The sequence below is a fragment of the Scyliorhinus canicula genome, chromosome 16 (genome assembly GCF_902713615.1).
Source record: "Scyliorhinus canicula chromosome 16, sScyCan1.1, whole genome shotgun sequence".
In the NCBI taxonomy this organism is placed as follows: Eukaryota; Metazoa; Chordata; class Chondrichthyes; order Carcharhiniformes; family Scyliorhinidae; genus Scyliorhinus; species Scyliorhinus canicula.
The window spans coordinates 117,383,906-117,667,644 of record NC_052161.1 but is presented as its reverse complement, the minus strand read 5'-3'; the positions used below and the strand labels follow the sequence as shown (position 1 = coordinate 117,667,644).

The window sequence follows — 283,739 nt, the reverse complement described above, 5'->3', positions numbered from 1 at the left end:
CCCACCAACCCCCCTGCCCCCCAACCCCCCCTGCCCCCAATGCTCCCTGCCCCCCAGCCCCCCAACCCCCCTGCCCCCAGCCCCCCTACCCCCTACCCACCAGCCCCCCACCAGCCACCCTGCCACTAGCTTGGTGTCAGTTGTCTGTCCAGCTGTTTTAGTCACACGTCTGATCGTCCCTTGGTGTTATAGCCTTCGAACCCATTCAGTGCGAGCTCGCCAAAGGAAGTTGGGTTTCTTTCTGATGTCGGGTTATTGTGATCTCAAAGTCCCCCCCCCCCCTATTGTGCATCTTCAAGAAAATGTGGCTGAACCCTGGACAAAAGCTGTCCAGCCTCCTTCCAGGGGAAGGCTCCTAGATGGGGGTTCAGGCAGTTTCCTTTCTGGCTCCTTGGTCTTCACCAGTGTCTTGACGTTATTATCTAAACCCATTCGTTCTCAACTTGTGGACGAGCAGATTGTACTGCATTTTGTTCAATATAAGGCACAATGTTTCTGGGGATTATAAACCAATGGACTCTTGTGATGCTCTTTGTTCAATGAATGATACAAACACACTCAAACTATCCATGATTACATCCTTGCCAATAGGATGATTCTTCAGAGAGTTTGATGTTTACATCCTCTAAGCAATTAAATGTTTGGAATTTGCCTGAATGTATGTATTGAAAAGTATTTTTGCTTCTTTTTCACCCCCCCCCACCCTTTCATTTCTGTCATTGGTACATGAGGGACACTTGACTGTACAAATGAGGAAGTTATCTGGATGACAGTTTGGGTTCACGATTTTTTTGGCGATTACCAATACGTACCTTGTTATGGTGAAGATGCTTTTTGCAGGATCTGTGTTCTGAAATGTTTGAACAGCTAGCACCTGGAAAAATCACACTTTTGTTCACTTGTTTTCACCAATTACATTTTCAAGATATCATTTTGTGTCTGCAGTTCCTGGTCTCAAAAAGATTATTTTGTCGATCAAATGCCTGTGGCCACTGGTTTAGAACTGCTGATGAGTCTTTTTGTCAGGAAGTGGATGGTGGAATAGTATCAGGCTATAGCTCAAATTAAGCTATTGGCAGTGTTTTTGTCTTTACAGGACGTGAATGCACGTAAGATTATTTATGATAAGAGTCCAATTCCACTTTGCCTAGATATTTGTCATGCTTGACTTCTCATTTATTGAATGAAATTTGGTTCGAATGTAAACGAATCTGAAAGCTTTTAGTTTGAATAATCCCCTTTTTCCAGATTTTGTATAGGCTGAATGACACTCCTTATGTTCTTGTGATGCTCTTAATATTTCTGTTATTAACAGGATTTCAGTAATACATCATGGATTTTTGAATTTTTAAAATACTCTTTACAGTTGAATTCCAAAAGGCTAGTGAGAATGCAGATTTTGGTTTCTTCAAACTTGGACTGTGTTGGGAAGAATTTGGCATATCATGACACTTGGTTGAAGTACTGATGGTTAGAAGTCTCATTTCATGGTGGGAGCAGTTTCATGTTATGAATGACTCACAGCATTTAAGTCTGTAGTGTTTCCTCTTGTAAGTAAGCCTTGTGACAACACCTTCAAACGATTATTTTAAGTTATTAATCTTGCAGCATACAAGAGGTACGTACCTCTTGGTGCTTTTTCATCACCTGATAGTTCTTCCTCTATCAAATGCAATATATGGATGAGCAACTTTAGGATCTTTTAAAGTACCACCCTGAACCCCTTCAGTGTGTTTTTTTTTGTGTGTGTGTGTGAGAGAGTTAGTTAACTTGGAGGGTGGGCGAATAATAGATTGAAGAAAAGAACTTGCGGTTAAACATACCTTGCATGACCATGGAATGTGCTTTACAGCCAATGAAGGACTTTTGAAGAGCAGAAATTGTGACAACATAGTACATATGGCAGCCAGTATGCACACAGAAAAGCCCAAGACACAGCAGTGTGACCAGATAGTCTGTTTTAGTGATGATTTGGTCTTGACATCCAAGTGAGCTCCCTGCTCATCGAAAATGTTGCATTTGATCTTATACATCTGCTTGAGAGAGCAAATTTGGGTTCTGTTTAACATCTCGTTAAAACAGTCTGACAGTGTAGCACTGGCTTGGTGTTGCACTGGAATGTCAGTCTGGACAAAAGTGTCAGTCTAGATTGTCGTCAAGTCTCTGAGAAGGGACTTAGACCCACAACCTTCTGAGTCAGGCATGAGTGCTGTCACTAATCCTGTTTGTTTCTGTGGTTCTTTAAATGTCCAGATACCCTTTTTAAGGGTACGTGGTCTTCATGCCCTCAAATTTCTCCTTGGCTTGTTCTCCCTGGCTCTCATTTTCTGTGTGGTGCGTAATATTTGCAACTTGGACGAGAGACTGGTCCACATTTTTGTCGTTTGCGAGGTTGCAGCTGTCCTTCCACCATGAAGAGGCTGCTCCGTAACTTCTGGCTTTACGTCTGTCTCATTTCGGATACTTGAGCACCTGGTGTGGAGGACGATGGGCTCGTCAGAGAAACTCATTGTGGATTTGGTCATGGACCTAACCACAATGACCATCCACATTTCCAGATTGGATGTGGCTCTTGGGGGTGGGTGGCCTTAAGGAGGGGTAGGGGTCGAAATATTCACTGGAGCTGCCTTCCTCTCTGCGCCTGAATGGACCTGTTTGAGGTTTTCTCGAGTGGTAGACATCTCTGGGATCGGAGGGTGTGGTAGCTAACTTCGTTATTAAAGTTTCTATTTTTCTTTTGTTTTGTCATGTAATTCACTCTTAGTTCTACCCCTCTAAAAGGGAGGCATTTGTATTCAGCTCTTTTGTTTCATGGCACTGGGAAAACCCAGTGTCTCCTTTATGGTTTTATTAATAAAAGAATTGCGAGTGTTACTTCCGATAATTATTGCTGCCACGATTGGCTGAATGTCAGGAGAAGCAGTAGACTCATTTTCTGTACTACCTGTTCTGGAATATATGTTACTTAAAGTTTGATGGAAGGGGAAGGAAATATGCTGTTGGTGGCTGTTTCTGAGCCTCAAAGTTCCTGTTGCTTGACCTTTTCTCAATGATGTAAACTAACTTCTGATGTGCCAGTAATTTTACTGCAAAGACACAACCGCCATTATCTACACTCAAATTTTTCTCAAATAATTTGCCATGATTTTCATAACCAAAGCCTTATTCTTGTCTCACCACTAGCTTGATAATGTAAACTTGCTATCTCACTTAATTCACCCTCCCAGACTAAGAAAAAAACACTAATTTTATTTTGTGGTGTACTGCTCTTCGATTTTATTTTCCACCTGAATAATGGCAGTTCCATTGCACTTTTATGTGGGTAATTGTGATAAAGCAGACATCTTTGGATAGATCCAAGAAATTCAATTACCAACTCTTAATTTGCATTGAGACTGTGTCCTGATGCTATGAGGGTGTGCTATTTAATCCTAGAACAGTTTGAGGGTGAGTCAGCCAAATTAGTTGCTACACTAGCTTCAAATGTGTTTGGATTATTGTTTAATATTTGTTCAAGACATGACTAATGGACTCAGACTTGTTATATCCCTTATCTCAGTTAAGACATTTAATTTTTTTTTAAACAGAATTATTTTTTCCATCATATTTCCACTTTTTTTAGCTCCATTAATACACAGCATGTTTGCTTCAAAATCCAGACGGAATATTTGGTGTTAAAACAAGTGCATTCGTGAATTTATGTTTAGTGCAGCCAAATCTGATCAAAGTTGATTCTCATGATTAGTCAGTAACTCCATTCCGCACAATTGGTTAAAGGCAAACTAGATGGACCTTGGTGTACTTAGACTAGCCATTCCTATGTTCCTATTGTGTCCGGGGCTTGAGCACAAAAATCCAGGCCGATACTCTGCTGCAATACTGATGGAATGCTGCATTGTCAGGGGTGCCATCTTTCAGGGGGATGTTAAACCAACATCCTATCAGTCTGCCTGGATGCATGTAAAAGATCCCGTGGCACTATTTCAAAGAAAAACTATCTCTTAGCTAATATTTATCCCTCAATGACATCACAGAAGTAAATTATTTGGTCATAATCACATTGCTGTTTGTAGGAGTTTGCTGGGCACAAACTGGCTGCTGCGCTTCCTACAGTAAACAGTGACTATACTTGGGAGAGCACTTTGTTGGTTGTAAAGCACTTTTGAGATATTCAGTGATTGTAAAAAGTGCTATGTAAATAAAAGTCTTTTCATTATTTTTTCTGGGGAGGAAATGGGTACAAGAGTTAAGTTAACTTTAGTGCACATGCTATTTGACTGATATTGCTATTTAATACCACAGCAGTACTATGGTTGAGTCCATGTATAAAGTTGTGTATAACCAGCTGTTCAGATCTGCTGGCACGAGCTGATATAATTGGCCTCTCCTTGGTGAATCTGCTTATGTGGATGTAATGCTAGGAGCCAGCACTTGCTCTGGCACTGTAAGTAGAACATGCAGAACTGGAGGTCGATAGAATATGTTCTTAAGTAATAACTGTTTGCATCTCACTTTCTTTCATATCCAATGCTGTATATTCCAGCACCATCACATTTTAGCCCGTGGGTGCGCTTTAGTTTTGAACTTTGAAATCAGAGTGGATTTAGTGATTCAGATCGGATAGTATATGTAGTGATTCGATTAAAAATATAGTTGGAACATAAAAACGGGCGGCACAAGTGGTTAGCACTGCTGCCTTAGCACCAGGGACCCTGGTTCAATTCCAGCCTTGGGTGACTGGAGTTTGCACGTTTGCCTCATGCCTACGTAGGTTTCCTCCGGTTGCTCTGGTTTCCTCCCACAGTCCGAAGATGTGCAGGTTAGGTGGATTAGCCGTGATCAATGCACGGGATAGGGCGAGGGAAGTGGGCCTATGTAGAGGGTTGGTGCAGACTCGATGGGCCAAATGACCTCCTTTTTCACTGTAGGGATTCTATGGAACTGATGCATACATAACGTGTAGCTATTTCATGTTGCCATGATACCTCATGAAAAGGCTCAAGATTTGGTATGTTTCCTTTAAAAGTGTGTAGTCTCCAGCTGTTAGTTGTCCTAGCATAACCACATTTAACATTGGGAAAATATTTTTCAAAGGCTTGTGACTTTTGGGGATCTACCTTTTATGAACTATAAACCCTCTTCACTGCTTACATGTAAATTTGCATTATACCATAACTTGAATTATTTAAGCAGAGCTTCATCAGGGATTTGTTATTGTGCGCTAAATATTGTCGGCATTTTATTTTTTTGCAATATTACTAAGTATATATTTTAAGGGCGGTATGGAGGCGCAGTGGTTAGCATTGCTGCCTAGGACCCTGATTCGATCCTGGCCCTGGGTCACTGTCTGTGTGGAGTTTGCACATTCTTCCCGTATCTGCGTGGGTTTCATCCCCACAACCCAAAAGATGTGCAGGTTAGGTGGATTGGCCATGCTAAATTGCCCCTTAATTGGAAAAAAATAATTGTGTACTTTAATTTTTAAAAAAGTAAATATTTAACCAGTGGTTGCATCTCTTTGAGATCCACAAAGTTCAGCCTTCAGACCATCTCCTGTTGACTGTAGACAATATGTGGTAAAAAGCTACCTAGTAGGAGCTGGCAAAGCTCTGTTATTTGCATTAATCGATGAGCTAATGGTTGTAATGAAGGGTCCTTACCTGTGTATTTGCTGAAATACAAGATCTCAAAGTGATGATGGAAACCATTGGCAGTACTTTTGTGCTTCAATCTGCACTGTGTGACAATTCCAGTTTAAAACTTCTGGTACACCTTTTGCAGCTGAAATGGTATTAGCAGAAATTTTGTAAGCATTGTGCTGATTTGAGGAAGTTGCTGCACAAGTTTTTAAAAAGGGCTTGAGCACATTTTTCTCTTGCAACAGAAGTGTCATGGCTGACATTCCAGAACAGTACGGAGGGAATGCTGCACTCTGAGGTCCCATCTTTTGGTTGAGATGTTAAACTGAAGTCCTTTCAGCTGGACGTAAAAGATCATCTCTTATGTTTGACAGATAACAGGGAGGTTCCCCTGGTGTCCTGGCCATCATTTATCCCTCAATCTACATAATTAAAACAGAAGAATTGAGATATTTAATTGCTATTTTGTGGAATCTTGTGCACAAATTGACTTGTGCATTTCCAATTTATTACATCAGTGTTTCAGTTTAAAATTAATTAATTTAATGTAAAGTTCTTTGGAACATGCTGTGGAATGAAATATGCTATATAGATGCAAGTTCCTTATTTATGTAGTGTGTCATTAAGTCTTTGAAAACCACTTGGGTTTGAATTTTGTGCTCATCAATCAACAGATTGCTTGTGAAATTCAATCGGAAAAAAATTACCTAACATGTGCTGTCCATTTCTTGGTTTTGTGTTAATCTTTTTTGTTTGTTTCACTTTCTTTTCCTGATTTGATTTTGCTAGTGAAAAGTATAAGCTTAGACAATACTGTTGAATCTTCATGTGTGCAAGTGTTTCCGGTAGGTTTAGTTAGATATCTGCATTTTGCAATGGAGAGGGAAGCAGAAGGACAAGTAGCGGTAAATGGACAAAATTACGAGTCAACATGGTGAGGGAGTTCATCTTTTTGTTGCCAGGGGCTTTCAGCGAAGTGGAAAGCAAAGAAGCAGTTACCTTGAAAGGTTCTTGGTTCGTAGGTTCTGTAAATTTTACAAATTACGAGCAGGCCTAGGCTGCTTTGAGCCTGCTTGGTCATTCAATGAGATCATGGCTGATCTGATTGTAACCTCAACTTCATATTCCTACCTAACCCCTGATAACCTTTCACCCTCTTGTTTATCAAGAATCTACCTACCTCTGACTTAGAAATATTCAAAGACTGCTTCCATCAGCTTTTAAAGAAGAGCATTCCAAAGACTAAAAACGCTGAGAAAAAAAATCATCTCATCTCTGTCCTACCCCTTATTTTTAAACAGTGGTTTCTAGTATTAGACTTTCCCACAAGAACATACAGCCTCTCCACATCGCCCTTCGCAAGACCTCTCAGGATCTATTACTGGAAAAACATGCTTATCAAACTAGGTTGCGATTTTAAATTATGGTAGTTGTTTCTGGTGCACCTGATTTTATTTTGTGTTTACATTTAGACCCAAGTCCAATATTGTGTGCACCTTAGTGAGTGTGACCACTTTCCATGTTGCACTGTAAAATGGGAAATTTTCTGTAAGCCTTTATGGTTAATTTTAGACTTGCCTATTAGTCATAAATCATCACGTATCATACTGAAAACCTGAAATAATAACAAAACGCTGGAGAAACGCAGCAAGTCAGTGAGAGAAACCAGGCAAGTCCACATTTTAGATGCATCAATATTTGGAACACAAATGGACCTGTATTTATAAATTTGGATGTCATTTGCATGGATGCTGACTGATCTCTTGTGTTCCAGCATATTCTGTTTTTTTAATAACATTTCTGTCATGTCAGCTGTGAATTTAAAGCCACACCAATTTAATTCTCAGGAGCAATTACCTAATTTACTTATTAAGATCTTGTTATGAATTGCACTTCAGTTTATTTTACTTTTGTCACTGCAGTACAAATATTAAAGTCTTTCAGCCCAGCATATTATTTTGTTACTCATGCTTGGTCTTTGGGCATATTTCTTGCAAATTTACCACAGCGTTAACATTTGTTTTACTGACTTTTCAACTTGCAGTAAGTGTTGAACTTCCTCTTGGAGTTCATGCTTGGCAAAGCAGCTGATCTAAGTTTATAAAAAAAAATGTTTTATTCAAATTTTCGCCAGCAAAACAAAGAAAAAGAGTAACCCCCCCCCCCCAATACAAAAGCAATAAATGAACAAAAATAATGAGCATGAAACCGTGAAACCACATACCCATCCCCCATAGCGAACACGTAAACCCACCCCCCGGTTGAAGTTGACCGCCCCTAATGCTCTGCCAGGAAGTCTACAAACGGCTGCCAACGCCGGAAGAAACGTTGCACCGACCCCCTCAGGGCAAACTTGTCCCTCTCCAGTTTGATGAACCCAGCCATGTCATTGATCCAGGATTCCGTGCTTGGGGGCTTCGCACCCTTCCACTGTAAAAGAATCCTGCGCCGGTCTACCAGGGACGCAAAGGCCAGAATTCTGGCCTCTTTCGCCTCCTGCACTCCCGGCTCCGATGCTACCCCGAAAATTGTGAGCCCCCAGCCCGGCTTCACCCTGGAGCCAACCACCCTTGACAAGGTCCCCGCAACCCCCCTCCAACGCAGGGCATGCCCAGAACATGTGGGTGTGGTTTTCTGGGCTCCCCGAACACCTGCCACACCTGTCCTCTCCCCAAAGAACTGGCTCAGCCTTGTCCCAGTCATATGCGCCCTATGCAGCACCTTTAGTTGGATTAAACTAAGCCGCGCGCAAGCGGAGGAAGAATTCACCCTCCCCAAAGCTTCCACCCACGTCCCCTCCTCGATCTCCTCTCCCAGTCCCTCCTCCTACTTCTCTTTCAGCTCTTCCACCGAGGCCTCCTCCCCCTCCTGCATCACGGTAGATTGCCGAGATCCTCCCCTCACCGACCCATGACCCCGAGAGCACCCTGTCCTGAACCCCACTTGGCGGCAGCAGTGGAAACTCCGCCACCTGCTGCCTAACAAATGCCCTAATCTGCATATACCTGAAGGCATTCCCTGGGAGGGAGACCCCACCTCCCCTCCAACTCCTCTAAGGTCGCAAACGTCCGATCGAGAAAGAGGTCCCCCATCCGCCTGATACCTGCCGTGTGCCAGCTCAAAAACCCTCCGTCCATCCTCCCTGGTACAAACCGGTGGTTCCCCCATATCGGGGACCAAACTGAAGCCTTCACCTCCCCCCTATGCCGCCTCCACTGCCCCCAGATTTTCAGGGTAGCCACCATTATCGGACTCGTAGAATACCTTGCTGGGTGGAGCGGCAATGGCGCCGTCATCAGCGCCTCTAAGCTCGTGCCCACACTGGACGCCGCCTCCAACCTCTTCCATGCCGCCCCCTCCATCACCCACCTACGTATCGTTGCCACATTCGCAGCCCAGTAGTACCCACACAGGTTGGGCAATGCCAACCCGCCCAATTCCCTACCCCGCTCCAGGAATACCCTCCTCACCCTCGGGGTCTTCTGCACCCACACAAACCCCGTAATACTCCTACTGACCCTCCTGAAAAAAGCCTTCGGGATCAAGATGGGTAGACACTGGAATAGGAACAAAAACCTTGGGAGCACTGTCATTTTATCTGACTGGACCCTGCCCTCTAGGGAGAGTGGCAACACATCCCACCTCCTAAACGCCTCCTCCATCTGCTCCACCAGCTTCGTAAAGTTTAGCCTATGCAGGGCCCCCCAGCTCCTGGCTATCTGGACCCCCAGGTATCTGAAGCTCCTCGCTGCCCTTTTCAGAGGAAGCTCCCCTATCTCTCTTTCCTGGTCCCCCATATGCACCACGAACAGCTCACTCTTCCCCACTTTGAGCTTGTACCCAGAGAAGTCCCCGAACTCCCCAAGAATCCTCATTACCTCCGGCATCCCCCCTGCCGGATCTGCAACGTACAACAATAAATCGTCTGCGTGCAACGACAGCCGGTGCTCCCGTTGGATCGCCAATGCAAACAGCAGGGGAGACAGGGGGCACCCCTGCCTCATCCCCCGGTACAAACAAGGTTCTTCGACCTCCTCCCATTCGTCACCACACTTGCCATCGGGGCATCATACAACAGCCTCACCCACCTAATAAATCCCGCACCAAACCCGAACCTCCTCAAAACCTCCCACAGGTATCTCCACTCCACCCTGTCAAAGGCCTTCTCCGCATCCATCGACGCCACTATCTCCGCCTCCCCGTCCACCGCCGGCATCATTATGACATTAAGAAGCCGCCACACATTAACGTTCAACTGCCTCCCTTTCACAAAACTCGTTTGATCCTCGTGAATAACCTGCGGCACCACATCCTCCACCCTCCTGGCCAATATCTTGGCCAGCAGTTTCGCGTCCACATTGAGGAACGAAATCGGCCTGTATGACCCACACTGGAGTGGGTCCTTATCTCGCTTCAGAATCAATGAAATTAACGCCCTGGACTTCGTTGGAGGCAAAGCCCCCCCCCCTCCCTTGCCTCATTCAAGGTCCTCACTAGCAGCAGGCTCAGCAGGTCTGAACACTTCTTATAAAATTTTACCGGGAACCCATTGGGCCCCGGTGCCTTCCCTGACTGCATACTCCCCATCGCCTTGACCAGCTCCTCCAGCTCAACTAGCGCCCCCAGACCCTCCACCTGCTCCTCCCCTACTCTCGGGAACTCTAGCTTGTCCAAAAAGCAGTCCATTCCTCCCCCCTCCACTGGGGGCACTGACCGGTATAACTCTTCATAGAAGGTCCTAAATACTCCGTTAATGCCCCTTGCACTCCGCACCAGACTCCCTCCTCCATCCCTAACTCCCCCTATCTCCCTCGCCGCCTCCCGCTTCCGGAGCTGGTGGGCTAGCATCCGACTCGCCTTCTCCCCATATTCGTATACCGCCCCTTGCGCCCTCCTCCACTGCGCCTCCGCTTTCCTGGTGGTCAATATATCAAACTCCGCTTGGAGACTACGACGCTTCCTCAATAGCCCTTCTTCCGGGACCTCCGCGTACCTCCTGTCCACCCTCACCATTTCTTCCACCAACCTCTCCCTCTCCCTTTTCTCCCCCCTCTCCCTATGTGCCCTAATGGAAATCAGCTCCCCCCTAACCACCGCCTTCAGCGCCTCCCAGACCACCCCCACCCGCATCTCCCCATTATCATTAGTTTCTAAACACCCCTCTCTGCACCTTCCGACCCGCACACATACCTCCTCGTCCAACAGCAGCCCCATCTCTAACCTCCACAGCGGGCGTTGGTCCCACCCCTCCCCCAGCTCTAGGTCCACCCAATGCGGGGCATGATCCGAGATGGCTATCGCCGAATACTCCGCCCCTACCACCCTCGGAATCAACGCCCTGCTAAAGACAAAAGAGTCAATCCGGGAGTAAGCCTTATGGACATGGGAGAAGAATGAGAATTCCCTACCCCTTGGCCTCATAAACCTCCAAGGATCCACCCCTCCCATTTGGTCCATGAACCCCCTCAGCACTGTGGCTGCCGCCGGCCTCCTACCCGTCCTGGGCCTGGAGCGATCCAGTGCTGGGTCCAGCACTATATTGAAATCTCCTCCCATTATCAAGCCCCCCCCGTCTCAAGGTCTGGAATCCGGCCCAGCATACACCGCATAAAGCCTGCATGCCCCAATTTGGGGCGTACACATTAACCAGCACCACCCGCTCCCTCTGGAGCCTACCGCCCACCATCACATATCTGCCACAACTATCCTCCACCTCACTCGACGCCACAAACGACATACTCTTCCCCATCAAAATCGGCACCCCCCCCCGGTTCCTCGAATCCAACCCCGAATGGAACCCTTGCCCAACCCACCCCTTTCTCAACCTTACCTGATCCGCCACCCTAAGGTGCGTCTCCTGGAGCATAGCCACATCCGCCCCCAGCCCCTTCAAGTGCGCGGCCACCCCAACGTCCCCCCCCCCCCTCCCCCCGGGTGTGACCCAACCCAACCACCATTCCCCCCCGACCGGCACAGTCCCCCCCATTCCGACTCCAGCGCGGGGGAAAAAACCCGCGCCTCCAGCTTAAACCCCGCCCCGCGACCCAAAACGCAGGAAGAGAAGGCTCACGCCACAGCGGGCCTACAAAACATCCCCCAAGCTTCCCACAAGAAAGAAAAAGCAAAAACCAACAGAAAAGAGCAAGGGAGAACAGAGCCTCCGAACACTATATATATATATATATACATCAGTCCACAACCCCCCCCCCCCTCAATCCTCAGTCCGAGTCCAGCTTCTCTGCCTGGACAAAGGCCTAGGCCTCTTCCGGGGAGTCAAAGTAGTATTGGCGGTCTTTATAAATGACCCAAAGGCGCGCCCGCTGTAACAGGCCAAACTGCACCCCTCTCTTGTGCAGCACTGCCTTCGACCGGTTATAACCAGCCCTCTTTTTCGCCACCTCCGCACTCCAGTCCTGGTAAATTCGGACCCCCGCGTTCCCCCACCTGCTGCTCCTCTCCTTCTTAGCCCACCTCAGCGCACATTCTCGGTCGACGAAGCGGTGAAACCGCACCAGCACCGCCCTTGGCAGCTCGTTCGGCTTGGGCCTTCTCACCAACACTCGATGGATCCCCTCCAGCTCCAAGGGCCCTTGAAAGGACCCCGCTCCCATTAGCGAGTTCAGCATCGTGACCACGTAGGCCCCCAAGTCCGATCCCTCCAGTCCCTCCGGGAGGCCCAGGATTCGCAAATTCGTCTGCCGCGAGCGGTTCTCCATTTCCTCCATCCTCGCCTGCCATTTCTTGTGGAGCGCCTCCTGAGACTCCACCTTCACTGCCAGGCCTAGGATTTCGTCCTCATTCTCCGAGGCCTTTTGCCAGACCTCGCGGATCTCTGCCCCCTGGGCCGTCTGAGTCGCTGTCAGCTGGTCAAGCGAGCCTTTAGCGGTTCCAACAGCTCAGCTTTCAGCTCCCTGAAGCAGCGATGGAGCAGCTCATGCTGCTCCTGCGCCCACTGCCACCACGCTGCCGATTCCCCGCCCGCCGCCATCTTGGTCTTCCTCCCTCGCACCTTTCTCTGCTCCAAAACCAATTTTTTTGACCGCCCCGCTCCTGGTTCAGTCCATCCATCGGCAGAGAGGCGCAGCTGATGTCTTCCCACACCGGAAAAAGTCCGACCAGCGCCGTTACGGGCCCTTAAAAGAGTCCGAAAAAAGGGGAGCCTCCGAACGTGGGGCTTAGCTCCTCATCACCGCAACCGGACGCAGCTGATCTAAGCTGGTTGATAAGATCTTATGATTATGCGAATGATCTGAGAACTCCACAGGAAGTGCTTGAGCTTCTGTGCTTTGGTCGTCAACTACAGATATGCAATTTCCCCGTATAAGTTGAGAAGTGTTAACAAAATGGTTGTCTTTAGTGGCAGCATTTTTTAAGATCCATAACTGGTTTGTTGGCACCCATTTTGGATAACATGTCATGTTAGTTGGGGATCCAACAATACCAACTCCCAATACTTCCAGCTGCACAGGGGCACTAGACAAGGATGCCCACTGTCCCCGCTGCTGTTCGCACTAGCAATCGAACCGCTAGCAATCGCGCTCAGGGCAGCAAAAAATTGGAGGGGGATCCGAAGGGGAGGTAGAGAGCACAGAGTCTCACTCTATGCGGATGATCTGCTCCTCTATATCTCGGACCCACAAAGCAGCATGGACGGAATCATAGCGCTCCTGAAAGAGTTTGGAGCCTTCTCGGGCTACAAACTCAACATGAGCAAAAGTGAGATCTTCCCAGTACACCCGCAAGGGAGGGAGGGGGGGGGGGGGGGGGGGGGGGGGAGGGGGGGGGGGGGGCAGCACTAAAGGGGCTGCCGTTCAAACAAGCCCGAAATAAATTCCGCTACCTGGGGATCCAAATAGCCCATGACTGGAAAGGGATCCACAAATGAAACCTCACCAGCCTGACGGAGGAAGTTAAAAAGGACCTGCAAAGATGGAACACACTCCCGCTCTCCCTCGCGGGGAGAGTCCAGACGATCAAAATGAACGTACTGCCCAGGTTCCTTTTCCTGTTTAGATCCATTCCGATCTACATCCCCAAGGCCTTTTTCAAAGCGCTGGACAAACATATCATGGCGTTCGTATGGGGGGGTAAAAATGCTAGGATCCCAAAGAAGGTCATACAAAAAACAAAATCCAGGGGGGGGGCTAGCCCTCCCGAATCTACAATTCTACCACTGGGCGGCAACAGCCGAGCGAGTAAGGGGATGGATCCAGGAGCCAGAAGTCGAGTGGGTGCGTGCGGAGGAGGCCTCCTGCATGGGGACCTCCCTCCGGGCCCTCGCCACGGCAGCACTCCCATCCCCACCCAAAAAACACTCCACCAGCCCAGTGGTGACAGCCACCCTCCAATCCTGGAACCAACTGCGGCAGCAATTTGGCCTGTACAAAATGTCGGACAAGGCTCCCATCTGCAACAACCATAGGTTCAAACCAGCACTGACTGACGCCACCTTCAAAAGGTGGAGGCAGGACGGAGGGACACTGACAGGCAGGGACCTATACACGGACGACAGGATCGCAACACTGGACGAACTGACAGAGAAATTTCAGCTAGCTGGGGGGAACGAGCTACGGTACCTGCAGCTCAAAAACTTCCTACGAAAGGAGACAAGGACGTACCCACAACCGCCACGACAGACACTACTGGAAGACCTACTGGACGCAAGTATCCTAGAGAAAGGGAACTGTAGTGACATGTATGACCGACTGGTAGATAGGGACGACACCGTACTGGACGCAACAAGAAGGAAATGGGAGGACGACCTGGGGATGGAGATAGGGTGGGGACTCTGGAGCGAAGCACTGCATAGGGTCAACTCCACCTCCACGTGCGCAAGGCTCAGCCTGACGCAACTAAAAGTGGTACATAGAGCCCACTTAACGAGAAACCGTATGAGTAGGTTCTTCCCGGAGGTGGAGGACAAATGTGAGCGGTGCCAAAGAGGCCCGGCCAACCACGCCCACATGTTCTGGTCTTGCCCCAGACTTGTGGAGTACTGGACAGCCTTCTTCGAGGCTATGTCAAAAGTGGTGGGGGTGAGGGTGGAGCCATGCCCGATAGTGGCGGTCTTCGGGGTTTCAGACCAGCCAGATCTATTCCTGGGGAGGAGGGCGGACGCCCTTGCCTTTGCCTCCCTGATTGCCCGCCGTAGAATCCTGTTTGGCTGGCGGTCAGCAGCACCACCCAGAGCTGCAGACTGGCTGTCCGACCTCTCGGAATCTCTCCAAATGGAGAAAATCAAATTCGCCATCCGAGGGTCGGACGACGGCTTCCACAGAACGTGGGAGCCATTCATGCAACTGTTCCGGGACCTGTTTGTGGCCAACGTACATGAGGAAGAATAGTCGGGTGGCCAAGAACCAGGGGAAAATGGACGGGAATTGGGGGGGGGGGGGGGGGGGGGGGGGGCTACGGGCTCGGTATGGGTGTTTGATGGCAAGCCAAGGCCCAAAACCAAACTATAAATAAATGCCTATAGACATGTGCCTCGGCCATATTGGGGAATGTAAAATATGTATGCTGGCTAAAGGGGGCGGCCACAATTATTGTTATGAAGATGCTTACCTGTAAATATTCATGTTAAATTTTTGTGTTTTCCTTTTTTTTTTACTCTCTCTAATAACTTGTAATTTGTCATATATAAAATATGAAAACTCAATAAAAAAACATTTATAAAAAAAATGTTAGTTGGGGATTTGATTCCTTGTTAATTAAGAAGCTGCAATTTGGGGTGGTGTACCCGGCGAGGTTGTGGGTACCACAGACTCAAAGGATCACGTCTTCAATACGACAGATCAGGCAGAGGCCTTCATTAGAGAAAAGACGTTCGGGTCGCTTTGTGATGGACTGTTTGGGCCTCTGGGTATGAAAGGGTGATGTCTCTGTTCTGTACTTGTAACCCACAAAGGCATGTGTTTTTGGTCTTGTTGGGGGGAGGGATGCGGTTTAATAAAGATAAGGGGATGGTCCTGTGTGTTTTGGAGGGGAAAGAGGCTTGTTAATGATAGTGGGGTTTGGGTCTGTTGGTAGGGAATTATGGGGTGGGCCTTGGTTGGGGGCCATTTTGAGAGTGTTGAGGAGAGGCTAGTGGAGTGGGGGTTAGTAAGAGGGTATGGTTTTAGGTGGGGACGGTGGCGACAGACCAGGCGGTTGTTATGTGATGGTTGCAGACACACTGGAGTGGAAGGCAGTGGTGTTAGTGACCATGTATGCCCTGAATTGGGCCAATGTTTAATTTATGGAGAGGCTGTTGGCTGCCATTCCACAGCTGAACAGACCAGCTGATTTTAGGAGGGGATTTTAACTGTGTTTTAGATCAAAGTTGGACTTCTCCAGGCCAAGGTCACTATCGCTTCGGGGTTGGCCATTCATAGATGAAGCAGGAGGGGTGGATCCCTGGCAGCTTGTGAACCCAGGGGGTAAGGAGTTTTTTTTCCCCTTGATGCATACGGTGTACTCTAGGATTGACTTTTCCCCCCCCCCCCCCGTCCTTACTCTCTCCCTCTCGCGCTCCCTCTATGCAAACCCCTGCCTTCTCTCCCGTTCGGGCAAACCCTGCCTTCTCTCCCGTTCGGGCAAACCCCTGCCTTCTCTCCCGTTCGGGCAAACCCCTGCCTTCTGTCCCGTTCGGGCAAACCCCTGCCTTCTCTCCCGTTCGGGCAAACCCCTGCCTTCTCTCCCGTTCGGGCAAACCCCTGCCTTCTCTCCCGTTCGGGCAAACCCCTGCCTTCTCTCCCGTTCGGGCAAACCCCTGCCTTCTCTCCCGTTCGGGCAAACCCCTGCCTTCTCTCCCGTTCGGGCAAACCCCTGCCTTCTCTCCCGTTCGGGCAAACCCCTGCCTTCTCGCCCGTTCGGGCAAACCCCTGCCTTCTCGCCCGTTCGGGCAAACCCCTGCCTTCTCGCCCGTTCGGGCAAACCCCTGCCTTCTCGCCCGTTCGGGCAAACCCCTGCCTTCTCGCCCGTTCGGGCAAACCCCTGCCTTCTCTCCCGTTCGGGCAAACCCCTGCCTTCTCTCCCGTTCGGGCAAACCCCTGCCTTCTCTCCCGTTCGTGCAAACCCCTGCCTTCTCTCCCGTTCGGGCAAACCCCTGCCTTCTCTCCCGTTCGGGCAAACCCCTGCCTTCTCTCCCGTTCGGGCAAACCCCTGCCTTCTGTCCCGTTCGGGCAAACCCCTGCCTTCTCTCCCGTTCGGGCAAACCCCTGCCTTCTCTCCCGTTCGGGCAAACCCCTGCCTTCTCTCCCGTTCGGGCAAACCCCTGCCTTCTCTCCCGTTCGGGCAAACCCCTGCCTTCTCTCCCGTTCGGGCAAACCCCTGCCTTCTCTCCCGTTCGGGCAAACCCCTGCCTTCTCTCCCGTTCGGGCAAACCCCTGCCTTCTCTCCCGTTCGGGCAAACCCCTGCCTTCTCTCCCGTTCGGGCAAACCCCTGCCTTCTCTCCCGTTCGGGCAAACCCCTGCCTTCTCTCCCGTTCGGGCAAACCCCTGCCTTCTCTCCCGTTCGGGCAAACCCCTGCCTTCTCTCCCGTTCGGGCAAACCCCTGCCTTCTCTCCCGTTCGGGCAAACCCCTGCCTTCTCTCCCGTTCGGGCAAACCCCTGCCTTCTCTCCCGTTCGGGCAAACCCCTGCCTTCTCTCAACTGTGAGAAAATTTTCTCAACTCTAAGAAACCACGTAATGTCACTAACCCATGCCCCCGACTTTGTGGGTTCCGAATCACTCCAACCTAGTAACATCCATCTCCGGGCCACCAGGGAGGCATAGGCCAGGACATTGGCCTCTCTCACCCCCTGGGCGCCCGGATCATCCGACGCACCAAAGATCGCCACCACTGGACTCAGCACAACCCTCTCCTTTAAAACTTCTGTCACGACGTCAGCAAATCCTTGCCAGAAACCCCTCTGCCTTGGACATACCCAAGACATATGGACATGGTTCGCAGGACCGCCTGCGCAGCGCCCACACCTATCCTCCACCCTCTTGAAGAACCTGCTTATCCGGGCCACCAGTATGTGCGCCCTGTGGACCACCTTAAATTGTGTGAGGCTGAGCCCGGCACATGAGGATGCATTGACGAGCCTCCTCCCATTATGGGAGGGCCTCCTCCCATAATCCAGCCTCCACCTCCCCACTCAACTGTTCATAGAATCATAGAATTTACAGTGCAGAAGGAGGCCATTTAGCACATCCAAGTCTGCACCGGCTCTTGGAAGGAGCACCCCACTTAAGGCCACACCTCCACCCTATCCCAGTAAACCAGTAACCCTACCTAACCAATCCACCTAAGCTGCACTTCTTTGGACTGTGGGAGGAAAGCCGAGCACCCGGAGAAAACCCACGCAGACACGGGGAGAACGTGTAGACACGACACAGACAGTGACCCAAGCCAGGAATCAAACTTGGGACCCTGGAGTTGTGAAGCAACTGTGCTAACCACTGTGCTACCATGCTGCCCATTGTGCTACTCACTTCTTCTCACTTTCTCTTCTCCTCCACTATCGGGACTCCCTCCCACTCCATCAGTTCCCGTAGATCTCTGAAACCTTCCCTTCACCTACTCCTGTTCACGACACCACCTTCTCCTGTGCCCTTGGTGCGGCAGGTGTGGGAGGATCGATACCTGCCTCCGCACAAAATCCCTCACTTGCAGGTACCGGACACCTGGGAACTCGACTCCTCCAAGCTCAAGAAGCCCTCATCAATAAAAAGATCTTCAAATCTCTCGATCCTGCCCGCTGCCACCTCCGGAACCCCCCATCCAGCCCCCTCAGAGCAAACTGTTGATTACCACATATCGGTGCTCACACTGACGCCCCCTCCAACCTCATATGCTGCCTCCACTGTCCCCACACTCTCAGGACTGGAGTACCTGACTGACGAGAACGGCAGAGGTTCCGTTAACAGTGCCCCTAAACACGTGTCCTGACATGAGGCCTCCTCCACCTGCTCCCACACTGACCCCTTCCCCCCACTACCCATTTCCTGACCATCGCAATATTCGCCGCCCAATAATAATTTATAAAATTCGGAAGACACCCCCCCCCCCCCCCCCCCCCCCCCCTCACTGTCTGTAACCGCCCAGCCAATGGCAACGGAAACGCATTCCACCTCAACCCAACCAACCCAGATTCAAATTATGCAGCTGCTCCCACTCCTGTGCCACCTGGATACCCAAACACTGAAAGCTCGCCGATGAGAATCCAGGTCAGGGATTCGCCCCAGCACCCACCTCATAAATTCAATATTGTCCCAGTTCGGGGCACAGATGTTCACCAGCAGCACCGGCACCCCTCCGGTTTCACGCTCATCATAGCATACCAGGGGCTGGTTTAGCTCAGTGGGCTAAATTGCTGGCTTTTAAAGCAGGCCAGCAGCACGGTTCGATTCCCGTACTAGCCTCCCCGGACAGGCGCTGGAATGTGGCGACTAGGGGCTTTTCACAGTAACTTCATTGAAGCCTACTCGTGACAATAAGCGATTTTCATTCATTTCATACCTTCCCTCAGAGTCTGCCACTATACTTTCCACTTCAAACGCCACCCACTTATTGATCAAAATCGCCACCCCCCAGGATTGACTTCTTCATGATGGGTAAGACTTTGCTCCCGGGGTGCGAAGTATTGGTGGTGGTCATTTCAGACCTGCGCCTCATTGGCTGTTTTTGAAGCTGGAGACGGGTCAGGCACAGTGTACGCGGTGGCGATTGGATGAAATGAAAAAAATGAAATGAAAATCGCTTATTGTCACAAGTAGGCTTCAAATTAAGTTACTTTGAAAAGACCCTAGTCGCCACATTCCAGCGCGTGTTTGGGGAGGCTGGTGCGGGAATTGAACCCGCGCTGCTGGCCTTGTTCTGCTTTACAAACCAGCTGTTAGCCCACTGTGCTAAACCAGCCCCTGTGGGTTTGCTGGCTGACCTTGGGTTCTGTGTTAAGATTTCTAGGGTCGCTTTCGGGGGTGTGGGTTGGAGGGGGGAGGATTTCGGACATATACCAAGTGATGCAGGAGGTAGACGAGGCCTCGGTGGAGGAGCTGAAGGGTAAATGGGAAGAGGAGCTGGGTGAGGAGATTGAGGAGGGGACGTGGGTCGATGCTCTGGAAAGAGTGAACTCCTCTTCATGTGCGAGGCTTAGCCTCATACAGTTCAAGGTGCTACATAGGGCTCATATGACCGGGACGAGGATGAGTAGGTTCTTTGGGGGCGAAGACAGGTGTACTAGGTGCTCTGGGAGCCCAGCGAACCATGCCCATATGTTCTGGGTGTGCCCAGCGCTGGGGGAATTTTGGAAGGGGGTAGCAAACACGGTGTCGAGGGTGGTAGGATCCAGGGTCAAGCCAGGCTGGGGATTCGCAATATTTGGGGTTGCAGTGGAGCCGGGAGTGCAGGAGGCGAAAGAGGCCGGTGTTCTGGCCTTTGCGTCCCTAGTAGCCTGGTGGAGGATTCTTCTTCAGTGGAAGGATGCGAGGACTCCCAAGTGTGGAGGCCTGGATCAACGATATGGCGGGGTTCATCAAATTGGAGAGGGTGAAATTTGCCCTGAGGGGATCAGTACAGGGGTTTTTCAGGAGGTGGCAGCCTTTCCTAGATTTCCTGGCAGAACGGTAGGGAAATAGGCCGGCAGCAGCATCCCGGGCGGGGGGGGGGGGGGGGGGGGGGGGGGGGTCGTTTCGGTGGGTCGGGTTGAAGGGGCGTGTACATGTGTTCTTTGGTTATGACGGGTGTTAATCTCTTTCTTCTTTTTGTATTTAATGGGGGGGGGGGGGGGGTTTGTTTTTGTTTTTCTTAGTTAATATTTTTTTTTGTTTGTTAATATTTTCTGTTATTGATATTTTGTGAAAATCTGAATAAAAATTATTTAAAAAAAAAGATTTTAGGGTCATAGGGGATACATGACATGGAATGAAAATGGGAAGGACTCGTCCTCTATTGTGTGGGGAGGCGTTAGAAGCGGTGATCAGGAGAGAGGTATTTTCAAATAAGGCTCCTGTGGATAGGGAGACAAGACAAGAGTGCTGGAGTTGGTGGATAGGGAGTATGCGAATAATCCTACGCCAGAGGGCACTCAGGAAGAAGTTGCAAATGCATTTTGATCTGTTATCCACAGGTCGGGTAATGCATCAGCTGCGGTGGGTAAAGGGGGCGGGTTACGAGTATGGGGGAGAAGGCTAGTTGCCTGTTTGCTCATCAGTTAAGGCAGCAAGAAGCAACTAAGGAAATGGTGCACGTGCAGGAGTCTGGGAGTTGAGGGGGGGGAGGGGGCGAGAAAGGGAGGGAAAAGAGAGATTGGTGTCTGCCCTAGAGAAGATTAATAGGGTGTTTCATAGGGCTGTATAAGTCAGAGACACCGAATGCTGGAGCAGGAGATGTTGTGGTTCTCAGAGGGGTTGGAGTATCCTCATGTACGGGAGGAGTTGAGGGAAGAATTGGAGGCACGATTGGGGTTGGAGGATATGCGCATGGCTTTGGGGAAGCTGAACTTTACTAGTTTGGCGAGTAGGGTGAGGGCGGATTTGCAGAGATGGGACAGCCTTCCATTGTCTCTGGCAGGCCGGGTACAGGTGATTTAAGATGAATATCTTGCCAAGATTTATGTTCTTGTTTCAGTGGTTTCTGGTCTTTCTGTCTAGAGTGTTCTTTCGGGGGCGGCATGGTGGCGCAGTGGTTAGCAATGCTGCCTCGCGGTGCGGAGGACCTGGGTTTCATTCTGACCGCGGATCAATGTGTGGAGTTTTCACATTCTCCCTGCATCTGCGAGGATCTCACCCCCACAACCCAGATAAGTGTGCAGGCTAGGTGGATTGGCCACACTAAATTGGAAAAATAATAATTGGGTGCTCTAAATATATATTTTTTAAAGTGTTTTTTCGGGGTCTGGATCGGCTCATAATGGGGTTTATGTGGGCGGGGTGGGTTGGCTGCCTCTGATTCGGAGGTGGATTTTGCAGAGGGAGAAGCAGGCGGTGGGGTGGGTGGGGGGGGGGGGGCTGGTGCTGTCAAACCTGTTCTTTTACTATTGGACGGCCAATGCAGAGAAAGTGTTGGGTTGGTTCGGAGACCAGGACGTTGTCTGGGTACGGATGGAGTCAGGGTAATGTTAGGAGGCATTGGTCGTTGGTGGCGGCTATGCTGCGTTTCGCTCCAGTGAAGTATTCGTCGAACCCCCAGTTAGGCGGCAGCTTTGCCAGCATTTCAAGCTGGGGGGGGGGGGGTCAAAGTGATCCCCTATCTGTGTTAAGCATTTGTTTCAGCCGGGAAAAATTGATGCCACTTTTGCAGGGAGGAAACGTAAGCGGCTGGAGTGGGTAAAGGACTTATTTTTGGAGGGCGATTTTTGGAGAGTTGGTTTGCTGACTGAGAGGAATTGAGGGAGAAGGTAGCCCTTGGTAGGATGGTGTTCAGGTACTTTCAGGTGCATTATTGCGTCCAGCGGGTGTTCTCGACATTCCCGGTGGCGCCATTGTTCACTTTGCTGGAGAGAATTGTTTCATGTGCAGATCGGTGGAGGATAGCACATCTGGATTCTATGGACAGATCATGGAGGAAGAGCAGGTTTTGGTGGAGGAGGTGAAGGCTTGGTGGAAGGAGGAGCTGGGTCTCATTTTGGAGGATGAGGGTGTGGAGTGAGTCTCCCCGTAGGGTGAATGCTACGGCATCCTGCCTGAGGTTAAGTTTGATACAACCAAAGGTGGTGTTCAGAGTGCATCTCACTAAAGCTAGACTCAGTTGATTTTTTGAGGGGGTTAAAGACAGGTGTGAACGGTGCTCTAGGTAGCCTGCGAACCATACGTAAATGTTCAGATCCTGCCTCAAGTTGGGGGTTTTGGGAACCTCTTCTTTTTTTTAAAAAAAGAACCCCATGAAGGGGCAACTTAGCGTGGTCAATCTGCCTACCTTGCACACCTTTGGGTTGTGGGGGTGAGACCAACGCAGACACTGGGAGAATGTGCAAACTCAGGGTGGCATGCGGCGCAGTGGTTAACACTGGGACTGCAGCGCTGAGGACCCGGTTTGAACCTGGGTCACTGTCCATGTCCGAGTTAGAGACGGGCGGCACCACCTAGTGCTGCAGCATGGCTGGGTTATTTTAAAAGTATTTTTATTCAAAATTTTTTGTATTTAAAGCACACAACAGTACAAAATAAAACCAACACAAAACCCTAAACCTGACAGACCGCCCACCCCAAGCAGCTGATGGTAATCCACTCCTTGAAATGTCGTATAAACAAACCCCATCTCTTAGTGGTGTCCTCTTGCATGAGACGCAAAAAGTTGGTTTACAGGTGATGAAGAAGGCGAATGGAGTTTTGTCCTTCATTGCTAGAGGGATGGAGTTTAAGACTAGGGAGGTTATGCTTCAACTGTATAAGGTGTTAGTGAGGACACACCTGGAGTATTGTGTTCAGTTTTGGTCTCCTTACCTGAGAAAGGATGTACTGGCGCTGGAGGGTGTGTAGAGGAGATTCACTAGCTTAATCCCAGAGCTGAGGGGGTTGGATGACGAGGAGAGGTTGAGTAGACTGGGACAGTACTCGATGGAATTTAGGAGGATGCAGGGGGAGCTTATAGTAACATATAAAATGATGAAGGGAATAGATAGGATAGATGAGGGGAGGTTTCCACTGACAGGTGAAAGCAGAACTTGGGGGCATAGCTTCAAAATAAGGGGAAGTTTTGGACTGAGTTTAGGAGGAACTTCTTCACCCAAAGGGCTGTGATTCTATGGAATTCCCTGCCCAGTGAAGTAGTTGAGGCTCCTTCATTAAATGTTTTCAAGATAAAGATAGATAGTTTTTTGAAGAATAAAGGAATAAAGAGTGATGGTGTTCGGGTGGGAAAGTGGAGCTGAGTCCACAAAAGATGAGCCATGATCTCATTGAATGGTGGAACAGGCTCGAAGGGCCAGATGGCCTACTCCTGCTCCTAGTTATGGAACATCTCCTCCAACACCGCTGCCAGCTTATCCAGAAAGGTTTTTATAAAATTCCACCAGGAAACCATCCGGCCCCTGTGCCTTACCCGTTGACATCTTCCCTATCGCCACCTGCACTTCTACCCCCACTGGCTCCTCCAACCCTACCCTCTCCTCCTCTCGTACTTCGGGACACTCAAACTGCCCCCAAAATTCCCTTGTGTGGCTCATCCTCCGGAGGCTCTGACTTATGCAAATTCTTACAGGACTCCTCAATTGCCTTGTTTACTTGCTCTGGTGCCACCACCAAATCCTTGAAACACATTTGTGTACTGGCGAAAAGAATTAGTAATAATAATAAATCGCTTATTGTCACAAGTAGGCTTCAAATGAAGTTGCTGTGAAAAGCCCCTAGTCGCCACATTCCGGCACCTGTTCGGGGAGGCTGGTACGGGAATTGAACCATGCTACTGGGCTGCCTTGGTCTGCTTTAAAGCCAGCTTTAGCCCTGTGCTAAACCAGCCCCATTTAAGCAGTGGTTCCCAATCTATATTATATGGCGCACTTGCGTACTAAAAATCATTTGAGGCACACCTCCTATTTTCCTCCAATTGAATTGCTCTCTCTCAAAGTCCTTTTATCTTTAAAACCTCCTAAAAACATGTCAAGACACCATTTAATACAAAGTAGTTTAAGAAGTTTACAACGAAAGCCTGAGCTTTCTTAACTTGCATGCCAAAAACAATATGGGACCCTATTTCCCTTTTCTTAACTTTGTTAGTTCCTGTTTCTTACCTCTGTTGTCTTTCCTGACTGAGAACCTTTTTTTTAACTTCTCCCTGTCTTCTTTCCTATTTTAGCCAGGAAAGGGCTGCACATGCGCGGTTTGGAATGTTTTATGTTGGTTATCCAAACCGTGCATGTGCTGACCGGAAAGGGCCACGCAGCCGCAGTTCTGATTTTTTACAACAGTTAGGCCCATGTGTATAACCAGTGTTAAATTCCGAACCACACGTGTGGCCAATTCCCAGCTGGTGCATGCACGGTTTGGATGACTAACATAAAACATTCCGAACCACGCATATGAGGCCCATTTCGAGCCGGCACATGCGTGGAAGGCCCGAGGTTCATCGGGTGAAGATTAGATTTTGTTTATTTCTATGAATGAGTAATCATTTTGAACAGCAGTTGGCACATCTTGACATTCGAGGCTATGGACCAAGTGCTGGCAAATGGGATTAAGATTGGCAGATCAAGTGTCTTTCATGCGGCGGTGCAGATTCGATGGGCCGAAGGGATTTTGTGCACTGTATTTTTCTGTGATTCTGAGTGTGTTGTTATTTTGCGGCACACTTGGCCTCTACATTAAAGCATGCTACATCTACATAATGCCATAAAAAGTTGCAAATAATGTGTACAGCTCCAGCAATTCAAACTTGTAAGAGAATAAAAAAATAAGTTGATTAAAAGGTTAAGTCTTGTAAAGCGCTCAAAATAAATATGAGTAAGAATATTTGCCTCGGGCGCAACTGGTAGTCTGGGCACACATTTTGAGACTTTATTTTACCTTGAGTATCTGCTCAAACCCATTTGGATTGGTTTCTTGGTAAAGTTAAATTAATACATATAATAAACCCGTCCACCATCTACTGGGCCCAAGTAAGGAGTGTGATGGAATACCCCCCACTTGCTTGGATGAGTGCAGTTCCAGCAACACTCAAAAGCTTAACACCACCAAGAACAAAGCAATTGTGTGATTAATGTCCCTTGCACAAACATTCACTCCCTCCATCGCCAGTGCACAGTAGCAGCATTGTGTACCATCGACAAGATGCACTGCAGGAAACTCACCAAGGCTCCTGAGACAGCAGCTTCCAAACCCACGACCACTGCCATCTAGGAGGACAAGGTCAGCAGATACATGGGAACCCCACCACCTGGAGGTTCCCCTCCAAGTCACTCACTACCTGACTTGCAAGTTCGCCACCGTTCCTTCACTGCCACTGGATCAAAATCCTGAAATTCCCTCCCTAATAGCACTATGGGTTTACCTGCACCACATGGAGCAGTTCAAGAAAGCAGTTCACTGCCACCATCACGAGAGCAGTTATGGATGGGCAATAAATGCTGGCCTAGCCAGTAATGTCTACATCGTATGAATTAGTAGAACAAATTCTGAGGGTGGGTTGATCACATGAAATGAAAATCGCTTAGTGTCACGAGTAGGCTTCAAATGAAATTACTGTGAAAAGCCCCTAGTCACCACATTCCGCTGCCTGCTCGGGGAGGCTGGTTCGGGAATTGAACCCGTGCTGCTGGCCTGCCTTTGTCTGCTTTCAAAGCCAGCGATTTAGCCCAGTGCTAAACAGATGACCTTTTTAAAAAAAAATTTAGAGTACCCAATTAGTTTTTTCCAATGAAAGGACAATTTAGCCAATCCCTGCCTATCCAGTACATCTTTGGGATGTGAGGGTGAGACCCAGGCAGACACTGGGAGAATGTGAAAACTCCACACTGACAGTGACATGGGACCGGGATCGGATCCGGGTCCGGGATTGAACGCGGGTCCTCAGTGCTGTGAGGCAGCAGTGCTAACCACCGTGCCACCTAAAAATTACTTTTAAATAACAGAACAATTTGCCATTTATGTTGGGGTACAGTCTTCAGCTTCCGAGTAAATGAAATCATATTCAAAAGTTTTTAGATCATGCCGTTGTGTATTAATGTGCCTAAAACAACTAACATCAGCGTAAGCTTCCATTGGTGATTAGCTGGGGTGGGGGCCAATTTTGTGGCCAGCTTCTAGCACAAAATTTTTTAAACTAGCGAAAAGATTGTGGAACTCAAATTGCACCAAATGTAATTTGTGTTCAAAATTCATTGAACGTCCCCAGTTCGAATGCCAGCCCTGGGTCCCTGTCCATGTGGAGTTTGCACATTCTCCCCGTGTCTGCATGGGTTTCGCCCCCATAGCCCCCCCCAAAAAAAGATGTGCTGGTTAGTTGGATTGGCCACACTAAATTGCCCCTTAATTGGGAAAAAAAATAATTGGGTACTCTAAATTTAAAAGAAAAATTAATTGATCGTTCGTATGAATTATGCCAATTCCATTTTTAAAATTATTTTTTAATTTTTTAAAGTAAATTTAGAGTACCCAATTCTTTTTTTCCAATAAAGGGGCAATTTTTTGGACATCGTGCAAGTATCTCCTTATGTGACTCGGTGTCAATTCCTTTGTTCAAAAGGCCCTTTTGAAGTGCCTTGGGATATTTTACTGCATTAAAGATAATATACAAATGCAAGTTGTTGTTTGTGGTGCACTCATTCCTTAGCAGTAGTGAGTAAATTCTGTGTACATGGATTAGGCTGATTTGGTTCTTCATCCGGAGAGTTGTGGCGTGCACAATCCATGAATCCGTTAACTTGAATATTTTAATGTCCGACTGATTTCAAATCTTCTTGTAAATAATCTGAACATCCTTTTTGGCACAGTTTGTGTTCATGATCGCATCTGAGGAAGTGCTGCTGACTAATTCATACAGTAGAAACTTGAGCATCCAGGATCATCAACTTTTATCAAGAGTGTTTCATTTTTTTTTAATAAACATTTTATTGAGGTATTTTTGGTATTAGAACAACAAAATAAACAATGTACATGAAACTATAAAGATAGTGCAAAAGCCGTCTCCCTCCCACCTTTATTAACCCCCTACTCTAAGCTAAACTAACCCCGCCCTTCTGCTGACGATTAATTTTCAGTGAAGAAGTCGATGAACGGTTGCCACCTCCGGGCAAACCCTAATAGTGACCCTCTCAAGGCGAACTTGATTTTCTCCAAACAGAGAAAGCTAGCCATGTCCGATAGCCAGGTCTCTGACTTCAGGGGCTTTGAGTCCCTCCAAGCTAATAGTATCTGTCCCCGGGCTACCAGGGAAGCAAAGGGTAGAATGTCTGCCTCTTTCTCCTGGATTCCCGGGTCTTCCGACACCCGGAAAAGCACCACCTCTGGACTCAGCGCCACCTTTGTTTTTAACACCGTGGACATGACATCTGCAAACCCCTGCACACTGCTAAATCGCTGGCTTTGAAAGCAGACCAAGGCAGGCCAGCAGCACGGTTCAATTCCCGTACCAGCCTTCCCGAACAGGCGCCGGAATGTGGCGACTAGGGGCTTTTCACAGTAACTTCATTTGAAGCCTACTTGTGACAATAAGCGATTTTCATTTTTTCATTTCAAATCCCCTCAGCTTCAGGCATGTCCAGAACATGTGGACATGGTTCGCTGGTCTTCCCGCACATTTTGCACACCTGTCTTCCACCCCACAGAAGTTGCTCATCTGGGCCACTTTCACGTGAGCCCGAAGAATGATCTTTTTAAAAAATAAATTTAGAGTACCCAATTCATTTTTCCAATTAAGGAGCAATTTAGTGTGGCCAATCCACCTAGCCTGCACATCTTTGGATTGTGTGGCGAAACCCACGCAGACACGGGGAGAATGTGCAAACTCCACATGGACAGTGACCCAGAGCTGGGATTGAACCTGGGACCTCGGCGCCGTGGGGCAGCAGGGCTAACCCACTGCGCCACCGTGCTGCCCCCGAAGAACGATCTTGAATTGTATCTGGCTGAGCCTGGCACATGTTGCGAATGCGTTGACTCTATTCAACACGTCAGCCCATAGACCATCCTTTATCTCTCCTCCCAGCTCCCCCTCCCACTTGCGCTTCATCTCCTCGGTCTGCGTCTCTTCTGACCCCATAAGTTCCTTGTAATGTCAGAGACACTCCCTTCTCCTACCCACCCTCTGGAAACTACCCTGTCCTGAATCCCCCTTAGCGGTTGGAGCGGGAAGGATGACACCTGATTACGTAGGAAGTCCCGCACCTGCAGATATCTGAACTTGTTTCCCCTCGCCAACCCAAACTTCTACTCCAGCGCCCTCAAACTCGGAAAGCTCCCCTCTATAAACATATCCCCCATCCTCTCAATCCCTGCTCTCCGCCATATCCGGGACCCCCCCCCCCCCAATCCATACTTCCCGGGACAAACCGGTGACTATTACAGATTGGGCACCAGACTGATGCTCCCTTTGCTCCCGCATGTCTCCTCCATTGCCCCCAGACTCTCGGGGCCGCCACCACCACGGGGCTGGTGGAGTACCATGGCGGCAGCAACGGCAGAGGCGCAGTTACCAATGCCCCCAGACTGGTGCCATTGTATCAAGCCGCCTCCATACACTCCCATCAAGAGTATTTCATTTTTAATCATTATTGTGCTCCAGAGAAATACCAGTTTGGTGCACTGAGATTATCAAGAAAAAAAAAATAGTCCTTTCCAAATGTTATAATGATGAAGATAGCAGTTTCCTCAGGGCAAAACTTGACGAAACTCTTCTTTGAAATAGATGATTACATCTGTGTTTTTAAATGTTCAGTATTTGGGCTCCATCCTTCATATTTATTTTGTAGCAGTCTCTGATAATTTCAGGCACTGCATCTGATAAATTTCAATTGAAATGAATTTGATCTTTGACCAGTAAGATTTTTGGTTAACATAGCTTCTGGAGTTCTATCTGGAATCTAGCATTGTGGAATGTTTTCACTCAATTTTTAAAAAAATGTATAAAATCACCAAAGTGCTGAGATTTTCGAAGATCAGGGTTTAGAACACTTAAAAAAAATACATATTGGAGTTGTTCTCCCTCCGAGGAGCGATACATTGCATGCTTTGACACTGAGCTTTATAAGGTTGGTGTAAGCCCTATTGCGATCCTAGACCAGACCCCAACGGTGGCTAGGATACTGAACAGAAACCCCAATATTTTATTTTAATTTTGTAAGACTGAGGAAAGGATACTTTGCTCCAGGAGTTAATGCATGAAGAAATTGGGATATGGTATATTCAAACAAAACTTTATTACTAACACAGGATTAAAATCTTTAATATCACACCAGAAAATAGCTTACATTGCCCCTTAAACAATACTACTCAATACATTGCTTAAACAAGAAAATAAACCATCACCGCTCCCAATCTACCTCAAATACTAATGGCACAGAGGAATACTTGCTTTACAGAGTTATTCTTTGAGAAAGATATCTCTTGACACTGCTTTACTGGAAAGATCTGACTCTTGTCAGAACTTCTGGCTGTTTGTCTTCAAAAACTGTTTCAACTGGCTTGTTTCAGCTCTCTCCTGTCTTCAGATAAGTCTGCATTGCTTTAAATACTGTTAATCTCTTTAAACTAATATATGGTGAGAGCAGAAATGCCTCACTTCTGAACACAGCTTCATTGAGCTCGGAACTGAACTGAAAATGCTTTCTCAAAAAGCAATGACATAATTTCACCAAGCTGAAAAACTGACTCCCCAGGGAATCCCCTTGATCAAAACAAAATTGCATTAGCCCAAGCTTTTTACGATGGTTAATTGCATCTCTGGCTCCTAAAAGCTTTGTTGTCTTTCAAACCAAAGATTCTTTTAAAGTATGACTTCAGCAGTCAAACGCACACTCTAACCCTTACTTCACCAAATATGTACAATACAATATGGCTGAAGTTCCTACATTCATCACTGTCCAAGTCTGATCTGATGTCAGTATTCCATAACAGGCTTAAAAATATTGCTATATTGCATTTGTGGGACAGGTGCTCTGGAATCATACCAGGTCAGCATATGTTCTAGGGGTCCATATGATGGCTTCTGATTTCTTAAAATTTGTGTTTGAGCAGGGTGCTGTGATAATTTGATTTAATGTTTGTTTACCTTGGCTAAGAAATCACATCTGTCAGTTGGAGCATTTCACAGTTTTACTCTGAAAATTCAAACTGCTGGTAATTTATTTTCTCATTTAACTTAGATTTTTAATTTCTGCTAATTTCATAAATTCTGTACAGTTGCAGTGTTTGCAGAAAAGATGGTTTGTGAAATTAAGATTGAGGCAAAAAGATCACGAGTGTATCAATCTTTTACATAGATTAGGCTTCATTACTGGTAGGAAGAATAGATGTAGCTGTTTCTGCTACCTTGCCCAAACCTAAAAGGGATGCTAATCTCAGTAAGTAAACAAAACACATGAGGTTGGGGCTAATACAGTTGAAAGAGGTGTTTTGAGTGCACCTTACAAGGGTGAGGATGAGCCGGCTCTTTGAGGGGGTAAAAGATGTGTGTGAACATTGCGGGGAGCCCCCTGTCCAAAGCTGGAGCATTACTGGAAGGAGGTGTTTAGGGTAATCTCTGAAGTGGTGCACGTGAACCTGGACCCGGGCCCTCGGGAGGCCATATTTGGGGTTGGAAACTGGTGCGGAGGCAGATGTTGTAGCTTTCGCCACGTTGATCGCCCGAAGGAGGATCCTGTTAATGTGGAGAGGTGTTCTGGCGTGGCGGGGGGACCTGCTGGAATTCTTGACGCTTGAAAAGGTCAAATTTGAACTGAGGGGAAGGATGGAGGGGTTTGACAATTCATGGGCATTATTCATTATGCACTTTCGAGAATTGGATCTCATCGAACATTAGGGGTGGGGGGTGTGGCTGGGAGGGTTGGGGGCAGAGGGACTGTATGTGTTAATGTTGACTATGGGTTATTCCTGATTCCTTTATGTCATTTGCTTATGTTAACATGTGGGCTAATGTCTGGGGTTTGGTGGGAGGATGGGATCGTTGTTATTGATATGGGGATTGACATTACATTCGTTACTGATTATTGGTTATTGCTGGGTGTAAATTTGGGAGAAAATGTGAAAAAGGAGGAGAATAAAAAATATTTTTAAAAAAAGTAAGCAAAACACTTTACTAAAGTTTCACATCTATTATCATTCCTGCACTGTGACAATTTGGTTATTAAATGCAAATATGTTATGAAGTATGGATTTGGCCGTAAACCTGTAGAATATTTGCAACCCTGTTTCAGGATACCCAGCCGTCCAAGGAGCTCATAAAATATATCTCCGATCTTTCATCGGGTAATCGTGGTAATTGAACTGTCAGAATAGGGCGGGTCTCAAGTTGCATTTATATAACCCCTTCAGTGTAGTAGAAAATCTCAATTAACATGAGCATTCTATATGACATCAGGCCACACGAGCGGGCATCAGTGGTGACCAAATACTTGGTCAGAGAAATGTTTTCGGGAGAATTTTAAAGAAGTGTTTTGATGAGGCAGTGGTGTTTACGGAGGGAATTCTAGAACTCTGACTCTAGGCAGCTAAAAGCAGGACCACAAAAGTGGGGCAAAGGGAATATTAGAGAATCGCACGAGAGTGGAGGAATGCAGAGTTCTATTTGGGTTTGTAATGCCGGGGGAGGTTATATAGATAGGGAAGGGTGGGGGTAGCATGGTGGTGCAGTTGGTTAGCATTGCTGCCTCACAGCGCCAAGGTCCCAGGTTCGGTCCCGCCTCTGGGTCACTGTCCGTGTGGAGTTTGCACATTCCCCCCGTGTTTGTGTGGGTTTTGCCCCCACAACCCGAAGATGTGCAGGCTAGGTGGACTGGCCACTTAAATTGCCCCTTAATTAGAAAAAAAAATGAATTGGGTACTCTAAATTTATAAAAAAAAATATAGATAGGGAAGGGTGAGGCCATAGAGTCAATTGGGCATAAGGATAATCATTAATTTGAGGGATTGGTGGATTAGGAGCCAATTTTTGATGCCAATCACATGGATGATGGCTGAACAAAACTTTGTTACAGGTTGGGATGTGTCAGCAAGGCTTTGGATGAGCTCAAGTTTTATGGAGAGTAGAAGCTCTCCATGGGGCAGCAGGGTAGCATGGTGGTTAGCATAAATGCTTCACAGCTCCAGGGTCCCAGGTTCGATTCCCGGCTGGGTCACTGTCTGTGTGGAGTCTACACGTCCTCCCCCTGTGTGGGTGGGTTTCCTCCGGGTGCTCCGGTTTCCTCCCACAGTCCAAAGATGTGCGGGTTAGGTGGATTGGCCATGCTAAATTGCCCGTAGTGTCCTAATAAAAGTAAGGTTAAGGGGGGGGGGGTTGTTGGGTTACGGGTATAGGGTGGATATGTGGGTTTGAGTAGGGTGATCATGGCTCGGCACAACATTGAGGGCCGAAGGGTCTGTTCTGTGCTGTACTGTTCTATGTAAGCTGAGGAGGCAGCAAGGAAATCATTGGAATGGTCAAGTTTTGAGATATTGGGGAGGTGGTGGCATAGTGGTATTTTCACTGAATTAGTAAACCAGAGACGCAGAGTAATGTTCTGGGGACCCAGGTTCAAATCCTGCCACTGCAGATGGTGAAATTTGAATTCAATAAAAATCTGGAATTTAAAGTCTAATGATGATGGTGAAACCATTGTCAATTGTTGTAAATACACATCTGGTTCACTAATGCCCTTTGGGGAAGGAAATCTGCCATCTTTACCTGGTCTGCCCTTCATGTGACTCCAGATCCACAACAATGTGGTTGACTCTTAACTGCCTTTTCATGGGATCCAATTAGTGATAGGCAATAAATGCTGGCCCAGCCTATGATGCCTACGTCCTATGGGATCCTGGCAGTTGATGTAATTTTAGATTTGTCTGGCCTCCAATAATGGCAACATCAGGTCTAATCTATTTGCTAAAATGCTTTATTAACATAGAATTTGAATCTGACAATTTTTAATTGTCTTGTGTATCTGCATCCTTTGAGGGATTACAGTGAAGAGCATTACAAGAACATTTTCCTTCAGGCGAGACATCCCTCAGTCCAGTATTGATTGCTGATGTCTCCAGTCCATGTTCCTTTCTAGACTTGAGTTCTGGATTTTGTTCTTCTGCATTTTTGCTAATCTGTCGATTCCAACAGCTTTATTAATCTTTTTCTGCTGGTTCTATACATCGAATTCGGCCTCTGGATTGCCAGTCTAATAACATATTTGCTATGCTGCCATTCTCTTGTAAAGTCAGTAATGAGTATACAGGTAGGTTCAGATTCTTGGCTTGTGCTGATTTACTTGATCTGATCCCCAGCAACAATTACAATATTAGAATTTAGTGCAGCACCTCTGGGGTTAGGGTTTAACTCCAGGGATGGGGTATTAAACAGAAATCTCAGGAGTAGCTAACCTTCAGGAAAAAAGGGGGAGATGAGAAAACTTCTAAGAAGGAAGAGAAATAAAAAGCAAGTGACCAGCAATTTGTTGTTTTAGGGCAAGACGGAAAATTATTGTGTTAAGGAGTGAGCTGCAACTGTTTAATCCAAATGTAAATGGGAAGACTGTTTTGCTTCTTTCCTTTTTCACCAAGGAGAATTCCACAGTACCACAGACCTAAAACTATGCTCAACAAACATCAAGAAATTAAAGGTTCATTATTGATCACCTTGGTCTTAAGGTGCAGCTAATTATCATTCACAAACTACACATGGACTTTACAAACAATGCAGTTAAAAATGCAGGTGTTGTAGGGCAGCACGGTGGCGCAGTGGGTTAGCACTGCGGCCTCACGGCGCTGAGGTCCCAGGTTCAATCCCGGCTCTGGGTCACTGTCCGTGTGGAGTTTGCACATTCTCCCCGTGTTTGCGTGGGTTTCACTCCCACAACCCAAAGATGTGCAGAGTAGGTGGATTGAACACGCTCAATTGCCCCTTAATTGGAAAAAATGAATTGGGTACTCTAAATTTAAAAAAAAAATGCAGGTGTTGAGATGAGAATCTGGGAATCAAAAAGGGAGATTTTGGTCATGGCGTTGAACAACATGTGAGATAATGAGCTCCACAATGTGAACAATAAATAGCTCAGCTAAGCTGAGAGCTATCACAATGTTCCCTCTCAGAATGTGTGGCAACTCAGAAGTTCCCACGTAAGCCATATAAAGATGGACCCTTTTAAGAATTAAAGGGGCTATGCATTTTATAATAATCTTTTATTAGTGTCACAAATAGGCTTACATTAACATTGCAATGAAGTTACCGTGAAAATCCCCCAGTCGCCACACTCTGACACCTGTTCAGGTACAATGAGGGAGAATTCAGGATGTCCAATTCGCCTAACAAACATGTCTTTTGGGTCTTAGAGCAACAAAGAACCCAATACAGCACAGGAACAAGCCCTTCGGCCCGCCAAGCCTGTGCCGATCACTTGTCCTATCTAGACCAACCGCCTGTATCCTTCTATACCCCGTCTGTTCATGTGCCTATCCAGATAAGTCTTAAAGGTCGCTAACATATCAGCCTCCACCTCCTCACTTGGCAGTGCATTCCAGGCCACCACCATCTGTGTAAAAATACTTTCCTTGTACATCTCCACTGAACCTGTCCCCCCCTCACCTTGAACTTGTGCCCCCTTGTAATTTTAAATTTTGCCTTGGAAAAAAGCCTCCAACTATTCACCCTATCTATACCCTAATAATTTTATAAATTTCTATCAGGTCGCCCCTCAGCCTCTGTCTCTCTAGGGAGAACAATCCCAGTTTATTCAATCTCTCCTCATAACTAATACTTGCCATACCAGGCAACATCCTGGTAAACCTTTTCTGTACTCTCTCTAAAGCCTCCACTTCCTTCTGGTAGTGTGGGGACCAAAATTGGACACAGTATTCCAAATGTGACCAAACCAATGTTCTATATAACTAACAATTTTTGAGCTTTCATACTCTATACCCAGTCCTATGAAGGCAAGAATGCCATATGCTTCCTTTACCATCATTTCCACCTGTGCTGCCACTTTTAAGGATCTGTGGACCTGCATGCCCAGATCTCTCTGTGAGGGTGAAAAAGGGGAAAAATCTGTACAGACTGTATAGTTGATTGTTGGGAAGTATGTTTACTGAGGTGTTTATTTGCTGTAACCTGCTTTGATACGTGTTTGTAATAAAATACATTGACACTGCTGCTTGGAAATTGCCCTCTTGAGTCTCTCACTATCCTTTTCTTTTATAAATTTAGAGTACCCAATTATTTTTTTCCAATTAATGGGCAATTTAGTGTGGCCAATCCAACTAGCCTGCACATCTTTGGGTTGTGGGGGTGAAACCCAAGCAAACACAGGGAGAATGTGCAAACTTCACACGGACAGTGACCCAGAACTGGATTCGAACCTGGGACCTCAGCACCGTGAGGCAGCAATGCTAACCACTGCGCCACTGTGCTGCCCGTCTCTCACTATCCTGACCTGAAAATATGTTGTCATTTATTCCTTGTTGCTGGATCAAAGTACTGGAAATTCCTCCCCAAGAGCAATTCGTACATTTACCCTAAAAACCATTGGTTCAAAAAGCTGGTTCGCCACTATCATTTCAAGGGAATTAGTGATGCGAAATAGTGACACCCACATCCTGTGAATGAATAAAATATTTTATATATTCATTTGTATGCACTCCATTCTGTCTTCAAGCACCCAATTTTTCCTCAGCTTCCTGCTTAATACTATACATGGCTTCATTGTCCCTTCATGAAGCTTCCCCATAATTTCTACCTTGCTTTATTCCTGCTATGTTAGGATTTGTACTTGTACGAATGCAGTCCTCCAATTCTCATATAATTGCTAGGTTTGCTGAGTTTTATTAAAACTACCCCCCAAAAGTTAGAAATTTAAAAATTATTTTTGTGGTTGTATTTTATGACAGCGTAATTGTGCTAAAATCAACTGAAAAAATACTTCTAATTCAGGTGCAAAAGATTGAGTCAAATGTATTTGGTGTTAAATTTCTGTGTTAACTGGAAATGCAAATTTTCAGTTTCTGAGAAGGTAATAAGAATTTAGAGGTGGAGGCCGAGATGTTGCAGATACAATTGTATATTGTGCTGTGTGTGATCTTTTCAGAAGAAACAGATTAATGAATAATTTTTCTCTCTTTCCCCCCCCCCCCCCCCTTTTGGTTAGGGACCATGTTTCAATTGACCTGTTGATTTGTTTATAATGCTCTTTATGCATTGTTCACTCATGGCTAATATGATTTTCTGGAGGCCTATTTAAATAATACTTGAGATTTGCACTGGTATTGTGATTGGCTTTATGACAAACATTGTGTTTAGAAATGAAAACTTGGTTGTTTTTACAATCCACAACATCATCTGAATCTCTGGAAAAGTAGCAAATATCTATACATTTTTTTTTAATAAATTTAGATTACCCAATTATTTTTTCCAATTAAGGGGCAATTTAGCGTGGCCAATCCACCTACTCTGCACATTTTTGGGTTGTGGGGGCGAAACCCACGCAGACATGGGGAGAATGTGCAAACTCCACACGGACAGTGACCCAGAGCCGGGATCGAACCTGGGACCTCAGCGCCGTGAGGCGGTTGTGCTAACCACTAGGCCACCGTGCTGCCCTAAATATCTATACATTTAAAATCTAGGTACAACTTTTAGACCAAATGGTGTGTGATTGCTCCAGTGCTACGTGCCTTGTACTTGCATTTGTTCTGTAGAAAGTTCCACCTGCTACAAACTGTGAAGAGGATGTGACTGCTACTTGTGACTCAGAACAGGACGTTCAGGAAGCAAGTCAAAGCCTCTAAATGGCTTTGAAAATGGGTGAAAATAGTTTTAAGCAAAATTCAGTTGGTCGTGTTGCGAATACAGCTGGTGAGGCCTGCATATGAAATGGGTTAGGAAAATGAACAAAATCAAACTTGAGAAACTGCACATTGTTTTGCATGTATAAGCAAGTCTTGACTGTAATTCTTTCCCTCGGGCAGAAATCTAGGTTTAAGATTTCCTTTCAGATGTCTTGTGGTTGATGCAGCTTTCTAGCTGCAACAATGGCAACAGTTGTGTAGGCTAGTGCAGTTTCTGGAATTGGATCTTAATTTGTTTAAATTGACTATTTCGGATTTTATATATGGCTATTTAGTATTCGTAGACAAAGCAGTTTACCACAAAACTTCCTGATTTTCGTATTCACGGCAACTATGTCACAATACTGTACAAGATTTTATTCTGTGATGACCTGTCCCACTGATTTTTATCAGCTCACAGCAAACATTACCCGCTGCAGTACAATTAATTGGGACAAAAGCTAATAACTTTGCTTTTCGTTAACTACATTACCAGTTTATTAATCAATATCTTGATATATATATGACTTCCCCCTGTTCCCACCTGGCTCTCATGTAGAGGAGATGCCTGAAATGTTTGCTTCCTACTTCTCTATGTATAAAAAAAAATCATATTCGGAAATGTATTGTTTGGATTTTGATTCATCCTCATAGTCTGTGGGCATGGTTCAGTCTGCATTGGCACTTTTTACTGATGAAGAATTCAACTGAAGTTTGTTTGGAAAAAGAATATAATGAGATTTATGGATAAAATTACTTTGTGGGACAGGAAATGAATTAGATAACTACAGCTATGCCCCAGGACAGTTATTATCCATTACATTTTTCAATTTGGTTCAATCCAGGGCTCAACTTAAAGAGCACGGAATGTCCTAAATAATTATGTTTATCTAAATGATCCACTTTTTCTGTTGGGATCAGATTCAGTTGCACACCTGGAACAGATCATGTCTGCGTCATTGCTGTACTACAGGCCATGGCACGTTTAGCATTCCAGAGATTGTGTTCGCTGCTCAATCAGTTATTAAGTTTGTTTTGAGGCCTCAAATGCAAAGGTTTTTGACAGACAGCGTATTGCCACTTAATGTAATCTGAACCATGATGCATTACTCTGATATGTCTGTTTATCCTTGTGGTCTCCTGTTAGCCAATGTTTATTGACAGACGTTGGAGCAGGAGTAGCCATTTTGTGGAGAATGCATGTAGAAGAATATATTATATTTTTGTAATATGCAGTGAAATAAGATAATTATTTCTCGTCATGTGTCCAAGAATTTTGTTGTATCATTGCCTATTTTCTCTGACACTGTCACAATAAGAGTAACTGAAAATTAAATATCTTTTTACAAAATAATTCTGTTCATATTCCTTCCAAAATGCATTTCCTGAGAATACTTTGTTTTAACTTGGATTTGCAATCTCTCCATTCTGCTAATCTGTTCTTATCCTCCTAAAGTCTTTGCAGTCCTCTTCATTTTGTCAGACATTTTCTATCTTTATCAGTACATTTTGATATTGTGCCTCCTATCCCCATTACCGAATCATCTGTTTATACTTTAAACAAAATGGACCCAGCACTTATTCCCCAGGTAAACCATTTCTGACTCTTCAAATTAAGCAACATCCAGTAATAACATTGCTCCCTGTCAGTTAACCAACCTTTTATCTATGCTGTTACAAATTTTTAATATGCTTCATGTAACACGATGTTACTATCCCTATATAGACTAACAACTTTTAAAAAGAGATATGAATTTCCCAGTGGCCGATTTTGAAAGATCACATGAATCGTGCTTTAAGACGTTTTACAGTAACAAACTAAAATCAACATAGGTTAAACATTACTTAGTTGACCACTGATGCACTAAACTACTGAAAAGGTATTCCCGAATGTATTCCTAACATTCACACTATATATTTTTTGACAAATATTTTTCTTGGCTATTTGCATTTAAAACAGAACTTTGCAGGAAAAACAAAAAAAAACGGGAACAATGGTGATATCTATATTGCCATCCGACTCGGTGTATCGTCCTCCCCGTCACCCCCCCTTATGCCCTCTCTGGTTAGTCTCTGGGTGTGTTCCCCTTCTTCTATTCCCCGCTCCCCCTTTTCACCCCCCGTCGACTTCGGCCGTGTTCCTCTTGTGGGTGGGGGAGGTGCCCCTCCACCCCACGCTGCTTCTCTTGTGCCTCTCCATCTGTTCCTCCTCTCTTCTCATCCCCCCCCCCCCCCCCCCCCCCCCTCCTCCCCCAAACCGGGTTGTGCATTCCTGCGGTTCCTCCTTGTCTTTCTTTTTCCTCTCTCTTCTTAAATTTCCAGTTTCCCTATTACTCGTAGTCGCTGGCCTCTAACAGGTTTTGGAATAGGCTGACAAACTGCCCCAATTAGGAAGCCTTCCTCCGACCCTTGGATAGCGTATTTGATCTTCTCCAGGTGGAAAAATTCCGATAGGTCTGCTAGCTAGTCTGTAGCTGTGGGTGGTGCTGCTGATCGTCAGCCGAGCAGGATTTCCCGGCGTGCAATTAGGGAAGTGAAAGCTAGGGCGTCGGCCCTCTTCCCCATGTGTAGCTCTGGCTGCTCCGATACCCCGAAGATTGCCACATTTGGGCATGGCTTCACCCTCATCCCCACAACCTTGGACATTGCCTCGGGGAAGTCTGTCCAGAACCCAGCAAGTTTGGGCAAGGTCAGAATATGTGGTGTGGTTGGCTGGGCCCCTCTGGCACTGTTCACATTTGTCCTCCCACCTCTGGGAAGAACCTGCTCATTCGGGTTCTGGTTAGGTGCGTTCTGTGCACCACTTTGAACTGCATGAGGCTGAGCCTTGCACAGGAGGAGGTGGAGTTCGCCCTGTTCAGTGCTTTACTCTAGAGTCCCCTGCCCACCTCTGTCCCCACTTCCCCCGTTTCCATCTGGTCACGTCCAGTGGTGTTTGAGCTCTGTCCAGTAGCTGTCCATATATTTTCCCACAAAATCCCCCTTCTTTACTGTCTGTGTTCATCAGGTCCTCTAATAGTATGGTCTCTGGGGCCCAGGAGTATCCTACTGTCTCTTTGTGGAGGAAATGTTTTATCTGTAGGTGCCTCATTTCCTGTCCTGTCGGCAGTTCCCATTCCTCCGTCAGTTCATTTAGCGTTGCTAGTCTGTTTCCTATGTAGAAGTCCCTAACTGTCAGCGTACTCCGGGCCTGTCTCCATTTCCTAAAGATGGAGTCCAGCATGGTTGGATGGAATCTGTGGTTACTGCAGATGGCGGCCATGGGGGACATCTTGGTCAGCCCGAAGTGCTGTCTTAGTTGGCCCCACGTTTTCAGTGTAGCCGCTACCACTGGGCTAGACATAGAACATAGAACAGTACAGCACAGAACAGGCCCTTCGGCCCTCAATGTTGTGCCGAGCCATGATCACCCTACTCAAACCCACGTATCCACCCTATACCCGTAACCCAACAACCCCACCCTTAACCTTACTTTTTAATTAGGACACTACAGGCAATTTAGCATGGCCAATCCACCTAACCCGCACATCTTTGGACTGTGGGAGGAAACCGGAGCACCCGGAGGAAACCCACGCACACAGGGGGAGGACGTGCAGACTCCACACAGACAGTGACCCAGCCGGGAATCGAACCTGGGACCCTGGAGCTGTGAAGCATTTATGATAACCACCATGCTACCCTGCTACCCTGCTGCCCCAACATATTTTTTGTCGAGGGGGATGGGAGTGTTACCGTAACTAGGGCCCGGAGGGTCGTCCACTTGCAGGAGTACTCCTCCATCCGCACCCACTCCGAATTGGGTTTGTGTCTCCATCCCCTTGCTCTCTCTGCCGTTGCTGCCCTGTAGTCGTACTGCAGGTTTGGTAATGCCCGGCTACCCTTGATTTTCCTCCTTTGCAGCGTTGGTTTGGGACGTCTCGGGTTCTTGCCCCCCACACAAATGCCATGTTTAAGCTGTCTACGTATTGGGGATGAAGATCGGTATTGAATGAAGTTACTGTGAAAAGCCCCCTCTAAATTGGAAGAGGAACCTCGGCAGCATGTTCATTTTGATTGCCTGCACTCTCCCTACCAGGGAGAGTGGGAGTGTGCCCCATCTTTGCAGTCCTTTTTTTAAATCAAACAATTTTATTGAGGTATTTTCCGGCATTGTAAACAGTTACAGATCTCTCAAAAAAGGCAAAAATGTGCAAACATCAACGTAAAATCAATACTTCAATCAAACCATCCTGCACAAGCCCGCTCCTCTCCCATAGACACTACCCGCCTATTTATCCCTCCTCCTCTACTCTAACCCCCCCCCCCCCCCCCCCCCCCACTCCCCGCTGACGTTCACTCTCCCGCGCAGAAGTCGATGAATGGTTGCCACCTTCGGGCGAACCCCAGTACAGATCCCCTCAAGGCGAACTTAATTTTTTCCATACCCAGAAAACTTGACATGTCCGAAAGCCGTAGCTCGGTCTTCGGGGGTTTTGAGTCCCTCCATGCCAGCAGTATTCGCCGCTGGGCTATTAGGGAAGCAAAGGCCAAAACATTGGCCTCTTTCTCGCCCTGGACTCGCCAGTCTTCCGAAACCCCAAAAATTGCCACCCCTGGACTCATCACCAACCTTGTTTTTAGCACCTGAGACATGATCCCCGCAAATCCCTCCTAGTACCCCCTAAGCTTAGAACATGCCCAAAACATGTGAACGTGGTTTGTTGGTCCTCCCGCACATCTGGCGCACTTATCCTCTACCCCAAAGAATTCTTTGCAGTTCTTTTTGACTTCCTCCGTCAGGCTGGTCAGGTTCCACTTGTGGATCTGTGTCCAGTCTCTGGCTATTTGGATCCCTAGGTATCGGAATCTATTTTGGGCTATTTTAAACGGGAACCCCTCCAGCTCTGCCCCTCCTCACTGGGAATGCCTCACTTTTGCCCAGGTTGAGTTTATAACCCGAGATGGTTCCGTACTTTTTCAGAATCTGCATGATTGCCTACAGTCCTTCCTGTGGCTTTGAGACGCATTATTACATTCAACAGCTGCTTGATGTTTGCAGTGAGTTACTTATCCTTGATGAAGCCCATTTGGTCCTCTGCAACCACCTCTGGATGGCGTGGGATTTGGAGGGTGTCATGTGAGAGTACCTTTAAGAAATAAATATTTAAGCAATGTACCTTTAAGAAAATAGTGATGTCAGAGAGTGGGTGGAGCTGAGCTCAGTTCAGCCGTTTTGAGGTTAGTTCTGGGTTTTAGTTTCAGTTTGAGACAGCAGCTTGGGAGTGTCTGTGTGTTTTGCTGAGAGCTGCAGAAACAAACACCAAGCTGGTCTGTTGATGTCTGCAAATCCAAAGACTATAAATATATTCAATATAACCTCATGTCTGTTTTTGAAGGTTTGTTAAGTCTTTTGGATGTTTAAAAGAACAGTTTGCAGGATTGGGTAGTGTTGTATTTTCGGGGTTATTTTTGAAGTAAGGGGTGTTAAGAGATCCAATGTTTATTTAAAAGGTTAATTTGAGTTCATGGAATAAACATTGTTTTGTTTAAAAAACCACGTGTCCATAATTGTAATACTACACCTGGGGAACAAGCCGTGTGCTTCAAAAGCAACAATCCATTAAAGGTGGGGGTTGGTTGAACTCCATGATACAATTTGGGGTTCCGAAAACACCTCTCCCATAACAAGGGGAGCTTGAAGGTGCTGATGTTCCCATGTACCTGTTGCCTTTGTCCTCCCAGGTGATTGAAGCTGCAGGATTGGGAGGTACTATGGAAGAAGACTTGGTGAATTGTTCCAATATATGCTATACATAGTGCATACTGCAGCATTGGTGTACCATTGATCAAGGGAGTGGATCCGGATCTTTGTTTCATGTAGGCTATCGATAAAGTGAACTGCTTTATTTTGTATGGTGTTAACATCCTTGTGTGCACACATCCAGGCAAGTGGAAAATGTCCCATTGCATTTTGGATATGTGCCTTGAAGGCGGTGGAATGGCTTTGTGGAGTCAAAGTGGGTCACTCATCCACTGTATTTATTACATCTATTTATTGCATTCCTTGATCTGTATCATTTACTCCTGGTTAAAAAAAAGTCTGCCGAACACTTTGCCTAAGACAGATCCATGGGGACTACAAATGCTCACTTGAAGGCGGATTATATGTTTGAAGAGCCTGGTCACATCCGACATTCCTGTCTGTGGTCACCTAATTTGGTCTGAGGCGTTCAAGTCAGGCGACCCTGACCTATACAAGAAAGCCAGATATGATGTAAGGAAATCCATCAAAGGTGCCAAAAGACAGTACCGGACAAGCTAGATCCCAGGCTAGCCACACGGACCCTCGCCGTATATGGCAAGGTCTGCAAGACATAACGGGCTACAAGATGAAGGCATGTAAAATTGCCGGCTCCAATGCACCCATACCTGATGATGCATGCTTTGAGCAAGAGGTCAGCGAGAGCAAACCCTCCATCTCGGAAGCCTCGGATGAACTTGTATCTGAGATCACCATTGCAGATGTCAGAGCAGCCTTCTTGAAGGTCAATCCACGGAAAGGCACTGGCCTGGATGGGGTACCCAGATGAGCACTCGGGTCTTGCGCAGATCAGCTGGCGGGGTATTCGCAGGCATCTTCAACCTCTCTTTACAACAGTCTGAGGTCCCTATCTGCTTCAAGAAGATGACCATCATCTCTGTACCAAAAAAAAGCCAAGCAGCGTGCCTTAATGACTATCGTATAGTGGCTCTGACATCCATCATCATGAAGTGCTTCAAAAGGTTAGTCATGGTATGAATCAACTCCAGCCTCCCGGATTGCCATGATCCACTACAGTTCGCCTACCGCTGCAACAGATCCACAGCAGATGCCATCCCCATGGCCCTGCACTCTACCCTGGGACATCTAGATAACAAAGACACCTATGTCAGACTCCTACTAATCGACTACAGCTCAGCCGTCAACACCATCATTCCTACGAAACTCATCTCCAAACTCAGTGGCCTTGGCCTTGCTCCTCCCTCTGCGACTGGATTCTGAACTTTCTAACCAACAGGCTGCAATCAGTAAGGATAGGCAACGACACCTCCACGATCATCCTCAACACCAATGCCCCACAAGGTTGTGTCCTCAGCCCCCTACTATACTCCTTTATATACCTATGACTGTGTGGCCAAATTCCCCTCCAATTCGATTTTCAAATTTGCTGATGACACCACTGTAGTGGGTCGGATCTCAAACAATGACGAGACCGAGTACAGGAATGAGATAAAGAACCTGGTGAACAGGTGCGACGACAATAATCTCTCCCTCAATGTCAACAAAACAAAGGAGATTGTCATCGACTTCAGGAAGTGTAGTGGAGAACATGCCTCTGTCTACATCAATGGGAACGAAGTAGAAAGGGTCGAGAGTTTCAAATTTTTAGGTGTCCAGATCACCAACAACCTGTCCTGGTTCCCCCATGCCGGCACTATAGTTAAGAAACCCCCAACAACGACTCTACTTTCTCAGAAGACTTAAGGAAATTTGGCATGTCAGCTACGACTCTCACCAACTTCTACAGATGCACCATAGAAAGCATTATTTCTGGTTGTATCCCAGCTTGGTATGGATCCTGCTCTGCCCAAGACCGCAGGAAACTAAAAAGGTCGTGTCTGTAGCTCAATCCATCATGCGAACCAGCCTCCCATCCATTGACTCTATCTATAATTCCCACTGCCTTGGAAAGGCAGCCAGCATAATTAAGGACCCCACGCATCCCAGACATACTCTCTTCTACCTTATTCCATCAGGAAAAAGATACCAAAGTTTGAGGTCACATACCAACCGACTCAAGAACAGCTTCTTCCCTACTGCCATCAGACTTTTGAATGGACCTACCTCGTATTAAGTTGATCTTTTCTCTACACCTTGTTATAATTAACATTATATTCTGCAGTCTCCCCTTCCTTCCCTATGTACGGTATGCATTGTTTGTACAGCATGCAAGAAACAATACTTTTCACTGTTTAATAATAATTCAAAATTTAATCTTATTTCCCTACTTTTCTCTTGTATTAGTCACTGCATAATTGCAGATTGCCTACATTTCTATGATCTGGCCACAGTTATGGAAAAAGATAAATTAAAAACAGTCAGTGTATTTATGATCCTTCTGCCCATGAAGTATTTAATGAATATTTGATACTAATTATTCATATTGAAGTAGTATCAGTGCAGTAGTATTTTTGTGATTTTGTTTTTTATAATTCATGAGGTGGCCAGCACTTGTTGTCCATCCATAATTACTCTTGAGATGATGATGAGCTGGCTTCTTGAACCGCTGCAGTACATGCAGTGTGGCTTCACCGACAGTGGTGTTGAGGCAGTTCCAGCTTTTTACCCAGCAACAGGGAAGGAGCACTATATAGGAATAATTATGAACATTTGATTAAATTGAGAGCGATAACAAAACAAAGAACCACACAGGAACAAGCCCTTCGGCCCTCCAAGACTGTACCGGTCATGATACCAACCTTTGACAAAACCCTCAGCACTTCCTTGTGCCATATCCCTCTGTACCCATGTGTTTGTCAAGATGCCTTTTGAATGCCGTTAATGTATCTGCTTCACCAACTCCCCTGACAACGCATTCCAGGCACTCGCCACTCTCTGCGTAAAATACCTGCCGCGCACATCTCCTCTAAACTTTGCCCCACATACCTTAAACCTATGCCCCTTGGTGACTGACCCTTCCACCCTGGGAAAGGGTGCCTGCCCATCCACTCTAACCATGCCCCTCATAATCTTGTCGATTTCTATCAGGTGACCCCTCAACCTCCGTCTTTCTAATGAAAATAGTCTGAGTCTATTCAGCCTCTCCATGTAGCGAACACCCTCCAGACCAGGCAGCATCCTGGTAAACCTCCTCTGCACCTCCACGGACACCTCCAAAGCCTCCACCTCCTTCTGGTAGTGTGGCGACCAGAATTGTGATAAGGATAGGTACAGGTGGTTAAAAGCATTTTTATCGATTGTACTGTTAAGACACTGGGTGATCTATTGGAGTGGAATTGTTCAGACTTTCTGACTTGCTTTGTAAGAGTGGAACAATAACCTGAAATTTTCTCTTTTGACATTCATGGAGGATTTTTGGACCTTGATTGTTTTGCTTATGGTTGGTTGCCTCACACAGGGGATTGAGCAGGCTTGGATGATATGAACTTGATGGGCAAATAATTGTTTTTCTTCCATGTTTATATTTGCAGTATAAATGCTGTCTTCATTATCATTGACATTATCTCATCCTTTCCCTAGACTGAACAACAGCTGGATTGTGCCTTGGATTTGATGAGGCGCCTTCCTCCTCAGCAAATTGAGAAGAACCTCAGTGATCTGATTGACTTGGTAAGTACTGTTTGAAAATATCGACCACTTGATTTGGGCATAGTACTGCCAGTTCCTATCACATGTGTCTTGCACAACCAGCAAGTAGTAAATGTTAAATAAAAACGAAGAATTGCAAATGCAGGTGAAATAAAAGCAGAAAATTCCAGAGATACACAACAGGCCTGTTAGCATGTCTGGCTGGGTTGTGGTGGGGGTGGGGGTAGGGAAAGAAAGGCAAGTTATGGCAGGTAGGTTTGGATCTGGATTCTTCATTAGATTTTTAAAAGTGCTGATTTACTTGTGTGTTTCTGACTTGTATGCCAAAATAAACTTGCCAGATTTGCAGCCATAATAAAATCTATTCTGCTGCAAGTTTACTTCCAACATTATGTGCATTATTTTTATTTATAAGCAGCTTTATTGCAACACTTGGCATTGTTACCCTGGTGTCATCACGTTCAGTGTAACACTTGTAAACAATAATCCCGGAACGTCTAGATTGGAACAACCTAGCTTTCTCCCGCCTAATTGCCACCATAATGTCCAACTGCTTGATTTCCAAATATGATGTTGAGTCGAGAGTTCTATTTTCACACTTGATATGATCAGAAACTAATTGTAGCACTGGAGCTACATGCCATAATTAATTGCTCGGTGATGCAGTAGTAACTGATTCCTCTTTTGAGTTCTCATCATTAAAATTTTTTATTTTACTCTGTAATGGTTTTGTTAGTATTAATTTTTAAAATAAATTTAAAGTACCGGATTCTTTCAATTAAGGGGTAATTTTAGCATGACCAATTCACCTACCCTGCACATCTTTGTGTTGTGGGGGTGAGCCACATGCAAACAGGGGGAGTATGTGCAAACTCCACACGGACAGGGGGCGGGATCGAACCAGGGTCCTCAGTGCTGTGAGGCAGCAGTGCTAACCACTGCACCACCTTGTTAGTATTAATATTGAACTTATTTTAATTTTGGGATATGTCTTGAATATGTCTTTTGTTTTCTCTCCATTGGATTGAACTGTGTCTGCTGTGAAATCCTTGTTTTATCAAATTGCACATGAATCAACTTTTCAAAGGTTCAATTTAATTTTAAAAGGCTTTACAAGTACGGTTGTGGAAACCCATTCATCTGTGTTTCATCAAGTTGTAACTTCACAGTGGAATAACCAAAATACTTCTGATTTTCATATCTAGGATAATCTGTCATCTTCATGCACATTATTTCAACGGTAATTTCAACCTTGAAAAATGATCCTCCTCTTTGCCAGATCTTTGCTTTTGTTGCAATCTCAATACTTTTTATCCTGTTATTGGTAGCTAAATGACTATTGTAGTCCTGCTACAATATTGCTGAGGCTATTAATGAAAAAGGCAAATGGAATGTTGCCCTTCATTACAGGGGGATTAGAATTCAAGAGTGAGGAACAGATGGTAGAGACTCAGTCAGACGCCATCTAATCTGCTGTCTTCAGTTTGGGCAGTGAACTTCAGGAATGGTGCACTGGTCTTGGTAGGGGTATAGTGCAAATGCAACAACGTGATACCAGAGATTAAAGGGTTAAGTTTGAAGACATAGTCCCTTGAGTTTAAAAGGTTGAACGGACATCTCACAGATAAGAATAAATTATTTCCCCTGGCTGCTCTGGTTTCCTCTCTCAGTCCAAATATGTACAGGTTAGGTGGACTGGCCATGATAAATTGCTCCTTAGTGATCAAGGGTTAGGCGGTGTTACGGGGATATGGCGGGGGAGTGGGCCTCGGTAGGGTGCTCTTTCAAAGAGTCATTGCAGACCCAATAGGCCAAATGGCCTAATTCTGCATTGTCGTGTTCTGAGTCACTCGGGAAATTAATTTTCACAGAATGGGTAGTAGAAATCCAGAGCAAGACCTCCTAAAAAGGTTCTGATGCTGGGCCAATTCAAAATTTCCAGGACTTGTGATCAATAGGTTTTTGTTAGGTAAGGGTATCAGGGTTTGAAACAAAAGCAGATCAATAGTTTTGACGTAGGTTTGTAAAGACAGCTAAAAGAAATTCCATTTATATATCACCTTTCACAATCATAGAATGTCCCAAGTGCTTAATGGAATGATTTGAGGAGTTGTGGAGTACTGGGCTGACGAGAAGGCAGAGGAGCCATCAACAACGCTCCACAATTAGTACCTTTACATGAGGCTGCCTCCACCCGCTCCCAAACCGACCCCTCTCTCACTACCCACTTCCTTAGGATGGCTATATTTGCTGCTCAGTAATAGTTCATTAAATTTGGCAAGGTCAACTCGCCCCACTCGCCCCTGCACCAACAGCTCCTTCTTTACCCGAGGGGCCTTCTCCGCCCACATAAATCCCAATATCAATGAGTTAACCTACTTGAAAAAGGTCTTGGGGATAAAAATCGGGAGGTTCTGGAATGCAAACAGAAACCTCGGGGGCACAATCTTCTTCACAGACTGTTACCGTCCCGCCAATGACAACGGAAGCGCATCCCACCTTTAAAATTTGCCCTTCATTTGCTCCATAAACCGAACCAGATTCAATTTATGTAATTGCTCTTACCCCTGCGCCTCGTGGATGCCTAGAGCTCACCCCCACTACCTTAAACGGCAGCTTGTCCAGCCTCTCCTGCCTCCTCACCTGAATCAGGAAGGGCAGCATGGTAGCACAGTGGTTAGCACAATTCCTCCCACAGTCCAAAGATGTGCGGGTTAGGTGGATTGGCCATGCTAAATTGCCCTTAGTGTCCCAAAAGGTTAAGTGTGGGTTACGGGGATAGGGTGGATATGTGTGCTTGAGTAGGGTGATCTTTGTAAGGGCCGGTGCAGCCTCAATGGGCCGAATGGCCTCCTTCTACACTGTAAATTCTATGATTCTCTCTCCTTCCCACCACCGTCCCACCTTCTCCGCATTTGCTGCCCAAAAGTAGTGCAACAGATTTGGTAACCAACTCAGCCTCTGCCTCTGTAGCAGGGCCCTCTTTACCCTCAGTACCTTCCCCGTCCAAAATTGCTGCATCCAGTTTCCATAAAAAGGCCTTCGGAATGAAGACCGGGAGGGTCTGGAATACAAACAGGAACCTTGGCAGAACGTTCATGTTTGCCACCTTGACCTTCCCTACCAGTGTCAGGTGTAGCATATTCCATCTCCTAAAGTCCTCTCTAATCTCCTCCACCAATTTTATTAGGTTCCATTTATGCATCGTTGCCCACTTTCCCCGTCGCCTGAACACCCTAAACCTAAACCTGTCCCTGGCAACCCTAAATGGCAACACCCCTAGTTTGGCTCCCCGACCCGCCTCATTCACTGAAAACACCTCACTCTTTCCGACATTCAGCTTGTAGCCCGAGAAGGCCCCGAACCTCTCTAATATGCTCATAATTCTCCCCATACTCTCTAATGGGCTTGATACGAACAGCAGCAGATTATCCATGTGCAGCAACACCCGATGTTCCATACCCCTCACAATCTCTTACTATTCTCCTGACCCCCTAAGGGGCATTGTCAAGGGCTGTATTGCCAGCGTGAACAGCAGTGGCGACAGTGGACACCCCTGCATCGTTCCCCTATGCAACCCGAAGCTCTGTGAACGCATCTCATTTGTCCGTACACTCGCCACCGGGGCAACGCACAGCAGGCACACCTACGCACAAACCTCAGCCCAAATCCAAACCTTACTAAAACCTCAAACAGGTATCGCAACTCCGTCCAGTCGAAAGCCTTCTCCGTATCCATAGAGACCACTGAATCTGGTACCCGTCCCTTCGATGAGGTCATGATCATATTTAATAAATGTTTACTGGAAAGTTGTCTGCCCTTCTTGAAACCTGTTTGGTCCTCTGCAACCACCCCCGAAACACATCCTTCCATCCTCCCCGCCACTAACTTAGCCAGCACTTTCACATCCGTATTTAACAATGATATGGGTCTGCATGATCCACATACCTTCCTCTTAGTGTTTCTGGCAGCTCCCCCTTCTCCAGCACGTCGCTAAACACCCCCAATAGATGTGGTGCCAGCTCCATTGCAAACTCCTTAGAACTCTGCTGGGTAACCGTACGACCCAGGGGCCTTCGCCGACTTCATCCCTTTTATGCTGTCCATCACCTCTCTCAGCCTTAGCGGCTTCTCCTGCGCCAGCCTCCTCTCCTAGGTTGATGATGGGGAAGGCCGTGGGGGTCATCAACCTATCGAACTTCCCCGTAACTTTTTTCTCTCTGCCAACCCCTCCTTGATGGAGGCACTCTAATATTTCCTGTCCACCCTGATTATCTCGTCCAACAACCGTCCATACTCCTCCCACCTCCTATCTCTGCGCTCCTTGAACGAGATAACCTCCTCCCCCGAACCACCACCTTCTGTGCATCCCAAAATATGGCAGCCGATACCTCCCCATTCTGATTCAACTCCACATAGTCTCTGATCACCGACCACGCCTTTTCATAGAACCCCTTCTCTGGCAAAAGCCCGAGTCTAACCTCCATCCTGGCCTCTGCTCCTGCCTCAATCTAAGTCTAACCTCCAGCCAGTGCGACGCATTATCTGAGATCACAATTCCCGAATACTCCACTTCTACCACCCCATCAACACCGCTCGGCTCACTACAAAAAGTCAATTCTGGAGTATGCCATGTACACCTGCGAGAAGGAGTATTTCCTCTCCCTGGGTTCCTAAACCTCCACGGATCCACCATTCCCATCCTTTCCATAAACTCTCCCAGCTCCTTTGCCATCATCAACCTTCTCATTGACGTAGGGCTCAACCTGTCCACCCTCCGTTCCAGCCGCAATTAAAAGCAACCCCCATAATCAACTGATGCGTGACCAGGTCTGGAATCGCTCCCAGCAACCCCTTCACAAACCCCACATCGTCCCAATTTGGCACATAAACATTCACTGGCACCACGGGCGTCCCCTCCAACAGCCCACTCACTATCATCCCGGGTCTCGCACTTACTTGGCACCTACAAACCCCTTCCATTTGCTCAGCAGCATGGCCACCCACCATGACTTTGAATCAAACCCTGAGTGAAATACCTGACCCACCCACCCCTTTCTCAACCTAACCTGACCCTTCACTCGGAGATGCATTTCCTGCAGAAAGACCATCCCAGCTTTCATGTTCCTCAAGTGCACGGAGACCTCTTTACTGACCCGTTCAATCCCCGTACATTCCATGTTACAAACCGTACCGTAAGCTTGAGCCTCCATTCCCCTCTACTGTCCACCATCCTCTCCTTCAATTCTGACCCTTTAATTTCACCCTAAACCGGGATCAAAAGAAAAACACCACAAACTGGGTGGTTTGGTGGGGGGGTGGGCAGGCAGTTTCCCCCTTACAAGCTTATTGCCCCTTAGAAAACATTCTCAACAATAAAAACACCCCACCTTCGAAAAGGACCCCCACAATACCCGCATCTTCCGAACTCTTCCAACTCCTCGGTCTCCCATCAAGGTTCAGTTCTCCCCCAGTTTATGGTCTCTGATGAAGTTGGGGTTTCAAAATAGTGTTCCCGGCCTTCAAAAACATCCACAGTATGGCCGGGTACCCCAAACCCGATCTGCCTTCAGTATAGAACCGCTTTGGCCTTGATCCCGGCCCGCCTTTTCGCCAGCTCTGTTCCGAAGTCCTGATAAATTCGGAACATGCTCACTTCCTATTTGCAGATCCGCTTCTCCCTGGCCCATCGCAGGATTTGCTCCTTCTCCACAAACTTGTGGAGGTTCACAATCACCACCTGTGGCAGCTGCCCCGCTCTCGCCTTCTACCGTAGAGACCTGTGCACCCTAACCACCTCCGGAATCTTGTCCAGCACCCCCTCTGCCTCCAGCCGCGCCAGCATCCTTGAGACATATCTCATGGCACTCTTGCCTTCCACACCCTCGGGCAAGCTGACGATACACAGGTTTTGCCTTCTGGATCTGTTCTCCTGCTCCTCTACCTTTGACCTGAGTGACTTACAAAAGTCCCCCAGGAGCCCCACCTCCTTCTCCAATGCTCCCATCCGATTACTATGGTCGGACATTGCCACCTCCGTCTCCCGGATCTGCCTGTGCCTCCAGGCACTTCTCGACTCTCTGCATTGACCCTTTCAGGGGTACTGCTGCTCCCCTGATGGTCTTTGACTGATCTTCCTGCATCTTCTTTTGCTGTTGGTGGAACTTCTCTCTAATGTTAGAATTTTCAGTACAGATGGAGGCCATTTGGCCCATCAATTCAGCACTGCCCCATGGCACCTAAGCCCACACCTCCACCCTAACCCAGTAATCCGACCTAACCTTTTTTGGACGCTAAGGGCTAAATTGTGGATTGATGGTCAATCCACCCAACCTGCACATCTTTGGACTGTGGGAGGAAACCAGAGCACCCGGAGGAAACCCACGCAGACACTGGGAGAACGTGCAGACTCCGCACAGAAAGTGACCCAAGCGGGAATCGATCCTGGGACCCTGCCACTGTGAAACAACAGTGCTATCCACTGTGCTACTGTGGCGCCCATAATAAACACCTTCAACTGCTCCAACTGGGGCTTTCCAACTTGCGATAACCCTTCCCCCTCCGCCATCGTCCCAATTGCTGCTGCGCCACAGGTCTCCTCCACTTCTTTGGCCAGGTCTTTAATCTTCTGTCTTGCAGTTGCAGACAATTTTTTTTGAATTAATAGATCTTCCCCATCCACCACCCCCTCAAGTGTTGATCATAGCTTGTCAATGGCCGTGTCAACTTTGACCTAACTAAGATTTTGTTTTTAGTTTTCTTTTATTCTTTCATGGGATATGGGTGTAACTGCCACATGCCCTTGAACTGAGTGGCTTGCTAGACCAGGAAACAGTTACAATACAGCCTCATTATTATGGATCTGGAAGGGCAGCACAGTGGCCTAGTGGTTAGCACAGCTGCCTCATGGCGCTGAGGTCCCAGGTTCGATCCTAGCTCTGGGTCACTGCCCGTGTGGAGTTTGCACATTCTCCCCGTGTCTGCGTGGGTTTCGCCCCCACAACCCAAAAAATGTGCAGAGTAGGTGGATTGGCCATGCTAAATTGCCCCTTAATTGGAAAAAATAATTGCGTAATCTAAATTTATAACAAAAAATAAATAAATTATGGATCTGGAGTCGCACCTCCATGACCCACGCCGGCCGACCTTCGCGACCCACGCCGGCCGACCTCCGCGACCCACGCCGGCCGACCGCCGCGACCCACGCCGACCGCCGCGACCCACGCCGGCCGACCGCCGCGACCCACGCCGGCCGACCGCCGCGGTCCACGCCGGCCGACCGCCGCGGCCCACGCCGGCCGACCGCCGCGGCCCACGCCGGCCGACCGCCGCGGCCCACGCCGGCCGACCGCCGCGGCCCACGCCGGCCGACCGGGCATGACCTTTCTGCCTCCCTTCAGGCAGGAGGATTACATTAAATTTTTCAGAAAATCTTTTCATGCGCCTTTGAGCAAATTCACAATTCTGCACATGCGCACTGATGAGCGGGCATGCATGCACATTGCGCTTGCATTTTTAAATATGGCTGCGGCCGTTATTTTGAAGGCTGCCCGCAGCTGGCATTGTTAAAAGCCGGCTGTTGCGCGCGAATTTGCGCAATCTGGAGCACAGCGACGGACGGCTCCGCGACCCTCCCGACACCTGCCCGCAACCACGACTTTGAAAATGCCTGCAGTACACCTCTAACAGCATTTGGTAAAACTGCTGTTCAACTTAAAATCCTGTAACAAACTGCAAAACTACAGACAGACCTGGCTCCTCCCATTAATTACATCATCTGTATCCCACTAGGTTCCATGGCCTGTTTAGATAGGACTAAATACAATCCCTCAGAAATGATCTACACTCCAGGGAACCATCCAAAATTAGCCCTTTATCTGAAACCAAGTAAGTGGCTGGAATGAATGATTACCTCATTCCTTTATGACATCTTAATTACAGTTTTAGTGGGCAGCACGGTGGCCTAGTGGTTAGCACAACCGCCTCACGGCGCTGAGGTCCCAGGTTCGATCCCGGCTCTGGATCACTGTCTGTGTGGAGTTTGCACATTCTCCCTGTGTCTGCTTGGGTTTCGCCCCCACAACCCAAAAATGTGCAGAGTAGGTGGATTGGCCACGCTAAATTGCCCCTTAATTGGAAAAAATAATTGGGTAATCTAAATTAAAAAAAAAAAATAAAATAAATTACAGTTTTAGTAAACATGCTGCCTGTATGTATTTTAAACCAGGGTTTTAAAGAACATTACTGCCACAAATACAAAAATATCAATTTCTACAGTCATCACAGCATTTGTGAGCCAGATGTGTTTTTACAATAATCAACGAAATGTCATGGTCACCATTACAGATTAGCTTTTAATTCCAGATTTAATTAATTGACTTTTAAATTTCACAAGCTGGTCTGGCGGGATTTGAACCAGTTTCCCCAGGACATTGGCCTAGGCCTCTGGATTGTTAGTCCAGTAACAGGGCCACTTCGCCATGATCTCCCCTGTGATAGTTGTGTTGATCATTCCATGGTCAATACCAATTTACAGTTAAGATATGAATTAAGGGGAGGATTTAATGTGGCCGACGGATGTCTCGTCCATCGATTGCAGAACCAACGAGAACCTCTAATTTCTTCTGTGGGGGAGGCCTGGAGAAACTGCTCAACCTTGGGCCTTCCCTGCGATTTAGGCTGCCTACTCTCGATTGTCAAGTGGCTTGTCAAATGAGCCTAATTGACATCCCAGGCCCAAACAGGTGAGTAGCATGCATCACTAATTGCCACCAACTTAATCATAGGTGACTTCCCTACCATCAGCAGCTAATGTGGAGGTTCCTGCATGATTTAGTGGGTGGAGCTGCCATGCTTCCCATTGTGATGGCTGAATTAAATTCCACCCTAAATCTCAGGATCCTTTCTGGTGACATGTCCACAGCAAGGCTTTTAGCATGACTGAAGAATTTTGAAGTTTGTTCCATCTTTTAGGTTTTAAATAATCAATTTGAAACCTTGGAAGACTACGTTTACTACAAAAGCATGGATTTGTCTTAACATCTTCAACATAAACCTTCCAAAGTACTTTACGACACCTACGACAGAGTTACATGTTGGAATGGACAGAGAGACGCCAAAGGACAGATTAAGAGTTGTGACTGAAAGGTAGATTTACAATTTTTTTAAACTGGAGAAAGAAGTAGATAGGCTTCAGTGGGCTCTTGCAGAGAGCAAGCCCGTGGCAGCGTAAAGCTTTGTCATCAGTAATCGGCTAAGGTTAGGATGGGGAATAAGTTCAATGTGTTGGACACAGGTTTTTTGGAATAATTTTTCCAATTAAGGGGCAGGTCATTGTGGCCAATCCACCTACCCTGCCCATCTTTGGGTTGTGGGGGGTGAGACCCATGCAGACACTGGGAGAATGTCCAAACAACATGGACAGTGACCTGGGGTCGGGATCAAACCTGGGTCCTCGGCGTCGTGAGGCAGCAGTGATAACCATTGTGCCACTGTACCGCCTGGACACAGGATTTCTAACCTTGAGTTTAGAAAGAGATGAAGTTCCAATTGCAAGATTATTCTAACCCAGACCAAGGTGCAGATTCTACTTGAAGGAACAACTGCTTGCACTGAGTGCATTAATGCACCAAGAACCCCTAGCTGCAGAAGTTGAAGTTGTGACAGCTTGTTGGAGTAGGATCACTTAATATGCATTTTGCAAGGTTCATAAAGGGGCAAAGTTCATAAAGGGGCAATGTATCCAGATGATTTCAACTCGCCCATGAAGCTGGCTGATTATATTGTTTGGTATGTAAACTGTCTTCATCCAAAATACAAAGCAACCATTCCTACAGTAAATAATTATTAAACATTTGTTGGTGCTTTCTGCAAGGTTGAAATAATTCTTCATCACAAACACTAGAAGAGGTAGATCTCTACCTTTGACTGTGAATTCCGTTTGGCTGTTTGAGTAACTAATCTAGTTACAAAACATAGTTCAGTACTTCTCCATTGATAGTTGAAACATTGACTACTTTGGTTTGTAAGACATGACTTGTAGCTTTTGTTTAAAAAAACATGTAATCAGAAAAGTCACTTAATATTCATTTTCATTCTAATAACAATTCAGTAAACAAAATAACAGGGCAGCATGGATCTCACCCCCACAACCCAAAATGGGCAGAACGATAGCACAAGTGGACAGCACTGTGGCTTCACAGCGCCAGGGTCCCAGGTTCGATTCCCCCCTGGGTCACTGTCTGTGAGGAGTCTGCACGTTCCCCCTGTGTGCGTGGGTTTCCTCCGGGTGCTCCGGTTTCCTCCCACAGTCCAACGGTGTGAAGGTTAGGTAGATTGGCCATGCTAAATTGCCCTTAGTGTCCAAAAAGATTAGGAGGCGTTATTGGGTTGTGGGGATTGGGTGGAAGTAAGGGCTTAATGGGGGTCGGTGCAGACACGATGGGCTGAATGGCCTCCTGCAGTGTATGTTCTGCAGTGTATGTTCTATGTTCATAACGAGACAATCCATGAACTTATGGGTGGGATTCTCTCACCCCGGGCTGGGTCAGAGAATTGGCGATCGCGCTGTTGTTTTTACGCGACACTGATCCGACGCCGGTCCACCATTCCTCAACTGGCAAGAACGGTGTCATCGTGAATGGTGCCGTGCCGCCTGGAGAATCGGCCGAGGGGGCAAGTCCAGCGATTCTTTGGGCTCCTGTGGATTGTTCTGATGGGCCGAAGTCCCGACGACGTGACCCCAGGTCATGTCAGCGCCGTTCGTATCTGGTAGCCCGGTCCCATGCCGGCCTCCCAGAACAGGCGCCGGAAAGTGGAGACTAGGGGCGTTTCACAGTAACTTCATTGAAGCCTACTTGTGACAATAAGCGAGTATTATTATTATCTGCAAATAAAAATAGTCAGCCAGTCGTGCTGGCTGACAATGGGGGAGAGGTGATCAGCCGGCGTTTTGCGTTTCCTGAGTCTGTTGGGACGGCCGGGGATGGGGAGGGCAGTCTCCATGTTCGGGGGGGGGGGGGGGGGGGGGGGGGGGGGGATTGGGTGGGGCGTTGGGGAGGGGGCCTCCATGTTGGGGGTGGGGTGGGGGGGCGTGGGGACGACATGCCAGCCGCACTGCTGTGGCAGGGTGGTGCCAAAGCCACGGCAGCCAGTACGGCTGCCAGGCTGATGGGCACTGGCCCCGGACGCTGGCTGCCCTCACGGCCCTGGGCCTGGTCCAAGGGTGCCGGACCTCCCAGGGGCAGATCTCCCAGCAGCCAGCAAACATCGGCAGGACGGGGCGGTGCCGCACCCAGGGCAGCCACCTTGTGAGGGCATAGCCATCCAACGATGGTGCTATCAGCAGGGATGGGCAATACTGGGCGGAGCATGGAGGGTGTCGCCAGGGGACTGGGTGCATGCGTGGCTGTGGCGCAACCAGCCAACCGGGGCAGACATGTATCCCATGGCAACTGGCTGTAGAGGGGGCTGCAGCGGCGGGGCGGGCGCGGACGACGGCCACAACAACGCAGGGATGCACAGGAAGGAGGACGAGCAGGTGGTGGTGGTGCCAAGGCGCCGATGGCGCCCCGTGAGGCTTCATGTGGTCGTGTGTCTACTAGCGTTGCATGTCTTTCGAGGACCTGCCGGGCAGGGCATGCAGGATGAGTCGGGAAACGGTCGCCCATATCTGCCACCTGATGGCACACCTGGCACCGCGTGGTACTGGGGGAGGACATGCTCTCCCGGTGGCTGTCAAGGTTACGGTGGCTCTGAACTTCATGCAAAGGGTTCGTTCCAGTTGCCGAGTGGGGACCTGTCTGCATCTCCCAACCATTGGCACGCCGGTGCATCCGTGCAGTGACTGACGCCCTGTCTGACATCGCAGACCGGTACATACAGTTCCCAGTGGATCGCTCCCACCACAATGCTCACCAGGGCAGTGGGATTCGCAGCCGTGGCCAGGATACCCATGGTACAGGGGGCGATCAATGGGGTGCACATCGCCATGCGGCCACCAGCGGAGAACAGGGACTGGGGATGACTGTGAGGTTCTTGGGTGGGGTCCTGTGAGATGCCAGGCTGCTTGAGCAGAGTGGGAGACTTATCCAGCATCATGAGGCCTGAAAACCCTCACACAAGGGGGAGGCCGACTGCAGTGAGAATCAACCCCACACCCAGGCAGCACTGTGAAGCCAGAGGCCATGAGCTGTCTGGAAGTTCAAGTCCACTGGTTATGGAGGGCAGGCTGTGAGAGGGACTGGTTTAGTACAGTGGGCTAAACAGCAGGCTTGTAATGCCAAACAATGCCAGCAGCGCGGTTCAATTCCCGTACCAGCCTCCCCGAACAGGCGCCGGAATGTGGCGACTTTAGGGTCTTTTCACAGTAATTTCATTGAAGTGTTAATATAAGCTACTTGTGATAATAAGTGATTATTATTATTATTATTATTATTATTAGAGATTAGTTCTGGCTGTTCAAGTTGGAAGACTCATTTAATCCACAACCCATGAGAGCTGGATGAATGAGAGTGCCTGCAGTTGGCAGCTAGCAGTCTTCATCAGGTTACCTCACCTGTCACAAGGGGAAGCCAGTTGCCTAATCAGCTCCTTGACCCTTCTTTCACAAGTCAATTGTGCCAATTTAGTCAGATTTGCAATCATGAGTGTGTCACTGATTGATGCCCAATTTGTAACCCTTTTTTTGACCCCTTGAATCACATTTTGGTTTGATGTTTTTAGTTTCAATTGTGATTCACTTTTTGTTCAAGGCAAAAGTTTCCCTTTAAGGGGACACTACTGCCCCAACCCCATCCCTTGAATGGGGTGGCTGAAGAGCATCTTCATCATAGCACCTTGCATTGGGGGCCACATTTGTGGCACCGCTCTGCTATGTAGATGTGAGTATGAGCCTTGGAGTTCATTGCCTGGGGTGTCTAGGCTTCCAACTATTTTGAATAACAAAAATAACCAAGTAAACTAAATCAAATAAACTGAGGGCAAATTAAAGAGGACATCGGGGACTCAGATAAGTTCAACTAGGAGCTGGGGTGGGTGGGCGGGGGAGGTCAGTATTGGCCCCTTGGGGGAGTGGGGCTGCTCACAGGCCTTCGCAGCCCTTCATGTCTACGAGCCTCTAGGTTCAAAGGGATCTGGCAGCTGGTGTGCAGGCACTTCCCATGCCCTCCTTGCTGGGATTGTGGTCATATCACTGCTGAGGGATTGCCCTTCCAGAGCGGCAGCTGGAAAGTGGGTGAAGATCATGCACATCTGTGCCCAGTACCTGGGCAGTGTACATGATGCATTTATCCTGGCACAATAGTTCATCCCCGCCATGTTCGAGGAACGCCCCCCCCCGGCTGAGGGGCTGGTTGCTGGGCGACCAGGGTTACCTGTTGTGGTTGTGGCTGAGGACGCCTCTACGGAGGCCACAGACCGATGCGGAGACCCAATACAATGAGGCCCATGCAGCAACCAGGGGTGTGATCGAGAGGTGCTTTGGCCTGTTGAAAGATGCGCCTCAGGGGCCTGGACCGCTCTGGAGAGGCCCTCCAATACCATGTGGAGAGGGTCGGCCGCATCGCTGTGTCCTCCACAATATTGCCCATCAGAGGGGCGATTTGCTGGAGGAGGGGGAGCCCGCCGATGGGGACGCCTCTCGAGATGAGGAGCATGGCAACGAGGGAGGCAACAGACGCGTCATGGGGGCTGGATATTGTCGGGTGGCTGCACGACGCCACCAGCTTGGCTAGCGAGCACACGAGGCGATGATCGCCTAGGTGGGGTAGCGGCTCTCTGAGAAGGGGCACTGGCACCACCGTACCACTCCACCTCACCACCCAGCACCCCCACCTCCCACACCACCCGACAACCTTAGCTCCCACATCACCACATGCACAGCACCCTCCGCCTGCAGCACAATGGACTGGTCTCACATGATTGCTTGTGGAAGCGGGTATAATCAGTTCCATGGTGAATGATGACAACCCGCTCTGCGATGAGCTGTGAGCTCCAAATAGTTAGCCAATGTCTGACTCATGGCCACAGCTACACCCTCCACCTGAGTGGTCCCTGTATGTGTCACGGACACTCCATCACATGGACATGTTTTTTTTAAAACTTGTTTTTATTCAAAATTTTACAGAATTTTTACAAAACCACTACTAAAAGAAGGAAAAAAAAGAATGAACAACTTAACAAAACAAGGTGGGATAACTACCATTTACAAGAAAAATGTACCCACGACCCATGCAGTCCCAGTCTCTTTTCCTGGCCCCTCGTATGGATTACAAAAAGCTCGCTTTTCCCGACATTCAACTTGTACCCCAAGAAATCCCCGAAATCTTTTTGGATCTGCATGACCTCCCCATCCCCTCCATAGAATCTCAAATATACAGGAGCAGGTCATCCGCGTACAGTGAAACACAATGCTCCTCCCCTCCCCGAACCAGCCCCCTCCAGTTTCTAGACCCATGCAGTCCAGTTTCTAGACGTCCTCGGTGCTATGGCCAACAGCTCGATTGCCATGGCGAATAGCAGGGGGGACAGGGGGCACTCCTGCCTTGTTCCTCGATGCAGCCTAAAGTACTCTGAGCGCAGTCAGTTCGTGGACACACTCGCTACGGGGGCCTGATACAGTAATTTGACCCACCCTATGAATTCCTCGCTAAATCCAAATCTGCCCAACACTTCCCACAGGTACTCCCACTCCATCCGATCGAAGGCTTTTTCCACATCCATTGCAGCCACCACCTCTGTATCCCCTCCTTCCGAAAGCATCATGATCACATTCAGGAGCCTACGCACATTCGTGTTCAGCTGCCTGCCCTTGACAAACCCCGTCTGGTCCTCATTAATCACCCCACGGGACACAGTCCTGAATTCTAGTAAGAAGTCTTACAACACCAGGTTAAAGTCCAACAGGTTTGTTTCAAACACGAGCTTTCGGAGCACGGCTCCTTCTTCATTCACCTGAAGAAGGAGCCGTGCTCCGAAAGCTCGTGTTTGAAACAAACCTGTTGGACTTTAACCTGGTGTTGTAAGACTTCTTACTGTGCTCACCCCAGTCCAACGCCGGCATCTCCACATCATGGCTGAATTCTAGTGGCCGGGATCTTGGCCAACAATCTGGCGTCGACATTAAGGAGCGATATCGGCCTGTAGGAGCCACATTGCAACGGGTCCTTATCTTGTTTAAGGATGAGCAAAATCAAGGCCTGCAACATCGTCGGGGGAAGGGTTCCCCTCTCCTTAGCCTCGTTGAAGGTTCTCAACAATAGCGGGCTCAACAGCTCTGAGAATTTCCTATAGAATTCGACAGGGTATCCGTCCGGTCCCGAGGCCTTGCCCAGGAGCATACCTCCTGTCCACCTGAGTATCTCCCCCACCAACCTCTCCCTCCATCCTACCCCTCTTCTCTCTGTGGGCCCTGATAGAAATTAGCTCCCCCCTGATAACTGCCTTCAGCGCCTCCCAGACCGTACTCACTGAAACCTCCCCTGTATCATTGGTCGCCACATAGTTTTGTATACTCCTCCTCATCCGCCCACAGACCTCCTCATCCGCCAATAGTCCTACATCCAGTCTCCATAGAGGGCATTGGCCTCTCTCCGCCCTCAGCCTCAACTCCACCCAGTGCGGAGCATGGTCCGAGACCGCAATGGCTGAGTACTCTATCCCCTCCACTCTCTGGATTAGCGCCCTGCTCACCACGAAAAAATCAATCCGCGAGTTCACTTTGTGGACATGGGAGAAGAAAGAAAACTCCTTCGTCCTTGGCCGAGCGAATCTCCACGGGTCCACTCCCCCCGTCTGGTCTATGAACCCCTCAGGACATTGCTGCCGGTCTCTTACCCGATCTAGACCTAGACCGGTCCAGTGCCGTGTCCAGGACCATGTTTTTAAAAAAAATTTAGTGTATCCAATTATTTTTTCCAATTATGGGGCAATTGAGCGTGGCCAGTCCACCTAACCTGCACATCTTTGGGTTGTGGGGGTGAAACCCACGCAGGCACAGGGAGAACGTGCAAACTCCACGTGGACAGTGACCCAGGGCTGGGATTCGAACCCGGATCCTCAGCGCCGTAGGCAGCAATGCTAACCACTGTGCCACCGTGCTGCCCGCCCAGGACCATGTTAAAGTCCCCCCTCCCCATTACCAGACTGCATGACTCCAGGTCCGGAATTTTACTCGACATTTGCTTCATGAAATCTGCATCGTCCCAATTCGGAGCACCACCCGGGCCCCCTGCAGCTTTCCACTCACCATAATATATCTACCCCCTTTATCCGCCACAATACCCCACGCCTCAAATGCCACCCGTTTGCAAACCAAGATTGCAACCCCCCCCCGGTCTTCGCATCCAGCCCTGAGTGGAAGACCTCCTCAGGCTAGTTTGATCAGCGAGCTTCAGATGCGTTTCTTGTAGCATGGCCATGTCTGCCCCCCCCCCCCCCCCCACCCCCTCGATCCCCCTCTGCCCAGTCAAGCATCCACGTAACCCCATCCCCCCCCCCCCCCCCCCCCCCCCCCATTGCTGTCCCTTAAGTCAGCTGACTCGTGCTGACCCTGGCCGCTCACACCTCTACCTCCAATCCCACTGTTGGCTCCCTCTACGGGTCTCCAACACCCCCCCCCCCAACCAAGTGAGGGTGAGATAGCCCCCCCTTATTCCCGTGTGTCAAGAAAGAAAAGCTCAAACAAACAAACAAACCTCAGGTGCTATCCCCAACGTTGAGCAACTCCCCCACCACCCCGCAAACTGCTTTCGCTGTCCGGCCCGTCCCCGCTGCCTGTGACGCAGCTCTATGCAAACAGACACAGAACCACGTGGGCCCAGAACAAAGGGGACAAAAAAAAGAAAACACGGGGGGAAACAAGCATAACACCCCAGCCCCCAACAACATACAGCAGTCCATTAATTCAAGTCTAGCTTCTCGTTCTTAGTAAAAGCCCATGCCTCATCTGGCGTATCGAAATAATGGTGCCGGTCTTGGTACGTGACCCACAGCCTCGCCGTTTGTAGCAGCCCGAACTTCACCCCTTTGCTGTGGAGGACTGCCTTGGCCCGGTTGAATCCCGCATGCCTCTTGGCAAGGTCTGCACCCCAGTCCTGGTAGATATGGATCTCGCAGTTCTCCCACTTACTGCTTCGCTCAGGGAAACCTAGAATTCACAGGTTCTGCCTCCTCGACCTATTTTAAAGGTCTTCCAGCTTCTCCTGCCATCTTTTGTGCAGGGCCGTGTGCATCTCTACTCTAACCACCAGGCCCAAAATCTCGTCCTCGTTGTCAGAGGCCTTTTGCTGCACCTCTTTAATCGCCGTCCCCTGCATCTTCTGGGTCTCCACCAACCTTTCAATAGAAGCCTTCATGGGGGCCAGATATCTCCGCTTTTAACTCAGTGATGCAGCTTCTAAGAAACTCGTGCTGTGGTATCGACCAGGGTCTGAGTGTTAGCAGCGATGGAGTTCAGGGAGTGGGCCATCCCTGCCTGGGACTGCGACACCTCCCTCTGGGCTTGTGCGATGTCATTCAGCATCTGGGCGAGGCTGCCGGTGCTCTCAGCGATGACCTGCTGAGATTCGGCCAGACTGCGTAGAGCGGCTTAGATGTCCAGCTGGCTCTGGCACATGGCTGCCTGTGAGAGGGCAGCCCTGTCCTGGGCCATGGATGATGCATGCACATGAAGCCCCACGCCTTGCATAACCTGATCCATGGTTGAAACTGTTGCACCCATTGTCTCCACCGCGGACGCCACCCATGCGGTGTCAGCCTGTGTGGCAGGCAGCCATGACCGGCACCACTGCTCATGGACGCGGATGAACTCCTCCACCTGCGCCTGCAGCTGCTGGAAGCAGGCTGTCATCCTGTTGACTAGTGCATCGGATGGGTCTGGAAAGTCCAGGAACCTGGGAACCGTCTGGGCAGCAGCTGGTTGCTGGGGCTGGTCTCCTGCATTGATCCTTGACCCGATGTTCTTTGTGTCACCCCCGTTTGAGGGGCACTGTCCCGTCTATCCATCATCTGTCTTGCCGTCCTCTGTGCGTCACTGTCCTGGCTGTTGTGCGCATCAGTGTCAGCATCTCCGTGTCCTGGATGTCGCTGTCCTGGGTGATCGTCCTCTGTTCATCACTGTCCTGGGTGTCAGTCCTCTGTGCGTCCCTGTCCTGGGTCCCAGTGACGGAAGAAGGCCTTCCTTGCCGCCTGCCCTCCCTGCCGTGGCGTGAGTCCCTGGGGGCACCTGGAACTGGCACTGGTCATGGGCGAGGAGTGCCAGACGGGCTGGGACGATTGGCCGCAGGTCTTGGAAGACATAATACAGCATGTATCGTTAGCCACGCGGACTGGTGTGAGGGGGTGGAGGGTGTTTAGGGTGAGGGGCTGTCGTGGGGGGAATGGGGTTTGGGGGGGAATGGGGTGAGGGTGGAGTGGGGGGTTAATAAGGTGAGGGGTGGGGAATTGGGTGAGGAGGTGGAGTGGGGGGGAATGGGGTAAGGGGGTGTATGGGGGAATGGGGTGAGGGGGAATGGGGTGTATGGGGTGAGGGTGTGTGTGGGAATGGGGTGAGGGTGTGTGTGTGGGAATGGGGTGAGGGTGTGTGTGTGGGAATGGGGTGAGGGTGTGTGTGTGGGAATGGGGTGAGGGTGTGTGTGTGGGAATGGGGTGAGGGTGTGTGTGTGGGAATGGGGTGAGGGTGTGTGTGTGGGAATGGGGTGAGGGTGTGTGTGTGGGAATGGGGTGAGGGTGTGTGTGTGGGAATGGGGTGAGGGTGTGTGTGTGGGAATGGGGTGAGGGTGTGTGTGTGGGAATGGGGTGAGGGTGTGTGTGTGGGAATGGGGTGAGGGTGTGTGTGGGGGGAATGGGGTGAGGGTGTGTGTGGGGGAATGGGGTGAGGGTGTGTGGGGGGATGGAGTGAGGGTGTGTGTGGGGGTGTGTGGGGGGAATGGGGTGAGGGGTGTATGAGGGAATGGGGTGAGGGGGTGGATGAGGTGAGGGGGTGGATGGGGGACATGGGTGAGGGTGGAGCCAGGCAGGGCGATATCTCTTGCTGGTGCACCTCCGATCTGGCAAGGGACAACCTCCCGGTCCTTGGCTCTGCCAACGAGGCCCAGTGCCCTCTGCTCGTTGACTGTGAGGGGGTGCAGTACAGGTGAACCCCATCCAATTCTCGCAGGCTCCCTGTGGTTGTGGATGGTCTTATCCTGGAGGGGGGGCAAAGCATCAGAGTTAGGCGGTCCGCAGCATCCCGCGCAGATGTTGGCTAGATCATGGCACGGGAGCACTGGGCACCCGGCCACGGTGGCTCTCGGGCGTGTGCAGCCCATGTGGGTCAGGTGTGGGGTTTGGCACCCCTCCTGGGGTGGGGGACGACGAGTTACTGTCACATGTGTGGATGGTAGGGGTCGGGTGGTGCCAGGGGCATGTCTTGGTGTACTCACCCTGGCTGCCCTCGTCAGGTTGTGCACCTTCTTGCGGCACTTGCAAAAATAGCAAAGGTCCCAGCACTAATCCCTGCGGAACACCACTAGTCACAGCCCTCCAATCACAAAAGCACCCTTCCATTGCTGCTCTCTGCCTTCTATGACCTAGCCAGTTCTCTATCCACCTTGACAGCTCACTTTTGATCCCATTTGACTGCAATGGTCATGTTCAAAAAATATATATATATTTTGCAGGGCCTGGGTGCTTTCAGCAGCCAGAAGATGAAATTGACAAAGGAATGTGTTTTTCAGTCTGGTCTAATGGACTGTGGTTTGACTGGAAAAGTCCATGGGGAGTTATGTGCTTTGCAGCCTGCAGAAATGATTTGTTTTTCTTTTTGGGGAGATGAGATCATTGCTGGGTGGAGGCAAGGAATGGAGAATTTTTAGAGAGGCAGTTTTTAGAGAAAACTTTGGAGAGAGGAGTTGAATTCTAATCTGCCTGATGCTGAGTCCACAATTCTCCTACAGAAAGATTGAGAGCTGCATTTTTTTTCTTGCTGTTTAATGGGAAATTCAGTAATAGTGTTTAAAGGGGTAGTGTTTAAAGGGGTTCTTTTCAAATGTGACGTTAAAAAGTTTAATATTGTATTCATAATAAAGCTTTATCATAGAATCCCTGCAGCGCAGACGGAGGCAATTCGGCCCATCAAGTCTGCATCGACCCTGCAAAATACCACCCTATCTAAGTCCAATCCCTCGCCCTTTGCCCATAACCCCACCTAATCTTTTGGACACTTGGGTTATGTTTTAAAAATAACAAGGCCCTATTTCTCCATGCAGTCACTCCTGAGCAAATCATTCTTTCCTCACAGTCTTGCAAATAAATTAAAATATTGGGGTTTTGGTCCACTATTCTAGCCACTATTGGGGCCTGGTCTGGGATCATAATAGTTGGTTTATTTCATTCTAGCACAGTATCAGTTATGGGAGGTCTTGTAGCACAGTGGATAGCGTTCCTGCCTCTGAGTTAGAAAGTCTGGACTTCAATCCCCGCCCAGGACTTGATGCCCAAAGAAGGTGCATTCATAATGTGTCCAAATAGGTTGATTATCAACTGCAAATCCTTGTAAAACACATCAATAACAGGAAGGATTCTAGTCAGCCATGTGATGGAAAGAAAGTTGAGTTACTATCATCACTATCCGTAGCTCAAAACTACAACATGCCTTGTAAAAAAAGTGCATGCTGCACAGCAATTTGGACTCCATTGTGATCTCTAACACACCACTACAGCATGTATCAGATAGACCGGCATGAATTAACTAGAAGGCAAAAGATAAAAAAGGCAATTCTGATGCTTAAAAATCAACCATGGACTATCCTTGTTTCATAGCACTTAACCATTATAATAACATGCTGGCAGTTTATGGTGGGTAATAATGGAATTTGACACCAGAGCTATGATTTAAGGAGGTGATAATTGCTTGCATGTAGCTGTTGAGTTTTTTTGGGGTTTTTAGCAAAACAATCACAGAATTACAACAAATTGCATTGGATTCATAGAAGACACATATATGGGCATTCTATCTTGGTTTCACACTACTGCAATAGACACTTGACAGACTGCAGTACCTCTGACCCACACAAACTAGGACACCACATGCCTTGTACCAGAAGTCTGGCTAGGAAAGAAACAGCTGCTGTGAACAGACTCAATCACCCATAAAGGCACAAGGAACTCAGCCATACTACATTATTAGAAATGTCAAGCAGTTGGTACGAGATCAAAATGCTGTGAGTATCTTAGCAGCAATGGCAATGATATTCTGCTGCAGATTGGTACCTCTAAAGCTGATTAAAACCACTTGGATGTTTTGATCTGCAAACTTCCATTGCCAGCAAAGGTGCAACCAAATGGCTAGCAAATTTAGGTAAATATCTTGCTCCTTTGGGCTCCTCGTAGAAAATGTGGTAGTGCTGTCAGCTGATGTATGTTTAGCTCATTCAGTGGCTGCTGAGGGCATTTTAAAAGGACTTAAATTGTGCACCTTTTATAATTACTTTAACATTTTTTTTTAGAGTACCCAATTAATTTTTTCCAATTAAGGGGCAATTTAGCATGGCCAATTAACTTAACCTGCACATCTTTGGGCTGTGGGGGCGAAACCCACGCAAACACGGGGAGAATGTGCAAACTCCACACGGAAAGCGACCCAGAGCCGGGATCGAACTTGGGACCTTGGCACCATGAGGCTGCAGGGCTAACCCATTGCGCCATCGTGCTGCCCACCTTTTATAATTACTGAGTTTCAACAGTGTTTGTAAGGTGATTTTGTTGAATTCTAACTATTGTAAATTGAATAAGGCTAAATTTAGAGACTAGAATTAGGGGACACAGTTTAAGACTATGAGTTCTCTCTTTAAGACAGATGAGGATAAATGTTTTCTCTCACGGGTTGGTTAGAATGTGGAATTCTATTCCTAGAAAGCAGTGGAAGCTGGGTCATTGAATTTATTCAAGGCAGAGTTAGGCAGATTTTTAAATGGCCAAAAGGCCTATTCCTGCCCCAAAGTCCTATGTTCGCAGAAAGCCAGCAAAATATATCTTGCATCCAGAGAATAAACAATCGTTGATTTTTGGCACCAATGTTTTCTAGAAACTAGAATTAAAAAAAAAAAAAGCTTATGGGTATATTTTGTCTATTGCTACTTATAGAAGTATTCCACTAAGATGAAACATTATAAACATTTCACCAATTTGAGGTTCCCAGTGACTGTAAAAATAGCTTTTCTGCTTGAGAAACATTTCCAGAAGCTGTTTCCCAAATCTGGTTATCTAATTGAATCTCACCTGTGTTTGGTTAGCTGTATAGCCATCTGGTGCTTCAGGGAAACCATGCTGGTGATTTTGGAAACTCAGTCCTTGTACCATCAGTTTTTTTTTTAAAATTTAGATTACCCAATTATTTTTTCCAATTAAGGGGCAATTTAGCGTGGCCAATCCACCTAACGTGCACATTTTTGGGTTGTGGGGGCGAAACCCACGCAGACACGGGGAGAATGTGCAAACTCCACACGGACAGTGACCCAGAGCCGGGATCGAACCTGGGACCTCAGCGCCGTGAGGCGGTTGTGCTAACCACTAGGCCACCGTGCTGCCCACTGTACCATCAGTTTAAACACGCTCCGTATTGCTGAATGATCCTTGGATGTTCATTCCATGGCTAAATCTAAATCATCTGACAGGAATAACATGTATAAGTTGAATATTTTATTCGACATTGGAGTTTACCATTGGCAACATTCCAAAAACCATGAATTAGTGAGTTTGCCATCATTTTGTTCCTCTGATTAGTGTCCAGTACATTCAAGTTGTGTAGTAATGCCAAGAACTATCTGCTTATGAGCCATTTCTTGTAATCCAGTGCTTCTGCCTCATAAGTGAATTGCATCCATATGGACCTTGAAGTTGTGTATGGCTGGTCAGTTCAGTCAGAAATGATGAGGATTTAACTCTCCTGATTTCTTGCAGTACATTTGCTAGTACATCCTCCTAATCAGGAGCAGCTGCTGTTTGCACAGAGTGAATGAGTTTCCTGTGGCTGTCCCAATACCCTTCGATTCTCCAGGTGGTTTTGGGAGCTTTGTTGATATCCCTGGACCCTGTAAAGCCATAGATTATTTCTATTTGAAGTTTTGTGGAAAAATTAAAGGTCTTGACCAGCTTCAGTGTGTTTCCTACAACTTTTGCTTGTGCTCTATAGGCACTGATTCATTAAGTGATCACCCATTCATGCAACATCTGGCACTCTCAGCCATTTTCTCAAGTTAAAATTAGTGACACTTTACAATACCAGTTGCATTGTTGGGCTCAGATTAATCACGAGTGTGAATATGACTGCTGAAATATTTAATGAGATTTAAAAAGTGGCAGTTATTATTCCTGCAAATGGTAAATATTGTGTAAAATTTTTTTTTTGTTTTTGTCATGATCCCTCACAAACACTCACTGTTTTCATTAAGAAGTTGATTTACAATCCAGGCGTTGGCACATCTGTTGCTGTTTTTCTATGACTGCAGCACCAGCAATTATAGCTCATTAAAAATGTCAGTCCTGTTGAGGTAAAATGTAGTTTAGAAGAATGCTTTCTAATTATTTAAGCATTAGCCGACAAATATTGTGTGGTGCAGTGCTAGATATGTGCTTTGCTTTTAATTTCAATATTATCTGGTGCAATATCTTTTAAAATTACTCAAGTGCTCTGACCTCTGGGACTAAATGGTGACTTGTCAACTTGTCAATAGATGCCTGTGTGCAATACATCAAGAAATATTTGGTGTCTGTTTATGATTGCATACGTATGAAGTTAAGGTATTTTTTTGGCAGCTCTCAAGGTGAAGGCATGATAACTCCTGTAGCATTTAAAGCGGTAAACTAATTAGAGCATTGGTTTTCAAACAGAGGTCTCGTATCTCAAGAAATCCACAAAAGACAGATTTTTGTATTTTTTAAGTTACATGCTGACTATTCTTCGTGCTTAACGTCCTACAAATCTTATTTGCATAGTTCCTTTCACCCTTTTCCATTATAGATACCAATATCCATGTTTGCAATGGAAACTGGCTACGTAAGTTAGTCACATTGTATTACCATCAGCAGTGGTCCTGTGATTTATCAGAGGATGGGGCACATTATAATACCATCTAGTAGCTATAATGTCACTGAAATCAGTTTATTCCCAAACCCAACCTCCTGCCATTTTACAGTTTCTCATTCTTGACAACCCCTTGAAGTTCTCTCATCCATGAAGCTTTCTACCTATAACGTCAGTTTCTCAGATTCCAGCTCCTGACCATCAGCTTCCTATGTTAGCATAATCTTTATTTCCTTCAGAATTGCTGTTATCATCAATTCTCCTACCCTCAAAAAAAAAAAAATCCTCTCCACCCCTCTTCCCCCCCCCCCCCCCCCCCCCCCCCCCCCCCCCCCACACTCCTCTGCATCAATGGCTCTGAAGTGGAGATTGTCGATAGCTTTTAAGTTCCTGGGGGTCGCCATCACTAACAGTCTATCCTGGGCCACTCGCATTGATTCAACAGTCAAGAAAGCCCAACAACATCTCTACTTCCTACGGAAGCTCAAGAAATTCGGCATGTCTGCATCGACTCACAAACTTCTACAGATGTGCCATAGAGGGGCTGGCTTTGCACAGGGTTAAATCGCTGGCTTTTTAAACAAACCAAGGCAGGCAAGCAGCACGGGTTCCATTCCCGTACCAGCCTCCCCGAACAGGCGCCAGAATGTGGTGACTAGGGGCTTTTCACAGAAACTTCCTTTAGGGGCTGGTCTAGCACACTGGGCTAAATCGCTGGCTTTTAAAGCAGACCAAGGCAGGCCAGCACGGTTCAATTCCCGTACCGGCCTCCCCGAACAGGCGCTGGAATGTGGCGATGAGGGGCTTTTCACAGTAACTTCATTGAAGCCTACTCGTGACAATAAGCGATTTTCATTTCATTTCATAAAGAGCATCCTATCCTGCTGCATCACAGCCTGGTATGGCAACTGCTCGGCCCAAGATCACTAGAAACTGCAGAGTGGTGAACTCAGCCCAACACATCACACAAGCTTGCCACCCTCACATTGATTCTGTATACACCTCCCGCTGCCTCAGGAAGGCAGACAGCATTATCAGAGACTCCTCCCACCCAGGCTTTGCCTTCTTCCAGACCCTTCCATCAGGCAGAAGATGCAGAAGTCTGTAGACCCGTAGGAACAGCTTCTTCCCCACAGCTGCGTGATTCCTCAACGACTCCCCCTCAGACTGATCTTTTCCCTGTAAGAACACTATTCATGACACCCTATGCTGCTCTTGCATTTGCTTTGTTTGGCTCCCTGTTCCGCACTGTAACCAATCATTGTTTGTCGATGTACAGTTTGTCAACAAACTTGATTTTTTTTTTGTCTACTATGTACATACTCTGTACATTCCCTTGGCTGCAGAAAAATACTTTTCACGAGGGCCGAAGTGCCTGTTCTATGCTATACTGTTCTATATACTTCGATACATGTGACAATAAATCAAATCAAAATATCTCTAGACTTCCCTTGCTTTCAGTTTAAAGTCCAGGAAAGTCATCATTGCCATTAAGATTGCACCTTAACATATTCAAAGTCCTTAAGTGAAGATGCTACCCTGCCCATGACACCATGACGTCTTACTGCTACTATAATTACGTGCTTCCATCTCAATCTCGCGGGATCCTTCGATGCTGGCAACCATTCTATCCTCTTTAAAGATCTCAACTCCACAAGCACAATTTGCTCATGGTTCTCCTCCTACCTCTAGTTAGTCGATACTTTATTGTCATCGGTGGCTTCTTTTTCCACCTCCATACAGTTTCCACTATTGTAGCACAGGTTTCTACCTTTAGGTCCTTTCTTTTCATTTTTACATACGTTGCACTCGGTCTAGATTGTTTCATCTGTTGTATCTTGCATTACTGTCGGGCAGGTTCTTCAAGAGATCCTAGTTCTTCAAAATCTTAGTCTCGAGATCTAGGTAAGAAATCAGCAACATCCCTCAATTTAGACCGTTATAATTTAAAGTGAGCTGTGTTGATGAGTTAAGGGGTCGTGGTGGAATGCTGGGATGGAGGGAGAAAACTATATTCCAGCTGAATTCAACAAAAGTAGTTTGAACTGGTTTTCCGTCTGTGGGCTTGAAGACGTGAAATGAAGCTACTTTTAACGAATACAGGCTGAGCGAGTTATTGAAGGAAATTAATGATGCTTTATTAATTTTCAATCCAAATGCCAGTTATGAAAATCCAAACAAGCTACACTGCTACAGCAACTAGACACCAGACTTTAGGAAGGATGTGAAGCTATTCGAGATGGTGTAGGAAAAATTCAAGAGCATGGTTCCAGGGATGAGGAACTTCAGTTATTATGGATTCCCTGCAGTGCAAAAAGGAGGCAATTCGGCCAATCGAGTCTGCACAGACCCTCCGAAAGAGCACCCTACCCAGGCCCACTATCCCACTCTATAACCCGTGCATTGCTGAGAGAACGGGAAAAGCTTGGTCTTGTTCACTTTGGAGAAGAGAAGGTTGAGAGGCAATTTGACAGAGTTGTTCAAAATCATGAGTGCAGACAGAGTAGCTTAGTCAATCCTGGGGTGGTGGCAGAAGATCAAACAGGCTTCGTGAAGGGCAAGCAGCTCGCAAGTAATATAAGACGGCTGTTGAATGTGGTGATGAATCTTTCGGGGGGGCTCTGGTACCGGAGGTGGTGGTGTCCATGGACGTGGAGAAGGCATTTGATCGGGTGGAGTGGCGGTACTTTTTCGAGGTTTTGGGAACGTTTGAATTTGACCCGGGATTTGTGGCATGGGTACAGTTGCTGTATGTTGCACCAAGGGTGACGATGAAACCGAATGATATGAGCTCACAAAGCTTTCACTTACTCGGGTATGAGGTTGGGGTGCCCGCTGTCACCGCTGCTGTTTACACTTTCCATAGAGCCATTGGTGACGGCACTTGGGGGATCAGCAGAGTGGCGGGGGATTATATGGGGACAGAGGGAGCATTGGGTGTCGCTATATGCCGATAACCTCTTGCTGTATGTTTTGGATCCATTGGAGAGTATGGGAAGGATTATGGGCCTGCTGGGGAGGTTTGGAGGGTTTCCGGGGTACTGTCTGAATGTAGGGAAAAGCGAGGTATTCCCGGTGAATGAGCTGGCACAGAGGGCTAATTTAGGGGGATACCATTTACGGTAGCGAGGGATAGGTTTATATTTGGGGTTTCAGGTAGCGAGGGAACGGACAGGACTCTAAGTGGAACTTAAAGCTGGTGGAGGAGGCTAAGGAGGATCTTAAGAGGTGGCATACACTGCACTTTATGCTGGCTGGGAGGGTCCAAGTGGTGAAAATGAATATTCTGCCGAGGTTCTTGTTTATTTTTCAAGCTCTCCCGATCTTTATACCAAAGGCCTTTTTTCGGAAAGTGGACACAATCATTTCTCTCTTGTGTGGGCGGGGATGGTGCCGAGGGTGGGGAGGACCCTGCTACAGAGGCGGCGGGGGGGGGGGGGGGGGGGGGGGGGGGTCGTCATTGCCGGCAGTGCCGGCAGTGTTGTCAATGTCTCTGAGTAGTTAATCAAGGAGCCGTTGGTGCAGTCCACAGTGAAGGTATGGAATTAGTTGAGGAGGCATTTTAGGGTGGAAGGGATGTCGGTGCTAATGCCACTGTGCGAGAATCATAGGTTTGAGCTGGGGCGGGGGGGAGATCTGTATTTGGAGTAAGGGTTCGCCAGTCTGGAAGAACTAAGGAAGAGGGTAGAGCTGCTTGTGGGTGGGGGGGTGTTTACACCCTGCTGGAGTGACTGCTGCTTCCGGATGTGGAAGGGGAGGGAAGAATTGGGGATATATACATGTGGCTGGGTGAGCGGGTGGTGAAGATCAAGGAGAAATGGGAAGCAGAGTTGGGAGGGGATATCAATAGGGGAGTATGGAATGAGGCATTGCGTAGGGAAAACTGGGCCTCCTCTTGTGCAAGAAAGAGTCTGATACAGTTTAAGGTGATGCACAGGGTGCATACAACTCGGGCGAGAATGTGGGGGTTCTTTCAGGGGGTAGCAGATGAGTGCGAGAGCTGTAGGCAGGGGCCAGCAAATCACGCGCACATGTTTTAGGGTTGCGAATAATTGGAAAGATTCTGGTACGGGAATGTTCGCGGTCTTAGCCAGGATAATGGAGAAGGAGGTGGACTTGGACCATTTGGTGGCAATATTTGGGGTTTCCGAGAAGGCGGAGTTCATGGACAGGAGGAAGGCCGATGTCTTGACCTTCGGCTCTCTGATTGCACGGCAGCAAATTTTGCTGGAGTGGCGGTCAGAATCGGCACCGGAGGGGAGGGCTTGGTTGGGTGACCTGTACGAGTTCCTGCGATCAGAGAAGATCAAGTATGTGTTAAGGGGCTCTACAGGGGGGTCTGAGGAAAGCTGGGGTATGTTTGTGACTGTGTTTGAGGGGCTGTTTGTTGCGGGGGAGGGGGGGGGGGTGAAAAAGGGGAACAATCTGTACAGACTGTATAGTTGATTGTTGGGAAGTATGTTTCCCGGTGTTTATTTGCTGTAACCTGTTTTGATACATGTTGTAATAAAATAAATTTTTGTAAGAAAAGAGTAGATTGGTTTACACTGTTCCACTTGGCAAAAGGATCGAGAGCCATTGGGTGCTTGATTAGCAAAAGAAGCAATGGTAAAATGAGGGGAAACCTTTTTTATGCAGTGAGCGATTTAAGATCTGGAATGCACTGCCTGAGACTTTGATGTTGGCAGATTCAATCATGACTTTACAAAGTGAATAGGATAACTATCTGAAGAAGGACCATTTGCAGATTCTCAGAGTATGGAGGAAAAAGTGAGTTGCTCTTGCAGAGGCTTGGCATGAACAAGAAGGGCCAAATCGCATCTTTCTCCGCCCTAATCATTTTATGATTCCAATCTGTAACTCTTCCAGTGAAATAATGAAACCAATTGGAATCTTCACCCCTTGGCTGAGATATTAACATCTGTAGTACAAGGAAGAAACGGTGTACAATTGCAAACATTGGACGGGATTCAGCAGAACAAAGTTAAAGTCTGGTTTTGGCGCCCATTGGTGGTGAGGTTTGCGACGGCCGCGTTGGCGAGCTTGCCACGAGATTCTCGACATTACTGGCTGTCTCGCAGCCTGATTCACCCGACTCATGCTACAGCTGCTTGCCCCAATCAAGGGAGAGCTGCTTTTAAATGCTCCCTCACCACTCAGTAACATCCAAGGGAAACAGAGGTCGGAGGTCTGCTGGATCCCAGGACACAACTGGTCCCAGCCAGATGCAGAGCCTCACGAGGTTCTTCCAGAGCTGATGCAGGTGGTATGACAGAGCCATGAGATTAAGAAGGGGATGCCAGTGACATTCCAATGATTGCAAGACCAATTGGAGGAGTCCAAAAGGCTTCAGGCTCAGGCGATGGTGGTGACTGCATGGCACAGAGGCCAACACTGCTCGCAAGGGTGATGACAGCAGTGGAAAACCTGGAGACGTGTCTGCGTCGAGTGATCGTGTCCAAGGTATGTTCATCTGTGACGACCTGTCTCACGGTCTCATCATCCCACTCACTGAGGGGCATGTCCCAGATGCAGTTGGACATTGCCAAGGCACTGCAGAGCATGGCCCAGTCACTAAGGACCATCGCAGACAATGGGGAGCCTCCAGGTCTTGAATCTGGAACTGTTTACATTTTGAAAGCTATTGCTGAAATGCAATACAGGAAAGAAAGTTACATAACACGTGGTATCTATGATATAGATTAAAGACAACATTAAATTTCTAGACCTAATCAAAAAACAATTCTTTGTAATTACTTTTGTGGGCAGGTGAGGACGAGCGTTGAACATGTCGAGGCCCATGTCTTGGGCCTCGGTAGGCTGCTTTTTCGGAGGATTAGTGCCGACTTGATGGGCTGAATAATCTCCTTCTGCACTGTATGTATTCTGTGATTTCTCAGCCTGTTTTATGCACTTATTTTGGTTTTGAGGCATTCAACAAATTCCCTCATGCCGTAGCAGGGTCTTTGTCCATGGATCTTGAAGTTGATTTCTTTGCTCTTAATGAAGTTTAATGAAGGTCTGCTTTCTGATTTATGATTTTCTTAAGGCCATCTAATCCGTCAAGTCCCCCAGAGTTATATAAACACCTGCATCTTGTAGAATCTACTGGAAAGGGCAGAGTGATTTTGAATGCACAGAGACTTTTCATGGTCTAATGGCTTTGGAAATCCAATGAACCTGCTTTAATAACAGCCTAACCAGTTTCTTTTCTTATTAGCAGAAGTTCTTAGGTGAGTTACACATGACCTCGTGTGGCTCTGGAAATTAACCCAAATCTTTTGTTTTGGATTGACTGCTGTGAGTAGCCTGCAGAGCTGATGTGTCGAAACAGCTTCTGAAGAATGAATTTGGACTAAAAGCTCAGCTACATTCTTCTGAAATAAATAAAGATTTCAATGTGAAATTTTTGTTTCATGTATACTTCTATTTGGATAATATGTTGAGTGTTTCTTCCCTTCCTCCAGATGCTGAAGAAGTTCAAAACAAAATTTGGATAAGTGGTAGTTTCTTTAAACTTGGATTCGAAGGCTACCATAAACTGACTGAAGTGCAGCCTCTTGAATTTTATTGATATGAATTATATTGACTGGTACAGTGGCAACATAAGTAATGAGAGCCATAATATAATAATTTCTCCGTCTCCCATTTTAAAAATAAAATGCACATTTGTGAACATATTGTGCTAAGCAAGGACAGCAGCCAATGAACGTGCTAAATATAAACGATTTGCAGTGAATATATAGGTAAAACATCGGGTGCGACAATTGAGATTAGACGTTTTACATCAAAGATCTTCAAACATTTTTATAATAAGTGAATTGTAGCCTATTTGAAATTATGCATCAATCATTTTTGCCATTCATCTGAATAAATATTTGAGGCTGAAAAAGAGAAAACAAAATCAACTTTGCTCTATAAAAACTGTAGTTTGATTTAAAAAAAATAAATTTAGAGTATCCAAATATTTTTTTACAATTAAGGGGCAATTTAGCATGGCCAAGCCACTTACATATAGATTTACATAGAATTTACAGTGCAGAAGGAGGCCATTCGGCCCATCGAGTCTGCACCGGCTCCTGGAAAGAGCACCCTACCCAAGGTTAACACCTCCACCCTATCCCAGTAACCCCACCCAACACATCTTTGGGTTGTGGGGGTGAGACTCACCCAGACACGGGGAGAATGTGCAAACGCCACACGGACAGTGACCTGGAACCGGGGTCGAACCCGTGTTCTCAGCACTCTGAGGCAGCAGTGCTAACCATGGCGTTACCATGCCACTGGTTTGATGTGTTATTTTGTTGATTTGTTTTCAGTTACCTTCAGGGAATGTGGGCTCCAGATTGGTTGCAAGGCAACCAGGTCTAAAATGTTAGGCAAGTGGATTTTCATCCAATACTGACATATTTACATATCCTACCAATCAGAAATGAAACTCTTCGTTTACTTCCGCTTTCCTACCTCCTTCCAAATATGCCAGAAATAATGCTAAGATTATTTGAAGGGAATGTTTTATTTTTTGAATTTAATGACCAGAATTTTGTAATCAAGAGGAAGTAATGGTGTCTGCTATTCACATCTCTGGCAGCCCACAAACGCATCTCGGGGTTTTGAGTGGAGACTTACTGTTATCTGTAGCGTGATGCAGGATGGTGCCCTTTACAGGGGGATCTGTGAACAGAGAAATGACAAGATTTTTTGACTATTCAGAATGAAGGATCCCCACTGAGACACGGAATCTAGACCATGTTGCTCGTTTTGCTTTCCTTTAATTTGCTCTGTTTTAATTACCTTTGCTCAAGAGTCGGCAGGTATCTTTCTGATACCACCACAGGGTTTAAAGCCGAATACTGATCAGTGACTCGATACACCAGTTAGTAAGTTTGAAATCAATACGCATTTATTTACACACACAGTCAATTATTACTCATGCATAAACTCTACTCGCTAAACTGCAACTACTACTAAAAGCCTATACTTAGCTTCGAGTGGCCCACTCAGTCAGAGGAACAATGCCGTTGTCCGATTCTGATACTGCTGGCTTCGAACTGGTATCGAATAGTAGCTAGGAGCGCCTATCTCGTAGCGTGCGTTGACCGTAGACTTACTTGGTTGGTGCTTGGCGGCCTCACGTCGCTGACAGCCAAAGGCCAAGGTGAAGGTGAAGAGATCTTCCATGAGAGCGAACTGACCTTGGGGACTCTGTTTTACAGCCCCCAGGGGTTTCGCGCCCTTCTCGGTGGACCCCGGACTTGGTCCCAATTAATTGGACCATGTCCCAGTCGTTCGTATTGATTTCTCCAATACCGGGGTTGTTCCCTGATTGTTGGGTGGGCCCTATGTGACCGTTGGCCTGCCTTTGCTTTAGCTTCCACTGGCGCCGGGAAGTCTGTCCTGGTCTCGATTGTTTCAATGTTTCTTTTTGTCCCTGGCGATAGCTCATCACTATGCTAATGGCTATTGGTTTCAGTTCTGTCTGGGTTCTGCAAGTCCTAATACACAGGAAACCTTGCACCTGCTTGTTTTCTCTAGTGCTGTCCATTTTTCCCTGCACTCTTTGCGAGTGTCCATTTTGGAATCGGGACGTGGCCACCCCAGGTGGCTACAACCAGGAAGTGTAAAGCAGAAAATATAAATGAGTACAAATGAGTCCAAAAAGCAAAATCGATTGTTAAAGACAGGTGGGATTATGGGAGATGTAAAAGCAACTGACAGAAATTGTAAAAACAAATGTTTTATTTTAAAAATCTCTGACACGAATTAGCTTCTGGAGGACTGAGACTCCACACTTGTAAAATTAAACTTTCAGGGTTAAAGAGATTGTTTGACCGATGTTGTCAGACATGGCTCAGTTGGTAGAATTCTCGACTCAGAAGGTTCTGGGTTCAAGCCCCATACCAGAACCTGAGCACATAAAATCAAGCATGTCACACCAGTGCTGTACTGAGGGAGTGTTGCACTCTTGGAGGGGCTATATTTCATATTACATAGAAGCCCTGCCTGCCTGTTGGTGAACCAAACAGGCGTATGGCACAATTTTTTCTTTTTTTTCAAACAAATTTAAAGTACCCAATTCATTTTTTTCAATTAAGGGGCAATTTAGCGTGGCCAATCCACCTAGCCTGCACATCTTTTGGGTTGTGGGGGCGAAACCCACGCAAACACGGGGAGAATGTGCAAACTCCGCACAGACAGTGACCCAGAGCCGGGATCGAACCTGGGACCTCGGCGCTGTGAGGCTGCAGGGCTAACCCACTGCGCCACCGTGCTGCCCTTGGCACAATTTCAAAGGAGAGCAGGAAATTACTGAAAGAATAAATGTTATCAAAGCTTTATATTTTGCATTCATCAGGACAATCGCAAGATTATCAATATCAGGCAAAAGAACCCTTATACTTCAGAGGAGAGTGCTGATTGGTTGGCAAGTGGATTCTGATTGGTCGAGGCATTGCCACAGAGAATGCACCAGTTGATGGTGACTGACATTTAACTGCCAAACATTGTTTGAAATTTAAATCAGACAGCTTGACTCTGGTCAAAACTGTGCCCTGTGGAATGAACCAGAGAATGGCTCACTTATTTTGTTTTGCTGAAACAGGCTAACACCATGAAACATGTCCTTTGTGTCTGCAAAGAACAGACGCTGTGTATTAATATATGTAGCATCCAGTGCGCACACATTTCCAACACTGAGCCCAGCTGACAATCTTAAAATGATTATCAGCGCAATTTTAGTGCAGAGGATTATTTAGCAAATATTGTCCAATACTGTAGTGTAATCACATCTAATATTGGACACTTTTTTCAAGCACCGGCTGGTTGGGTACAGTCTGTTGATGAGCCAGTCGCCATCAATTGGTGCATTTTCCATGGCAACGCCTCTACCAACCAGAGTCCACTTACAAACCAGTCAGCACCCTCTTCTCATACAGTATGATGTTGTTGATTCCCCTGACATTGGCACTCTTGCGATTGTCCTCATGACAAAATGTATTTTTTCAGCAATACTCGTTCTGTACTACCAAATGACGAAGCAGGAGTGAGTTATCCCACAAATGACCCCTAAATTGACATCACAAAACAGATTATCTGGTCATTTTTACATTGCTTATTGTGGAAGATTCCTGTGTGCAAATTGGTTGCTGCTTTCTTCCTTTGCCATCGTGACAACACTTCAAATGTACTTTATTGGCTGTAAAGCACATTGACATCTGATGGTCATAAAGGGCACTGAAAATGCAAGTTTTTAACCATGTTTCCGGTTTTTAAACATTCACTTATTTGTGAAGTACCAGCCCTAATTTCTTCCTGCTGTCCTTGGTGAGCAAGTGCCCCACGTTCAAGCCATTGGACGTGGCACTGAAATCAATGTATCGTTGAGGATTGTTGCTGCATACCCTGTGGGGATACCTCTGACAACAACTTCCTGATTTCTGTGCGTGTACTCTGGAAGTCATTGTTCAATTTGCTGTGCAATAATGGTGAGTGAGGACTTTTGCAGTTTATCATCGCAAAATCTGGACCAGTGATTCTTGTTTCCTTTTTTAAAAATACGCTCTCTCTGTTTATTAGGTTGAAAATGTTGACAGTATAGTCTACACTATTAAAATTCTATGGCCAGATTTTACAAGTTTTCTGGAAGATGATTTAGGTCAGGAAAATTTTCAATTGTTTAGTTCGATTCAACAGAAAAGATGATGCAGTGCAGAGTTTTATTAAGAAGCTGTAAACATTTGTTTTGTCTTGCTTCTCAATTTACAAAATCTCTGAGCAAATCTTCTGATATATTGTGTCATTACATTCGTTAAAAATAAGAAACCCCTACAGGACCAGTTGATTGTGAGATGTTGAATCATGACATCCTGTTGTAGATCATTTTTGTTACTTGCTTTTGCCGTGAAAATACCTCCTAATTATGTTTGATCAGTACAAATGAAAAGCATATTTAGGCTGTTTGGATATTGTGCCCATGAAACTATTATGAATATTTTTCCAGCTTAAATGTACTCCAAGTTATAGCTTGTTGAGTGGCAAAGATTAATATCATTTTTTATATGTGCGTGCATTTGGGCGAGTGTCGGGAGTTTGTGTGCATTTGGGTAAGGGGCAAGGCAAAGGAGGAAGAATGCACAAGGATACTTAAGTATAGCCAGCCTTTCAGGTCTGGGAGCCACGGGAAAAAAAACATTTGGATCTGAAAAAGACTTGTAAATAATCCAATCCTTTTATGCTGCAGTTTAAGTTCTGCTATTGCTATTATCTCTGCAGACGTTGGGTCATTCATCTTTAGCGCAGTACACTCAGCATAAAAAGCATATGATAACATTGACAAAGTATTCGTGCAAGCTTTCGTACACTTTTGTTGAATAAAGTTGGAGCAAACAAAAGTTTCATCTATTTTTACTTTGGAGTTTTTGATTCCAAATACTGCAACAACAAAAAAAATTAAATGCCATGATTTGTTATGTTACGGATGCCTGGTCAACACTCAACAATGGTTTGAGATTGAACCAGATGCATAACTTTTTAAAGCTTTAAGACTGTGTAGAAAGATAGATTTGTTCGGGGAGTGATAATATAAGCAATAGGGCTTGGTTATTTTATAAGCAAACTTTAGTAAAACAAAAGAAAATAAACTGTTCATACTTTTACTTCACAGTTGTAATAATGACAGATTACATGTAGTTTCTTACTCTGAGCACTAGTTCCCATCAAACGACACTTGGCAGGAAAATGCAGCTCTCGTTCCACTTACACATAAAGGCAAAGGCAGCACTTGTACTGTATTTAGGAAACAATCTTTCTTCTGTTAGAGACATTTGTGCAGAACCCTTTTCCAAGGCCTTCTCTCTGTCGTTTTTTTCATGACCCCTCTCATACTGCTCATATCCTTCCCTGGTCCAAATTGATTCTCTCTCTCTAAGCTCCACCCAGCCCATCATACAAAGGTTTTTCTCTGGGATATCCAGACTGGAACTTATCAACTGTAATTTGGACCGCTTGATTGCCCACTCCTGTTTACACAAAGGACCAGAGCTGCCATTCCAATGCAACTAACTTTCCATTGACAGACATATGGCTCACTAGTCTCTGTAATTGGATAATGGTTTATCAAATATGGTTGTCCCGGACGACAATTGATTTTGAATAAATCATCCTGGCTGAACCGGGGTATCCTGTCAATGTACACAAACTGTGCATTGATGGACATTTGGTATTGATAGCTTTGGGGGGGAAAAACAAATATTGCTCGGCTGTAGCTTCTTAGGTTTTTGAGTCCATGATGAAGATTTGATGAAAAGTGGAAAGGAAATATGTATAACCTGCTTCCTTACAGAGGTGAAATAAATCTGAGTGGAATATCCTGGGGTAGACTCTGTATCCAGCTGGTAGACAAGACTGAAATAATGGAGCTTTTGTTGGGTGACCTTTATAATCTGAACAAAGTTATGTATTTTTGTTGCTGCTTTGTAATTACATTAGTTATGAGTGCAATTTGCAGTCACTTTGTATGGCAGAGGAGCTACGGATAAGACATCCTTTTGGGGAAGCTTGAGTCGTGTGCATGGAACAGCCAGCCTCACAAAGCCTTCATTATCTACTCCTGGGACCAGATTTACACCATTATTTAAAAAAGAAAGAAATTTAGAGTACCCCAATTATTTTTCTTCCAATGATGGGGCAATTTAGTGTGGGAAATCCACCTACCCTGCACATCTTTTTGGGTTGTGGGGGTGAGACCCACACAGATACTGGGAGAATGTATAAACTCCACACAGACAGTGACCCAGGCCAGATCGAACCCATGTCCTCGGCACTGTGAGGCAGCATTGCTAACCACTGTGCTGCCCCAGATTACACCATGATAAACATTTATCTTCTGCAGTGTCCCATTTCCGCTGTTTTTTTTAAATTACTTTTTCTGAGTTACAAAGCCAAGGTTCAGAGTGTGGACAGGGGCGAACCCCTAATCCAGCTCCTTGCCTGCTCCAAAAACCAATTCAAATTCAAATTGAATCCAATTCATGATCCCCACAAGAGAGACATACCAGATCTGAGTCAAAAGGCAGAGCAGATACTCCACTTGATCTTAGCCAAAAGGCCGAGAAGCAACACCATTCAGTTGGACAAAGGAAACAGAGCTTAAATGAATTTCTTACCTAACATATTAGAAAGCTCTGTAGTATATTTTAACTGAGTGTTAGATTTAATCAGAACACCAGCAAAAGAAGCTTCCTCTCTGACTGTACATCATGGAAACATCCCACTAGTGTTTTAACATAAACCTAAGCATACAAAGTGGCCTTTGAGTACATTCATTCAAATGTATCACCCTGCCCTATGCCCGCTCTCAATTTAATCACTTGTCTAATTGAAAGTACTTTCCTCTTGCTTGTATGTGTAATTTTGTTTTGTATAAGAAGGTTACAGGATTTCATAGAGTGCATGCATTAATAAACATTTTGCAATACTTTGCAGACTTATGCAGTGAAGAGGTAAAGCATACTTTATACAACCCTGTAGAGTGATAAACTGCTTCATGCTAAGGCTGGGATCATCCCTGGTCTGTTCCTGGGGACTTGTGAAAGATGGATGAAATGCCAAAATCGCCAAAGCAGCAAACGGCTAACACATTTTGCAGTGTGGAGGGCAATCTCCTTTGGTAGCACTGTGCTGATCTTGGTTGTAGAAACTTTGTTGGATGGTAGGCTTGCCAAATCAAGGGGCCCCATAGCCTCTGCTGTTTCTCCAATTCCATTCACAACATGTACATATTTGCTTTGAATGATAGGTGATCCACATGCTATTTATGTTGTAGGGAGATGCATCATTTTGACTGTGCAAGATCTGCATGAACTTTCAAGTGGTATGGGTTACTTGGTCTGTTTGTAATAAACTTAATTAATTAAGCATGGCTAGGGTCAGAAGAATGGTTGTTTCAGGATGATCATGACCGTTGTCAAGAACAACTGGCAAAACCAGAACATGTTCTTTTACAACCCTAGTTCTGCAGCAGTAAACGGCCTAGGCCAGTTTAAAGGTTTCTGAGGGGTGAGGCATCTGCAGTGGAGAATTAAGTTAATCGTTGTCACCCATTATAGATAGAAGCCACGAGTGCTCATCTCGCTGACTTCTCCTTATGACACCTAATCTGCACACTCAAGAGTCACATAGTATTTGCATTCATTGTGTTTGGTATTGAATAGAGATATGCCTGTGTGACAACTACGTTATGAAATGCCAGCTCTAATGGAATTGATTTAGGTTGCATTTTAAAGAGCAGAATAGTGTCTTGAATGTGGCGGTAGTCGTTATAGAATCATAGAATCCCTACAGTGCAGAAGGAGGTTAGTCGGCACATCAGGTCTGCACCACCCTCCGAAAGAGTACCATACCTAAGCCCACACCCCCGCCTTATCCCCGTAACTCCACATAACCATTTGGACACTAAGGGACAATTTAGCATGGCCAATCCACCTAACTGGCACGTCTTTGGACTGTGAGGGGAAACCGGAGTGCGCGTAGGAAACCCACGCAGACACGGGGAGGAAATGGAAACTCCACACTGATAGCCATCCAAGGAGGAATTGAACTCGGGGCCTTAGCGCCGTGAGGTAGCAGTGCTAACCGCTGTGCCACCATGCTGCTGCATGTGAGATGATATAACATTTTGTCACCCAAATTCTGGACTAATCCAGCCCTGGGGAAGAAATTGGTCAAAACCAGTGGTGCCATCTTACTGTATCTTTAACCTGCTACATGGGAGGTCCTCATTGCAGGTTACTAATGTGCCAAAGTGAAAGTTAAAATCTGAAGACCATTGCCACCTTCAGCGTGATGCAGGTTTCCCTTCAATTGCCACGGATATAATTGGGTGCTTCTCTGTACACACTTGCTCAAGAAATTCACATACTGATGCAAAGGGATAGTTTCTTATTTTCAGGACAGGTTTTCAGCATATTGATTATGTCCAAACTCCTAACCTTTCCCACGTACAAACCCCTTCTTCATGTACACTGCCCACCCAACTTCCACTCTATCATCTAACTCTAACGTACAGCCTGCCCACCCATATTCCTGCTGGACCGAAGGAAGCTGTTTTTGAAAATGTTAGTGCGTGTTCTCGGAGATACAAAAGTCTGAAAACACGCACTAACAGATTAAAAAACAGCTTCTTTCCCATTGTTACCAGACTCCTAAACGATCCTCTTATGGACTGATCTGATCTCTTCACACACCTTCTCTACTGAGTAGTGTTGCAGTCCTGTATGCTTCACCCAATGCCTGTATCTATGTATTTACATTGTGTATTTTATGTTTGCCCTATGTATTTTCTTTTCATGTATGGAATGATCTATCTGAAGTGTACGCAGAACAATACTTTTCACTGTACCTTGGTACACCTGACAATAAATAAATCCAATCTAATCCAAAAGTTGCCGTTCCAAATCCTAGCTAAACCAGTCTTCGACTTTGACAAGCCTGTTACAGGATTTCTTTGGGCTGGAAGCCAGGCCAAGGATACTGATGAGATGGCTCCAATTAACCATAATAACCAGTGGCTGAGTTTCTCAAACTTTAAGCAGTACTGGGCAGCCCAATTCCAGGGCATAATTGCTTGAATCAGGGCTTTATAATAATAATAATCTTTATTGTTACAAGTAGGCTTACATTGCAATGAAGTTACTGTGAAAAACCCTAGTCACCATATTCCGGCACCTGTTCGGGTGCATGGAGGGAGAATTCCGAATGTCCAAATTACCTAACAGCACGTCTTTCGGGACTAGTGGGAGGAACCCGGAGGAATCCCACGCAGACACGGGGAGAACGTGCAGACTTCTCACAGACTGACCCAGCCGGGAATAGAACCTGGGACCCCGGCGCTGTGAAGCCACAGTACTAACCACTGTGCTACCATGCTGCCCTGGCTTCCAAAAACTTTGCATTAGCGCAAATGTGTTTCTTTTACAAGCTCCAAAGAACCCACCACACAAACCCCTCTTCCTCTTTGTGTACTCTGTTTTTGTTGTGGCAAATTAAAGAAATTGAGTTTGACTTTTTTAATATGGTATGTGTAGACTGAATTTAGTGTTTGGAATAAATCCATCTTTCTTGTTAATGGGTTTGTTAATAATTTTGCGAAGTTTATAAGAACACATGCTGATGGGTTTAGCATTGTGAATAAATATTGCAGCCATCAGGCACCAGCAGGCTGATCAGTATTGTTCTCATCCTAGATGTTGATCCTGTTGGTTTAGTTATTAAATGAAATCCATCATGTTTTAAGCCACTGATGTAAAAAGAGAATGTATTTGCATGTTTCATGGAAGTTGCCCAAGGGATGAGAAAGAAAACTCACATTATATACCTTTCAAAGCTGTAGGATGTCACAAAACACTTGACAGCCACTGAAGTTATTTTGAAGTGTAATCAGTTTTGTAATATAGGAAATATGGCAACTGATTTATGCATAGCTGTTTTTCTGATTGAGGAATAAGTATTGGCCCGGATACCAGGGATATGCCTCCCCATTATTCTTGGTAATGCCAGGGGATGTTTTGCATCCACCTGACAAAACAGACAGAGCCTCTGTTTAACAATTCAGCAATACAACATTCCCTTCATACTGCACTGGAGTGTTGACCTTAACTTTTGTGCTCAAGTCTTGGAATGGGACTTGAACTCCGTGTGACTGAGAGGTGAGAGTGCAACCAACAGAGCCATGGCTGACAATTCAAAAGCTGGCCGTGGTAATTTTGTGAATCAAGTTTGAATGCATCGTAGAGCCAACAATCAGTGTATGGTTTTGTGAATTTAAAAAAAAAAATTTTTTATTGGAAGTTTTTACAGAAAATATAAAAATATAACAACAAACAATAATATGCAACAAACTACCCCATAACAACCGTAACACCCCCCCAACCTCAACAAGAGAACTTAACCATAAATTAAAATTAAATAAATCAAATTTAAATAAAATAAACAAACATAGTCCTCGTGTCCCCCCCCCCCCCCCCGGTTGCTGCTGCTACTACTGTCCCAGTACCCTATCGTTGAGCCAGAAAGTCGAGGAAAGGTTGCCACCGCCTGAAGAATCCTTGTACCGATCCTCTTAGGGCGAATTTGACCTTCTCTAGTCTAATAAAACCCGCCATATCATTTATCCAGGTCTCCACACTTGGGGGGGCCTCGCATCCTTCCATTGTATCAAAATCCTTCGCCGGGCTACTAGGGACGCAAAGGCCAGCACACCGGCCTCTTTCGCCTCCTGCACTCCCAGCTCCACCCCAACCCCAACCCCAAAAATCGCGAGTCCCCATCCTGGCTTGACCCTGGATCCCACCACCCTTGACACCATCCTCGCCACCCCCTTCCAGAACTCCTCCAGTGCCGGGCATGCCCAGAACATATGGGCATGGTTCGCTGTACTCCCCGAGCACCTGACACACCTATCTTCACCCCCAAAGAATCTACTCATCCTCGTCCCAGTCATGTGGGCCCTGTGTAGCACCTTGAATTGAATGAGGCTAAGCCGCGCACACAAGGAGGAAGAATTAGCCCTCTCCAGGGCATCAACCCATGTCCCGTCTTCGATCTGTTCCCCCTAGTTCCCCCTCCCACTTAGTTTTCAGCTCCTCTACTGACGCCTCTTTTACCTCCTGCATAACCTTGTAGATATCGGATATCTTCCCCTCTCCGACCCAGACCCCTGAAAGCACCCTGTCCCTCATCCCCTCGCGGGAAGCGCAGGGAATCCCTCCACCAGGCGTCTAGCAAATGCCTTTACCTGCAGATACCTGAACATGTTTCCCCGGGGGAGCCCAAATTTATCCTCCAACTCCCCCAGGCTTGCAAACCTCCCGTCGATAAACAGGTCCCTCAGCTGTCTGATGCCCGCTCTGTACCAACCCTGAAATCCCCATCCATGTTCCCCGGGACGAACCTATGGTTCCCCCTCAACGGAGCCTCCATCGAGCCCCCCACTTCTCCCCTATGTCGCCTCCACTGCCCCCAAATCTTGAGGGTAGCCGCCACCACCGGACTCGTGGTATACCTCATGGGAGGGAGCGGCCACGGCGCCGTTACCAGGGCCCCCAGGCTCGTATCCCCACAGGACGCTCTCTCCATCCGTTTCCATGCTGCCCCCTTCCCCTCCATCACCCACTTGCGCACCATCGACATATTGGCCGCCCAGTAGTACCCCGAGAGATTGGGCAACGACAGCCCCCCCTATCTCTACCCCGTTCCAAAAAGATCCTCTTCACCCTCTGGGTGCCATGCGCCCAAACAAAGCCCATGATGCTGCTGGTCACCCTTTTTTAAAAAGCCCTAGGGATAAAGATGGGCAAGCACTGGAAGAGGAACAAGAACCTCGGGAGAACCGTCATTTTGACGGACTGCACTTTACCCGCCAACGACAGCGGCACCATGTCCCACCTTTTAAATTCCTCCTCCATCTGCTCCACTAGTCTGGTGAAGTTAAGCTTTTGGAGAGTCCCCCAACTCCTGACCACCTGCACCCTCAGGTACCTGAAACTCTTCACTGCCCTCCTAAAAGGGAACCTCCCAATTCCCTCCTCTTGATCTCCCGGGTGCACGACAAATATCTCGCTCTTTCCTAAATTTAGCTTATAGCCCGAGAAGCCCCCAAATTCCGCTAACAGCTCCATCACCCCCGGCATTCCCCCCTCTGGGTCCGCCACATACAACAACAGGTCGTCCGCATACAGCGATACCCGATGTTCCTCCCCACCCCCGCACCAAACCCCTCCATCTCCCTGCCTCCCTCAAAGCCATAGCCAGAGGTTCAATCGCCAGTGCAAAGAGCAAGGGGGACAGGGGGCACCCCTGCCTGGTCCCACGACAGAGCCTAAAGTACTCCGATCTCCTTCCATTTGTAACTACACTCGCCATCGGAGCCGCGTAGAGCAGCCTCACCCATTTGATGAATCCCTCCCCAAATCCAAACCGCTCCAGCACCTCCCACAGGTACCCCCCCTCAACTCTATCAAACGCTTTCTCTGCGTCCAGCGCCACCACTATCTCCGCCTCCCCCTCCACTGCCGGCATCATGATAACATTTAGCAGTCTCCGCACATTCGTGTTGAGCTGCCGCCCCTTGACAAATCCTGTCTGATCTTCGTGTATCACCTCTGGCACACAATCCTCTATCCTGGTGGCCAGGATCTTCGCCAGCAACTTAGCGAGATAGGCCTGTATGATCCACACTGCAAGGGGTCCTTATCTCGCTTTAGGATCAAAGAGATCAGTGCCCGCGACATCGTCGGGGGGCAAAGCCCCCCCCTTCCCATGCCTCGTTGAAGGCTCGTACCAGCAGGGGGCCCACCAGGTCCGCATACTTTTTGTAAAATTCCACCGGGAACCCGTCCGGCCCCGGGGCCTTACCTGACTGCATTTGTCCAATCCCCCTGACTAGCTCCTCCAGCTCTATCGGCGCCCCCAGCCCCTCTACCAGCCCCTCTTGAACCCTTGGGAAACATAGCCTGTTCATGAAGCTCTCCATCCCCTCTCTCCCCATCGGAGGTTCCGACCGGTACAGTTCCTCGTAAAAGTCCCTAAAGACCCCGTTTACTTCTGTCCCCTTCTGCACTACATTTCCACCCCCATCCTTCACTCCACCAATTTCCCTAGCCGCATCCCGCCTACGGAGCTGATGCGCCAACATCCTGCTCGCCTTCTCCCCATACTCATATACCGCGCCCTGCCCCCTCCTCCACTGTGTCTCCGCCTTTCTGGTGGTCAACAAGTCGGTTTTGTGAATGTTAACTGCTGAATATTCCACAGCACAATTAATGAACTCCATTTTATCATTTATGACTAGAAAATGTGTTCAAAACCTTGCCTTTAGATGAATCTTGAAGCAAAGCATCTTTTGAGTGTGTTAGATTTTTAAAAATTGAGTGCAATTTCACAAATATCACACAAATGACAACCCTCGGGGTAACTCGGTGGTGCAGTGGTTAGCACTGGTGCCACATGGCACCGAGGACAAATGACAGCCCTGGGGATAGCATGACGGTGCAGTGGTTAGCACTGGTGCCTCATGGTGCCAAGGACCCAGGTTCGATCCCGGGTCACTGCCCGTGTGGCGTTTGTACATTCCCCCGTGTCTGCGTGGGTCTCACCCCCCACAACCTAAAGATGTGCAGGGTATGCTAAATTGCCACTTAATTTCAAAAGAACAAATGACAACCCTGTGATATTTCCAAATATAATTCAGCTAATGGTGGTTATCTAATTTAAGCATTGTAGAAACCAAACCTTGCTGGGACAATTGCTGGGTTTCTAGCTGGGTTATTTGTTAGTTTCTCATGATCACTGATGGGCTCGGTTGAAGAAAAGGGCTGCAGAAATGTAGAAGATTCTTAATAAGGGAAATAGTGTCAGTGAGGAGCAGTCAGCAGTCTTTACCACCTGTTGGACTTTTAATTCTGATGTGGTATTTACAAATTTGTGCCCTTTAAAAACAAGATGCTATTTGTTGATCTTCACAGACCTGGAATATTTTGGTATAATGAAGAGTTGTGCAATGAACAGTGGCTCCTCAGTTGTTTAAAGGATAAGTTTAAAACTTAACCTGTAAAGTACTCCAAAATTTAAAATTGCTCCATTATTAACCTTCAGCCACTGGCTGACAACCTAGATTATAAGCGATCAGGTAAAGCATAAGCGGCCTCATTTTGTTATGCCGGTCGCCTGAAAGGGTTGCTCTTTCTTGGATCTTGGCACCTGTTGGTGATCTAACGGTGCTTTGTAAAGATACTGCACCAGCAATGGGTAATTTAGGCTAGACGTCTGACATTACAATTTATATGCCCTCTCCCATTTATGTTTCACATTAAGTGATGTTACCAGTCCATGGCTTATATTTTTTGACCAATTTGTTGCAGCCTACTTTGCCAGGGGTTTTTCTTTGTCAACAGTTTGCAGAAATTGGCTGCATAATTTTAAAGCAAATGCAGGAGATTGGCACTCATTTCTCACTAAACTCAGTCAAAAAGGCCAAAGGGTTGCATAGTGGTACTGTCACCTCAACTATAGTAATCCAGAGGTGCAGACGTGCTCAGGTGACACAGTTTCAAATCCCACCATGACAACTGGTGGAATTTTAAATGCCATTAGTATATCTGGAATATAAAGCTCACCTTTATTTTTCTTGATTAATAAGGGGATCAGGGGTTATGGGGAGAAGGCAGGAGAATGGGGATGAGAAAATATCGGCCATGATTGAATGGCGGAGCAGACTCGATGGGCCAAGTGGCCTAATTCTGCTCCTATGTCTTATGGTCTTGTCTCAGTAAAGCGACCATGAGAATTATCACCAATTGGTGTAAAAAACCTATCTGGTTCACAGATGGAGATGGAAGCTGGTCATCCCTGCCTGGCCTACATATGGCTCCAGATCCACATTAATGTGGTTGACCATTGACTGCCGCTCTCTGATTTGGCCAAGGAAACCACTCGGTTCAAGTGCAAATTGAGATCAGCAACAAATGAGGCTGTACCAGTGATACCCAGATCCCATGGCCAAAGTGTGACATAGCAAAATCTGGTTGACATTTTTAAAAATGGCTTCAATCTTTCTCTAGTACGTAGAAGTGTGCTTTTAATAAAAAGCAACCTCCTTGACTTGCCTATCTCTTTAAATCTGGCGTACTCTTGAGATTACACAGCAATCAGGTGGTTAATATTAATTAAAGTGGTATTATTAAGGTAACTAACTGCACTAAAGGGCTCTCTTACAAAGCGAATAATGAAAGCTTTTTAAGAGGATGGCTGCTTTTTTCTTTCCTTATGGTTTTCTTTATGTTTCTTCTGTCATGTTGCTTTTTGCTCAATGAATACAGCATTACCTTTCCCAGCTGTACACTTCCCAGCGCTATTGGATTTGTACCATACAATTTAAACAGCTGAAACTTGCCCTGGAGAACCCTGGTTTGTTTTTTGTTGCCGTGTGGTCCGGATATAAAACTGCAGAGTAGGTCATCCTGTATTTCTGCTGGCGTTCAGCAGCAGAGATAATCAGGTGAACAGCTAAGGAAATATCCAGAAACTTTGCAAAGGCAAATGAATTGTGCCAGATGTTTGCACATCTTTGTTACCTTTGTTTATCTAGAATGGAATTTAATATTTGAAACAAGCTGTCTTTTGTCAAGGCAGTGCTGTTATATCATATTAAACCGTCTTTATGACTTCATTAAAATCTGCTGGGTGGAAGAATTTTAATTTGCTTCTCGTCGTATATCACCACACTTGAGTCCTTTGGAACAATATTTAGCTCAATAATTGAAATTGTAGTATTCTTTATGCAACACTTTCTGTGCTGTTTAGCTTATTAAATATAGACATCCATCATGGGATTGGAGGGAAGGAATAGTGTGGGTAGTTGCATTGGGTCAGGGGTGTCATTTTGCGTGTGGCGTCTCGTAGGTCAAGTTACACTGAGTTGCACCAGAAATTAAACAGTGTAGCAATTCTAGATTATGTATCTGGGTAAGTAGCGCACATCTAGCCCACATCTTCCTTACTGAGATCAGTGTAAGACATTAATGGAGTGTCCTAGGCAGTACAAATCAGCTGTTGGAAATTTAAATTTCCCAGGCGGTTACAGCACTTGCGCATGTTCTGGGACTTTCAATTTGCCAGTGTTGGCTTGGAAGATCTACCCCGTTAATTCTGTTTCTCTCTCCGCAAATGCTGCCAGACCTGATGAATATTTCCAACATTTTCTATTTTTATGGTAATGCTATCTAAATTTTCCATTAAATCCATTTGACAATTTTTCCATTTTTAGAAGTGAATCAGAGTGCCATTATGCTGCGCCAGAAATGGCCATCCATTAACTGCTTGAAAAACATTGGTATTGTTAATCCATATTGAAGTTTCCCAATCTTTATTTTCTAAATTGGGTAGCCGCGTCATGAGGTACCTTTATCCGTGTTAATGCATTTTCTCTCTGAATCAACTGGAGCAGCACTTGCCTGAGAGCCCTAATCTTTTTTTTGACTAATTATTTGGGATAACCCTATCTGGTGACTATAATCCATAAGTATGAGAAAGTAACTGAATTGTTGTATTTTTAAATAATTAAATCAATTTTTTATTTTAATGCTCTAGTTTATTGCAGTCTTTCTATGTTCAAAGTACTATGGGTGAATGCAGGCTCTGGTCATCTCTTTTATGTTTTGTGCCCATGTCACATTCTGCACTGAAAAATTAAATGCAAATGAAAATTGCTTATTGTCACAAGTAGGCTTCAATGAAGTTACTGTGAAAAAGCCCCTAGTCGCCACATTCCAGTGTCTGTTCGGGGAGGCTGGTACGGGAATTGAGCCGTACTGCTGGCCTGCCTTGGTCTGCTTTAAAAGCCAGCGATTTAGCCAGTGTGCTAAATCAGCCCCTGCTGAAGATTCCTGGGATGGCACTAAGATTAATGTTAGTTTGGTGGATGGTATTTTGAATTGAGGTACAAATGCGGACCTTGCCAGTGATGCCCATATCACATGAATAAATAAAGACATTTTCAAACCCGTTTAAATTAAGTTGAAAATTTCATTATGATTTTCCCAGTAAGGGCTTTTGGTGCAAATAAAGAGCAAAGAACTACTTCAGGCAGCAACATTGCAGAGCTAATCCACATTTCACATTTGCACGTAAGAGGTATAGTCATTTTTAAAAATTGCATTCAGAATAAACCGTCACCCTAAAGGCATACTGATTGCATAAAGTACAGTCTGATGCTAAATCTGTACAGATTTTATACAATATGAATCTTAACTGCATTGCATCTAGTGCAAACTCTGATACTAAATGCGTGCAGATTGCATGTAATAAGAGCGATGTGGTCCCGAAAACATAGGTTGCAGCCAGTACAAACTCTGATCCTAAATACTTTACTTTAGTAACATTCCTTCTCAGCTTGACCCCAGCTTTATGACTCCATTCAGAAACCTGGAATACATACACTAAATCCCCTAGGTGTATTTTAAATTGCTTTCAAACAGCCCTGTATACTGTAGCAGCTCACGATGAGACCATTCAAGGGCACAATAAAAAATATAGTGGGATAAATTTATAAAACACTTGTCTGAATGTCCGGTTCTACTTATATCAGATATTAAAACTGCACGCAGCTGTTGTAGGTCCACATTGAATCTGAAGTTTGCTTGTGTGTTGTTAGGTATAGCTTTTCACGGGCGGCACGGTGGTGCAGTGGTTCACACTGCAGCCTATGCAGCTGAGGATCTGGGTTCGATCCCGGCCCTGGGTCATTGTCTGTGTGGAGTTTGCACATTCTCCTTGCGTGTGCGTGGGTTTCACCCCCACAACCCAAAGATGTGCAGGTTGGGTGGATTGGCCACGTTAAATTGCCCCTGAAAAAGATAATCGGGTACTCTTAAATTTATATTAATAAAAAGGTAGTTTTTCCACATACAATCGTTTATATATTATCTCATTGTCAGCCATATTGTTGTGCAAAGATGACCAGGGATATGTGAGAGGAAATGGGTGGGTTTGCTGGCAGTAGGTCATTTCCCCTCTCCAATGGAGGTGTGTGCTGTGGAAAGTGACGAGGATGTAGGCTGCGTGTAAAATATAATTGAGTATAACTATGTGAAAGGAACTACTATAAAACTTTGTGCCAGACTTTAATTCGGTGCTTTCTCTTTCCTTTCTCGATATATTTAATTTATTTTTGTCTTTGATGGCACAAAAGCAAGGTGGGAATGTAGGCTGTGAGGAGGGCACAGGCTGCAAAGTGATGTATACTGGTTAAATGAGAACAAGGTGGCAGATTGAGTATATAATGGAGAAGTGAGGGGTTATTCATTTTGGTGGTAAGACAGAGAAGCATAATTTTTTTTTAAATAGTAGTGAAAATTCAGGCGGTTGAAGTTCAGCAAGATTTGGGTGTATTTTATACAAAGGGCATAAAGTTGGGATGCAGGTACAGCAAGCAATTATGCATGTAAATGGCAACCAATAGAATGCAAGAATAAGGAAATTGTGCAATATTTGTACAAGGCTATGGTGAGACCACACCTGGAATACCGTGTGCAGCTTTGGCCTCCTTATTCAAGGAAGGATATACTTGCGTTGAAGGCAGTAGGTAAGGGGTTAGATAGGTTGTTTCCTGGGGATTAGACTATGATGAGAGGCTAATGATGGTTACCCTTTTGTAGTTTAACCCTCTTATTTTAAGCTACCATAATTGTTCATTCAATGTACAGTGTTTCCACTTAATAATATATCTGCAGTAAATATGCATTTGGCTGAAGGGTAGGTACAATCTGATAATTGAGTAGGGGGACACCTGCTGAAGAGTTGGTGCAACTACAACAATGAAATCCGTTGCACTGATTCTTCGATATTTCACAAGATTTATTTGCAATTTTTAACATTTGGTGCAAAACTAGAAATGTGACTCCATCCAACCACAATTTAAATATCTTGAAATGCAGATTACAATGTAAGGAATATTGGGGGTGTGATTTTTGTGAAAAATATGTTGGCATTGCTGAGGTTCTTAGCCGTTGCCTTTTGCAGTTGACTTTAATTTTCTATCTACTAATTACATAATGTGTACAGACAGTGTTCTGCAACATGATTCTGGAGCACTCTGGAACTTTTTCCCCGGCCGAAGCAGATTGCTTAATTTCTTTGTGTTAACCACCACTTCAAATATTTCCCATTTAAATTAATATGTTGCATTTTTCTTTCCAATTCTGGTCTGCTTCACGTTACTGTCACTGTCATTCCACAGCTTCACCAAATTCTCACCAGTAAATTGAACCAAAAGATTGGCAAGTAATTATAAATTAAATCCTGAAATATGTGTGTACAGCACATGTCTGGATGCCTGCGGGTGGTGACTTACAGAACATAAATCATTTGTATTGCGTTTGCTGCAACTTGACAATGTGGCTGGTAGTCCTTCGGGTTGTTTTTCCACAAAGTGCCAGGCTGTTGTCCTATGTGGGTGGGTGGTTTTGGGGGGAGCGGTGGTTTGGGTATGTGGTACATAAATAATATGGGTGTGTAATAATAGCTGTAGCTCGGGTAAAGCCAAGATTCACGCAGACCACTAGTTTGGATCAAATCAATTTGTATAGCAAAATAAGTTACAATTTCGCTTGCAGGAGTGATTGGCAATTCTTTTTTTTTAATAAACAATTTTATTGAGGTAGTTTTTGGCTTTATAAACAGTTACAGACATCATCAGAAAGGAAGCAAAAAAGGCAAAAATGTGCAAACATCCACGTACTTTCAATACTTCCACCGTAACATATTGCACAAGCCCGCTCCCCTCCCACCGGTACTACCCGCCATATTTTCCCTCCTACTCTACTCTAACCCCCCCCCTGCTGACGCTCACTCTCCAGTGATTGGCAATTCTGATTCAGAAAAAAAAACATTGTTACATGTGAAAGTAATTTTATTTTTAACATACCCCACGGATGCTATGATTTTGGAATGTTGTATATGTACTAGTTCTGACACATCCTTGATCATGGAAACTGAGTGAACCCATAGCTGTTATGACAGAAGTACCTTATTTTGAAGAGTAGTATAGATAGAGACAGTACATGACAGCAGAGACGGAAAACATGAACTTGAGTTGCAGGTTGTTCTCAGCAAAACACAACTCTAATTTCAAACTTGCATGTAATCTTTATTTCCATATATAAATGCAGCAAAAAATAGGCCTATTCGGAGTTCCATGCAATAATGGTTAAGATTTTGTGAAGCACTACAGTTCCATGCGCAGTGAATTGAAAGGACAAATTAAAACTAACCTCAGGAAAGAACAATAACTTGGATAGTGCTTTATCATGCCCTGAAGATGTTCCAACGTACTTGACGGCCAATTAATTCCTCCTTGTTTGTTATGTGGTTCAACAAATAAGCAAGTAACATACTGCAACATCAGGCAAACAGAAACTGTGTTGTATGACCAGCTATACTTTTTAATGATATTGATTGAGGGACTTTGTGCTGCACTGCTTTTGTACTTCACTGAACTGACAGCCTAGATAGTCATTTCCTGTTCCACTGGATGTCCAGCAGGCCAACAGACATTTCCACATTTGATATGACTCTTGCACACTACACCGTGCCCAGATAAAGTTAGTTCAGTAGCCACTAATATCTTCTGACTGCCATTCTAAATGGCCCACAAAACCAGTTGTTCATTAAAGCTTGCTTGTGACAATAGTGTGGACTTCAGGCAATATATTTTGTGCCAACAAGAAATTGCAACAAAGAAAAGATGTTTCCATTTCTCCGAAAAGTGCAAATTGAGCTTTTAATGCATTATTATGAATTGTGTTTGGGATAGAGGATAGGAAAAGAAATGTACCTTTACAGCAGCACAGCTTTGATTTACTGTTGGTGAATGCAAAATGAAAGAAATAATTGTTGAACATGCAATTTCCTTCAAGTTTTGAAATCCTTTAATTACAAATGCATGTGATTTTGCAGATGTTGGCTGCAAGGTGTTTTTAAGTTTGCAAAATATATTTTGAAGAATGTTAAATGGGAAATGCCACCTATAATGGGATTTATATGTTATTTGGTGTTCTTATTTCTTAGTAGACACCACACACAAAGCAAGAAAATTAAATGTCTGCACAACCATAAAAGTGTGATATCTTAATTTGTGGGGTTGCACAATTTTTGCATCAGAGTCAGATCCAGCAGTGATGTTTATTAAAGTACAAGAACAGGATTTTTTAAAAAATAGGTGGTTCTGGTGATTTCATTCCAAAAGTAGGAGCATTTGTATTTCTATTTACTTGTTTTCCTGATATAACGGTATTTCTCATCACTTGTGAGGGTTTTAATGACAGTGAAGCCTTTTTAAAAAATCATCAATCCTATTATGATTGAAATGTAAAATGGAAAGTTTCAGATTGAATTAGTTTCTAACGTGTTCCACTTGATCTTTTTGCCAACAGGTTCCAACTCTCTGTGAAGATCTATTATCATCAGTAGATCAACCGCTGAAGATCGCCAGGGATAAAGTAGTAGGAAAGGATTACTTACTTTGTGACTACAATAGAGATGGTGACTCATACAGGTGAGCAAACTAGAATGGAAAACATCTTGACTGTTTTAAAAGCCAAATATTTAACTTGGATGTAAAACTTGTATTTGCCTCACCCGTAGCTACAGCCTTGAAGCCTGGGAACTCAGTTTCTAATTGCATTTGCATTCCTCGTTCAATAATTTATCTTGTTTGAATTTGATGAACATGGAGTTTGGAGCGGAATTGTTTTACTGCTGTTGTGTTCGAGGGTTGGAAAGGAATGTTGCCTCACTGGTGGGTGAATCCTGAATCAAAATATCAGTATTTTGGCATCAGCAGCTTAAGGCACAAGAAAATTAATGGCATCATTGATTTCAGGTTTATTTGTGACCCTGAGGCTCTGTGACATGAAAGAAGATTAAAGTTTGAATACCCCTAGATTAAACCACTTAATTATGTTGTTCCATTTTGAAAGTATTTTGAACTATTCATATCTCAATGTAATAATTGTCTCGGAAGCCTTATTTTTGTTAGAACCACACTGGTGCCTTTGCAAGATCCTCCAAACTCCATGACAAGAAACGTAGCCAACATGCCCAATATTGAGGTGCTGGTCACTGACACCCAGCTCTGTTGGGCAGGGAGTGTCATTCTTGTGCCTAACACCAGACTCTCCCACAAAAGCTGCTCTATTCAGAACTCTGATGGTAGGAGATTCACAGGAAGACAACAGAAATGCTTTAAGGATGTCCTCAAACCCTGAAACGATCAAACATCCCAATATACACAAGTGAGCCCCTGACTTGTAAATTACCCAAATGGGGAAGGTTCATCTAGCAAGGCACCAGACACAGTCAGGCGCATGGTAAGGTAAAGTCGAGGCACCAGAGATAGTGCACAAACGTCCCAAAAACTGACCCAGCCTACCCTCCAATCACTACCTAACCTGCTTGTAGCAAAGTATGCCGATCACGCATTGGAATTAACAGCCATATCACAACCCATGGAACCAGAGTTGTACCAAATTATCCTTGATTCTGAAGGATTGCCCAAGATGGATTTTAGTGTTACTTGTTGCTGATTACTGTGATGGTTTGCATGCAGATTTAAGAGAACAAAGCTAGAGTGCTACCACTTCGCTAAGGCTCATACTGAGTTACGTCATGTTAGACATCCAGGCAAAAAAAACTTACAAAATCAGTCTTTGGGAAGGGGTTATTTACCACCAGGCCTACACATGATGTGATTTCCAGGTTGTCAAGTACATTGCATACTGATGGTTGGATTCTGCTGGAGCCACTCCCCTCCTGATCTCATACAAATATGGACAAAAGAGCTGAACTCCAGAGGTGAGGTGAGAATGACTGCCTATGACATGAGGGCCTCATTTGACCAAGTGTGGTATCAAGGCGCCTGAGCAAAACTGGAGTCAATGGAAATCAGGGGCAACTCTCTGCTGATTGGAGTCATACCCAGCATAAAGGAAGACAGTTGTGGTTGTTGGAGCCTGCTTCCTTATACTCACCAAGGCACCTTCCAAACCACATTCCAAACCTGTGACCGTTAGCACCTAGAAGGACGAGGGCAGCAAATCTATGGGAGCACCATGATCTGCAAGTTCCCCTCCAAGCCACACACCCTAACTTGAAACTATATCAACAGTCCTTCAATGTCGCTGGGTCAAAATCTTGAAACTCCCTCTAACAGCACTGTGGGTGTACCTACAACAGATGGATTGTAGCGATTCAAGAAGGCATCTCACCACCACCTTCTTGAGGGTCGTTTGAGATGGGCAATAAATGCTGGCCTAGCCAACGAAACCCACATCCCATGAATAATTAAAACAAATTAAAGGGCTACTAAATGTTGATCAAAAGGGAAAAATAGATTGTGAGATTAAATTAGCCAATAATATAAAACAGTTTGCAAGAGCTTTTACAAGTATATTAAAAGGAAAGTAGCTAAAATAAGCATTGATCCCTTAGAGGCAGAGACAACAGAAATTATCCTGTGGAATGAGGGAATGACAAAGATATTGAGTAAATAGTGTGTCTGCCTTCATAGTAGAAGACACAAGTTACATGCCAGAAATAGAGAGTAACCTAGGGGCTAGTAAGTGTGAGGAAATTAAGGTAATTAAAATGAACAAAGAAAAGTACAGGATAAATTTATGGGACTAAAAGTTAACAAATTCCCAGGATATGACAGCTTATTATGACCTTAATTTCCTCACTCTTATTAACTCTTAGGTTACTCTGTATTTCTGGTGTTTTTCAAACGGGAAATGTTAGTTTTATTAATGTATTTTGTTGATGTAACTAGTAGGGTAGATAAAGGGGAACCAGTAGATGTAGTAGACATGGATTTCCAAAAGGCATTCAAAAAGATGCCACACAAAGTTAATACACAAGGCAAGGACTCGTGGAGTTGAGGATAATACATTAGCATGGATAGAGGATTAGTTAACAGGCAGGAAGCAAAGGTTAGGGGTAAATGGGACATTTCCAAGTTGACAAACTAACTCATTTGGCAGACGAGGATCAATGCTGGGGCCTCAGCTATTCAGAATCTGCGTGAGTTATTTGTACAAAGCTTGGTAGAAATGCAAGCTGTACGAACAGAGGCTGCAAAGAACTATAGAAGATTGTGAGTGGGAACCAAACTGACAGATGGAGTATAATGTGGAGAAGTTGCGGTTGCTCAGTTAGATAGTAAGAATAGAAAAGTAGAATTTTTTTAAAAAGCTGTGAAACTTTGTTCAGAGGGAGTTGGGTATTCACATACAAGAAACACAAAAGTTAGCATGTCGTTATAGCAAGCAATTGGGAAGGCAAATGGCATGTTGGCCTTTCTCTCAAAGGGATTGCAATTCAGCACTATGGAAGTCTTTCTACAATTGGACAGGACTTTGGTGAGACCACACCCTGGAGTGGTGTGTACAGTTTTGGTCTCCATTTTAAGCAAGGATATGCCTATATTGGCAGCTGTACAGTGAAGTTCACTGGACTGGTCCTTGGGATGTGAGAGGTGTCCTATGATAATCTTTATTAGTGTCACAAGTAGGTGCACATTAACATTGCAATGCAGTTACTGTGAAAATCCCTCAGTCGCCACACTTCAGCGCCTGTTTAGGTACACTGAGGAGAATTCAGGATGTCCAATTCACTGAACAAGCACGTCTTTCGGGACTTGTGGGAGGATACCAGAGCACCCGGAGGAAACCCACGGGGAGAACTTGCAGACTCCGCACAAACAGTGACCCAAGCCGGGAATCACTGGGTCCTTGGCGCTGTGAGGCAGCAGTGCTAACCACTTAGTTAAAATTAGGTCTACGCTGACTGTAGTTTAGTAGAATGAGAAGTGATCTCCTTGAAAGGGTAGATACTGCAAGTTGTTTTCCCGCTGGCTGGAGGATCTAGAACTTGGGGCCACAGTCTCAGGATAAGGGGCTGTCATTTAGGAGTAAGATGGGAAATTTCTTCCCTCAAAGGAACATGGAAAGTAGGAGCCTGCTCTGCCATTAAATTAGCCTGCATCTAACATGCTGAGCCCTGTAAGAATTTTGTATGTTTCAATTGGATTGCCTCTCATTCTTCTAGACTCCTAAGAACACATGCCCAGTCTCCTCAGTCTATCCTTTGAGGACAATCCTAGGAATCAGTCTGGCGAACCTTTGTTGCACTTCCTGTATGGCCAGTATATCCTTCCTTTGATAAGGAGACAAAACTGTATATAATACTCCAGGTGTGATCTCACCAAGGCACTACACAATTGCAGCAAGACATCTTTACTCCTGAACTCAAATCCTTTTGCAATAAAGCCCATTTGTCTTCCTAATTGCTTACTGCATCTGCATGTTAGCTTTCAGTGACTCATGAACAAGGCCCCCCAGGTTCCTTTAGACATCAACACTTTCCAATCTCTTTCCATTTAAAAAAGAAATACTATGAATTTCTGTTTCCCTATAAAAGTGGATAATTTCACAATTCTTCACATTGTATTCCATCTGCTAGGTTCTTGCTCACTCAGTTTGTTTAATTACACGTGAAGCCTCGTTGCATCCTCCTCTCACCTAGTTTTTTATCGGCCAACTTGGAAATATTACATTCGGTCCACATGTTCAAATCATTGAAAAAGATCGTGGACAGCTGGGGCCCAAGCACTGACCTTTGAGGTACCCCGTTAGTCACAGTGTGCCAACCTGAGAGTGACCCATTTATTCCTGCTATCTATTTCTGTCCTTTAACCAATTTTTAATCCATACCAATATATTGCCCAAAGCCCTATGTGCTCTACTTTTGTTTACTAACCTCTTGTGTGGGACCTTCTTAAAATCCAAATACACCACATTCAATTGTTCCCCCACACCACATTCACTTGTTCCCCCTTACCTCTTTTGCTAGTTATGCCCTCAAAACATTCTTAACATGTTTGTCAAACAGGATTTCCTTTTCATAAATCCATGTTGACTGACCAATCTTACCATTATTTTCTAGGTGTCCAGTTATCTCATTCTTTATAATCGAATCTAGCATTTTCCCTTCCACTGATATCAGGCTGGCAGGTCTATAGTTCCCTCTTTTCTCTCTCCTTTTTCTTAAAAAGTGGGGTTGCATTTTCCATCTTCTAATCTGCAGGAACCACTCCAGAATGTATAGAATTTTGTAAGAGGACCACTAATGCATCCACTATTTTTTTTACAGATCCCTCTTTCAGCACTCGGGGATGTAGATCATCAGGTCAAGGAAATTTATCAACTTTCAGTCCTATTAATTTCTCCAGCAGCACTACCTTTTTACAAATTAATTTTTGTTCCTTTTTCTCGCTAGTCCCTTAATTCTTGTTTCTGGGAGTTTTTTTTAACATCTTTGTCTGTGAAGTCAGACACAAAGTATTTGTTTAGTTTCTCTGCCAATTTCTTATTCCTCATTATAAATTCCCCTGTCTCTGCCTGTAGCAGGCCCACATTTGCCTTTGTTAATATTTTCCTTTTTACCGACTATCAGATCTTCCAGTTTTTTATGTTTCTCGCTAGTTCATCTCAGTCTATATTTTTTTTCTTTATCAGTTTCTTGGTTCTCCTTTGCGAAATTCTAAAAAGCTCCTAATCCTCAGGCTTACCTTTTTTCACAACTTTATAAGCCTCTTTCTTTAATCTCATAAAATCCTTAACTTCTCTTGTTAACCACGGATGAATCACTTTCCTGCTGTGTTTTTGTGCCCTAATGGAATGTATATTTGTTGTTGTAAACCATTTATTAATTCTTTAAATGCTAACCATTTTTTGTCTCCGGTCATACGTTTTAATGTTGTTTCCCAATCTACCACAACCAACTTTCCCCTCATACCTTCATCGTTTCCTTTGTTTATTCAAGACCCTAATTTTGAACTCAACTACGTCACACTCAAACTTGATGTAACATTCTATCATATTATAGTCAATTTTCCTGAAGGCTCCTTTACAACAAGATTAGCATTAAGCTCCCTTTTCATTGCACAATTGGGTTGTGTACCATTGGAATTCTCTACCCCAAAGGGCTGTGGATGCTCCACCATTGAATATATTTAAGGCCAAGGTGGACAGATATTTTGTCTTGGATAATCAAGGGATATGGGAGAGAGTGTAAAAGTGACATTGAAGCTAATGCTCAAGCATGATCGTATTGAATGGCGGAAAAGGCTTGATGGACCATACTGCCTACTCCTATTTTGTATGTTCTCGGATATCTTACTCTGTAGGCATATCCAATTTTAAATTTCTTGTATTCAACTGGGTTTGTGAGTAAAACCCTTGAAGATCCACTTTACAGAGACACTTTCGGGTCATTGATTATACATGATCAGGCTTATGGTTCAGGTATTTCTCATCGTAGCAGATGGCAAGATTCTTTGTCAGAGGAGGGAAGGCTTCACACTTGGGTGAGAAAAAAGATGCTTTCATTGTTTTTCTGATTGAAGGACCACGGTCCTGTTGGCAATGGTAGAAATCAATCCTGCACAAGGTTCTTGCTTGTTCCACTTAAAACCCAAGAAACAGGTGGTTTAATTTACACATTGAATGGAACAGGCATATACCTCTAGGTTTTCTGATAGTCTGCTTTACGATGTGTAGATGAAACTGGAAATGTTCAGTAACTTGCATATTTCAGTTTAAAAGCTTAAACGAGTTGTAATGGCTTTTGAAAATGTTACAATTTTAATTTTGGCTTTCATTTCCTTTTACTTTAATAAAATCTTTCAGTTTTTGAATTGAAATGGCTTGCTCCTTAATGTAGCACAAGATAATTAAAACAGGAGTTCTGGAATTCATTTTTTATTAGGAAGCAATGGGTATTTAACCCATTACACACAATCACTATATTCCTTGGTGAAAGGGACATCTCTGAATATTAAAGCAATCTTTTCTTAAATTCTGTTATTTATATGCAGTACTGATGCACCATCGAACACAATATCTAGGATGAGATCTAGTTTCTGGAAAAAAAAATTACTTTGTGTTTTTGATTGCTCATTCCCCCCCCCCCCCCGAATTTTACGCAGGCTTTTTTTTCCTGAATTTCTCTTAAATGAAATCCTTATGGGGAAACTGGTGCCAGCTACACAGTTTGAAATCGTTAGCTTCAACAAAAAACATTCTCTGAAAATAATATATTTTCCTTATAGTCACTGTGACTAGGGCCATGTGGCCTTTTGCTGCGCACATAAAATGCACTTTAACTTGTTAACCTAGTTTTTAAATCCCTTACTAGTTCCTTATATATAAAAGGTTTGTAGAAGGTTTTGTTAAGGTTGAATGACTCCAGATTAGCTCTGAGGCTGGACTGAAGTTATATTCTTTGTTAAAATGTAAGGACACATTCCAGGGACTTCCGGTGGCGGCAATGAGCAGTTAAGTCGCACATTCGGCGGCTCCCATGGAGAACGGACTTTGGGGCTCTTTTCAGGGCCCCCAACGGAGCTGTAGCGGCAAATCCCAACGGGGGAAGAGGACAGGAGTCGACCCCAACGGTCCCATGGTCCGGACCAGAAGTGGGGCAGAGAAAAAACTGAAGAAAGCACCTCTGGAAAAATGGGGGCAGGAAGATAAAATGGCGGCCGGCGGAGGCCTCGAGGAGCTGAGGAAGTGGGCCCAGGAGCAGCAGGCGATTCTGCTGCGCTGCTTCCAGGAGCTGAAGTTGGAGCTGCTGGAGTCCCTGAAGGTAACTAACAGGGAACCGATGGAGACCCAGACAGCCCAGGGGGCTGCGATCCGGGAGCTGCAGCAGCAGGCCTCCGAAAGGGAGGACGAGGTCGTGGCCGTGGCGGGGAAGGTGGAGATGCACGAGGCGCTCCATAAAAGATGGCAGGAGTGGTTCGAGGAGCTGGACAACCGGTCGAGGAGGAAGAATTTGCGGATCCTGGGCCTCATGGAGGGGCTGGAGGGGTCGGACCCAGCAGCCTATGTGGTGATTATGTTAAACTCTCTGATGGGCGCTGGGTCCTTCCAGGGGCCCCTGGAGATAGAGGGGGCCCACAGAATTCTAGCTAGGAGGCCCAAGCCGAACGAGCCGCCACGGGCGGTGTTGGTGAGGTTTCATCGGTTCGTGGATCGTGAGTGTGTGCTCCGGTGGGCCAAGAAGGAGCGGAGCAGCAAGTGGGAGAACACGGAGGTGCGGATCTTCCAGGACTGGAGTGCGGAGGTGGCGAGGCGGAGGGCCGGGTTTAACCGGGCGAAGGCGGTGCTCCACGGACGGAGTGTGAAGTTCGGCATGTTGCAGCCGGCGCGTCTGTGGGTCACCTATAAGGATCGGCACCATTATTTTGAGTCCCCGGAGGAGGCGTGGGCCTTTGTGCAAGCTGAGAAATTGGACTCAAACTGAGGGTCTAGGATGGGGGATGTTGTATAATACTGTATTTGCATTTGCTTGGTTTAGTGTAAGAAGTGAGTTGGCCTTAGGGTGGGTGGGGTGATGTCGTACTGTTTTTTCTATATGGGTTTTTAAGCAGGGGTCGGGTGGACGGGTTCGGGCAGAGGGGTAAACGGGGAGTTCGGGGAGCTGGTTGGGGGGACTGACAATGGGAGTGGCCCTGGAGGAGGCGGGGCCCGGCAGGGCGAAAGCACGGGCTTTCTGCGGGTTTCCCGCGCTGTGAGATGGTGGGGGCGGGGCCGGGGCTGAGAAGCGCGGGTCGTTGCTGGCTGTTTTCCCGCGCAAGAGCGGGGGGAGGGTGGACCCGTTGACGGGCACAATGGAGGAGGGGCAGTCCCACGTGGGGAGGAGCCGAAGGTAGGGCGGAAGTCGCCGGGGTCAGCAGAAGTTAGCTGGCTCACGGGAGTGCTGTGGAGGGAGGGGCGCGGCTAGGAGGGGTCCTAGCCTGGGGGAGGGGGGGGGGGGGTACCGGGTTGCTGCTGAAACGGTCAGGAAGGAGCTGGAGGACGCAGGGGGTGCTGGAGGGGGGAGAGTTGCCGCCGTGGGAAACTGGCAGAGCGGGGGACACTGGCCGGGGGTGGGCAAGGGATGGGGTATGGGTAATCGGCAGGGGAGGGGGGCAGGGAGCCCTCGGATCCGGCTGATAACCTGGAACGTGAGGGGGCTGAATGGGCCGGTCAAACGGGCCTGGGTATTTGCGCACCTGAAGGGACTGAAGGCGGATGTGGCCATGCTCCTGGAGACACACCTGAGTGGTGGACCAGGTTCGGCTGAGGAAGGGATGGGTGGGCCAAGTATTCCACTCAGGGCTGGATGAGAAGAGGAAGGGGGTGGCGATCCTGGTGGGGAAGAAGGTGTCGTTTGAGGCGTTAAATGTGGTGGCTGACAGTGGCGGGAGATATGTGATGGTGAGTGGCAAGCTGCAGGGGGAGCGGGTGGTGTTGGTGAATGTTTACGCCCCAAATTGGGACGATGCAGGGTTTATGCGGCATATGTTGGGATGCATTCTGGACCTGGAGGTGGGGGGCCTGATCATGGAACACAGTACTGGATCCCCCATTGGATCGATCCAAGTCCCAGATGGGTAGGAGGCCGCCGGCGGCTAAGGTGCTGAGGGGATTCATGGACCAGATGGGTGGGGGGGGGGTGGACCCCTGGAGGTTTGTGAGGCCAAGGGCCAAGGAATACTCATTTTTCTCCCACGTACATGAGACCTACTCGAGGATTAATTTTTTTTGTCTGAGTAGGGGGTTGGTGTCGAGGGTGGAGGATGTGGAATACTCTGCCGTTGCCATTTCAGATCATGCCCCGCACTGGATGGACCTCGGGCTGGGGGAAGAGAGGGACCAACGTCCGCTCTGGCGCATGGAGGTGGGACTGTTGGCAGATGAGGAGGTGGCCGAGAGGGTTCGGGGGTGTATTGAGAGGTACCTTGAGGCCAATGATAACGGGGAGGTTCGAGTGGGGACGGTCTGGGAGGCATTGAAGGCGGTGATGAGGGGGGATTTGATCTCCATCCGAACCCATAGGGAGAGGGGGGAGCAGAGGGAGAGGGAGAGACTGATAGGGGAGATGGTGCAGGTGGATAGGAGATATGCGGAGGCCCCAGAGGAGGGATTGCTGGCGGAGAGGCGTAGCCTCCAGGCCAGATTTGACCTATTGACTACCAGAAAGGCGGAAGCTCAGTGGAGGAAAGCACAGGGGGCGGTGTATGAATACGGGGAGAAGGCGAGCAGGATGCTGGCACACCAGCCCCGACAGCGGGACGTGGCCAGGGAGATTGGGGGAGTGATGGATAAGGCTGGGAAGGTGGTGTGGAGGGGAGTAGATGTTAATGGGGTCTTCAGAGACTTCTATGGGGAACTGTACCGATCGGAGCCCCCGGTGGAGGGGGGTGGAATGGGGCGCTTCTTGGACAAGCTGCGATTCCCGAAGGTGGAGGAGGAGCAGATGGAGGGACTAGGGGCGCCAATCGAGCTGGAGGAGGTAGTCAAAGGGTAGGGAGCATGCAGTCGGGGAAGGCGCCGGGGTCGGATGGGATTCCGGCGGAATTTTATAAAAGGTATTTGGACCTGTTGATCCGGACCTTTAACGAGGCGGGGGGGGGGGGGGGGGGGGGGGGCTTTGCCCCCAACTATGTCACGGGCGCTGATTTCCTTGATCCTGAAGCGGGACAAGGACCCTTTGCAGTGCGGATCATATAGGCCGATTTCGCTGCTGAACGCCGATGCTAAGCTGCTGGCAAAGATCCTGGCCACTAGAATAGAGGATTGCGTGCCCGGGGTCATTCATAAGGACCAGACGGGGTTTGTGAAGGGAAGGCAGCTGAATACAAACGTACGAAGGCTCCTCAACGTTATTATGATGCCGGCTGTGGAAGGGGAGGCGGAGATAGTGGTGGCATTAGATGCGGAGAAGGCCTTCGATAGGGTTGAGTGGGAGTATTTGTGGGAGGTGTTGGAGAGGTTTGGGTTTGGGGAGGGGTTTATCCGGTGGGTGAGGCTGCTCTACGAGGCCCCGATGGCGAGTGTAGCCACAAATAGGAGGAGGTGGGAGTACTTTCGGCTGTACCGGGGGACGAGACAGGGGTGCCCCCTGTCGGTATTGCTCTTCGCGTTGGCAATTGAGCCCCTGGCCATGGCATTGAGGGAGTCAGGGAAATGGAGGGGCCTGGTGCAGAGTGGGGAGGAGCATCGAGTGTCGCTGTACGCGGACGACCTGTTGCTGTATGTGGCGGACCCGGTGGGGGGTGATGCCGGAGGTGATGAGGATTCTTAGTGAATTCGGGGGTTTCTCGGGGTACAAGTTGAACTTGGGCAAGAGTGAGGTGTTTGTGGTACATCCGGGGGATCAAGAGGAGGGGATTGGTAGGCTCCCATTGAAGCAGGCAGGGAAGAGCTTCAGGTACCTATGGGTCCAGGTGGCTGGGAGCTGGGGGGCCTGCACAAGCTCAACCTCACAAGGTTGGTGGAGCAGATGGAGGAAGAGTTTAAGAGGTGGGATATGTTACCGCTGTCACTGGCGGGGAGGGTGCAGTCCGTTAAGATGACGGTGCTCCCGATGTTTTTGTTCCTGTTCCAGTGCCTTCCCATCCTTATCCCGAAGGCCTTTTTTAGGAGGGTCAACAGGAGTATCACGGGATTTGTGTGGGCGCATGGGACTCCGAGGGTTAGAAGAGTGTTCCTGGAACGAGGCAGGGATAGGGTGGGCTGGCGTTGCCCAACCACTGTGGGTACTATTGGGCTGCCAACGCAGCGATGGTGCGTAAGTGGGTAATGGGCGAGGAGGGGGCAGCATGGAAGAGGATGGAGGCGGCGTCTTGTGTGGGCACGAGCTTGGAGGCGCTAGTAACGGCGCCGTTGCCGCTCTCCAACGAGGTATACCACGAGCCCGGTGGTGGCGGCTACCCTCAAATTTTGGGGGCAATGGAGACGGCACAGGGGAGAAATGGGGGGCTCGATGGAGGCCCCGATACGGGGGAACCATCGGTTTGTCCCAGGGAGCATTGATGGCGGATTTCTGGGCTGGCACAGGGCAGGGGTTAGGAGGTTGAGGGACCTGTTTGTGGAGGGGAGGTTTGCGAGCTTGGGGGAGTTAGAGGGGAAGTTTGGGCTCCCCCCGGGGAACATGTTTTGGTACATGCAGGTTAGGGCGTTTGCCAGGCGGCAGATGGAGGGGTTCCCTTGTTGCCCCCACGTGGGGTACGGGACAGGGTGCACTAACCATTAAATACCCTTTTTAAGGGTGTTTATAAAAGCCTGTTTGTGCAACAGAAAGCCATATTGTCCAAGTCACAGTGTTCAGGGGAGGGAAGCAGAATTTAGTCAGTCAGGAATGTATTTTTCCTGCACAGAGAATAGTGGAAAAAAAAGAACTCCGTTAGGAAACTAAAGTTATCCTTAAGTTTTATATTTGTATTAGTGAACATTAGAAATAAGGTATAGTTTGAAGTAGGTTTAATTTAATGTTTCTGTGCCTGGAGGGTAAAACCTGTAGTTAGATTTATGCTGGACAACGGTATTTGTATGTGTTTCAATCCCAACTGTGATTCTATTATGCTCACAGAGGGCTACAGAGTGAAGAGTTAATAAACCAGTGGGTTGCTTAACAACTTGGGTCTTGTAAGGCGGGGAAGCTTTAAGGTTTTAGTTTAGTTATTTTGATTGCAATTAGAGATAGCTACTGAGAGAGAAGGCAGCTCTTGCAGTTCTGATAGAAGTAGTTGGTTTTGGAAGGCTAAAGAGGGAGCATCTTTCTCAGCCTTGCTAGGAGAAAAGCCATACTGTAGTTAAGAAAACAGATGCTGGAAACCTAAAAGTCCAGGTAGTTAAAGGAAACTAGAGAAATTGAATTAAGTGAACAGAGGAAACTGGGAACCAGAACTGATTACTGTTCAGTGAAATCAGAGAGTTGAAAAGGCATTGGATCATGAGAGACCAGAAAAACATCTGCAGTGGTGCTAAGGTTTGTGAGAAATTACTACAGTTTAGGAGACATTATTTGAAATAATTGTAGAAATCGGTAGAAATTCTACAAACCTTTTATATGGACCTCAGAGTTTGTATTAATAAAAATTAAGACGAGGGAAACCTGAAGCTGAAAGCGAAACCCTGATGAAAGTGGCGGAGGGAAAGCATAATTTAAAAGAAAATTTGACTTTTGAAAGCGGAATTTGAAATCACTCGTGTGGAAGCTGAAGTTCAGTGAGACAATGATACAGAAGTCATCTCGGGGGATTTTGAGGAGAAATCCCCAGACATCCATTTAGGTTCATAGAGGAGTGTATCTTACCACAAGTCATCTAGTGTGCTTGAAAGGTATTAATGCGACCATCGTAGTTTAAGATGTACTTTGTAATGCATGTAACCTGAAAATCTGTGTGTAATTGTTAAACTAAGGGGGGGAATGAAGGAGTATTGAATCCAAATCCAATTTTTTCATTTTAATATTTTCTTGTTGTTAAAAAACTAATTAGCGGTCCTGTGACACTGTTCCTCCACTTTTTATTAGAAAATTTAAAAGTCCTGGTCTTTTGGGCCAGGGCTCCATTCTGGGATCTTTCCATCCAATTATAACACCAACTGGGACCCTAACACTGCACCAAAATGCACACAATCGGGTTTGCGTTTGTAAGTTCTGTTTGTAAACCAAGTTGTGTTGAGGTAGAGACAAAAAGGCATCATTTTTGACCTAACTCCAGTGTAACTCTTTCTCTTGAGTTGATCTAATTCTACTTATTGGATGCAGAATGTTTGGCATCTGTTGTTACCATGGCAATTACAGCTCTTGTAGTTTGCAAATTGCAATGTGCACCATATGCTTACATAATATGCTGGGACTCTGAAGATTGCATGCTCTTAATCTAAAAGAACATTTGCCAAAAGTTAGTGTCTAGAAATTTTAATGCTCACTGCAATTTGTGGTATATGGAAGCACTAACGTTTACCAAATGGCTTCAGTCGGAGTCACAATTTTCAAAGGAAAAATGTGTATTTGGAAATTCTAAAATGTAAAACTTGAATTTAATGAAAACAATTTTATTTCAGTTTTTAAGTCTTTTATGTATGCTGTACCACACAGCATTCTCCAGGGAGAGGGAAGCTGCTATTATGTTCTACCCTTCTAATAGTGTTGTTCCATAGATTCACACCAAGCAGGTGGCTGAGCCTCAACTCTGTTACCATTCTTCCCCTCTGTCCCTGCCAAGTCTATCGCTTAGAGCTGTACTTTTGGTTAAAAAAAATTAATGGGAATATCTTTAAAGTGCTTTTGACGAGTGTCTACTTCCCAAGAAATCAACACTCTACATTTGTCACCACATTGACTTATTTACTTGTTGCACATGTCATGATGATTTTAAACCCCGACACACCCCTATCCCTCATGTCTCCCACTTTACAGTTTAAAATTTGTTGTACCAACATGATGTCAGCCATTTCTTTACAATATCTAAGGAATGGCTATTTGGCAAAGGGGGGGGGGGGGGGGGGGGGGGGAGAGCGGAAAGAAAGTAAGAATTCAAAATTAATAATTTTTTCAAAACTTTGTAGCCAGAGACTAGATTTGTTCTCTGAGTAACACTAACAAGCCATGTTAGACACTATAGAAATCTAAAGCTTGCAGTTTGGGCCTTTCAAAAACCCCTCACAGCAGTTCATAAATCATGAAGTAAGTGCATTGACTGTTATGTAGACAAATGGCAGCGGTCCTCAGATAATGATGAGAGGAATGACCAGTCAATGTTTTGGTGTTTGTTTAGAGAGAAATGTTGCCCAGGACTTCAAAAGATCCCCCACTGCTCTTCAAACAGTGGCATAAGGCCTGAAGGTTCACCAAAAATAGGTACCTCCTACTTAATCTATCATCTTATGGACAGCAACTCTGACTAGGTAGTATTCCCATGGTCTTGTACTGGAATTTCAGATCAAACCTGGGAGTGAAGTCTGAACCTGGATTTTCCTGACATCGAGGCGAGCGTGCTGTTAACTCAGGTAGCTGAGTTCTGTTTGGGAAAGGGAAAAGAGCCTGAGGTTGTGCATTTATAAGCAGATTGACATCTTATTTTATTTCCGATTGACCAAATGCAAAAATTGATCCTAACTTGCTTGAGTAAGTTTGTAGTACTTCAAGTTAAGACATTGGCAGCCAAAGGGTAGAGGGAGAAGATTTCTAGCACTCTTGCATTTATACAATATGTTGCAAACTTAAATACGGGTGGGGCTGTTTGGATGCACAATTTTTTAAAAATGTATCTTTATTGTCACAAGTAGGCTCACATTAACACTGCAATGAAGTTACTATGAAAAGCACCTAGCCACATTCTGGAGCCTGTTTGGGTACACAGAGGAAGAATTCAGAATGTCCAATTCACCTAACAGCACGTCTTTCAGGACTTGTGGGAGGAAACCGGAGCACCCGGAGGAAAAGCACATAGACACGGGGAGAGCGTGCAGACTCCGTACAGAGTGACCCAAGCCGGGATCGAACCTGGGACCCTGGCTCTGTGAAGCAACAGTACTAACCACTGTACTACCGTAATTGAGGAACTTGGTGATGGATAAATCAAAGGCAAACTGATTGTGAGCCTTTGGCAAGGAAATCTCCAGTTTCAGAGCATATGGAAGATGTCTACCTTACTGCAAATCTCCTCACCATGTTCATGGTGTTGCATTATTTTTCAAACAAATTTCAATAATTAAAGTACCATAGACGGTGGCCTACATTAGCATACGGCTAAATAGCTGGCTTTGAAAGCAGACCAAGGCAGGCCAGCAGCACGGTTCAATTCCCATACCAGCCTCCCCGAACAGGCGCCGGAATGTGGCGACTAGGGGCTTTTCACAGTAACTTCATTTGAAGCCTACTTGTGACAAGCGATTTTCAATTTCATTGTAGTCTTGGGTCCCTGAAACAGCTCTCATTTCTTCAATTGTAACTTCACTTTGTATATTTCTTAGATGTCAAAAGAAAAAAAGGATAGCCAGCATTATCCCTGTTACTGTGGACTCTGATGTGTTAAGCTTACTAGAGTCTTCAACTTATGCTTGTGTGTTTTTACTTGCTGTGTAAACCTTTCAGTCACTGCAGTTGATAACATCTGTATTTAATATTTTGTGTTCTTTTTCTTCTTTATAATATGACCATATAAATAAACAAGCTTTAAGCCATGTAAATATGGATGAAGTCAGCCAGTTTGCAACACAACTTTTTAATCATTTGTGTTTTTTAAACTGTCTGCAATAATTGTAAAGAAATAAAGTCTCATCTTAAGTGTTTTAAATGAATGCTAATTAAGTATTATCTACAAATTGAAGATTTGCTGCAACAGAATTTTGGTGGGGAAAATATTATAGTTAGACAGTGATACACCCTCGTCCTGGTCGTAATAATGTCGATGCCTATATATGTCCATTTCTCAAAAATAAAAAAATCCTCATCTAAAGTTTCAAGATTGAAAACCACGAGTGACTAAAGGTCAGATGTTTCTTTAAAAGTATGACAGTAGCTGTAAAGGCAAATAATAAAATGTTGGGATGTGCAACCAGGCCTGTGTAATATTTAAGTCTAAGGAAATTATGCTAGCATTTATTAAGTAGGACCGCTCATGGTGCATTGTCAGGCTGGGCTTAAGAGAAGACATTAGAACTGTTTAGGTTTCTGCAACAAAGTGATTGTCTACTTTATTTTCAAGCTATGTTGAGGATCAAGGTATTGCATTCAAGAAAAAAGGCTAATGGGCATGATTAAATTATTAAAATGAAGACTTTTAATAGACTAATTGTAGACTACGTACAGTGTAAAAAGAGGACAGAAGATGCACAAATAAAATAGAACCTTAAAGCTATTTGCGAGGCTTATTGTCAGAAATAATGTGCATCTCCAATCATGGTAAATAATTTATCGTAAAAGCAACTTCGTCAGAAACTTGAAAATATTCACAATGCCAGATTACTTTGTGTAGGCCAAATTAAATTATAAACAGAAGTAAAACCATTGATGGGATACCACAATCAGAACATCACATGCATAAAACATTCATTTTCAGATGATTTTCACATTGATGTATTTGTTTAAAATCCTCATTATGTGACTTTACCTGTGAATTGCTACCATGGGCTAGCTTCAAAACATAAAATGGTTTTAAAAATAATCAATTTGCCATGCACTTGTGCCAATTGCTACTCTCAGAACTCTATACTTTGCCAACCAGTTTGCTGAATAGTGACCAAGCATTCGGCAATTGTTGGGTATGAGGCTATTTTCCCTTGGAGGTTCAAGCAATTTATTTAAATAAGTGGTGCTAACAAAATTCTTGTACTGTTTTTAAAAAATAAATTTAAGAGTACCCAATTCATTTTTTCCAATTAAGACGCGATTTATCGTGGCCAATCCACCTATCCTGCACATCTTTAGGTTGTGGGGCGAAACCCACGCAAACACAGGGAGAATGTGCAAACTCCACACGGACAGTGACCCAGAGCCAGGATCAAACCTGGGACCTCAGCACCATGAAGCAGCAATGCTAACCACTGCGTCAACAAAATTCTTATACTGTTACTACCCAATGAAATAATGATTTGTATTAGTCTGTTTAATTTATCTGCTTATTTATAATTGGAAAATGTGTTTTTACCTGCTTCCTCATACTCACCAAGGCTTCTTTGACTGCAGCTTTCAAACGCAACCTTAATCACCTGGAAGGGCAAGGGCAGCAGATTCATGGAAACATCACCTGGAAGTTTTCCTCCAAGCCATGCACCATCCTGACTTGGAACTATATTACCGTCCCTTCCCTGTCACTTGGTCAATATCATGGAACTCCCTTCCTAACAGCACTGTGTGTGCACCTACACCACATGACTGCAGCAGTTCAAGAAAGCAGCTCACCACCACCTTCTCGGGGTCAATTAGGGATAAACAATAAAAATCCTGGCCAGCCAGCGTCGCTCATGTCCCTTGAAAGAATAAAATATACTTGGAAAAGGATTTGTAAAGAATAAATCCCTAGATCAAACAATCTATTTGTGGTGAATAAGGTGAGCTTTTCTGAGCAACCATCAGGAAAGCTCGTGGATCCATTTTGAAGACATGCAATATACATAACCTAACAAGAAAGAAATTCTATTTCTGTCACGTATACATCCTAGAAAACCAGTTTGCATAGATGAGGAAAGCATAAAATCCTTAAAGAAACAAATACAAACTAGCCTAAGATGAGAAATTCTGACATTTGTCTTTCATCAAGCAGTCTGTTGGTGATGTGTCACTTCAGATCCCCAATCAGAAAATGTTTGTTCGAGTGACTCACTGGGTCAATCTCCAGGTTTATCTATTTTTTTGTTTTAAATAAATTTTATTCAAATTTTTCAACAACAAATTTTCTCACAACAATGAAGTAAACAAGGTGTAGAAATAAACAGAACGAGAAATCCCTTCCAGTACAAAGCGATAAATTAATAACTTAATAACAATACAAAAAAGAAGAAAATAGCAAACACACCGTCGCAAAAACAAACCCCCTTAACAAACCCCGAACCCACGCTGCCTCCTCTTCCTGCATTATCTGATAAATTGCCGAGATCCTACCCTCACCGACCCACATCCCCGAGAGCACCCTATCCTGCACCCCTCTAGGCGGTAGCAGCGGGAACTCCACCACCTGCCGCTTAATAAACGCCCTAATCTGCATATACCTGAAAGCATTCCCGGGGGGAGGCCCCACTTCCCCTCCAACTCCTCTAAAGTCGCAAACTTCCCATCGAGGAAAAGATTCCCCATCCGCCTGATGCCTGCCCTATGCCAACTCAAAAACCCACCATCTATTCTCCCTGGTGCAAACCAGTGATTGCCCCGTATCGGGGCCCACACTGAGGCCTTCACTACCCCCCCCCATGCTGCCTCCACTGCCCCCAAATGTTGAGGGACGCCACCACTACCGGACTCTTAGAATACCTTGCCAGTGGGAGTGGGGCCGTCACCAATGCCTCCAAACTTGTACCCACACAGGACGCCACCTCCAACCTCTTCCATGCGGCACCCTCCCCCTCCAACACCCACTTGCGAATCATTGCCATGTTCGCAGCCCAGTAATACCCACACAAGTTGGGCAACGCCAAGCCGCCTAGCTCCCTTCCTCGCTCCAGGAATACCCTCCTCACTCTCGGGGTCTTCCGGGCCTGCACGAACCCCAGAATACTCTTATTAACCCTCTTTAAAAAAAACTTTCGGAATCAATATGGGGAAGCACTGGAAAAGAAACAAAAACCTCGGGAGCACCGTCATCTTAACTGACTGGACCCTACCCGCCAAAGAGAGTGGCAGCGCGTCCCACCTCCTGAACTCCTCCTCCGTCTGTTCCACCAGTCTCAAAAAGTTTAGCCTGTGCAGGGCCCCCAGCTCCTAGCTATCTGGACCCCAAGGTATCTAAAGCTCCTCTCCGCCCTCTTCAACGGGAGCTCTCCTATCTCCCTCACCTGGTCCCCCAGGTGCAGCACAAACAGCCCCCCCCCCCCCCCCCCCCCCCCCCCCCAGTTCTTCGAATCCCTCAGCGCCATGGCCAAGGGCTCAATCGCTAACGCGAAGAGCAGGAAAGACTAGGGGCACCCCTGCCTCGTCCCCCGGGAAAGCCGAAAGTCCTCTGACCTCCCATTCATCACCACACTCGCTGCCGGGGAGCTATACAGCAACCTCACCCAGCTGATTAATCCCTCACCAAACCCAAACCTCCTCAGCACTTCCCACAGGCAGCTCCACTCCACCCTGTCAAAAGCTTTCTCCGCATCCATCAATGCTACTATTTCCGCCTCCCCAGCCGCTGACGCCATCATCATAACATTAAGAAGCTGCCGTACATTGACATTTAGCTGCCTCCCCTTCACAAACCCCGTTTGGTCCTCATAGATAACCATCGGGACCACATCTTCCACCCTGCTGGACAGTACCTTAGCTAACAACTTTGCGTCCACGTTGAGGAGCGAAATCGGCCTGTAAGGCCCACACTGGAGGCGGTCCTTATCCCGCTTCAGGATCAGTGAGATTATTGCTCTAGACATCGTCGGGGGCAGAGACCCCCCCCTTCCCTCGCCTCATTCATGGTCCTCACAAGCAGCGGGCCCAGCAGATCTGAAAACTTCTTATAAAACTCCACCGGGAACCCATCAGTTCCCAGTGCTTTCCCTGTCTGCATGCTCCCCAGCGCCTCCATCAGCTCCTCCAACTCTACTTGGGTCCCCAGACCTTCCACCCGCTCATCCTCTACTCTTGGGAACTCCAGCTTATCCAGAAAGCGGTCCATCCCGCCCACCTCCCTAGGGGGCACCGCCCGGTACAACCCCTCGTAAAAGGATCTGAACACCCCATTAATGTCCCTGCCACTTTGCACCAAGTTCCCTCCTGCATCTGTGACTCCGCCTATCTCTCTCGCTGCCTCCCGCTTCCGGAGCTGATGGGCCAGCATCCGACTTGCCTTCTCCCCATACTCCTATACCGCCCCCTGCACCCCCCTCCACTGCGCATCCGCCTTCCGGATGGTCAGTATATCAAACTCTGCTTGGAGACTGCGACGCTTCCTCAAAAGCCCCTCCTCCGGGACATCCGCATACCTCCTGTCCACCCTTACCATTTCTTCCATCAGCCTCTCCCTCTCAACCCTCTTCCCCCCTCTCCCTGTGGGCCCGAATGGATATCAGCTCCCCTCTAACCACTGCCTTCAGCGCTTCCCAAACCACCCCAACTTGCACCTCCCCGTTATCGTTGGCTTCCAAATACCCCTCTATACCCCTACGGACCCGCCCAGATACTTCCTCCTCTGCCAGAAGCCCCACATCTAACCTCCACAGCGGGCGCTGATCCTTTCCCTCCCCCAGCTCCAGGTCCACCGAATGCGGAGCATGGTCCGATATGGCTATCGCCGAATACTCTGCCCCCACCACTCTCGGGATTAGCGCCCTGCTGAGAACAAAAAAGTGAATCCGGGAATAAGCCTTGTGGACTTGGGAGAAAAAGGAACTCCCTACCCCCGGCTTCAAAAACCTCCAAGGGTATACCCCTCCCATCTGACCCATGAACCTCTCGGCACCAAGGCCGCCGCCGGCCTCTTACCTGTCCTAGACCTCAACACGGTATTAAAGTCCCCTCCCAAGATCAAATCCCCGTCTCCAGGTCCGGGATCCGGCTCAACATTCGCCGCATGAAGCCCGCATCGTCCCATTGACCAGAACCGCTCGCTCCCCCTGAAGTCTACCACTCACCATTACGTATCTACCTGCACTGTCCGCCATTACACTCAACGCAACAAATAACAAGCTCTTGCCAACCAAGATCGCCACCCCTCGATTCTTCGCATTTAGCCCCGAGTGAAACACCTGCCCCACTCAGCCTCACGTGATCCGCCACCTTAAGGTGCGTCTCCTGGAGCATAGCCACGTCTGCTCCCAGCCCCTTCAGGTGCGCCAAGACCCGGGACCGCTTCACCGGTCCATTCAACCCCCTCATGTTCCATGTGACCAACCGAATCTGGAGGGTCTTCCCCCTCCCTCTGTGCCGGTCAGCCATAGTTCTCCCTTGGCTCACCACGTGCCTGGAGAACCCCCCCAGGCCTGTTCCCCACGGTGGCAGACCCCCCCTTCACCAGCCGTTCCCCTACGGCCCCTGCAGCAGCAACCCAGTACTCCCCCCCCCCCCCCCCCCCCCCCCCCCCCCCCCAAGCTGGGCCCCCCCTAGCTGCGTAACCCCTACCATTGTACTTCCGTAAGTCAGCCGACACCTGCTGACCCCGGCTGCTCCCGCCATCACGACGACGACCCCCCCCCCCGATGCAACACAACCACCATTCCCCCCTCCCAGTGCCGGCCCCGCCCACTACTCCAGCGCGGGAAGAAAGCCATCCCAAACCCTGCCCCCCCCGACCCAACACGCGGGAAAAAGACGGGCACATGACCCAGCGGGACCGCGAACAGCTCCCCAACCCTCCAACAGTGAAAAAATGAAAAGGTACCCAAATAAATAAATAACAGCCCCAAAAAGCGAAAAAGCAGAACAGCAAAAAGGGAGCATCAAACACAGCCAATAAAAACGAAAGGATACCAAGGAGGACAGAGCCTCCGGACTATGTACATCATTCCCTAGCCCCTCAGTTCGAGCCCAACTTCTCTGCCTGGACAAAGGTCCAGGCCTCCTCCGGAGAATCAAACTAGAGCTGGCGGTCCTTGTACGTGACCCAGAGGCGAGCCGGCTGTAGCAGGCCATACTTCACCGCCTTCCTGTGAAGCACTACCTTCGCCCGATTGAAACCAGCCCTTTTCTTCGCCACCTCCGCGCTCCAGTCCTGATATATTCTGATCTCTGCGTTCTCCCACCTGCTGCTCCTTTCCTTCTTCGCCCATCTCAGCACGCACTCACGGTCAACGAAGCGGTGAAAGCGGACCAGCACTGCCCCATGCGGCTCATTCGGCCTGGGCTTCCTCAACAGCACTCGATGGGCCCCCTCCAGCTCCAAGGGTCCTTGGAACGACCGCGCGCCCATTAACAAGTTCAGCATCACAACCACGTAGGCCCCCAAATCCGAACCTTCCAGCCCCTCCGGGAGGCCCACAATCCGCAGGTTCTTCCGACGGGAGCGGTTCTCCATCTCCTCCATCCTTGCCAGCCATTTCTTGTGAAGCGCCTTGTGCGACTCCACCTTCACTGCCAGGCCCAGGAGTTTGTCCTCGCTCTCCGAGGCCTTTTGCTGTAGCTCTCGGATCTCCGCACCCTGAGTCGCCATGAGCTTGTCCAGCGAGGCCTTAAACGGTTCCAGGATCTCAGCCTTCAGCTCTCTGAAGCAGTGATGGAGCTGCTCCTGCGCCCACTGCTGCCATGCTGCCGGTTCCCCGCCCGCCGCCATCTTGTTATTCCTGCCTCGCACCTTTCTCTGCTCCAAAGCCGATTTTTTGACAGCTCCGCTCCTGGTCCAGTCCATCCACCGGCAGATAAGCACAGTGGATGTGTTCCCACCAGGGGAAAAGTCCAACCAGCACCACTGCGGGCCCTTAAAAGAGCCTAAAAGACCAAAAATAGCAGGAGGTACCGAACGTGCGGCTTAGCTCCGCATCACCGCAACCGGAAGTCTCCAGGTTTATCTATTAACATGAGGAGGAAACAGGCCCTAAAACACTTATAAAGGGTTGATCCTGATCACGCTACTCCTGGTGTGGGCAGCACGGTAGCACAATGGGTAGCACTGTTGCTTCACAGCTCCAGGGTCCCAGGTTCGATTCCCGGCATGGGTCACTGTCTGTGTGGAGTCTGTACGTTCTTTGAGTCTGCGTGGTTTTCCTCCGGGTGCTCTGGTTTCCTCCCGCAAGTCCCAAAAGATGTGCTGTTAGGTGAATTGGACATTTTGAATTCTCCCTCTGAGTACCTAAACAGGCGCCGGAACGTGGCAACTAGGGGCTTTTCACAGTAACTTCATTTAATGTAAGCGTACTTGTGACCATAAAGATTATTATTGTTATACAGTTGCGCTTGCAGTTACAGATGACACAGATAAGATTTTGGAGTTATCAAAATGCAATTGTTAGTCAAACTTCCACCCATCCCCTTCTGTCCTAATAGTAGATAGCTATGAAACTAAACAGCCTGCTCCAAAACTTGTTTTTGCAAGCAAACAATTGTATATTTGTAGATTTGTAGGATAGAGATAGAGATAGAGAAATACAGCACAGAACAGGCCCTTCGGCCCACGATGTTGCGCCGAACTTTTGTCCTAGGTTAATCATAGAATTTTGGACAATTTGTCATGGCCAATCCACCCAACCTGCACATCTTTGGACTGTGGGAGGAAACCGGAGCACCCGGAGGAAACCCACGCAGTCACGGGGAGGATGTGCAGACTCCACACAGACAGTGACCCAAGTCGAAATCGAACTTGGGACCCTGGAGCTGTGAAGCAATTGTGCTATCCACAATGCTACCGTGCTGCCCTTAAGAAGTTAACCTACACTCCCTTATTCTACCCTAATCCAAGTACCTATCCAATAGCCGTTTGAAGGTCCATAAATTTTCCGACTCAACTACTACCACAGGCAGTGCATTCCATGCCCCCACTACTCTCTGGGTAAAGAACCTACCTCTGACATCCCCTCTATATCTTCCACCATTTATCTTAAATTTATGTCCCCTTGTAATGGTAGTACACAGCTTTTTTTCTGAAGTAAATTGAAGTGCTCGCAGGAGTCTTTGTAATGTCCACTGTTTCTGATTACTGTGCTTCTTTCTTTCGTAGATCGCCTTGGAGTAATAAATATGATCCTCATCTGGAAGATGGTGCTATGCCATCAGCTCGTTTGCGGAAACTGGAAGTTGAAGCCAACAAAGCATTTGATCAGTACCGAGACCTGTAAGTCTGATATCCAGTTAGGTTTTGTAATGTTTTCTGCGCTACTTTTAATCTGAATTTAACCATTTACAATTTGTCCATTGCAAACATTTGATTAAAATCTCATGGTGTTTTACTATCTCATCTTGGAACAAAGCATAATTTGGCACACCTATTTAATGTTTCTTTTATTCGTTCATGGGATGTGGGCGTTGCTGGCCGAGCCAGCATTTGTTACCCATCCCCGAGGGCATTTAAGAATCAACCACATTGGGGACTTCCGGTTGCGGCTCTGCGGAGCTAAGCCGCACGTTCGGCAGCTCCTGCTAGAAACGGACTTTTGGGCTCTTTTTAGGGCCCCCAGCGGTGCTTGTTCGACGATTCCCGACGTTGGAAGGGGTCTGCAGTAGATCCTGGCCGGACCAGGAGTGGGGCGAGCAGAAAAGCGGTGGTAGCGCCTCTGGAAAAGCGGGGGAAGGAAAACAAAATGGCAGCCGGCGGAGCCCTCGAGGAGTGGAGGCAGTGGGCGCAGGAGCAGCAGGAGACTCTTCAGCGCTGCTTTCAGGAGCTGCTGGAGTCGCTGAAGACTACCACCGGGAAGCTACTGGAGACTCGGACAGCCCAGGGGGCCGCAATCCGGGAGCTGCAGCAGCAAGCCTCCGAAAGAGAGGATGAGGCCGCGGCCCTCGCGGGGAAGGTGGAAATGCATGATGCGCTCCATGAAAAGTGGCAGGAGCGGTTCGAGGAGATGGAGAACCGGTCGAGGCAGAAAGATTTACGGATCCTGGGCCTCACGGAGGGGCTGGAGGGGTCGGACCTGGCGGCCTATGTGGTCGTTTTGTTGAACTCGCTGATGGGAGCTGGGTCCTTCCAGGGGCCCCTGGAGGGGGCCCACAGAATACTGGCCAGGAGGCCCAAGCCGAATGAGCCACCGCGGGCGGCGCTGGTGCGGTTCCACCGGTTCGTTGACCGGGAGTGCGTGCTTCGGTGGGCCAAGAAGGAGCGGAGCAGCAAGTGGGAGAACACGGTGGTGCGGATCTACCAGGACTGGAGTGTGGAGGTGGCTAAGCGGAGGGCCGGGTACAACCGGACGAAGGCGGTGCTCCACAGACAGAGTGTGAAGTTTGGCATGTTGCAGCCAGCGCGTCTGTGGGTCACCTACAAGGACCGTCACCATTACTTCGAGTCCCCGAAGGAGGCGTGGGCCTTTGTGCAGGCCGAGAAATTGGACTCAAACTGAGGGTCAGGGATGGGAGTTTTGTACGTAAGTGTAACTGTGTCTATTTTTTTGGAGGGTGGGTTCTCTGTTTCATGAAGGATGTGTGTTGGCTTCAGGGTGGGTGGGGCGATGTCTTTTTGTATGGGTCTGGTGACGGGTTCGGGCAGGGAGGTAAACTGGGAGTGTGGGGAGCTGGTGGTGGGGACCGGCAATGGGAGCTGCCCTAGAGGAGGCAGGGTTGGGCAGGGCAAAAGCGCGGGCTTTCCTATTGTTTCCCGCGCTGCGGGGTGATCGGGGTCGGGGCTGAGAAGCGCGGGCCTTTGCTTGTTTTTATTTTCCCGCGCAAGAGCGGGGGGGGGGGGGGGTGGCTGCTGATGGGCACTGAGGAGGAGGAGGAGTAGTCCCACGTGGGGAGGGGTCGGAGGTGTGGCGGGAGTCGCCGGGGTCAGCAGAAGTTAGCTGGCTCACGGGAGTGCGATGGAGGGGGGGTCGCGACTAGGAGGGGTCCTAGCCTGGGTGGGGGGGGGGGGGGGGGGGGGTACCGGGTTGCTGCTGAAATGGCCAGGAAGGAGCTGGAGTATGCAGGGGGTGCTGGGAGAGTTGCCGCCTTGGGGAACAGGCCGAGCGGGGGGCGCTGGCCAGTGGCGGGCAGGGGATGGGTTATGGCTAGCCGTCAGGAGAGGGGGCAGGGAGCCCTCTGATCCAGCTGATAACTTGGAACTTGAGGGGGGCTGAATGGGCCGGTCAAGCTGGCCCGGGTGTTTACGCATTTGAAGGGGCTGAAGGCGGATGTGGCCATGCTCCAGGAGACGCACCTGAAGGTGGCGGGCCAGGTTCGACTGAGGAAGGGATGGGTGGGCCAAGTATTTCATTCAGGGCTGGATGCGAAGAATCGGGGGGGGTGGCGATCCTGGTGGGAAAGAGGGTGTCGTTTGAGGCATCAAATGTGGTGGCTGACAGTGGTGGGAGATATGTGATGGTGAGTGGTAAGCTGCAGGGGGAGCGGGTGGTGCTGGTGAATGTCTATGCCCCGAACTGGGACGATGTGGGGTTTATGCGGCGCATATTGGGCCGCATACCGGATCTGGAGGCGGGGGGCCTGATCATGGGGGGGGGGACTTCAAGACGGTCCTGGATCCCCCATCGGATCGATCCAAATCCCGGACGGGTAGGAGGCCGGCGGCGGCTAAGGTGTTGAGGGGGTTTATGGATCAGATGGGAGGGGTGGATCCCTGGAGATTTGCGAGGCCAAGGGCCAGGGAGTACTCGTTTTTCTCCCACGTGCATAAGGCCTATTCCAGGATCGATTTTCTTTTGTCCTGAGCAGGGGGCTGGTTTCGAAGGTGGAGGATGCTGAATACTCTGCCATAGCCATTTCGGATCATGCCCCGCACTGGGTGGACCTCGGGCTGGGGGAGGAGAGGGACCAGCGCCCGCTCTGGCGCTTGGAGGTGGGACTGCTGGCAGACGAGGAGGTGGGCGGGAGGGAGGGTTCGGGGGTGTATAGAGAGGTACCTTGAGGCCAACGATAACGGGGAGGTCCGAGTGGGGAAGGTCTGGGAGGCATTGAAGGCGGTGATTAGAGGGGAGTTGATTTCCATCCGAACCCATAGGGAGAGGGGAGAGCAGAGAGTGGGGGAGATGGTGAGGGTGGACAGGAGATATGCGGAGGCTCCGGAGGAGGGATTGCTGGGGGAGCGGCGTAGCCTTCAGGCCAGGTTCGATCTATTGACCACCAGAAAGGCGAAAGCTCAGTGGAGGAAAGTACAGGGAGCGGTGTATGAATACGGGGAGAAGGCGAGTAGGATGCTGGCGCACCAGCTCCGAAAGCGAGACGCGGCCAGGGAGATTGGGGGAGTGAAGGATAGAGATGGGAAGGTGGTGTGGAGAGGGGTAGACGTTAATGGAGTATTTAGCGACTTTTATGGGGTATTGTACCGATCTGAACCCCCGGTGGGGGGGGGGGGGGAATGGGGCGCTTCTTGGACAAGCTGAGATTTCTGAAGGTGGAGGCGGGGCTGGTGGAGGGACTGGGGGTGCCGATTGAGCTGGAGGAGCTGGTCACTGGGATTGGCAGTATGCAGTCGGGGAAGGCGCCGGGGCTGGATGGGTTTCCGGCCGAGTTTTATAAAATGTATGCGGACCTGTTGGGCCCCCTGTTGGTTCGGACCTTTAACGAGGCAAGGGAGGGGCCCACAACTATGTCACGGGCGCTGGTTTCCTTGATCCTTAAGCGGGACAAGGACCCCCTGCAGTGTGAGTCATATAGGCCGATCTCGCTGCTAAATGTAGACGCCAAGCTGTTAGCGAAGATCTTAGCTACAAGGATAGAGGATTGTGTGCCGGGGGTCATTCACGTGGACCAGACGGGGTTTGTAAAGGGAAGGCAGTTGAATACCAACATACGAAGGCTTCTGAATGTCATTATGATGCTGGCTGTGGAAGGGGAGGCGGAGATAGTGGTGGCATTAGACGCGGAGAAGGCCTTTGATAGGGTTGAGTGGGGTATCTGTGGGAGGTGTTGGAAAGGTTTGGGTTTGGGGAGGGATTTGTCCGTTGGGTGAGGCTGCTCTATGAGGCCCCGATGGCAAGTGTAGCCACGAATAGGAGGAGGTTGGAGTACTTTCGGCTGCACGGGGGGGACGAGACAGGGGTGTCCCCTGTCCCCCTTGCTCTTTGCGTTGGCAATTGAGCCCCTGGCCATGGCGCTGAGGGAGTCGGGGAACTGGAGGGGCGTGGTGCGGGGTGGGGAGGAGCATCGAGTGTCGCTTTATGCGGACGACCTGTTGTTGTATGTGGCGGACCCGGTGGGGTGGAATGCCGGAGGTGATGAGGATTCTCAGCAAATTTGGGGGTTTTTCTGGGTATAAGCTCAACCTGGGTAAGAGTGAGGTGTTTGTGGTACATCCGGGGGATCAAGAGGAGGGGATTGGTAGGCTCCCATTGAAGCAGGCAGGGAAGAGCTTCAGGTACCTAGGGGTCCAGGTGGCGGGGAGCTGGGGGGCCCTGCACAAGCTCAACCTCACAAGGTTGGTGGAGCAGATGGAGGAGGAGTTTAAAAGGTGGGATATGTTACCGCTGTCGTTGGCGGGTAGGGTGCAGTCCGTCAAGATGACGGTGCTCCCGAGGTTTTTGTTCCTGTTCCAGTGCCTCCCCATCCTTATCCCGAAGGCCTTTTTTAGGAGGGTGAACAGGAGCATCACGGGGTTTGTATGGGCACAGGTGACCCCGAGGGTGAGAAGGGTGTTTTTGGAGCGGGGCAGGGATTGGGGGGGGCTGGCGCTGCCCAACCTGTGTGGGTATTACTGGGCTGCCAACGCAGCAATGGTGCGTAAGTGGGTAATGGACGGGGAGGGGGCAGCATGGAAGAGGATGGAGATGGCGTCCTGTGTGAATACGAGCCTGGAGGCGCTGGTAACGGCGCCGTAGCCGCTCCCTCCAACGAGGTATACTACGAGTCCGGTGGTGGTGGCTACCCTGAAAATGTGGGGGCAATGGAGACGGCAGAGGGGGGAGGTGGGGGGCTCGATGGAGTCCCCGATACGGGGGAATCACCGGTTTGTCCCGGGGAGCGTCGATGGGGGGTTTCTTAGCTGGCACAGGGCAGGTATAAGGAGGTTGAGGGACCTGTTTGTAGATGGGAGGTTTGCGAGCCTGGGTGAGTTGGAGGGGAAGTTTGGGCTCCCCCTGGGGAACATGTTTAGGTACATGCAGGTTAGGGCGTTTGCCAGGCGGCAAGTGGCAGGGTTCCCTGTGTTGCCCCCGTGGGGGGTTCGGGACAGGGTGCTCTCCGGGGTGTGGGTTGGAGGAGGGAAGATTTTGGACGTGTACCATGTTATGCAGGAGGTGGATGAGGCCTCGGTGGAGGAGCTGAAGGGTAAAGAGGAAGAGGAGCTGGGTGAGGAGATTGAGATGGGGATGTGTGCGGATGCCCTGGAAAGGGTGAACTCCTCCTCTTCTTGTGCGAGGCTTAGCCTCATACAGTTCAAAGTGCTGCATAGGGCTCATATGACCGGGATGAGGATGAGCAGGTTCTTTGGGGGCGAGGATAGGTGTACTAGGTGCTCAGGGAGCCCAGCGAACCATGCCCATATGTTCTGGGCATGCCCAGCATTGGGGGACTTTTGGAAGGGAGTAGCAAGCACAGTGTCGAGGGTGGTAGGATCCAGGGTTGAGCCAGGCTGGGGACTCGCGATATTTGGGGTAGCAGCGGAGCCGGGAGTGCAGGAGGCGAAAGAGGCCGGTGTTCTGGCCTTTGCGTCCCTAGTTGCCCGGCGTAGGACTTTGCTTCAGTGGAAGGATGCGAGGCCCCCAAGCATGGAGGCCTGGATCAATGGCATGTCGGGGTTCATTAAGTTGGGGAGGGTGAAATTCGCCCTGAGAGGGTCGGTGCAAGGGTTCTTTAGGCGGTGGCAGCCTTTCCTGGACTTCCTGGCGGAACGGTAGGGAAATAGGCCGGCAGCTGCGGGGGGGGGGGGGGGGGGGGTTTGGTTCGGTGGGAGGGAAAATTGTGTACAGGGGTTTGTTGGATGTGGCGGGTGTTATCTCTCTCCTTTTTGTTGTTTTCTTTTTCTTTTTGTAGTTGCTGGGTGGGGGGGTTTGGTTTTTGTTCATTGGTTGTTACTATGGTTGTTTGGTTAATATTGTTTTGTTTATATTTTGTGAAAATCTTAATAAAAATTATTTTTTAAAAAAAGAATCAACTACATTGCTGTGGATCCGGAGTCACATGTAGGCCAGACCAGTTAAGGAAGACAGATTTCCTTCCCCAAAAGGACATTAGTGAAACAGATGAGTTTTTACAACAATCAATAGTGGTTCCATAGTGGTCATTAGACTTTTAATTCCAGATTTTTTTTATTGAATTCAAATTCCGCCATCTGCCCTAGTGGGATTTGAACCCATGTCCTCAGAGCATGGCTCTGGGTCTCTGGATTGCTAGTCCAGTGATAATATCACTATGCCACTGCCTCCCCTAAACTTGTCTTCAGTTTAGTGTGTAATAATCAGTGATGTTACCTTGGAATTATTTCCAGGAATTAGGTTGACTTCAGATTGTGGCTGCTTAATGGTGGATTTTTTTTCTTAATGGTGTCCGGAGTTTCTACTAAATTGTAAAGTTGAATGCCACGTTGCATGCATCTGTGACAAGTTGTGTCTCCACACAGTTCAAGTGAGTTCCTATCAGTTGAAGAATGATCCTGCCCCTCTGTTTTTGCAAACAATATGTATAACTGTCCAAATGTCACTTGTTTGGAATAAAAGGATACTAAGAATTATCTCAGCAGTGGAGCAAGAAACAGGAAAATATGGTTGGCTTTTTGTTCCACTGATTGTTGCAAATTGAGTTGTTCCCATCCTCTTTCATTTGTTTTGCAATGAAAGTTGAAATCATGTTTTCTTTATTTGCTTTTGGAATACCGACCACCATCATCCTTGAAACCACTGCAATCATTGTGGTGATAGGACTCTCACAATATTGCTAGGTCGGGGACTGCAAAATTTTGATCCATTTGATCTACGAACAAAGAAAATTACAGCACAGGAACAGGCCCATTGGCCCTCCCAGCCTGCGCAGATCCAGATCCTTTATCTAAATCTGTTGCCTATTTTCCAAGGATCTACTTCTCTCTGTTCCCCGCAATGACAATGAAGAGCTGATGGTATACTTACAACTTGAGCTGGGGTGTGACTTAGTTGAAGATGATAGTGTTATGACACCCTGGGCTAGTGCATGGTCACTTCCTGCCGCATAGGCCCCAGAGTCCCAACACAAGTGAATTAACCAATAATTTGCATATAGTTTCTGAGATCTTTGACCCTTGACTGCTCAAATGATTTACAGGCACCAGATTTGTCAGTGAAACACAAAAAAACTTTATTTGGAACATAGACATAGAACAGTACAGCACAGAACAGGCCCGTTGGCCCTCGATGTTGTGCCGAGCAATGATCACCCTACTCAAACCCACGTATCTACCCTATACCCATAACCCAACTTCTTTGAAGGTCAATCTGATTGTAGAGAGAAATTTATCCCCCCTTTCAGGGAGAGAGAAAATTCAAAGCCGCCTTCAGCTCTGTCCAAAACAAAACTTTGCTCAGAATGAGGTCTGCCTGTCTGTGCAGAACATTCTGGAAAGGACAACCCCAATCAGCATTGTTTGTTAGCTCAGTCCGAGGGATTTCAAACAGCTTATGGGATGCCAGCCAAGTCCATCAAAACATGTCACCATTGAGGCCAAACCGAGCAGCACATCTCACTGGGGGTTTCCTGAGGCAAGACCAAAGAGCACAACTTGCCAGGGGGTTTCAGTAATCGTTCCAGATATAAAAGTTATAAAAGCCAAAATAACAGAAAATAAAGGGAATGCACAGGGGAAACCAGGTTTAAACAAGAGGATCCATACAATAGTGTTTCTGTAACATTGCTACTCTAGTTGTTGGTAGAAACCAAAGGAGTCTGAAATGCTATTGAAGGGATATTGACGACTTTCTGCTTTGTATCTAGTAGGTAGTATATACTAAGCTAGAATGCACTGGTGGTAAAGATATGCAGTTCATCAGGATAGGGACACTTACAGTAGATTGCTTTGTCATAAATAGTGTCAAGCATCTTGGATGTTGTGGGTCCATTCTTGCAGCTAAATAATGAATATCCTTGTGACTCCTGACTTGAGATTTACAAATGATAGATGTCCTTTGAGGGTTCAGCCGTTCAATGCAAGGTACATAACCTCTGGCCTGCTCCTGTAAACCAATATGTTGATATAGCTGGTCCAGAGAAATTTTTGGTCAGTCATAATACCCAAAATGTTGATGGTGGGCGATTATGTGATGATGCTGTTTAGGGCTGGTGACGGGGCTTTTTCTTAATGGAAACTAGCATTGATGGTAAAAATGTTAACCCATCACTGGAATCTGTCAACATTCTGCTGTAGGTTTTCATGTACCACCGCGTCATCAGAAGAGTTGTGACTGGAGCTGAGCGCTGAACAATAAGCAAACGGCCCCACTTGTGAAAGATGGGATCCTTTGATTTAAAATCTCATCCAAAAAACAACAGCTCTGGGCAATACAACAGTTTGTGTCCTGTAGTGGGGCATGAATGTGCAACCTTCAGCTGTGTGTGCTATGAGTCAAGCAAACACGTAGAAAGTTTTCTGCAGTCACTCAATGTCCAGTTGCGAGCAAACTATCTTCAAACAAAACCAGCAATTGAAGTATAGATTGCGACCCAGGGGGTATTTGATTCAAACCTAAACTGATTTGTCAGCAGAAGGGGTTGCAAAGTAAGAACAGACTTTCTGTCATCTAAGGTATAGTTTGCATATTTTACAAGGAACAAGGCTTATATATAAAAACTGAAAATTGCTCTGCCTCGGGTAGATTTTTTTGTATCTGAGTTCATTTTTTTTGGAAGGGGTTTTCTGCAAAATCTGGCATTTGACAAGCACCACTATTATGTTATAGAATATTATACATTTAAGATGTGCTGTATCCTGCCAGTATTCTTCCTAGAGTTTAATGTATAACAGATTTTTCCATCTCTCTGTGATGCTGCATTCATTCCTTGGCTAATTCACCAGGCAATTGTTGTATAAAATGAAATATTAAAAAATAAATTAATTACTTTATAGCAGGCTAATTAGTTGATTAATTTAGGAATGGACTCATACTGAAGTATTGTCAACCAGTCTGCACCACTTGCCTGCCTCCATGTACCCGAACAGGCGCCGGAATGTGTGCGACTCGCGACTTTTCACAGTAACTTCATTGCAGTGTTAATGTAAGCCTACTTGTGACAATAATAAAAATTATTTTTTTAAATGCTAATATTTTCTAACTGATGTACAATAATTTGGGTATGTCTGTAAGAGAGAGGCTTATGTATATATCATTATATTCTTTAACTTTTTGGGGGGATATGGGCATTGCTGGTGAGGTCAACATTCGTTGCCTATCCCTAGTTGCCATTGAGAAGTTGGTGGTGAGCTTCCATCTTGAAATGCTGCAGTCTGTCTGATGACAGTACTTCCACAGTGCTTTTGGGTAGAGAGGTTCAAGATTTTGACCAAGCACCAATAAAGAGTATTGATAGGTATTCCAGCCATGATGGTGTATGGCATGAAGGTGAACATAGAGTTAATTGTACATATGCATGTACATGTATCTCGTGCATCTTCACCCCAAATGCATGGCTCTCAGATCATTGTAAGAAGTCTTACAACACCAGGTTAAAGTCCAACAGAAGTGAGTGAAGGACATTCACCCGATGAAGGAGTTGCGCTCCGAAAGCTAGTGATTCCAAACAAACCTGTTGGACTTTAACCTGGTGTTGTAAGACTTCCTGCTGTGCACACCCTAATCCAACGCTGGCATCTATACATCATGGCTACCACCTCAGATCATTGTAATGAATCCTTAAGCCAGAGACACTAAGGTGCATTCCATTGTCCCAAACAGATGACCGTAAGGTGCTCTTGAGTCAAAACATTTGCAATACATTTGCCCGTAATCTCCTGCTAGTGGCAGAAAGCCATGGGCTGCCGATTCTGAAATGGAAAATGCACACTTACCTGTGCTCGGATATCATGTGAACCTTGTTGCGCTGCTTCCGGCCTCCAGCGTGACAATCTGTGTAGGCTCAGCGCGGCGCAGGAGGAGTGCAACCTCTTTCCCCTTATGACGGGGCCAGTTTGGGAGTGCCCATTGAGGGCAGGCATTTAAACTGCAGATATATTTTGAAGACAACAGGCAACTTATTTAACAAGTTTTTTAAAGGTATGCAAAAGTTTTTCAAAACATTTCTTTTTGTTCTTTCTTTGATACAGCCATTGCTGTTGTTATTGATTCTTTTAAAGTAATTTTTTATTTTTATTTTTCTTTTATGATTAAAGTTTTTATGTCATTTATGTGAACATAGATTTGGTTATTTTTAAAAATCTGTGCAACTATTTAAATCTATACCATTATTATATTACTTTACATGAGGCATGGTTAAGTGTTTGTATGTTTTAGGGTTTTAGAAGTGCCCCAGGGATTTTTGCTGTCACTGTCCTTGTAACATCTGATACTTTTTGACTTGTGTTTATGGGATGGTAGAATCACTGCAGTGCAGAATGAGCACCTTACCCAAGCCCAAACCCCCACTGTAACCCCATAACCTCACCTAACCTGCACATTTTAGCACACTAAAGGGCAATTTAGCATGGCCAATCCATCTAACCTGCACATCTTTGGACTGTGGGAGGAAACCGGAGCACCCGGAGGAAATGGCGGCAGCACAGTAGTTAGCATTGCTACCTTCAACGCAAGGGACCCGGGTTTAGTTCTGGCCCTGGACGACTGTCCGTGTGGAGTTTCCACTTTCTCACCATGTCTGTGTGGATTTCCTCCGGGGTGCACCGGTTTCCTCCCACAGTTCAATGATGTGCAGGTTAGGTGGATTGGCCAAGCTAAATTGCCCCATAGTGTCCAGGGATGTACAGGTGAGGTTTCAGTGATAGGGCAGGGGAGTGGGGCTAGGTAGGGTGCTCTTTCAGAGGGTTGGTGCAGATGTGATGGGCCGAATGGCCTCTTCCTGTACTGTAGGTATTCTATGCTTCTCTTCTGTGGGTCCAAGAACGGGTACAAACACCACACTGTTGACCCAAGGTCCGAATTGAAAACAGGCTGCTGATGTTGTGAGGCAGCAGTGCTAACCAGCCTGGTTTACTTCAATTTATCTTATTTATAATTATCTCACAATTAAATATTGTGTTCAGATATTTCAGTAAGACATTTGTAGAAGCTTGTAAAGTTTAATGCAAAACATTTATTAACAAAAGTAATGTCATAAATACAAAATTTTGAAACCAGTTAACATATTTAACTTAATGTCCACAGCGCTGAGGACCCAGGTTCGGTCCCAGCCCCGGATCACTGTCTGCATAGAGTTTGCACATTCTCCCCAAATCTGCGTGGGTCTCACCCCCAAAACCCAGGGATGTGCAAGCTGGTGGATTGGTCATGCTAAATTGCCCCTTAATTGGAAAAAAACAGAATTGGGTAATCTAAATTTATTTTTAAAAATATTTAACTTCATGTTTAACTTTATGACCTGAAAAATTACATAAAACTACTACAAATTTTTTTGCAATAAAATACATTTTCTCACTTTAAAACATTGGTCAATAAAATATGTTTCTATATAAGCACAACGGTTCTGTCTATTTTTAAAGGGGACGGAAGTGAAGAGGGGGAGGGTTTGATATATCAATTGTTATTTTTGCAAGCGGAATGTCTGAAAGCAACAGCTGCCAGATGATCTTAAATCCCCCTTGCGTCACCTGGCGGAGATGATACCTGGCTCTTCTCTCATGATCCCTGCCTGCACCTCAATGCCTCAAAAGAAGTTCAGGGACTTTAAGAAGCAAAGCTATAAGCGTGATGCCCCAGCGGAGGTGAAGCATGACTACAGATTTTGAATCTGCACTGGATTCTGCAATACCTGTCAGAGTGATAGTTCACATTAGCTTACAGGAGGCTTTCATATGTCAACTTATGCATTAAACTTTGTTAAAGCATTTGAAATAAATCGCTCAGGCTTGTAAGGATGAACATTACATCAGGGAGACTCTTAAACAACCCAGTTTAAAATACATTGCAACATTCAAATGTACTTTAGCTCTGAATCAGCTGGGAGGACAGGTATGCTAACATTAGTGTCCTTGAAGAAGTCACTAATGGCAGTATCGAGGCCATGATCCCCCGAAACCAACTCCGCTGGGTCACCCATATGTTTAGGATGTCAGAGTCCTGACTGCCAAAGCAATTCTTTTTCACCTAGCTCAAGGAAGGATCCCTAAAACAAGGAAGACAAATAAAGCTCTTCAAAGTCACCTTGAACGCTTACCTCAAGAAATAGAACATAGATGTCAATGCCTGGGAGACCTTTGCTCAGAAGAGACCTACTTGGAGGAACCTCCTGATTGAAGGGACACAATTCTTTGAGAACACCAAATGGCAAGAGGAGGCCCGAAGAAAGAGCCTGAGAAAGGAATACCCATGACCTAGCATCCAAGGACCGATCCTACCTTTTTGAAACTCCTGCCAAGTGAGTGATTGAAGATGCTGCTCTAGGATCGGGCTCATCAACCACACAAAGACTGTCAGAACCCGTGATCAGTAACATGCAGTACCTTAAGTGAACAATCATACCCGTTAGCGAGTGATCACTGCACTCTATCCATTATAGTTCCTTTAATACAATAGCATCTAGTGCCAAAGTTTAAAAAAGATATATATATCTTCCTTTAATTTTATTAGCATTTTAAACATATCTATAAACGCTAAACAACAATAATATAAAGCATTAACCACCAAACAAATGGCTCCCGATGTTTCCTCTCTGCTCAATGACTCTGGACCCAGAAATAAAAGTACAAATAAAAAGGTGTAAAAACTTACCTAACATCGGGCAAGATAACCAAGGATTTTTAATGTAACAGATCCAGCACAGCGCATCATTCAAGCTTGTAAAATAAAAAGCGGGCTGGGGGTTCGAATGCCACGCGTTTCCGGGTTGTCACGCAGCGCATGTGCAGCGGTCCAGTGACTTTCGGGGACCCGAAAAGAGATTACGGGCCATTGTGTTTTATCAGTGGCTTATGAGTGATGCTGTTTTTTGCAACCTTTTGTAGACTTAGCTGATTAGTTCCACACTTTCATATTTCTCAGCAGAGTCCTGTTTACTGCGGCTGTTTTGTTCTAATAATAATAATTTTTATTGTCACAAGTAGGCTTACATTAACACTGCAATGAAGTTATTGTGAAAAGCCCCTAGTCTTCACATTCTGGTTCTGTTCAGGTCCACAGAGGGAGAATTCAAAATATATCATGAGATATAAAATTGGTCAGTAGCTTAAAGCTTTTTTCAAGAACTAGCTAGGTTTTTACTGTGCAAAGGCAGAGACCATGCATTTCTAGGTTTTCATATTCAGAAATTCACAAATAACTTGCCATATTTAGTAGATTTGTTTTTAAAATTAAATTTGAGCACTTTGCATTTGTATTTCAAGTGCCACATTGATCCGTTATTGTTGTTGATCCCATTGTTATTCAGAACCTGCTGTTCACTTCCACCATCATTTTGATGCACAGTAGTTTAACATTCTTAAATTGCCAATGCTTCTCACTTAATGACGTTTACCCCATATTTTGCATCCATTATATTAGATGCCTGTCCAAAACACATTACTTATTGTGCACATATCAACAAGTTAAAACTGTGGACATTACTATTAATCTGTTATATTTTTGGATTTTCCAATGGATAATCTCCTTTCGATTAGTGTACTCCCATAAAGAGTAGACATTTCCTATAAACTGGAGTGTGCTTTATGAATCATGAACCCCAGCCACTTACTGAAATATATCACATCACCTCTTATTCTGCACAAGGTGGAGAATATGCACTCAATCTGACTGCAGATCTGTATGCAAAGTAAGACATATTTATGTAACATTAGGCAGGGAAATAAACAGTACTCAGTACAAATAGTATCTCGCACTAAATATAAACTTTTCTGTTCTCTTCAAAATGTCAAACTAGCACAGAGTTTTCTATTGCACCAACTCTCAACATAAAATCGACTCTTGAAAAGCAGTCAGTACTCCGATTAGGTTAATACTCCTGATAGACTCTGACTGCTTTCTGGTTGCATGATCACCACAATACATTTCCAAATTTCTTTGAAAATTATCTCGAGAAATGGAAACTAAAAGCAAGTATTCCTAATAACTTATTTTTGGTGGTTGGATATTCTAGGACTCAAAACAACATTTATTTAAACACAAATCTAATTAGCCCGATGAGATGCGTGTAATGGAATGGAATAGCTCAACCCGTTGAGCTCTTCCAAATGCTTGGAATGATCTGTGAGACATGTCCCTAACTAAGAGCAAAGAGCATTGTGTAATTGCAGGCATGATCCAATTGATGCTTATTAAACCACTGTGAACATAGAAAGGCGATGATTTCCGTATACTTTATTCCTTTAGAATTGCCTTTTTTTGTTCTGTGTAAGCCTCAGGAAAAGATGGTGTTACCTGATTTTCTTCTTGATCATGCAGTCACCCAACAAAGAAATTCACCAAGTAATTCATAAGAGACAAAAATACTTTTGCCATCTTCTGCATCATTTAAAAAGTAAATTTGAAAACTTGATTCTTGGAGACTTTTTTATTCAAAAGATTATTGGAAATTATCACAATGTTTCAAATGTGAAGGATACCACTGAAAGCGAGAAATACAATGTTATGTAATATATGTTAGCATTTATTTGTTTTATTGCAGAAATGTGATTAAGTTTCTAAAACTGCTGGTGAAATCTTTGTGTAAAAAAGTATCCCCTGGAAATGACTGTCATTGGATTATGGTGAATGGTATATAACATGGAAGCTTTATGCTTAAGTAGTTGGGTGCCTTTTATGTATCAAACTTGGGCTGAGAATACTAGGTGTTCAGAATTGTAACAATGTGTTCTCGAGGCAGCCCTAGGGGCTGGTTCAGCACAGTGGGCTTGTAATGCAGAACAAGGCCAGCAGCGCCGCGGGTTCAATTCCCGTACCAGCCTCTCCGAACAGGCGCTGGAATGTGGCGACTAGGGGCTTTTTCACAGTAACTTCATTGAAGCCTACTTGTGACAATAAGCAATTATTATTATTATTCTACTAACTTGCATTTCCCTGTGACTGACAGATATTTTGAAGGAGGGGTTTCATCTGTCTACCTCTGGGACTTAGACCACGGTTTTGCTGGTGTGATACTCATCAAAAAAGCTGGCGATGGATCAAAAAAGATCAAAGGCTGCTGGGACTCGATACATGTGGTGGAAGTTCAGGTACATCCTTAAGGAAATTAAGAGGAAGCTAAGTTTAAAGAACAAAGAAAAGTACAACACAGGAAGAGGCCCTTCAGCCATCCAATCCCGCGCTGACCATGCTGCCCGACTAAACTAAAATCTTCTGCACTTCTAGGTTCCGTATACCTCTATTCCCATCCTATTCATGTATTTGTCAAGATGCCCCTTAAAAGTCACTATCGTTCCTGCTTCCACCACCACCTCCTCCAGCAGCAAGTTCCAGGCACCCACTACCCTCTGTGTAAAAAAACAAAACAAAAAACTTGCCTCTTATCTCTCCTCTAAACTTATGCCGCCTAGTAATTGACCCCTGTACCCTGGGCAAAAGTCTCTGACTATCCACTCTGTCTATGTCCCTCATAATTTTGTAGACATCTATCAGGTCACCCCTCAACCTCCTTCGTTCCAGTGAGAACATACCGAGTTTATTCAACCTCTCCTCATAGGAAATGCCCTCCATGCCAGGCAACATCCTGGTAAATCTCTTCACCCTCTCTAAAGCCTTCCCTGACAACACAAGCATTTATTGCTCATCTGCAATTGCCCTTGAGCAGATGCTTGTGAATTGCCTGCAATTGAGTGGAGCCACATATAGGCCAGACTGAGTACGGGTGACAGATTTCTTTCCGTGAAGGAATGAACCAGGTGGATTTTTCCAACAGTTCAGTAGATTTCATGATCATTTAATTCCAGATTTTAAAAAATTAACTGTATTTAAATTCCCCAGCTGCTGAGGTGGGATTTGATCTCTTATCTCCAGATCATTAACCCAGGCCTCTTGTTTACTGGTTAGTCCAGTAACAATACCACTATGCTACAGGCCCCCTTTAAGATAACTCATTGTATTCTGAGAACTCGAGATTGCTATGCAGTTGAAAGTTTTGATTTTAAAATTGTGTTGACTGGTAGGTAGCTTGTTATCTAACTCTTTTCTTTTTAAAATATTTTTATTCTCCTTTTTCGCATTTTCTCCCAAATTTACACCCACCAACAATAATCAGTGACAAATGCAATGTCAATCCCCATATCAATAACAACAATCCCATCCTCCCACCAACCCCCAAACAACTGCCCGCATGTTAACATAAACAAACAATAAAAAGGAATCAGGAATCACCCATAGTCACCATTAACACATACAGGTCCCCCCCCCCCCCCACCTAATGTTCAATGTTATCCAATTCTTGAAAGTACATAATGAATAATGCCCATGAATTGTAGAACCCCTCCAACCTTCACCTCAGTTCAAACTTAACCTCAAGAGTCAAGAATTCCAACAGGTCCCCCGCCACGCCAGGACACAGGGTGGAGAGGTTGCTCTCCACCCTAACAATTGCCTTTGGGCAATCAACGAGGTGAAGAACTGGCTCATCCTCGCCCTCCTGAGGTGTGCTCTATATACCACCTTCAGTTGTATCAGCCCCAACCTCGCGCATGAGGTGGAGGCGTTCACTCTCCGGAACAACTCACACCAGAGCCCCTCCTCTAAACCCTCTCCCAACTCTTCCTCCCACTTTGCTTTGATCCCTTCCAGTGCTGTCTTCTCCTCTTCCAAAATAGCCCCATAAACCGATGACACTACCCCCTTCTCCAGTTCCCCTGTCGTCAGCACCTCCTCCAGCAATGTGGAGGCCGGCTCCACCAGGAAACTCTATCTCCTTTCTGGCAAAGTCTCGAACCTGCATGTATCTAAATATTTCTCCCTGCTCCAGCCCATACTTTGCTCCCAGCTCCTTCAATCCTGCAAATCAACCCCCAAGAAACAAATCTTTTAGTGTCTTCTCATCCCATTTCCGAAAATTACCGTCCCACTTCCTTGGCTGAAATCTGTGGTTCCCCTGAATCGGCATTTCCCTTGACCCTGCCCCCAACCCAAAGTGTTGCTGAAACTGCCTCCAATTTCTCAATGAGTCTATTATCACCGGGCTCCCTGAGTATTTTCCCGGGGCCATCGGGAGCGGCGCTGTTGCTAGCGCCTTCAATTCCAACCCCCTACACAAACTCTCCTCCTTTCTGACCCACTGGGAATCAACCCCTCTGGCCCACCTCCGTACCTTCTTCACATTCGCCGCCCAGTAATAATAATACATCGGGTTCAGACAACCCAAACCCCTGCCTGCCTGCCCCACTGTAGCAGCACCTTTCTAACTTTGGCCACCTTCCCTCCTCATATATTTGCATAAACAAAGCTAAAAACTATTTTAAAGGGGCGCAGGTAATCATTCCTTCAATCTCTCATTTTGGCAGGAAAATCGGCAGGCATTGGGAAAATAAACAGAAATCGTGGCAACACGTCCATTTTAACCGCCTGTACCCAACCAGCCAGTGACAGAGAGAGACCATCCCACCTCGCCAGATCAGCTTTCACTCTCCCCACCAAGCTAGAAATGTTGTACCTACGGAGCCCCCCCCCCCCCCCCCCCCCCCCCAGTCCCGAGCAACCTGCACCCCCAGGTATTTAAAGTGAGTCCCTGCCCTACGGAATGGCAGCCCCCCTCACCCTTGCCCCCACCCCCGGCCAAGACACCACAAAATACTCACTCTTGTCTGGATTTAATTTTTACCCCGAGAAAGAGCTTGTTATCTAATTCTAACTTCCGTAGCATGTAGTTTCACAAAGCATGTGTCACTCTTTTTTTCGAACAAACCAAAAATAATCCTAGTGCCCTGCTCTCTGCCATAACCTGTGTTTGTTCAGTTTCAATTGCTTATCCATTCTTCCCTCATGCAGTTGTCTGCATCTCAATTATTTCCTATCGCCAAACATTCCATGTTCAAACAATCTTCCCAAACAAAAGTGCAGTCTGTATATGGAAAAAAAACTATTGGGTTTGTGATGGATAATTTTCATTAAACTATCTTTAGGAGAAATCAAGTGGACGTACTGCTCACTACAAGCTGACCTCCACAGTTATGCTTTGGCTACAGACAAACAAGGCCGGCTCTGGCACTATGAACCTCGGCGGCAGTCTGACCAGACAGGTACAGTATTATAGTGTGCTTCTGCCTGATGGGTTCATGCTTGTCAAGATCAAGATTTTACCCTCCCTTCTCCACTGGTAAAAGTTACTTTAACCTTTTTTTTTTACAAGGGGTTTGGACAACAGAAATTAGATACGGGAGCCTCTATCAGTTTCTGTGCTGCAGTTGTTTTGGTGAAGAATTGCTCAGATAGGTGAGAGTTAAAGCAAGAGTTGGGGGGGGGGGGATTTAAAAAAAAAACCACAAATTATATGTTGTTCTGTTCAGTTAGCTGTGACTGCAGGGTCTGTTTAAATGGTTGGTTTCTGCCCCTTGTCTACTATTGACAGTATGCTTATTGGGAGAGATGTTTGGCACTTAATGTACCTCCAGAGACTGGCTGAAGGAATAACATCTGTTAGCTTAACGATTGAACACATTCTTTTATGCCCATAAATGGAATGGAAACAGTTCACCCAAAGTTGCATCTTCTGGGCTGAATACTGTATCATGTGGTGTTAACATATACTGATACAAGCAGATTGATGTAGATAAAGATATACGGACAGACTATTTCAGTGATCGCTATATTCGGTGATTATAGTGATACCCTACCTCATTGAATTAAAGTTACTCAACTATCTTTAGTGGGTTTTGAGTAGATTTGCTGTTAAACTATATTGGTTCATTTGTGCGAGCAATGATATGTAAAATGTGGATGCACATTAAATTGGGTTGAAATGCTTGTCTGTCGGTACTGTATATCTGAAATTTACTTTGACAATTTTCTGAGCACATTTTTCAATTGTAGAGTCAATTTTTTAACTATATAAGAGGAGCTGCTTCCAATGCAACCTTGGAATGATTGTTAGTGTTCACAAACTGATAGCACAGTGCTCATTATATTTTTACATGCACTGGACTAAATGAAAAAGGATTTGAGTTTGAACATAATTGGCAGCATATAAAGGTTATAATCCTAGGGAATCCGCCAAATTTGTGACTGAGACCACACGGTGAATGAACTTTGTGGGATTATAGATTGTGATGGTAGTTAATGGCATTGAGGTCAAATGATCGATTGTCCAATACTGTAAATAGTCATTTGTGTTTTCATACCCGTGCAATCAGCCATTTTCACCTTATGGCTCCATTTATAGCCAATTTGAGAAAGACAGTAGAGTATTGTACATGGAGGTAGGTAATGGAAAGCAGCATATCCAAGTATGGGTTTGGGTTCAGGTCTGTGATTTGTTCATAAAGTCCTGAATTTGTGTGCAACTGGGGAAAGCATAGATGGGAAATCAATGCTTACTTGGAAGTGGAATTGCCAGGCATCACTCCAGGCTGCTCTTGTGTATCTTCTCGTGGCCAATTGATTGGCAAAGACCAGAAATGCAACGGCAGGATGAAAAGAAAAATGTTATTGCTCATATGTATGTTATGTTCTCGTACACGTTTCAGTTTACACTCCAGTGCTTTCAGATCATAATAAACAGATGCTTTTTAGGGCAAACCTAACAAACAGTTAGATCCAGGAATTCATTCAGTCCAGAAATTGGATTCCTTTGCCATTTATCCCCATACAGCAATTTGGCATGTGTGCTTGTTCCAATTCTTTGAACATGATCTCAGTTAATCCCACTCCCCACATTTTTTTTCATTGCCCTGCGCTATTTCCCTTTTCAAGTATAATCTCCCTGTTGACAGTTTCAGGCAATGCATTCCAAATTATAACTCACTGGAGAAAAGAAAACTATTTTTCTTCAGCCAATTATCTTAAATTTGTGTCATTTAGTTACTGACCTTCCAGCCAACAGAAGCACTTTCTCCTCATCTATTCTATCAATGGCCTTCATGGGTACCTATATTTTTAGTACCTCTATTAAATCTCCCCATCACCTTCTCTGCTCTAAGAATGATCCCCGCTATTCTCATCTCCCATAGCTGAAGTCCTTCATCTCTGGCACTGTTCTAGTAAATCCACTTGACATCCCTCTTAAAGTATGCTGCCCAGAATTGGACATAGTGCTCCAGCTGAGGTCAAACCAGTAATTTTTACAAACTTTCTACTGTATTTATAAAGCCAAGGATGCTGAGCGTTTTATTAAAAAAGAGCCATATCAACTTCGAAAGGGAAAATGCTGGAAAATCTCAGCAAGTCTGGCAGCATCTGTAGGGAGAGAAAAGAGCAAAGACTCTTTGTCAGAGCTTTGACAAAGAGTCATCAGACTCAAAACATTAGCTCTTTTCTCTCCCTACAGATGCTGCCAGACTTGCTGAGATTTTCCAGCATTTTCCCTTTCGTTTCAGATTCCAGCATCCGCAGTAATTTGCTTTTATTTATTATGAAATGAAAATTGCTTATTGTCACGAGTAGACTTCAATTAAGTTACTGTGAAAAGCCCCTAGTCGCCACATTCGGCGCCTGTTCGGGGAGGCTGTTACGGGAATCGAACCGCGCTGCTGGCCTGCTTGGTCTGCGCTGGCCTGCTTGGTCATATCAACTTAGCCGTATCAACTTATTTCCTGCACCCGTTTAAAATAGTTTTTTGCTTTGTTAATGCAAATATTTTTGTAGTTAAATGTGTTACATTTGATGTGTTTGTTAAATTCCATATAATCTGTGTAATTTGTAATGAGGTGCTCCACAGTTTTTATGTTCATCTGTGCCGTTAGAAGGCCTGTTGGTTTTGGGGATGAAACTTCATCACTGTCTGAATAGTATTGGAAAATATAGACTAAAGTGAATCTTGTACAGCTATTCTATTGTCAGGTTTTTGTTCTGCAGTCTGAAAAGTGAAACATGAAACTTTAAACATTTCTCAAATTCTTCCCAAAAGGCTGAATGTGTGTCATCCAGATTTACGGTAATCTCAGCAGTTTCATGGTTCAGAGTAGGTTACTTTGCAAAATGGCTGCCTCCACCCACATAGTTCAAGAAACAGGACAGCTCGATTTGCTTTTTCAATTTGTCAGTAATGGTCGGCATGTTGATTGACATCAAGGAAGGTACAAAGGAATGTGATGTTGCATGAAGGCAAGATCGAGCACCAGACATTTGCGGACATGTTGCAGAGCAGATTAAAAGGAATAGTGTAACCCATATTGGGGGACATTTGGGAGAAAAGTGCAGCTCTCAAGTGCTTTGAAAGGTTAATTCATAAGATTTACAATAAAACCGTGATTTGTTGAATGGCTGGCTGCGTTTTGGAAGAACATGGATGATGTTGATCGAGTATAGTTACGTTTACTTGTGAGAATTTATTAATGCATTCTGACTGGAATCAGAGAGAACAGAAAGGTAATTAATGTGTGTTGTATTGGAAAATGGGATTTTAATGCTCAATAAATTCCATCTTAAAAGATATATAAGCATTCCATACTTTCTGTTTAATATCTGAGAATAACATCTCAAGTATAAAACTACATTAAACAATTTTGAATCTTGAAGAGTTAAATTATAACATTTTAAAAATGTCAGTGAAACCTTATGTATTGTAAATATTTGATAGAAGTGAAGCATAAACAGTTACATTTCTCAAAGAATAAAGCCAAGAATCATAATTACTGCTGAGCTGTGGATCTTGCCAATAAAAACACTGTTCAGGGAAGATAGATGTTTTGTGCTGCTTGCTGTCAACTGTGTAAGGATTAACTAACATATTGTCCACTTAAACACCTTAACTGCTGCTTTCAATTCACTGCACATGACGCTATGTTATTGATATGTAAAATGTGTCAAGATTGCCTTTCAGATTACCTATGGAAGCTGTGAACGGTGCTCATGTAGTGATGTATGGGGATAGCACTGTGACATAGCTTTTTATCCGACACCAATATGTCTGATTTAAGATTTACTAGGTTTCATCCTAGGGAGACTGGAGTCACCCTTTAGTAGAGTGGTAGATGATGTGGGGCATCAGTCAAATGATTGAACCTTTCAGTGAATGATTCTCTAGCCCAATCTGATGGACATCAACATTTGCTGAAGAGCAGACATGCATGACAAACTTTGCTTTGACCCAATGTGCAAAGAGCATGGATTTGGTAACAATAGTTCATACATCGCAAGTCTACTGGAGTTCGGTGAGGTGTAATAGACGTGGTCGGGAACAGCTACCTGATTTAGTGGATATTATTTACCATTTTAAGAGTGCTTGATGAAGATCCATAGTTGGGGCTTGCGAACAAGCTTACAATCATAGGATTAATAGCAATTTGCCAGTTAAATTGAAAACTGGCTTGGCAATAGAGAACAGGTAATGAATGAAAAAAACAAGTGACTTTGACACCAGCTAGTGACCTGCTCTGTGCCCCTGATATGCTCTCTCAAATTATGTGGAGGGGAGTTCTGTTTGATTAGGTTATACAGCCAGCAAACAAGTCTGAATTGGCAATTGTTGGAAGCATAGCTTTAACTATGTGAAAGTAGGTGAATGGATTGATGGCAGTTATTCAGAGCAGTCCTTGTTTTTCTTCATGACTGAAATATTTGCCTAATCCAAAAACCCTTGCAGACATGGAGAATGTGCAAACCCCATAAGGACAGTGACCCAGGGCCGGCATCGAACCTGGGATCTCGGTGCCGCGAGGCATCAGTGCTAACCACTGTGCCACCGTGCTCCCTCTTTTTTCTCTTCTAATTATCCAGGGTTTTTTTTTGGAAGCCGCACCACGCTCTCAGGCCACGCTCTCACACCTACTCGTTGCAGAAAAATCTTTTCCTCTGCCAATCGCTCTAAATGCCCTCTGGTTCTCGATCCTTCTACCAAATGGAAAGCTTCTCCCTATCTACTTTGTCTGGACCCCTCTTGATTTTGAATTATTCTCTCTCTAGCCTATTCATGTGACTGAAGTTCCTCATTCCTGGAACCATTCTCGTGAATCTTTTCTGCCCTCTTTGTAATATCTTCTCATCCTTTCTCCAGCGTGGAACCCAGATCTGGACACGTTACTCCAGCTGAGATCAGTGTTTTATAGAAGTTAATACTAAAGTCCTTGCTTTTGGATTCTGTGCCCATATCTCATATGCTTTATTAATTCACTTTCTCAACTTGTCTTGCCACCGTCAGTGATTTGCCCATCTATATCTCAGATACCTTTGCACCGACGACCCATTGACATATATCAAGAAAAACAACGGTCCTAATACCAACCCCTGGGGAACCCCAATGTGTACCTTGAGTCTGTTCCTACGATTCGGCCAATTTCATACTGCTCCTTTTCTTCCACGGACTTTAACTTTTTTGATAAGCTACTTCAAAGGTGCATCATTTTCTGTGAAGTACTTTGGAACATCCTTGGGGCTGAAAAGGACAATATGAAAATTATTTTCTTTTTATCGTTATAATTCAGGCCTGAATGCTGCCTCCTCTGATCATAGATAAAAAGGATTGATTCAAGATGTGACCACAGTCTAAAAATAATTGAGGCACAACCTAAAGCAGAGAAAATATTTATGAAAACATGTGTAGAAAGGAACAGATAGTTTCAAAGGGGTTTAAATAGCCTTTAGCAAATGGGCAAAACGATGGCAGAAATAATTCATTCTGAGAAATGTGAAGTCCACGCTGGATCTGGGAAGGCCAAATCAGTATATTTTCTTAATGGATGATTAAAAACTGTGAAGGAGCAGAGAGATTTTGGTGTTTTAGACATTTAACTGGGGTAGGATATATTGTTCTTTTGAATGGGTCCATTTTCACCAGCATGATCCCAGCCTTTTACATTATGAGACATGTTCCTTAATGCTGTATTCCTTTGTGTTTAAATGGTTGAGCAGCACTCTAATTGAAATGCTTTAAATGATAAAGGATTCAAAGGGGTAGATGCAGGGAGACCTTCCTCTAGAAGGGAATCCGAAACAAGAGGGCAAAAACTTAATTAGAGAGACCACATTTGGAGTATTGTGTGCAGTTTTGGTCACCTCATTATAGGACGGTGTGGAAGCATTGGAAAGGGTGCAAAGGAGATTTACCAGGATGCTGCCTGGTTTGCAGGATAGGTCTGATGAGGAAAGGTTGAGGGAGCTAGGGCTTTTCCCTTTGGAGCGGAGGAGGGTGAGAGGTGACTTATAGAGGTTTATAAGATGATGAGGGGGATAGATAGAGTGGACTATCAGAGACTATTTCCTCGGGTGGATGTAGCTGTTACAAGGGGGCATAACTATAAGATTCAGGGTGGGAGATATAGGAGGGATGTCCGAATTAGGCTCTTTACTCAGAGTGGTTAGGGTGTGGAATGGACTGCCTGTTGTGATCATGGAGTCGGACACTTTAGGAACTTTCAAGTGGTTATTGGATAGGCACATGGACCACACAGAATGACAGGGAGTGGGATAGCTTGATCTTGATTTTGGACAATGCTCTGCACAACATTGAGGGCCGAAGGGCCTGTTCTGTGCTGTACTGTACTGTTCTAGGTCATTTAGGAGTTAAATCTAGATATGCTTATTACCACAGTGGAAATCTGGAACACTCTTCCTTGAGTGGAGATTAATTAAGGAAATACAGCAGGCATATGTTCAACACACTTCATTGAGTGTTTTGATTAGGCTAATGAGGTTAAGGGGGCCTAAATGGGCATTAAAAAGGTGTTTGATTAAAAGTGCCACACAACAGACTTGCTAGCAAAGTTGAAGCCCATGGAATAAAAAGAATATTGACAGTATAGAAATGAAGTAGGATGAATGACAGGAAACTGAGTCGTGATGAATTGTTTTTCCAGAATGGAGGAATCGTATTCATGAATTAGACTTGGGTGTACAGTACACAATTTCAAAATTTGTAGTTGACACAAAATGTTGGAAGTATTGCCAACTGTCAGGAGGATGGTAATCGATCAAGGGGACATAAGCTGGTGGAGTGGGCAGATACAAGGAAAATTAAATTTAATAGAGAAATTATAGATTTTGGAAGGAAGAATGAAGAGTGTCAATACAAAACAAAAGGGTACATTTCTGAACGGGATACAATACAAAAAAACTTGGGGTATGTGCACAAATCGTTGAAGGTGGTGGTAGGGCAGGTTGAGATGATTAAGGTGGCATACTAGATCTCTGACTTTATAAATAGAGGCATACAGTACAAAAGTAACTGTTATGATGAACGTTTGTGAAACACTGTCTCAACCTCAACTCGAGCATTGTGTCAAATTCTGGGCGCCACATTTCAGGAAGGATGCAAAGGCTTTAAAGAGGGTGCAGAAAAGATTTACAAAAATGGTTCCAGGAATGAGGGACTTCATTTATGTAGATAGATTGGAGAATCTGTAGTTCACTTGGAGATGGGACTGGCGAGGGGAGATTTGATAGAAGTGTTAAAAATTGAGGTGTCTAGACAGAGTTGAGAGAAAAATTGTTCCCGTTGGCTGGGAACCGGAGGACATATTTTAGGTGATCGTCAAAAAAGCCAAAAGTGACAAGTTTTTTTTGGTTATAACGAGTGATTAGGATCTGCAATGTACTGTCAGAGGAGTGGCAGCAGATTTATCATGGCTTTAAAAGGGGGAATTGAATAAATGCCTGAAGAGAGAAAATGTGTAGCGCTACAGAGAAAGAGGAGAGCAGTGGAACTAGCTCAGTTGCTCTTGCGAAGAGCTGACATGGACTCGATGGGTGAAATTACATTTTTTTCCTGAGCTGTAACGATGCAATGATTCTCTGAAAAGGCTGTGGTTGCTGGATGAATTCAAAATTCAAGACGGAGATTGATAGGTTGTTGATAGGTAAGGGTATCAAATGTAGATAAATTAAATTGAGATGCCGATCTGCCATGCAGTTAGATCATGACCTTCACTTTATCCTGTGTGCTTGACCTTTTGGGTTCTTAAGTGTGCAGTTAATAGGATGCCATAAGGAGCAGGATTCTTAGCTGGTTGCCTCTCCATCCCAGGTGCAATGAGGCAATTGCTGCATCCTTTACTGCCACCATGGGCAGATCAGCACAAAACAAGGGTTAAAGCCTAGGGCCTTAGATGAATTAAGCTGTAGGACATTTTATCATATATAAACGTTGTTGTTTACTAACTCTAGTATTTAATTATAATTTGGGCTTTCATAAGATCATTACTCATTCTGTAATGATGATCCGCTATCAAGGTCTGAACTAATGATGTGGTGACATGAGTTCAGATCCCACCATGGCAGTTGGGTGTTTACATTAATTAATTAAAGAAATCTAGGGGGGTGGAAAACTATCAGTAATGGTGACTGTGAAGCTACCAAAATGTCATTAAAATGCCTTGCAGCAGGGCAACACGGTGGCGCAGTGGGTTAGCACTGCGGCCTCAGCGCTGAGGTCCCAGGTTTGATCCCGGCTCTGGGTCACTGTCCGTGTGGAGTTTGAATATTCTCGTGTTTGCGTGGGTTTCCCCCCGACAACCCAAAAATGTGCAAGCTTGGTGGATTGGCCATGCTAAATTGCCCCTTAATTGGAAAAAATGAATTGGGTACACTAAATTTATATTTTAAAATTGGCTTGCAGCAATGAAAACACCTGGAAATAAATGAAAAAAACTGCTTTGCGCAATTGCCCTGTTGGATCGCTGACATTACTCGGCTACCTTTCGCAATATTTCTCCCTTTATTTGTTATGTTGTTCAGCTGTGGGGTGTTGGGGCGGCACGGTAGGACAGTTGCTTCACAGCGCCAAGGACCCGTGTTTGATTCCCGGCTTGGGTCACAATGCAGAGTCTGCATGTTCTTCCTGTGTCTGCAGGGATTTCCTCCGGGTGCTCCGGTTTCCTCCCACAAGTCCCGAAAGATGGGATTGTTAGGTGAATTGGACATTCTAAATTCTCCCTTTGTGTTCCCGAACAGGCGCCGAAATGTGGTGACTAGGGGATTTTCACAGTAACTTAATTTACAGTGTTAATGTAAGATTTGCGTAAATAAATATTTCATGACTTTATTTTTAAAAAGTTAGGGATGGGAAGTATTTTGTATTCTAATACTGCCATTATGAAGAAGTTTCCTGTTGTGCATTGTCCTGTTGTGCGTTGTGAGAGTACGACAGCCTGAATGTGTAGACATTGTTCTCAACAGACCACCCAACTAATGTAGCATAATGAGCCATGTTAATGCATTTGTATCTTTGTTTTTTTTGTTAGTAATTGTATGAATCATGGAAAATGTTTGGACACCAGCAATCAAGTTGCTTGCAGCTGCGGAATTGGGTCTTTTGAAAAATCCCATGACTTGATCAATACCCCCATTGTACATCAGCCTGCAGGGCCCAAAGGCATCTAGTTTCATGAACCTTTGCAACTATCCACCACCAAGTTACATCTATAATGTGCAAACAGACGGCCAAATAAATGATGCAGCAGTTGCTTTGGCAGTAGACTTATGGTGCTTGAAACCATTTGTTTAGAGGGAGTGACTGAGAAACTTCATATGGGTCTTGGCTGTAAAAAGAAATCTACAAGCAGAGATCATCTGCAGACACTGAGGTTGAGAATAGTTTTTTTAAACAGGTTATTCACTGTTTTTAATGCAGTTCTGAGCTACGACTTCACTTGTGGAAGATTTCTTCCTCAATCCTACTCACCCGTACTGAATTTTTGTTTTTACAGATGGAAAAAGATGAGAATGTGAGTGAATCGTCGCCTCACATTGCTAATATTGGGAAGCTGGTTGAGGTAGGTGGAGCAATTCTCAATATGTTCTATGTTCTATATGTAAATGGCACATAAACATACTAAGACTCATCTGGAGTTTCTCAATCATCAGACGGGCAGGTTTGAGTCTGATGACCTATAAGATCAGTAAACTGTGAAGTAATGTGATATAAATGCAGTTCCGCATGTGGTAGTGAATCTTTTGATCCTTGTAAATATTTTTTAACGTAGGTTTAGGATGCCTCCACTTTGCCAAAGAATTTAAGGGCTTTCTACATGGTTTTCCTTGCAATGCAATACAATCGTAACCCTTTCTATTCCTGAGAATTATACTTTTATTTTAATACTTGTAGTACTTGAGATATTTTCAGAAATTTACATTACATATTTAACCTGAGAAATTAAATGTCTACAATATGTACTTTTTATTGTATGTGCCCCTCCTCCTATCTCTTCATGAAAAATATCTTTAATAATTAAACCTTCACCAGATCCATGCAGTTGTTGAGTATCTCTACTGTATGCGGTGGGCAACAAGTATCCGCAATAGCCTGAGAAGCAGAAATGTTACTGCATTATTGCAGAATAAGGTTAAAGTCCAACAGGTTTGTTTCAAATCACTAGCTTTCGGAGCACTGCTCCTTCCTCAGGTGATTCACCTGAGGAAGGAGCAGTGCTCCGAAAGCTAGTGATTTGAAACAGACTTGTTGGACGTTAACCTGGTGTTGTAAGACTTCTTACTGTGCTCACCCCAGTCCAAAGCCTGCATCTCCACATCATTATTGCAGAATGTTCATCTGATTCTGGGGATTGGGCAGCTCCACTTAGACACTCTGGTTGTTCCAAAGTCACCATTCCTGCATTTCCATTTCATTGAATAGAACCATTTGGGCAGCACAGTGGTTAGCACAGTTGCTTCACAGCTCCATGATCCCAGATTCGATTCCCGGCTTCGGTCACTGTGCGAAATCTGTACGTTCTCCCCATGTCTGCATGGATTTCCCACAGTCCAAAGATGTGCAAGTTAGCTGAATTGGCCATGATAAATTGCTCTTAGCGTCCGAAAGGGTTAGGTGGGGTTACGGGAATAGGGTGGAGGCGTGTGCTTCAGTAGGATGCTCTTTCCAAGAGCTGGTGCAGACTCAATGGGCTGAATTCTACACTGTAAATTCTATGATCTATGATATATTCCACATACCTTCCTGAAATGAAAGGCTTTGAGCTCTTCTAAATTGAACATTTTATTGGCAATTGGAATGTTTCTATTTTTGAGGAGTGCTGTGGCACATGTGCATTGCATCATTGAGAAGCAACCATCAGTGGTTCTCCAAGGTGAAGAGTATTTTCTGATATCCATTTTAGTTCTTTTGCCAGTAACTTTCAATCTGTGTTCTCTGGTATTTGTTCCTTTCGCCTTATTTTTAGCAGTTATTTTCAAAATTTAATTTTTTGATTAATTTATAACTTGAACACATTTTTTAAACAATCAATGCATTTTATATGTTGATTTACATGGTTAGGTGACAATGTCCTGAAGTCATGTATTTTTTCTTTAAAAAAATTTTTTTTAAGTGTCCTCTTTCTAATTAAGGGGCAATTTAGCATGGCCAATCCACATATCCTGCACATCTTTAAATTGTGGGGGTGACACCCACGCAGACATGGGGAGAAAGTGCAAACTTCACACAGTGGCCCGTGATCGGACACGGGTCCTCGGTGCCGTGAGGCAGCAGTGCTAACCACCGCGCCACTGTGCCACCCCATCCTGAAGCCATGTACAAAGGCTTCTACCAAACGTATTATCAACATTTCAGTTTCAACAAAAATCCACATCCCACCCATCCATATACCAGCACGTGTTAAAAGCTGTAGTTTAAATATCATTGCTGACCAAAACATGGTTTAATATATTGACAGAGTAAAACGTACTCGGATACAAAAGTTGTTTGGTAAATATTTCCGAGGCCCTGTATCAGGATAACAATTAATAAAATGTCCCTCCCCCCGTCTGGTTCTATTGAAGGGAGGTGATGGAGGCCAGGACCCCTACTTCATCAAATAAGCTGGATCACTGTGCTGCATGAGGCTTGAATCCATTTCTTTTTTTTTAATGTGTTTATTAAGGCATTTATAAAACCACAGCCAAGATAAAACAATAACCAGCAGGAAAAAAAGGAGAACACAACATAACTCGATAAATTGCAAACAACCGCATCCCACCCTCCCTACCATACCCCCACCCTCTCCCTCCACGTTTTCTTGTTAACACCAAACCCCCCCTCCCCCTGCTGCCTTAACTATCCTGGAAGAAGTCAATGAACGGTTTCCACCTCTGGGCGAACGCTTCCATCTACCCCCTTAAGGCAAACTTAATTTTCTCCAGCCTAAGAAAAATTGCGAGGTCGCTCACCCATACTCCTGGCTTCAGAGGCTCCGAGTCCCTCCACCCCAACAGGATCTGTCTCCGGACTACCAGAGAGGCAAAGACCAGAACAAAGGCCTCTCTCACCCCCTCGACTCCCGGGTCTCCCGACACTCCAAACACTGCCAATTCTGGACTCGGGACCACCTTCACCCCCAGTATCTCTGACATCATGCCAGTAAGCCCCTGCCAAAATTCCTGCAGCTTCGCCGCCCCCCCCTCAAAGAACCTACTCATTCTAGCCACCATCATAGGCGCCCTATGGACTGCCTTAAATTGAATGAGACTCAACCTGCCGCACGAGGAGGACCCATTCACCCTCCTCAAAGTTTTCTCCCATAACCCAGCCTCCAGCTCACCCCCCCAGCTCCTCCTCCCACTTTTGCTTATCGGGGTGTCCTCCCAGTAAATCAATTCCTTATATATCTCTGACACCTTGCCCTCTCCAACCCCTGTTCTCGACAGCACCTTGTCCTGTAACCCGGTGGGCTGCAGATCAGGAAAGGACGGCACCTGCTTTCTCGCGTAGTTCCGCACCTGTAAGTATTGGAACCCGTTTCCACTGGGCAACTCCTACTCCTTCACCAGCCCTCCAAACTCGGGAAGCTGCCCTCCATGAACAAATCTCCAAACCGCTCAATCACCACCCGCCGCCAGCCCTGAAACACCCCCCCATCTGGTTGCCCCGGAACAAACCTGTGATTCCCAGAGATCGGGGCCCAAACCGAGGCCACAAGTGCTGTCACCACTGTCCCCACGTCCCCATGACCTGGCCATCAATAATGCTCCCAAACTGGTACCCTTACATGAGGCAGCCTCCATCCGCTCCCAAACCGACCCCTCCCCAACTTCCTTACCATGGCTATATTTGCCGCCCAATAACAATTCATTAAATTTGCTTGAATCCATTTCTAAACATGTAACAATATCAAACCTTCTGAACCTGTCGATTTAATGTGAGAATGTTTTGTAAGGGAATGTTTCAATTGCACAACTGTAGATGTTGCTTTAGCATAAGGAGTATTGAAATGCATGCATTAGTGGTGGGTACATGTTGTTTTGCAGATGACTAAAATATTTCTCCTCACCTATCTGTGATTTTGGCTAAAGACGTAATGCTCCCCTCAATTTGGCAAGCAAAAATCATTTTTGTGACGGTCGAGCTATACTCGAAACTTACTTGGTATCATTTGGTGAGATGTGTATTACAATCTAGCAACACAAAATCCATGCATAAGATTCTGGTGTATGTATTATAGTTGTGGCAGTTTAATAAACAAAAGGAAATTCCTTAATCATGCCAAAAAACAAGGTCCTCTCGTATCTTTGTTTTAATCCAGCTCGGGCAAATGGCTTGGAAATCTTTTGTCTGTTTGATTTGTTAAAACGTACCATTTCCAAGAATTGCATGTTTCAGAGCACATCATTGTTTGTGATACCCTGCAACAAAGCCATAGGCTGCATATTTATACCGATGATTTTTTCGCAAGCTTCTGATCTGTGCTGGACTGTTCGCAAGGCAAGCAGTAGCTCATCATTGAAAAGAAAGTATGCCAAGGCAATCTCGGCCTATTTGCAAGAGGCTTGGAGGCTAGTCAGCTGGTTAGTCAATGATGCAGAATGTTTGGATGAGGAATATAAGGAGGGATGCAAGTTGATTATTGGAAGAAGCATGATTAACGGTTGGCCAATTCACCTTCAAAATAATAAATTGCTCCCCTGGGCTGTGTCACGTTTTTCTACAATGTGAAGGAATCCAGCTTGTAGCGTTGCGATTCTTTTGCTCTACCAGGAGAATAACTTTGTTTGTCTTCATGGAGCGCAGTCTGGGATGGAAGACGTCACTGTGGCTTGCCTATGTTCTGTAGCAGTACTATAAAATTTTCCACAGAATTCTGGCTCGTACACAAAACAGATATTTATTATTTTAAGAGCCAAAATTCTTTGGAAAGTTCAATAGCGCAGCTACAGAAGACAAGCTGCCTACAATTAAATTGACCAACAAGAATGCATTGCCTGGAAAGAGGGCCAATTGTGACTCCTGGTGGTAAAAGGGAGTCACAGCATGCCTGATGAAATTGTTAACGCCAAGCCTGTTCCATTATCATAGAATCCCTATAGTGCAGAAGTGGGCCATTCGGTCCATCGAGTCTGCACCAATTCTCTGAAAGAGCACCCTACCTTGGCGCCCACACCCCACCCTATCCCCGAAACCCCACCTAACCTTTTGGACACTAAGGGACAATTTAGCATGGCCACTTCACCTAACCTGCACATTTTTGCACAGTGGGAGGAAACCGGAGCATCTGGAGGAAACCCACGCAGACTTTGGGGAAATGTGCAAACTCCACACAGTCACCGAAGAGCAGAATTGAACCTGGTCCCTGGGGCCGTACGGCAGCAGTGCTAACCACTGAGCCATTGCCACCCTTAATTCATGATTCCTTTGAGAAAAGAAGTAGGTTGTAGAACTCCTATTAATATGTAGGCTTTGCAGTTTCAGAAAGCATTTAATGAGGTCTCGCATTAAGTCTAATAAAACTAAAATCTAAGGGAATGACATTTAGAAAATGGATTACATTTTTTAAAAAGTAACTAAGGGATGAGTAAGCAGATGAGCTCTGGCAGGGGCAGAATCAGGTGGAAATAGGCCGTTTTTTGGTTGTGGCACAGATGTGGTCAGAAGGTCACCTTGAGATCACATCTGACACCAAGGTTTGCGAAGAGTATGGTTCAGCCAGTTACCAACAAGAGGGATGGAATTGGCTAGGAAGCATAGTTTGTGGCAGGGACTGAAAACTGGCCTTGGTCTTCCCAGTATTTGTTTGGAGCTAATTTCTATTCATCCAATACTCAGTCTGGCAATGCAGAGACAGTGGAGTGGTCGAGGGAGATGGTGCTGAGGTAGAACTGGGTGTCGTCAACATACTGACGTGCTTTCGGATGCTACCACTGCGGCAGCATGTGGATGAGAAATAGAAAGGAGCCAAGGCTTAGATCCTTGGGGGATAACAGAGATAACGTTGCGGGAGTGGGAAAATAAGCCATTTAACGGATTATATGGCTGTAATTAGATAAGAATGGATCCAGGTGTGTCTACCACCCTCAAAAAAAAAAATCAGGATGATGGTAGAGATGTGTTGCTAGAAGATGGTGTGGACAACCTTGTGAAAGACTACAGACAGGGTAAGGAGGGATAGCCAAAAGTAGCAGAGGCAAAGAGATACATCCTTAATTGCAATGCAGTTTTTCTTTTTATTTATCAATCAGTAAACTGAAAATTAAAAAATGGAGTCAAATCATCTTCACCTAAGCCACAACTGATCCAATGTCCTGATGGCATTTGCTCTCCAATTAAAAAGTACAGTGCTTGAGGGATTTTCTTATTGTCTCCCTTTATCTATGTCGGTCCTTCCTGGAGCATGCACATGCAGCATACAGACTTTTGTCTGGAGGATAGTGACAAACATGCAGGCCAACTGGTGTGTGCTGCTGAATGCCATTCACTGAATATCAGACAGACTTCCTGACATGCAGAACATGCCGGGCACTGAGTCATGATTCCAGACTTGCCCTGTTTCTGACTCTAGATTGGCTCCAGTTGTGCTAAAAACCCATTGAGGACTTGTGTGCCTTTTGATTGAACTGATCCATTTTGACTTTTCTCTTTCATAGGATATGGAAAACAAGATCAGAAGTACATTGAATGATATCTACTTTGGGAAAACAAAGGATATTGTGAACGGACTAAGGTAATACATGAAATTCTAATTGTGTTTAACTTTATGTAGAAGCGAGACCAGTTTTAAGCAACAGTGACATTCTATAGCAGTTTTACGAAAAGAAAACTGTCCCTAGATGATTGAGGTGTAATCATAAAATGGAAGTTAAGCCCAAGGAGATATTAGAACAGGTGACCAAAATCTTGTCAAGAAGTAGATTTTGAGGAGGGTCTCAAAGGAGGAATGAGGGGTTAAGGAGGAAACTTCAGAGCATGAGCTGAGGTGACACAGCAATGGTGGAGCACACGCCACAAGAGTGCAGAGCAGGTTATAAGGGAGCTTGAGGAAATTTGTGTTAGAACAGGAAAGGCCAGAAGTGGATTTCAACATGAAGAATACATTTTTAAATTTAAGATATCGGGAGACCAGGACATAATGTAGATAAGTGAGCACAAGGTGACCAGCAAGTAGTATTTGATGTAGTACAGAACTAGTGGCAAAGGTGCATCGTTATGTAGTGGGAGCCAAATGATTTCTGTTTTCCCAATGTTCAACTGGAAGAAATTGTGGTTGATCTGAGACAGGCTGTTGGACAGTCTGACAACTCAAGCAGGGGAGAGTTAAAGGAGGTAGAGCAGGAAGACTAGCCATTGTAGGAGATAGTAGGGACGAGTGGAACCAGGTGAGAGGAGGTAGTGGTGTAGTGGTACTGTCACTGGACTAGTAAACCAGAAATCCAGAATAATGCTCTGGGACCCAGGTTCAAATCCCGCCACTGCAGATGGTGAAATTTGAATTAGATAAAATTCTGGAATGATTAATGATGACCATGAAACCATTGTTGATTGTTGTTAAAAACTCATCTGGTTCACTAATGTCCTTTAGGGAAGGAAATCTTTCATCCTAACCTGGTCTGGCTTACATGTGACTCTAAACCCACAGCAATGTGGTTCACTTAACTGCCCCCTCAACGACAATTCGGGATTGGCAATAAAAGAAGTCTCACAAGGCTCACAATGAAGAAGTGCTGTTGGAGGAGATCACAAGTTGCAGAGATGTCAAGGGATAATACACTACAGACACAGTCATGTACATCCCAACTTAGGAACATAAAAGTTAGCTTTCTGGTTACTCCCAGTGTCGAACTTTGCCCACTAAGCACACTGGTTAGGAATTTAAGCAAGCAGTGCCACCATTTTTTAAGCATTTAAAAGAATAAACAAATCCTGAATTTCTGATTCGTGGCCTCAGCCAGCGAGGAATCAAAACCGTATTCCAGGATCATCATCATTCCGTATGTGGCTTTGATTGTGACAAACCATTAATGCCAATATTGTTTAGTTTGAATATCCAGAAATCTTTAATCATACTTTCATTTAAATTTAGAAGCTTCAGGTTTAATGAACTGATTTACTTTGGGATTAGATATAATATTCATGTAGTTGAAACATATATCTAGATGCTCGATAATATGCAGGCTTCATGCAAAGTGCACTTCACTAATTATTGCCTCCTTCATGAGTGAATTCAGGAAACACTATGGAAAAGTGTAGGCACTAGACCAGTTTGAGTACCAAGAAAGCGAGTAGAGACTTATTATGTTTTACATCAGATGGAGTGAGGGGAATAGAGGGGAAAATCCATCACCAGAATGTGATCATCACTTTTCAAATTGAGCCACAGTGTTCCGATGTAGGCTTCTGTTGTTTGACATGCTAAGACATGCAGCTGGAAATGAGAGTTCATGTTTCAACAAATGTGATTCATTGGAAACATACTTCAAAATAGACAGTGGTGTTCACAAATTTCTTGTGATTTTTAAAAACTGCTGACAATCCTCCCTTTTGTTGGAGCCACTATCCGATCCCTTCTTTCAAATCCTGACCAGGCGCTGTTTGGACCCACTTTATTCTCAGGCTGTATTTTCAATGGAAAAAGCTGAATTTGTGGCCTAGACCAAGGCCCTTATGAACATGAAGTGGCTATGGCCGTGTGTGGATCAGAAGGATTATTCCCCTGTTTAAGTTGAGGTTCCTAAAGTTACAGTCCCCTGAATATTTATGTCACGCTCAGTGGGTATGAGGTTCCAGTTTGAGAAAGGCTTTGTTTATCAAATTGATTTAGGAGTTAGTGAAGAAGATATCTGCTCTGAATATATATTTTTGGAACTTCTATCTATGCTATGGCAGTAGCTTTATGATTCCAGTGAGGTATTTGTGGAAACTGTCATGTTAAAAAAAATCAGTGCTTGAATCAGAATAATCAGGCGCAATTGCACAAAGTTTAATTCCAGAGCTCCAGCTTTTCGTTTTTGAGAATGAGTTACCAAAAGTAAAATATGATTTTGTTAAAATGGATTTGGTGTGTGAAAAATAACTGCTTTCTGGAGGTTTATATTCGCTCTCTCCACTTCTTGGTCTTATTCATTTTATTGTTTAATTTCTGGATTTCATCTCTCCTTTTCTCCTTGTTGTTCACATAAAACTAAACACTTTTTATAGATCAGTTGATGATTTACCAGACACCCAAAAGCTTAAGCAGTTACAGAGGGAACTCTCTCAAGTACTGACCCAGCGCCAGATCTTCATCCAGCCTGATAATTAAATCCCCAGGTATCTGCCTGTGAGGCTTACGATGTGATTAACCACAACTTAACTAGGCTGAGATAATCAGCCTTTCTCCTTGCATGAACTTTTACTGGTAAATCTAACCCTTAACCCACCTCACCAAAGCAACTGCTGCTTTCTACTGCGGAGTGAACACAACACTTGCAAAATAAGGTCTATACAAATGCTTCAATAACTTTAGATCTTGATGTGCATTAGTTGTCTTGAACGATTGTATGTGATGATTTATGGTACCATCAAAAATGTGTATATGGGTAAGTTCTGGAGGACCTTCATTTGAAATGTGTTTGTATTCTTAAACTAATGAATTCCATGAGGGAACATTAATGTTCATGGACTGTTTTACTAATCTGTATAATATTTTTTATTCGGACTGTTTGAAATGAGGATACTATCCATTGGACATTCCCGGCATAATTGCTTCCCTTCCACCTTTGCCCCTAACCGTAAATCCATTGTCCTGGATTTGGTAGAAATTTGGTTTAAATAGCAAAATGCCCCAATGCCCTTCATAGTTCAAAGTCTAGTCCAAGCATAAGTAGAAGAGAAATACTATCACTGAATCATATAAAATAGAGGACTGCGGGCAGCATGGTGGCGCAGTGGTTAGCACTGCTGTCGCAGGTTCAATCCCGGCTCTGGGTCACTGTCCGTGTGGAGTTTGCACATTCTCCCCGTGTTTGCGTGAGTTTCGCCCCCACAACCAAAGATGTGCAGGTTAGTTGGATTGGCCCTGACAACATCCTGGCAAAGTACTGTAGACTTGGGCTCCAGTACTAGCCCTTAGCCAAGCTGCTCCAGTACAGCTACGGCTAGTTTTTAATGTGAAAAATTACCCAGGTACTTTGTGTCCACAAAAGCCAGGACAAATCCAACCTGCCAGTTACAGCTGTCAGCCTCTTTTTGATCATCAGCAAAGTGGTGGAAGGTGTCATTGACAATGCTAAGAAGCGGCACTTACACAGCAATAAGGTGTTCACTGATGCTCTTTGGGATCCACCAGGGTCACTCTGCACTTGACTTCCTTACAGCATTGGTCCAAAAATGGATAAAAGCGGGGACTTGGGTGACTGCCCTTGATATCAAAGGAGCATTTGACCAAGTATGACATCAAGGAAGCCCTGCAAAATTGAAGTCGCTGCAAATCGGTGGTGTCGGTAAGGTGGTTGTGGTCGTAGAGTCCAATTCCCTGAGCTCCAGGTCACCATTGCAGGATCAAAGTAATGTCCTATATTGGCTGCTTCAACAATGGCTTTCCCTCCATCATAAGGTCAGAAGTAGGGATGTTCGCTGTTGATTGCATGATATTCAGTACCGTATGCGACTTCTCATACTGAAGAAGTCTGTGTCCATATGCAGCAAGACCTGGGCACCATTCCTTGTGCAACTCTGTGTACAAGTTGCATTAGAACTGGCATCGTCATTTGAGGCAGCAGGTAATGCATATTAAAGCAGGGTGGCAGAGTATGGGTGTCCACCTTTGTGTCTTCGGTTTGTATTTAGTACAGAGAAATAATGTTAAGGTCCGTTATATGTAGCTGCTAAGTGAAATAAATTCAGACAATTTTATTCATGGTTGAATTATTGAGTCCTCAGCATATTGCATTCATTCTGACACTGCTAAATGAATCCTGCAAAAGGAATGCAGGAAATGCTGTTCAGAATATGCAAGAAGAAATCTTGCATTGAGATATAACTATGTGAGGTGTAACAGATATGCTTAACAGTGAGAATGACCTTGAATAGCTGTTTGCTGTTGCATGGCAAAAGTGAAAAGGCTGCTTGGTGGAATCAATGTTACCAAATAATGAGTCCAAGTGAAAGAGATAAAACCTTTACACGCAAGCTTATTAGTTTGGGAGTTCCCAGCATGGTATGTTGTGCATGTAGTGGAACTCAACAGACACTGTAATTTGTGCACAGTGTTTGGTTTTCAAAGACGCAGCATAATCAGTATGTTATTATCCTTCATGATATTCATAAAGGCCCCGCCTTCTTAACCTTGCCCCTCTCCTCATGTGTGGTGATCGTCAGATTAAATCACCACCAGTCAGCACTCCCCCTCAAAAGGGAAAGCAGCCTGTGGTGATGTGGGATTATGGCAACTTTACCGTACCATTATCCTTCATGATTGACAACTATCCCATTTTTGAAACAAATTTTCTTTGTATTCCAAAGCAGATGATATTTGTATAGCTAATTCTCCTCCTACACTGGTATTCCAATGGCCACTTTATCAATAAAAATATTTGCTGTTGGCTTTTGAATGCCTGTGCACATAAACCTCATACAATTGAAACAATTATACGTATGCAGACATGCATGCACCTAAGCTCCTACACCAGTATATGTTCCTGCTGCATACACCAATCTGCTTCAGTTATCCTCGTGTTGGAATTCGTGCATTTGATCAATATACATCATAATCCCTAAACTCTCTTCCTGTTTTATGATTGCTTTTACACCAGCCTTCCATTTCTTTGGTTTCCTTGTCTTAGGCTATTGTCATTTTTGATCTAAATGTCTCTAAAATGTTCAAGAACTGCAGTAGTTAATATCAGGTCATTCTTCTCAGCTGCAGATGTGTACAGCTGGTGTGTTTAGTGCTCAGAATACAAGGTTGTTTTTTTTTATCACTTCTGTTGAGGCTCCTCTCCTGAAAAGGGGAATTCCAACCGTGTGTCTACTCAGTATCAATCTTTGATTTCCAAAGGAAATTCCCTAGCATGAGTCACGGTTGCTGTGCAGTCAGACTTTTTAAAGAGATGATTGGAAAAGTACAAGGGCAATCCTTTTTCCTTTCTTTAAAAGAAGTATTATTCTTCAAGCTGTTAAAACTGTACTGCGGGGACCAATACTAACAAGTGTTCCAGAATGTGTTCCCTACTGTGCTTTGTCAATGGCCCTGGGATTATTGTGAACATTCAGTGAAAATACAAGATCACTGATACAAGATATTAGGGGGCTGTCACTTTGGAGTGGAGTTCCTTTAGTCTCTGCATCATTCACATCTTGTTCAAGTTGCAACTAGTTCAATATGATGATGCTCGAGTGTTTGAGTGGCAAGTATTCAGGAGGCAACATGCATGAGTAAACTGATCACTTTTCAGTTTCTCTTTTTCAATGATAAAGGATCTAGCTGTAGGTCATTTTCAATGATAAAGGATCCAGCTGTAGATTAGTGGGAGGCAAATCAAACGGCCAATTTTTGATATCTCCATTTGAAATGTTATCCTGAATAACATTACTGCCTAATTTGATGAGGTTCTTAAAACTATTCAGTTTGATTTGGTTTAGGTCAGTGGTGCGATTTAAATTTACTTGGTGATTTGGAATCTTTTAGTCGCAAAAGTAGTTCTGTAACTGGAATTAGGTAGAATGAAATATCTCAACTTGATGAAGCAAACTTTAGAAGATGCAAATAATTCATTTTTCCATTTTTAAAATTCAAACTCCATGTTTAGAGGAAAGTTTAAATCTGGGAAATTCCAGCATGTGTTCCAGATTCTACTGGGACAAATAGCCTGAATAAGGAATTTGACCAAACGTTCTGGAAAGGGAGTAAGATAACACATTCTTACATCATGATGGAATCAATTCACGTTCCATCAGTTTCTACAAAACCTCATGTTGCTCATTAACAGACCCCACAATACCTACAGCTATTCTCCTGTAGGTGCAGTGGACTTGACATTTTGTGTGAGCTCAAATAATGACCAATAGAATCTAATAGTTCCTACGTCGAAGCTATTAATTCTAAATGATCAATTTTCATCTATCTTAACCATTCCTTTATAGTGAGTTTAGTCAAATTTCTTATTCAGGCGATTCGCCCAATCTTTGCAGAATCAGTCTAAACAGTTGGATTTGCTGATCTGAAATTAGACAGCCATCATACATCCTACTCCGGTTCCCTCTTCTGTAGACATGCTGGCATTTACAAGATTTAAATGTTTTCACTAAACTTTCAGCTTTAATTTAACAAAGTACCTTAAAATGGGCAAGTAAATTGTTTGCATCTTTTAAAGTGACCTTCTTAAAGAAAAAAGCCCGCCCAGTTTCATGTGATACTTTAAGAATGTACTGTATTCTGCTTTAATGGACACAGTACAATGTAAAGGTGGGATTTTTTTCAGAAAGAAGGAATGTATGCCTTCGGAATCTTCCGGACTTGCAGCGATGACAATAAAGGAGGTTGGAATTCAGGGAGAATGAAGCAGCTAAGCTGGTGGCTGCAATCAGCATATAATCACACTGTACATCTATGGTGGTGCCACCATTCGTCATCCATGTTGTTTAATCTTTAAAATGACCGAGTAATTCTTCAGATTTTATTTTCATAGCAGACTATTGTGCAACCCTTTGCCAAACTAACTGTTCCTTTGTTTTGCAGGTCTGTGGCGTCACTTGCAGACAGATCAAGCCAGGAAGCTCTGCTAACCAATCTGGCTGAAGCTTTGAAGAAAAGACAGCAATCTTAATGATTCTTCGAGCTAACTGACAAAAGCAAAGCACCGTCAGTTTTGGTTACATTATTTTCTTCTCTTTCTTTGGTTCAGTTTAATTTGTCCCATTAAAATTTGCCTAAACTACTCTACATGTTTAAAAGCCATTCTAACCCTGTCAAAATTGTATAAAATGCTGTTTTAGCTTGTAAACCTAGCTCATTCTACACAAAGGCTTATTTCACAATCAAACACGAGGAACAATTACTAAAAGGCATCTTTATACTTTCATTTTTATTGGTCACAATGGTTAAACACAACCCCAACTTGGCAATTTTTTTTTTGTTCAGGCACTGTTTACATTTCTGTAAAGCAAGGACCTGAAATTGACCTGCAGCCAACTATGGCAAAATGACTCACTGGAGCTGAAAGTTATACCAGTGGATAACTTTCCAAGGAACAAGGGTTGTATGTTCAGTATTGTACTATAGAAAAGATGTGATATAAACTGTCCTGAAATTCTACAAGTTCTAACATATTTGCCTTTAAGGTTCTCCCGTGTCAATATTTTGAGGAATGCAAGGGTTTTTTTTTGTAAAGCTTAAAATTGAAATGTACATCTTGTACTTGAGCCTCCAAGCTAAAAAAATAAATAGAACTAGTAACTCAGAACAAGCAGCAGTTGTGTGTGAATCCTGTTTCTTTTCAGATCCATATTAAACTTTAAAAAAAAAAGAAACACAGGAACTGTAATCAACCATTAAATGAGACAACACCTCTGGTATTGTGTACAGTTTTGGGCCTCCTTCATCTTGGGAAGGATAGACTGATCTCTGTGGTTGGCCTGTGAGAAGACTGGGCCGGTATTCTGTCGGCTGGGGTGAAACCAGGGGCCAAAGTCTCAGAATAAGAGGTAAACAATTTAAGACTGAGATGAGGATTTTCTTCAGGCAGAAGAGGGTGTTCTTTGAAATTCTCTGCCCCAGAGACTGTGGAGTCTCAATCATTGAGTATGTTCAAGACTGAGATCGCTAGAATTCTACATATTAAACATATAAAGGGATATGGGAATAGTGCAGGAAAATGGCGTTGAGGTGGAAGATCAACTATGATCTAGTTGAATGGCCGAGCAGACTCACTGGGCCAAATGGCCTCCTGCTCCTATGTTCCGACCCCTTGAATCTGCTCTGCAATTCAAACTGATCCTGGTTAATTTGTATCTGAACTCCATTTACTCACCTAAGTTTCGTATCTGATGCCCTTGCCTAACAAAAGTCCATCAGTATCAGTCTTGAAAACTCCAATTGTCCCAGTATCCATAGATCCATTTTTATACTGACCTTTCTGTGAAAAGGGTTTAAAAGCTGTCAGTGGCTCAGTAATACATCACTGCATCATTTAAGATGCCAAGTTTATTCCTTGACTTTTGCTGAATCAATTTCAATCAGAAATTTTATAATTGGTCTCTATCTTTGGAGGGTTAACCTATCCTGCTCCTGCTCTTAAGCACCACAGTGACTCCTGCTGCTGTGTGTGTTAGGTACAGGTAAGATCAGGTCTGACTGACCCCTTCCTTCTTGATCATGTGGCTTCACTGAAACTTACTGTGCAGCATCCTCATATGAAAAATATGTATTTAGGCAAATCCCAAGGGTAATTAGTGCCAGTGCAGAATAATCTCCCTTCACTGTTTTGACTGTGGGATAATATCGAAGCTTCTTACTTTCTGAAATATTTTTCACATTCCCACTGATCCCTCTAAACGTTTAATCAAAGCCCCGCCCCTCTACATGCTTTCTAATTCTGCTCCTTTTAAAAAAACATAAGCCCATTCAGCCCCCTCCCCCAGTTTTCTCTTCTGAAGATCCTTGACTCTCTCAAGGTCATTCACACGCCAGTGTTTTATGCAGATGGCAGCTATCCATGTGAATGTGTTGACAGGTAATTTCTAATTATTTGAAGCCAATTCAGTGTTTTGAATTCTAAGCGCTTGTTGCATGAACATCAGCTGCTTTCTGTTCACTTGAGTCCTAATGATGTGCATCAGTTTGTGATAGCAGATTGCATCTACAAAGGTTAAGGGGCAGCTCTAGGAGACTCGCAGTTACCCTGGTAACGGCATGGTGGCTGTGTGAACAATTATTAACAAATCCAGCAATAAGCCTAGCCACAGTTAAGAGCCACAGCACACTTGTCTTCATGATTTGAAGCACTTCATATATTCTCATTTCTTTTTTGAAAAATATTTTTATTGGAATTTTAACATTTAGCAAAAAGATTCATATAGCTAAAAAAACAGCGCCATAGCCAAATACATAAATGAAGAAAGAAACAAGGCAACAATAGTTGCATATACATCCATACTACAGGTTGTCACTTTACCTGTGACCAAGGTTCCCGTGCTCACATTCTGTTATTAGCCCTCGTCAGAACTCTTGACCTTTACATGTGCACTCATTCTGATTTTTTTGGAGGTGGGGGGGGGGGGGGGGGGGGGGGGGGGGGGGGGGGGGGGGCTGTTCCTGTATTGTCGTCTTTTAGAGTACTCAATACATTTTTACAATTAAGGGGCAATTTAGCATGGCTAATCCACCTACCCTGCACATCTTTGGGTTCTGGGGGCGAAACCCACGCAGACACGGGAAGAATGTGCAAACTCCACACGGATGTGACCCAGAGCCGGGATCGAACCTGGGCCCTCAATGCCGTGATGCTGCAGTGCTATCCACTGCGCCACCGTGCTGCCCCCCTGTTGTGTTCTTGAGGGAGGTTAGGATAATCCTTCTGTCTGGTTTTCCACATGTGGTGGGTGGATCTGTGTGCACCCTGAGCTGATGGCCTCCTTCTCCGTCTCTCACCTGCATGTGAGCTCCCTTCTGTCCCAGCGGTGCTCCTGCATCCCCCCCCTCTCTTTCTGCCCCCCCCCCCTCCCTTCCAATTTGCACCTCACAAAAGGACGTCCAGAACTCCCTGAAACTGGGACAGACCAGAACATGGCGGGTGTGTTTGGCCGGGCTCCCCTTACACAGCCCACACTTATCCTTCACCTCCGGGAAGAACCCACTCATGCGTGTTTTAGTAAGGTGTGTTCTATGCACTACCTTGAGCTGCATCAGGCTAAGCTTGGCGCAAGAGGAGGTGGAGTTGATCCTGTGCAGTGCCTCGATCCAGAGTCCTCCCTCCCCCTAACTCTGCCCATTTCCTTCCCCATTTCCGTCTGGTCTTGTCTAGTGGTGTCCTGACCTTTTCTATAAGTCATCTGTAAATGTCGCCACAGTTGTCTCTTCCCCCCCCCCCTGCCCAACCAGTCCAGCCCTACCATTGTGTCCATGAGTGTGTGTTCGGGTAGCTGGGAGAACGTTCTTGACTCCTTGCAGAGAAAGTCACACAGCTGAAGGTATCTGAGCCCGTCCCTTTCGGGAGTTGAAGCTTCTTCGAAAGTTCACCAGCCTATCATCCTTATACATGTCCTTTACACCGTGTCCCTCTGACCTCCCTGCATGTCCCAAATGTGGTGTCAATCTTTGCCGGTGTGAACCTATGATTGTTACAGATAGGAGCCTCTATAGACAAACCGCTAAGCTTGAAGTGACACCTGAACAGGTTCTAGGTGTTTAGTGTGGCCACCACCTCTGGGCTCCTGGAGTGAGCACCCCGAGGGACATCCCCATGTAGGAGGCTTCCACCATTTATATCAAGTCCGCCTCTGGATCCTTCACCACCCCCTCATCCTCTCTAACCCTAACCCTCCCAGTAGTAGAATTGGAGGTTCGGTAGGGGCCAGGCTTCCCATGTACTGCTCTTGCTGTCCGATGGTCTTGCGTATCCTAGGAACTCTTCCTCCCCAGACAAAGGCCATAATTAGTTTGGCGATCCTGGTGAGGAAGGATTTGGGGATAAAGATTGGGTGTGATCTGAATATGAAGAGGAACCTAGGTAGGATGTTCGTTTTGACTGCCTGTACTCTTCCTGCGAGTGAAAGAGGGAGTGAGCACTATTTTTGCAGGTCCCTCTTCACCTCCTCCACCAGGCTGGTGAGGTTCCCCTTGTGGATCCTCGTCTAGTTGTGGGCCATTTGTACCCCATGGTATCTGAACTTGGTTTGGGTCACTTTAAAAGGAGGTCCTTCCAGCTCCCCTCCTGCTTCTTGGGGGTTCACTGGGAAGATTTTGCTCTTTCCCAGGTTGAGTTTGTAATTGGAGAAGGATCCAAACTCCCTGAGGAGTCCCGTTATCTTTCCCATGCTAGCCAGGGGGTTTGAAATATAGAGTAGCAGGTCATCTGCATAGAGAGAAACTCTCTGCTTCCTCTTTCTCAATTTGAATTGTTTTTTGGAGCAAGCAATAAGATGGATTATGGGTTTGTCCTGTCCGCTTTGCGCATTGGCTTTTTAACTTTAAGGATGGGATAAAAGATTGTTTGTATTTTAATCTGTTCTTAATATCTGATATTTTCCCTATCTGGGGACCAAATATTAAATTGATTTTTGGGACAGGGGCTTGCTCCTTCCACTACAAGAGAAAAAAAGATAGTATACAACAGTGAGTCAAGCATTTAAACCCCACTTAATGTCTGCTTTTAGTTATGGCACAGGAGGAGGCCATTTGGCCCAGAGTCCATGCCCTATTTTTCTGCCAAAGCATGCAAAGAAGAAAGTTATTGCAATATATTAACACTTGATTAATTACTTTAAAATAATTTCAATTCTTACTTTTCAAAGTTTTATTTGCTTTTTGTCTACATCAATATAAATCTGAAACAAACCACTGATACTGCACGCATACAAAGTGCATCATTGGGATCGGCAGGTGTGACACTGTCTCCTTTTTTCTGTTCTGCTCACTCACTCTAATTGTCTCCCTCCAAACATGCAGGATGTTTACTCAGGTCCAACTCTAATATTAAACCCACTGACAAATTGAACAGATCTCTACCTTGTGATGGTTGAACGCAAACTCTTGACGTCTACCGCCTCCTCCTACACTATGGTACCCCCACTACCTAACATCCAGTTGTTTCCCAGACTGTCACTTACCTTCTTTGGAGATTTCTAACCTTCAGTCCGCCCCCAACCCCACATCATTAGCCATTGTGTTGGTGATATTCTGATAACTCAGTCAGTTTCCTAAGCTTGGAATTTAGGTTCATGTTTAAAGTGGAGCTTTCCAACATTGCTCGATCCCTTTCTGCTTCCAGCTTGTGCTCTAAAGATGAACCATTTCTACCTCCTTTGCAAGGTCCAAACAGAACGACTTTTCCTTGACTCCAGTCACTTTCTCCAATTAAAAGGTGTTGCCATGAGAACCTGCATGGATCCTAGCTATGACTGTTTTATGGGATACATGGAATATTTTTTGTTCTTGTGCTACTTGGCACTTTACCATTTTTTCTGGTACATTGATGGCCACTTGAACAGAGCTTTTACTCCTCCATCCTCTACCCAGACAATCTGGAGGCTTTCTGTCAGGCTGATCGAAAAGACAACACCACTGACAGTATGGTACTTACTGACTCGATAGATTGTGTGTTTAATTCCTGTCGGGGAATGCACAGCCTTCTAGCTGAAAAGTGAGAGGGCCGAGTGGAACAGGATCTCAATGGCCACCTGTAGATTATTAATATAAGCAGATCGAAACAGGCAAACTGAATACAGAATTTAAACTACTTTATTTGCCCCATTGTTTAGATCCTGCCACATAACCCACACAGGTTATATTTCTGACAGCTACACAGCAAATATTAGTTATTTTACATTGATGCTGTTCTTTTTTTTTCATAAACATTTTATTGAGGTATATTTTGATATTATAACAACAACACAATAAACAATGTACCTGAAACTATAAATATAGTGCAAAAGCCGTCTCCCTCCCTTACAGGTCCCACCTTTATTAACCCCCTACTCTAAGGTAAACTAACCCCCCCCCCCCCCCCTTTTGCTGACGATTAATTTTCCGCAAAGTCGACGAATGGCTGCCACCTCCAGGCGAACCCTAAGTGACCCTCTCAAGGTGAACTTGATTTTCTCCAAACAGAGAAAGCTAGCCATGTCCGATAGCCAGGTCTACGACTTCAGGGGCTTTGAGTCCCTCCAAGCTAAGAGTATCTGTCTCCGGGCTACCAGGAAAGCAAAGGCCAGAACGTCTGCCTCTTTCTCCTCCTGGATTCCCGGGTCTTCCGACACCCCGAAAAGCACCACCTCTGGACTCAGCGCCACCCTTGTTTTCAACACCTTGGACATGACATCTGCAAACCGCTGCCAAAATCCCCTAAGCTTCGGACATATCCAGAACATGTAGACATGGTTCGCTGGTCCTCCCACACATTTTGCACATCTGTCTTACACCCCAAATAATTTGCTCATCTGGGCCATTGTCATTATGAGACCGGTGAACGACCTTGAATTGTATCAGGCTGAGCCTGGCACATGTTGCGGACGCATTGACTCTACTCAACGCGTCCGCCCATTTACATTGATGGTTTTCTGATACTCAGTGAGCTGCATAAGTTTGGAATTTAATTAATGTTTAATAACTTTGTCCAACCTGCTGTGTGATTCTATCATTTTCACTTTCCTTTTTATCTCTCTTTTTTGTGGGATTTCCAATATTGTGTGACAGGCCTGTCAACACAACCTTGTATATCTTGTCTATGGAGATTAATCGGTAAAGTTTAAATATTCTAGCGGGGACCTGTGCTTCTAGGTCTGTAACTAGGAACGATTCAGTAATAAGGAGTAGTTCGAGATAGTAAAGGGGTGATGAAAAATGACCTACTAATTTGTACTTAAATTTTAATAATCTTTATTTGCTGCCTCATGGCGCCAGGGCCCCAGGTTCGATCCCAGCCCCAGGTCACTGTCCGTGCGAAGTTTGCACATTCTTCCGTGTCTGCCTGGGTCTCACCCCCACAACCCAAAAAAGATGTGCAGGGTAGAATTAGCCATGCTAAATTGCCCCTTAATTGGGAAAAAAAAAATTAGATACTCTAAATTTATTTTTAAAATCCGTATTATTAGTGTCACAAGTAGGTTTACATTAACACTGCAGTGAAGTTACTGTGATAATTCCCCTAGTAGCCACACTACGGTGCCTGTTCGGGTACACTGAGGGAGAATTCAGAATGTCCAATTCACTGTACAAGCACTTTTTTGGTACATATGGGAGGAAAATGGAGGAAACCCACCCAGACATGGGGATAGGCTGTTTAGCACAGGGCTAAATCACTGGCTTTGAAAGCAGGCCAACAGCGCGGTTCGATTCCCGTAACAGCCTCCCCGACAAGCGCCGGAATGTGGCGACTAGGGGCTTTTCACAGTAACTTCATTTGAAGCCTACTCGTGGCAATAAGCGATTTTCATTTCATTTCATGAAGTGCAGACTCCGCATAGACAGTGACCCAAGCTGGGAATAGAACACAAGGCCCCTGAGTCTGTGAAGCAACTGTGCTACTGTGCTGCCTCACGGTGTATAGGACCTGGGTTCGATCCCGGCCCCAGGTCACTGTCGGTGTGGAGTTTGCACATTCTCCCCGTGTCTGCTTGAGTCTTACCCCCACATCCCAAAGATGTGCAGGGTAGGTGGATTGGCCACTCTAAATTGCCCCTTAATTGGGAAAATCTTTTAAAAATTGTACTTAATTTAGCTTTTAAAATTATACATCTACCTTCTGTTTAGACAAATGTACCTGGTATAAACGATGGATGCCTTTTTCTAAATGAGGCTAATCGATAGTTTGAGAGTTGTTTAATTTTATCTCTCTGAATGTGTTCAATACAATTGGGTCTGTGTTGCATTGATCAGCAAAGCACATTCCTTTGTATAAAAGGTAGAATGTGATGAGCTGTACCCTTTGGTTCTAGTTATGCTGACAGAAGACAGACAAGTGATGCACAGGGACTACAAAGCAGCAGGGTAAAGGAAGACGACAACTGCATATTTTTGTGAAAGTATTAGTCACTCGAGGCTTATCACCAGACAAAGTCTTATTAAGTAGCTCCAACGGGTGTTAAGACTCTGCTCCTTCTCCTGTTCTGTAGGAAAGATGTTGGAAGCAAATGATGAAAGATTTCTGAAAGGCTGCTTGTAATGGAGATGTAAGAACCTTGTACTCCAGCTGTGCTTTACATTCCTCTTAACAAATGAGCCTTTCACCTGCACCCTCATTGACTTAAGCATACAGACACACCACACGAGTGTGTTGCATTCAGACAGAATGTGCTCCCATCCTGTTAAGTGGCAGTGACCATTTGTTACAAAATTGAGTTCACTTGTCGCGAATAGATCTTTCATGTTCAAGTATCCACATTTTATAATCAACTGAGGTCCATGTTGTTCAGCAAGATTTAAATCTCTATCGTTGGTGTGCAATTAATAGTTGCAGAATGTTCCAGCCAGGCACTAACTTGTTTATACTGCGTGGCTCCAACTTGTAGTTCTGTCCAGGCGAGAGCTTCGCATATGCATGATTGCGTGTACATTCCTGCAAATGGACACTTTATTCTCCATGATTCAAAATGCACCTTTTACTGCCCAATATCTAGGCAGGCGATTGCAGCACCTGATTCCCTTTAGTTGTTATGCAGTTCAGCTGTGGGGTGTTGAGGTGGCACAGTAGCATAATGGTTAGCACTGTTGCTTCATAGTGCCAGGTACCCGGGTTTGATTCCCGGCTTGGGCCACTGTGCGGAGTCTGTATGTTTTCCCCGTGTCTGCGTGGAATTCCTCTGGGTGCTCCAGTTTCCTCCCACAAGTCCCAAAAGAAATCTTTGTTAGGTGAATTGGACATTCTGAATTCTCCCTCTGTGTACCCGAACAGGTGCCGTAGTGTGGCGACTAGGGGATTTTCACAGTAACTTCATTGCAGTGTTAATGTAAGCCTACTTGTGACACTAAAGATTCTTTTTATTATTGTAACCGGGAACAGACTCCTAAACGACCCTCAGCCGAGCCGTTTTAATCTCCAGCCTCAGCTGTTCCAATGCTCAGACCAAAGCAGAATACTGTAGAAACTGGAACTCTGAAATAAACCAGACTATGGTGGAAAATTAATTGTCAATTGGCGTAAAAACCCATCTGGTTCACGAATGTCCTTCAGGGAAGGAAATCTGCCATCCTTGCCTGGTCTGGCTACATGTGACTGTAGATCCACAACAATGTGGTCGACTTTTAACTGCTCTCTGAAATGGCTCATCAAGCCACTGAGCAATTAGGGATGGGCAATAAATCCTGGCCAAGCCAGCGATGCCCACATCCCATGAAATGGAAAACAGTCAAACAGTATTGTTAAGCATCCAACACTCTTCTTTTTTTTTTTTTTTTAAATTTAGATTAGCCAATTATTTTTTCCAATTAAGGGGCAATTTAGCGCGGCCAATCCACCTACTCTGCACATTTTTGGGTTGTGGGGGCGAAACCCACGCAGACACGGGGAGAACGTGCAAACTCCACACGGACAGTGACCCAGAGCCGGGATCGAACCTGGGACCTCAGCGCCGTGAGGCGGTTATGCTAACCACTAGGCCACCGTGCTGCCCTTTCCAACACTCTTCTGACCAACTTTCTATAAAGTTGAGCTTACCAAATCTCTTGCCCCTTTCATCCTTTACCAATGTGTTCGGTGACCTACATTGACAGCCAAACCATCAACACCCCAATTGTAAAACACTGAATCTCATGTTCATCTCTGTTCATGGCATCACACCTTCCCTTTCTCTGTAACTCTTCTATCCCACAACACTCCAAGAATTCTATCTTCCTCCAACGTTTGGTCTCCTGTGCATCCCCGATCCCCTCCACCCCAGCAATGGTGGTCATACCTTCAGACGGCTTGTTCTAAGCTTTGGAATTCAACCCCCCCCCCCCCCCCCCCCCCAATCCCTCTGTCCCACTATCTTCTCCTTTAAAACGCTTCTTCATCTACCTTTCTGACCAAAACCAAAAGCTTTTAGTCACCTGTCCTAATATCTTTATCCTTGGCTCAGTGTCAATTTATATCTGATTATGCTCTTGTGAAGTTTTTTGAGATGTTTTGCCACATGAAGGATGCAATATAAAAGCAGCTTGTTGGCATGTAAAATATTAAAGACAAACTTGCTGACTACACAAATGTAGGCTCGCCACAAGCTAAGCAAGCTGCTTCAGGCCTTTTTTAATATGCAAGAAACTTTGAGCTGAAGCCAGTTGGAACAGCATATTGAGAGAGAGCGAGACAGACACACACATATCTCTGCCACTCATCTTACTCCTATGAGATGGGGCAGGTGTTCATCCCACTGAGCAGTCAATGAAACTTGCCAACCTGATTGAACGCTTCGTCTTTGATGTGCGAACAGAGGCACCCAGACACGTCCAAGCCCCCAGTTATTTGAACGGAATAAAAGGACACCTACTCCACTTAAGTGTCATAAAAGTCCCAATTATTCACAATAGCCTATCATGTTTGTGATTGTGTGATCCTCTTGTTGAGAAACTAATCACCCCTAAAAGAATGAGCCTAGTTTCAGGCTGTCAGCTTATTGTTGGAAAAAAAAAGTGTTGAATTTAACATTAAAGAAATAGTCTCTGTTTTAAAATTCATCTCTGACAAACGTGGGCCTAATCAATTTGTTCCTTTTCTATACATTTAATACCTCTCTAGTTTTTGCCTTTTATGTAATTGCTTTATTTTTATCTTTGTTTTTAATCTTCGTTTTACACTAACCTAACCTCTAATTATTCTCGCCTATTATAGCCTCTTTGCTGCTACTCAAGTATATTTAACCTGCACCTTATCAATTCCTATTTAATTATATCCTACTGCTGATCCAACTTTTCCCTGTTTGAAATTAGTACATTTTCAGTCCTGCAAATGTAATTTTGAGTCAACCTTTTTTTTTATTGTTTATATGCAAATACGCCAACCCATTCTCAGAACTACAGAAATGTTGCTGCAATTCCGAGAAAGAGGCCATTCAGCCCATCCTGTCTGCACCAGCTCTTCAAATCAACAATTCATCTAGTGCCATTCCCCCACCTTCTCCCCCTAACTCTGTACATTTTCCTTTACAGATAACTGTCTAATTCCTCTTTGAATGTCTCAATTGAACCAGCCTCCAGCACACTCTCAGGCAATGCATTCCAGGTCCTAACCGTTCGCTAAGTGAAAATGTTTTTCCTCATATCACCATTGCTTCTTTTAAATCTGTTGTTCTCTCGTTCGCGGTCCTTTCACAAATGGGAACAGTTTTTACCGATCTACTCTGTCCATCATTTTGAATATCTCTATCAAATCTCTTCTCCAAGGAAAACAGTCCCAACTTATTCAATCTATCTTTGTAAATTTAAGTTCTTCATGCCTGGGACTATTCCTGTGATTCCTTTCTAAACTCCAATGTTTTCTCATCTTTATTAAACGTGTCACCCAGAACTGGACGCAATGCTTCAATTGAGGCCGAAGCAATGTTTTATACAGATTTTACATAACCTCTTTGCTCTTGTACCCTATGCCCCTATTAATAAAGCCGGGATGCTGTCTTCTTTACTAACCGTGCTCTCAACCTGTTCTGCCCTCTCTAACTACTTATTTACTTATATACCCAAGTCCCTCTGCTCCTGTATCCGCTTTGTAGTACAGTGGTTAGTACTATTGCTTCACAGTGCCAGAGACCCAAGTTCGATCCCTGGCTTGGGTCATTATCTGTACGGAGTCTGCCCATGTCTGCGTGGGTTTCCTCCCGGTGCTCCGGTTTCCTCCCACGAGTTCCGAAAGACGTGCTTGTTAGGTGAATTGGACATTCTGAATTGTCCCTCAGCGTACCCAAACAGGCGCCGTAGTGTGGCGACTAGGAGATTTTCACAGTAACTTCATTGCCGTGTTAATGTAAGCCTATTTGTGACACTAATAAAGATTATTATTATATTGTCTTCCTACCAAAATTAGTCACTTCACACTTCTCCGCATTGAACTTCATCTGCCACTTGTCTGCCCACTCCACATGTCTGTCTTATACACTACACTCCTCACAGTTTACAATGCTTTCAAGTTTTGTTTCATTCACATATTTTGAAATTGTGCCTTGTTACAGGTTTATGTCATTAATATATATATCTGGAACAGCAAGGGTCCCAATGCATACCTCTGGAGGACTCCAATGCAAACCTTCTTTGAAAATCATCCATTTACAACTACTCTCAGTTACCCACTCAGCAAATACAGTATCCATGTTGCTACTGTCTCTTTTATTCAATGAGCTGTGACTTCTCAGAAACCTGTTGTGTGGCACTGTATCAAATGCCTTTTGAAAGTAAGTTCTGCACAGAAAGGCTCCACAAACAACAAATGAATGAAAGAGCAGGTAATCGTAGGTGTGAGGGAGGGATGTCAGCCAGGAAAATGAAGACCAGCATATAACCATGGAGCAGGAGTAGGCCACTCAGCCCTTCGAGCCTGCTCCACTTTCTGATGAGATCATGGCTGATCTAATGGTGGCCTGAACTCCATTTCCTGTCCATCCCCTATAACCCTTTGTTTCCTTGTCAGTCAAGAATCTAATTCAGCCTTAAAAGTGCTCAATGACCCAACCTCCACCATTCTCTGGGGAAGAGAATCCCTTGACAACCGTCAGAGAGAAAAAGGTTCTCGCCCCAATCTTAAATGGGAGACTTTTTACTTTTAAACTGTATACCTCATTCTCGCCTTTTCCACAAGTAGAAATATCCTCTCGACATCCACCCTCTCACGTCCCCTCTCAATCCTATACATTTCAATAAGACCACATCTCATTCTCCGAAACTTCAATGGGTACAGGCCCAGCCTCATAAACTTTCCTCATACGATAAACCCTTCATCCCAGGAATCAGTCAAGTGAACCTTCTTTGAACTGCTCCTAACGCAATTATATCCTTTCTTAAGTAAGGAGACCAAAACTGTACATCGTACTCCAGATGCCATCTCGCCAATGCCCTGTACAACTGTAGCAACACTTCTCTACATTTATATTCCATTCCCCTTTGCAATAACAAAAACATTCCTTTTGCCTTTCTAATTACTTGCTGCACTTGAATACGAACAACTTTTTGTGACTTATGCCAGGACACTAGATCTCTCTGTGCCTCAGAGTTCTGCAATCTCTCCATTTAAAGAATATGACGCTTTTCTATTCTTCCTGTCAAAAGTGGACAAGTTTACATTTTCCCACATTATACTCTATATGCCAAATGTTTGCCCACTCACCTTATCTATAATCCCTTTATAGATGCCTAATGTCCTTTTCACAACTTACTCACCTGCCCATCTTTGTGTCAGCAGCTCTCCATTTGGTCCCTCATCCAAGTCATTGATAGAGACTGTAAATAGTTGAGGCCCCAGCCACTGGTCCCTGTGGCGCTCCACTAGTGCCAACCTGAAAATTACCCATTTATCCCTACTCTCTGCTTCCTGTTAGCTAAACAATTCTCCATCCATGCCGCTGTATTACCCCCTATACGGTGGGCTCTTATTTTGCTCACCTTTGATGAAGCATCTTATCAAATGCCTTTTGGAAATCCAAGTACATTACATCTGTGGGTTCTCCTTTATCTCCTTTGATTATTAATTCCTCAAAGAACTCTAATAAATTAGTCAAACCTGATTTCTCTTCCACAAAACCATGTTGACTTTGCCTGCTTGCATTATGATGTTCTAAGTGCCCTGCTATAACCTCCTTCATAACAGATTCTAGCTTATTCCCCATGACAGATGTTAGGCTAACTTACCTGTAGTTTCCTGCTTTCTGTCTTCTTCCTCTCTTGAATAGAGCAGTTACATTTACTATTTTACAACCTGAGGGGACCTTTCCAGAACCTTGGGAATTTTGGAACATTTCAATGAACGTATTTACTATCTCAGCAGCCACTTCTTTTAAGAGTCTCGGAGTCCGGATGGCACAATGGTGCAGTGGTTGGCACCCACTGCCTCATGGCGCCGAGGACCCGGGTCACTGTCCTGGGTCATTCTTCCCCGTGTCTGCTTGGTCTCACCCCCACAACCCAAAGATGTGCAGGGTAGGCAGATTGGCCACGCTAAATTGCCCCTTAATTGGAAAAATAGGAAATGGGTACTCTATATTTATATTTTTAAAAAAGAGCCCAGGAGTCAAGTCATCGGGTCCTGCGCCGTGTGAGCCTTCAGTACAAATGGTTTTCTAAGCACCCTTTTTCTCAAGTTTGTAATTGTTTAAAGATCTCCCTGCCTTGATTTACAAATATTTCTGGAATGTTATTTGTGCCTTTGCAGTGAAGACAGACACAAAATCTCCATTTGATAACTCTGCCATTTCCTATTATTATGTTGTACATTACTAAAGTATGGCTTCTCAGCCTTGGGGTGGGTGGTGCGGGGGCGGGGGGTGTGGCTGTTGTGAGGTTTACTGATGTCAACCATTTAATGGACTGGGCTGTTGGGTGTCGGTTAACATTTGGGTATGGGTGAATGGAGTGTTAATAAAGGCAGGACACTGTGGCTAGATAATGATTGGAGTTTTGTTTCCTCATGTTTACCACCTGAATCATTGTGGTTGAGGTTTCAGCGATAGTGTGCGGAATTAAAGCTTGCACCCCCCACCAGTACCAAGAACAGCACCCACCAGTACCATTTTACTAGACAGCCCACCTCCCACCTTATCTCGCAATCCTTTCTCGTTCTGTTTTTCCTTGAATCCAATTCGACTGTGCTTGGCCCAGGCTGAGATGTTCCTGTTTAAATGGAGTGTAACCAAAAGTAGTGCCCAGAGACTGGAAGCCCAAAGTACTAAAAGCTTTGCCTTTATAAACTGATCTAAGGTGAGTGCCAGCAATGTAATGGGATGCGAAATGACATCAAGCCATTAGGACAGGTGACCAAGTGCTTAACCAAAGAGGTAGGTTTTATGAAAGAAAGAGATGGACAGTAAAAGATGTTTCGGGATGCATTCCAGAGCTTGGGTGTAGGCTGAATGTGTAGCCGCCTGGTTGTAGAGCTCACAATACCCAAAGTAATATCAGATAAACTCACATGAATGCAATGAACCTGATAAACCTCTATTATAACTGTCCCAATCCCCCTTAGAAGCCAGGTTACCTGCCTTTCAGGGAACAGTTTGTCACAGAGGTATTTTGTAACGATCAAGTGAAATATTCAACCTGTTTCTTATCCTGGTTCTTCTTTCTACCTGAACTGGGAGGTACTTTCACTCACAGAGACTCTGTTATATTCCACTGAACGGTGCTCATTGTATCTGATCAAAGTTCCAATTTGCAAACCCAACCAATGGAACCGCCGCGTACAGGACTTTCATTATTGTTTAAAACCTATTACATTCCTTGATCGCTCTCCCAGAAAATTAAATTCAGTTCGGACATGTCCCGGCTGCTCTTTAAACAAATGTTCTTAGTCTTCTTAAATTTCACGTACAAGAAACTCTACCCTTTTCCACCATGTCGGGGCGCTCAGATTACTTAAAATGGGCCACGGCTTGGATCTGCATCAGTAACCTGGTTCCCACAAAAAAAAAACACTCTCATGTCGAGATAATGGATTGGTGTGTTTTCAAATGCTTAGAGATTGAAATTAACAGCATCCAAGAATAGGCCGCACAAGAGCTGGTCTCGGTTTACATTTGAAAAGAATCTGGCAGCTTTTCAGGCATTTATCTGAAACCTTGCAAATTTGAGACAACCGCAGACTATCTCCTGACATTGAAGAGGAGCCCTCTGGGGAATGTTGTTCTGACCTGACCAGCCGTAATCCCCTAGACAGTTACTGAGATTCCCACCTCTAATCCGCATTCAGTATACTTGTGGTTTATGATAAGTGTTTACAGCAAAATAAACCTTGCCCGTCTATTGGATTCTGGAACAAAATGGATGGGTGAGTTTATTATGGGCTGTAACATCCGAGCATCATTGTGAGGGGGTCTGTACCCCAATGATGCGCTGGGCAACGTTGCTTGGAACTTTCTTTACATGGCAATTGCCTGAAAGTGCAAACTTCCTCTGGGCAATTGCCCTGTGCTGGGAACCACCTGAATGTGTGATTTAAATCATAAACTGCACATGGTTCCAAGTTAAGTCCCCAAAATCTAGAAGAATTATAACCTTCTAACTTCTGGGCAACTATTGTAAAGAATAAAAAATGACCCCACACACACACTGCTGACACCCAGGGGACTCTCTCCCTCACCACCCCCCCCCCCCCCCCCCCTGACTAACCACCCCACCAAGGTATTCTCCAGCCAAGCCCTGGCCTCCCATGAGATCCCCCCCCCCCCCCCCCCCCCCCCCCCCGGCCACACGAGACTCCTCCCCCAATAATTCTCACCGGCTCAACCCTCACCCCCACACCTGACCTGCCAAGACTCCACCCAACCCGACCTGACCTGACCCCACCCCGCCCTGCAGGCACAACCTGACCTGACCCCACTCTGCAGGCCCAACCTGACCTGACCCCACCCCGCCCTGCAGGCACAACCCGACCTGACCCCACCCCGGCCTGCAGGCACAACCCGACCTGACCCAACCCTGCCCTGCAGACCCAACCTAACCTGACCCCACCCTGCCCTGCAGACCCAACCTAACCTGACCCCACCCTGCCCTGCAGGCACAACCCGACCTGACCCCATCCTGGCCTGCAGGCACAACCTGACCTGACCCCACCCCGCCCTGCAAGCCCGACCTGACCTGACCCCACCCCACCCCACCCTGCCCTGCAGGCCCAACCTGACCTGACCCCACCCCACCCCACCCCGCCCTGCAGGCCCAACCTGACCTGACCCCACCCCACTCTGCAGGCCCAACCTGACCTGACCCCACCCCGCCCTGCAGGCCCAACCTGACCAGACCCCACCCCGCCCTGCAGGCCCAACCTGACCCCACCCCGCCCTGCAGGCCCAACCTGATCTGACCCCACCCCGGCCTGCAGGCACAACCCGACCTGACCCCACCCCGGCCTGCAGGCACAACCTGACCCAACCCTGCCCTGCAGACCCAACCTAACCTGACCCCACCCTGCCCTGCAGGCCCAACCTGACCTGACCCCACCCCACCCTGCAGGCCCAACCTGACCTGACCTCACATCGCCCTGCAGGCCCAACCTGACCTGACCCCACCCCACCCCACCCTGCCCTGCAGGCCCAACCTGACCTGACCCCACCCCCACCCTGCCCTGCAGGCACAACCCGACCTGACCCCATCCTGGCCTGCAGGCACAACCTGACCTGACCCCACCCCGCCCTGCAGGCGCAACCTGACCTGACCTCGCCCTACCCCGCCCTGCAAGCCCGACCTGACCTGACCCCACCCCACCCCACCCTGCCCTGCAGGCCCAACCTGACCTGACCCCACCCCACCCCACCCCGCCCTGCAGGCCCAACCTGACCTGACCCCACCCCACTCTGCAGGCCCAACCTGACCTGACCCCACCCCGCCCTGCAGGCCCAACCTGACCAGACCCCACCCCGCCCTGCAGGCCCAACCTGACCCCACCCCGCCCTGCAGGCCCAACCTGATCTGACCCCACCCCGGCCTGCAGGCACAACCCGACCTGACCCCACCCCGGCCTGCAGGCACAACCTGACCCAACCCTGCCCTGCAGACCCAACCTAACCTGACCCCACCCTGCCCTGCAGGCCCAACCTGACCTGACCCCACCCCACCCTGCAGGCCCAACCTGACCTGACCTCACATCGCCCTGCAGGCCCAACCTGACCTGACCCCACCCTGCCCTGCAGGCCCAACCTGACCTGACCCCACCCCACCCCGCCCTGCAGGCCCAACCTGACCTGACCCCACCCCACCCTGCCCTGCAGGCACAACCTGACCTGACCTGGCCCCACCCCACCCCTCCCTGCAGGCCCAACTTGACCTGGCCCCACCCCGCCCTGCAGGCCCAACCTGACCTCACATCGCACCGCCCTGCAAGCCCAACCTGACCTGACCCCACCCCACCCCACCCCACCCTGCCCTGCAGGCCCAACCTGACCTGACCCCGCCCTGCAGGCCCAACCTGACCTGACCCCACCCCGCCCTGCAAGCCCGACCTGACCTGACCCCACCCCGCCCTGCAGGCCCAACCTGACCTGACCCCACCCCACCCCACCCTGCAGGCACAACCTGACCTGACCCCACCCTGCCCTGCAGGCCCAACCTGACCGCAACCTGCCCTGCAGGCCCAACCTGACCTGGCCCCACCCCACCCTGCAGGCCCAACCCGACCTGACCCCGCCCCGCCCTGCAGGCCCATCCTGACCTGACCCCACCCCACCCTGCAGGCCCAACCTGACCTGGCCCCACCCCACCCCTCCCTGCAGGCCCAACCTGACCTGACCCCACCCTGCCCTGCAGGCCCAACCTGACCTGACCCCACCCCACCCTGCAGGCCCAACCTGACCTGACCTCACATCGCCCTGCAGGCCCAACCTGACCTGACCCCACCCTGCCCCACCCTGCCCTGCAGGCCCAACCTGACCTGACCCCACCCCACCCCGCCCTGCAGGCCCAACCTGACCTGACCCCACCCCACCCTGCCCTGCAGGCACAACCTGACCTGACCTGGCCCCACCCCACCCCTCCCTGCAGGCCCAACTTGACCTGGCCCCACCCCGCCCTGCAGGCCCAACCTGACCTCACATCGCACCGCCCTGCAAGCCCAACCTGACCTGACCCCACCCCACCCTGCCCTGCAGGCCCAACCTGACCTGACCCCGCCCTGCCCTGCAGGCCCAACCTGACCTGACCCCGCCCTGCAGGCCCAACCTGACCTGACCCCACCCCGCCCTGCAAGCCCGACCTGACCTGACCCCACCCCGCCCTGCAGGCCCAACCTGACCTGACCCCACCCCACCCCGCCCTGCAGGCACAACCTGACCTGACCCCACCCTGCCCTGCAGGCCCAACCTGACCGCAACCTGCCCTGCAGGCCCAACCTGACCTGGCCCCACCCCACCCTGCAGGCCCAACCCGACCTGACCCCACCCCGCCCTGCAGGCCCATCCTGACCTGACCCCACCCCACCCTGCAGGCCCAACCTGACCTGGCCCCACCCCACCCCTCCCTGCAGGCCCAACCTGACCTGACCCCACCCCGCCCTGCAGGCCCATCCTGACCTGGCCCCACCCCGCCCCTCCCTGCAGGCCCAACCTGACCTGGCCCCACCCCACCCTGCAGGCCCATCCTGACCTGGCCCCACCCCGCCCCACCCTGCAGGCCCAACCTGACCTGACCTCACCCCGCCCTGCAGGCCCAACCTGACCTGACCCCACCCCACCCCGCCCTGCAGGCACAACCTGACCTGACCCCACCCCACCCTGCAGGCCCAACCTGACCTGACCCCACCCCAACCTGCAGGCCCAACCTGACCTGACCCAACCCCGCCCTGCAGGCCGAACCTGACCTGACCCCACCCCGGCCTGCAGGCCCAACCTGACCTGACCTCACCCCGCCCTGCAGACCTGACCTGACCTCACCCCGCCCTGCAGGCCCAACCTGACCTGACCTCACCCTGCCCCGCCCTGCAAGCCCAACCTGACCTGACCCCACCCCACCCCACCCTGCCCTGCAGGCCCAAACTGACCTGACCCCACCCCACCCCTCCCTGCAGGCACAACCTGACCTGGCCCCACCCCACCCCTCCCTGCAGGCCCGACCTGACCTGACCTCACCCCACCCCACCCTGCCCTGCAGGCACAACCTGACCTGACCCCACACCGCCCTGCAGGCCCAACCTGACCTGACCCCACACCGCCCTGCAGGCACAACCTGACCTGACCCCACCCCACCCTCCAGGCCCATCCTGACCCCACCCTACCCTGCAGGCACAACCTGACCTGACCCCACCCCACCCTGTAGGCCCATCCTGGCCCCACCCCTCCCTGCAGGCACAACCTGACCTGACCCCACCCCACCCTGCAGGCCCATCCTGGCCCGACCTCACCCCTACCCGCCCTGCAAGCCCAACCTGACCTGACCCCACCCCACCCTGCCCTGCAGGCGCAGCCTGACCTGACCTCACCCCGCCCCACCTGCAAGCACAACCTGACCTGACCCCACCCTGCCCTGCAGGCCCAACCTGACCTGGCCCCACACCGCCCTGCAGGCACAACCTGACCTGACCCCACCCCACCCTCCAGGCCCATCCTGACCCCACCCTACCCTGCAGGCACAACCTGACCTGACCCCACCCCACCCTGTAGGCCCATCCTGGCCCCACCCCTCCCTGCAGGCACAACCTGACCTGACCCCACCCCACCCTGCAGGCCCATCCTGGCCCGACCTCACCCCTACCCGCCCTGCAAGCCCAACCTGACCTGACCCCACCCCACCCTGCCCTGCAGGCGCAGCCTGACCTGACCTCACCCCGCCCCGCCCTGCAAGCACAACCTGACCTGACCCCACCCTGCCCTGCAGGCCCAACCTGACCTGGCCCCACCCCGCCCTGCAGGCCCAACCTGACCTGGCCCCACCCCGCCCTGCAGGCCCAACCTGACCGCAACCTGCCCTACAGGCCCAACCTGACCTGGCCCCACCCCGCCCTGCAGACCCAACCTGACCTGGCCCCACCCCGCCCTGCAGGCCCAACCTGACCTGGCCCCACCCCGCCCCACCCTGCAGGCCCAACCTGACCTGACCCCACCCCGCCCTGCAGGCCCAACCTGACCTGACCCCACCCCGCCCTGCAGGCCCAACCTGACCTGACCCCACCCCGCCCTGCAGGCCGAACCTGACCTGACCCCACCCCGGCCTGCAGGCCCAACCTGATCTGACCTGACCCCTCCCCTCCCTGCAGGCCCAACCTGACCTGGCCCCACCCCACCCCTCCCTGCAGGCACAACCTGACCTGACCCCACACCGCCCTGCAGGCACAACCTGACCTGACCCCACCCCACCCCGCCCTGCAGGCCCATCCTGACCTGACCCCACCCCGCCCTGCAGGCACAACCTGACCTGACCCCACCCCGCCCTGCAGGCCCAACCTGACCTGACCCCACCCCACTCTGCAGGCCCAATCTGACCTGACCCAACCCTGCCCTGCAGGCACAACCTGACCTGACCCCACCCCACTCTGCAGGCCCAACCTGACCTGACCCCACCCCACTCTGCAGGCCCAACCTGACCTGACCCAACCCCGCCCTGCAGGCCCAACCTGACCTGACCCAACTCCGCCCTGCAGGCCCAACCTGACCTGACCCAACCCCGCCCTGCAGGCCGAACCTGACCTGACCCCACCCCGGCCTGCAGGCCTAACCTGATCTGACCCCACCCCGGGTTGCAGGCCCAACCTGACCTGACCTCACCCCGCCCCGCCCTGCAAGCCCGACCTGACCTGACCCCACCCTGCCCTGCAGGCCCAACCTGACCTGACCCCACCCCACCCTGCAGGCCCATCCTGACCCCCACCCTGCCCTGCAGGCACAACCTGATCTGACCCCACCCCATCCTGCAGGCCCATCCTGACCCCACCCTGCCCTGCAGGCCCAACCTGACCTGACCCCACCCCACCCTGCAGGCACACCCTGACCCCACCCTGCCCTGCAGGCACAACCTGACCTGACCCCACCCTGCCCTGCAGGCCCATCCTGACCCCACCCCACCCTGCAGGCCCAACCTGACCTGACCCCACCCCGCCCTGCAGGCCCATCCTGACCCCACCCCACCCTGCAGGCACAACCTGACCTGGCCCCACCCTGCCCTGCAGGCCGAACCTGACCTGACCCCACCCCGCCCTGCAGGCACAACCTGACCTGGCCCCACCCTGCCCTGCAGGCCCAACCTGACCTGACCCCACCCCTCCCCGCCCTGCAGGCCCAACCTGACCTGACCCCACCCCTCCCCGCCCTGCAGGCCCAACCTGACCTGACCCCACCCCGCCCTGCAGGCACAACCTGACCTGGCCCCACCCTGCCCTGCAGGCCCAACCTGACCTGACCCCACCCCTCCCCGCCCTGCAGGCCCAACCTGACCTGACCCCACCCCGCCCTGCAGGCACAACCTGACCTGGCCCCACCCTGCCCTGCAGGCCCAACCTGACCTGACCCCACCCCACCCCGCCCTGCAGGCCCAACCTGACCTGACCCCTCCCCGCCCTGCAGGCCCAACCTGACCTGACCCCACCCCGCCCTGCAGGCCCAACCTGACCTGACCCCACCCCGCCCTGCAGGCCCAACCTGACCTGACCCCTCCCCGCCCTGCAGGCCCAACCTGACCTGACCCCACCCCGCCCTGCAGGCACAACCTGACCTGACCCCTCCCCGCCCTGCAGGCCCAACCTGACCTGACCCCACCCTGCCCTGCAGGCCCAACCTGACCTGACCCCACCCCACCCCGCCCTGCAGGCCCAACCTGACCTGACCCCACCCCGCCACCCCTGCATTCCACCTGCACTGGGTCCTCCAGGGTGGCTGCACTGCTCGGATTTCACCCGACCTAAGTTGGAATGTCGGGCGAGACGGGCACAGAAGGAATTTGGTGTAAGGTAATTGGGTATTGCGGTGATTATTGCCATTCTGAGGACATTGCAGCTCATAATATATGTTTATTTCAGGACTCTTTTGTCTTCCCTCGGTTCCCCAGGAGATTGTTGACTGACCTGGTAGCTGGCCGATGCTGTGTGAATGTCTTGCAATAAATTATCCATTCGCATCCCACCCCAATCCATTCAGTGTGGAATTTGGGAGTCACACCACATCTCCCAGTTCAACATCCCACCCACCCTACCGCCAGCACATAAGGCCCTCCAAATTAAGAGCAGGAGTAGGCCACTCGGCCCCTCAAACCTGCTCCACCATTTAATAAGATCATGGCTGATCTCACCGTAACTTTCTGCCTACCCTCTTTTTAAATCAAAAATCTATCCAGCTCTGCCTAAAAAATATTCCAAACCTCTGTATCCATCACCTTTCGAGGAAGAGAGTTCCAAAAAATCATGACCTTCTGAAAGAAAAGATTTTTCCTCATCTCTGTCTTAAATGGGTGACTCCTTATATTTAAACATTGACCCCCTAGTTCCAGACTGTCCCACAACATCCTCTCCACATCCACCCTATCAATACTCCTCAAAATCTTAAAGGTTTCAATCAGGTCGCCTCTTACTCTACTGAACTCTAGTGGAGTCAAACCTAACCTCTCCAACCTTCCCTCATAAAACAACCCACCCATTCCTACTATTAGACTAGTAAACCTTCACTGAACTGCTAATACATTTACATTTTCCCTTAAATAAGGAGACCAATACTGTACACAATACTCCAGATGTGGTCTCACCAATGCTCTGTACAAGTGAGTACAGTAAGAAGTCTTACAACACCAGGTTAAAGTCCAACAGGTTTATTTCAAACACTAGCTTTCGGAGCACTGCTCCTTCCTCAGGTGAATGAAGAGGTATGTTCCAGAAGCATATATATGGACAAAGTCAAAGATGCCAGACAATGCTTAGAATGTGAGCATTTGCAGGTAATTCAGTCTTTACAGATCCAGAGATAGGGGTAACCTCAGGTTAAAGAGGTGCTACCCCTATCTCTGGATCTGTAAAGACTGAAGTTCATCAGGACCCGAGGAGTTGTCAGCCCACAGCTCCCAACAATTTGCTATGTACCACCTCCCTGTCATCATAATTTTCCTGAATTTCCCTCTTCCATTTCCTGATTTACAGTTATTTCTGGGATGTTACTTGTATCCTCTATAGTGTAAAACAAATGCAAAATACCGGCTTAATTTATCAGTCATCCCTTTATTTTCCAGTTTAATTTAAAACCCTCTCTATGTCCCTAGTTATAAGTCTTGCTGAAACACCACCCTCAGCGCGGTTGAAGTGTAGACCGTCCCAATAGTACAGATCCCACCTCCCAGTACTGGTGCCAGTTTCCGCACACCAGTCTTTGAGCGTTGCTTTCAGTTCTCCAATCTCATTTGAGTGATGCCAATTTGCATACGGCTCTGGTAATAATCCAGAGGTTTAACCTTTGAAGTTTTGCTTCTTAATTTGGTGCCTCGCTCCTCATACTGGCGATGCAGAACATCCTTCCTCGTCCTGCCTACATCGTTGGTACCGACATGGACCATGACTACTGGATCCTACCCCACTCATTGCAAGTTCCTCTCCAGCTCTGAGCACATGGCCTGAACCCTGACATCGGACAGGTAACACTTCCATTGGACTCCTGCTCATTGCTGCAGAGATCAGCGTAAACCCCCCCTCACTATACCTTCTTCTGCTGCCAATGCATTCATTTTTGCTCCACCAACTTGAATGGCTTCCTGTACCATGGTGCCATGGGAGTCAGTTCATCCACCCTCCACTCTCATCCAAACAAGCTGAAAGAATGTCCTACCTGTTGGACAATTGCAGAGGTTGACACTCCTGCCTCAGCTGCAGTTACAACCTCCTGCCCCTGGCCACCTTCCAAATCAGAAGATGCTATCCGAAGGGGCATGACCGCCTCCTGGTAATCCAGGTAACTCTTCCCCTCCTTGATGAGCCGCTGTGTCCGCAGCTTAGCCGCCAGCTCAATGACTGGGAGCCGAAGTTCCTGAAGCGGCAAACACTTACCGCAGATAAAAGCAAATTACTGCGGATGCTGGAATCTGAAACAAAAACAGAAAATGCTGGACAATCTCAGCAGGTCTGATAGCATCTGTGGAGAGAGAACGGAGCTAACGTTTCCAGTCTGGGTGACCCATTGTCAAGGACACTTACTGCAGACGTCTTTGCCCTGGATCGCAGGGTGCCTAGGAAGCTCCCACATTCTGCAGCCATGAACATCATCTGTCCTGCCATCCTTAATGTGTTTCGAATTAACTACTTAATTATTTTAACTGAATATTTATTTTATGTATTTTATTAATCTTACCGCAAATTCCTGTGCTATTTTAAACCTTGGAAATAGAATAGATCTTGACCACTAACCAGATGCTGACAGATACTGACCAAATAGGTTCCTTCTTCCCCTGTGGTGGAGCAAGTCCTACAGGGTGAAAAAGCAAAGGGGCAACTCCTTCCCATCCAAACTCGCTCACCAAACTCCCAGCACTCGGTCGAGGTGGCATTCCGGTGTTAGGTCACACTGAGGTCACACCCCGCCCATCCCCACAAACGCTACAGCTGGGTTTTTGGCAACTGTGTACCCTTCCCGCCATCGTAACAGGATCTGCCCACCACTTGCGCTCTTTTTTCCCCCCCGTTTCTGACATGTTTGCATTAAAATTCTAAATGCCTGCGGCGTGATTCAGCGGCGAGAGAAGCTTTGCATTGGTGAATCCTGCCGCAGGCTGACCATGCATCAAGTATCAGGTAGAAGTGCCTCCTGATCGAATAGGGAGTCTCTGCATCAGGGCCACAACTTTCCTTCTCAACCCCATTGCCAACAACAGAAGAGTTGAGAGCACAAATGTGGCACGGGTGTTTTACAAAATGAAATTGCTTTAGTAAATATTTCTCAGTACATTGGTTCCACTTTATTCATGTGTGCATCATTGTTTTTGTTGGGACTAACTTAGTCATAGAGTGGGTGCCTTGGTGTAGAGAGGGGATTTGGGGATATTTTATTAATTGAGGAAGAAACAATGTTGTGTTTTTGTTTTGTTCACTCTTTATTGAATATTCATGTTAGTGTCCAGTGTTGTACTCGTCACGCAGCGGGACATGGTTGAACTTGCAGACTCAGTTAGTCTTGCCTTTTGTGTGCTATAAAGGGCATTGTCTGAGATCACTCTCCGCAGGAGCAACTGAAATGTTGTAGGTGAACTCGGAGCCTGGAGGAGCTCTGCCGGCCAACACTCTGAGATGGACATGATTGGATAGCAAGAATAATAATCTTTATTATTGTCACCAGTAGGCTTACATTAACACTGCAATGAAGTTACTGTGAAAATCCTCTAGTCACATTCTCCCGCCTGTTCGGGTACACGGAGGGAGAATTCAGAATATCCAATTCACCTAACAAGCACATCTTTCGGGATTTGTGGGAGGAAACTGGAGCAGCCGGAGGAAACCCACGCAGACTCGGGGAGAACGTGCAGACTCTGCACAGTGACACAAGCCAGGAATCGAACCTGGGACCCTGGCGCTGTGAAGCAATGGTGCTAACCACTGTGCTACCGTGCCACCTCCTCCATTTCTTTCCCTTGACTGACTGCCCCAGCACACCTGGCACCCCAAGCCCCTTCCACTTAATTCTTCCCTGTCCAGACCTTGCTCTGTTGCCTTCCCCACATCCCTCTTCCAACTCTCCATGGCACTAACCCCACTACACACCCCTGACCAGCCCTTGCTTCTCCTCAGCCTCAATGAAGCAGCCATTCACCTGCTCCCCTCTCTCACACCCAGGGTTCAACGGGGAAAACCTCTGATCTCAGGCACAATGCAGACTGGTGTACGTCCCTTTAAAGGGTCATTATCCAGCTGCCACGAGATCCTCATGCACTTCATCCTGAGGGTAGGACTTGATTAAAAACTGTTTCCCGCAAATGGGTATTCACGGCATGCAAATGTATTACCAACAAAACCCACCACAGGCCTGACTTTATCACTGCATCTCAATCTCCTGTTGAGATCCCGTCTAATTAAATCACCCTGCACACTATGTTTCCTGTTCTTCTGGACCCCATAAAAATCGCCCGTCTGTGTAACTCGGGATTTCAGATTGGTGCATTTTCTGAACAACCAGGGGAACAATGGAACTTCTCGGAAGATTAGAATATAAAGTACTCCTAAAATGAGAATTGTTTCTGTGGTTGCAGCTCAGTGCTTTTTACCCTGTACTCATCAAGGCATTCACTGGAAGAAACAACAACTTCATTCTGTAATAGAAGAGACCGTCGATTGATTTGTAAGTGGTCTCTGGTTGGTAGAGGCATTGCTATGGAGAACGCACCAGTTAATGGTAACTGCCAAGCATTGTTTAAAAATTTAAATCGGGCAACTTGACTATGATTGGTCAAGGCATTGACCTGAGGAATGAACCAGTGAATGGCTGTCACTCAGCTTGTTTAGCTGAAATAGGCGCAATGTGTTGCATGTTCTTTCTGTCTGCAAAAACAGGGCCCTGTTTATTAATATATGTAGCTTCCCAGTGCATGCAAATGTGCCACACTGCGAGCCCGACTGACAATCTTAAATTGGTTGTCTGTGTCATTTTTAGCACCCTGAGGATTATTTAGCAAATGCCCAATTACAGAATTGCATCTAGTAAAAAAGCAAATTACTGCAGATGCTGGAATCTGAAACCAAAGAGAAAATGCTGGAAAATGTCAACAGGTTTGGCAGCATCTGTAGGGAGAGAAAAGAGCTAACGTTTCGAATCCAGATGATCTCTGCCTTGACAAAGGGTCATCTGGGCTCGAAACATTAGCTCTTTTCTTTCCCTACAGACGCTGCCACACCTGCTGACGTTTTCCAGCATTTTCTCTTTGGAATTACATCCGGTGTTGGACGCTGCTTTTTCTGAGCATGGGCTAGTTGGGTATGATCTGTACCTTGTCCCTTTGGAAAGGACATGTTGTTTGATATGATCCGTCAGACTTAGGGGTGTACGACCAATATACCTAGTCTCACACTGGCACTGAAATTGCCCTGATGAGTACAAGACAAAAAACTTTGACAAAATGTATTTTTTTAAGCAATACTTTTTTTTTGTTTGATTCTTGAAATTTTTTTTATCCTCACTGAGAATCAGTTGCTCATATTGGGGCTGAATAAACAATGCTCCGAATATGTTGTGGGATTAAATCCGGCTGCAACGCACTAAATGATTTAACTACAGCCACAGGCAGTAGAACTAATGAAATAAGTTTTGGTGCTTTTGAATTGCCTTTATTGCCTTTAAACCTGCACTTCAGAAAGATAATGAGATTGCGAACATTTACTGAAATGACCATGTTGGTGCTGCCTGCTGTGTCAATTGAAGTTTTATTCTAACTCTCTTTTCGTGACTAACATCCGAGCTTTGAAATTGATTTGTTCAGAAAGGCAGTTAAAGAGGGTCTGAATTTGCCAGAAGGCGCACGTTCTGTCATTTTTATTACTTCAGCTTGGCATTTTTCGCACAAATCTTAATCCTGGGAGATCAGCAGTGTTTTCATAACTCAAAGCTAATCAGATTCTGTGCCTCTTCCCCCCACCCCACCGGATTAATGAACTCCGTCAAAGCTTTTTAAAATCAGCTTCATCAAGGGAGGATCATCTCAAGCAGAACAAAGAAAAATTACACACATGACTTAAAAACAATATTTGTCAGTTCCACAGCGAATCCTTCCAATCAAAGGCCCCCCCCCCCCCCCTCCCCTCTACAGTAAAGAAACAGCTCTTCTCAAAAATCACAAACGAAATCCTAGGCAACATGATAAAAGTGAACTATCCATCTTCAACTTTTGACAGGTTGACCACAGCATTTTCCTCCAACATTGTCCGGTTGGATGGAACTTTCATCACCACTAAGCCTGCCTATTTCCACTTCTATAAGACTGTCTCACTCCACCCCCTGCTGCTTGAACCCTCATTCCTTGCCTGTGTTGCCTCTAGACTGGACTATTCCAGCAGGCTCCAGGCAAGCTCTACCATCCATAAAGGCAAGGTCATCCATGGTTCTTCCATGAACACATTCTAATCTCTTAATGTGCCACAACCCTTCTTAGTCTTGATCACCACCATTCATATTCCCATTGCCTTTTTGTCCATGACATCTTTGTCAATCTCCACCTATCGATGGACCTCTAGCCGAGCCCACTGCCCCACACACCACCCCCACCCCCCCCTCCCCCTAGTACAAATCTGACCCTATTTCCCATTCACTCTAGCTTTGACAAATGGTCACCCAGACTTGAAAAGTTAGCTCCGATGGTTTATATTGGTTTCTGGTTAAGTAACAGCACGATTTTAACATTTTCATCCTGGTTTTCAAAATCTATCCATGGCTTCACACCATTCCCCATCTCTGTAATCTCCTCCACAGTGGGTTAGCAATGCTGCCTTACAGCACCAGCGACCCAGGTTCGATTCCTGGCTTGGTCAGAGTCTGAACGTTCTCCCCATGCCTGCATGGGTTTCCTCCGGCTGCTCCAGCTTCCTCCAACAAGTCCCGAAAGAGCTGCTTAGGTGAATTAGACATTCTGAATTCTCCCTCTGTGTACCCAAACAGGCACTGGAGTGTGGCGACTCGAGGCTTTTCACAATAACTTTTTTTGAAGTGTTACAAGCAGAATTTAGGGAGTTAGGAGCCGAGTTTAAAAAGTTGGAGCTCAGAAGTAGTAATCTCAGGATTGCTACCAGTGCCACATGGTAGTCAGAGTAGAAATGAAAGAATAGGCAGGATGAATGCGTGGCTTGAGAGATGGTGCAGGAGGAAGGGGTTCAGATTTTTGGGACATTGGGACCGGTTCTGGGGGAGGTGGGACTACTACAAATTGGACGGTCTACACCTGGGCCAGACTGGAACCAATGTCCTTGGGGGTGCTTTTGCTAACGCTGTAAGGGAGGGTTTAAACTAATGTGGCAGGGGGATGGGAACCAAATGAGGAGGTTAGTGGACAAGAAGGAGGTAGTAACTAAAGCCTGTAAGGAACTAGATCATGAAGTCAGCGTGACTAAGGGGAAAGAGTAGGCAGGGAGCAGATGATGAACGCAAAGGGACTGGTGGTCTGAAGTGCATTTGTTTTAATGCGAGAAGTGTAACAGGTAAGGCAGATGAACTTAGGGTTTGGATTAGTACCTGGGAGTATGATGTTATTGCTATTACTGAGACTTGGTTGAGGGAAGGGCATTATTGGCAACTAAATATCCCAGGATATCGATGCTTCAGGCGGGATAGAGAGGGAGACAAAAGTGGTGGAGGAGTTGCATTACTGGTCTGAGAGGATATCACTAGATAAAAGCAAATTACTGTGGATGCTGGAATCTGAAACGAAAGGGAAAATGCTGGAAAACCTCAGCAAGTCTGGCAGCATCTGTAGGGAGAGAAAAGAGCTAATGTTTCGAGTCCGATGACTCTTTGTCAAAGCTCTGACAAAGAGTCATCGGACTCGAAACATTAGCTCTTTTCTCTCCCTACAGATGCTGCCAGACTTGCTGAGATTTTCCAGCATTTTCCCTTTCGATAGGATATCACAGCTGTGCTGAAGGAGGGCACTATGGAGGACTTGAGCAGTGAGGCGATATGGGCAGAGCTCAGAAATAGGAAGGGTGCGGTAACAATGTTGGGGCTGTACTACAGACCTCCCAACAGCGAGCACGAGATAGAGGTACAAATATGTAAACAGATTATGGAAAGATGTAGGAGCAACAGGGTGGTGGTGATGGGAGATTTTAATTTTCCCAACATTGACTGGGATACGCTTAGTGTTAGAAGTCTAGGTGGAGCAGAATTTGTAAGGAGCATCCAGGAGGGTTTTCTAGAGCGGTATGTAAATAGTCCAACTTGGGAAGGGGCCATACTGAACCTGGTGTTGGGGAATGAGCCTGGCCAGCTGGTTGAAGTTTCAGTAGGGGATTACTTTGTGAATAGTGATCACAATTCCGTAGGTTTTAGAATACTCATGGACAAAGACGAGAGCGGTCCTAAAGGAAGAGTGCTAAATTGGGGGATGGCCAACTATACCAAAATTCAGCAGGAGCTGGGGAATGTGGATTGGGAGCAGCTGTTTGAAGGAAAATCTACATTTGATATGTGGGAGGCTTTTAAAGAGAGGTTGATTAGAGTGCAGTACAGACATGTCCCTGTGAAAATGAGGGATAAAAATGGCAAGATTAGGGAACCATGGATGACAGGTGAAATTGTGAGACTAGCTAAGAGGGAAAAGGAAGCATACATAAGGTCTAGGCGACTGAAGACAGACGAAGCTTTGGAAGAATATTGGGACTGTAGGACCAATCTGAAACGAGGAATCATGAGGGCTAAAAGGGGTCATGAAATATCTTTAGCAAACAGGGTTAAGGAAAATCCCAAAGCCTTGTATTCATATACAAGGAGCAAGAGGGTAACTAGAGAAAGGGTTGGCCCACTCAAGGACAAAGGAGGAAAGTTATGCGTGGAGTCAGAGAAAATGGATGAGATTCTTAACGAGTACTTTGCATCGGTATTCACTGAGGAGAGGGACATGATGGATGTTGAGGTTAGGAATAGATGTTTGATTACTCTAGGTCAAGTCGCCATAAAGATGGAGGATGTTAGCAAACGTGACACCACTGTTTAAAAAAGGAGGTTGGCAGAGAGCAGGAAATTATAGGCCGGTGAGCTTAACTTCGGTAGTAGGGAAGATGCTGGAATCTATCATCAAGGAAGAAATAGCGAGGCATCTGGATAGAAATTGTCCCATTGGGCAGACGCAGCATGGGTTCATAAAGGGCAGGTCATGCCTAACTAATTTAGTGGAATTTTTTGAGGACATTACCAGTGCAGTAGATAACGGGGAGCCAATGGATGTGGTATATCTGGATTTCCAGAAAGCCTTTGACAAGGTGCCACACAAAAGGTTGCTGCATAAGATAAAGATGCATGGCATTAAGGGTAAAGTAGTAGCATGGATAGAGGATTGGTTAATTAATAGAAAACAAACAGTGGGGATTAATGGGTGTTTCTCTGATTGGCAATCAGTAGCTAGTGATGTCCCTCAGGGATCCGTGTTGGTCCCACAATTGTTCACAATTTACATAGATGATTTGGAGTTGGGAACCAAGGGCAATGTGTCCAAATTTACAGATGACACTAAGATGAGTGGTAAAGCGAAAAGTGCAGAGGATACTGGAAGTCTGCAGAGGGATTTGGATAGGTTAAGTGAATGGGCTAGGGTCTGGCAGATGGAATACAATGTTGACAAATGTGAGGTTATCCATTTTGGTAGGAATAACAGCAAACGGGATTATTATTTAAATGATAAAATATTAAAGCATGCTGCTGTGCAGAGAGACCTGGGTGTGCTAGTGCACGAGTCACAGAAAGTTGGTTTACAGGTGCAACAGGTGATTAAGAAGGCAAATGGAATTTTGTCCTTCATTGCTAGAAGGATAGAGTTTAAGACTAGGGAGGTTATGCTGCAATTGTATAAGGTGTTAGTGAGGCCACACCTGGAGTATTGCGTTCAGTTTTGGTCTCCTTACTTGAGAAAGGACGTACTGGCACTGGAGGGTGTGCAGAGGAGATTCACTAGGTTAATCCCAGAGCTGAAAGGTTTGGATTACGAGGAGAGGTTGAGTAGATTGGGACTGTACTCGTTGGAATTTAGAAGGATGAGGGGGGATCTTATAGAAACATTTAAAATTATGAAGGGAATAGATAGGATAGATGCGGGCAGGTTGTTTCCACTGGTGGGTGAAAGCAGAACTAGGGGGCATAGCCTCAAAATAAGGGGAAGTAGATTTAGCACTGAGTTTAGGAGGAACTTCTTCACCCAAAGGGTTGTGAATCTATGGAATTCCTTGCCCAGTGAAGCAGTTGAGGCTCCTTCATTAAATGTTTTTAAGGTAAAGATAGATAGTTTTTTGAAGAATAAAGGGATTAAGAGTTATGGTATTCAGGCCGGAAAGTGGAGCTGAGTCCACAAAAGATCAGCCATGATCTCATTGAATGGTGGAGCAGGCTCGGGGTGGCCAGATGACCTTCTCCTGCTCCTAGTTCTTATGTTCTTATGTGTTGGGTATTCAAAAGGCATTAAGGTGGACAAGTCCCCAGGTCCGGATGGGATTTATCCCAGGTTACTGAGGGAAGCGAGAGAGGAAATAGCTGGGGCCTTAACAGATATCTTTGCAGCATCCTTGAACATGGGTGAGGAGAACTGGAGAATTGCTAATGTTGTCCCCTTGTTTAAGAAGGGTGGCAGGGATAATCCAGGTAATTACAGACCGGTGAGCCTGACGTCAGTGGTAGGGAAGCTGCTGGAGAAGATACTGAGGGATAGGATCTATTCCCATTTGGAAGAAAATGGGCTTAACAGTGATAGGCAACATGGTTTTGTGCAGGGAAGGTCATGTCTTACCAACTTAATAGAATTTTTTGATGAAGTGACAAAGTTATTTGATGAGGGAAGGGCTGTAGATGTCATATACATGGACTTCAGTAAGGCATTTGATAAGGTTCCCCATGGTAGGCTGATGGAGAAAGTGAAGTCTCATGGGGTCCAGGGTGCACTAGCTAGATGGATAAAGAACTAGCTGGGCAACAGGAGACAGAGAGTAGTAGAGGAAGGGAGTTTCTCAAAATGGACCAGTGGTGTTCCACAGGGATCCGTACTGGGACCACTGTTTGTGATATACATAAATGATCTAGAGGAAGGTATAGGTGGTCTGATTAGCAAGTTTGCAGATGACACTAAGATTGGTGTATAGCAGATAGTGAACGGGACTGTCAGAGAATACAGCAGAATATAGATAGATTGGAGAGTTGGGTGGAGAAATGGCAGATGGAGTTCAATCCGGGCAAATGCGAGGTGATGCATTTTGGAAGATCCAATTCAAGGGAGCGAACTATACGGCAAATGAAAAAGCCCTGGGGAAAATTGATGTACAGAGAGATCTGGGTATTCAGGTCCATTGTACCCTGAAGGTGGCTGCACAGGTCAATAGAGTGGTCAAGAAGACATACGGTATGCTTTCCTTCATTGGAAGGGGTATTGAGTACAAGAGTTGGCAGGTCATGTTACAGTTGTATAAGACTTTGGTTCGGCCACATTTGTAGTACTGTGTACAGTTCTGGTCACCACATTACCAAAAGGATGTGGATGCTTTGGAGAAGGTGCAGAGGAGGTTCACCAGGACGTTACCTGGTATGGAGGGCACTAGCTATGAAGAGAGGTTGAGTAGATTAGAATTATTTTCATTAGAAAGATGAAGGTTGAGGGGGGACCTCACTGAGGTCTACAAAATCATGAGAGGTATAGACAGGGTGGATAGCAAGAAGCTTTTTCCCCAGAGTGGGGGACTCAAATACTAGGGGTCACGAGTTCAAGGTGAGAGGCGAAAAGTTTCAGGGAGAAATTCTTTACGCAGAGGGTGGTGGGTGCCTGGAACGCATTGCCGGCGGAGGTGGTAGAGGCGGGCACAATAGCGTCATTTAAGATATACCTAGACAGATACATGAATGGGCAGGGAGCAGAGGGATACAGATCCTTAGAAAATAGGCGACAGTTTTAGATAGAGGATCTGGATCGGCGCAGGCTTGGAGGGCCGAAGGGCCTGTTCCTGTGCTGTAATTTTTCTTTGTACTTCACCAAGTTTTGTCCATCTGTTCTAATATCTCCTTGGTATAACTCTGAAGTCTATTAACATTATAACATTAAAATGTGCTATATAAATACAAGCTGGAGTGTTCCCTTGAAATATACGCCCCCAGAACGCTGCCAAATGGTAAATAGTCATTGTGGCATCATTAGAGAATCGTTTGGACTCGCCAACTTCATTTCTGATGCAGCTCACCAAGCCCAAACTCTTCTAATGTCTATTCCAAGGACAGGGTTCGCTGGAAAGGCTCTTTGCAGCTCTGCCAGCATCTATCCGGAGAGCAACTAATGGCTCACTTTTCGGAAGTAACTACGGACACTTTACTTGTTAAAGGCGCTACAAACATGTTACTGAAAAAGTGTATCACTTCAAACAGCCGAGGTGGCGGGCGGGCCCCAGTGAGATGGAGCCACAGCGCCACGCAGCGAGGAGATTTGGAGAAACTGCCTTCAACTCTGCCACTCAAACATGTGGATGTTCAGTCAAGACTAATCTGGAAGGGGAGGTGAACTACATAGAAAGCAATTTGTCCAACAACAAAATTTTTTTTGAAAAATCAGATAACTTTCTGAAGAGCCCCATGACGCCTGGTCAATCTCCCCTATCAACTGGTAACATATTTGTAAATATTCCTTTTTTGCAACTTTTGCCTAAAAAACCGCATTTTTTCTAATTGTGGACCTCACTCGTGTCGTCTGACCAAGGTCCCATATAAATTTAACACGCAACTTCTTCGCTTTTCAATTCGCTCCCTCTAGAAGTGAACCGCAATGCACTTTTGTGGTCTTGCTCATCGGCATTGTTACTTATAATGATTTGTGCATCTGTATCCCCGAGATGCCTTTGTTCCTCTACCCCATTTAAATGTTTTCGAAGAATATGTGGGTATTTTATTCCTCTTCCCAAAATCACATTTGTTCTTTGCACGTACTTGCTGCAACGGGTAGCTGTTTGTTAATAAATAAATACCTGTGCAGCACCTTCACTGTTTGTGCACCTTCTGTTAAAGATCCCAGTCATGGTCGTCACCCCCCTTCCCCTGTGTGCTATTGCTAAGATACCTGGAGACTTGTAACCTAGGCACAAGCCATTACTGTCATAATGGCGGCACCTACTGGTCAACAGCAGTAATTCAGTGCAGCGTTTGAAAGGACGCTTACCTCTTCAATTGTCAAGTTCCCCAAGCAGGTAGTGGAACTGGTTGCAAAAGATAGCGAGATAAAGGCGGCAACTGCACCAGGCAACTTGCAGCCAAGGATCTGGACTCCCAGGTCAGGCGGATGACTGTATCCTGTGACAAAAGGAGATTAGCGACACAGGGAGAAGATGGAAGAGACCAGAGGTGGAGAGAAGGTGGGACCCTTGCTGATCGCCTCCAGATCCCGCACTGGACGCATCAACTAACACAGCGAAGATCAAATAATTCGGGGCCCTTCTAACCTCCTGTACCGCTAAATATCTCACCCCACAAGTGGAGAATTAACTTTTTGAAATAGCAAAAGGAAAACAAGGAAGCTTCCATTTGTACAATACCCTTTACATGACTCTGGGGGGGGGGGGGGGGGGTTACTGCACTGTAGGGATTCTATGATGTACAAGCATAAATAAGTGGGTGAAGTGTTCAGTTCAATACATCAAGAAAAAAAAGTTTCTGCCTTCAATCTCTAATTTCCTTTGATAATAAAAGACAAACACACATAGGTTTTATTTAAAACAATTATTTCCTCATTAATGATCCATTATACAAATGTCAACATAGGAATTTATTCAAAACAAAATTGTAAACTCACGTTTGTGCAGATTTTACCAGTAATGAGAAAAATATAATAAATTTCATTGCATTAAAAACAATCACAAGAGCATTTCATTTTCATTTCACTGGAAAGACATTATTGATTTCCACTAAGAATAGATAAGTATCCTCCTGAATTTGGCTGTTCAGCACTGTCAGCTCAATCACCCACAATTTGGGCAGAAAATACTTCCCTTTCTCTCTGCACTGACAGCCAACACTGACCTAGATTGCACCTTCATTAGACAGAGCTTGTTCTCCAGCAAGAAAATAGGCCATTAATAAAAGCATGTGGGATCATTGACTTTTTATGGTAAATCACTAATTAGGCCTTTGCTGGAATATGGTGTATAATTCAGGGCACCATGTTTCAAGGAGGAAAGTCAAGGTCTCGGAGAGGGTGCAGGGGAAGCCTGACTTCAGTCATTTGGAGAGAGTCGAGAAACTAGAGTTGTTCTTGGAACGGAAAACGTTAAGGAGAGGATTGGAGGCGCTCAAAGTTTATGAAGGGTTTTGATGGTGGAAACAGTTTTGCCCCATCAGGAGAGTCAATAACCAGATGGGAGACGGCAAAGGGAATTTATAATACTCGGCAAGATAGGATGATCTGAAACACCTCGAGGTGAAACCAGATTCAATACCAACTTTCATTTTAAAAATTGGGAAAGGGAAACATTGCAGAATAATAGGGGGGGGGGGGGCAGGGAGACAGTAAGAAAGCAGGAGCAACTGGAGATCCCCTTCAAAGGGCTGGCACAAGCAACAATAGACTGAATAATCAACTGCTTTGCTGTATGAATCTATGAAAAGCTACCAAGATTAAAGCTACAGCTCCATTCCTTTTCTTAAAGCATTAGACAATTGGAAGCATTTAAGTATCTTATTTGCTCCTTCCAAATTGTTCTGCTAATTAAACTAAGTTTTCCGATTGCAAATATTTTATTTTAGGTGTTGTCACCCTCATTTCAAAATAACTTAACTCACTAAACTCAGGAAGAAACAAAACCCAAAGGCAGGAGGAGGATGAGGAACTTGTAAACAGCTTCCTTGGTACATGTGGAATACAAAACAAACATTTACATCAAAAATAATATTTAAGATTACAGTCACAAGAGAACAAGTAGCTCAATATGCACAAGATTTACTTAATTGACCTATTATGGATATTATGTTGAAGGAAAAACTGTTAAATGGTTTCCAGTCAGTAGCTGAGGAAGTACAATGTAGGACAAAGTATAATGAACTCATGAAACAGTTACCATTTTAATTTGGTGATTTACAAATTGTCAAAGCACCATTACTGGCTGAAATCAAAATTCCCTCTAAATAACAGATTCTCCTAAACAGACCAGTTAATTTGAATAATCAGAGACAGGCCAGCTACTAAAAGGGAAACGTGATTATTCATAGTTTAATGCATCGCAACTCACTCTCAACATGCACTGAAAATGCAAAGTAGATCAGTCACCATCTCAAAGAGGTTCACATCCAAAGTGGGAATCCTTCATAGGGTCTCCTCGGGAATACGAACCTGCCTCCCCCCTCTTTCAGATACTGACAGCTCTACTGTGCATTTCCACCATTTTCTGTTTCCCGTTGCATTGTGCAAATGCAAACAGAAGTCTTTCCGGACCAGGATCTACTCGCTGCTTTTGGTAAATCAAACATTAGTGCATTCCTTCACAAACAGCATTCTTAAAATCCTGCCATTGAGATGCTAGGATATCAGCACAGGTCTCCAAAATGAAAAAAAAAATCCCTTTGGCTGTAGCACTTCAGATCGAGTTTCCCTGACGTTAGTGATAACGGTTAACCTCTGACCGAGCTTTTCCCAAATGTTTCAGTGACTGTTTTCCATGCATCGATTTGCAAAATGCCTGGGGAGGAGTTCTGACGATGGAGTAATTTCATTCCAGTGAAAATTGGGAACCGTCACTCTCCCCCCTCCCCACCAAAGAGCTCGTTAAGCCTAATTGAATAAAATTAGGTCTTTTGAATTATCAGACCCGAGATTGATAAAAATATTTTGCTCAGTGAGATATTAAAAGAAATGGAGTCAAGGCAGGATTGAAAATGACTAGGGCCAATTGTGAATTGAACATTTTAAAATGGGTATTTTCAAAATTATTTTTGTTTTATAAATTTAGAATACCCAATTAATTTTTCCAATTAAGGGGCAACTTAGTCCGCCAATCCACCTACCCTGCACATCCTTTTGTGTTGTGGGGGTGAGACCCATGCAGACACGGGGAGAATGTGCAAACTCCACATAGACAGTGACCGGGGCCGGGATCGAACCTGGGTCCTCGGCACAGTGAGGCAGCAGTGCTAACCACTGGTATTTTCAAAATTCTGAGGGATTTGTTCCATGGTTGCTTAGTTGGGTCCGGGTCCTCTCCCTGCCCTGGGATGGGTCAGGTTGTGGTGGAATTGCATTTTTCTCTTACCCTGGTGGTAAGGGGGCGTGCACTCCAGGGGTCTGGATCAGACAGCCACCAGGTACAGAACAGCAACCGGCATTGATCCAGGTTTTAAAAAAAAAGAAAATTATTTCCAACATAAGCCAAGACTGAAATTTCAAATGTAGCGCCCACCATTCGCAATTTTGCCTCAATGCTGGGCAGCGTCAGTGGCTAACGGCGCAGATAAACTAGCCAACCCCTCATCAATCCAACCCCTTTTCCCTTTTTGAGATAAATGAAGCAATTCAGCTGCCAAGCAGATAATTATTTTACGGCTGGTTATCAAACTAAGTTGCTCAGGCCAAGGAATGAAGCAGTGACTGGAGCTAACCATTGCTTACAAAAATTAAGAGGTAGAAAATGGCATGACTATTTTTTTAAAAAAATGCACATGGAAGTGAAGCTTTGTGGTAAAGAGTCCCAACAGTGGCTCCAAACGAGAAGCCCGATTTAAAAATAACAAATATGCAACTTGAAATTAAATTGCTCTCGTTGCATCATTAGATAGAATGGGAAATATCTGAGAAACTTCTACACATATATAAAGTGCTCAGTTAATAGTCTATTCAGGCCATATCTAACATGCATCATACACAGATTAGAACTCCCCCCCCCCCCCCCCCAGATAATACTGTGGTGAGTCACAAGGTTTAAAATGTTTGTTTTTTTAAAAAGCAAGATGAAAGGTCAAGTGGGATATATCCGAGCAGCAAACATTCTCAAAGTCAGGAGAGGGAACGGTTTAAAAGAGGCAACGTCAAGCCTGGCTTTTTAAAAACTTGACCAAATGCAGGAGGAAAGGGGGTGGCATGTTCAACACTCTCCCTCAGACACTACAAAAATAAACTAACTTAAGAGTGGATGAGTCCACGAATCTCAATAAATACCTCGCGGGGGGGAGGGGGGATAAGGATCAGGATCGTCACATCAGATCACTCGTGACCTCAGTGAATGGCAGAGCAGACTCAAAGGGCTGAATGGCCTGCTTCTGCTCCCACACTTTATGGAGGAGACGACGTGTTTAGGACAGAGTAATTACAGTTTGGGGAGCAAGAATGGAAAGATCAAAGGAATATTGATCAGATCTGCAACGTATTAAAAATATAAACTCTTTGGCCTCCCATTCTGGTTCCAGTGAAGACTCTTAAACAAAATCAAGCACCAATTGTTTTAAGTTCCCCTTGCTCCATCACACTCCCTCCCATACACATCTGGTTGTTGCTGGGATACAGGTACTGTACTTTTTTAATAGCATCCCTAAAGTGCAGGAGACCATTCGGCCCATTAAGTCTGCACCGATCCACTCCGCCCTATACCCGTAATCCCATAACCTAATCTGGATATCCCATAACACCAAGGGGCAATTTATCATGGCCAATCCACCTAACCGCTCTTCCTATACTGAATGATTCAGGAGCATAGCGGACAATACAATTATCAGGGAGCTCTACCCTTCCAGGATTAAACCGTTTCCTGTACGTAGTGGCCTTTTATATTCAGCGTTCTGAATCCAATAACTGTCTAAACGTAAAGTAACAAAAATATTGCAGTATAGTTAACAACAATCCTGTCTAGGCAGTTCTATTGGTCATCCTGAGCAGATGTGGTTTTGCAGTTGTTGTAACAGGTATTGATAGTTGGCCATATCAGAATGTCAAAGCCCATCGACCGTGACTTTCAAAGTGGGATTTGATTTTGCCGATTCAGTTCCTCCAAAGCACCACTGATCCAGACTGACTGCTGTTGACATGAAAACGGCCTGGTATCGGTCTCCAATGTTTCAATAACGGTGCTCCGTGGACAGAAGTGACAAATCGCCCCAGGGCAGCCGAGTGGACAAGCCAATTTGAAAGCGCCAGTCCCGAATGAAGAACTGAAGTGGCACAATGAGAGGCGCTTTACACCCACTCAATCCAGATATTTCTGTCAGTGGCTTCAAAGGCTGATGAGTTTGCAGGAGTAGCTGTATGTCAATGTCAGCTGGACTGCGGAAGTGCATGACCAGCTCTGATGTTTGCAGTTTCTCTCTTGATGATTCGAAATCAGATTACTTGCCAAAATATTTTCTTTTTAAAAAAAACAATTAAACGTGTTGAAATTCAATAAAAGCCTGGATAGGTCTTGTGTTCTAAAAGAAACCAGGTTTTCCTACGAGACTGGTTTCATTTACCGTGCCGTTCATATTGTCCTCTCATCCTGCCCAAGTTCAGTGTCCGCCTGCGAAAATCAGCGGCGTTCTTTCTTCGGGGTTCTGATCTCGATATATAAAAAATTGACACAAAATCTACAGAAATGTAATTAAGGATATTTTATACTGAATTTGTGCATTCGAGATAAATCACGCTGGTAAATGCAAAGCAAACATTGCCCATTTTTGGCACCGTAATAATTCTGGCTCGCCAACTCGGGTGTGGAACAACTAACGTCTATTTACACCAAACTCCCTCAGAGTTGTTGCAGCTTCGTGGCTGCCAGTCAGCACCAGGAATCTGCTGCGGTGAACAGCCCACCCTGGTCCCCATTGGTATTTCCGGGTCACGTGACCATATTGGTCGCTCGCCCCTCATAGGGTCCAGACATCTCCCCTCATAGGGGCCACACATCTCAGGCACTCGGGCTCATCACTAAACAACTTCCAGGCACAGCAGGGCCGAGTTTCAGAGTAAACCACCCTCCACTCTGCTCCAATACATTTTAAAACGGGTTTTTCCTCCCTCAGTTTCACCGACAGGACCAATTTAATGCCAAACATTTTCCCTCTCAAATAGCAGGCCCATATTAAACTCGCATATTAACTGGTCATTCATCTCTGTGCTGCCTGGAGAACCTCATTCATAAAAATGGCTGCCAGGGCTTACTGTGCAGACGACACAAGGGAGGGAGGGAGGGAGGGAGGGAGGGAGGGTGGGCGGGCTGCGAGGAGGGAGGGTGGGCGGGCTGCGAGGAGGGAGGGTGGGCGGGCTGCGAGGAGGGAGGGTGGGCGGGCTGCGAGGAGGGAGGGTGGGCGGGCTGCGAGGAGGGAGGGTGGGCTGCGAGGAGGGAGGGTGGGCTGCGAGGAGGGAGGGTGGGCTGCGAGGAGGGAGGGTGGGCTGCGTGGAGGGAGGGTGGGCTGCGTGGAGGGAGGGTGGGCTGCGAGGAGGGAGGGTCGGCTGCGAGGAGGGAGGATGAGCTGCGAGGAGGGAGGGTGGGCTGCGAGGAGGGAGGGTGGGCTGCGAGGAGGGAGGATGAGCTGTGAGGATGGAGGGTGGGCTGTGTGGAGGGAGGGTGGGCTGCGAGGAGGGAGGGTGGGCTGCGAGGAGGGAGGGTCAGCTGTGAGGAGGGAGGGTCAGCTGTGAGGAGGGAGGGTGGGCTGCGAGGAGGGAGGATGAGCTGTGAGGATGGAGGGTGGGCTGTGTGGGGGGAGGGTGGGCTGTGAGGAGGGAGGGTGGGCTGTGTGGGGGGAGGGTGGGCTGTGAGGAGGGAGGGTGGGCTGTGAGGAGGGAGGGTGGGCTGTGAGGAGGATGCTTCAGTTGATTTGGACAAGTTGAGCGAGTGGAAAAATGAATGGCAAATGCAGCATAATTTACATAAATGCAAACTTATCCACTTGAGTAGCAAAAACGAGATGGCAGATTATTAACTGAATGGCCATAAATTAGGAGCGGGGAGCGTGCAACGAGATCTGGGTGTCCTCGTACACCAGTCGCTGAAGGTAAGCATGTAGGTGCAGTGGGTGGTAGAGAAGGCACCTTCATAGCAAGAGGATTCAAGAGCATGAGCAGGGATGTCTTGTTGCAATTATACAGGACCTTGATGAAGCCACACCTGGAATATTGTGTGCAGTTTTAGTCTCCTTATTTGAGGAAGGGTATTCTTTCTCTGGAGGGTTTACCTGACTGATTTCTGGGTTGGCAGGACAGACGTATGAGGAGAGATCGAGTCCGTTAGGATTGTATTCACTGGAGTTCAGAAGAATGACAGGAATCTCATGGAAACCTATAGAATTCTCACAGAACTAGACGGGGGATACAAGAAGGATGTTCCCGATGGTGGGGGTGTCCAGAACCAGGGGTCACGGTCTGAGGATGTGGGGTAGACCATTTAGGTCAGAGATGAGGAGAAATTTCTTTACTCAGAGAGTGGTGAGCCTGTGGAATGCGTTACCACAGGAAGTAGTTGAGGCTGAAACATTGTATTTTTTCAATGAAGCAGTTGGATGTAGCACTTGCGGTAAAGGGGATTAAAGGATATGGGAGGGGGCTAATTATACAATAGTCGATTCAATATCTAGACAAGTTAGATGATCAGCCATGATCATAATGAATGGAGAGCACGGTGGCGGCAATTAGAGCAGCCCGTTACTTGGCTGGTTGGTGTGGGTGAGGTTGGTCGCCCTCTTCCCTTGTGTACGTCCCCCTTTTGAACTGCGGGGCTCTTTGGCGTTTGTGCGACACAGATGATAATCCCCAGTCCGTGTAGTCCAGAACGGACCCAGTATTAAACTCCAAGTCGTCATTTGTACAATCACAAGGAATTGAAAATGATGCACAGGAGATGTCCACGGCGGAGGATTTTGAAGCCATTAGAAAGGATTTGATTGATGAACTTTGCCGGGAACAAAATTCAAATTCATCACTCGTGGCTCTTCCACAAAAATGTTTAGGTTCAAAGGATCGTATGTGTGTTCATCTTTGTATTAGACCTTTCACGAAAGCTGAAGTTGCACAAAATGAATCACAAGACTGTGTATCAATAGAAAACTCAACTGGTGTTTGCCCTGACACATACAAATTTCTTTGGGTTCCTGATGTAGTGTTCGAGGAATTGGCCAAATAGCTCAATGTTTTACATTTATTCATGTTTATGGGCCAGAAACCAAATGAGTTGAAGTATTTGGAGCAGTAAATCCACTTATTGAGGATGTTTTAAATGGACAGAACCGTTTGGTTTTTACTTACGGTGTCACCAAAGCAGGAAAGGCATACACATTTCAAGAGCCAGACAATGATATGGGTATCTTGCCGCGTTCACGGCGTGCCCTATTTAAGAGTACTGAAGGAAAGATTTACAAAAACATGAATATTAAGCCACAGAGATGCACAGACTTTAGTAGATTAACAGACATGCAAGTGAAAGAGGAGGAGGCCTTCAGAAAACCATCTGTTTAAAGAGAGTGATCAATACAATGAGCGCTGTTGGCATAGTTCGCTAGATGCTTCAGAAGATAATACCAAGTTATGAGTATAGAAGCAAGATGTTCCAAAGGGACTTAAACAAATATGTGGGTGAAAGAACAGCACGTGAAATTCAACATGCAGAAATGAGGGAATAGTCCACGAGGAGCAACATCAGGATATTTGTTAACCAGCAACGGACAAGGATTGAGGAAAGACTTGTGCATTCAGCAGCCTAAAAAAACTGTTTCAAAACTAATGTCCGAGTACTAAAGATAAACTGAAGTCAAATGGAAACTTTATTTTGAGAGGATTAAAATACTTGGGGAGTAAGCAATGCCTTCAATCTGGTGGGAATCATGAACTGGGGTATATCAAAAAGCTATGAAGATTGGGTCAAGAGAAATTTTCACAACCGGAGAGATTATTTGTTAGGCAAGGGTGTGTCATATGGATTGAAAGCAAGTAAATGCACTTGACGTACATATCCACTATGATTTAATTGATTGCTAGGACTGGCAATTCCTGTCCTCTTGTCCCTTTGTTCAAATTATCAGTAGATGTTTACATTTAATTTAGGAAGAATCTTCTAAGTCTTAATAAAGTCGACTCTCATTCTTCTAAACTTCAATGAATACAGGGCTGACCTACTTTTTTTTAAATAAATTTAGAGTACCCAATTATTTTTTCCAATTAAGGGGCAATTTAGCATGGCCAATCCTCCTAACCTGCACATCTTTGGGTTGTGGGGGTGAAACCCACGCAGACACGGGGAGAATGTGCAAACTCCTCACAGACAGTGACCCAGGGCCAGGATTCGAACCCGGGTCCTCAGCGCCGTAGGCAGCAATGCTAACCACTGTGCCACCGTGCTGCCCAGGGCTGACCTACTTAACCTCGCCTCATAGAATCCCTCCACACTGTCACGAAACATGCACGTTATCCGTGACGGTATCCCAACTTGGAACTCCGGTGGATGGGGATCTATAGTTTTATTTTGTTTTGGTGCGAAACCCCAGTGAGAATAAATGGCCTAGTCGACATGTAACAATTGTTGAAGACTATTTATTAAGATTATCATAATGAATGGCGGAGGCTTGAAGGGCCGAACGGCCTCTTCCTGCTCCTTTTTTCTCTGTCACTTTGTGCTACGGTACTATGTGAAAATCGCTTATCACTTATTGTCACAAGTAGACTTCAAATGAAGTTACTGTGAAAAGCCCCTAGTCGCCACATTCCGGCGCCTGCTTGGGGAGGCTGGTACAGGAATTGAACCCGCGCTGCTGGCCTGCCTTGGACAGCTTCAAAAGCCAGCTATTTAGCCCTGTGCTAAACCAGCCCCTATGTACTAAGTACTATGGTACTTTGCACTTCAAAGTAATTCACTCTACACAAAGCACCTTTGAGAGAATCTCCAGAGATAACGGTAATCAGGGATCATTGTGACTCGTAGGCCCATGCTCAGTAGAAAAAGGTCTAAACCAGTCAAGTGCGTTCATATTGGATCTTCCAAGAAGGAAAAAAAAAACCTCTATAAAATGGGGAACTATAGGGCAGCACGGTGGCGCAGTGGTTACAGGAGGGGCTTTCATCCCAAGAGTCCAAGTTGGATTCTTGCCCAACCTCAGTTTCGCCGTTACTGAACAGTCTGACAGCTAATGCACGAGGTATCAAAGGAAACACTACAATTAACAAAAAGCAAAAGGTCCCCATCAGTGCACGACACTCAGAAATCCCACTCACAGCCATCCCCCAACCCTATCACAGCTCTCCCCCGCTCACAGCTCTCCCCATACAGGTGCACAGGGCTGTCCTAAAGTCACCACCTAATATTCATAGGAAAACCTCCCCCTGCCCCGGGATATCTAGTTAAAGGCTTTCCTTAAAAAAAACACAATACAAACAACTGAAACAGAATAAAGGAAATACTTTGATTGTTCAGGTAATGTCAGGGCATTCACCAATTGATAGGGAACTGAAAGCACATTGCAAAATCGACTAAAAATTAAATCTAGAAAGATGCTCACCCTCTTTCAAGGGATTGCTGCTTCTGGGTTATACAAGCCCAGACTGGCAGGTCAGAGGAGTTAACACCGTCCAGGTGCAACTCTTTTTTTTTATATAAATTTAGAGTACCCAATTAATTTTTTCCAATTAAGGGGCAATTCAATATGCCCAATCCACCTACCCTGCAAATCTTTGGGTTGTGGGGGTCAGACCCATGCAAATACGGAGAAAATGTACAAACTCCACACGGACAGTGACCTGGGGCCGGGATCGAACCTGGAACCTCAGCGCCGTGAGACAGCAGGGCTATCCCACTGCGCCACTGTGCTACCCTGTCCAGGTGCATCTCTAGCAGTGGTCTACTCTGCCTGGAGAGGGAGGGGCATGAACCAATCTGCCCTGGCGGAGTGGTGTACAGCTCTTCAGGAGCAGAGCAGCACCAGGCTAGAAATCTTTGCTGCACTCACCTCAAAGTCTCTTGCCAACTGAGGGCCATCTTGTGCATGCCACGGTTTAGGAATCGGATTTGATGTCGCTGGCATGACAAGATTGGAACGCCTGATGGGACACTGCTGGGCAGCTGTTTTAATTACCATTGATGGATGCAATTGACGTTCACTCCACCCGTCAAGAGGTATGGCCAAATCGCAACATGATTTCAACGTTTTACGAGAGTCAAAAAGTTTCAGACTTTTTGGTTCTCTCCAGATTCACCAAACATGCCAGGGGAGAATTCCATCCTTTATCTCGCTCCTCCTGGGCGGGAAGAACATTCTATGGTTTAGTTTAATGAGTAAGCCACCCTTTCTGGCCCTCACTTGAGTGCACATTATTCATGTCCGAATCTAGATTGGATAAGGCTATTCACCTTTGCAAGCATCACAATCAAGTCACTGCCCCTCACCCGTCGTACATACGCAGTGTCCAGAAGGAGTGACTGGATAAGCTGTGAGCATGAGTACCAGCCCAGCGAGCACCAAGGCCAACATTGGCAATACTAATGCCAGTCTAGCTGGTGCCAGCAACTTAGAGAAGTGATAAATTGAATCAGGGCCCCGCAATGCCATTCCACACCAGGTGGTACAGTTATCTGCAGTCACCAGTCGAGTTCCAAGATGGCCGTTTCAGAATATCTGGCCACCAGGTACAGTGAAGGAGACTTGGGGAGTAAAAGGATACAGAAAGGTCAAGTCCCATGGTTCCCAGACTGCCGATCAACCAGGGTAAATGATGTACCATGTAGTTAACCTCACTTTGCCCTTTTCTCGGGACTTTCAGGATCACACTCAGGCCGTATGCAAGATTCCCTATAACCATCAGGACAAAGAGGATGGGGGAGATGCCTTCCGTCGACTTCCTTTGCACCTGAGAAGAAAAGTTACACGTTTTAAATAAGAAAATACAAATAGCTACACAAGAAATATTGGTTATGCTTCCCCCCTTCCCCCGCCAGTCTTTTGGGGGTTTGGGTGCACGACTGGCTTCAGTGCTGCACAGTGACCATCAGTCCAACAGCCTCAAACACTTACGTTTCTGATCAGCTGAGGCAACCTTGATGCCAGGTAAAACACAGACGACAAGGTGCCAATCGTAAAACCAATGATTTCTTTCGTAGTAAATTCCTGCAAATGGCAAAACGACAGGGTAACGCAAGATAAATAAAAGGAGAACCAATTTTACAAATGCATGTGAACTGGGAGCAGGAGTAGGCCGACTCGACTTGAGCCTGCTCCGTCATTCACTGAGATCACAGTGGGTCTGGTTGAAAGGCAATCGAGACTATTTTTCCCTGCAATTAAACTTCTGAGATTCCAAATGGAGTCAGGAGAGGAACTTTGCTACAATCAAGCTTTCTAACCAATTATTCAAAACTTTCAAAAATAAAAATAGAAATAGAAAAAGGAGACAGCAGCTTATTTGATTGGGTTCACAATAAAGTTGGCACATGACATATACACTCAGCATATATTTAGAAATTACCAAAGGAGCAGAGAGAAAGAGAGAGAGAAAGCTATCAAAACTTTCTTTCCCCATAGTTGAGAAAGCAAAAAAAATAAACGGAATCCTCAGCCTAGTAGAATTAGAAAAAGGGACAGTTAAACCTGATCTGTGAAAACAGATACAGAAGGGATTTACAAAAAGGTGTGAAAGCATTTCAGCAAACACTTCTACAGACAAGATGCTTGTCGAAGGTGGTAACTCTTTTGTAAACTGCAATTGATCCTGGATTAATGGTAAATTTTGAATGAGGTGGAGCGATTACGATGGAGACGGAGCGATTACGATGGAGAAGGAGCGATTCCAATGGAGAAGGAGCGATTCCGATGGAGAAGGAGCGATTCCGATGGAGAAGGAGCGATTCCGATGGAGAAGGAGCGATTCCGATGGAGAAGGAGCGATTCCGATGGAGACTGTTGAATGAGATTGAGCAATTTTGAATGTGATTGAGCGATTTTAAATCACCAAAGGTATTAAAGGATATGGGGCAAAGACAGATAGGTGGAGTTCGGTCGCAACTCAGCCATTAAATGCCAGAAAAGGCTCGACGGGCAAAATTCTGTTCCTACCTCATGAGTTACGTAGAGAATCTAGGGAAATGGAAGGTGAGTGGGTGTTAGGTGTGGGGTCTTTACATTGGGGCAGAGAAAGTTACAGTGAGATTAGACAGAGATGTTCAACATGGAGAGGTTTTTAATACAGGTTTGAGGATTAAGGTTCTGAATGCTCATCATTTTCTCTCTCTTCAGTTAATCACCCAGGGATCCATTTCCTCAATTCCGTCCCTTCATGATATTCAAACTGCTTGTACCAGGCTCCATGCAACCTCCAAGCATTGGTCACCCAAGGACCTCTGGCAATTAAGAGATGCAAGGATGATTTGTGCAGTTTGGTATTTTTTGAGACTGGAGGTTTGCGGAAGGCAGTTCTTAGTTTTTTTTTAAATTGGTGAATAAATCCACAAATACCAAGATTTATTTGCATCAGCAGCCACAGGCATATGAGATATGGTACACGTTAAACAGCTGGCCTAGACTCAATGAATACACACCAAAACAGCTCATGGAAGACAAAATGTTTGAACATCTGTGCGTTAAAGGATGTGACTGGTCCGAGATAAACTCACGTAGACTCGGGCAGATTATATCAATTGTGCAGAAGGTGATGGTGAAGTTAGGACTGACCTGGTTAGCGGATAAATCAGAAACAGTCAATAGAGAACGGCTAGTGAACTTCTGCATCCCTTGAATCGGAGACCCAATGCCTTCCTCTGGTAGCAAGGAGACAGTTGCTCCGAGTATCATAAATACAGCAATGGCGTTGATTGCAGTCCCATCTGAAATAAACCACAGTTTTAAATGCTTTGCACATCTGAAACATTTTAATTCTTTTGATGTGATTTGAAGTATTTTTTAAAAAATATATTTATTCAAATTTTCAACGATTTTCAACAAAATACTCCAAACAGAAAAAGGAATAAAGCACAAAACAAGCAAAAATTATACATGGGATTTCCAACAAAATACAATAATCCCCATTTAACAAATAAACACGCCAGTAAGGAAAACGGCCCACTCTAAACTAAACAAAAAAGAAAAACCAACCTCCCCCGGGGTTGCTGCTGCTGCTGACCGCCACCTAACGTTCCGTGAGACAGTCTAGGAATGGATGCCACCGCCTGGAGAACCCCTGCACAGACCCTCGCAAGGCAAACTTTATCCTTTCCAGCTTGATGAATTCTGCCATTTCGTTGATCCAAGCTTCCATGCTTGGGGGCTTTGCATCCCTCCACATTAATAGGATCCTCCGCCGGGCTACCAGGGACGCAAAGGCCAGAACACCGGCCTCTTTCAGCTCCTGCACTCCCGGCTCGTCCCATACCCCGAATAATGCTATCTCCCAGCTCGGCTTGACCCAGGTGTTCACCACTTCGGACATAGTCCTCGCAAAGCCCCTCCAGAACCCCTCCAGCGCCGGGCACGTCCAGAGCATATGGGCGTGATTTGCTGGGCTCCCCGAGCACCTCCCACACCTGTCCTCCACCCCAAAAACCTACTCATCCTCGCCCCCGTCATATGCGCCCTATGAACAACTTTGAACTGTATTAGGCTGAGCCTGGCGCAAGAGGAGGAGAAATTAACCCTACTCAGGGCATCAGCCCACAGATCCTCATCTAGCTCCTCCCCGAGCTCCTCCTCCCACTTGCCCTTTAATTCCTCCACCGAGGCCTCCCCCACTTCCTGATAGATCGCCGAGACCTTGCCTTCTCCAACCCATACGCCCAAAATTACCCTGTCCTGAATCCTTTGTGCTGTGAGCGTGGAAATTTCCTCACCTGCCATCTCACAAACGCCCTCACTTGCATGTACCTAAAAGCATTCCCAGGAGGTATCCCAAATTTCTCCTCTAGCGCCCCCAGGCTCGCAAAAGTCCCATCAATAAATAGGTCCCCCATTTTTTAAATCCCTGTCCGATGCCAGCTCAGAAACCCCCCCATCCATCCCCCTCCCGGAACAAACCTGTGGTTCTCTCATATCGGGGACCAGACCGAGGCCCCCTCCTCGCCCCTATGTCGCCTCCACTGCCCCCAGATCTTCAGAGTCGCCGCCACCACTGGACATGTGGTGTACCTTGTTGGCGGGAGCGGCAACGGTGCCGTCACCAGCGCCCCCAGACTTGTACCCACACAAGACGCCATCTCTAGCCTCTTCCACGCCGCCCCCTCCATTACCCACTTACGGATCATCGCCACATTAGATGCCCAATAATAGCCACATAGATTCGCAGCGCCAGCCCCCGTCTGTCCCTGCTACACTCCAAAAACACCCTCTTCACCCTCGGGGTCTTATTCGCCCATACAAATCCCATAATGCTCCTGCTTACCCATTTTTTAAAAAGCCTTGGGGATCAGGATGGGCAGGCACTGGAACACAAACAGGAACCTCGGGAGGACCATCATCTTGACCAACTGCATCCTACCCGCCAGGGAGAGTGGCAACATATCCCATCTCTTGAAATCCTCCTCCATCTGTTCTACCCACCGTGCCAAATTGAGCTTATGCAGGGCTCCCCAGTTCCTAGCTACCTGGATCCCCAGGTATTGAAAGCTCCTCTCCGCCCTCTTCAGCGGTAGCTCGTCTATCCCCCTTCCCTGGTCCCCCGCATGCACCACAAAGAGCTCACTCTTCTCCACATTATAACCCGAAAAGTCCCCAAACTCCTAAGGATCCGCATAACCTCTACCATCCCCTCCACTGGGTCTGTAACATATAACAGCAGGTCATCAGCATATAACGACACCCGGTGCTCCTCCCCCCCCGGACGAATCCCCTCCCTCCAGTTCCTAGACTCCCTCAGTGCCATGGCCAGCGGCTCAATTGCCAGTGCAAACAACAAGGGGGATAAGGGACACCCCTGCCTCGTCCCGCGGTACAACCTAAAGTACTCCAACCTCCGCTGGTTCGTAGCTACACTCACCACTGGGGCCCTATATAACAGCCTGACCCACCTTATGAACCCTTCCCCGAATCCAAACCTCCTAAGCACTTCCCAGAGATACTCCCACTCCACCCGATCGAAGGCCTTCTCCGCGTCCATAGCCGCCACTAACTCCACTTCCCCCTCCACCGAGGGCATCATGATCACATTTAAGAGCCTCCGCACATTCGTGTTTAACTTTTTAAAAAAATCAATTTTAATCGCCACCTTCGGGCGAACCCCAGTACAGATCCCCTCAAGACGAACTTAATTTTTTCCATACCCAGAAAACTTGACATGTCCGAAAGCCGTAGCTCGGTCTTCGGGGGTTTTGAGTCCCTCCATGCCAGCAGTATTCGCCGCTGGGCTACTAGGGAAGCAAAGGCCAGAACATCGGCCTCTTTCTCGCCCTGGACTCCCCAGTCTTCCGAAACCCCAAAAATTGCCACCCCTGGACTCATCACCACCCTTGTTTTTAGCACCCGAGACATGATCCCCGCAAATCCCTCCCAGTACCCCCTAAGCTTAGGACATGCCCAAAACATGTGAACGTGGTTTGCTGGTCCTCCCCCGCATCTAGCGCACTTATCGTCTACCCCAAAGAATCCAAGCTACCGTCATGTGGGCCCGGTGAATGACCTTAAATTGAATCAGGCCGGGCCTGGCACGTTGTGGTTGAGTTTACCCTACTCAGGGCCTCTGCCCACAGCCCGTCCTCCATCTCCCCGCCAAGCTCCTCCTCCCATTTGAGTTTCAGTTCCTCCGCCTGAGACTCTTCCCCCTTCATGAGCACCTTATAAATATCTGGGGAGGATTTACAGGCCTCACGGTAGCATGGTGGTTAGCATCAATGCTTCACAGCTCCAGGGTCCCAGGTTCGATTCCCGGCTGGGTCACTGTCTGTGTGGAGTCTGCACGTCCTCCCCGTGTGTGCGTGGGTTTCCTCCGGGTGCTCCGGTTTCCTCCCACAGTCCAAAGATGTGTGGGTTAGGTGGATTGGCCATGCTAAATTGCCCGTAGTGTAAGGTTAATGGGGGGATTGTTGGGTTACGGGTATACGGGTTACGTGGGTTTAAGTAGGGTGATCATTGCTCGGCACAACATAGAGGGCCGAAGGGCCTGTTCTGTGCTGTACTGTTCTATGTTCTATTGTCACCTTTACAGTCTGCACCCTCCCCGCCAGTGACAGCGGGAGTGCATCCCATCTCCGAAACTCCCTCTTCATTTGTTCCACCACCCTGGCCAAATTTAACTTGTGCAACCTGCCCCAGTCTCGTGCCACCTGTATCCCCCAAGTATCGGAAACTTTCCTCAACCAGCCTAAATGGCAGCTCCTTCAGTCTATTCTCCTGGCCCCTTGCCTGCACCACAAACATCTCACTCTTGGCCATATATAATTTGTACCCTGAAAACCAGCCGAACTTCCTCAGTGTTTCCAGTATATTTTCCATCACGGCCAGTGGGTCCAACACGTACAGGAGCAGGTCGTCCGCATAGAGAGAGACCCTATGTTCCACCCCACCCCTGGTCATTCCCTTCCATCCCTTCGCAGCTCTCAACGCAATCACCAACGGCTCTATGCCCAGCGCAAACAGCAACGGAGAGAGTGGGCATCCCTCTCTGGTCCCGCAAAGTAGTCTGAAATAATTTGACACTACCCTGTTCGTCCTAACGCTAGCTTTTGGGGCCTGGAACAGTAGTCTGACCCAATTCACCAGTCCCTCCCCAAACCGTCTGTGGTGATCACAAGTTAACCAGATGCAACACAACTGAGCGACCACTAGAGGGAGCATGGGAGAGCCATATAAATACATCAGGACAGGAAGTGAGGACACACTCTTCACAGCAGGGGGGCTGGTAAGCAGGACACACAGCAAGCAAAGCTGGTAGTTAGCACTGGAAGGTAGTTCTAGGTCGAGCTCTGGAAACTGAACGAACTCACAATAAAGCATCTTCTCTACACTTGAGACTGCGAGCTTTATTAAGACACGAGGAACAACACATGGTACCCAGGAGTGATTTCAGACGCTTACGACAGGACAACTCAGCTGCAGATACAGAAAGCACAAAATGGCATGGAAATCTCCTACTGGACATTTGACTGGGGAAGACATCGCTAATTCGAGGATGTGGCATGGATACCCACCTCAGCTGGACACGACTGGTAATGTAATAAATGTCTGGAAAAGGTTTAAACAAATGTTCGATTTTTATCTCATAGCTAATGATGTTGCAGAAGCCTCAGACAAAATTAAAATAGCAATTCTCATCGAAGGGCCTGTCAATAGGAAAGTGTATAATGGATTTAAATACTCAAAAGGTGAAGACAGGAACAGCTTACAAACGTTACTAAACAAATTTGAAGAGTACTGTGAGAAATTTGAACAGCAAGGCATGCTCACAGTCCAAACTGCACAGAGACTGAGTGATGCAAGACTTAAAAAATCACAAAAAGATCAGGAAATCGCGAATGCACAGTACAGATCAAAAAGAAGAAATAACATGAATTTTTCACAAAGCCAAAACGCTGAAATCCAGTCCAGATCGGAAAGAAAAGGTAACTTACAACTTTTAGAAAGAAAAAACGCTGAAATCCGCGATAAAATGGCGTCGGAGCACATTTTGCAGTCTCTGGTAAGCAAAGAACTACAAATCGCGTCTGCGCATGCGCCGGAACCGGAAGTCGCGCATGCGCCGGAACCGGAAGTCGCGCATGCGCCGGAACCGGAAGTCGCGCATGCGCAGTTTACAAAAGATCGCGGCGCCGATCGTTATGCGCATGCGCAAGCCGCGCATGCGCAGTCAAAAAAAGTCTTCGTCGCGGACCGTCATGCGCATGCGCAAGCCGCGCATGCGCAATGGACACCGAACCGCACAAGGAAAGAAAGCCGATTTGCGCATGTGCAAGTCGTTCCAACGCGTGACGTCATGACGTCTGAGAATCCTGACCACGCCCACTTAAAAGGGAAATGCCCGAAAATTGAAAACAAGACACTTAAAGTGGTAAAACCAAATTTTCTTGCCTCAGAACACAGAAAAACGCCTGAACTTAAACCAACAGTGAAAAACAACTTGCACAAAACCTTGGAAAAAGCTGCCTTCACCACACACAGTGAAGCGAACAAAAAGAATTCCGAAACAACAAAAGATGATTTGTTTTTCGACGATTACCTCGCAGACCTGACTGGGTCAGTCGGATATGCTTATCACAGCATCAGCAACACGGTCGCAAAGCACAACACGAACCAACTCGTGGTAGATGAATCCAACCAAGATGATTTGGTTTTCAAAGAATACTACTCAGACATGGCTGAGTCAGTCAGATATGCTTATCACAGCATCAGCGACACGGTCGCAAAGTTCAACACGAATCAACTCGTGGTAGAAGAATCCAACCAGGATGATTTGGTTTTCGGAGAATACTACTCAGACACAGCTGAGTCAGTCGGATATGCTTCTCACAGCATCAGCGACACGGTCGCAAAGTTCAACACGAATCAACTCGTGGTAGAAGAAGCCAACGAAGATGAAATGGGTTTCAAAGAATACTACTCAGACATGGAGGAGTTATTTGGACATGCTGATCACAGCATCAGCAACACCGTTGCAAAGCTCAACACGACTCTACTCATGGTGGATGAATCCAACACCATGGTGCCATGGCAGCTCGTCGATACATTGGATGACAGCAATACCCAAGACAAAGACGACGCCACACAGAGAGCACAGGAAGGCTCCACAGTGCGAGTGATGAAAGACGCCAACAGGGATGCAAGCAAACACTCCCGGGCGGACACCAAGCATGAACAAGACCATGAAGGTAAACCCGCTGTACCTGAGCAACCGCAAGCAGACTATGAAAGTCTACCAAGCTCACAGGAACAAGAAGAAAAAGCAGACTATGAAAGTCCAACACGCTCACAGGAACAAGAAGAAAAAGCAGACTATGAAAGTCCAACACGCTCACAGGAACAAGAAGAAAGAGCGGACTATGAAAGTCCAACACGCTCACAGGAACAAGAAGAAGACAATGCACCTCTGCCCACTGCATGCGAAGACAGTGACAAGGTGATCACACTCAACGTACAGGATCACAGTGACACTGACAGTTCTCAGCTTGTCTCTACCGAAGCACAGAGCGAAAACAGTGACAAGGTGCTCGCACTCGACGTACAGGATCACAGTGAGACTGACAGTTCTCAGCTTGTCTGTACCGAAGCACAGAGCGAAAACAGTGACAAGGTGCTCGCACTCGACGTACAGGATCACAGTGAGACTGACAGTTCTCAGCTTGTCTGTACAAAAGCACAGAGTCGGGCCACCCAACAGTCCAGAGAGACAACGCCAAAAGAAAACATGCAGATTTTGACTCCAGAAGAGGAGCACCTGGAGTCCACAGAGACAATGCCGAAAGAAACCATGCAGATTCTGACTCCAGAAGAGGAGCACCTGGAGTCCAGAGACATCAAACAAAAAGAAACCATGCAGATTTTGACTCCAGAAGAGGAGCACCTGGAGTCCAGTGAGATAACATCAACAGAAATCATGAAGATTTTAACTCCAGAAGCGGAGCACCAAGAGTCTAGAGAAACCACGTCAACTGAAATCATGCAGATTTGGACTCCAGAAGAGGAGCGCCGAGAGTCCACAGACACCGCGTCAAATGTAATCAAGAAGACTTTGACTCCGGAAGACGAGCACCAAGAAAGCAAAGATGCGGAATCCAATTCTCCACAACTGATTGATGTCACCTGCACCGATGCAACATCAGATCATTCGCACCACTCGCGAGGCGGAATGCTCAATGACTCAAATTATCCACTCGGGACACTCAGAGTATAACAAGAAAAACAAAAGTCAAAAGAAACACAGCAAGAACAAAAACAACATGAAGCGCGACAAGACCAACAACAATAGCAAGAAGCACAGCAGAAACGAGAACGACAACAGCAAGAAGAAAAGCAACATGAAGCGCGACAAGACAAACAACAATAGCAAGAAGCACAGCAGAAACGAGAACGACAACAGCAAGAAGAAAAGCAACATGAAGCGCAACAAGACAAACAACAACGTCAGGCACAAAGATAGCGACGACAGAGGCAGAAACAACAAGAATGGCAACAAACACAACAAAGTCAGGAGCAAAGATAGCGACAACAACAAAGACGGAAACGACAAAAACAGCGACAAGTACGGCAACGGAAACAACAAAAACAGGAACGACAGAAACAACAGCAATGAAACAACGACTTGTACACAATGGCACTACTTGGCACATGATGGACGATGCCACAGCACACTGCAAAACGATAACAAGACTACAAACATGTCATGGGATGACAACGAATCGCACAAACTCACGTCTGCTCCAGAACAAGCAAGCACACCAGCATCCAAGGCGGATGAGACAATAAATCAACACCACAAGCACAAAAAAAAAAAAAGTCCATGCCAGTCAACATCAGTGATGTGACCATGCAAACACCTCGGGATGACGCATTGGGTACTTAAGATAACAAGGAACACCAACAACATTCACAGCGGACTTGCAATATCAATATCACCACGTCATCAACAACAACAAGAAAAAAAAAAAGCTCTGAACGAATTCATCAAGTTTGGACTCATAAATGTGTTTATTAAGTTTGGACATATAAATACATTGGCTTTGTTAACTAAGGCAATAGCATCATCACTTGTATAGATACGCATATCATAAGTTACTGTTTTGTATAATTTTCCTTAATGATGTACAGAAACTATGTAATGAGAAAGAGGGGGATGTGGTGATCGTAGATTGACCAGATACAAAAACAACAGAGCAAACACGAGCGGGAGAGCTATAAATACACTGGGACAGGATATACAATTTTCTTTAACGATGTTCAGAAAATATGTTAAGAGAAAAAGGGGGATGTGGTGATCACAAGTTATCCAGATGCAACACAACTGAGCGACCACTAGAGGGAGCACGGGAGAGCCATATAAATACATCAGGACAGGAAGTGAGGACACACTCTTCACAGCAGGGGGGCTGGTAAGCAGGACACACAGCAAGCAAAGCTGGTAGTTAGCACTGGAAGGTAGTTCTAGGTCGAGCTCTGGAAACTGAACGAACTCACAATAAAGCATCTTCTCCACACTTGAGACTGCGAGCTTTATTAAGACACGAGGAACAACACACCGTCCAAGCACCTCCCACAGATAGCCCCACTCCACCTGGTCGAAGGCCTTCTCAGTGTCCATTGCCACCACTACCTCCACCTCCTTGCCTGTCGGGGGCATCATGATCACATTAAGCAATCTACTCAAGTTAGCTGTCAGCTGCCTGCCTTTCACAAACCCTGTCAGATTGTCCCCAATCACCTCCGGTACGCAGTCCTCAATTCTAATCGCCAGGACCTTTGCCAAGAGCTTGGCATCCACATTGATCAGGGAGATTGGCCCGTATGACCCGCAGGATTCCGGGTCCTTGTCCCGCTTCAGTATCAGCGAGATGGTGGCTTGCGACATCGGCGGCGACAGGGCCCCTCTGTCCGTTGCCTCATTAAAAACCCTAGGCGAGACCGGTCCACTAACTCCGAGAATTTCTTGTAAAACTCTACTGGGTATCCATCCGGCCCCGGGGCTTTCCCCGACTGCATGGCCTTTAGGACATTCGTGTTTAACTGCCTGCCCTTCACAAACCCCGTCTGGTCCTCATGGATCACCCCCGGGACACTGTCCTCAATCCTCGTGGCCAGAACCTTCGGCAATAACTTAGCGTCTACATTGAGGAGCGAAATCGGCCTATACGATCTACATTGCAATGGATCCTTGTCCCGCTTCAAAATCAGCGAGATCAGTGCCCGGGACATTGTCGGGGGCAGGGTCCCCTCCTCCCTCGCCTCATTAAAAGTTCTCACCAGCAACGGGCCCAGCAGGTCCTCATACTTCCTGTAAAATTCAACTGGGAACCCATCTGGTCCCGGAGCTTTCCCCGCCTGCATGCTCCCCAATCCCTTATCCAGCTCCTCCAGCCCAATCGGCGCCCCCAAACCAGTCACCTGCTCCTCCTCCACCCTCGGGAACCTCAGTTGATCCAAGAATCGCTGCATCCCCCCCCCCCCGGGGGCTCAGACCTATACAGATCCCCATAGAAGTCCCTAAATTCCTCATTTATTCTCACCGCACCGTATTCCCCCCTCTATCTCTAATCCCACCAATCTCCCTCGCTGCCTCCCTCTTACGAAGCTGATGTGCCAGCATCCGGCTCGCCTTCTCCCAATACTCATATACCCCCCTGCATTTTCCTCCACTGCGCCTCTGCTTTTCCCGTGGTCAATAGATCAAATTCCATTTGGAGGTTTCGTTGCTCCCTGAGCAGCCACTCTTCGGGGGCCTCTGCATAGCTCCTGTCCACCCGTAATATCTCCCCCACCAATCTCTCCCTCTCCCTCCTCTCTCTCTTCTCCCTATGGGCCCTAATGGAAATTAGCTCTCCCCTAACCACCGCCTTCAAAGCCTCCCAGACTAACCCCCTCCTGCACCTCCCCATTATCATTGGCCTCCATGTATTATTGAATACACCCCCAGATCCGCTCGCACACCTCCTCATCTGCCAACAGTCCCACATCGAGGCACCATAACGGGCGCTGGTCCCTCTCCTCCCCCAACTCCAGCTCCACCCAATGCGGGGCGTGGTCCGAGATGACTACAGCCGAATATCAACATACGTTTCTTAAATCCGGCATCATCCCAATTCGGGGCATAAACGTTCACCAGTACCACCCGCGTCCCCTGCAACCTACCACTCACCATCACGTATCGACCTCCATTATCCACCACAATATTCATCGCCTCAAATGACACCCGCTTCCCCACCAGTATCACAACTCCTCTATTCTTCGCATCCAGCCCCAAGTGAAAGACCTGCCCAAACCATCCCTTTCTCAGCCTGACCTGATCTGCCACCTTCAAGTACGTCTCCTGAAGCACGACCACGTCTGCCTTCAGTCCCTTTAAGTGCCCGAACGTGCCCGCGCCCTCCAGTCCCCCAGGCAGCGGACCCCCGCCCCGACTCCCTCTTGTACCTCCAGCTCCCCTTTGGCCAATACAGCAGCAACCCAGTGCCCCCCCCCCACCCCCCTTCTCCAGCCAGACCACCGTCCAGCCATTTTGCTCCCTCCATTACGCTCCCATAAGTCAGCTGACTCCTGCTGACCCCGGCCACTCCCGCCATTCCGATCCCCCAGTGTGGGAATCCCCCTGCCGATCAATATGCGCTCTCCTCCAGCACTGCCCTTCCCCCCCAGGCCCCGCCCCTCCCTTCCTTAGCGCGGGAAAAAGCCCGCGTTTTCCATCCAAGCTGGCCCAGCCCCCAATGGCGCAGATCCTTTTTCTGCGACCTCGCCCCAGTTCCCCGACCTCCAACAGCGGGGACCTGCCCCTGCAGTACCGGCGCCCCCACACTCACAGCCCCCACATCATATCCACTCACCCCTTCCCATGTCCCCTCTTCCCAACCCAAAACCAGAAGAACAACACCCCCACAATACAGTAAACATCCCCCCCCCCCCCCCCCAAACAACAAACCCTCAGTTCGAGTCCAACTTTTCAGTCTGAATAAAGGTCCATGCCTCATCTGGCGTCTCAAAATAGTGGTGACGGTCCAGAAACGTAACCCACAATCGCGCTGGCTGCAGCATTCCAAACTTCACCTTCCGATGGAGAACCGCCTTGGCCCGATTAAAACCAGCCCTCTTCTTGGCTACCTCCGCACTCCAGACCTGGTAGATACGGATCTCCGTATCCTCCCACCTGCTGCTCCATTCTTTCTTCGTCCATCTCAGGACGCACTCTCTGTCCATAAAGCGGTGGAACCTCACCACTACAGCCCTTGACGGCTCGTTGGCTTTGGGCCTCCTTGCCAGGACTCGATGAGCCCCATCCAGCTCCAGGGGCCTCGGGAAAGCTCCAGCACCCATCAGCGTGTTGAGCATTGTAACACTACATGTCCCAGCATCAGACCCCTCCACTCCTTCAGGGAGACCCAGAATCCGAAGATTGCTCCTCATCGACCTGTTCTCCAGGTCCTCAAACTTCTCCTGCCACTTGTTGTGTAGCGCCTCGACTTTCACCGCCAGGCCCAAAATCTCATCCTCGTTCGCGGAGGCCTTCTGCCGCACCTCTCGAATCGCCGCCCCTTGGGCCTTCTGGGTCTCCACCAGCTTTTCTATCGACGCCTTCATTGGTGCCAGCATTTCTGCTCTCAGCTCCGCAAAGCAGTTTTTGAGGAACTCCTGCTGCTCCCGCGACCACTGTTTGATCTCCACCTGCTGCCATCTTGCTTTTCGTCCCCCGCTCTCTTCGCTGCTCCGAAACCACTTTTTCGATCGCTCCACTCCTGGTCCACTCCATACAGTGCTGGGAGAACCTTACTATCACCTTCCCACACTGGGAACCGTCGTACAAGTGCCGCTGGGGCTCCTCAAAAGGGCCCAAAAGTCCGTTCTTTGCGGGAGCTGCCGAACGTGCGACCTAGCTAAGCATGGCCACAACCGGAAGTCGTGATTTGAAGGATCTGCTCAGTGAACACAGCTAATAAGTACAAATACAAATAGAAAGTGCTGGAAAAATTCATTAAGCCAAGATTGGCCATGATAGTGGATGCATGGGGGCGGCACGTGGCACAGTGGTTAGCACTGGGACTGCAGCGCTGAAGACCCGGATTCGAATCCCAGTCCTGGGTCACTGTCCGTGTGGAGTTTGCACATTCTCCCCATGTCTGCGTGGGTTTCACCCCCACAACGCAAAGATGTGCAGGGTAGGTGGATTGGCCACGCTAAAAATTGCCCCTTAAATTGGAAAACAAAATAATTGGGTACTCTAAATTTTTTTTTAAATTATAGTGGATGCACTAGTGAGTAATCTTCCAAGAATCCCTAAATTCTGGAGAAGTCCCAGAGGACTGGAAAACTGCCGGTGTAACACCTTTATTTATAAAAGGAGGGAGACAAAAAGCAAGAAACTATTGGCCAGTTAGTTTAACTTCTGTCGTTGGGAAAATGTTGGAGTCCATTATAAAGGATGTAATAGCAGAGTGTTTAGAAATGCATAATTTGGGGCAGCACGGTGGCCTAGTAGTTAGCACAACCGCCCCGCGGCGCTGAGGTCCCAGGTTCGATCCCGGCTCTGGGTCACTGTCCGTGTGAAGTTTGCACATTCTCCCCGTGTCTGCGTGGGTTTCGCCCCCACAACCCAAAAATGTGCAGAGTAGGTGGATTGGCCACGCTAAATTGCCCCTTAATTGAAAAAAAATAATTGGCTAATCTAAATTTATAAAAAAAAAAGAAACGCATAATTTAATCAAGCAGGGCTAGCACGGCTTCATAAAGGGGAATTCATGTCTGATAAATTAATTAGAATTCTTTGAGATGGTAGCGAGCAGGATAGATGAACGGGATACAGTAGGTGTAACACACTTGGATTTTCAAAATTAATTCAATAAGGCTACTTCATTAGGCAAGTGCCCGTGGTGTTGGGAATAGTATATTAGAATGGATAGAGGATTGGTTAACTGATAGAAGTTGGGATAAGAGGGGCATTTTCAGGATGGCAGCCTATAACTAATGTAGTCCCACAGGGATGTGTGCTGGAGCCAGTATTATTTACAATACATATAGTAAATGATTTAGATGAGGGAAGTGAATGTACTATTGCCAAGTTCGCAGATGACACAAAAATAGGGAAGGCAAGTGGTGAGGATAACACAGTCTACAGAGGGATATAAACCAGTTAGGTGAGTGGGCAAAAACTTGGCAGATGGAATAAAATGCTAGCTTGCAAGTTCTGCAGGCAATTGGGAAGACAAATGGAATGCTGGCCTATATTTCAAAGGGAATGGGGTATAAAAATAGGGAAGTCCTGCAAAAACTATTCAAGGCACTAATTAGACCAGACCTGGAATACTGGGAACTGTTTTGGTTCCCTTATCTAAGGAAAGATATGCTGGCATTGAAAGCAGTCAGGTTCACTAGGTTGCTCCCGGGTAAGGAGGGATTTTCTTATGAGGAGAGGTTGAGCCTGTACTCATTGAAGTTTAGAAGAATGAGAGGCAACCTTATTGAGACATATCGGATTCTCAGGGGGTTTGCAGGGTAGATGCTGAGAGGATGTTTCCTCTTGTGGGAGAGTCTAGGACCCGAGGGCATAATCTCAGAGTAAGGGGCCATCCATTTTACACAGAGATGAGGAGCAATTTCCTCCCTCAGAGAGTAGTGAATCTGTGGAATTCTTTCCCGCAGAAAGCTGTCAAAGCTGGTTCATTAAGTATGTTCAAAGCTGTGATAGACAGATTTTTAATCTGTAAAGGAATCAAGGGGATAAAGTGGGGAAGTGGAGCTGAGGATTATGTCAAATCTGCCATGATCCCACTGAATGGCAGAGCAGACTCGATGGGCCAAATGGCCTACTTCCGCTCCTACGGCTTATGGTCTCCTTTAGTTGGTGGGTTTCCCCAAGGCCTGGAAAACCTGGCTGGAAAGAATTTTCTTTCAAGCACGCAGCATCATTGTAATATAGAAATGACCAACCAGTCGACCAGGACCTGGCTGATTGGTTGTCTGTCCTCATTCCCATCTCGTTTAAAACCAGAAGTGGGAAGATTGGACTTGGATTTTACATTATTACATCCCACCTGGTCCAAGATTTTGGGGTAAAATTCCATCCACATCTCTGCATACTGCAACACTCATGAATTTGGTCCGCAAATTTAAAATTCTAGTCACTTCTTCCAACTGGTACGAGACCCAATACCCACCGGTGCAATTGTTTTTCAAGGGGAGTTCAGAAGCACACTTCCGGACTCCGGACCGGAGGCATACTACTCACTTGAATATGCAAATCTAGATCCCGCCCTTTGAGGGCATGGGCGAGATCCAGATCGTGAGGTGTAATGTGGGTTGGTTTAACAGCCTCACCGCATCACCAAGTTGGACGCGGCGAGGCCGGGAGATCGCGCCCAGTAGGTGAGGATGGGATCAGTTTCTGATATGATGTCCATGTCCCTGGTTGAGAATCCTACCAACCGGCTTTGGTCATGTACCGGAGCATGACACGTTTTAAAATAAATTTAGAGTACCCCCAAGGGCAGCACGGTGGCGTAGTGGGTTAGCATTGCTGCCTATGGCGCTGAGGTCCCAGGTTCGAATCCCGGCCCTGGGTCACTGTCCGTGTGGAGTTTGCACATTCTCCCCATGTCTGCGTGGGTTTCGCCCCCACAACCCAAAGATGTGGTTAAGTGAATTGGCCACGCTAAATTGCCCCTTAATTGGAAAAAATAATTGGGTATTCTAAATTTAAAAAAAAAGAATTTAGTGTACCCAATTCATTTTTTCTAATCAAGGGGCAATTTAGCGTGGCCAATCCACCTACCCTGCACATCTTTGGATTGTGGGGGCAAAGCCCACAAACACGGGGAGAATGTGCAAACTCCACATGGACAGTGACCCAGGACCGCACCTGGGACCTCGGCGCCACTGTGCCACCTTGCTGCCCCCCGCATCAGCGCACTACTGTCATCTGTGGAACCGTATTGAAACAGTCTGGCAAGTAAAATGAAGCTACTTCATTAATAGTAGCCTTCCCAGTCAAATTTAAGCCCCAAATCTATATCCAAAAGGGCTACAATGGATCGAATGTGTCAGCTAATAATGTAATATTGGATACTTAATTTGGTAAAACGAAGAATTCAGTATTACGTCCAGTGAAAGAATGACAACTGTAGCCATCACACCAATGCAAGGGCTGATTGGTCTCCTTCTGTGTTGCACAATGTTCCGGGACTGCGTGTGCCTATCTCGACCCAAACCCCTGACAACTCTATCTATTGCATTATGCAAAATGTGAGAGACTTGACAAATTTCTTACAAAGACAGTCATAAGAGATGACAGAGAATCTGGCAGTTGGCTTCAAACAGCTGGAAACACTATTAAACAGGATTAACAAAGAGTAACTCACATTGTCTGGACCTATTCTTCAATTTGTAATAACAATACATTGTTACCATCACCAGATCCACTATAACATAATACACAGCGGTGTACGTCTGGAAGAACAAACAACAGCAAGAGAGATAAGGCAGGCAAAAACAAATTTAAATAATTTGCTTCACTTGAAGAACAATCAGCAGCAAAACACGTTCCTTAAAGCAAGTTTGCACATGACCAGTGCTGGTATCTGGTTACAAATTGAATCAGAACTATTCCAAATGACTCATAAGTAAAAATAATTATGGAGGATGCTCCAGGTTTCTCCCTGTGTCTGCGTGGGTCTCACTCCCACAACCCAAAGCAGGGTAGGTGGATTGGCCACGCTGGTTTGTGAAAAAAAATAATTGGGTACGCTAAGGTTATATTTTTTTTTAAAAAGAGGATGCTTCAGGTACGAGGCCTGGTCTGCATGCTTTTGTTAGTCTTGTTTTCAATGGTGATGTCTGGGTTTGCAAAATTCAGTATCACACAGGGCTGTGCAAACAGTCAAGTAAGTTTCTGTTTTTAGAATAATGATCTGACTGGTCTACACCTGGGCAGGACTGGAACCAATGTCCTTGGGGGTGCTTTTGCTAACACTGTTGGGGAGATTTTAAACTAATGTGGCAGGGGGATGGGAACCAGATTAGGAAGTTAGAGGTCATTAAAGAGGCAGCAACTAAAGCCAGAAGGTTCTAGATAATAAACTCAATCTGACTAAGGGGAAGAGATGATGAACACAAAGGGACAGGTGGTCTGAGGTGCATTTGTCTTAATGCGAGAAGTGTAACAGGTAAGGTAGATGAATTTAGGGCTTGGATTAGTACCTGGAAATATGATGTTATTGGTATTACTGAAACTTGGTTGAGGGAAGGGCACAATTGGCAACTAAATATCCCAGCGTATAGATGCTTCAGGAGGGATAGAGAGTGAGGTAAAAGGGGTGGAGGAGTTGCATTACTAGTCAGAGATTATATCACAGCTGTGATTAAGGAGGGCACGGTGGAGGGTTCGAGCACTGAGGCAATATGGATAGAGCTAAGAAATAGGAAGGGTGCAGTAACATTGTTGGGACTTTACTACAGGCCTCCCAAAAGCGAGCGTGAAGTAGAGGTACAAATATATAGACAGATTATAGAATAATGTAGGAGCAATAGGGTGGTTGTGATGGGAGATTTTAACTTCCCCAACATTGAATGGGACTCATGTAGTGTTGGAGGCGTAGATGGAGCAGAATTTGTAAGGAGCATCCAGGAGAGTTTTTTAGAGCAGTATGTAAATAGTCCAACTCAGGAATGGGCCATACTGGACCTGGTATTGGGGAATGATCCCGGCCAGGTGGTTGAAGTTTCAGTCGGTGATTACTTTGGGAATAGTATCACAATTCTGTAAGCTTTAGAATACTCACGGACAAATACTAGAGTGGTCCTAAAGGAAGAGTGCTAAATTGGGGAAAGGCAAAGTGTAACAAAATTCGGCAGGAGCTAGGGAATGTGGATTGGAAGCAGCTGTTAAAGGGTAAATCCACATTTGAAATGTGGGAGTCCTTTAAGGAAAGGTTGATTAGAGTGCAGGACAGACATGTCCCTGTGAAAATAAGAGATAGAAATGGCAAGATTAGGGAACCATGGATGACGGGTGGAATTGTGAGACTAGCTATGAAAAAGGAAGCATACATAATATCGAGGCGACTCAAAACTGATGAAGCTTTGGAGGAATATCGGGAAAGTAGGACAAATCTCAAACGTGCAATAAGGAGGGCTAAAAGGGGTCATGAAATATCTTTGGCCAACAGGGTTAAGGAAAATCCCAAAGCCTTTTATTCGCATATAAGGAGCAAGAGGGTAACTAGAGAAAGGATTGGCCCACTCAAAGACAAAAGAGGGAATTTATGCGTGGAGTCAGAGGAAATGAGTGAGATTCCTTTTTTTAAAAAATAATTTTTATTGAAAAATTTTGATTTTATACAACATTGACGCACCTTAGTAAAATACCAAAAATAACAATAATATTAACAATCATATACATTCGCCCCATCCCCATGAACAACCCAGCATTTTAACAACAACGCAAATTAACACACTATAAAGTTACAGAATAAACACTACAATAATGCCCCCCCCCCCCGGTTGCTGCTGCTATTGACCAAGTTACCTATCTTTGAGCCAGGAAGTCCAGAAAAGGCTGCCACCGTTTATAGAACCCTTGTATTGATCCTCTCAGGGCAAATTTGACCTTTTCCAATTTTATAAATCCCGCCATGTCACTGATCCAGGTCTCCACGCTTGGGGGCCTTGCATCCTTCCATTGTAACAGAATCCTTCGACGGGCTACTAGGGACGCAAAGGCCAGGACACCGGCCTCTTTCGCCTCCTGCACTCCCGGCTCTACCACAACTCCAAAAATCGCGAGTCCCCACCCTGGTTTGACCCTGGATCCAACCACCCTCGACACCGTCCCTGCCACCCCCTTCCAGAATTCTTCCAGTGCTGGGCATGCCCAGAACATATGGGCGTGGTTCGCTGGACTCCCCGAACATCTGGTGCACCTATCCTCACACCCAAAGAACCTACTCATCCTAGTCGCGGACATGTGGGCCCGGTGCAGCACCTTAAATTGGATGAGACTAAGCCTCGCACACGAGGAGGAAGAGTTGACTCTCTCCAAGGCATCCGCCCAAGTCCCGTCCTCTATCTGCTCCCCGAGTTCCTCCTCCCATTTAGCCTTCAGCTCCTCCACTGACGACTCCTCCACCTCCTGCATTACCTTATAGATGTCAGACACCTTCCCCTCTCCTACCCACACACCCGAAAGCACTCTGTCCATCGTCCCCTGCGAGGGCAGCAAAGGGAATCCCTCTACCTGTCGCCTAGCAAACGCCTTTACCTGCAGGTATCTGAACATGTTCCCTTGGGGAAGGCCAAATTTATCTTCCAGTTCCCCCAGGCCCGCAAACCTCCCGCCAATAAACAGGTCCCTCAATTTGCTGATGCCCACCCTTTGCCACCCCCTGAATCCCCCATCCGTGTTCCCCGGGATGAACCGATGGTTGCCACCCAGTGGAGTCTCCATCGAGCCCCCTGTTTTCCCCCGATATGAGTGAGATTCTTAATAAGTACTTGCATTGGTATTCACCAAGGAGAGGGACATGATAGATGTTGAGGCTAAGGATGGATGTTTAAATGGTTCTAGGTAAATTCCACTAAGGAAAATTCCATTACGGTAAATTCCACTCGGAAAATTTCACTATAGGTAGATTTCACTGCGGTATATTCCACTACGGTAAATTCCACTACAGTAAATGGTGGACACACTTCTTAACTAATTAGTGGAATTTATCCGCACAGTAGACAGAAGACTATGATATGAGGCTTCTTTTTTGTCAGGAAGTAAGGCAAATAGCCTGCGCACACATGACCCTCCAATGATGATATGTAGCGTGAAAAGCTGACTCCACAAACTAGGAGACACCTTAAAAGTCCCATCACAGGCCCAATTTTCAGAGCTTTCGAGATCATCCAAGCCTTTTTCTGAAGAAAACACTAAAATTCTGTCTGGGTCATCATGTCCACTGTCAAAGACCAAAAACAAGGACCCATTTTCTAAATACTTAACTGTATCAGGGATTTGAAACCCTGACCGACAAGTTGGAAGTGCTGGGATTCCTAAAGCATGCTGCCTCCAGTTACGTATGTTACGTGAAAGTCCAGGAATAGTTTGCAACAATGATTGTGCTTCCTCATCGAGATTTTGTACAGCAGTAGCTATTACTTCCCGTGAAGATACTATGCCCTTTCGGGCATTAACATGTGCACTGCTTGCTGAGTGATTATGGGAGCCCGTTGAAAAAATAACTTCTGGTATACTGGAGTTGAAAGTAGTATGTAGTCTAGCCCGGCAACCTTTGTAAAAACGCTCACAACGCCAATATATTTTTGTTTTGCTACTGTTAACTCCATTCTTTTCGTATATATGATTCTTTTCGTCGCAAAGCTTAAGTTTGTTCTTCTCTGATGTTATAAATGTTGCCATGGTTGAGGGTTTAAAAGTTCAAAGTTAAACTGAATAGTTTTTTATAGACCATTTACTAACGACTAATTAGTTAAGAAGTGTGTCCACCATTTACTGTAGTGGAATTTACCGTAGTGGAATATACCGCAGTGAAATCTACCTATAGTGAAATTTTCCGAGTGGAATTTACCGTAGTGGAATTTACCGGTCACCGTTTAAATACTCTAGGTCATGTCGGCATAAGGAAGGGGGAGGTTTTCGGTATTCTAAAAGGCATTAAGGTGGACAAGTCCCCAGGACCGGATGGGATCTATCCCAGGTTACTGAGGGAAGCGAGGGACGAAATAGCTAGGGCCTTAACAGATATCTTTGCAGCATCCTTGAGCACGGGTGAGGTCTCGGAGGACTGGAGAATTGCTAATGTTGTCCCTTTGTTTAAGAAGGGTAGCAGGGATAATCCAGGGAATTATAGACCTGTGAGCTTGACGTCAGTGGTAGGCAAACTATTGGAGAAGATACTGAGGGATAGGATCTCTTCACATTTGGAAGAAACTAGACTTATCAGTGATAGGCAGCATGGTTTTGTGCAGGGAAAGTCATGTCTTACAAACCTAATAGAATTCTTTGAGGAAGTGACAAAGTTAATTGAGGAGGGAAGGGCTGCAGATGTCATATATACCAGTATATACCTTCAGTAAGGTGTTTGATAAAGTTTCCCATGGCAGGTTGATGGAAAAAGTGAAGTCGTATGGGGTTCAGGGTGTACTAGCTAGATGGATAAAGAACTGGCTGGGCAACAGGAGACAGAGAGTAGTGGTGGAAGGGAGTGTCTCAAAACGGAGAAAGGGGACTAGTGGTGTTCCACAGGGATCCGTGCTCGGACCACTGTTGTTTGTGATATACATAAATGATCTGGAGGACAGTATAGGTGGTCTGATGAGCAAGTTTGCAGATGATACTAAGATTGGTGGAGTAGCAGATAGCGAGGAGGACTGTCAGAGAATACAGCAAAATATAGATAGATTGGAGAGTTGGGCAGAGAAATGGCAGATGGAGTTCAATCCAGGCAAATGCGAGGTGATGCATTTTGGAAGATCTAATTCAAGAGTGAACTATACGGTCAATTGAAGAGTCCTGGGGAAAATTGATGTACAGATTGATCTGGGAGTTCACGTCCATTGTACCCTGAAGGTAGCAACGCAGGTCGATAGAGTGGTCAAGAAGGCATACTGCATGCTTGCCTTTATTGGACGGGGTATTGAGTACAAGAGTCGGCAGGTCATGTTATAGTTGTATAGGACTTTGATTAGGCCACATTTGGAATACTGCATGCAGTTCTGGTTGCCACATTACCAGAAGGATGTGGATGCTTTAGAGAGGGTGCAGAGGAGGTTCACCAGGATGTTGCCTGGTATGGAGGGTGCTAGCTATGAAGAAAGGTTGAGTAGATTAGGATTGTTTTCATTGGAAAGACGCAGGTTGAGGGGGACCTGATTGAGGTCTACAAAATTATAAGAGGTATGGACAGGGTGGATAGCAACAAGCTTTTTCCAAGTGTGGGGGTGTCAATTACAAGGGGTCACAATTTCAAGGCGAGAGGGGGAAAGTTTAAGGGAGATCTGTGTGGGAAGTTTTTTACGCAGAGGGTGGTGGGTGCCTGGAACGCTTTGCCAGCGGAGGTGGTAGAGGCGGGCATGATAGCATAATTTAAGATGCATCTGGACAGATACATGAACGGGCAGGGGAACAGAGAGAAGTAGATCCTTGGAAAACAGGCAACAGGTTTAAATAAAGGATCTGGATCGGTGCAGGCTGGGTGGGCCGAAGGGCCTGTTCCTGTGCTGTAATTTTCTTTGTTCTTTGGTTATTTTATTTTTCTCTCCCTGCCCAACTCCCTCCTCTCCTGCTGGAGCTAAAGTGCTTTAAAATTTAATCTTGAAGGATCTAACTCGAGAAAATACCAAGCCAACATCTTGCGAGGGATTTAATAACACATTCATTGTTGTGCCTACAATACAGACTCACAATCCTATAATAACAGCTCAGCTAGAGTAATTTAATGGAACCACACAGTTCCTACCCAATATGCCGAGCACAAATGAGTGTTGAATGCTAACCCAAGCCATAACAGGCCATGTAATTCAGGTGGTTTGTTACAGAGCAAAAGTCACATTCAGTGTTGATTCAATCTTCAGCTGACAGCTTAACTGGGCTGGCAAAGAATTCAGTGAATGCATTAACATCTTGCAACTTAAGTGTGAAGACTGCTTACCTGCATTGGCAACTGCTGAGCTATGAAAGCACCTACAAAATTGCACGTGTCACCCGCCAGCCATCCCATCAAGAACCAGAATGACACTGCCTGGGCCATGTTTCCGTCCCGAATAGAATTGATACACTGCCTAAAGTAAAATTAACTAGAGTTAAAAACCATTTCGCAAAACTTTTATAAAAACAGAAAAAGCTGGAGGCACCTCTTCTCTGACACCCCAACCCAACGTTGATGCATTCATTTCTGGCTTTTGGGAGAGTTAAGTCTGATAGCGTGCTCGTTAAAATGGTATATTCAGGTTCACTTTGGACACATTTTATCCTCATGTATTTTTTTAAATTCGGAAATAAAATGAATGACATTGGACTTAACTGTATTCAAGAAACCATCCAGATACATCCTGTCCCCTGTGGCTACCTCGGTGACTTTTTACTCCACTCTTCACATCCTTCCACATCAACCATATTAATAAGGGCACTGCTCCTGGGTGTAGAAATATATAAGGTACAGAAACTGGAGAGTAGACTACCTTCTGCAAAGCCCAAAGTTAGCAAAACTAGCTCAGTATATGCTGCAATAGGGGAGGTGATGGTGCAGTGGCATTGTCACTGGACTAGTAATCTAGAGACCCTGGGGAATGCCCAGTTGAATCCCACCACAGTAGATGGTGGAATTTGAATTCAATAAAAATCTGGAACTAAAAGTCTAACGATGGCCGTGAGTCAATTGTTGTAAAAAGTTAATGTTCTTTAGGAAGGATGTGGTGGCATTGGAGGCAATTCAGAGGAGGGTCACCCTCTTCTTAAACCTGCGCATAGCTTTGATACAGCCAAGTGGACCAATTAGACCACTTAGACTGTGTTTTCAGCACATTAACACTGCAATGAAGTTACTGTGAAAAGCCTCTAGTTGCCACATTCCGGCGCCTGTTCGGGTACACTGAGGGAGAATTCAGAATGTCCAAATTACCTAACAGCACGGCTTTCGGGACTTGTGGGAGGAAGTCCCGCGCAGACACGGGGAGAACGTGCAGACTCCGCACAGACAGTGACCCAAGCCAGGAATTGAACCTGGGACCCTGGCGCTGTGAAGCACCAGTGCTAACCACTGTGCTACAGTGCTGCTCACGATAGCTTGAAAAGAACAAAAACTTGCATGAGGAAATGAGCTGTAGAGTGTGAATACTGAGGGTGGCTCTTTAAAAGATGGGCTGAATGGCCTTCTGCAATGCTATGTCATTCTTGGGCAGTAAGGTGGCGTAGTGGTTAGCACTGCTGCCTCACGACGCCGAGGTCCCAGGTTCGATCCCGGCCCTGGGTCACTGTCCCTGTAGAGTCTGCACATTACTCAGTGTCTGCATGTGTTTCGCAGGGTAGGTGGATTGGCCATGCTAATTATCCCTTAATTGGCAAAACGAATTGGGTATTCTAAATTTATTTTAAAAAAGGGGGGAAAATGTTGCATCATTCTAGGTTACACTAGCTCACTAGGTTACAAAATGAAACTTGTAATCCAGGGTTTGTGGAAACAGAGTGCACGTTTGGCAAACACACCCCAACCTGGAAATAGATGCACAGTATTAAGAACCTGGAATGCTCAAATGTTCTTGATCTCAGTTGATAAATATGCCTGGTACTGATTCACACGGACCAACAAGTTCCAGATTCAGTACCACGTGTGATATTTGAAAAAAATAATAAAAATTCTGTGTAAGGTGTTCAGGGGTTACAGGGGGAAGGCAGGTAAGAATGGGGATGAGAAAAATATCAGCCATGATTGAATGGCAGAGCAGACTTATTGGGCCGAGTGGCCTAATTTTGCTTCTGTCTTATGGTCTAGTGATCACTGGCAAGGATTGAATTTGTTAACCATCGTTAGTTGTTGGTTTTCTTCACTAAAGGACGTTCGAAGGAACTGGGTCCTTACAACAATTTCACAGCCACTTAACAGTCCAGTAAACAGAAGGAAAAAGATTAAGGACTTCTGTTCCCGCTTGCTATCCAGCTCATCTAAGTGAATAACTGAATGAGAGCTGCACCAGTGATGCTAACCAGGGTCAAATACGCTGTCTAATGTACACCACCTCGGGTAACGCATGGAAAGTGAACACTTGGGCAAGGTGCTGATGATCAAACTCCCACAGTCAAATGTGAGTGGTTTCAGGACGGGAGAAAAAACTTTGCAAGTGTAAAATACCACAGGCACGTACACAGAATGAAGCTTTGTGGTGAAATAAGAGGAAAAAAAACAGAAGTACGCATGATCTGAAACTTAGATTTCATACCGATGAAAATTTTAAGTTAATGTTTACTTAATTTCCTTATTCGGGTCAATGCTGCTAAAGCAGCAATTTATATTATATCTCCAAACCTGTGGAGTCAGATATATTCTGTAAGGTCATAAGACGTGGGAGCAAAAGTAGGCCATTCGGCCCATTCATTTCTGCTCTGCCATTCAATGAGGTCATGACTCATCTGATGTGATAATCCTCAATTCTACTTTCCCGCCTTATCCCCATAACCTTGATTACCTTACTGTCTCAGCCTCAAACAGACTGAACAACAGCCTATACAGCCCTCTGCAGTACAGAATTCCACAGACTCACTACCCTCTGGGAGAAGAAATTCCCCCTCATCTTTCTTAAACTGGCCACCCCTTACTCTGAGATTATGCTCTCTGGTCCTAGACTCTTCCACAAGGGGAAACAACCTCTCCACATCTGTCAAACCCCCTGAGAATCCTATATGTCGCAATGGGTACAGGCGCAATCTACTCAGCCTCTCCTCATATGAAAGTCCCTCCATACACAAGATTAACCTAGTGAGCCTTCTCTGGACTTTCTCCAATGCCAGTACATCTTTGCTTAGATAAGGGTTCCAAATTTGTTCACATTCACGGTGTAGTGTAACCCAATTCAGCACAATATTTATGACAAAGTGGCAAAATAGGTGATTTGATTGATGATATGAAGGCAAGGGGAGGGTAGTAGACAGAGTAACAGAGTTTTAAAAAAAAAAATTCAATTGATGGGATGTGGGCATCGCTGGCTAGACCATCCATTCTTGCCCTTCAGAAGGTGGTGGCGAGCTGCCTTCTTGAACCGCTGCAGTCCCAGATATGGAGGTACACCACAGTGCTGTTCAGGAGGGAACTCGACCCAGCGACAGTGAAGGAACGATGATCTATTTCTAAGTCAGGATGGTGAGTGACTTGGAGGGGAACATTCAGTGGTGGGGTTCCCAGGTATCTGTTGCTCTTGTCCTAGATGGTAGTGGTCGCGAGTTTGGAAGGTGCTGTCTAAGGAACCTTGGTGAGTTCCTGCAGTGCATCTTGTAGATGGTACACACGACTGTCACTGGTCATCAGTGATGAAGGGATTAAATGTTTGTGGAAGGGGTAGCAATCAATTGGGCTGTTTTGTCCTGGTTGATATTGAGCTTCTTGAACATTGTTGGAGCTACACTCATCCCAACAGGTGGAGAGTATTCCATTACACTCCTGACATGTGCCTTGTAGAATCCCTAGCCTTTAAGCTGCTCTGGTAGCCACAGTATTTATATATTTAGTCCAGTTCTGTTTCTGGTCAATGGAAACCCCCAGGATGTTGACAGTAGGAGGATTCAGTGATAGTGTCATTGAATATCAAGGGATGATGGTTAGATCCTCTCTTGTTGGGGATGGTCATTCCCTGGCTACTTGCCACCCAAAGCCTGAATATTGTCCAGGTCTTGCTAATCTGGACATGAACTGCTTCAGTATCTGAGGAGTTGCGAATGATGCTGAACATTGTCAAATATGCAGCAAAAAATCCCCATTTCTGACTTTATAATGGTGTCATGTGAGAGTATCTTTAAGAAATGGGTGTTTATTACTGCAGTGAAGTCAGAGAGTGGGTGGAGCTGGACTGCCTGACAGCTTTTTACTTTCATTTTAGGCTGTTTGCTGCCAGGTGTGTTTTAGTTTTGTTTTCAGCGTTGGAGCTGAAGCCAGACAGAGCGGGTGTACTGTTGATCTCTCTGCCGTGAAAACATTATCTCTTGATCATTTGGTGAATTCAGAATTATAAATGTTCTCAGTAGTGAATGTAAACCTAATGTGCTTCTGTTAAAAGGTGTTTCTTCTGTCTTCTGGATGTTGTTTGGGAAGTTAAGCATTACTTAGTGTTGTATTCTTTGGGGGTTGTATTTGAATTGATGGTTGCGAAGATGTTCACTATGTTAAAAAGGTTAACTTGAGTTCATAGAATAAACATGGTTTTGCTTTTAAAAAATACTTTTCCATTTCTGCTGTACCACACCTGTAGCGTGGGCCGTGTGCTCCCCATACCACAATCTAGTAAAAGGTTGTGGGTCAGGTGAACTCCATGATACATTTTGGGGTTCTCTAAACCCTGGCCATAACAATGGAAGGAAGGTTATTATTGATGAAGTAGCTGGAGATAGTTGGACATAGGAAACTACCCTGAGGAACTCCTGTTCTACAACAATTACTATCCTAGTTCCACAACAGTTGTACACCCCTGCAGAACAGTGGACCCACCTGTTCTAGACATCTGGCTCCCAATCCTGCACCCAAGGTCTAAAAAAAAGTGATGTTCTCTCTGCACTCCAGAATGGTGGTACCCCACCCCTGTTCTAGAACAGTTGCCCCAACTTTTTAAAATACCAAATGACCTGTACCCATCAGATCCCAGATCAACACTCAACAAGCAAGAGGAGTCTGAAAGCAGAAACTCACAGGCCTTTTTGCCCTTGTTCTTATTCATGGAAAGGGGTCAGTTAGCCAGACGGCTGGTCCGTGATGCAGAGCGATGGCAGCAATGTGGGTTCAATTCCTGTATTGGCTGAGGTTGTTCATGAAGACCCCCCCCCACCCCCCCTCCCTCCCTCCCTCCCTCCCTCTTCTCACCCTTGCATTTTGCCTGAGGTGAGGTGATCTCCAGGTTAAATGATCACCAGTTAGCTCTCTGTCAAAGGGGAGAGCAGCCCTCTCCGGGACTTTATTCTTAGCAAACACCTTCTGTCAAAACCAAATCAGAGCACTTTGAATGGAAGGTGGGGTGAAGAAGAATACCAGCTGATACTGACTGATAGGTTTGACTTTGCGAATTTGGCTGATGGACATTCAACATTGTACTTACGGGAAAGCAGACACCATGAAGCACAAGACGGAAAACAACCCCAGGGCAACACTGGCCACGTCCCTGCCGTATTCGGTGCACTCTTCCAAAACATTCCAAACGAACAGGGATCCGTTCGGACATTCGGAAGTAAAATTCCCCGTGGAGGCGCCAGCCATCATTTCCCGCCGTGTTGTCTGGAGGACTTTTGTGTTTAGAAGTCAGCCTCGGGGCAGCAAGGATGAGTGAACACTGCAGGGAGGGGGGAGAAAAAATGAAGCAAAATCACCAAAACCAAGCAGTTTACAGACCGACAAAAACACATTAACGCACAGAAGTGGCGGCAGAGATAGTCTTCCCTTCCCCAGAATCTGCCCCGATCATCACTGAGAACCAAGACCCCAGACCCCCAGCACAACCCAGTTCACAGACTCTTTAAAGTTCAGATTTATTTACCCATCCAGCGCTTCCCGGCTTCGACAGTAGCGACTGAGGGTCACATGACCCCGGTCACGTGAGAAGACCTGTGTCATAATTCGGGCGGGCCGGATTGGCTGAGTTCCAGGGCTCACGTCCTAAATGGGCCGGGCTTGAGCAAGTGTGCAGGCTCCCAGTCCCCATCGCAGCAAACCAGCAGATAGCAAAAGTCACCGCCTCAGCAAACTTGCTGCAAGCCTCTGACCATCTCACAACCGGTAGTTGCGGCTAGGCATTTGCGAACTCGCTGTGGTTTCAGTCATAAGGCTTTTGCTTGACCATGAAGGTCGAGGGCACCACAGTGCAGCAACTGTGCTGTCTCTCAGCGGGGATGGTGCAATAAGGGAGCGTCTGCCTAACCAGAGTTAGCTCCGACCGCTGATCATTACTTATCCCTCAGTCAACATTACCAAAAAAAAGATCATCTGGTCACTGTCACATTGCTGTTTGTGCCTGTTTGCTGAGCTAATGTTGCCTGCCACATTTCCTACACCACAACGATGACTATGTTTAAAAGTGTTGCATTGAAACAACTTATGCTCAATGTAAAAGCAGCTCATCTTTCAACCCAGCCTTCTGGATTCAACATTGTCACAATCTCTGCCTCCATTTTGATTTTCAGCTGGTTTGATTTCAAGTTTCTTTACACTGCATTCAGCTGGTTGCAGTGCAGTGATTCACACTTCATCCAGACCCATCTTTTGTTTCTTTACCTGTCCCTTTACCATCCCTTTGGTTTTTGTACCATGAAACCTTTGGTCATTTAATTTCTCCTTCCCTCTCCATCACTTTGCCTTCTGTTCAACTTTACCAAGGTCTTTCTCGTCATGCCCCCGCTATCAAACGGCACTCTTTTTCTGGCTTCGGCGAGGAAAGTCCAGCTGAGAACGCAGTTACCTTCACTTCCTGCACTGACTTAGCTCGTCAGTACAGGAAGCGATCAGGGTGCCATTTTTCTCTCAACCTCCCCTCCCCACTGTGGCGTCTTGTTCCACCCAATGCCCCCTACTTACTTGTTAGTGGTCCCTCACCCCACCTCAGAGGTCACGGCACCCCTAGGCCCAATCCTGAGATGGGAAACCTGCCACCTAGACACTGCCAGCATTGCTGCCAGCTGGGCACACTGGCCTTAACACAGGGTAGCACTGCCTGAGTGGGAGTGACAGGGTATCATCCTGCCCAGAGCCTGACCACCCAGGGGCTCTGATGGCCTGGGAGACCCCCCCCCCCCCCCAATGTGCCATTACATCTGCTCCACAATTGTGTGAACTAGTGTTAAATGGTGCCACAGCGAGATCTCCCAGGTGTGGGCAATAACCTACACCTCTTCGGCAGAATGAACTGCTAGCAAGTCTGAAACCCCAAATATGGTCACTGGTGGACATGGGAGTAATTCCAGATGGAAAATCTTAAAACGTGCTAAAAAAGGAAGCCTAGAAGCTGGTGAGTCTGGGCAGAATCAAAACGTAATGTGTATGAACAGCAGGGACACGTGAACAGCGATCACATCTGTTCTCAATATTTGGGAAAAAAACACATCCTCGCCTTGGTCAAGTGCATCCTGTGAAGTCCTTTGAACTGAATTAGGCTCAACTGGGCACATGAGGACGTGAAGTTGACCCTGTAAAGTTCATCTCTCTAAGCCTCGCTAGTGAGGCTAGGGCCCAATTCTCTCCCATTCCGCCATCACCCCATTTAGTGGGGAGGGATAAGAAGAGAAAATGTGGCCATATAGTTCTGAGAAAGACCCCATGCCCGATTGCACCAAGGATAGAATCCTTTTCAGCAACAAGGAAGGAGGAGCCAGAAGAAAGGAGGGGAAAGCATTGGGAGAGAAATCGCTAACTTGAAAGTAGCAAAAAAAACTAGAGTTGGGCAGCTGAAATTTGTCCGCTAACTCTTTAAAGCTGGCAAACTTCCCCTCAAGAACAGGTCACCAAAGTGTTCAAGTCTCTTCAATTTCTGGGCAGGCCCACAATTATATTTGGTGGCAGGGAATAGATAAAGACATTGAAAACATAGTGCGCCAGTGCATCCCCTGTCAGACACAACAATCGTTATCTCCTACAGCCAACATCCACATCTGGGAGTGGCCAGGCCATGATAGACCAGAGAGCACATAGACTTTGCAGGTCCTTTCTTGGGCATGATGTTCCTTGTCTTGATAGACGTTCATTCAAAATGGTTATCCATACAAGAGATGGGAGTGACGACCTCTGTGGCCACAGTAGAAGCCTTACGCTGGACATTTGCTATGCACGGCCTCCCAGAAGCCATCATGTCCAACAATTGCACTCCTTTCACTGGGCGGAGTTCCAAAACTTCCTTCAAACAAATGGAATTCAACATACCTATATGGCCCCATATCACCCTGCATCGAATGGAAAGAGATGTCTCAACTTTTAAAAGTGCTTTTAAAAAGCAATCAGACTGGCCATTGCACCATATGTTGGCCAACATTCGCTTGTCCTACAATATGACCCCCTCCATGCTACCAGGGGGTCATGGCGGCTGAATTGTTTATAGTCATTGCCTCCGGACTCATCTCGACTTGATAGTCCCAAATTTGAGGCACTTCCAGTCTCCCAAAAGGTGCCAGATCGTTCCAGGTAGGTGACCTAGTTCTCATTAGAAATTTCATCTCGGGGCCCACTATGGTTACCAGGAGGAATTGTGTGCTAATCTGGACCTGTTCGTATGTGGTAAATAAAGATGGCAGGACAGTGTGGAAGCATGTTGACCATGTGAGAAGCTGGGAGATGACAAACCCCATTCCTGAGCAGACATGTCCAATCCGTGACCCCCTGGCTATCCCAGAGCAGAGGGAGTTGAGTAGTTCAGAGTTGACTCAGCGAGCGGCCCAGGTGGGAGTTGGGGAAGCTGTGAAGTCTCCTGGACCGGTCTCTTCAGCAGATAACAAGGCCACCACAGTGTTAGAGGAACCGGTTTGGGAACTGAGGCAATCCACAAGGCCTCGCAGGTCCCCTGACAGACTGTCTTTGTGATTAACTCTTTTCTCGACCTTTTCACATGTATCTAAAACTTGTATAGAGCTTGCTTTGTAAAATGTAATTAAGGGACTTAAAGGGGGAGGGATGTGGTAGTGTTGCCCCTTTAACGGGAGAGCCCTTGTGGTCCATGTAACCGGCTCGAGGCCAATTGCAAACCCTGTCCAATAGAGATAAAACGCAGGACCCTGGGAGCTGGGGTCTGGGCAATGTGGGACCCCCGGAGCCAGAGAGTTAAACCTGGTCATCATTGTTCTGTGCCTGTGCATAGTTATCTTTGCCTATTTTTAAAAAAACAAAAGTTAGAATATCCAATTATTATTTTTTTCTTCCAATTAAGAGGCAATTTTAGCATGGCCAATCAACCGAGCCTGGATTGGATTGACGTGCTTCTAAGTGTTTTGCTGGTCACGGACCTTCTCTCCAATGTCCGGCAGGATGAGGCGAAACCGCGTGCGAAGCCAGCGGCTCATGATCAACTCCGAAGGTGCTACCCCAGTAGTGGTGTGGTGCGGTAATAGAAGAGGAACTGGATCAAACCATTCTCCGGTGAATCAGAGGTCTGCTTCCACATTCCTAACTTAAAACTCTGCACCGCCCATTTGGCCAATCTGTTGTAGGACGGATGGTAAGGCATGGTCCGTACATGGCGGACTCCGTTCATCTTCATGAAAGCTCCAAATTCTGCGCTGATGAAAGCCGTGTTGCTGTCTGACACTAACACCTTGGGAAGCCCATGTGTGCTGAACATTTGTCAGAGCTTCTCAATCGTAGCCTGCGATGCTGTCGTGGACATGCAGTGGACCTCCATCCACATCAAATGGGCATCTATGATGAGTAAGAACATGGCTCCTTGGAAAGATCCTGCAAAATCCATTGTAATTGAAACTATGGAAAAATGGGTCATTTGAAACATGGAGGTCTGGCAATATCTGGTCTGAGAGAAACATGAGAGGATACAGGGAAAGATCCCACAAAGAGTTAATAGCAGCTGCAAAGAACATGATTATAAAATGCAGATTCTTTCTCTCAAGCAGGCTTAGCAAACACACAGGATTTTTGTATGAAACTAAAAACAATGGTTCACACCTTCATTGAAAGTAACTACCTTAGTAAGCATCTGGAAAAGCATGGATGAGAGTTTCAGTTGAGCTATGTGATAAATGTAAACCTTTCAAGTTACAACCAAATGGATTTTTAGCATACAGCTAAAAGCAATGTTTCACACCTTCATTGAAATTAACTCTCTTAGTAAGCAACTGGAAAGGAAAGGACGAGGTTCAGTTGAATTTGGTGTCAATTCTAGGTGTGAAATTCTACTAACACCAAGTAAATTAAAGAAAATTGGAGACTATCAGTCTATGAGAAACATAATTTAAAGCCAAAAGCAAAGCCAAAATTATGAGCTGAGGACACAATTGGAAAATAAAACTGTAGAAATGACAGGAATTAAAAGTAACACCTCTTGAAACCAAAGCATTTTGAATATCACAAAGGAACTTTGAACATCACAAAGGAAACAATGTAATCAGAGACCTGAGAGGTGAGGTCATGTCAAAATGAATACTTAGTTGAATTAGAATGTTTAGATCAAAGATACATTTTACAATCAAAGTGGAATAATAGTTATTTTGCAATAAGGTCATAAAAACTTAATAACTGTTAGAAAGAGAATATAAACCCAGAGACCAGAGCAGGAACTAGCAGAAGCAGAGCAGAACCAGAGCTCAGAGAGAAGGAACAAGAGAAGCAGAGTCAGCTTACAGCCAGCTCGGTCATGGGAAAGATAAGACATAGCAGCCGAGCTAAACCAGCTAATACATCTAAGGAAGACTAGAATTTAAACAGAAGGCAGAGTCAGCTCAGAGATAGCCAGCAGAGCCAGTTCTCACAGCTCAGTACATGGGATCGACAAGACATAGCAACCGAGCTCACTAGTGAATACATCTAAAGAAGACCAGATTTTTAAAAGAAGATTGATCGTCAAGTTGGGCCTGAAGGTCCCTTCAACCAACCAAAAGGATCCAGAAGCAAGATCTTTTTACCTTTCTGTAAAGAAAGTGATTGCAGCTTTTAAAAGAAAAAATATAATAATAAAATAACTTAATTTAACCTGAAACAGTGGTTTATTCCTAAAGTCTACTTTACTTACGTAGCAATGCAGGACCCAGGATCGATGCTAATAAGTGGTAAGTAGATAACATTTTTGGTGAAGGTATGGGTTATACTGGGGGATAACTTGAAAATATAGTTTGACCTAAGTAGCACCCACCGAAGCCTGCATCGGAGTCAGGGAGTGAGAATCCCTGTTCACCATTTAGAATGTCGGCCCTTTTTGGTATAGGGGGAATTCTAAGAATAGTGGTGAGTTTTCAACAATACCATGTAGAATCGGGACCTTGGTTGGCCCAACCACTCCCATGGATAGAGTGGAGCTGCAGGGGGTAATGTTTAGGTTCCTGGCACTGTGTACACTGTTTTGCTAATGTTTCAATGTCCGTGTCTATCTTTGGGTCACCATACATAGCTGCGGGCCAACATCTTCATCTTCGAGACCTCCGGGTGTCTGCTGTGGAGATCTAGCAGGATTGCCCCCTGGCCCTTCATGGGCACAACCACCCAGGAACCCCAGTGCAGAATGCCATCCACGACACTGAGCTCTGCCACCTTTGTGATGAATGCATGCAGATTATCCGGGAGGGCATGATGTTGAGCCCCACACAGTACTATGTGTAGGACCCTGGCCAACAGTTGGTCCATCTGCACCCACACCTTCACCTGGGCTGTTGTGAGCAGCAAGGGGTCCATGAAGTGCAACTCTGCAATCACCCAAGGGGCAGCGCGGTGGAGCAGTGGGTTAGCCCTGCTGCCTCACGGCGCCAAAGTCCCAGGTTCAATCCCAGCTTTGGGTCACTGTCCTTGTGGAATTTGCCCATTCTCCCCATGTTTGCGTGGGTTTCACCCCCACAACCCAAAGATGTGCAAGGTAGATGAATTGGCCTTGCTAAATTGCCCCTTAATTGGAAAATAATTAATTGGGTACTCTAAATTTATAAAACAAACTTTTGCAATCACCTTATCTGAGGGTGTGGGTGTGCTGATGGGCAGCGGAAGTCAGTTGAGGGCATCTGCATGCAGGAACTTAGCTCCTGCCCGATGTACCAACACATATTCGTAAGCCGCCAGGAGCAGAGCCCAGCATTGAATGCAAGCGGATTAATGGGGGGAATTCACCCAGTCCTCCTTAAACAAACCCAGGAGGGGCTTGTGGTCTGTATAAACCATAAAGGTATGCCCGTACATGTATTGGTGGAACCGCTTTACCGTGAAAACCACCGCCAGACCTTCCTTTTCAATTTGCGCGTAGTTCTGCTCTGCTGCCATCAAGGTGTGGGAAGCAAACGCAATAGGTTGTTCTGTGCCGTCCTCCATCTGATGTGCCAAAACAGCCCCGATGCCATAAGGCAAAGCGTCACAAGTCAGGAGCAAAGGTTTAGATGGATCGAAATGAGTTAACAGACGCGAGGATGAGAGTCTACGTTTCAGCTCATCAGACGCAATCTGTTGCGACAGGTCCCAAAATCACTGCTGCCCCTTTTTCAGCAATAGATGTATTGGGGCTAGAACAGTCGCCAAATTCGGTATAAACTTTCCATAATAATTTATCAGGCCCAGGAACAGTCATGCAGTTCCGCGGGATCGGGTCTGAGGCTAACCCTCAATAGTAAGAAGTCTTACAACACCAGGTTATAGTCCAACAGGTTTGTTTCAAATCACTAGCTTTTGGAGCACAGCTCCTGCATCAGGTGAAATTTTTTTTTTAAATCTTTATTATCGTCACAAATTATTGTCTACATTAACACTGCAACAAAGCCACTGTGAAAATCCCCTCGGGTACACAGAGGGAGAACCCAGAATGTCCAATTCATCCAACAAGCACGTCTTTGTGGGAGGAAACTGGAGCATCCTGAGGAAACCTACGCAGACACGGGGAGAACGTGCAGACTCCGCACAGTGACCCAAGCCGGGAATCAAACCTGGGACCCTGGCACTGTGAAGCAACGGTGCTAGCTACCGTGAACCCTAAATAAGCGTGGCTCACGACGAGCTTGCTGAAAGTACACCCGCCACTGAGCCTGGCGGGCATGTCTTCAATTCTGGCTACCTTCGGAGGGTCAGCACAGCCGCGACGAGCCGAATGGCCTCCATCTGCACTGTAGGAATTCTACGATTCTCCCAATTTCCCAGGTTGGCCCGCATGTGGTGGGTTATATCACCTTGGAACAGGGCGAAGCTGTTGTGTTGAGTGTTTTGGTTGTGTACTGGGGGCGGAGACGCTGCTAAAATTAAAGCTGCGTTGTGTTTGGTCAGGCCCTGGGGCGGCTGGGGATTATTTACTGAGCGTTGCCATGGCGACCGCGTTTGTTTGATATCATCCTGCCCCCCCCCCCCCCCCCAAACCCAAACAACAAGGCGGAGGCTCAAACCTTCTAAAATGTCGGTGCGCCGGCTCCTGGCCCGCGGCTTCGAGCTGGGCCGCTCGGTCCTGCGCCTCGCCGCCCCCGCGGCCCGGGGCAGCGCGGCCTACTTGGGGCGGCCATGGGCCCAGCAACCGCCGTCGTTCCGGGCCGGCCCGCTCACCCGCTACCGCTATTTCTGCCTGTCTGTGGGCGGCCTGGCCGCTCAGCTCCAGCGCCGGGGCTGCCGGCCGCTCCACGGGCCCGGCGGGGCCTTGCTGGCCCTCGGCCTGGGACTGTGCTTTATGGAGCAGCGGGCGGAGGAGGAGAGGGTGGGCACTGCTGCCTGCGAGGAGATCCAGGTAAAGACGGTAAATGTCTGAAGGGCTGAATTTCCATCTTGCTGCTCAGGCATAAAAACTGGCGTTGTCCTAGATTTCATTTGGGATGAGCTAATGTGATGTGAGAAAAAACTTGTTTGCCCAACCCAATGATAGGGTCTGGAACGCACTGCCTGGAAGTGTGAAGGAGAGGGGTTCAATCTGAGGCATTGGAGAGGGCATTAGATGATTATCTGAATATAACCAATGCTTTTACTGTTGCCCTATTATGCATTTTATTTTCATGTACTAAATGATCTGTTTGAGCTGCAGGCAGAAAAATACTTTTCACTCTACCTCGGTACACGTGACGATAAACAAATCCAATCCAACTATGTGCAGGTGTATGGGAGGAAAGGCTGGGGAATGGCTCTAAGTCATGAATGGCCTCCTTCTGCACCGTAACTGCACTGCGATTCTGAGTTCCATTTACGTGAAAATCAGGTGGTAAATCAACCGCTAATGCCAGTTTTAGGCCCCTGTAGCAAGTTGATGATCCCCCTTGTCAAAATTTTGACGACTGGCAGTCAACTGATGTTTGAGCTGATTTTTAAACTCCCTGCCCATTTAGAAGTCACCAAAACCGTGACTCTGCCAACTTGCTTTTAAATTCTGATTTGACAGTTCAGGCTCGACAATAATCGCAATCACTTGAGCAAAGAATTGGAGGACAGATGCCCATGCAATCATTTCCTAAAGTTGAGTCAATTAGTAGTCTGCTGAATTAATGGTGTTAGCCATTCATTATACTTGCACTTGTCCACAGAGGTTCTGTGAGCTTTTGAGATAGAACTTGTGGCGATTAGAAATCCCAAGTGACACATGATCTTCTGTAGAGGATCTGGGAACTGTATGAACAGGCAAGGAACCATACTTTAGTCAGATTGAAGAATTCTTACTGAGGCATGCAGAATTTGAACCAGGAAGTATAAAGTAGAATATTAAATTAATTGACGATGTAGAAAGTGAAAGAAAGATGAGATTAAGAGGCAGAAAGAAAGAGTAAAACAAATATTTTTTTAAAAATGCAGCTATAATTAAAATCTGAAGGAATGCAAGTTCACACATATGGATGTTAATTTTCAGTGCCAGAGAGGTTGTTTGGCAATAATTCACACCATTGAAAATTCACTGGGCAGCACAGTGATTAGCACTGCTTGTCCGTGTGGAGTTTGCACATTCTTCCTGTGTCTGCGTGGGTCTCACCCCCACAACCCAAAGATGTGCAGGGTAGATGGCCCCTTAATTGGAAAAAAATGAATTGGATGCTTTAAACTTACTTTAAAAAAAAAAAGAAAATTCACTTTGACTGGATTGGACAAACCCAAAGATTTTCCTGCATGTTTAGAAGGTATCTATTACATAACTTCCACAACTTCAGACCCATCTATGTATTTCAATGTCGATCTTTCAGTAAGAACAGCAACTGAGAAGATAGCTTCCTGATTTCCCCACTTCCCTGTGCATGCGCAGCCGCTGAACGTGCACTCAGTAATGTTATTTTTACTGCAAAATCCAGGTCATTGTTTTCAGGGGAGATGAAGAATTTTCTTGAGTTTAACATCAAATCTGATCTATTATTTCAGATGGACAATGGTGAATGTGAGCCAAGACCTCAGCAGAGATTGTATCTTTTGGGGAGTAATGAAATGAGACAAATTAAAACTTCACTGAGCAACAAAGTGCATTAATAACAAGGGTTCTACCACATCAGTGGCCATTGGTTTAATTTGCTTGATGTGATTCACTTCCTATCCTGGGGAAGCACTAAAAAACCTTCAGCTTAGAATTTATTACAGTATCAGTCTTGCGTCCTTCTTGATTATCTGGATAGGGGATCTGACAATGGAAGGCATGGGCTCTCGGGTTCCAAAAACAGCCTGAAGAACATGCCCTGTTGAAATGTGGTCAGGAATTTAGGAGATTAAAAATAGTGCTGATGGCAGAGTTAAATTACTTTAGCAGCTTTATTCAAAGCCGAATACAAAGATTTGCCGTTCATTCAAAACTAGCTACACTTGATAAATTCCAATATCTCTAAATATATATAAAGTATATTTTGGTTAGGTACAGATTAACCTTGTGCTATTTCTCTCTCAGAACAATACAGCACAAGAACAGGCCCTACGGCCCTCCAAGCCTGTACCAGTCATGATACCAACCTTTGCCAAAACCATCAGCACTTCCTTGTGCCATATCCCTCTATACCCATCCTATCCATGTATTTGTCAAGATGCCTTTTGATCGCCGTTAATGTATCTGCTTCCGCAACCTCCCCTGATAACTCACCACCCTCTGTGTAAAAAAAACTGCTTCGCACGTCTCCTCTAAACCTATCCCCACAGACCCTCAACCTATCCCCATGGACCTTAAACCTATACCCCCTGGTAACTGACCGTTCCACCCGAGGAAAGTGTGCCTGCCCATCCACTCTATCCATGCCCCTCATAATCCTGTAGACCTCTATCAAGTCACCCCTCAACCTCTGTCTTTCTAATGAAAACTGTCGGAGTCTATTCGGCTTCTCCACATAGCTATCACCCTCTAGATCCTGGTAAACCTCCTCTCCAAAGCCTCCACGTCCTTCTGGTAGTGTGCCGACCAGAATTGTGCGCAATATTCCCAGTGCAGCCTTACCAAGCTTCTATACAACTGTAACATGATTTGCCAGTTTTTATACTCGACGCCATGTCTTATCACCTGTATTTTCATAAGAGTAATTGTTCTATTATTTCCTTATGACAGGCATTGTTTAAAAGGAAGAAAATTAAATATGAAAACTCCATACCTTTCTCCACCCGTGGATATCGGTTTGAAGATTACAAGGTTGGATGCCACATTGGAAAGGGGTGTAATGCAGCTGTGTACAAGGCATTTATCCCTGGACTGGTCAACCCTAAGAAAAGCAATACCATCACAACACAGGAGAAAGTCCATGAGGGTAACAGAGAGGAAAAGAGTGTAGCCACTGTACAGGATGTCTCCGGTGAGGACCCTGAAGTAATAAAGAGCACAACAATTACACAGGAAACATCGAGTCTGAGCTTTGTGATTTTGAAGAGAGAACCATCAACTGACCCACCGAGTGTGTCTGAGGGAGACATCAACTACCCACTTGGTGCTTCCGAGAGAGACATCGGCTATCCACTGGGATCTACCGAGGTAGACATCGGCTATCCACTGGGATCTTCCGAGGGAGACATCAGCTATCCGCTGGGATCCTCCGAGGGAGACATAAGCTATCTGCTGGGATCCTCCGAGGGAGACATCAGCTATCCACTGGGTGCTTCCGAGGGAGACATCAGCTATCCACTGGGTGCTTCCGAGGGAGACATCAGCTATCCACTGGGTGCTTCCGAGGGAGACATCAGCTATCCACTGGGTGCTTCCGAGGGAGACATCAGCTATCCACTGGGTGCTTCCGAGGGAGACATCAGCTATCCACTGGGTGCTTCCGAGGGAGACATCAGCTATCCACTGGGTACATCCGAGGGAGACATCAGCTATCCACTGGGTGCTTCCGAGGGAGACATCAGCTATCCACTGCGATCTTCCGAAGCAGACATCAGCTATCCACTGGGTGCTTCCGAGGGAGACATCAGCTATCCACTGCGATCTTCCGAAGCAGACATCACCTACCCACTGGGTGCTTACAAGGGAGAAATGGGCTACCCACTGGCTCTAAAAATGCTTTGGAACATAAAAGTAAGTTTATAGGGAAAGCCTATTGCCTGAACCTGGATCCAAAATGAGTTGCAGGGCGGGGGTCATTCAATTCCATTATCTGCCTCTTTTCCATGGTTATGTCCACGCCCAGGTGTCTTTGGAGAGGAGCAGACAATGTCTCCTGGTATGGCTTGAGGCCTTCCAAGACCAGTGGGTGTCACAAGGGTTAAAATGCATCAACTCTCTTTCCCGCCCCCCCCCCCCCCCCCCCCCCCCCCATATTATTTTGATTTAAATTAGATAAGTTTCCTTTGAAGATTTAGTTTTTGTTACCCTTGCCCTTTGGTTTATTAGTTAATTTGTTTATTTGATTTTGAAAGAGTATACTGGGGTTCATGGTTTATCTCACTGGGCTAAATCGCTGGCTTTTAAAGCAGACCAAGGCAGGCCAGCAGCACGGTTCGATTCCCGTCCCAGCCTCCCCGAACAGGCGCCGGAATGTGGCGACTAGGGGCTTTTCACAGTAATTTCATTGAAGCCTACTCGTGACAAGTGATTTTTATTTCATTTCATTTCATGGTATAACACTTGCAGCTTGAGTGGACATGTAATGAACCTTTTGAAGGCAGTACTCTGAATTTAACATATGTTACTTTCCACCTAGATGGGTTTTTTTAATGTCATATTTTTCCTGTTTTAAAAAAGAGCGCAAGTTCTTAACAAATTCCTTAACAATGTAATCAGGGGGCAGCACGGTGGCACAGTGCTTAGCATTGCTGCCTACGGCGCTGAGGACCTGGGTTCGAATCCTGGCCCTGGGTCACTGCCTGTGAGGAGTTTGCACATTCTCCCCGTGTCTGCGTGGGTTTCACCCCCACAACCCAAAGATGTGCAGGGTAGGTGGATTGGCCATGTTAAATTGCCCCTTAATTGGAAAAATAATTGGGTACTCTAAATTTATTTTAGAAAAAGAAAAAAAACGAAAAAAAAACCAATGTAATCAGGTCCGTATGGAGTTTGCACATTCTCCCCGTGTCTGCGTGGGTTTCGCCCCCACAACCCAAAAATGTGCAGAGTTGGTGGATTGGCCACACTAAATTTCCCCTTAATTGGAAAAATAATTGGGTACTCTAAATTTAAAAAAAACAATGTAATCAGTAGCTCTATTAACAATGCAATATCAGGATAGAATCAAAGTAACGTGATGTATCAAAAATATTTGCTATGGATGAATGTAGTCCCGCATTGATACTTTCTGGTTGTACATAGAAACCAATTTGACCATCAGAATTAACATTGTCTGGGGCAGCACAGTGGGTTAGACCTACTGCCTAACGGCGCCGAGCTCCCAGGTTCGATCCCGGCTCTGGGTCACTGTCCGTGTGGAGTTTGCACGTTCTCCCCGTGTTTGCGTGGGTTTTGCCCCCACAACCCAAAAATGTACAGGGTAGGTGGATTGGCCACACTAAATTGCCCCTTAATTGGAAAAAAATAATTGGGTACTCTAAATTTATAAAAAGTATTATTAACCTTGTCTGGCTTGCAGCCTGTTCAGGATTTAAAATCTGACTCTGCTCTGGTGGTAACAGTTCTGAAATGACAGTGAGGTGAATCACTAAGGAATAATCAACTCTTTTTGCAGGTGCATAGGTGGTTGCGAGGATAGTTAGAATTGTGTTTCTCTATTATAGCCATCTAAGGTGACCACCTGCAAAGGACCATGGGAATTATGGCCAACCCAGGACTCGGAGAGATACACAGCCTATGTGTATCTAAAACACAGATAACCAGACCTGATCGAAACCCCTACTCGTTTGCATTTTAATGGCCCGTTTTCCTAGGACAATAGAACTCCAATCAAGCAACCGGTACAGCCACAGACTGATCGGCGCCACTCCCCTTACTCAGTACAACTGCCAAGGTCAATGACCACTAAGGACCAGCCCAGCTACCAAGGCACCCGCCCCTTTATTGGCCTAAATCGAAGAGAGTGATCAGAGCCCTGTTGAACTATTGGGTCCAAGGTTAAGGACCACTCCAGAGAGTGCAAAATCCCAGCGGGATAAAAGAGGACACCGCCATGTGTTCTGTCTCTTTTGGATCCGGCCTGTGCCAACCCAATTGCAGCAGGAACAGCCAGCAAAGTTCAAGACCAACGATCGCTACTTGACGGATGAGCCCAGCAGAGACAGAGCCACTTTCTTCAAACCAGCCAAGTGAAATCCAGATAAAGGCCTTGTCCATTTGCACAGTGCCGGTCGCCCTGAAGTTAAGTGTAGGGTATTGTAGCTGAGAGGTGTAGTTTAACTCATTGTAGATATTGCACTTGCATGTTGAGATAACTCTTATGTATGTACATAAACCATCTTTTGAACTAACTAACTGGTTATGTGGTCATTTGATCGATATAAGGGAGGCTTGTGGTTCACGAAGATAAATAGAAATACCCATATTATTGGCGACGCTGTTGGGACAGAAACAGAGCAACACTATCAAACCGTTCTGTTCCCTAAACTATGAAGATAGAAGATCTGCCATTTCAATTTCATCTTGCATCAAAGTATTGTTCAGCATGAGAGGAATATTACAGATCAATTTGGGAATTAGCATCTAGGATCTACCAGACTTGCGATTCAGGGATGGTCCACTTTGAAAAAGCTAATACTAGCTGTCTCCTGTGCCATCAGCACTAAATTTGTGACATGTCTGTTCTTTTTAGCTGATGGATTTGACTGGATCACATTACTTAACATAATTGTAGATGTGCTTCTTCCCTTGGGCAAAATGGCATTAACTTGGGAAAATAGGGGTGAATGGAAGGGAGCTCCATCGTTAACATTTTATTGATCTCTGAGACAGAGATCATGGTTTTCGCTGTCTCCTACACCTTTTCGAAACTTGGTACTTCTATAGCACAGTGAAAAATGAAAATTATTAAGTCGGAAACATTTTAAAGCAAGCACTTTTGTTTTGCACATTAAGCTTTTCAGAATTTATTGTCTTGTATTTTGAACTTCTCATTGCAGGCAGGGTCCTCCAGTGATGCAATCCTGACCGCAATGGGCAAGGAGCTGGTTCCAACCCTCCCCAATGCTTTAACCAACGAGTTTGACAGAACCAAAAGGTTAGTTACACGCATGCAGTACTTTTATTATTGACTGTTTGCCTATTTGTCTGAATATGCTTGGATAAACGATTGCAGATTTAATACAATTAGTTTAATATATTTGCTTGTGGATGGACTTTTGTTTAATATTCTTGTCCATGTTGTTATCATGCATTGTATTGCTACTCAAAGGGTATACAGTTATTAGACATGCCCATGAAAAGAACACGCTAATGCAAGGACTTTAGAAACACAGAAAATGGAAAACTATAAACAAATTATGGGATACAAAATAGCAATTGGACTGCAAAAGGGGAATATGTAAAATAAAATTCGCAAGGGATCTTCTAGCTTAAAAAAAAGTTTTAATAAATGTATTGAAACAGCATGGTAAACAGGGATGTGGGTCCACCAAATACAGATGGAGAGGAGATTATAATGGATAACACGGAATACATATTAAATGAGTACTTTGTATTGTTTTTAGAGTGGAGGAAGAGTACAAATTGCACATGATACAAGGGATTGTTTAAAACAAAAGTAAGGAGAAGTAATTTAGTGGTCTTAATATATAATAACGGCAGTGGAGAAAATAATGAGTCTCAAGATGGACAGGTCTCCAGAATCTGGATCCACCCCAGGGTATCAGCAGAAGTAGGTGATGAAACTGCACAAATTTAACATCCAGCAGTGGGGAAGTTACTGATTATATCATCAGAGGCAGAGTGAGTCAGCTAATCAGCACCGAACCTTGGGAATGATACATTGACTTTGGAAGGAGTACAACGCAGATTTACCATAATGATTAACAGATTAGAGGACAAGTTACATAAACTTAGTTTGTATTCTGTTGAATTCAGAAGGCTGAGGGGCGATCTAATCACGGCCTTTAAAATGGAATTTGTTAGAATAGATACAGACAAATCATTTTTCTGGTGGTAAAGCCAGAATAAGTGGCATAATTTTATTTGGAGCTGGCCATATAGGAATCAAATCGAGAAGCAACTTTTCACACAGATGATCATGGAATTATAGAATAATATGGTACAAACCAGGACATTAGATCCATTGCAGCTGCACTTTGAGCAATCAAATTACCCCCATTCCCATGCCCTTCCCTCATAGCCCTGCAAAATTTCCCTCTTCAGGTATTTACCCATATTCCTTTTTACTATTGGATCTTTCTCCACCATTCTGTGTGCTATGTCTTGTGTGTGGGCAAAGAGAGTTGGCATGCTTTTTTGCTTGTGTGTGCTAGATTGCTTCTTGTATCCTGCTGGCAGGCAGCAATGTGCAAACAAGAGCCAAAAAGGTATGTCTCTTCCGGTCAGTATACAGCCTTTTCATCAGCATGTCTTCAACTTTGCCTTCTCGTGGTGACATATGGAAACTGAGTCCCTCATGGCCCCAGGCTATACTGTCAGAGGAACTGTGAGGAGGTTGGCCCCCAGATGTACAGCGTGCAGTCCAATCGGCATATAGACACATCCTGGCACTGATGAACCAAACATTTCCAGCTATGGGGGAATAGCTCTCACTGCCTTGGAGATACCTCGAGAGGCTTGGCAGGCTAAGGAAGTAAATCCTGACAAAAAAAAATCTGGAGTGGAGCTCAAAGGCAAACTGACGTCTAAAAATCTAATATTTCTGGCAACTTCTGTAACCAAGCTGGAGCCAAATGTATTGCTATGCATTCCTTTAGACTGGACCAAGAAGGTAGAGAGGGGGATGCTGATGTTTGGGCAGCCCGGTGTCTCCATCCATTTTTTTGCCTAGGCCTGTGTCCAGTTTGGAACACAGGCTGGTAAATGGAGATTAGGTGGAAATCAGCCATGGATTAATTAAATGGTGAAACTGACTTAAGGGGCTGAAATACCTACACCTGTTCCTTTGTTTCCTCTGATATGAAAGAATGGCTTCGCGTGACATCCGCTTACCTCCCAGTTGTAGCCAAGATATAATTCTGCACCTGTGCAGGTGAATCTTCTTCCTAGTATTGTGGCATAGCTCACTGCATGCCAGCTTGTAGTGCTGAAGCTCCACCAACATATCGAATATAATAGCAATTTCAATTGAACCCTTGGAATATTGTGTGTTGCATCCAGAGCCAACAAGACACAAATTACATGAATTATTCTTTACCTCATAACTTGTCCCAAAAACTTTGATCTGATCCTACAGTCATAACAGAAAGAAGATGAAACCACATCCAAACATCATTCAGATTGTCCGAGCTTTCGTAGATAACGTTCCTCTCTTGCCTGGGGCTTGGATAGAGTACCCTGATGTACTGCCAACCAGGTTGAATCCTTGTGGGTTGGGACACAACCGCACCCTCTTTCTGGTGATGAAAAGGTAAGTGGTCCAGACACAGCTAGGTATGTTTGTTTAAGAACTGCAAGCTGAAGAATTACTTCTGGTCCACCATGTATTGGATCTGAGTTTGGATGGGAAAGGAACCTAAAAGTGGCCATGGTATAACACAGTATAGGTCTCTCCATGGGGTGAAAGAGATTGGTGGAGTTCTAGATATTGGACTGTTCCATGTAGCCAGATTTACTTTCCCTACCTCGTGATTCACTGTTCCCAGTTTGATGCTGGTTAATAATAATAATCTTGGGCGGCCGGTAGCACAGTGGTTAGCACTGCTGCCTCTGGCGCTGAGGACCCGGGTTTGAATCCTGGCCATGGGTCACTGTCTGTATGGAGTTTGCACATCCTCCCCACATTTAGTGTGGGAATTTCACCCCCACAACCCAAAGATGTGCATGGTAGATGGATTGGCCACACTAAATTGCCCCTTAATTGGAAAAAGAATAATTGGGTACTCTAAATTTATTTTTTAAAAATAAAATAATCTTTATTAGTGTCACAAGTAGGCTTACATTAGCTACTGTGAAATTGCCCCAGTCGCTACACTCCGGCACCTGTTCAGGTACACTGAGGGAGAATTCAGAATGTCTAATTCACCGAACAAGCACGTTTTTCAGGACTTGTGGGAGGAAACCGGAGCACCCGGAGGAAACCCACATCGACAGAGGGAGAACGTGAATGCTCTGCACAGGCATTGACCCAAGCCAAAGCAGTATAGTTATTGGCAGGAGCACCAAATGTGTCCATTGAAGATCGGTGTACAGTTACTGGAAGCGATTCAGAGCTGTTTTGATCTCCTGTCAGCATTCCATTTATACTTTTCGCTAAAAATGGTACAACATGGATAGCTTCTGAACCCCTGACTGGGAAATAATCTATATAATACGCTGCGATGTTGGTTGTAGTCTGAGGATTCGGGTTACTTGGTCCTGTGTATATTTATGTATTAGTGCCAAGGTGCTAATAATACAACCTATGAAGGACACGTTCTCTCAGTGTTGTCTGTAAGCTGTGCAACAGTCCATCAAATGCTGCGCAGTTAAAAACAACCCATATCCTGATGGTTAAATGAGGTTTCCTGCCTCTAGCGCACAAGCAAAGAACTGGTAGACACCCCATAACAGGAAATGAATGGACAAGAGCCAATCAGGTGGAATTAACAACTGAAATTCATTCGTGTTGGCTCCTCGAGCCCAAAGTTATCACCTGAGCTTGACTAATGCACCCTAGATGACTCCCTGAAACTAAAAAGTAAGCTGATGCCCTTCTAAAATCTTCAGCCCCTTTCTTTATTCCCGGCTCCATTACCATGCAGCAATGAAAACAGCGCTCAATTTCTGCTTCCTCCCTGACCCTCCTGCTTGCCACTTCCCGCCCACTTTCTCTCTGAGCCCTTCTCCCTGAACTCTTGTTCACAGCAGAAAGGGAAGGAGTCAGGGCAGCACGGTGACATAGTGGTTAGCATTGCTGCCTACGGCGCTGAGTACCCGGGTTCGAATCCCGGCCCTGGGTCACTGTCTGTGTGGAGTTTGCACATTCTCCCCGTGTTTGCGTGGATTTCACCCCCACAACCCAAAAGATGTGCAGGATAGGTGGATTGGCCATGCTAAATTGCCCCTTAATTGGAAAAAATTGGGCACTCTAAATTTAAAAAAAAAGAAAGGGAAGGAGTCAGAGAGGGAAATGGTAAGTCGGGAGATGTGACAAGCTGGAGATGGGAAGAGGGGGAGTTATTAAGAGTCAAGTGAGATGATTTTTGGGCCAGTTAAGACCAATGATTTGATCATTCTGCTGCAGCTTCCTTTGTAGAATTATTGAAGGAATGAAATGAAAATCGCTTATTGTCACGAGTAAGCTTCAATGAAGTTACTGTGAAAAGCCCCTAGTCACCACATTCCGGCGCCTGTCCGGGAAGGCTGGTACGGGAATCGAACCGTGCTGCTGGCCTGCTTGGTCTGCTTTAAAAGCCAGCGATTTAGCCCAGTGAGCTAAACCAGCCCCAAGATTGATCCCAAAGATTTTTGGCATATTAAAAACACATTGGCATTTCTAGGGAGTTTGAGAAAAGTTTTGGATTTCTAGCCAGATCTCCAAATAATAATGCAAAAGTTCTTGCAGCACCTATTTTGAGCTTATCAAATTGAAACAAAGGAGCCATTGCTACCATTTAAACTTTTCTTCTGTCAGATTATGGAAATACAAGCCACAATATCAAACTAACAATTTACCTCTTCTGTGTATAGTCATAGTTATGGCAATGAACTTGAAACCTATGGCAATGAACTTGAAACCTTGAGGTTGTGAGTTCAAATGTCACCAAAGTAAAGTTTGAATTAGATTCATTAAATCTGATAGCATGTATGTCAATGTCTGTTGTTTGTTCATTCTTCTTCCATACCTTTTTGGTAACTTTTGGGTTTTTATTGTTTCTACTGATGATTTACATCTGCATCACCTTGATATTAGTGCACATAACCAAAATTCATTCCACACATGGATGGAAAAACGTAGAGAGAACATTGTGTGCAAACCGCACTCCCCAAACCTTTCACCTGATCCAGGCAGACTTGCTACGAATGCCTTGCCATCTCTGTGGGAGTGAAGAGATGCTGTTGTTACCACCCCACTTACTGTCGAGAGACAGAGAACAAGTGAGGTCAAGTTAGGGATTTGAAGTGTCCCCACTGGCCCTAAAAAAAAAAAACTGTTGGAACAATAGTTATTTCCCCTCTTTCCTGTAGCGAAACATTCAGCCTCCACTTTGGAAAAACCTAGGTGACATGTTTGAAATCCCAAACTCATGATAGTGAAGTATTGTGCAACATTCAAGAGGATGACATTTGAGCAAGTCATGCTCTAGTCTACAACAGCTGGCTGAGCTGTTTGTGAGAGATTAGGAAGGTCAGTGTTCAATGCTGCACTGAGCATTGAACTGGTGTAGCATAGGGTCCTCGTGACTCTGTTAGGGATCTGATTCTTGATTTCTATCCAATGACCCTTGCTGGAACTTGGTGGAGATTGAGATTAGCCTCACGGTCTGACCCTTGCTATCTGGGCTCGTGCATGGTCTGGGTGAGTTGCCAGAAAGTACTTTGCAACAAGAGAGTTGTATTACAAGAGTCAGCACGGAATAAATTAATGTGAAGGAATAGGGGTGAAAAATCCCACAATTTTAAACAATCGCCATTTTGAACCATGTGAGGCTGCATGATGCTGTTGGAAATGTTGCTGCTTTCCAAAAAAATGATGGGTTGAATAATTTAAAAAACTTTGTAGTCAGTTATTTGATTACATCTTTATGACAGGGTGAAATGCGAATGTGAAGCTGACGTTGTGTGTCTTCTGCCTTAGTTATCCATGCACCCTGCGCCAGTACCTTCAGGTCTGTATCCCCAACACAAAGTATGCTACTCTGATGATTCTTCAGTTACTGGAAGGAGTGGATCATCTAGTGCAGCATGGCATTGCACACAGAGACCTGAAGTCTGATAATATTCTGGTGGAGTTTGATTCAGGTGATTGTACAAATTGAGTGGGAACTGGGAAGACCTGCAAGCAAGGATTCGCATTTAGATTTTTGCAAGTTTCATAACTCTGCATGCACAAAAATTAGTTAAACGTTCTGGGCATAACATATTAGAATTATGTAAGCGAGAATTTGTCCAGAATTCCAGTCTTGAGCCACAGAATACTGCACAAGATAAAGCCCTAGCTCAGTATTTACACAATGTATAGCCGTGCTCACTTTTATTTATTTATTTATTTATATATATATATATCTTTTTTTTTGGCCTTTCTCTTGTATGTAATGAGGCAGATTTGCAGTCATGATTTCATGTAGGTCATTGACAGTTGCAATGTTGTACCTTGCCAGATTATTTTTGTTATATTTTGTAGGTCAGTTTTTTCTTCTTAATTTTGCGGAAAATAATTTTCAATTCATAGCACCCTTGCCTCAGTTGTAGACTTGCTGATTCAAGACCCACTAATAAAGCATGGTATAAATTTAACTTGGGTGGCATGGTGGCGCAGTGATTAGCACTGCTGCTTCACTGCTTGAGTACCCAGGTTCGATCCCGGCCCCGGGTCACTATCCGTGTGGAGTTTACATGTTTTCCCTGTGTTTGCATGGGTATCACCACCCCCAACCCAAAAACAAATGTGCAGGCTAGGTGGATTGGGCAGGCTAAATTGCCCCTTAATTGGGGAAAAAAATAATTGGGTACTCCAAATTTGGAAAATAATAAATAAATTTAACTCTTTTTTTTATGCTTTGTTTAGTTGGCTGCCCACGGTTGGTGATTACTGATTTTGGTTGCTGTCTGGCAGAGGAAAGTCTGGGGTTGAGGCTTCCCTTTAACAGTATGGATGTTGACCGGGGAGGCAATAGCTGCCTCATGGCTCCTGAGGCAAGTGCACTGAGGAAAAATAAGTAAAATCACGTGCAGCTGCTACCTGTACACACTTAATGTTTGTAGTATGACACATTTGTCTGTAACTGCAACAAGTCAAAATTATTTGACACATTGGTGCATTATGTCTGGAGTCTAATTCTCACTACTGTGCATTCCAGATTTCTGCAGCAGTCCCTGGACCCAATGTCGCTATTGATTACAGCAAATCAGATGCCTGGTCAGTGGGTACCTTGGCCTATGAGATCCTGGGTCTTCACAATCCATTTTATGGGTGTGGAATGGATTATCTGGAGAGCAGGAACTATCGAGAGGATAATCTGCCACCTCTGCCAGGCTCCATTCACACAGACGTGAGGCTGGTGGTGAAACGTTTGCTGTGCAGAGATCCTAAGAGGGTGAGTACAGCAGCAATAGTTGAAACTGTTGATTGACTTGAAATTGCCCTTGGAATTATCACAACTTTGATTTTTATGAACATTCAAAATCGGCAGGCGGTCAGCAGTTTATCAAGCTTTCCCAAGAAAGGGCAGCATGGTGACGCTGTGATTAGCACTGCTGCCTCATGACGCCGAGGACCCAGGTTTGATCTCGGCCCTGGGTCACTGTCTGTGTGAGGTTTGCATATTCTCCCCGTGTTTGCATGGATTTCACCCCCACAACCCAAAAAGATAGGTGGATTGGCCACACTAAATTGTCCCTTAATTGGAAAAAAAATAATTGGGTACTCAAAATTTATTTTAAGAAAAGTTTTTAAAAAGCTTTCCCAAGAACACGACCATTCGGCCTAGCGAGCCTGGCTCTGCCACTCAGTATGATCATGAGCTTTAATATAACTTTCCCTCCTGTTCCCCAGAACCCCCACCGATTTTGCGAGCAATCAAAGTTTTGCTTATCCTAGCCGTAAATGTATTCAACGATGGAGCAAGAATCCTCGGGGCAGGAGAATTCCAAAGAACACTTTAAGCCCCACAGAACAATGGTCAGACCATCATTAACAGATGTTTCCCCCTCCATAACCATCCCTGTGCAACCATGTACTCTCCTGGGAGAATAAAATCAAGGCCACATAAGATATGGGTTTTTTTCTGTATTCTCAGCCGATCGAGGGATTGTAGGGGGTGAGTGGGAAAGTGGAGGTTGAAGCCCAAAGTCAGCCATTGATAAGTATTCGGTGATGGAGCAGGCTCGATGAGCTGTATGGTTTACTTCTATTTTTTGTACTCGCCCAATGTTTCAACACATTGCAGGTACCTTCTATCCAGCACTGCCTCAGTCAATTGTCCATGGAAGTGAAGATGCAAATCTTGAAATAAAAACAGAAAATGCTGCAAACATTCAGCAGGTCGGGCAACATCTGGCAGAGAAACACAGTTAGCAATTCAGGTAGATGTTTTTTTCCCCACTCTGCAGCACAGGGTACCACCGGAGCTTGTATGGAAAGATGAAGATGAACAACAACATCTCCTCCACAATAGTCATCAATACCGGGGCCCTGCAAGGCTGCGTACTTAGCCCCCTACTCTACTCCCTGTACACACGAGTGCGTGGCAAAATTTGGTTCCAACTCTATCTACAAGTTTGCTGACTATACAATCATAGTGGGCTGGATCTCGAATAATGATGAGTCAGAATACAGGAGGGAGATGGAGAACCTAGTGGAGTAGTGCAGCGACAACAATCTCTCCCTCAATGCCAGCAAAACTAAAGAGCTGGTCATTGACTTCAGGTAGCAAAATACAGTACACACCCCTGTCAGCATCAATGGGGCCGAGGTGGACATCTCCAAAAATCTGTCCTGGTCCACCCACATCAACGTTACCACCAAGAAAGCACAACCGCGCCTATACTTCCTCAGGAAACGAAGGAAATTCGGCATGTCCACATGAACTCTTACAACTTTTACAGATGCACCATAGAAAGCATCCTATCTGGCTGCATCACAGCCTGGTATGGCAACTGCTCGGCCCAGGACCGCAAGAAACTTCAGAGTCGTGAACACAGCCCAGTCCATCACACGAACCTGCCTCCCATCCATTGACTCCATCTACACCTCCCGCTGCCTGGGGAAAGCGGGCAGCATAATCAAAGTCCCCTCCCACATGGCTTACTCACTCTTCCAACTTCTTCCATCGGGCAGGAGATACAGAAGTCTGAAAACACGCACAAACACACTCACACAGCTGTTACCAGATTCCTAAATGACCCTCTTATGGATTGACCTCATTAACACTACACCTCTGTATGCTTCATCCAATGCTGGTGCTTATGTAGTTACATTGTATATCTTGTGTTGCCCTATTGTGTATTTTCTTTTATTCCCTTTTCTTTCCATGTTCTTAATGATATGTTAAGCCGCTTGCGGAAAAATACTTTTCACTGTACCTCTGTACACGTGACAATAAACAAATCCAATCCAAGGTGTTACCTCCTCGCACACTTCATTCAAAAGCCTCCTAAAGACTTTTCTTTCTTGGCTGTTTTTCTCAGTTGTTAGCGCTAGGAATCTGAGGCTGAATGTACTGCCATTCCTCCCATCCCCAGCCAACATCAGCTAAAAGTGTTGAATTTCACTGATCTGACTATCTGTTATGACCTAGGAATGAACCTTGTTTTTATTTTCTTCCTTCTCACAGCGCCTGTCAGCGAGAGTTGCTGCGGACATGCTGCACCTACACCTGTGGGGAACCGAGCTCCTCACCTCTACGCGGATCAATGCAGCAAAGGTTTTCGATTGGCTTCGGTGCCAGACTCTGCTCACCTTCCTGCAGCTCACAATGAGGCGTGAACTATCCGTGGAGACTGAATTAAAGAGAAGCTTCTTGGCAAATCTCAGCTTCGAAGAACTGAGGCTGGGACTGGATTTGCTCCGACATGGGAAGTGCTGAATGAGTTCCTGTCAATAAATAAAATCCTGGATTCTCTAACAGAATTTAGTGAAATTACTGTGACTAACTGGGGATCTAGGAATAAAAGCTTTGCACTTGCTTTATAATTAATGAGATTAATAAGAGTTTAACAGCATGTCTGCGATTGATTCTGACCCAATAGTTATTGAAAAATCAATATTTAATGTTATCTTTCATCATACAGTACTTCATGATATTGAAGGGAAATAAATCATTGGCTTCTGTGGATCTGAAACAGCTGGTAAAGAAATGCATGCATGTGCGATTAACCCTGTGTTTACTGTTGAATTTTACTGACCCTGACTATCTGAAATAGAGGCCAGCTTACTGCTGGGTTGTGTTTCTTGTACCTTGAAGTCGAGCTCTGGAACTCAGCAGTTCAAACAACAAAATGCGTACTTATGAAAGTCCAAGGTCCACAGTGTACAGCACAGTTAAGTTATAAAGTGTATGAGAAGAATAAAGACAAATCTTTTAAGTAGTGGTAGGTGACACTGAGCCCAGGTTTTCGGAGCCTGTAGATTGTCAGAGGAAAGGGAGCAGTAATTCCGATTTTGGATGGAGAAAATTAAGTTTGTGGATATCTGAGATATTAATCCTGTGGGCAGATACTGCTCATGTATGAGGTTCCATTTGTGGGGGAGGGGAAATCTAGAAAGCAGCTGGTACAAAGTTCTGCACACCTTGCTTGTGTTTTCTGTATTGCAACAGTTTATCTTGCAGGTAAATGAGTTATTGAGCTAACTACCCAGCCATTCGCACTGATGCACGGGTATGTTTTTTTGTCTGCATTTACAATGCAATCCTGTTAAAGTAGGTTAAATAAACAATACCATCTGAAATTGGAACATTGATCTCATTTTCATTTCCCTCAGGTCTATTGTTTTTGTTGCTGTTCTGTAAATCATTTATCTCCAGCACTCTGATCTCTCAACATGAGTCAACATCAACAGTTCAAATACATAGAGGGTAGCACAGTGGTAAGCACAGTTGCATCACAGCTCCAGGGTCCCAGATTCGGTTCCTGGCTTGGGTCACTGTCTGTTTGGAGTCTGCACCTTCTCCCCGTGTCTGTGTGGGTTTCCGCCGGGTGTTCCGGTTTCCTCCCACAGTCCAATGATGTGCACGTTAGGTGGATTGACCATGATAAATTGCCCTTTAGTGTCCAAAAAAAGGTTAGGTGGGGTTACTGGGTTACCGGATAGAGTGGGCCTAAATAGGGTGCTCTTTCCAAGAGCTGGTGCAGACTCTCTGTACTGTAATTTCTATGTTTTATCTTCAGTTATGAACTAAACTTCCAAAAATACTTTTTAAAATAAATTTGGAGCACCCAATTAAGGGTCAATTTAGCGTGGCCAATCCACCCATCCTGCACATCTTTTTGGGTTGTGGTGGTGAAACCCACACGGACACTGGGAGAACGTGCAAACTCCAGATGGACAGTGACATAGGGCCGGGATCAAACTCTGGTCCTCGGCGTCATGAGGTAGCAGTGCTAACCACTGTGTCACCATGATGTGCTTTCTTGGGAAAGCTTGATGAACCGCCGACTGCCTGCCGATCAAAAGTGCTGAGACCTCTTTCTACTGAAATGCACTATAGAAACAAATGTTTTTTCCCTGTCCTCTTATGTAAATAGTGACTCACTGTGATATTCACTGACAGCTCCGCAATACGTCTTTCAATTTCCTAATCAAATCTTGCTTGGAACATGCAGCAGAAAAACATGGTGTTTACGCTCCCAGTCTCACCCAATTCATTTAACCCAAAGAGCATATCCTTCTCTTAATTTCCCACTCAACCACTTGTCTATCGTTATTTAAGTGCTTCTATCGCCTTTTGCAAACAACACCGCAAAATTACAAAATAAAATCGTAGTAATCAAGAAGACAAACGGTTCAACATGTAAATATAGAGGGTGGCGCCGTGGTTAGCATTGCTGCCTCATGGCACCAAAGTCCCAGGTTCGATCCCGGCTCTGGGCCATAGTCCGTGTGGAGTTTGTACATTCTCCCCGTGTTTGCGTGGGTTTCACCCCCACAACCCAAAAGATGTGCAGGGTAGGTGGAATGGCCACACAAATTGCCCCTTAATTGGAAAAAAATGAATTGGGTACTCTAAATTTAAAAAAATATATAAATACAGTCAATAGATACAGCTAGATGCTTCTACAAGCCCACTAGAGACCAAGGCAGAAATAGGATCAAGCCATGAAAACGTGGTAAGATGGTGTATACCCTCCCCCAAGGCGTCTGCTCGTAATTGCCATGAAAGTTCAGGATAAATCTTTGCTCCATGTTTAGGTGCATACCAATACATTCTCCCTCAACTTTAGCAGTACCAAAGGCACCAATGACACACCACAGCCACCTCTCCTTGGATGCTAACCCTGTCTGCATCCACGCAGGATCCAATCACAGATTCTTTATACCCACTCTTACAAAAGGAGAGAAAAAAACAGTTCTAAAGGGGAGCTGCATGCATTCCACACAATACAACTTAACCCCAGCCTCTGGTCCAGTACAGAACTAATATTGTTCCACACATTTATACGGAAGACTGGCAAGATGATCAACTCCTACGGGACTTCCCAAGAAAAATGGGGAAAAGAGCTAAAGCTACCAGAAGTGAACAACAGGATAACAAGGGATCTGGGAGCGATGCTGGTTCTTTATGCCCCTGGCACATGCCAACCAACCCTCAATGAAGAAGAGAACCAGCTGCTCATTCAACACATTCCACTCACCGGGGAGCAATAGTACGTCAATCATAATACAGGACTCAGTTCAACCCCAGTTGATGCACCTAAGAAACAATATCCAGCCTCTCAGGAGATCCCTAATGAGCACCTTCAAGAAGGGGCATCCCAAGCTCCGGGGGCAACAGAATACCAACCACAGCACCGGACCTGGTCTAGCCCGGCACTTTTCGACATAGGAATCAACATCCACTGGACCTCCAGTGCACCCCACACCCCAGCCAGAACTGCATCCCTCCAAACGCATCCAGGGCAGTGAACCCATTTATACTGAAAAAGAGGAAAGGATGATACACCAGCCCCGACTGGGAAGACCCCATCATCGAAGACAGGAAGAATGATCAAGGCACCCAACAATTTGGCCGGTGGGTTGACTCAACCCGCCCAGCCACCCCCAACCCCTCATGGTGAGCATTGAGGATAGGATAATTTAGGACCAGTAGTCAGGAGACCCAGCCGACCCCAGGCCATGTTCGGATCTCTCCGTCGAACCTGATGCAGCAGCCTCCAAATCAGCATAATTAAAGCATGGCAGCTAATCTTCAATGCACTCAGGAACTCGCTTCCCACTCCTCACCAGGCACCGGGCTCACAGACACACCTTGCCTGGCCCATACCTCCCAAACCATCAGGATAAATGTGACGCCATGCAGCAGGATCTGAACATCTCAAATGCGGGTCCTTCCCAAAGAAAGTGCTCTTCTGAATGCAAGGTCTCTCTCACGCGCCTCTGCCATTCTCTCAAGGATACGTCTCAAATCTTCAAAGTGAGCTCGAAAGACCTGGACCACAGAGCAGAGACCTTCATCCAGAACAACATTCTCAATGGCCACCATCATCCGGATGCACAACAGCACCACTGAGGAGAAAGCTTGTCCACCAGCAACTATACCACTGCAAGCTGGGACCACCCATCCCACTCCAACCACCACAGTCAAACAAGGATTGTCTGTCATTTACCTCAGCTCTTCTTCTCAAAAACACCAGTCCGAATCCTTCAGGGTTATAGCACAAGACATATATCCCAAGAAAAGACATGTGAAATGCGCACCAGGATAAATTAAAGGATTAAGATGAGCAGAACCAGAGCTCATGAAAATGTAGCCGTTCCCATCATATGACACCCCCCCATTGCTACTTGTTACAACAATCCCATATTGCTCAATTTTCATAAAGAGCCAAACTCAACAAAATTAAAACAAAGTCCTGGAAAAACTCAGCAGGTCTGGCAGCATCTGTGGAGAGAGAAAAACATGATTGCCATTTTGAGTCCAATATCTGATTCAATTTCGAAGTTTGAAGAAGTCAAAGTGGACTCACTTGGGCAGCACTGTGGATAGCGCAATTGCTTCAGAGCTCCAGGGTCCCAGGTTCGATTCCGGCTTGGGTCATTGTCTGTGCGGAGTCTGCACATCCTCCCTGTGTGTGCATGGGTTTCCTCCGGGTGCTCCGGTTTCCTCCCACAGTCGAAAGATGTGCAGGTCAGGTGGATTGGCCATGCTAAATTGCCCTTAGTGTCCAAAATTGCCCTTAGTGTTGGGTGGGGTTACTGGGTTATGGCGATAGGGTGGAGGTGTTGATCTTGGGTAGGCTTTTTCAAAGAGCCGGTGCAGACTCGATGGGATGAATGGCCTCCTTCTGCACTGTAAATTCTGAGATAAAACGTTAACTTTGTCTCACTCACATGAAAAACGACCACTTCAGTTAGTACCAAAGGGTGAGGAACTCAACTGCAGGAAGAACAAGAGAAGAGAAAACTGTTCTTAAAAAAAGCATTACTTCCAAAGTGGGATTACTTAAGGATCAGAGTTAACCTTAGCCCAAAGGTGCTTGGTATCTGTTGCAGAACAGCTGGTCAGATTCCAAAGGTCAAACTGCTAGCCCCTTCAGACAAGGCTGTGATTTAGCTAGGAAGGGGGGGTTAATGATCCCTTGACAGCTATGGAACCAGTGTCTTCGCACTGGTTATTGCAACCACAGAAACATATTTGGAATAAAGCTTTATGCAATTAGATGTCTTGAGGAGATGAAATAGGAATAAGTTGTTGTAGTGATCTGTACATCTGTACATACATCTGCACATACACCAGGGACTGCAACACAGATGTAACAGCCACAGCATCACCAGAGGGCAGCATCAGAGACGGGTATAAAGGGTGCAGCCCAAGAAAGGATCCGCCTCTTTCAGAAGCACAGGGCTAGTGAGCAGCAGCAGACAGAGACAGCTAAGCATAGGCAGTTTACCTTAGCTTCACTGGTCATATCTCTTGACTGTATTATATCTAGTTAAGCTCTGGAAACAGAACAAACCCACTGAATAAAGTATTTGTGTTAACTGGAAGTCTACAATCTTTATTCAGACTTAGAGAATCACATATGGTACCAGAAGTGATTTCAGAAAGCTAGCTAGACACCAGCAAGAGAAGAAAAATTTAAACCGGATATTCAACTGTGGAAGACTTTGCAGCAAATGGATCCTCGACGACTAGCTGAGTCGATGGAACTTGTTGGAACTCCATGGCAGCTGGAAACAACTGGTAATTTAAGTTACAACTGGAAAATGTTTGAAAAGCTGTTCCAAATATGTATTACAGCTAATGATTTAACCACTGCCTCTGACACAACAAAAATAGCCCTACTACTCTCAACAAGAGGGCATGAAGCTAGAGAAATCTATAATTGCTTTACTTACTTAGGTGAGGACAACACCAAAGTAGTAGTTATACTCAAAAAATTTGATGAACGCTGTAACAGTCAGTCTGGTGAGATGCTGGAAAGATTTAACTCTTGTCAGAGAAACGGAGGGCCCATCTCTGATTTTATTACAAATCTCAAGTTAATACCACAAGGCTGTGATTATGCTGATTTCAGAGACACTGTGATAATGCATCAATTAATTTCTGGACTATCTGATAAAAATTTGAGGGAAGAACTTTCACAAAAATAAGTATCTAACTCTAGAAATCGCTATACAAAATGCCTTGTTTATGAACAAAACCAAAATCAATACTTTGAGTCTCTATAAACACAGAATCATTATTTAGAAAACAAAATTGGTTAACAGTGGTGCGAACACTCACCACGAGGCAGATGTTGAGATGCCAGCGTTGGACTGGGGTGAACACAGTAAGAAGTCTTACAACACCAGGTTAAAGACCAACAGGTTTGTTTCAAACACTGGCTTTCGGAGCACTGCTCCTTCCTCAGGTGAACGAGGCGGAGGCAGGGTTGAATCGTAGGAAGACGGAGGTTCTGAGCGGCAGCCATCTTGAAAAAGGAGCCGCACATGCATCTTGGGATTTCATCTTGGGAGATGGCTACCCCAGTGCCAAATCTGAACCGCAACTAGAGGTGTTGTACCGTGAAGACCCCAACGATGAGTTCTTTGGATTGGGGAATCTTCAGCCCAGCATATATGACATCCCGACTTGTGAGTGCAGGATTATGCTGCGGCCTGAAGCCAAGAAACAGAGAGTGGTCCTCGCACCTCGAAGGGTCCCAGCCTCCACACAAGAAGATGATTTGTTCATTGAACATGAAGAGAACGATCACAACTCCGAAACAAAAAAACGATGATTTGTCTATCGAGCAATACACACAATACTACTCAGACATGGCTGAGTTATTCGGAGATCCTAATCACAGCATCAGCAACACGGATGAAAAGCTCAATACGACTCTTCTCATGGTAGATGAATCCAATACCATGGTGCCATGGCAGATCGTCGATACATTGGATGACAGCAATACCCAAGACGAAGACGACGCCAACCGAGAGCACAGAACAACTATGTTGAGAGAGCACAGATCGACTCTACAGCAAGAATACTGCACGACTCCACAAAGAGAGCGATGAAGGACTCCACAGAGAGAGCAATGACAACCTCCACAGAGAGAGCGATGAAGGACTCCACAGAGAGAGCGACACAAGCCTCCACAAAGAGAGCGATGCAAGCCTCCACAAAGAGAGGAATGCATGCCTCCACTGACAGCTCGGTGACAGACTCAAAAATGGAAGTAAGCAAACACTTCATAGCGAACGCCATGTATGAACAAGACCATGAAGATCTATCAAGCTTATTTGAGCCACCAGAAGACGACACTGAATATTTACCCACTGTATGTGAGACAAGTGATGAAGAAATCACAATTCCCATACAGGATGTGCAGGATCACAGCGAGACTGACATATCTCGGCTCGTCTGCACAGAAGCACTCAATAATCAGAGTAGGGCCACCCATGAGTCCAGAGAGACCACGTCAATAGAATTCTTGAAGATTTTGACTCCAGAAGAGGAGCACCATGACCCACTACAAAATGAAATTGCGAAGATTTTGGCTCCAGAAAAGGAGCACCACTACCCACAACAAAATGAAATCGCGAAGATTTTGGCTCCAGAAAAGGAGCACAAAGAGATCACAGATGATTCAAATGAACCTGAAATGACTCCAAAGGAGGAGCACCAAGAAATCAATGATAATTCAAGTGAATCTGAAATGAGTCCAAAAGAGGAGCACCAAGAACTCAGTGATGATTCAAGTGAACCAGAAATGACTTAGAAGAGGAGTACCAAGTAAGCAAAGAAGAGGAATCGAATCCACCACAAATGACTGATGTCACCAACATCAATGCAACATCAGATCATTCTCACAATTCTCAAGAAGAATCGCTCAATGTAGCAGATACCACAAAGGACACTGACACCAATAACTGTGACAATGACTCAAATCATCCACATGGCACACTCATTGAGCACAAGAACAACAAAAACAGCAGAAACGAGAACAACAACAGCAACAACAAAAATAACATGCAGCGCAACAAGAACGACAAAAGCAACAAGAAGCATCCCAGAAACAACAAGCACAACAAGAAAAAGAACAAGAATAAAAGCGAAAACAACGAAAACAGAATCAACAAGTGCAACAAAAAGAACAAGAATGACAACAAGAATGCCAATGAAAACAACCAAGACAGAAATGACAAAAACAACAAGAACGACAACTAAAACAATAAAGACAGAAATGACAGAAACAACAACAATGAAACAACAACCTGTACAACATGGTACAACTCTGCACGTGAAGGACAATGCCACAGCACACTGCGAAACAATGACAAGACTACAAACATGCCATGACATGATAAAGAATCTCAAGAATTCACATCTGCTCCAGAACAAACAAGCAAAACAGCTTTCACGGGGCAGCACGGTGGCCTAGTTGTTAGCACAACCGCCTCATGGCGCTGAGGTCCCAGGTTCGATCCCGGCTCTGGGTCACTGTCCGTGTGGAGTTTGCACATTCTCCCTGTGTCTGCGTGGGTTTCACCCCCACAACCCAAAAATGTGCAGAATAGGTGGATTGACCATGCTAAATTGCCCCTTAATTGGAAAAAATAATTGGGTAATCTAAATTTAAATTTTAAAAAAAAACAGCTTTCACGAACGATGACATACAGAATGAATACCATGCTGCGTTGTGCATGGGGGTGGGGCGAATGTTTATGATTGTTAATATTATTGTTATTTTTGGTATTTTACTGTGGTGCGTTATTGTTGTGTAAATTCAAATTTTTTCAATAAAAATTATTTACAGAATGAATACCACAAACACAGGAAAAAGTCGAGGTCAGACAACGGTGCAACACAGAATTGCTACCCATAATCAAATGGAACAGGGGAAAAAGGCGTCCACATCATTAAACGACTCATCAGCAAGGCAACCGAGTCACGTTCCGACATCAACCTAGCTCGGTTATCGTACCGAGCAACCCCATTGAGCTCAGGACTGTCGCCTGCGCAAATGGTCTTTGGCAGAGACATCCAGACAACCCTACCGGCATTGCAATTCCGAGACCTCGGCAACGAACTGGTTCTCGACAAAATGCGGGCACTCCGCTCTAAACAAAAACGATACTACGATCAACATGCGATCCCACTCAAGCCACTGACAATAGGTGACATTGTCAGAATCAGGGACCCAGAAGGCGGATGGTCTGAGCTAGCCACAGTGATCAGGCAGGAGGCATCGCGGTTCTACATTGTCAAATCGTCTGCGGGAGTACTTTTTCGCCGGAATCGCCGGAATCTATTAGCGATTCGACCTACAACACCAATATTTGCCACCCTGGACTTGACCGAGCCCATTTGTCCACAGGACGTTCCTCGCCACACAATGCCAGACAGTGCTCTTGATGCCATCAAACCATCATCCCTACTACCACCGTTAAGACGCTCCAGCAGAAGCCGTAAGGCACCCGACCGGCTAGATTTGTAACGACACTTCAACATACGCACAAGACGAATATGGACATTTCTCACGATGGACTCATAACACACTTAATTGTTTCTGTATTACTTTTATCATTTTCACTGATGCAGGTTTGCATATTCTCACCACTTGTTATGTACAGTTTTTTTGAGGCCAGTCTAGAAAACATGTCAAGAAAAAGGGGGGCGGGAGGGGGATGTAGTGATCTGTACATCTGTACATACATCTGCACACACACCAGGGACTGCAGCACAGATGTTAGAGCCACAGCATCACTAGAGGGCAGCATCAGAGACCGTTATAAAGGGTCCAGCCCAAGGGAGGATCTGCCTCTTTCAGAAGCACAAGCCTAGTGAGCAGCAGCAGACAGACAGCTCAGCATAGGCAGTTTATCTTAGCTCACTGTTCTTCAAAGTCGGGGGCGCGACCCGCGGATGTGTCGTGGACGGGTGTCGGGAGGGTTGCGGAGCCGTTTTCCATGAAGCTCCCGAACGTGCAAACCCCCGTGCAGCAGTTGGCCTTTTATAATGCCAGCTGCAAGCGGCCGCGAACATGTTAAAACAAAAAATTCAGCCGCATTGCACATGCGCGCGATCATCATGCGCACATGCACAATGCGGCTAAATTTTTTGGCCGATGATTGGCGCGCATGTGCATTCCGTGAACATTTTTAAAAATAAATTTAGATTACCCAATTATTTTTTCCAATTAAGGGGCAATTTAGCGTGGCCAATCCACCTACTCTGCACATCTTTGGGTTGTGGGGGCGAAACCCACGCAGACACGGGGAGAATGTGCAAACTCCACACAGACAGTGACCCAGAGCCGGGATCGAACCTGGGACCTCAGTGCCGTGAGGCGGTTGTGCTAACCACTTGGCCACCGTGCTGCCCTTATTCCGCGAACATGTTAAAGAATTCCGCCGCATTGCGCATGCGTGCCGGTAATCGGGCACGCATGCACAGTGTGGCCGCTATTTTTTTTAAACACCTGCAGCTTTTTGTTTTACAAGTTCTGCAATGGTTTTTGTTCATTTATTCATTTATTTTAGTCATTTAATTTTTATTTTTTTCATTTATTTTATTCATTTTATTTTTTTTACAAGTTCGGGGAGTTTTATTCCTTTTTTTCATTTATTTTACTCATTTTTTTTACAAGGTCGGGGGGGGGGGGGGTGTTATTTGATAAAATTTTACAGGATAAAATTCAGAACTTTGGACAGATGGAGACTCCATACTTTCCGACACCGGAAGGCTTCACCTTCATCCAACAGGTTCCATTGGAGGAGCGTGTACAAGGGCCAAAGGGACCCAAAACCATTTCCTCCATTTTTGTCAGCAGCAAACAAGGTAAGAGAAAATAGTGGGTCGCACAGGTCAGCCGGCGTGGGTCGTGAAGGCCGGCCGGGTTGGGTCCTGAAGGTTGGCCGGTTGGTAAAAATGGGTCCCCGTAAAAAAAGTTTGAAGAACACTGCCTTAGCTTCACTGTAAGAAGTCTTACAACACCAGGTTAAAGTCCAACAGGTTTGTTTCAAACACGAGCTTTCGGAGCACGGCTCCTTCTTCAGGTGAAGAAGGAGCCGTGCTCCGAAAGCTCGTGTTTGAAACAAACCTGTTGGACTTTAACCTGGTGTTGTAAGACTTCTTACTGTGCTCACCCCAGTCCAACGCCGGCATCTCCACATCTTAGCTTCACTGGTCATACCTCATTTTTAAAAAATAAATTTAGAGTACCCAATTATTTTTTCCAATTAAGGGGCAATTTTAGTGTGGCCAATTCACCTATCCTGCACATCTTTTGGGTTGTGGGGGTGAAACCCACGCAGACACGGGGAGAATGAGCAAACTCCACACGGACAGTGACCCAGTGCCAGGATTCGAACCCGGGTCCTCAGCGCCATAGGCAACAATACTAACCACTGTGCTGCCCTTCTGGCCATACCTCTTAACTGTATTATATCTAGAAACAGAACAAACCCACTGAATAAAGTATTTGTGTTAACTGGAAGTCTACAATCTTTATTCAGACTTGGAGAATAACAGTTGTTTTGGGGTGAATTTAGATGGGTATTTAACTGAGGCACTGCTGCCCTGGGTCTCTGGACAGAGTGTATGGAACATGGATATCAAGGCTAGAAAGTACCAGCCTCCCCGAACAGGCGCCGGAATGTGGCGACTAGGGGCCTTTCACAGTAACTTCATTTGAATAAGCGGTTTTCATTTCATTTTTCTTTTTTTTTTCCAGAAAGGAGTCAATTCCGCCAGGGCTGGCCTGCTGAAAATAACTTAAGAGAGTGTCACTGGCAGGCGGATGAGGGTAGGGCCCTCGTCAGGACTGTTAGATGGGAAACGGGAGCTTGATTTAATGGCTCCAAAGAAAGAGAACGTTAATTGAAATAAATTCTCTTGAAAGCGAGTAGGGTTGCTGTGGCGACGACGCTGAAGAGAGTCAATGGTTCAGCGCTACTCGTTCAGCTGTCACTGTCGCCAAGGTAATGGGGCGGGCGGGCACATTGAGCTGACTTTTGATCAGGATAGAGTTCCTCAGATATTCGCAGTTCGCTCAGCGAGAAGGGAATGGAGCGGATTCTCCTGCGCGGTGTCCGATCTGTACTGAAGCACCCGGGGCTGCTGCAGGCTCCGTCCCGCTGCAGCTCCTCGTCCCGGTTCAATGTGCCCCTCAGCTCTGCCGAGGTAGCCCGGCCGGTCGGAGTCTGCTCCATGATGCGCCTCCCGGTGCAGGCTTCCTCGGCGGGCCTGGATGCTGCTTTTGTTGGAGTGCCTTTGGACATCGGAACCTCGAACCGGCCGGGCAGCAGGTAGGAAGCACAAGCAGATCGTGAATGGACAATCTACCTGTTCAATAAACATCTGAGCGTATTTATTCAGTTTGGGGTGTACTCCCAATTGGGTTGCAATTTATTAACAGCCCCCTACAAGCTTGTTCTGGAGTTAGCACTAATTTAGACACATTGTTGAGCCACTTGACCGGCAGGCATGATGAAGGCCAAGGATTAGAAGTCGCCTATATTCAGACATAAACCAAGAATGGGCTCAATTTTTTCCCCAAATTGATTCTAAAATTTCTTACTGTTGTGAAGCAACTTAAGAGTGAACAGCATGAATGAAGTTTAATGCCAATATCCAAAAGTTGTATGTGTCCGTGTTCAATACAGTTCAGTAAATGTGAAAAAGTTTCCATAATCACAGAGATTAACTGTCTGCCTTATTGGTTCTGAGAACTATTTCTAAATGCAGCTACATAATAAAGGGGTACAAGCTAGGACCTGTCTCCGTGCTTGCTGGTACACAGAGCTCTGTCCAACTCTCCACTGACCTTGGGTTCAGGTCAGATGCTCTCTTACCTCACTGTGTGGACGGTACTTTACTCAGTTCCATATTAAGCCACATGTGCCAGATCCTTGTGGTCAGTGTGGCTCCATTGTCAGCTTTGTGAACATGGCCTGTTTCTGCCTCACCGTTAACCTACATTTGAATGTCCTGAAGTGTCGGTATTTGGATGTCAGATATGAACTGAAGGCAAATCTTATCATTCCATGCAAAACGTCAAATAACTGAAATAAGCAAGAGTAAGGCTGACTAATGGCAGATGCCTTTAGATAATCTGCCATGGCAAATTATGATTCAAAAGAAAACTGCCAATTGATAAAACAGCAAAACAGCAATGCTTACTTTTCACACACAGTCGGGATGCATGGCAAACTCCAAATATGTTGAAGCAATCGGAATAATTTTGTCCATGAACTTATAGAAGCAGTTTTACCTGACTTGGAGGTCTTTGCAAACAATTTTTTAAAAACACACTCCACGGGCAGCACGGTGGCCTAGTGGTTAGCACAACCGCCTCACGGCACTGAGGTCCCAGGTTCGATCCCGGCTCTGGGTTACTGTCCGTGTGGAGTTTGCACATTCTCCCCGTGTCTGCGTGGGTTTTGCCCCCACAACCCAAAAAGTGCAAGCTAGGTGGATTGGCCATGCTAAATTGCCCCTTAATTGGAAAACTGATTGGGTATACTAAATTTATTTAAAAAAAACACTCCACAAGCTCACAGTCCATGATTTGTACAATTCCAACCCCCCCGCGATGAGCAGTTCCTCAAACATCATCATGAACAACCCCCACCCTGTCTCAAAGCCCTCCGCTGACCCCCTCAACTCAAACTTAAAAAAAAAATTTAAGAGTACCCAATTATTTTTTCCAATTAAGGGGCAATTTAGCATGGCCAATCCATTTATCCTGCACACCTTTGGGTTGTGGGGGGGGGGGGGGGGTGAAACCCACGCAAACACGGGGAGAATGTGCAAACTCCACACAGACAGTGACCCAGGGCCAGGATTCGAACCCGGGCCCTCAGCGCTGTAGGCAGCAATTGTAACCATTGTAACCATGCTGCCCCCTCAACTCAAACTTAGTCTTTTCCAACCGGAGAAAGTCGCACCAAGTTCCCCAGCCAGGTCGCCAGCGGTGTATCCGGTCTCCAATTTAGCAAGATCCTTCGCTGGGATATCAGAGAACTGAAGGCCACGACATCGGGCCCCTTCTCCTCCAGCAGCTCTGGCACTTCCAATACCCCAAACATCATCACCATTGGGTCCGTCTGATCTCCACCCTCACAATCTTAGATAATAATAATCTTTATTACAGTAGGCTTACATTAACACTACAATGAAGTTACTGCGAAAAGCCCCCAGTCGCCATATTCCGGCGCCTGTTCGGGTACAGAGGGAGAATTCAGAATGTCTAATACACCTAACAGCACATCTTCTGGGACTTGTGGAAGGAAACCGGAGCACCCGGAGGAAACCCACGCAGACACGGGGAGAACTTGTAGACTCCGCACAGACAGTGACCCAAGCCAGGAATCAAACCTAGGACCTAGGCGCGGTGAGGCAACAGGGCTAACCACTGTGCTACCGTGCCAAGCTTCCTAGTACCTTTACAGCTTCTCGCAACCCCAAATCATATGCGCATGATTCGCTGGCCCCCGCCCACACTATCGCACACTCATCAACCACCTCTTGGAAGAGCCCACTTATTCTCACATACACCCTATGTGCCCCCTTAAACTGTTAAAGCTCATCATCATGCAAGAGGTTGAATTTACCCGACGCAATGCCTCGCACCACAGTCCCTAGCCTATCCCCCCCCCCCCCCCCCCCCCCCCATTTGTTCACTATAGCCCTCAGACTGGAACCCCTGCAGGACTCCTCCATCCTGACCCACTCAAACCCCCCCCCCCCTCCCCAATCGAGGTCCCGCGTTCAATCCTGGCCCCGGTCACTGTCCGTGTGGTGTTTGCAGATTCTCCCAGTGCCTGCGTGGGTCACACCCACAACCCGCAGGCTAGGTGAATTGGCCACGCTAAATTGTCCCTCAATTGGAAAAAAAGAATTGGACACTCTCTAAATTTATTTTAAAAAAACATACCCTGAGAAGGCCCCAAACCTCTTCAATATTCCCATAATCCTACCCATACTCTCCAACAGGTCGGACACAAACAACAACTCGTCATCCGCTTACAATGACACCTGGTGCTCCCTGCTCCCCCTCACAATCCCCTACCACTCTGCAGACCCCCTAAGGGCCATCGCCAAGGGCTCAATCGCCAACATGAACACTGTGATAGCGGATACCCCTCTTAATTTCCCTATGCAGTCCAAAACTCTGTGAACTCATCTCATTTGTACATACACTTGCCACCTGGGCTACATACAAAAGATGCACCCACGCCACAAACCTTGGGCCATACCCAAAACTTCAAATAAATACCTCCACTCCACCCCACCAAAAGCCTTCTCTGTGCACCTTGAATGAGATAATCTCCTCTCGGACCACCGCCTTCAATGCCTCCCAGATCTGTTCTCCTGCTCCTCGATCTTCACTCACAGCGACTTGTATAGATCCCCCAAGAAACCACCTCCGCCTCCAAAAACACAATATAATCACTCTGGTCAGACACCACCTTCTCCACCTGGCGTACTGTTGCTCCTTGTGCTTCAAGGCACTTATCTACCTGGTCCATTGATCTTCGCAGAGGTGCGACTGCTCCCTCAATGGCCTTCGACCAGTCACCATGCATCTCCTTCCTTTGCTGGCGAAAGTCCTCTTTGATGGCGAAGTTCCTCTTTGATGAAGGCCATCGACTGCTCCATCTGGGGCTCTCTCACTGGCGATGACCCTTCCCCCTCCACCATTCTTGCAATTGATGCTGCGCTACAGGTCCCCTCCAACTCCTTAGCCAGGTCTTTAACGTTATTTTGCCGGGTCTGGTAGCCAGTAGACATGCCAATCTTGGGGATAATCCCTCCCTCTACACCTTTTGCTCCACTTTCCTGCTGGGCTATCCCACTAAAGGGTATAAAATGCCCAAACCAATGCCTTCGAGCCAGGGCTGCCCTGTGTGCGACCACTCACTCCATGGTCACCACTGGAAGTCGCTTGCTCACAATAATAGCTGCCCAACACTAACACTTCTGAAAATTGTCAGAAGGAAGTTTCAAGTTTTTTTACATTGTCTGAAGGATGTCATTATATTCAGAACAAGAGGGAAATCTTTCGATTTTGTTTTTGAATTTAGATTTGGACCACGACACATCCGAGCTGAATCATCCTTGCTCAGGGCCTATAATGGTGGCACCAGGGCGGCCCCTTTCGAATCTCTGATGGTGGCTGACATTGGTGACGTCAACGTGAATCTTTACGACCTGAAGAAGAGCTGCAAGATGATCAGGAACTCTTTTAAGGAGATTGTGTCCACGGGCTGTATACCACTGACATTAGGTATGGATTTGCATGCTGGCATTGGTCAGCAGTTCTTGGGGAATGGAAGAAAGAATGGAATAAACTTAAGGAAAAAAAACAATAATTTTAAATCTTTTGACACTGGTTGGTAAAAGCATTAATTATGTCTGTTGTGCCTAGGTGGTGATCACACAATAACATACCCCATATTGCAGACAATGGCAGAAAAGTAAGTCTCATTGCATGTTATTGTCATTGAAATGCACCGAACATTTTACCTGTTGCACAAGTGGTTAGCACTGTGGCTTCACAGTAGCACAAGTGGTTAGCACTGTGGCTTCACAGTGCCAGGGTCCCAGGTTCGATTCCCCGTGGGTCACTGTCTGTGCGGAGTCTGCACGTTCTCCGTGTGTCTGCGTGCGTTTCCTCCGGGTGCTCCGGTTTCCTCCCACAGTCCAAAGATGTGCAGGTTAGGTGGATTGGCTATGCAAAAAAAGTGTCCAAAACGTTAAGGAGGGGTTATTGGGTTACATGGATAGGGTAGAAGTGAGGGCTTAAATGGGTCGATGCAGACTCGATGGGATGAAAGTGAAAGTGAAAATCGCTTATTGTCACGAGTAGGCTTCAAATGAAGTTACTGTGAAAAGCCCTAGTCGCCACATTCCGCCGCCTGTTCGGGGAGGCTGTTACGGGATGAATGGCCTCCTTCTGCACTGTATGTTCTATGTTGTATATATGCTGTAAATGCTTGATAGGGCTGGCTAGATGTGCCATTGCCTGAAACTGTGACCTTTGATTGCTTGAAAAAGCTGGGCCGCACTTCAGGAAAACGTGTTCTACATGTGAGCCAGTGTGCTTAATCAGGAATGGATAATAGATGGTAAATTCGATTTCAAACAAGGTTAGACCTTTTAAATAGGTTCTTACAGAAAATGGGAAGATGCAGCTGAATTTTCAAAATGATTTTACTCTTCAACTTTCCCCTCTGCACATATCCTGAACGTTGCAACCCCGTTCATTTTGGTGGTTTTTGCCCTTCTGCTACAAACTTAATATGAGCCTGGAACAGCTGTTCTACTGTGAGCGGCATCACAGTCGGCTTGATCTTCACGCTTCCAGCAGGAAATAATGATCAGGATCGAAATCTTGCCTGATATGTGGTCGTTGCATCAGGGCTATTGCTTCCCAGTAGAGATTAGTTAACTGCACAGCACGGAGATTGAATTTGTGGCCTTCCTGGAGCTTTTGCACTTAGCTACTCACTAGATAAAGTCACTGAGCTGTTGGAAGAACTGGCACAGTAGCTGAAGTTAGAGAACATTCCTGGAAAGGTTAAATTAAGAAATAGATCAAAGGTCAGATGGCAAAGTAAGGACTAAAGAAACAGCTGGGTATGCGATGGTGGAGCAGGAGCTGGAAGACTTGTAGAAACATTGAAATCTCTTTGCTTGCTCTGATGAAATATGACCAGTTGATTGTAAGTTCTGTCCCATCATGGCATTCTGTTCTGTTTTTATCAGATATGGTCCAGTAGGTTTGGTTCACATCGATGCGCACTCTGACACAAGCGATATTGTCCTAGGGGAGAAGATCTGTCATGGAACACCATTCAGACGTTGTGTGGACGAAGGACTGCTCGATTGTAAACGTGTGGTTCAGATTGGCCTCCGTGGATCGACTTATGAACCAGATGGTTACCTTTGGAGCAGAGAACAGGTAAGTCACTCTTTTATTTTCTCTCCTCTTTATGTTCCTTGCATGGGTGAGGGGTGAGACGGGGTGAACTGTGAGCTGGACTTTGAATTCCCCACCTCTATTCTCCCTATGCTTTGTCTTCTGACGCCATCGGAGCCTCACAGGTTTACATTTACAGAGGTATCACTGTCCATTTGTGGAGCCACACCGTGAGTCAGCAGGCATCATGGTGAACCTCATGTTCACAAACAAGGGTCACTTGAAAGCAAACAGGAGCAGGAACCCAGTCTGATGTTCCTCCCCTTTCCTGATACTGGGACACGTTGGCCAGTGATAGTACTCCACTTGCCACCTGGCTGAGATTAGCTAACTAAATGCAAACCAAAAATTAAACTGAGACTCTCCTTGTCTGTACAATGTACAGCTCACTGACGTAGACAACTGGATAATTGAGGAAGAATTATAGTGCCATTGACATAGTAAAACAATCTATAGCACTTCACAGGGACATTTTCTTTTTTTCCAATTAAGGGGCAATTTAACATGGCCAATTCACCTACCCTGTACATCTTTGGATTGTGGGGGTGAGGCCCACGCTGAATAAAGACCAAGCCATTCAGGACTGAGATGATGAAGAATCTTCATTCAGAGTCGTTAAATCATTGGAATTCTCTACCCTAGAAGGTTGTGGAAGCTTAGGTCATTGAGTTTGTTCGGGACAGACATTTGTAGATATTAATGACATTAAGGGATATGGGGATAGTGTGGGAAATTGCCATTGAGGTAGACGATCAGCTAGAGATCTAGTTGAATGGTGGAGCAAGCTCAAGGGGCTGAATGGCCTACTCCCATTCCGATATGCGTAAGAGGAGCTGTTAGGACACGTGACTAAAAGCTTGGTCAAAATTATAACTTTTGAAGGTGCATCTCAAGAGGTGGAGAGGTTTATTGAAAAAACCTAGAGATTTTATAAGCATTGTGACTGGGAGCAACTGAGGGTGAAGCAAAATATCTCTTCAGTTCACCTGCACACAACATTCCCTTTAATGTTGCCACCTCATCAAAAGGAAGTTCATGCTGTGGGCAAACAATGAGCACAAACTCCCAACTTACAACTAGGCTACAGGGCTGACATGGCTCCAACTAGTATTTGTTTGAAAAGTAGTCAGTCTCTACTATTGATTCTGTGTATTAAAACCCGTGGGAGGGCTGAATGCCTCAATGTTGCGTACAAACACAAAGCCCACGTAGAAGGGCATTGCTGACTGAATTGAAAAGGTGGACAGCAACGGGCCTGTTTCTATTGTAGACCGTTGTCGCTCTTCCATTGCAACAGTCAGCAGATAGGTGATTTTGTAATTCTTTTAAGAATCTATACACATTGCAATTCAGGTGTGATGCTAAAGTCTTAACTTCAGCTAAAAAAAAAAAGCACGAGCACAGCATTGTACGAGAACCAGGAACAACAAATTTCGCTTGTGCAAACTGCATTGTGGATCCAGTAAGGGAAGTGGAATTGAGGAATATGGTGAGAAAGTGGACTGGAGGTGCATCTTTGAATTAACCTCTTTTTCCCTATCTTACGTTCTGAATGCAGCATCTTTGGTTCCTTTACGATTTGTAGTCAGTTTCCTCAAAACCACGATCTGTAATTACTTGAATGAAGCCTTTCATTGCTGATGCTTTTCATCCTGAGTGTTTTATTACTTCTAGGGATTTCGAGTGGTTAGTGGACAGGATTGTTGGTTGCGTTCGCTTGCTCCACTGATGAAGGAGGTGAGGCAGCAGATGAGAGATGGTCCAGTGTACATTAGTTTTGATATTGATGGTCTGGATCCAGCATTTGCTCCTGGTACTGGAACCCCAGAGATCGCTGGTCTTCAACCTAGTCAGGTAAATGACATGTTATCTAGAATGACAGCTGGCAGATGGAGTTTCTGTCTATGGTTCACAACAGAGAGGAGGTGATACCGGCCTTAAGAACTTGTTCAAGGCTGATGTGTGGGGTGGGGGGTTTGTCCTTCCTGCAACTGAACGCCTGTTCAGCCGTATGAGGTTAAGAGTGTGCACTGGCTGAAGCATTGAGCTCCAAAATAGCACCACTAACATCAAATTAGCATTGCATGCGAATTGACATGGTGACCTGCCCTCTCTGTATACTTCCAGCGCACATTCACTGCGAACATTTTAATGCCTGCACCAAGATGGAGTCTGACACAACTTTCACTATAGATGGGCACATGATTCACAAATGCCATTTTGGAGCACCCTACCCAAGCCCACACCTCCACCCTATCCCCATAACCCAGTAACCCAACTGAACACCAAGGGCAATTTTGGACACGAAGGGCAATTTAGCATGGCCAAACCACCTAACCTGCACATCTTTGGACTGTGGGAGGACACCGGAGCACCCAGAGGAAACCCAAGCGTACAAGGGGAAAACATGCAGACTCCACACAGACAGTGACCCAAGCCAGAATCGAATCTGGGACCCTGGAGCTGCAAAGCAATTGTGCTACCCACTATGCTATCGTGCTGCCACTAAGGGCACTATTGAACCTAATTAATTCTCACCGTTAGTGAGAGTACGACCATTAACTGAGCTGATCCCCAATTGTGAGATACTCACATTATAAGAAACGTTTTCAGGAATTCATTTAAATAGTGAAAAAAAGCAAACTTTTGGTTGTTCAAAAAAATTAATCTAGAGAAATCATTCATTATAACAAAGGAATTGATGGGGTGGCACGGTAGCACAGTGGTTAGCACTTCTGCCTCAC

At 46.3% G+C, this 283,739-nt stretch overlaps 4 protein-coding genes and 1 pseudogene across 10 annotated transcripts in view; 3 read left to right on the top strand and 2 right to left on the bottom strand.

Moving 5' to 3' along the window:
* The first annotated feature begins 46,288 nt into the window (after nucleotides 1-46,288).
* Nucleotides 46,289-163,868, top strand: capzb (capping actin protein of muscle Z-line subunit beta). 2 transcript variants are annotated; one of them, XM_038821524.1, is made up of 9 exons: nucleotides 46,289-46,409; nucleotides 98,433-98,554; nucleotides 122,174-122,287; nucleotides 137,230-137,371; nucleotides 140,258-140,374; nucleotides 149,930-149,995; nucleotides 156,072-156,148; nucleotides 158,620-158,730; nucleotides 163,139-163,868. In XM_038821524.1, exons 1-8 carry the CDS (start codon nucleotides 46,353-46,355, stop codon nucleotides 158,720-158,722), a joined length of 798 nt encoding a protein of 265 aa, XP_038677452.1. In that variant the 5' UTR covers nucleotides 46,289-46,352; the 3' UTR covers nucleotides 158,723-158,730; nucleotides 163,139-163,868. The 2 variants fall into 2 exon arrangements, with proteins under 2 accessions (XP_038677452.1, XP_038677453.1); XM_038821525.1 differs by lacking the exon at nucleotides 158,620-158,730.
* Nucleotides 83,361-83,566, bottom strand: LOC119951093 (annotated as a pseudogene).
* Nucleotides 163,869-202,012: 38,144 nt separating the features above from the next.
* LOC119950919 (lysosomal amino acid transporter 1 homolog) lies at nucleotides 202,013-246,726 on the bottom strand. 5 transcript variants are annotated; one of them, XM_038773856.1, is made up of 8 exons: nucleotides 246,653-246,726; nucleotides 238,702-238,932; nucleotides 233,562-233,691; nucleotides 227,268-227,355; nucleotides 211,975-212,126; nucleotides 210,322-210,414; nucleotides 209,972-210,157; nucleotides 202,013-203,916 (listed from the first exon to the last, which is right to left on the bottom strand). In XM_038773856.1, exons 2-8 carry the CDS (start codon nucleotides 238,860-238,862, stop codon nucleotides 203,839-203,841), a joined length of 888 nt encoding a protein of 295 aa, XP_038629784.1. In that variant the 5' UTR covers nucleotides 238,863-238,932; nucleotides 246,653-246,726; the 3' UTR covers nucleotides 202,013-203,838. The 5 variants fall into 5 exon arrangements, with proteins under 5 accessions (XP_038629784.1, XP_038629786.1, XP_038629787.1 ...); XM_038773858.1 differs by lacking the exon at nucleotides 246,653-246,726 and adding an exon at nucleotides 245,490-245,876; XM_038773859.1 differs by lacking the exon at nucleotides 246,653-246,726 and adding an exon at nucleotides 245,467-245,485.
* pink1 (PTEN induced kinase 1) lies at nucleotides 246,646-264,316 on the top strand. Of its 2 annotated transcripts, none has more exons than XM_038773853.1 (8): nucleotides 246,646-246,984; nucleotides 249,748-250,707; nucleotides 253,695-253,792; nucleotides 255,956-256,129; nucleotides 259,499-259,662; nucleotides 260,429-260,556; nucleotides 260,721-260,957; nucleotides 263,196-264,316. In XM_038773853.1, exons 1-8 carry the CDS (start codon nucleotides 246,661-246,663, stop codon nucleotides 263,445-263,447), a joined length of 2,337 nt encoding a protein of 778 aa, XP_038629781.1. In that variant the 5' UTR covers nucleotides 246,646-246,660; the 3' UTR covers nucleotides 263,448-264,316. The 2 variants fall into 2 exon arrangements, with proteins under 2 accessions (XP_038629781.1, XP_038629780.1); XM_038773852.1 differs by having other exon boundaries at nucleotides 246,646-246,993.
* A 10,684-nt stretch (nucleotides 264,317-275,000) lies between these two features.
* The window catches only part of agmat (agmatine ureohydrolase (agmatinase)), a 9,975-nt gene continuing 1,236 nt past the window's right edge, over nucleotides 275,001-283,739 (top strand). The window contains exons 1-5 of the mRNA XM_038773196.1: nucleotides 275,001-275,317; nucleotides 279,098-279,300; nucleotides 279,442-279,490; nucleotides 280,782-280,977; nucleotides 282,670-282,849. Of these exons, the coding sequence (XP_038629124.1) occupies nucleotides 275,076-275,317; nucleotides 279,098-279,300; nucleotides 279,442-279,490; nucleotides 280,782-280,977; nucleotides 282,670-282,849 (870 nt within the window). The 5' untranslated portion in view covers nucleotides 275,001-275,075. The remainder of the gene's footprint in view (nucleotides 275,318-279,097; nucleotides 279,301-279,441; nucleotides 279,491-280,781; nucleotides 280,978-282,669; nucleotides 282,850-283,739) is intronic.

What these genes read in the sequence shown, in the direction of transcription:
- pink1 (XM_038773852.1), top strand. Translation starts at nt 246,661, where the DNA reads ATGTCGGTGCGCCGGCTCCTGGCCCGCGGCTTCGAGCTGGGCCGCTCG. An exon ending in TCTGGTGGAGTTTGATTCAG is followed by an intron (nt 259,663 to 260,428) that starts GTGATTGTACAA and finishes TGCTTTGTTTAG; the next exon opens with TTGGCTGCCCACGGTTGGTG. An exon ending in GCTGCCTCATGGCTCCTGAG is followed by an intron (nt 260,557 to 260,720) that starts GCAAGTGCACTG and finishes TGTGCATTCCAG; the next exon opens with ATTTCTGCAGCAGTCCCTGG.
- capzb (XM_038821524.1), top strand. Translation starts at nt 46,353, where the DNA reads ATGAGGCGCCTTCCTCCTCAGCAAATTGAGAAGAACCTCAGTGATCTG. An exon ending in TACATGTGGTGGAAGTTCAG is followed by an intron (nt 137,372 to 140,257) that starts GTACATCCTTAA and finishes AACTATCTTTAG; the next exon opens with GAGAAATCAAGTGGACGTAC. An exon ending in GATATTGTGAACGGACTAAG is followed by an intron (nt 156,149 to 158,619) that starts GTAATACATGAA and finishes CACTTTTTATAG; the next exon opens with ATCAGTTGATGATTTACCAG.
- LOC119950919 (XM_038773856.1), bottom strand. Translation starts at nt 238,862, where the DNA reads ATGATGGCTGGCGCCTCCACGGGGAATTTTACTTCCGAATGTCCGAAC. An exon ending in CTCAGCAGTTGCCAATGCAG is followed by an intron (nt 227,356 to 233,561) that starts GTAAGCAGTCTT and finishes TTGTTCTTCCAG; the next exon opens with ACGTACACCGCTGTGTATTA. An exon ending in GAAGAATAGGTCCAGACAAT is followed by an intron (nt 212,127 to 227,267) that starts GTGAGTTACTCT and finishes GGTTTATTTCAG; the next exon opens with ATGGGACTGCAATCAACGCC.